Source organism: Cavia porcellus, unplaced genomic scaffold (assembly GCF_034190915.1).
Source record: "Cavia porcellus strain 051 isolate PalLab524CR breed Dunkin Hartley unplaced genomic scaffold, mCavPor4.1 scaffold_24, whole genome shotgun sequence".
Taxonomy (NCBI): domain Eukaryota; kingdom Metazoa; phylum Chordata; class Mammalia; order Rodentia; family Caviidae; genus Cavia; species Cavia porcellus.
In genome coordinates, this window is record NW_026947507.1 from 24774842 (window position 1) to 25063199 (window position 288358).

Below are 288358 nucleotides of genomic sequence, written 5' to 3' on the forward strand. Positions count from 1 at the left end.
TCTCAGGAGGTCATAGGTGGAACTTTTGCGGAGGGGGTTAGATCTAGAGTCTGTGACACTGAATTGATTCATGGTACAATGCTAGGATCAAGGATATTAAGATTAAGAGTGGGAGTGCTATCTGCCCTACGGAGCTTGCTTAAAATATATGAAACAGAAAGAGCAGTGGCCATCTCTTGTTTTGTTTCCTTCACCCACCATGAACTGTTTCTCCTCTGGGAAGCCACCCTGCTTTGGAGCAAGTCAATTATGGATTGAAACCTCCAAAACTGTGAGCTAAATAAACCTTTTCTCCTTTAACTTTGTGTGTTGGGTATTTTGTCTCAGCAAGGAAAAAATTGGGACAGCAACAAACAGAAATTTGTTGAATACATAATCATAATATAAAAGAGCCAATAAAATAGTGAGGAATTACTAGTCATAACTAAAGAGCAAATTTAAACCCAAACAAAATCACAAAATTTCTTTTCATCCAAACCCATTGCTACTCTTGAGAACTTTGAAATTTGGTTGGAGAGGACATACGGAAAAGGGGAATACAACTCCAGCTCAGGATATTCTCAAGGCGGGGCCCACCCAATGCAAAACTGTACATCAAGCAGGGGTCACTGCCGTTCCACCCTCATGGTTATTCTGTAGCTAGAGTCTTCAAATGAACCCCCCAAACTGGTGATGTCTCAGAAATTCTAAATACTCCAGATATGAATTTTCTCAGACTGCAACTAGTATAGACACTTAATGGAAACGTTTAAAACTTTCCTTAAAGCAAGGGTTTTCAAGTCATATCATGCATCATAATCACATGAAGAGCTCATTAAAACACAGACTGCTGGTTTTCAAATCCTGACTTTCTGATTCAACAGGTCTGCAATGATCTCACAGAATGTATATTTATCCTAAGTTGTTCCCCCAAAATAAAATTTGTATGAATGCATTGAGAAGATGTGGCAAAAACCAAATACCCAGGAAACAAATGTCATGACCAATAACATCAGAAGCAGAGTTGCAAATATTTCAGATACAAGAATAATAAGCCATGGATCATAAAACCACTACAATTACTCTGAGTAAAAAAAGTCAAACTTTAAAATGTCTTTAGAAAACACAAAATGTCTTTAGTAAACAGAGACATGACAGATTTAAATCTGGGAAAAAACAGCACACAAAGATCCTAGACATGAAAAAAAAAAAAAAAAGGAAATAACTAAAGAAATGGAATTATCAACAGATACATGAGACCAAAAAATTAATGGGCTGATATTTACATCAAATGAAATAATAGAGGCTAGACATTCAAGAAATTTTGGACCACTGGTTATTTAATGTAGATAAGTTTTATTGGAACACAACTATGCTTATTAGTTTATATACTCTAGATAGTTTCCTTCCAGAACTTGAACTAGAGTTGGGAGGGTAAGACCAACGGGAGGCACAGTTTAAGAAGAAACCCTCAGACAAATGCAAGTGCCTGTGACTGCCAACATGCATCTACAGAAATGGAGAGTGTTTCCACATCTGCTACCTGGCTGTCATCTTACTGTCCATGGGTGGAGAAATAGCAGGAATTTCAAGGTGATAAACTTATTAAACTGTCCCTTTTATTTGTGTAATTTTCTATATGTATATGTTTGATTTCAATTCTTTAATTAAAAATAAATGTTTTATAAATTAAGTCAAAGAAGAAATGATAATAAAAATTAGAAATATTTTGACTCAATAACAGTGAAAAATGTTTCTTACAAAGCAAATGAGTTGAAATTATAACAATAATGCAAATAGTAATAAAGTAGATGAAACAAATATAAATCATGTAAGTACATATGTTAAAGAGAAGCATAATGTAGTTATTTCTACACTTGAAAATACAACTCTTATAAAACTTTTCCCACACAATCATAAGTTCGATCCCCATACCAAAAACAAAACAAAACAAAACAAAACAAAACAAAACAAAAAAACTGTTCCCAGTTCACTATCCAATGCAATCATTCCTTTTTTTCCCATAGAGAATTGACTCCATGACCTCCCACAGACACCAAAATCTGCAGATGATCAAGTCTTTTACATAAAATAGCACACAACTCCAGCTCTAGGATTTATAATCTTATCCCAAGAGTGTCCTCGAAATCTTTATACTCAAGAACTGGGTAAGAAATATAGACACACTGCCTTGTAGTCAAGTACCAGTCTTCATCTTTTAATTTCCTTCAAGTTACAGCATCTCCCTACATCTATACAAATGGATTTTAGGACATCGTAGATATCAAAATCTGCAGATGCTCAAGTTCTTTGTATAATATGATTAAGTATCTGCATAAACTACACACATCTTCCAACATCTTTTAAACCATCTCTGGGTTACTTATGATACCTGATACAACGTAAATGTTATGAACATAGGAGTTAAATTGTATTGTTTAGGAAATATTAACTAAAAGATTCTATGTATATTAATCACAGACAAAATTTTTCCAAAAATTTCAATCCGTGACTACTTGAACCTGCAGGTGTGAAATCCAAGGATTCAGAAGCCCTATTATTTAAATATAAATTGATAGATATCTGTTTTTCTTAGTTTATTTCTTAATATGGGTGAAGGTCAAGCATATTTGCATGTTTATTGACAAATAGTATATTATTTTCTGAGGTTCCATATAACTTTTTTCTATGGGCAAAAGCATTTATAGCATTTTGTTGAAAGTATCATTATAATGACTTAGAAAACCAAATTTTATGATAGATAATACAAAATATTCACATGAAAAACCAGCAGCATATTTACCATGATCTGAATATTTTCATTTCTGCAAAGTCCTCTGCTGACACCTGAGCTACTGATGTCATGGTATTAGAACGTGGAGTTTTGGGACATAACTAGATGATGGTAGCTGAGCTCACATGAAGGACGCAGTGCTTCCGTAATAGAAGCCTGAAATGTCTCTTTTCTCTCCATTATATCAGCTTACAGCCAAAAGAGCCAGACTCAGTGCCTGGTGAGAGTCTGTTGTCTGGTGCAGAGATGGCCTCCAGAGCTGTAAGCCATACATTTCTGTTGCTTACATGCCATCCAGTCTTGTGTTGTGTTAGTGTTGCCTAATTTGATTATGACAATAGTGCAAAAAGGTTCACAACTGAGGTAGGCAGCCTCAAAATACATCAGTATTTTACACAACCAGTTTTATTCATTTTCCTCTATTTCTTCTTCTAGAAATTTTAAAACTTAAATCCACTACCATGTCATTTATAACTACGCTGATAATTTATTATAATAAATAAAAGCAAACTTAAAATCACTGCTATGAGAGAATTTTATGGCAAATAAGATATCAATAATCCATTGATATCAAAGCACATTTCACTGCATTTAATTATGCAACAACTATTTTTATAGTTGTATTCATTGACTTGCAATCTGTCTTAGTTCATTTTCTGTTGCTGCAACAGAATACCACAGGCTGACTAGAATATAAGTGATAGAAATTCAGTTAGGTCATGATTGGAAAAGTCAGTACATCCAAGTGTAGGAGGAGGCCAGATTCTCCCATATAGGCCTCTGTGCTGCATTATATACAGCAAAAGGTCAAGCAAGTCCCTGCAACAAAGGGAAAAAGTACTTATCCTCTTAATAAGGAACACACTCCCATCATACCTAACCTATGAACCCTCAAAACCTAACTGCTTCTTAAATATCTCACTTCTGTATATGTGCAGTGACCATTAAGTTTCAACATGTGAATTGACATTCATCCCAAAGAAAAATATAAACAAGGACTCCATATTGCATTTATTCATTAAACCTTTTCAGTCTTCCTATTCTTTAGCAACTATTTTTTTAAATAGCATGGGTCTACTGATAAAATCCAGTCATTTGCCTTGTAGAAAGTCATACATTCTGCAGTTTGATGATTGTCTTCTTGTAGTGTTGACAAAATTTTTCTCGGTCTTCTTTCTTCTTTCTTTTTGGAAGTAAATAGACCGACCTTCCAATTTTGATAAAATAGAGTAACACATGCAAAATACAATGCTTTTTGTGTGGAAGCATCAGTGAGTACACCTGAAAACTCAATTGACACTCAGAAAAAATAAAAGATCACAATCAGAAACATTCCTTCAGTTGACAATAGTAAAGTCCAAAGGCTCTATCTGATGCATAATTATATTACTATATGTCTAAATCTAATTACCAAAAGACTTAAAAATTAATGGACTTTTAACTCATTATTTTTAAGGTAATGAACTCTTTTCCAATTAACTATCATTTCTAACCCTTAAGTCAATCTTCTCTATACACACTCAGAAAAGTTTCATTTGCAGCACAAATCTCTTATTCACAGAGCAGAGCTTCTCATTTGTGAACCACTTAATGTGTCTTCACTGCATGCACATGATACCCACTTTAAATAAATGGAGAAGTAGGATTAATACAAGCTTTTAAACAGTAAAATTAATAAACATGTTTAATAGTATTAAGACCTTGTGCCAATGTGATTTATAATATTATTTCAAAAATTTCACCAACTTATTTATATTAAGCCTAATTAATATTGAATATCATAAGTTACAGTCAGGTCTTATATCCAGTGTATTACTTCATTTTCTCTTTATTACTGCCAAATCATAAATTCTTAGCTAAGAAATTCAAGCCATCTTAAATGAACTTGCTTTTCTATCTTACAATTCTGGATACTTAAATATAACATGGATCTAGAAAATATTAGGATATTTCATACTAAATGCCATAAATGTGTGCTAAAATGATTAATGAAACATATTAAAAACCACTAAAATGATCTGGTAAGTTCTGGTGAACAGGTTTTTCTTTTCTTGTTTTCATATTTAGTTATGGGAAGTACTTCTTCATGTTTGTTGCAGCATTTAATGTTTTTAATCTATCAAAAATGTGGCATTCATTTATTTATCTGACAAGTGAAAAAGAAATTTGAGAGCTGAAAAAGTGTCACACTGCTGGCAATTGAGCAGTATGCTTCAATTTGGAGCTCTTAAGGAATCTTGTTGTCTTATCACCAATTTTAACTTCCTGCTGCCACTGAAGTAATATATTTAGACTATTCGAGTCACTAAATGCACTTTTGAGATATGTCACAAAGCACAAGTGACTGAAATCAGAGCAATAGACTTTAATCTTACTAAACATATTTCTTAAAATATGTCACAAAGCAAAGGTGCTTGAAATCACAAGAATAGACCTAAATCTTTTATAGGTTCTGTGAATCTTTAATAAAAACAATCTTATCCCTCATTTGAAAAGCTCCCAGAAGCAATATTCCCTTGAAAACTACTGTAGTTCAGAGGGGGAAATGAATCTCATTTTCATCTCTAGCCTATATTTTTCCATACTAATCTAAGAAGTCATATTCAGTGGTCATATTGCTCAAAAGTTTTCTGTCTAGATGAATCAATCAAGTACCCTGTGAATTATAGCTGGATGAAACCAATATTTGTTTGACATTAAATGCATTTTTGCATTTAGCTATCAAAACCTTGCTTGTTACAAATATGGTGATTGTTAATTGTTGTTGACCCAAACACCTTTATCCACTCATGATTTTTAAAGTGTTATATATTTTTCCACATACCAATTGCAGATATAGTAAAAATGGATTCACATCAGGACATTTCTTACAATTTAAGCAAAATATTGATTTTTAACCCCATATAATTGATGTTTTGAAATGTATAGCATTCATATTTGTTATACTTTAGAGCTAAGAAACACCCAAAAGTGCTCATAAATTCAGAACTGGGTTTTTTTTAAGTGATTGGATCATGGATATTAAATTCATCATAGAGTTAATCTATTGGTGTATTCTAATTTAATGGTATTATTGGGAAGTGATGAAGATTTAAGAAGTGGCTCCCAGGTGAATGGAGTAGCCTGTATACTGAAACCATATCTTGTCTCTGGCCCCTTCCTTTCTGTCTCTTACTTTCTATCTGGTTCCTTGCTGCTATGAGGTAAGCAGCTTTCTTCCATGGTGCCCCATCAGAGGCCTATAGGCAAATGTGCTGGTTGATCATCAACTAAAATCTCTAAAACTATGAGCCAAAATAAGTCTTACCTCCTTAAAATCACTTATATCAGCCATTTTCTTATGTGACAGAGAGCTGAAGAACGCAGAAAGTTGATACCAAGTAGGGTCATTGGCAATGACAGTACCTGAACTTATAGTTTGGTAGCCTTTGGAATTGTTATCCAGGAGAAGTTTGAAAAGATTTGGAGAGATAGGTAAAGAAGCCTGAGAATGTTATAAGAAGAACCACTGGCAGATATAAAGTTAGATGACCAGAAGGCTGGTAGGAATGCAGACAATAAAGATTGTGATCATGAGGTTTAGGATGAGGATAATTACTCTGTTGTGCATGGCAGCAGAAGTCATTCATGTTATGTTCTGGTGAAGAACTTGGGTACACTTTGTCCCATGCCTCAAGACTTTATGTGAGGTTGAATTTGAAGGTGATGAACTAATTAATATGAAGTGATCCGGCCTGCAGATCAACAAGTTCAGAACTCCTGGAGGGGAAACGGGGATTAAATAAAAGACATAGGGGAGACAAAAGAGAGATGAAAACAAGACGAAATAATCCGATCAAGCTTCCGGTTTATTCAGAAAATAATCACACCTTTTATAGGCTAAGGGCGGGAGCTGGGACAGGAAGAGGTTAAACAGATGAATACAACAGGGTCACCGTCACATCCGGATACGTGACATAAGCAGGAGAGGATTATGGTTAATGTAGGCAGACGCAGTGCCCATAGGAGAGAGAGAGACATCGAGGCAGCAATGCCTGTCACTCGGCTCCCTATAATGAAGTAGGAAATTTCAAAGCTGCAGAGTATTCAGGTGCTGGCATGCGTATTCCTGACTACTTTTAGTCAAATTTATAGTGAGAATCTATAGCAAAAGTCAGAACAAAAAGATTTGAAAAAATTTGTAATTTGACCAGAAGAAAAAAAATTACATTTAAAGTTGAATCCAAATAAGATGTGGCTGCCAAAGAGATTACCATTAATAAAAAGAGGCCAATGTTTTGCCCAGAATAATCAAACATATACCTTATGGAAATCTCAGAAGTTGGCCAGCCGCTTCTCATGGCAAGTTTATGGGCATAAAAGTGTGAATTACTTTGAAAAGCTTTGTTTTAAAAAATGAAATCCTAGGGTCCATACTCAAGCAGAAAACTTAGAATTGTCTTGAATGATTTATTTCACTGTTCTCAGATATCCAGGTACACTGTGAAGCCTAGTGTGAAGGTGATTTGAGAGGATTTGATTATTGGTCAAGCTGGTGGCTTGCCTTGGCATTCTCCAAGTCCTGCTGCTGGTTTTGTCAACTTATAAAGAATGCATGAGTTGTGGGGTCATGTAGCTCTTAATTAAGATTTCAAAAGAAGGCTGGTGTGTAACAAGGCTGAATTCCCTATAGGCAGCCTTTCAGAGAGCAATTCACAAAGTTGTGAAGACTAAGGCTGAAACTGCACTTTTTCTAGAAATTTGCCAATGCAAAGGATACAGGATGACTCCTCATAAGGAAAGCTGTGAGCAGAAAGTAAAGCCAGTTCAAGAGAGAGGTTATGTAGTCTGCAACCAGCAAAGTCACTGAGGTGGGGAAGTCCAAGTGCTTTGAGGGCATGTTCCCCCAGGAACTACCGCAGAGGCTAGACCTGCAGGTACACAACATAAATTTACCCTCCTGTGTCCTAATCTTATTGGTCCCATTTCTCTTTTCTTTATTCACATCTTCTCTTCTGGAATGAAATTTTCTATTCTGTGCCATAGTATTTTGAGGATATTCTTTTAACAGGATCTCTGAGTTTGCCTTGAATCTCTGAGGATCCTTCAACCTTGGACTTCTAAGAAATACTGGAATTACTGAGACTTTGGGAACTCTTGGAGATAGACCAAATACATTTTAATAATGAGACAGCCTTTGAAGACCAAGAATAGAATGTGATAGTCTAGAGCCATGACGTTCCCCCCAAAATTCATCTGTTCATAGGTGTGGTTTATAGAAGTGATTGAATCATGAGGGTTCTAACTTCAATAATCCAGTCATGGAATCATAATTCAATAGCATTATTGGGAAGTGTTGAAGGCTTGGAAGATGGGGTCTGGCTAAAGAGACTCAATCACAAAGATGTTTGAGGACTGAATCTTTCTTTTCTGTTTTCTGGATGCTATGAAATGGGCAGCTTTCCTCTGTGATGTCCCTCTGTCATGGTATATCTGTCTTGCTACAAGCAAAAAGCAATGGAGCCAGTCCATCACGGACTGAAAACCCTGAAAAGCCAAAACAAAGCTTCCTTCCTTCAACTTGCTTATGTCAGCCATTTAATCACATAGATTAAAATCTAACTAACTAACTAACTAACTAAATATATATATATATATATATATATAGTTACATATATATATATAGTTATATATAGTACATATATATATGTACTATATATATATAGTACATATATATATATACATGATTCCTTTTTTATTGTTTATGTTTTCACTGTTTCCCTTACACATTATACTGTCATATGAGTTTGAAGAATCTTATGAATTTTTCTCTTACACAAAATGCCCAGGTTTTGTTTACTCTAGGAACTTTGCATGAGCTTGTCCTTATTTTATATGGCTGCTTCTTTCTTGTCATCCATAGCTTAGTTAAAAGATTCTCCTCAGTGAAATTGGTCTTAACTTTCCAACCTGCGCTACTGTGTTCCTAGGGATGGATCATCCCATCCAGAATGACTATTAGACACAGTTAAATAATGTTTACATCATGAGCATCCATCAGAAGGGATACAGATTATATACCACAGGCATAGCCTAATGGCATCCAGTTGCTGGGCATCTACCCTGATATTAAGCTCTTCTTTTCTTTAGAGCATTTAACATCATGTGAAATTTGCTCTACATGCTCATATATGGCTCTTCCTAGTAAAAACCTATACCTCATAAAGCTGGACTTTGCTCACCACTGTATCCCTTGTGCATAAACTTTTGGTACATAAGAAGTATTAAGTGTGGATTGTGATATGTGCTAATTTTGCTAGGAGGACTACAACTCTCAAAAATGTCGCTATAATTTTAGTTTCATATGAGCCATTAGCAATCACATTCAGGTATTCAAAAGAAATCATGTTGCTCCCATTCAAGGCAAGATCAGTGATTTTCCAGGTAGATCACTGAATTTTGTCTTAAAATAGAGAACATAAAGTCACCAGTGACAATTTGCTTTTGCTTGACAGTGTGTAAGAGACTTGGTAAGTTTTGACTGATCTATAGAGATCATCTACAAACACCAAGGGCTGCCAGTGGACCATGTACTACATATTAATTAACACTTTTAGAAAACAAACTATAACTTCAAGTTAATAAATATCCAAGTTTCAGTCAATGTAAAATGAAAGGCCTTAACATTAAGTTTTGCATGATTTCTCCCACATAAAAGATAAGAAAATAATATTATCTCTTGAAATAATATGGAAAATGTAATCAGAAGGTTTTGAAACTTTTCTAAAAATTTTTCTAATAATTTTGACTGTTTAGATTCAAATTGTGCATAAGAAATATAGTGACAAAATTTAATAAGCACCTCTGAATATTAAATAATTTTGTAAATTTTCTTCATCTTAGAAACAAAGAATAATTATACTTATTCCGGAAGTTGCTGTGAGGAATAAAAGATGCATATGAAGAATTTAGCACACTGTCTAGTATAATAACAAATGACAAAAATATCATTATATTGTTGTTAAAAAGCCATTTCAACTATTAAAGACATATGAAGTATAACTCAGGTCTAGATTTGTTTTCTCATTATTCCAAGAGTGTCCTAGTTCTCTTCTTACTCAAAAACTGGATAAGAGATATAGACAGAATACCTTGTAATTAAGCCTCAATTCTCTCCATTTTTCAATATGCCCTAAATGATATTCATCCCTCCACATCCATGGGGAACTGATTTCAGCCTCACTTTGTGTATCAAAAATCAATAAATGTTCAAGCTCCTTGTGTAATATTGTATTGTTGTATAAAACTTATATACATACTTTTGCATAATTAAATTATCTCTAGGATATTTATAACTAGTATAACATAAATGTTATATAAGTGTGCATTATACTGTATAATGTGTCTAAGAAATAGTGACAAATCTTCTATGTATGTTTAGTACAGATGCAATTGTTTGTAACACTTTCAATCGAAAGTTGGTTGGGGCCAATTCTAATAATGTCAAGAGAAATCTGTCATGTATGGTACAGCTGCCAGCAAGACAAAGTAGTACAATAATTATGGAAACAAATATGGAGAGTCCTCAAAAAACTAAAAATAGAAATTCCATTGAGTCCAACTATTCCACTTCCAGATATCTTCCTGAAAGAATTAAAGACATCATAGTATACTTACATGCATACCTGTGTTTATAACAGCACAACTCACATTTAATTTATGTAAGCAGCCTATAATTCCATTAATAGATGAATAGATAAAAAATGTAGTATTAATATACAATCATAAATAAGATAAACATCAATCATTTGAGGGAAGTAGATGTGTCTTGAAGCCATTATGGGAAATGAAATCAAACAATCACGCTTAAATATTGCCTAATTTCTCTTATATGAGAATATAAACAAAGAACAAGGCAAAAGATAGAAAACAGGAAAAGAAGGGTTGATCTTTTGTAAGAGCAAAGAACCAAGAAACGAAGAAAGCAGGAATGGGAGAAGGGATAGGATAAAAGAGAGAGAGAAGGGCATGAAAAAATTAAGATGCATTATATAGAGTAACCAACACCCTATGAAAAATATAATCGTGTACTATAAATAAAGATTAATACAAAAAATTGATTTTAAAAAACTTTAGGTGACTGAAATCTAATGTCAAGACTAAAACAACACTCAAGTATATTTTTTAAAAAACCTTAAAATAATAAATGAGATAATGTGCATCATAGCAAAACATGGCATTTCAGATGAATGAAGAAAGTGTCCCTCAGAAGTTAAGCCATTGATCAAGAATCCAGCAGCTACTTTAAGTTAATGCAATGACATTTATTGAGCATGTACTATGTGAATGTTACTTTATCTACTACTTTATTATTACAAGAAATAAAACAAATAAAGCATTAGTTCTGCCTCTAATCTCAGATCATTATAATGGAGGAAGCATTAATATCAAGAAAAATACAAAATAATAGAAATTATCATCCTCAAAAAATATAGATAGGTAAAAGATAGTTCTTCTCTTTTGTTACAGAACAAAACAATAGGATTTTTAAAAATAAACTGGTAACTGAAATTTAAATATTATATTGGTTTTTACCACGCTGAGAACAAATAGCTGTCTTTCTAAGTAGAAAAATCAATAGAAACAAAGAGGAGCAACTTTTAGGCAAATTCTAGGGCCACAGAGTTGTTCATGTGATTAGTGCATTGAACACAAAAATGATAAAACTCAATATGAATCTTTAAGTAAAGTCTTGGTTTGCCCTACGGATAGCCTTGAACAGCATTGGAGGAATTTAAACTCAATTCTGAACGTTAAGGAAATACTGAAAGATCATTACCAAAAGAATGGTTTTCTATAAACTACGTTTCATAATGATCAATCTTTAAATTCCATGAGGAATAATTTACTGCATAGAGAAACAAGAACTGGTTAGATGTTTTTGTTTTGCTATAACATAGGTAGGAAATTTGTACTGTAGCACATTGAAAATGGCCATGGGTAGAAGAAGAAAGAAACAAGATACAGTGTAATAAAATTTATTGAGCTTCCCAAAATAGTGAATTTAGAATTAAAAAAAAATATAGAGAGGAACTTAACAGAAAAGGATATAACTCTTCACAGAAGTAAGAAAAAAAGCCAGTAAGAAAACCCATCCGGCTGAAAATATTATGGGTTTAGTTTTGGGCTTTACCCCAATGCATTGACAATGGGATTCACTACTATGTAAATTCATACAACACAAAAATGATAAAATCAGATAACTTGTGAAAGAGACTGAGGCTAAAAAGCTAGGTTTTGTGTGATCTACATAGAGAAAAAGATATTTTTTTTTGGAATAGAAAGCATCACTAAAGGACAGAGCATAAGGAAGAAGACAGCCGAACACTACATGTCAAGGATGCTTTCCTTTAAAGAAAAGCTGTCAGGAAAGGGAAAGATATGATATGTTCAAGGAGCAGAAATAGAGAAGCTCCGGAATACAGCTGAAAGATCTCTCTGAGAGTCACTGATATTTTTCTCTCCCTTTCCTCTCATATTAATATTTCTTTGCCCTAGAACTAAGTTTCTAAATCCAGGGCTCAGATATGTTGTGAATAGTATTAGAACTATGTACAAAGAAACAGAAAATAAGAAATAAAAACATAAGTGAGACACCTCATAACTGCAATCAGAAAGGATTTCCTGGTTTGGAAAGAGAAACTCCTTCAGACTAAGAAGTGGTGACTTGAGGGGAGGAGACTGAACTTGGAGTTAGTCTCTTCAAGGAGCACAATTAGAGATCAGAATTTCTTTTTCACTATTGCATTGTTCATTTCATGAAAGTTTGTACAAAAGGCACAATATTCATCTTTATGGCTAGCTTTTAAATACCTCCTCAGCAAAGCCTCGCGCAGTCATAGGTGGAGATTTTTGAGGTGGCTGGACCAAGAGACTGATGCTCGGATTAAGGGTTTGTGATTACTAAGGAAGTCCACTGACTGATTTGGCATAGTTCTGGGTGGATAATGAGAAGTTGCACTGTGGGTGAGTGCTACCCACCCTAACAGTGCATAACCTGGATAGAATATAAGAGACAGAAAGAAGGCCAATGTCTTCCCTTGGTGCTTCACTGACTTCTGCCTACCATGAACTGTTTCTCCTCTGTGGTGCCCTCGGCCATGCCACTGTCTCAGAGCCAGCCAACCACAAACTGAAACCTCTACAAACTGTGAACAATAAATCTTTCCTCTTTAACCTTAAGTGTCCGGTATCTTATCTCAGTAACAAGAAAAGTAAGACATTCATCATTATTATTATAGTCTTGATTACAATGAATTTTCTTGATTTCAAACACAGTAAGCATTTCACATTCATATATTATAGAATCCTTAAAATCAGCCTGTGAGGTAATTATTATATCAGATTTATACATATAAAGAATGAAATAAGATCAAGGATAAGAACTGGAGTACACCCAATTAGCACTTACCAGTTTACTGCAAGTGTCAGTAAGTTAGTGTGTTTGTTAATATACTCAATCCTTAGCATTCCTCAGACATGTATCATTCCAACCAGTCAATTCTTGTCCTGGATGAATGCTATAAAACTGTCACTTTTATATTTCTTATGAAATTATCTTATAAAAGTTAAAGAAAAAATGTGCAAGTTTGGTCATCCTGCATTTAAAATATTGGATTGGTAGGTGGTTAATTTGCTCAGGAAATTGTCTCTGTCTACCTTTGCCAGAGGAGTTTTGAGATATCGATGAGAGGAAACATTGCAAAGGTCTAATTTCTCAAGAAAGTAAACAAATGGAAGCAACAAAATAGTCAAATAACAGACCTTGCCTGACAGGCAAAGCGAGGGCACATCGCCATTGAAGACCACCAACTTTGGAACCAAACAGATGTGTCACACCATGATGCTGTTACTCGCTGTTCTCTTTATTTAAAAATTTCTTCTAACATCAGTTTTTGCTTTTTATTCAGCTCAGGCTGCTATAATGAAGTCCCACGCAGTGGATGACTTTCTTTTCATTTTTCCTTTCCTTTTTTTTAGTATTTTATTTTATTCTCATTGGAAGGTTTTAAATTAATTAATTGTATTGGTATATTTTTAAATACACAAAGTAATGATATTCATCATAAAGAATTTGTACCTGTGCATGATACATCTTGATTCTTATTTCTCATTCAATTTCCTCCCTTTAATCCCTTTTTACTCCTTATAAACAAAATCAAAAACAAACAAAACACCCACAAGAAGTACTAATAAAAAACTACTCCTGGTCTAAAAAGAATGACATGTGTGTTTGCGTATGTGTCTGTCTGTATCAATACGTCTGTGTTCTAAGTCTCTTACATACAAGTCAGAAGAGTAGTAGCTGGGTCCAAGGTGAGTATTACACCTGCTACCATTCACTAATCTGATAGGAGAAAACTTGTACAATTTGATATTTTTGATTTCTCTTTCTATTCAACCTCAAGAAATCCATCTATTTTCTGACAAGGAAAAAAACAAATGGAGAGAGAAAAATGCAAATAAAGGATAATCTATCATACCATAATGCTTTAAAATGTAAAAAGATTTGAAAGGATTTTCTTTTGGTTAAGAAGCATTGTTTTTCTTTCTGCCCTCAAATACAAATGACAGAATCTTCAGCTCTAGCTAAAATTTAGTAAGTGCCCATTCCTATACCCCATATTCTGTGCATCAAAATTACAGATATGAATGAAAAAGATGTGTTGAACTGATAATTAGTAAGAAGAGGATCACATTCATTTAATCAAATGAGAACAACCACACGAGAACAACCACACTACAACACTCCGCTGTCATAGAACTCTGAACTGAGGATTAAGGGATCGAAGATGACTGAGTCATTGATGCCACAATAGTAATGGAGGGAAGCATTATGGAAACACAGGTATTGGCTTGTGGTTAAAACACAAACTGAGTGTGACCAGAGAGTTAGGCAAGAGGATTAATTCTGTGGGGACCTCAACAGACCAGACTCCATTACTTCCATGAGCATCCAATTGAAAAGAAAAAAGCAATGGTGAAGCAAAAAGAATTTTACTACTCAACATGGCCACATTGGGAAAAAACTGAGAGCATCCTAAGCCCAAGGCTTGTACTAAAAAACTTGAGTTCCCATCAAAAGAAAAATTTACACAGGAGATAGTCCAAATTAAAAATATCTTGACATGCAAGGTCTTTGATGAATGGCAAAAGATTAAAAAAATTAATAGGAGAGATGTGACCTGTAGTAATGAGATTAGACCTCATAAATTTTAAGAGAAATATAAAACATGGTGACATATTTCTTTCTGTGATCTCTACCTATAAAATAATTAAAAGCACATCTCTTGACTTCTAATGAATGTTTTCTCCATTAGGATGTAAGACTGGCTAGAGAACACTGCAGGAGATGTGAAATTGTGTGTGTGTGTATGTGTGTGTGTGCTAGTAAATGTTACAGTACATGGAGATAATACTACTTTCAAGATAACAATATGAATATGTTAAACATGTTCATTTCTCTTTTGTAAAAATTCTGTATCATTGTTACCCTTTGTTTGTTTGGATTTTAAAATAAAATAAATACGGAGGCAGTTGACATAAAAATGGCCAGAAAACTGTTGTGCAATATACTTCCCTTGCAAAATAATTAATTACAGTTTGAAAAATAAAGATTGGGAAATTTTAAGCCACAAGTCCTACTGGAGCAGAACTTCATTTCACAAAAGTTACTTTTGTTACTATCATTCAGAATCATTGATGGACAGAAGCATAGAAAAGGCAAACAGTTGAAGTTACCCAGTCCCTTCTCTCTCCTACACACACAGATACACATGCACATGCGTGCGTACTTGTCTTTATACTAATAAACTTTTCAAATATTTCTTTAAAATTTTACCATAGAAAATGTCTTATGCTTTATGTTTTTTAATTTTATTAGCAAATGTGCTTAATAAATGTGAGACATAACATATGATACAAAAGTTTACAACATGCAAAACCTGTAAGTGGTAGCATAGGTATTCATATACCCATTACCTGGCTTTACTAATTGTAGGGTCATACATAATTTAGGCTGATACACATTATTCTTTCACTCTTTTTTTTTCCCTTTGGTACTGGGGGTTGAACTCACAACCTCATGCTTGCAGGGCAGGCACTTATGCCACTGTGCTAAATCCCCAGCCTATTCTTTCACATTTCAAATGGACTCAAGTTTGAGATGAAACCAATGGTACAGCACTTATTTGGCATGGAAGAGACTTGGGTTCAATCCCAAGAAACAAAGAGTGAGGGTCTGTAAATACTAAATGGTATTATTTAAGGAATAACAAAAATATTCACAAGAATGGAAGCTAATTTGTGCTTACACATCATACCTCTTAGCTTACCTCTCCTAACTGAATGTTTTCAAATGTAATATTAACAATAAAAAGACTGTTGAACATTACTGCTAACCTCACAAAAGACTTATAAAATTATAAGAGTCTGAAAATGTCCCCAAGAGAATCAAGATAAGCCCCAAATAATGTTTGACTTTATGTTATGGTTTGTGTCTGGAGGTTCCCCCAAAGCCTCATGTACTTTTAGATTGGGCTTCTTTGGAAGTAACTAAATTTATTCATGGTTTAGCACTAGGATTAAGAGTTCTGGGATTAAGGTGGGTGAATGCTGGATCAGTTCCCTGATTGGATTGGCACTGTCCTAATCACAGCAATCTCATTAAGATAAAAAAGACATTAAAAGGCTTGTTTCGCCTTTTAAACATTTGTTTTCTTCTGCTGTCTTCTGCCACCAAGAACCGCCTTGGTCTACCTTCCTGCCAATTATGGACTGAAACCTCCAGAAACTGTGAGCTAAATAAACATTTTTCCCTTTAACTTTGGGTGTTGGACTGTTTGTCTCAGCAATGATAAAAGTAACTAAGATGTGGTGTAATTGAACATTAAAATGGCATTCTAAGTGAAGCTACTAATTACCATCTGGGTGTTCATTAAAAATATAATTGATGTTTATTTACCTTTGGGGCATGGGATTTACACACAATTATCTTTCTATTGTATTCATTTGTATATTAAGTCAAATTTCACTATGTAGAATTCAAGCCATTATACTGAATTCTATATTATTTGATTGACTTTCTAGTAGAGAAAATTATATTTTAAATTTGGTATTCATCAAGTTTTGAGGTTTACATGTAATTTTTTATCAGTTGAAAGCACTGAGAGTATTTTATCTATTATTTTTAATTTAACCAGTTTATAATATACACATACAGCTATCCATCTGATTGTTGAAACATTTGTACCTATGGTATTTGTGTTCTGTACAAATGAAGAGCAGATTATTTATTCCTTTCTATCCTAACTCCAGTTCCTTCCAGGTCAGGATAGAATTGAGACAGGTATTAACTGGCCAGGGAGACTGACCTGACTCAGATATCATTTGTCCATCTTCAAAAAACTTTCTTTGATTATCAACCACTCTGATTATCAAATGCTACTTTATAGCAATTATACTAGTATTTGCTGTGCTAAAACCATTTCTCCCACTTCTGAGTACTATCTAATGTCTTGAAAAGTTTTCCTCCTTCTTTTCTTTAGACATTTTGTAAATGAAGGGGAAAATTCATCTCAATTATGGTTCATGAATATTAACTGGGTGGTGAGTATCTATTTGTAACAAGGAAAAGGAAAGCGTTGAATTTAGAAACAAAATTAGAAATAAGGAAATGACATCAATTTCTAAAACTTTAACATGCTCCTGATATTCCCTTTGAAGTTATTATGTAGATATTTTCATTTTTCTTGCCATATTAATCTACTAGGCTTCATATGCTAGAATGTGAGACAGAATATTAGCTATTTATTCAAATAAGAAACCAGAACTACACAATGATTACACAGTGAGAAACAAACCCAGACATGATCCTTGACCTCATATGGCTTAAAACTAATTCAAAAGAAATGTTAACTAAATATTCACATTAATGAATTTATAAAGACAAAACAAAATGAAATCCCTTAAGTGAATGTTCTCAACTAATGGAATAAGGATCTATGAAGCAATATAAGCAATGATATCTGCTCAGGACCTAGAGAGGGGTCACATAAGTAACGCTTACCATGAGACTGAGGGGTAAGTATTAGCCAAAAAAAAAAAAAAGTGATAGGAAGCAAGAAAAAAATTATCAAACAACATAGAAGGAAAGCTATCATAAAGAAAGCAAGCACGTAATAAGAAACCGACTAGAATCCTTGGGAAGGAAGTTGGTAGCCAAACACAGAGAGAATTTAGGATATGGTTAACATTTTGATTTTAAACTTTGAAGCATTGAATATCCAACAAAGAGATTAAACTGTAAATATGTATGACTGTGAAATGTGTATGTGAGTGTGTGAGACAGAGAGAGAGAGGGAGAGAGATGTGTGTGTATACAGAAAAATGATACAAATTTATGTGCATGGTCCAAACATAGTTGTGTGTAGAGACATCTAAAACACTATTTGTTTGTGGGTACTTTTTGTATCATCTCTGTCATTACAAAACATACTTTGTTATCAGCATAAAATTTTTGTCAATAATAGTTACAAGACTAGTTAATTTATGCTGATCTAAAACTTAAATCACAATTTGTAGCACTATTTGCAAGAGAGAGTATCATTCATGTACCAGATATCTTTTAACCAATTAGGAACATCATTAATCTTATAAGTTCACTTGTTGTTTTCTTAGGCTATTTCTTAGATATTTGTATATTTCTTATTTTCTACTGTCTTTAATGGGGTTATTCGACTCCTGCATACAAAAGCGCAAGCATTTGTTATATTTTGAAAATCAGTATTTAATTGTCCAAATAAAATTCTTTTTCAAAGAATGAGAGCTCATTTTAAGACTAAGACCAAAAATTAACATCATACTACATTATATGTGACAAAAATCAATTTTTGTTAACTATAATTTGTTATGGATATTCTGAGTACCTAAGAGAATATACATTTATCTTCTCTGATTATTAAACTTTCAAAAATTGTTTCCATGGAAACTCGAAAACTTGGAGCTGTAACTCCTAACAAAAAAAGTTTGTACTTTATTTATCTTACCATTTTACTTTAGCAAAGTGTTTATAACACAGTCAAGTTTTGATTGACATTTGTTATTTTACAACAACAGGGCTTTAAAAATCCATTTTAGTTACAACCTCAAATTTAATTGCTAAATGTTCAAGATGAGGTTTTTCACTGAAAAGTTACTTGTTAAAAGAGATCATTTGAAATAAATTTGATTCTCAAGTCAAATATTTTAAAATTAACATAGTCTTTTATCTTAAAAGAATTGCATCTATTCAAATAAATGGACTAGGAAGTTTTAATTAATTTAATTACCTCATTTCATGAATACTAACTATCCCAGTTTGCCTAGTTCAGAGGCATTTCCAAAGAGGTAGAACTGTCAGTGCTGAAACTGAGAGGACTCACACGAACTAGAATGCCACTTAATAATGCCACATATAACAGTGTACTGTCCACTGCTGGGACAAAATACCTAATGCAAACAACTTAAAGGAGAAAATGTTTGTTTTGGCTCAGCATTTCAGATGTCTTAGTCCATGATCAGCTGAATTCAAGGCAGAGGCATCATGGCAGATGGGCAGAATCTATCAGTAAAGCTATCATCCTCATGAGCCAGGAAGGGACTAGGGAGAATATACAGTTCTCAAGGTCATGTGCCTATACCCTATGCAGGCACACCCAGAACTGTGCTTTACTAATCTCCTAGTGTATGTCAAGCCAATCAAGTCAACAATCTAAATTGATCATCACAAACAGGTAAGAGTCAATGGCCCTTTTGTTCTGAGATTCTTAGTTGTCTTTTTTGTGATTATCTATTTATATAATTGTGAACTCCCTGTGTAAAAGTGAAAAATTAGCATTAAATGATGGCCTGTGAGATTCCATCACTTATTCTTTAAGATTATTTTTTGTTTAAACCCCAGTTTGTATCAAGTTTTGCTTTTGTTATCTAAGTTATTCTTATTTTCTTTCCTGCTGTTTTCTTATAGTCATTGAAAGAGTTGGAGAATTTGAACATATGTATATTTATCCTCATCAAACAGATTTTAACAGAATGCAGTTAATAATTTACTTCTTAATGTGCTAGACTTGTTTCCAATTTGATCTGAATTCATGGCTGAGTAGTTGCTGACACAAAGATATCAAGAAACAAGCAAAGAATATGAAATTTTCACATCTTCTCAAATAATTTAAGGACAATATATAAATGGAAAATATTAGTGATAAATATGGCTGTCAGAAGTACTCTGGTGCTGAAATGAAAAGAGTACTAATAACAGGAATACACTAAAATTAAACAGCAAAGGATAGTGAACATGTTTCCTAATCATTATAGTAAGAACAAGAATGGAAAATTTTTCAGCTACTTTCAACAAAGTTTTGGAGCTTTGCATAAGCAGACAAAAACATGTAATTAGGAGGAGAGAAAAGTTGACTGCAATAGTCTCTTTAAGAACTTCTTTTGATAGAGTAAATTTATAGCTTTATAATTAGATAAGGAGTCACAATACATGGAGGCAGCATTGGATAAAAATTACTTAGACTTAAGCCATTAAGCGCCTTTTTTTTCCCCTTTTGTTAAAGCAACATTTAAAGTGTATTCCCATTTTATGCAGATTCATTGAACATAATTAAAACAAATTGACTACTGTGTCTTCCAGGAACAATGAACATATAAAATAGATTAATTTATCTTTTCCTTTTTTGCATGAAAATTTACTGGAACAGTTCAGATGCTCTCAAAATCATAGAGAATCCAGGAACCTCTTCTCTACTGAGACCCACAGGTAAATGTGACAGCAGTCACAAGGTAGACAGTCTCCTCCATGTCACTTTGTATATATTATGTGAAGGATGATTGGAGTTGCCAAATGTGACTGAATTTTTCAACAAAACAGAAGGATACTGAGGGATTTAGAAAGCTACAAATACATGACTAAGAAAGCTAATTATAAATAATAAAATCTGTGTATGCAAATACCAAAGAAACTTATGTTAAATTAAATCATTGGCAACTTTAAACGTTTATTTGTGTTTCTTAAACATTTTGTCCCACTGGTGTACTTCACGGGAATATATTAAGCTTACATGAGGAAATAGTGTTATTCAAAATGCCCCTTCAGAGGCTTTAAACCATTACATTACATGTTGTTCCAAATATATGCTCATCAGTCTATAAAAGTTTCATTTGTCAGAAACCATGCTACTGACCACACTGTATGACACTTCAAGTTTTCAAGTTCAGCTTCGAGTTATAAAAAACAACTCAATCAGTTCAATTAAAATTATAATTAAATTATAATTAAAAAGATGTAATTAAGTTTTTTAAATAAGCATTTGCCAGAATGCATACAAATTGCTCGATATTATAGCAGCAAAACTTTAAATAACATTTCAGGCTCTTTTCTGGTAATAAATCAAAAATCAATAAAAATACAGTATAAAAAATCGAGCAGATCTGATGTGTTACCCTTAAAGGTTATTTTTCTATCTGATTAAAACAAATCATAATCCTAATCATAAATGTGGATGTTATGATAAGAAAAAATTAGTATTAAAATGTCAACACAAAACTTTGGAAAAATAAAGATTGCCTTTAAAATAATTGCTCATTAATGTATATACACAATAGATTAAATGATAAGCAACTAGTATGAGAAACCATGAATAAAAATTTCACCTAATATGTATTTTATACAAGTTACTTTCAAAGAGATGAGTTAGAAGGTTGATGTGGATATGTGTATCATAGACTGATCAGGTTCTTGAAACTGTAGATTTGTATCTTGCACATTTGAGAAGTTTTTAGATACTATTTATTCAAATACTTCTTTAACCTTGATCTCTTTTGGATCTTCTAGGACTTCAGTGAATCAAATGTTAAATCTTCTGTTCCAACCCTAAACGGCCTGTGATTTGACTCATTTTTTTCAGTATTTTTGTTATTTGGATTGGACAATTTCTCTTGTTTTAACTCGCAGTTCTTTCCACCATTGCTTCCTTCATTCTGCTTCTCAACCATCTACTGACAGTTTTTATTTGTTTTGTGTATTTTCATTTCTAAAATGTTTTTGCTGACACTCATTGCTGCTTTTGTCATTTTTTTGTATTTGTTTCTAGTGTCCACAGTTGCTCCTTGAAATTTTTCAGCTGCTTATTTTAAAACTTTGGTCAAATGACTCTAACATCTCTGTCTTCTCAGTGATGCACTTACTGTATATCTTTTCCAATTCAGTTTGGGATTTTCTGTTTTTTGGAATAACTAATGATTATTTTAAAAAATTAAAACTCATATATTTTGAGCAATATGTTCTGTTTTATTAAATCATTTGATTTTATCTGGCTTTCTCATTTCTTACTCTGCCATGTGAAGAGACGATGTTATGACATCACTTCTGTGTAAAGGGAGAAGTCTGACTTACTTTCCAATTTGGCCTCCACTAACAACCAAGGTGAGGGTTCTTCACCACTGCTGGGCAGATACGGAGATTGGAGCTTAGGATAATCTCATTGCCTGTAGAGCCTCCATAAAACTACAAGGAAGAGGGTTGCTTAGTTACAGTTCAGTGGAGGTAAACGCTGCTTCATTGCCGTTCACTGTTCAGGAAGATCCAGTCTCTACGGTGGACTCTACTGACACTGCTGTGGGAGGGAGCTTGCGTTGTCTCACTGAAGGATGACAGTGTCTGCGGCCTACTCTGCCTCCTCTGAAATCAGCCCACTAGTACTGATGGGGAAGGCTCTGGACTCCCCACTGAACACTTATTTCCAGAGGCCACAGGTTTTCTATCGTGTTTTCTAAAAGGACATAACAGCTGTCTAAATTTTTTTCCAAATAAATGTGTCCTTTTTCCTATCCTTTAGCTGGAGGGAACAGGTTTACATATAGAGACTTTAGCTGGGTGACTTTAGCTCCATGTCTATGACATTTAAGGTTTAAAAAAAAAGACCCAAGGAACTAACCACCAGGTTCTTTCCTAGGTCCTGACATTTTTAGACGGTTTGTTTGATTCTACTCTCCACCACTCACTCTTTTAATTTTTATGTATTGACCAAGATTTTTAATTACATATAGAAGGAAGAATGAATATGAACAAATTCCATCTTTCCAAAATAGAAATCTTCTCTTCATTGTGGTTTCATGTAATATTTTCACGCTTTTCAGTGTTAAAACAGAGTGATGATATTTTCCTTAAAGAAAGGAAAGGAAAAAATGTTGATAGTGAATTTTAAATTTTAAATCTTTATTAGCACCATGTCCAACTAACAGAAAGTATTTACACACCATATGTTATTATACAAATTTCCTAACATGTTCTATGGCTTAGGGGTTCAGAACAATTTTAGGAAGTAAGGGCTGTACTCAATGATTCATTCTGCATATTCTTTTTCTATTCTGAGGTTTTTTGCAAAAATGTTACAGGAGTTTTTCTATATTTTTCATAAGCTTTGAGTGGTTGTAAAACTATTATATGTTATATATCAGCTTTCTTTTCAGAAAATGGAATACCCTTTCTGCCCTCTTTCTTGTATGAAAAAAAAAAGACTGACAATTCAAAATTGAAGTCATATATTCTATGAAAATTCATCTCAAAATATATAACCAGAGGTCACAAACCCCTTGTGGCATAAATGGCAATGTAAAGAGTGCAATTTAATAGATCTGAGCCACAGAAATTCTTCTTCAAAAGGAAATCCAAAACATTATAGGAGATAGCTCAGACTTAATTGGCAAGCGCTTAAGGGCTGCTCTGTGAGATACTCTTTCCTTCAGATCAGATAAGAAGCAGAAGCATTTGTGAGAAATGCCTTTGAAAAATAAGGCGTTCAGATTAGGAAGCAAAACTGTTGAATGACTTTCCTTTGTCATGCCTTGCTAGCTCATACAGGGTTGAAAGAGTGAATTTAGAAAGCAAGAGACCTGACAGAACATCCCCAAAGGTGGGATCAGGACACAGCAAGAGAGTCTACCTCCCCCAAAAAGGATAGGGGCAGTAATTGAAGAGAATAAGAGCTTCACAGGCTGGAATGATTCTTGGAATGAGTTTGTGCTGACCAAAAAAAGGCACATTTTAAGGTGGCTTATTTTTACTTTTAAAGATGAAAAGGTATATATATGTTTGATAGGATTTCTAAAGAGGGGAATTCTTAGTTTGAAGATATTCTTGAGCCTTTTAAACAGAATTGGGGTCCACCTTTATAAAATATATTAAAGCCAGGACACACTAAAATGTGGCCAATAGATGCTTAAATAGCCCTTCTAGAAACCAATCAAAAATAGATTAAATAAATACTGAAAAAGAGAAGTACTGATAAACACAAGATGAAGGCAGAATTCATACTGAGTCCAAATCACTGTTTCTTCATGTACTAAATTTGCTTTATCCTTTGTTAAGCTGATTGATAATGTTTCTGCATATGAAGGGGGAAGAATATAACATTGCTATTAGATCTTAAATTTTGAAACTTTATTATGACTAGAAAATAAAATAGAATGATAGACAAAGCCAAGACATGAAAAAAAAGCTTTTAAAAAAGATGCTGTTGGAATGAGAAAATAGGAGAAAAATAGCAATAATTCCACCTAAGTGAAAAACTACATGTTGTATAGCCCAAAAGAAACAAAGTAATGCATCAATTATGCTAAGTTGAAAGTTTTGGAATTTTCAGAATAAAGGAAGAGAAAAAAAACATAGAATTTTGTACATCAGAATTCAATAATTAGTTGAACATGAAATGATCTATTTATGATTTATGATTTATTATTTTTCATAAAAAGTTATTAAAAGGTCCTACCGCAACTGACCACATTGGGTAGTGAAATTTTTTTAAGAATTGGCACTTTTGAGACAATGGAAATCATATTTTAAACATTTGGAAATAATACATACTATCAATTCTTATCTATTTCTGATGCAAACATGAACCTTATAAATAAAGCATAATACATAATAAACTGATTTTGTTCTTTCATTCTTGAATGAGAATACACTATCCAAGAACATAGGCAGCAGAGATCAAGAACGAGGGATAGAGAGAAAAATGCAAATCAGTTACACTTTTAGTGTCTCAGTTCAAAGAAAAGGAAGATTTATGTTATTGATTAGAGAATTTTTATGCCCATATCTTTTACTCTAAATATTCTAAAGAGGGTAATATGCAATATATTAACTACTGTAATTCTCCTACAACTTTGCTATGAAATTTTCTTTTACCTTTTTCCATGATTAAAAAAAAAGGAATAAGAAATATGCCACATGTTATGAAAATAGTAGATGCACCATTTCTCAAAGATCACTTATCTCCTGTGAGGAAATACTTCATGAGCTAGTATGTGTGGGAGTTAGTCAGCACTGGTTTCAGGTTCTTCTGATCCCAGTTCAGTAGATATTGTGTAGCCAACTGCTACGAGGTGGGCACAGTATGGGCCTTGGAAGGATGCCAACCTGGGTGAGAATTCCACATCCATAATCCACTGGTTATGGGAAGGTAGAATTATACTGTATTTTCTCTGAAGAAGCTTCAAGTTTCCTAATCAGTAAAATAAGGATTATGAGACTAAATTTCAAAAGCATTGCTCTAGTACCATAAGCAGTGTTCTTCCAGATACACACTAGATTCTTATAAGGGCCAGACACCAGCACTTGACTCTCCCAGGACCTCTACTGACAGAGGCCATCACATGGTGGGAGTGTGTGACTCAGAAGCAGCTCATGAAAAAGAGATCGCCTGGCAAGAGAGGAATCAAGAAGGTAAGCTGAGAAAGAAGCACTTGCTTTGTGACTGCCCACACTCACAAAAATGAGTCTAAAATCACAAGAACTAATTCACTTCTACTCTTTTCTGCTGGTTGTACCTCAATATTTCTAACCACCTTCCACTGAGACGCATTTTTTAAGATCCCACAAACTTTAAATACCATTATATGTGTTACCACGCTACCAGATGTAAGTTTTTGGAGGACAACTCATACACAAACAGAACATCCTCACAGAAATATCCAGAATAATTTTTGATCAGGTATCTGAGCACCCGATAGCCCAGTTAGGTTGACAAATGAAATGACTCATCACAGGACTGGGAAATGTAGCTCAATGGTAGAGAATTAACCTAACACACATAAAGGACTAGGTTAGATCTCCACCACTACAAACACATTTTTTAGTCATCACAATTGTCAATAAAACACACAAATAATTGCAACATGGCAGATTCTCAAAAGATTATTAATTATTATGTGTAGTTTCCAATCTTGAAGCATTTTAAATACAGGCCTTCTAATGAAGTAAGCCAATACAGTTTCAGAGAAGCAAAAAACTCAAGGAAGTTCAGACATGAAAGTAAAATTAATCAGAACTAAATATAAGGAAAACAAATAGGTAGAGAAAACTCTAAAAAGTGACCATGATCTCAGTGAAGCTGAACATTATGCATTTATGACAAAATAATAGAAAGCAACAGCAAATGTTAAGCAAATTAAAAGCAAATAAAAGATTAAGTTCACTATACCTAGGAATATAATAGCTCATAATAGTCTCACATGATCCTTAGAAAAGGATTTCCTGATTCATGTTCTCAGATTTATACCTTTTCCTGAATATGGCATAATGCAATAAGGTAAAAAATAAGTTAATTTTTTATTCAGTGATGATATATGCTGTTGTGGGAAATTGTGGAAAATTTAACTGCTATTTAACTACTAAATGGTAGTTGTCTTAGTTACTTTTCTTATTGGTTAGACAAAATACTCAACATTCAAAGTTAAGTGAGAAAAGGTTTATCTAGCGCATGGTTTCAGTTCATAATTGGCTGACTCTAACATAAGGTGACTTGGCAGGAGAGCTCACAGTGGCAAACAGCCCATAGAAAAGCAGGGCAGGAAGAAAGCAGATGGCAGTTAAGGCAGCAAGCAACAAGGGACAAGCCATCAAAAATCTTCTCTCTATCCCTTATACCTTACCCAGCCTAACCACACTTAGGGAGAATAGCATTCGTACTCAGGGTGAGGCACCCTTAATCCTACCCAGAACTATACCAATACAATGCCAAACCAATCAGTGTGGACAAATTTAATAATCACAAGCCCTTGATTCCAGCACCACACACTCCAGATCTTACCACTTCTGAAAAATCCCACCTATGACCACATGAGGTTTTGAAGAGACATCTAGACATAGTTCCTATCAGTAGCATAAGTCATATTATTATAGGTTAAATAATGAAACTGCATTTGATGGAATCGCACTTGATGGAATCTTATAATCTATTTCTTTTATATTAAACTATAAAAATATCGCCTAAGGTGGCCCAGTCCCTGCACATAGGCTCTTGTTACCTGTGTGCTCTGTATATAAAAGCTATAGCACAATTTACATGTAGACTCTATTAAAAAGGAAATAATGAGTCCAAGATTGGTATCCTCGTGAAATAATATTAGCAAATTATTTACTAGTTGTTAGGCAAAGTTTTGAGTGCTTAAAATGTATTAACTAGTTTTAACCTCCATAACAACCCTACAAGGTAAGTACTATAATTATGCCTTAACAGGTGAGGATACTGAGGCATAGAGAGCTTAAAATAACTTTCCCAGAATCTTATAGCTAATGACTAGCTGAGCTATAAATTGAACCCACAGTGTCTGGCTGTAGACCCTCATAGCTAGTATGAGATACTGTACTTCTCAAACTTCTTAAAGGTCATGCTAACAAACAGACTATATGACAATAGGCTAGGAATCACTTTCTCATTTTTGTTAATAAATGGTATGCATTTCTCCTTCCCAAACCAAGTAGTTCTTCAACAAATACCAAATGGTTGACCTACAGTTTAATTCTGATGATCTACCTGGAGATAGCAACAGATTCCATAGACTAATTCTCACTCACAAAGGATTGTCCCCCTTTTGAGATACCAGTCAATGAGCCCCAGTTTTGACTGTATTTCTGACTAAGGGACTATAAACTGGGGTTCTCATTATCCCTTTCTTAGAGTAATTTAATTTGCTAGAGCAACTCACAGAACTCAGAACACCTCACTTACTATTGCTGACTTGTTATATGAGATATTTAAAGATAAAAATGAGCAGCCATATGAAGTATTAGGGTATGTGGAAAAGAGCATGGAAATCCCATGACCATGCAGCAGGTGTCCCTGTTCAGATGACTCCACATGTTCAGCAATCCAGAAGCTCTCCAAACTCTGTTTCTTTATACGTAGATCCAAGATACTAATTGTGACATCCTTGTAGCCCTCATTACATGGGACCGAAATTTCCAATGCTCAGATCTCTGATTGGTAATTTGGCAAACAGCCCCTATTCTGAGCATGCCAAGGACCTCCAGCCACTTAGAGCCTCATTAGACATCCATCACTTTAAGATTCTAAAGGTTTCAGGACCTCTACAAAAAGAAACAGAAAATAAGAAAAATGTATCTTAATTGCTATAAATCAGAGTATCATGATCCGTTATTTTGAGTTAAACAAAACTAGCCATAACATTAAAATTGAATAAATGTTTTAGGCTAATTATTATTATTGTTGTTGTTGAAATCCAGTTAAGGGTTGTTGGTCTTTATGTCTGAGAAAACCAAATTAGGAAATACTGGCAGTGTCCAACACACTTCATAATGGAAATTTCAGGAAGGACTTTGAGAAGCCCTGAATTATGATTCTGAAATGCTGATTATGAGGTAGGCTGAGTAGAAATCAGAAATGAGAGAAGGTAAGAAAGGGTTAGAATAAAAATGAAGTTAGTATCATGAAAGCAATAGTACAGGAGAAATAGTAAAAATTGATACAAGTACACTGGGCAGAGGTAGAAATGGAAGTGTGGGACGATTTTTCTGGCCCCAGAATGTGGCCTAGAACAGACTCAAATAGAATATCAAAGATCATGGAGGACACCCCAAGGTTTCTGTTCCATGATGAAAAGATGCCTTTGCAAAGGCTCCTGCATATAGTAGCACATACTCAAAGAGAAGTTTCCTTTTCTTTGATCTTAAAAAATAAGAATTAAAGTTCTGGATAGTAACAGCAAATTCTCATTTTCCTAAATTAAAAGGGGCTATGTCAGGTACCAGACATCACTCAGAACTTACATGTAAGAGAAATAAGAAAATATGTGAAGAATTCTGAATAAGTCTTTGATAAGAAATTTGATAAGAAATTGATATGAAAATTGTTTTATCAAAAGTATCATGAGAAAAAATTCACTGTCCACTCAGAGATAGTTGACTGAGTAGAAGATCCAGCTAGAAGGGTAAGGATAATTTATTTATAAAGTAAGCAAAATTTCACACAAATCAATCCTAGCACTTTTTGGTTGACCTACTTTATTTTCCTGTTATTCTCTCTCCACATGCATTATTCTGTCTACATAAATTGTCATTCTAAATGGTTTATTGTATATATTCTGTTTTTATGTATCTTTTGCAAAATGTGTGATTTCATTTATGAGTACAATTTTAATAGATTCAGGTGGTGTAATTCACTTCACTCTTACCTCTCTCTTTCCGTAATTCATTTTCAGGCTCTGTGAATGTTACAAAGGACTTATCTAGCTGGTTTCCCCTAATGCTGTAGGATCCTCTACCTTGAATCCTCACAGAGTGAACACAGTCTATGTGCCAGTGATAAACACCTGACTGTCTTGAACACATCTCTTACAAATTTGCTATCACAAGTGTCCTCTCACAAGTTTCTCTTTAAATTTTAAAATAATTTATTTAAGGTATATATCTAAAAGAAAACTTGCTATATCTTGAAAGTCATGCATTATTAATTTGGCTAAATTCTGCCAGATTGGTCACCATGATGAGTGAAGCCTTCTTCATTCTCCCCAGCAATGAATGACTTTTATAGCAACACGTTCCCTTTGATACTTGCCATGTTGTTTAATATCATTTGTTATCTCAGGGTCATTTTCATCTGTATTCCTTTAATTACTAATGAATTTTTAAGACTTCTCTTTTAACTATTGCTTGCTTATGCTATCTTTCCATTTTTTAAACAAAATTGCTATTTGCTGTTCAGTAAAGTTTGGAAGTAAGACAAAGGAAATTTGGAGCAAATAAATGAAAAGAAAGGCAAGATAAAGCCAAAGTGTTTGTAAGGATAGTACACACAGTATGTACAATCTTCAGGGGTAATAACACATTATAGTTTAATATATTTTCCGTTCTACGAAGGGAATGGCTTTAAACAGCTTACTGTCAAGTTTCTAGAGAGTAACTAAGAGATTCTAGAGAAACTCGTTAAAGGAAAGACAAGAACAAATAAAGATGAAGTCATTGCTATCTTTCCTAAGCACAATTGAATGAAATGAGGTTGAGAAAAACATTAACTTAAAACTAACTCCCCAATACAGTTCCATCACATGCATCAATTAAAGGTGACAGTCTGTATTGAGAGGAGCAGGAAGAATAAAGTATAACTGATGGTCGTTAGTTACCATGAGAATAGATTAGATGCCTCCAGTTATGCTTTCTGAGTAAATGTAGCATTCATGATCATAGAATAAAGGCTTCTCTTCTCCCCACTGTAAGTTATTAATTGATCATATATAGAGGTAGAGTGGCTGCCATGTCTAGTTACTTTAAGTAGACTTCTCTCTAAATCTATCAATTGTGTGTATAATTTAGAGTTACCCAAACCAGCCCTATACAATGCCTACTAATTCAAAATAAGAAAGACAGGAGAAAATAACTACCAGGAAACTGAAGCTCTGGTCATTATCTTCTCTGCAGGGACAATTGAGATACCAACAGCCCTAGGACTTTGACTCTAAAAGACTTTCCCTAAATTATTTATTCTGTGTTAATGAGTTATCAGCAAAGTGCATTGCATATAGGGTACTGAGTCCTTTTGCTTAAATTGAACAGATAGATTTCAAATGGTTTGGTAAGACAGGCTAGGTTAAGGCATTTCTTTATGAGTTCATAATATCATTTCATGAGCTCATTTGATAACATTTTGTGTCTCCTATCATGGCCCTATCTAGGAAAAATGCTTAATTCAATATGATAATTGTATTAGGCATTCTGTATCCACTGGTATATATGCACTCTAACACTTGAATGGAAAATAGATCTCTTCTACTTAATTCTAAAAATTAAGATTCATGTATAACTTGTAGGTAAAAACCAGTTTGTATATCAAAGATCATAAAATAAGATGCATAAGCCTATTTTCAAGAAAAATGGTAAGCTTCCAGAACTTAACACTAAATCTCAGAGTACAGTTAAGTGTTCAATAAATGCCAGTGTGTTTATCAACTTACTAATAAGGTTTCCATTAATCATTTGATTCTACCAGATTGTTTAATTTTTCAATTTTCTGCCTGTCTCATTGGACATCTCTATACTCAGTTCAAATTTCATGGACAGTCACTACAATTGTATTCTTTTGTTTCTTTGTATTTATAAAACTGTATAATAAGAGAATAACAATAATTATAACACTGTGCCTTGTTATTTTCAAAGTAGTTACTGAGTATACAAGACATAAACCAAAAAGATTCTTAAAGAAAAGAAACAAATATAATAACACAAAACTTTCTTTCAATGAACTAAGATAAACTAGTAGTGTATGAAATGAATTAGTATATATATTGAAATATTTTTAAAACAATTCAATATGTAAGCTGGCCAGAAATTTTCCCTGCTTATCTCTCTTCTATTTGCTCTTTGTATGTGTATGTGTGTGTGAACACATATTTGTGCACACAATATACATGTGTGTATTGTGTTCCTCATACAAGAGAAACTATGTAACATTTGAGCTTTAATATTTTAAAGTTCTACTTTAAAAAATGAACAAGAGACTGGAAAATCATGGGAAACTCTCCTACTTCCTCAACAACTAGGCAAGTTTAGATTTAAAACTAACGAAGGGTAGAAATAGAGTAGATTTCTCTTACTCAGAAGGATTTTGAATAATAATCATCAGACAGGAGGTTAAATTATGAGAAAAAATTAAAACTAATAAATCTGTCTCTTAGAAATCGATTACAATCCCATTAGATAAACTATAAAGTTGTTTTACTAACAGTGAGACTTTGAGAGACGAAGGAAAATTCATCCACAAGGCTGGAGTTTGAAGAGCTCTGATAGAACCAGTTAGAGCAAGAGGATGAATTCTAAACCTGAATTTTTCTTCCAGGTAACATCTTAAAGGACTCAGCAGCAATAAAACAGAGAAAGACCATAAGTATCTTCATGAAGGGTAAATTTGATAATGAAATGAATACAAATCTCTAAAGTGCTTGGAATTTAGCTGTAAATAAATAATTTGGGGTTAATAGTTTTACTTACAAAATAAAAGGGCTTATTATGTATTTAGCCACAGATAATTAGGCACACACATAGGTAGGGTATTATAAGAGTCAAATAGAACTGGAAACGTGAATTAATAAAAATACAAATTTGTGTCCTATAACTACCTGTAGCAACTGCATTGTGTCCATTTCACAAAAGTGAAGACAAGTTTTGCAAATGCTCTATAGAACATTTAAAATTCTACAAAAGGAATGATAAGGGGAAGGGGAACAATTAAAACAAGTTCATTCATAGGACTATTGTATAGGTGGGTAAACTAGAAAAAATTAACTATTGAATCACTTAACATTCTTTGTTATACAACACAAAATCCAGTTGTTGAGTTGATAAGGAAGGAAATTTTCCTAAAGGAAATCACTTGGCTCATGGCACCAATGAACTGGGCTCAAGTTCTCTGTGGCAGAGGCAGTGGACACATCCAGTCCACAGAGCTGCTCGGAACTTAGATTCTGCCATCATCTCCCGCAGATGACATGGCCACATTTACTCTGCCACATCTCCCACAGTGGCCTCCCTATTCTCCTTTCTCAACTCCAACTCCAACTTGTCTTCTTATTGGAAGAATCTAAATCACACGCCCAAGATGGTCACAAGAGAATTTAGGGAAAAGACAAACAAGAAATGATTACTTATTTCTAAGCCCCTCTCTAGATTTTAAAATATCATAAGCCATCACATTATGGCTTCAATAAATATTGGCTACGTATTCAAACAATGCCAGCTCAAATTAATTACTTTTTCATTGTGTTGACTTTTTAGCAGAAAATAACTATCTCTTCCAGTCATAACCATTTTAAGAAATAAAAGTACTATATTATAAGATTATAAAATAATAATCTCTCTCTATATATATTTATTTATATGTATATAAATATATATATATAAACATTAATACATTCTTCTTTACAAGTTAAACAGCATAATACTGCTATTCTCTCTGCTCAGGAAGCACCATCTTAACCTCTTTTCCTCCTTTTCTATGGAAATGATTATCAATCTGTTGTTTTCTTCTACATGGTTTTTGTGATCAATTTCTCTTAATATCTGAAAAATGGAACTAGTAATTTAATGGCTGAATCAGACAAATTTTGAGTTTTCATAACAAGGATTTTATAGGATGAAAAAGGCAAGTTGTCTAAAAATAAATATTAACTGGTAATTATTACATTTATCAAGTCATGAGAGTTTTAAAAGGCACAATGTCTCATGAACTCATTCTGGTAAAAGAAAAAAATTACAAGACAAGAGTCTTCAGAAACTCAAAACTAGAATCATTTCACTCATACAAAATTCTAATTTACCACTGTGTTTAAAAATCAAATATGTACTTTCAGGTAAGCCATTCACATAATAAATTTGCAGATAAAAAGCATTGATACATAACACATTACTAATTTAGGATCTTTATAGACCATTTTAAAGCACTTTTTTAAACAGATAGGCAGTAAATCACATCTACAGAAAGCACTGTCTCTATTACAGAATATTAGTGAAAATATTAGTTCAGTTTTATTCTCATTTTTGAATGCATTCCATGTACTAACAGCTTTGACCAAAGGAATAGCAACATGGTAATTGTAGTACCTTATTAAAAGTCACTTGATATTGAATGTTTATAATGTTTTCTGTGTAAGACTAAAAATGCTTAGCGAATCTATAATCCAACTGCTGAGCAGAAGCCCTAGTCCGACCATTTAGTAATTGCATGAGTTTTGGACATTCACTAAACAGCTCTCTACTTCAGTTCTCGTTGTTAGTTTAAAATCTTCAAAATATTCATAAATAAGTCATCTATCTTTTGTGAAAATTAAATAAATTGATCCTTTTCAGGTACACAAAACAGTCTTTGGTATATAACAAGAGCTCAATGGCTGTCATTAGCAACATCATCATCTTCATCATTGTCACAAACACTACTTTACACTCCTATTACCAATTAATTTCTGTGATAGAAAAGATTATTTTCATACACCAATGTATCTAATAAGAAAAACTCTGATTTAAAATTCTATAATTTGGTACAATATAGTTTGGTAACTTTAGTAACCGAAAGTTTCAATCATACTTCATAACCTTTTTCCAATATGCAATTACATCTTTTAAACCAGAGATGACTGGAACTCGAACAGTTCTTGTTATTTTCTAAAAATCTTATCACACTCTTCTTTGGCTTAAACTCCAATGCAAACCTCCAAGGGAAAAACTCTTTTTCTTGAAGCATATTGAGCACAATCCATTAAAGTGCAAATAGCAAGAGACAGAAAATTCAATAGCACGATCTGTAATTGAGACATTATTATAATAAAATCATTCCAAAAAATGTCTTAGTGTCTCAAAAGTCCTCAAGAATTATACCAGAATGCTAGCACTAACCCCATGGGGTGAATCTTTTCCTATGAAAATTTCTGATTGATCCAGTGCCAATACACAGGGATAACATCTTCCTTAACCACCACAACATCCCAAAAGCTCTATTCAATTCCTACAAATGATTCAAGTTCGATATCACTTTTTAATAAATAAGCAGCTCTCAGTGCTGCAATCACTCACTGCTGTCTGCTTATAGATTGTTCTTTTATGTTTTAACCAGAAAGGGTACTTGGAAAAGACAGGCTCACTACCCAACTTTACCTTTGAACCCTCGCAAATGCTAAATAAAACCAGACAGAAAAATTACCCAATGCTGACTCATCTAAGCCAAAACTTAAAAGAGATTCTATGCTTTAAGAAATCAGCTCCATAAGCATTTGTACTACAGTTAAAATCCTAATGATCTTTCCTAGAGATCAAGAAGAGGGTCTAACTATGATTGGCCTACATGACTTCATAGTCATTCAATTCCATTTACTTAGAACTATTATGTGTACTTCCAAGTAAAATTTCCTTTTCTTATTGACCCACTTCCTGCTTCTTATTATTTCTCTTTGCTCTGCCCTTTCCAATCGTTCTACATGTCCAGTGAATCACCTACAGTTGAACACCTAGTGAAATGAACACATTTTGCCTCTTGTAAAATTCATTTTTTGTTGCACTTCTTTTCTTCTAAAGTCCTTTGTGATATATTATTTTCAGAAGGTTTGCTGGTAAGGAAGGGCTTAAGTCTTCTTCTCTGAGAACAAGGTTCCTACTTTTCACAGTGTTATTTATAAACTCCAATATTTTGTTTATCAATATTTGATCACTTCTGCCTCACTTCTCAAAAAAGTAATTTTACTGACCTTACATTCCTTCAAAATGCATTTTCTAGAGTCTCTTACAGCTATATATATGTAATATATATGATTATATATAATTACTACATATATCATATACATATATAAATATTATTATATTTATATTCAATTTCACCCAGCTAGTCATTAAATCTGAACATATGAATATAATAGATGCGATTTTATTTAAGTCTTTAATTCAGCAAATAAGAAAATATCACTACACAAAAGCTCACTGGTTTTAGCAGCTTCATTGTACTTAAGTTACTTAGAAAAACCTTTCAAACTTTGTTTTCTTCACACTCATTTCTGCTTTAACTTCGGAAGTCTTCATCCCTAACCACATGTCTACAGTGGTTTAGGACAATATTCTGTGAGATAAAATCCTGAAATTCAATAAGGTGAAATCATATTACCTTTTGTACTTTGTCCCTTGTAGAGAATCAATTCATATTAAAGCCAGGTTAGGCTGACAGAACTTGTTGGCTGGGATGAATTGTTATGTAATTGTAATTGTAATGTAATACACTGCCAAGATGAGCGGAATGTTTCTACCCTCGCCTAACATCCTTTTTCATTAGGCATATCTACATTTGCCTTTTTTCAGTCATTAGGAGTGACCCATAATGTTAGCAGGTTCTCAGGAATAAAGGATAGCATGCTTCTGTGACCACATAGGATTCTGTAAGTGTGCCAGGACATTAGAACCTAAATGGCAGAATGCCACTAAGTATTTCTAGATGTCACCTTCAGTCAGCCCCACCTACTGGCAGTGGCTATCTGGTCACCCATGCCAAGTATTAGCTTTCATAACTTGGCATAATACAGGTGAACTTGTAAGTGAAATTCAGTTTGTAAATTCATCTTTTAAAAAGTTCTTTCCAAGTTACCTGGCAAGACTTTCTCTTTTCAAGCACATTATTTAGCTTATTTTTGTGATTAAAGACTTTTATATATTCTTTCATTCGTGATATACTGTAAGCTGCCTCTTACTCTGCTTAGTGTGCACATGCAGCTGTTCAAGGGATTCCTTTAAACCTCTGAGAGCCAAAGATGTCAAATTTCTTTCATAAATAATGGAGAAGAAGAAATCAAGGTATTTAAATACTCCATACCACCCGCTTTTCCAGATGTTAACTCTGCTTACCTCCAACAAATCTCTTTTTAATATGGGCAAATATTACATGCTACAAATATGTACACTCATCTTGTAAATCAGCTGTACATTTTGTTAAAAGTCATTGAATTAGAAATTTCTTAATTATCCCAGGTTAGTTGATGACTGTGCCTCCAAACTGTCAGGGGTTCATATTGTTTTAGATTTACAAGAGATTTGTCACCTAGAGATATAAAAGGAGCAGAGGAAACAGTTTCACTTGTCAAAACCATTTGAGGAATCATTTTTTTAGTTTAAGAAGATCTTCTCAACGTATAACCAACTGCTTCAGAAGCCCACTTTAAATGTTTCAAAAATATCCCTGAGAGCATGTTTACTGTTTAAATAAATACAATGTACAGTGTAATGATAGAATATATTATTAAAGAATGATATCAAAGATAGTTCTTGATTCTAATATATTATAGTGACAACCTATAACAAAGCAAAGACATACAATTTATTTTGTAGCTTTCTTCGCCCTTTTGCTTGGCTAAACATAGGTTGAGTCAAGAATAAAAACTATGTATTGATTTGTTAAATTTTTATGTATTTGAAAGATGAATCCTAGCAAAAAGATCCTACTGGCCCATTACTTATTTATGACACAAATTTTCTACTTCATTTATATTTTGGTTCATAAAGTTATGTACAATTTTATACTTAATGTATAACTTCACTCCACTAGTTGGTTTAGCAGTATTAACAATACCCTATTTACATATTCAATGTATTAATCATTAAAATAAATAACTGTGATGCCTGTTTCATTGCTTCATAAATTTATATATCAAGTAACTATCTCCAAATAAGGAGACTGCAAAAATATTTCTAAATTAATTTTCTCATATTTTATTCTGAAAGCTTCAAATGTTTATAAGTGGAATATTCCAGAATTCAGAGGAAATCTAATTACTCCTCTTATATGTGTAAGACAATGATTCTGCTTAGGAGATTTCCTCTGTAATATCTCAAATGGGTTGTTCCAAAATCAGCACTGGGAAAAAAGTATGAGGAAACTTAAGCATAATGAAAAACTAAACATGTTATTTAATTCAGCTTTAATGATAGTAAGGTTGATATTGAAATACTAGTCTTCATTCCTTGCATCTATTTTTCATTTGTTCCTAAGTTTAAAAAAAAAAGTAATGGGATATAGTTAATTAGCACCTCAAAATCCCTTTCATTCATTTAGTTTATGTTCTTTAGAGATGTAATAATCAGAACTATAATATTCACTTACAGAACCAGACATGTAGAGTAGGAAAGAAGAATGAGATGAAAAAAGAAAATTTGATTTTATGCCATTCTGTTCCATTCAGTAGTTTAATCATATTCTTTTGGTTTCCTTAACTTAAGTAATACCAATAAACATAATTATACAAACATTTTTACCATTACTAAAAACAAGAAAAAGATGATAGTATTAAATGAAATGCATGATCTGACTTTTGTGGAGGACTATGAAAGTTATTATTGGAAAAATGGACAAAATCTAAATAATATTTATATATTAGACAATACATTTTATAGATGCTAACATCTGGACTTTGTAAGCACAATGTAATGAGGTTATATAAGAGAAGTCCTTATTTTAGGAAATGCATACTGACAAGTAAAAAGCATCATTTCTGAAACCTACAGTCAAATGTTCAGAAAAACGTGTGTATCCATATGTGCATATGTGTTCAGACATGTAGGTGTACACTTTGGGTAGAGTACACTAAGATGGCAAATTAATACATAGGAATCCTGAAGAAAATGTTACCTGGAAATTCTTTGTGCTATGCTTGCAGTGTTCTGATATATCATCTAAGCTAAATATTAAAAAGAAAAAAGTACAAGAATGAAATCATGTGCTTTAGATATTTACTAGTAAAATAAAAATTGAAAAAAAAAAAAACCTACTGTTTATTATGGGATAGAGTCTGAAAACATCTTAATCCTTTTTCAGTATCTTCTTCAAATTTCTGCATGAGATTTAGTACTTTCTGTCACTACATGAAAACATAGTTTTAAAACTTTTTAGATATTTCCTAATACTTTAAAATCACTAATCCTACAATAAGTTCAGATATCACTATGCAGTCCAAGACAATAATGAAACTTTCACTCTTAATCAGATACAATTTCTTTCCTGAATATTAGTCTCTTGGAAGTGTGTATTATCATCAGATTACCACTATGTTACCATAGTTGATTTTTCTTTCCAACTCCTTTCTCACATTTCCCGTCTGATCTTTTTGCTCCCTTCAGAGGTGGAATAGAGGAAGATGGCTAGGAACATGAAAAATTTTGCTTGATTGGAAAATCTTTGTATTCTCTGGAGCTGGCAGACATCTGATGAATATTTTCACAGATTCCTTGAAGCGCTGATCCATATCTGGAAATTTTTACTTAAGAGTTTCTTTCAACAGTACAACTATTTTTTTTCTGCCGATCTACAATGTCTAATGCTGCACCTCCATTTTTTCCTGTTGTGATTTTGTGGGCCATTTAACTGACTTTGTTGAAGATGACTTATTGTGACTCCTACAGTGTACCTTACGTATAGCACATATTTAAGCCCAAGTGACACCATTGCATTCTGTGTCCTGACCAATTCTAGAAAAACAGGATAATCCCAAAGCAGCAAATTTCATTTTAGCTCATTACATGGGGATGCTACCCAGCCTTTTCCTTTATATGTCATACTTCTCAGATGGGAGTCATGCACGGATTCACTGCATCCTCTCAGTTTCACAGAAAGCTTGACACGTTCTACACATGATACACAGAAAGCTCTGGGTTCTACTCCTGAAGTGCCTTTCTATTATGCTCTATTTATGTTGCATATAAGAAATAACAAGAACATTTCCCAAAAAAAAAAAATCCCTTCTAGAACTTCCTAAAATCCACTTTCAACCCATTTTTATGACAGCAAAAGGAATTTGAGTATCAGGCGACGAGTTCTTCAAAATTACAGTAAAAGATTTCAGCTCTTCTTGGTAGATGATATCTAATGTATCTCAGTTCTTCAAGTAAACTTTCCCATTTATGACTCCAGAGCACACACAAATAGGCATAACTAAGTGCAGAATATTTGAAATGTTTGTGTATTGCACTCTTATTTGATATGTTAATGAAATAAAAATGTAATGACAAACACCAAGCCAATAATTAAGGTACTTCCATGTTTTTAACAACTTAACAACTTGGTATGCCCCAGTCTTTCCCAAATCTTTCCCAGCCCAGCCAGCCAAAATGTCATGTTGTCCAGAAAGACCAAACTTTTCAGTTGCTGTTGCTCTCCTTGTTTTGTGATATCTACACATGTTGGACTGATTTCTTCTACAGCAATAGGCACAATCTTGATCTTGAAATTATTTCACTGTAAAATCTCTTTGGTGTAAATCTTTATTGGTCACTCTGAAAACAGTCCGGGAACTTTTAAGTATAAACAAGCTTATGCATGAAGTATGTTTCAAAATAACCCCAATGCAGATTGACTCTTAAATGAAGTAAGAAGTAGGATTTAAGGCTGTCTTTAAGACCTAATAACAAAGAAGTAGAATTGAGAATAGAACACATAAAGATTTAGTGTTTGGGTAAAATGTTCTCTCTGTATGTTATATTAATGATCTTAGACAGGTAAATGAAATATAGCAATATACGATTTACCTTTTCTATTCTTTTAAAGAAGTTTATTGATAAATAAAAACCCAAATTGCTTCTGTAATAGACAATATAAGCTAAACTGTTACATATAATAGTATAGAAGTTAGCATTTGTAAATATTAATAAATTATAACTTCCCAAAACATTATAAGTTTATTTCTTATTTTCAAGTATTTAGGGATAAAAAGAAATCTAAGACAGATCAAATTATTCATGCTTCTTTGTATCCATAGGGAGCTATAACTCAATTTATTACTCTGAAATCAGTATTGTTGGTGTTTCAAAAGCAAAAAAAAGGAGTTAAAGAAATATAAAGCTTCATAATATTTTTTCTTCAATAAACTATCTCCATTATTTTGCTTTAAATTTAAATCTATCCTTCTAAATTACTAACTTTATCATCTTTTTGCATATCACATCAATTTAATTATTAGTTAATGAATAGAAAAATCATGTATAGCATACGAGCTAGAGCCCAGGAAATGTCTTGAAAAATGCTGATAATTAAACAGAATGGGAATAAAATTGAAGCATACAAAATGGCATTTTCGATTAAAGCAAACCCTTTACTGATTCCCCCTAACTTTAAAATATGCAAAGAATGATTATATGTAGCATGAGGTTCTTAGAACACTATTGATAGTTTTCATATTATGTGCTCTTTAAAAGGGTTTTCTTTCCCTCCATGTTGTTCCTATAAATTTTTTTTTCACAAATACTGTTGCATTGTGAGGTACAAAGATACAACACTTCTCTTGAGAAAGTAATATCCCTGCAGAATTCCTGCAGATGAAAGGATTTTATTATATGTCCTAATTGAGGAAAAATATTTATGAAACTGAAAATGTTAAATTTTAAAAGCATTTATGCTATTACCCCTGTGATCATTCAGAGTTAGTAAAATGATTCAAAATATTTCCGGCTTTAATGTACATAAAGAAAAGATAGAAAATTGTGGTACTTTGTTGTAGCATTTGACACACTGTTCCTTTGGTAAAGAGCTTTAATGAAAGATAAAGTTTTAAATAAATATTAAAGGCCAATATTCACTGTAGAGGTATAACATGTTTATTTTGTAAAGATACAGCAAAATAATCGAAAATTAGTATAATAACATCAGACCAACGCATATCTCTAAATTTGTTTATCATGTATAGATTTATTGTTCTATGTTTTTAAAATATAAGATGAATAATAAAGTGTGGCATTTTACTACTACTCTGTCGTTAAGAATAAATTTGAATTATTCAAAGGAAAATGGATACAAGTTAAGACCAAAAGTTTAGGTAAAATAAATCCAACACAAAAGTTTAAATATTGAATGGTTTCTTTTATATAAGAAACCCCCAGTAAAAATAAAAAGCAAAATAAAAATTTAGATGATAGACAAAGGGAGCTAGATCTTTTACAAATGGGAACAGCACAAAAAGATGCAGGGAGAGAAAAAAGAGAAAATGGGGAAGGAGTGCAAAAAGAAATAAAACATGTTACATATAGTTTTGTAGTCAGAGTTTTCAAGGAGAAAAAGACAGGGGAGGACACATAATTTATGGGATTATTTTATAATAATCAGCCAAAGAGTCAAACACAAAATGTGCAGAGAATCTGTCCACACACTGTAAACCTTAAAGAATCCAGCTGAGGGCCTGGATCCCATAGCAATATCCTGCATGAGTCCAGGAGGAAATCTAGAGCCTATGACAATGTCTCATGCAAGTGTGTTTCACAGATCTGTGCTGGGAAGGCCCACAGGTCAATGGTGGAAGCTAGAAAGTCTGTGCCAGTGGGATGAAAGATCTGTGCCAGAAGGCAGATGGATCTGCACTGGAGCCAGGAAGCAGTGCTCAAAGTAACAACCAGAGTGCCTCTGAAAAATACCACTGTCATCCACAGTGACAATGAGGTCCCGAGCTCCTTACACAATGAGAACAGCTGAGTTCATATCAAGAAGCCAGCTTGAAAAGCTACCCAAAAATTGAACAGCACACATCTTACCTTCCAGAGCCAAGAAGCAATGTTCAAAGGCCCAAAGATCCCACTTGTGAACTGCAGCCATTCTCAGTGACAAGTTCATGAGTTCCCCTGATGATGAGAACAGCCAAGCTCATCTCAGGAAAAAAGTTTAAAAGCTCCTCCAAAAGAACCAATGACAACGAAAAAACCAACAATAACCAGGAGAACCAACAACACTACCTTTTCCTTTCCCAATGTCCTTTTTATATTGTTAGCAACAATGGTCCTCAGATGGGCCATCTGCACTCAGCAGATTCAGTTCAGCTGGGTATTAAGTCAACCACCAGGTGTCAATCCATCACATACATGTACCAACACTCCATGAAGAATATAATCTTTATGTGTTATAAAGATATACTGATAAAAGTAAATATTGGAAAAATTATATGTAATGATTAGAAAGTAGCCAACTGATGAAAATGGTAGAAGGTTAACCAAAAAGTTCATAAATTAAACAAGTAACGCATTAAGTAAAATTAAGGTTCTTTTCTCGGATGGTCCAAACCTAGTTCCTAACTTTTTCATAAGTTACAGAGTAGGACTCAGAATTTTATGGCAGGTCATCACTTAGAATTCTTTGATTCTATGCTCCTAAAGAAAAACAGATTCATATACAAAGAATTTTATAAATAAGCTGGCTGTTTTGTTAACTCTAACACCACTCTAACAAAAACATTTTGGACACATAAAAGACTTGTATATTTTGAGGTTAAAGGTACTTCAATATTAACCTAAGATATGATGCTATATTTTTACCAAGCAATTTTTCTAAGGCATTGGGCTAAAAAGTTTCTAGATAATATTTCTTTCATTTGATACTGAAGATCTTTACAATTTATCCTGGAATTATATTCCCATGTAACAGCAACAGTCTTTTTATACTGAAGGGTGACTTTCTTGTAAAAATGATGCCAAAACATGTAGGTCATGCCTCCTTCAATATTTAACCTGTCTTGAATGTATTTTGTATTTTTCCCACTATAACAGCACTGCTCTACAACTTTAATTGAAGTTTTCAACTGTGGCCTCTAAAATATTTATCAAAACGTAGACATTAGAGCTCAAATGCACTAGGTATTGTAACTAAGAAAATACATGGTTCACTTTCTCAAAATTCGGGAGTACTCTTTCTAGAAATCAAAGCAAATAGAGTTCCTTGTCTCACCTCATGATTCTATAAGAATAGCTTCTCAGAGTGTCCAGAATATTTTTTCTACACACACTCACTATGGACTGTCTGCTATAAAAATTAGTACAGTGCTTTTGGGACCATGTAAGAGTTCCAAACCCACTCCTTTTAGCTGCATATTTATCTGAACAATACCTTTAATTCTTCTGTTATCCAAACCATTTAATCAATCTTTTAACAAATGCTGACAGCTGCTCTTATAAGAAGGAAAGCGGAACCAGCGAACAGTCAAAATCTCTATATTTCTTCCACATTTCTTCTCATTTCCTCTTGTGCTAGCATTTTGCTTGCAGGCAATTTTACACTTATTTTAAATTAAATTCTACTGGAAAGGATATGCCATCTATGTTTAAAACTAATTAGTTTTTTCTTGTCTTTTCATCTTTCTTTAACGCTAAGGAATGATTAAAGTTAATGATGTGGTCGGCAATCTGTGGATGCAGCACTGGAGTGGGTCCTGCAGGCTGGCAGATGAGCAAGTCCTCATTCCTGATGCCTTCATTAGGTGAGAAGGCAAAAAACATTTCAAAGTGTAAGTCAGGATCGCCGTGAACTGAAGAGCCTTTACTCCCCAGGCTCGCTCAAAGTTAAGAGTTCACTCTGCACTCTTAATTTTTTAAAAATTGATTCTCACCCCGATCCCAGGATTTGAAAGTGAGAGATTAAAGTCAGTTCCCATGATTATGGATAAGATGATCAAATCATTCCCTTTTCTATGCATATTCACTTCTTTGGGTCATAAATACCTTTTGGTCAGCCAGGATGGTCGTGGAAATATTTAATACAGTCAGTCATTCTAAGAAAATTTACGAACACACAAATTGTTATATGTTTACATCATAGACCTGAAAATCTGTAAACAAGAACTTGTCTTTACAGACATGTGATTTTAAGGCTCTCAAGATGGTATTTTTTCTGGTTTGTCAGAACCGTTTTAAATCTAATTATTACAGTTTCTGTAGCAGACAGCAGAGAAGACACAGACAAGGAACATGAAAATACAAGCCAAGTGACATCTAGCACTGGTAGAAACCAAAAGATACAAGTAAAAACTGTCTTCCAGAGTTTTTGGACAAAGTACAGCTTGGTAAACACCTTGATTTGGACATCTGCGTTTCATAATAACAGCATGTGTTTTTAATCATCAAGTTTGCAATACTTATTGATGGCAGCTGTGACAAATAAATACAATGTATTTCAACTGTCAGCAATGAAAGCATGAATTTATACCACAAAGTAAAAATTTGAACCTGCACACTGTACTTCTGGCCTGGGAGGAGATGCATTTATGTGTGTTTGTCCACGCACATTCTTTTGCGTATATATGTTTAAGATGATTCTTCCATAATACAGATACAATAATTTTCCAAATTGTATCTTTATTTTATTGTATAACTATTATGAGAATCAGGATTTGATCTCTTAAGTATTATTAAAGTGGCACAAGTCTTAAGAGATTTTTCAATTAAATTAAGGTTCATTAAATATAATATGGTTATCTTTAAAAAATCTATTGAACACAAATAAAATCATTAGACCTTTCTGGTCAAATGAATACATATTAGACACTATTTAGTTTTTAAAGAAACACCTTCATTTATATTTGTTTCTGTTTGAACGGTCCTTACTGTCCTTAAATTCAGCTTAATGTACTCTTACATCAAAATTTCTGAAAAAAGACAACATAAGTATCCCTTTGAGGGAGGGGCCTAGGCTGAGCTCCAGGAATTATTATTCAACACATCTAGGTAATGTCTACATCTTAATTTTTAACAAATATTCCAGATTATTTTGTTGAAGATAGCCATTAAGTAAAGATTTTTAAGTCCCAAAATTATAAATTAAGCATCAATTATTCATTATCTTTGGTTATCTGTGGATGACAAAGAAAGAAATCAACTTCTCCAGAAATGTGTAGGTCAGAAGAGCTACAAAAATATAGACCAAGTAATAGAGTTATTATTCAAAATAAAATTAAAATAATTTCAGATTTCTCACCAAGGAATTGTCTTATATTTGGGTGCCACATATGAACCTGGCTTTGTCCCAGAGGAAACAGGTATTCTGCAACCTTAAAACAAAGGCATGAAATTTGGGATTTGGAGAATTTTTTAAGTGATTAAACAGCGTTGTCCTACCCTGAACTAACCATCCCATGCTCCAGACTAGGTAAAAATTTTGTGAAATCACTGCATACCGTTCCTTCCACTTTCCAAGATTAATAAGGAGGATTGACAGTAAGAAAGGACCCCACTTAAATATGAAAACTCAAAGTAGAAGATAGAGGTTGCTGGTTTCATTAAAACTCCTTGATTATTTCCCACAGTATCAGAGCAGGAAGGGGACAATAGAAATAGATGATAATCATAGAGAGAGCCTGTGGTTGCCACACTGAGCATTTTCAATGCTCAGGGAGCTGAGACAGGGAAAGTGGCTTTCCCTGTTCCCAAAGAAAGATGAGAGGAAAAGAGAAAGAGAGAGTGGGACATGTCTAATGAACTTGCTGCAAGGAAAAGTAGCACTGACTATGCAAAGAATTCATATGAAACCAATGGAGATAATTACCTTCAGGAGCCAGAGGGTCTAGAATACCACCAGATTCTCAGGGAAGACTAGCAAGAAAGCCTCTTCCCCATTGCTTCTGCAAGTAAGTTTCCCAGCATCAGACTGAAGGAGATTTTGGACAAAATCCAAAACTAGAAAGTTAAGTTTTGCTTCTACATTGGAAATTTAAGGTTTGCATCTCCAAAATAAAAACATTTATCATAGTCCATTGTATAATGTTTGTATATATATATATATATATATATATATATATATAGAGAGAGAGAGAGAGAGAGAGAGAAAGAGAGAGAGAGAGAGAGTGATATTTAGGTCTCACCACTAAGACAGAGTTCTCCTTTCCTCATTATTATTTCCTTTGTCAAGAAAAATATTGTACCATTATCAATAGGCTAGAACAACAGAAATGTATACTGCTATGTATGTGCCCACAGCTTTTTATCCAACTTCAAAGGCTCACTGTGTTTGTGAGTTATTTTGTTGCTAGGGAAAAAAGGAAGGCCACCCTAAAAATGCAGAATTAGATTCTTTTCTTACAAAGTTTGTACCATACTAATTTGGGTAAGCACTCTAATTTGTCTGAGTGTTAATTTTCTTATCTTTAATAGAGAGTCAATATATCCACTCTGGAATTTTTGTTTTAGTTTGGAAAACAATAAGTCTCGAGTTCCCTTTTGATATGTATTTTTTGTCATACTCCACAGAAAAATATACTGTGCTTTGTTAGTAACATATGCAGAATGATAAAGAACAAATATCAACATCAGTAGCCTAGTACAGCTGCTCTTTTGTGTCAACTTTAAACATGTTTGTAATTTCTTCTGGTTCATGTATGAGCTCTTTTGCTAAGGCCTTTGTTCTGTTGATAGGGAATATTCCCAGTCTTTGTCTGAGTTCCAAATGCAAAGCTCTATTTCCAGATCATAGAGAAAAATAAGCTTTCACCACCTGATACCAGGCAAGTTTGCTCCTCCGGTGGGCATCTCTTCAGAAATGTTCTTAAACTCCTCCCATTCCTGCACAAAGACCTTGAGACACTCCCTGGGGCTGACACAATAGAAAATATAAAGCTGGTAGCACATTTCCTAATTCCTCGTTTGTGCCTCCTGAAACTTGAATTTTTTTCCATTTTTATCAATCTTTATCTTCTTGGTATATTCTCAGTCACAGATTCTGATGAACACAATCCTTTTCCAATGGTTCAGGCATACCACAGACCCTCAAACAATTCCACTGTTTTCTGAGCACTAAACTTTTACATCGGTGTATTGCATCAATTTCTGGTTTGGTCTTTTTATTCAAAAGTTCTCTTGTTAGTAAAACTTAACTTAGACCAAAAACAAAACAAACAAACAGTTTCTAAATTTCTATTTCTTTTACTTCCGAGACCTTTGGTCTGGAATACAGCATAAGGATTTAGAATAATGCTTGCAACATATAAGAATTAGTGGTTAACTCTTCACACTAATTAATATGAAATTTAAATCTCTCTCAGATCTGTGTTTCATTCAATCGGCAAAAGAAAAAGCCCTCTCTTTTCTTCCCAACTTCATCCTGGAGATAGGCTATTTAGTACTTCTATTTCAAATCCTAAGTCAGTCCTCAATTACACTGAAGAAATATCAGTTCTTAAGTCAGAAGTAACCAACAAAAGGATAAGAGATGAAAAAAGAACATAGGTAATATACTCTTAAACATCTAGAACTAAGACAAATAAAAAAAATTGTCTTTTTTTAGAGGCACAGAATTTAAAATCTAATAAACCAGATCTGTAAGCCAATTTTTCCCTTATATAACCCCTTTTGGTCCAACACCAATCGTCAGTGAACTTACTTTGCAGAGAGACACCTGACATGCAATTTGGTTTTAAAAAAACTACCAAATATCATCACATATAGAAAAACCAATCCAAGCCTGCTACAGAATGAATGACATCCTCTCAACTTCACCTTTTGAAGCCCTACGTTCCCAAGTGATCCTATTAAGGAGGCATTTAAGATTAGTGAGCTAATAATGTTAGCACTGTAGCCCACTAGGCTCAGCATTCTGATAGGAAGAAATATTATGTTATCTTTTTTGCTCTACACACAGGCCCTACAAAAAGGCACTGTGGAGGCATGAAGAGGAAAGAGAGGCATGAAGAGAAAAGACCCACAGGCAAGTCAGAAAGACAGACTTTCCAAGAAACTTAATTCCCTGAAACCTCGAACTTAGACTTTTAATGTTTAGAATTATGAGAAAACAAATTTTCATTGCTTAAAGCTGTTAGTCTATTGTATGTTGTTATGGTAGCTCCAGAAGGTTAATGCAGGAAACAAAGCTATTTTTAAAATTGTTTTTCAATCACCTTTAATATTCATTCCTTGTGTACTTCATTCCGGGTTTCTGTTAAAAATTTAAAAGCTACCCCACTTCTTGCCATCACATTTTATATATGGAATCTTAGAAAGAAAATAGATGAAATACTCTATAATCCATAAGGCCAAATCTACCTGTTTTCATCCTTGTAAACAGATGCACAATCTTCTGAGGTCATCCATGACCATGGAAAACTTGTAGTTCTGAATTTCCAAGGCAAACCCTCAATGCAATGATTTCAGCCATTCTCAGCTATCTTATTTTCTTTGCTAGGAATTGCTCTGAAAATAGGCATGAGTCTCATTTAGGATATAACTGGTGAAACAGAAACACCACAGATATTTCGAACAAAAAAAATTCAGTGCAGAGAATTTTTTACACAAGGAATGAGTCAAAAATGTCCAACCACACCTGCTCTGGAGAAAAGAAACAAGATTAACCAGAGCCTCATAGTCTAATGTGTCGATCTGTTTGTCCTGCTGTATCAAAATCCCATAGACTGACTGAATGTTTACTTTTCATGGTAACAAACTCAGAAGTCCAAGCTCAGGGCACTGAGAGATTCAACGTGAGTTAAGGGTAATTCCTAGATACGAATCTTTTCTCTGCATCCCCACATGATAGGCGAAACAAAGAGTTTCTCCAGGATCCTTTTATAATGGCACTAATCCCTTTTGAGAGGGCTCTGCTCCTAAGACTGAATAGTCTCTATCAGACTCCATTTTCTAATACCATCACCAAGCTTAGAGAATAGAATTTCAATGTACATTTGTTTTTTGTTGTTGTTGTTGTTTTGTGTTGTGTTGTTTGGTGCCGGGATTGAATTCATGACCTCACGCTTGCCAAGCAGGTGCTTATGCCACTGAGCTAAATCCCTGGCCCTCAATATAAATTTGAATATGAGGCCACATATGATGATGAAAGCTTATAATCCCAGCACTTGGGAGTCTGAAGCAGGAGGATCGCTGTGAATCTGAGGCCAGCCCAGGCTACAAAGTGAGTTCAAGGTCACCCTGAACTGCATAGTGAAACCTTCTCTAAAACAAAGAAAATCTGAACATGAATTCAGATTTTAGCACTTGAATTATCTGCAGAATCTATACTCACTGCTCACACATCAGACAGGTGAAAGAGAAGGATAAAGAGAGATACCCTAGTTCCTCTGTCTACCTTGGCTACTTTTGAATAAACACATCCAGAGACCAGATATTGTACAAGCATAATAAACAGCCTTCTAGAGGTATAGAGTCAAGCCCTTTTGGGATACAGCGTTGATCTCCCAGTGAGCTTCCAGGGTTCCCACCTTGGATTTTTGAAGCATCTTTGAACCCTCTTATTCTGAAGCTTCCATCTTCTTAGACCAAGGTCTAAGATCCTCTGGCTGGATTTGCAAACAGTCACAGTGGATTCTCCCACCTCTGAGCCCGTAACCTACCTAACAAAACTCTTTGCACATTCATACATATTTTCTATTGATTCTATTCCTCTAGAGAACTCTGACTAATATAACTCCTTGATCTAATCTACTCTAAAAGTTTCTGTTTGTGGATTGTGGTAACTTTTATTTAAGCCATTTACAGTTGAGTTTTTATTTATTTGTTTGTCTTTTAATGCCAAAGGCATTCTAAATGATACAATCAGACTTCTGGGATTCCCTGCAGAAAAGCTTGCCAAATGCCATAACCAGATCTTTCACAATATTCTAATAATTAAACCAGATTAAAAAAAAAAAAAAAAAACTTGACCCAAACTTTAAAAAATCAAAGGAAATACCTAGTATAAGTCAGAATATAAAATCCAAAACATAGGAAAAATGTACTAAGTCTTCAGAAAACATAAATTAATAGACTGAATATACAAAAGACCAGTTTAAATAGTGTCATGGTTTATGTTGGTTGCCCCCAGGCCTCATGCATTTGCATTGTGTATTTGTAATCCGTTCATTGTCTAGTGTTTGGATTGGGGGTGTGAGTGCTACACTAGCCTAGGGGTGGAGCCAGGATATAATATAATGGCAGGGAAGAAGGTATGTCTCCCTCTTTTGCTGGTTTCTGCCTTGCAGTTTGTAGTCGCCATGAACTGCAGCCCACCATGCTACCCTGCCTTGCAGCCAACTGAGTATGGACTGAAACCTCCAAAAACTGTGAGAAATAAACCTTTCCTTCCCAACTTTGGTCATCAGGTATTGTGTCTCAGCAACAAGTAAAAAGTAACTAAGACAAATAGGGATTGTTAAAACTAGTTATTTTGCATATAAAAATTGTGCATACATAGCTTATGTTTTCCTGTCACTAATAATTTATGGATTTATTTATGGGTCTTTAATTCTATGGGGCTTTTTGTTTGTTTGTTTGGTGCCTAGGAATAGAATTCATGGCCTCACACTTGCCACACAAGGGTTATGCTGCTAAGGTACATCTCTGACCCTAATTTTACTGTTGACTAAAGTGCCAGATGTTTTGATTATGACTGAACATGACCACAAGGGTTGATTTGATATAAGAAGAATGCTCCTTTCGTTAAGTATAGATATTTAGTATGACAACACCAGAATTTGAATTTTTAGTTTAATATATTCTAATCTATTTTCACTACCTATGATGATGTGTGGTTTAAAAGACAATAACCTTTAAAAGGTACATTATAACATAAACTTGTGAGTCTAATATATGAGACAATGGTTATAGTAAAATATCTACCAGGAGATTCTGGGAAGATGGTGCAACCCTAAGCAGCAAAGTAAAAAGCCTCACTGAGAGAAACAACCTCAATGCTGGAATATAGCATTCTGGAAAATACCAGAAAGAAAGAAATGTATCCCCTTGACTCAGGAAAAAAATTAAAGTGAGAATCAAAGCCCTCAGAAAGAATTTAAAAAACAAAAGAAAAGAAACACTTAAACAGAAGGTGGTAGTCACAGGTGCTTTCACTGGAGTTGGTCCCACTGTGAGAAAAGCACCACTGGAATCCAGAGATGCACAGTCTCATGAAGCTGGGAGTTGGCAAGCCTAAAGTGGGAAGATGCAGTGGTGGAGGGGAGCAGCGGACCCAAGAAGTGCACCAGCTCGTGGTATCAGGGACTCGTTCCTTCTGTGAGAGTGGGCAATTGGCCAGGTGCCATTTTGGAGTCAGGCAGGATAAGTTCAGAACCAGAACTGCAGCCAGCTTCATTCAGCCACTCCTAGTGCAGAGCAGATTGGTGATGATTGCTTGGACTGAGTCCCACCCCTGTGCATGATCCAGTAGCCAAGAACAAAGTTTCTCTAAAGTTGTCCCTAAACGACCATGCTCTCACACTAACATGGTAAAGACTTCCAGTGGTTAACCAGATCAAGAGAGAAGGGCCACCTGCCCCACCCCTGCTTATACTCCAGTAGTCACCAGCAGATTAGAGAAAGCAGCAATCCCTAGCCAGCATGCTTCAGAGTAATTATAACCAATACAGAAAGTGCTGGAGACCCCACTACACACTTGTCATGAAGAAACCAGGAACATGACGAGAGGAAGAAATAAAAGGCAGTCTCCAGCCTCCAACCTAAGAAATACTGGTCCAGGAGAGGTAAACACAGAATAGATCAGAGTTGCACACCTGCAGTTTCTGAAGCAATGGCATCTGATATAAAGAAACGACTTCATTAAACTATAAAAGAATTTAAAACAGAAATACTAATACAAGTAAAAGGAAGATATAAGAAAAATAATAAAAGAAATGCTAAGCACCTTTCAAAAAGACACAGATGGAAGAACAGAGGAGCATAGAAAAAGGAGGGAAACCTTCAATGAAGAATATTTTAAAAATTTAGAATACATGAAACAGATTCAAAGAGATTACCAGGAAGTTTAAAAACTCCATTGAAAGCTGTCAAAACTGCTTAAAAGAAACTAAAGATAGACTATCAAACCTTGAAGACAGGTTTGCCACTTGCAATCACAAAAGGAAAGATCTCTTAAAAGTAACAAGGGGCTTTCACAAGTGCTTTCACTGGAGCTGGTCCCACTGTTACTTCCCACAGGAAGTAACGATACAAAGGCTAGAAGATGACAAGAGGATCTATAACTTAAGAATAAAAAATGTGAATGAAGAAGCAGGGGTAAGCAAAACAAAATATAAAGACTATATACAGAAACAATTAAAGACAACTTCCCAAGCATAAAAAAAGGAAATGATTTTCAAATATATGAAGCATACAGAACTCCAACCAGCTGTAGCCAAGATAGATCTATGCCCAAATATATAATAATCAAGATCTCAAAATATTCGACACAAGAACAGAGTATTAAAAGCTGTTAGAGAAAAGAAACAGATTACCTATGAAGGAAAACCCATCAGAATCATTACAAACTTCTCGATACAAACCATTAAATCAAGAAGAGCTTGGAGTGAAGTATTCCAAGCCCTGAAAGAAAATAATCTCCAACCAAAATTGATGTACTCTGCAAAACTCTCTCTCAAAAATTAATGGAGAAACAAGATGCTTCCATGACAAAGAGGAACTGGGAGAGTTCATGACCACCAATCCAACCCTACAAAAAATACTGATGCACATTCTAGAGAGAGAAAAAAGACCATGGTCTCAGGAACATTGTCAGAGGGGACTCACAGTATGGGCAGACAGTGGAATGAAAGGGAAAAGTAGATAACCAATGGCAAAAAAATAGCATGGCAGAGATGAGGCAGAGACGGTTGACCATAATCACTAATATAAATGACCTTGATACACTAATAAAAAGAAACAAAGAAAGGGTGGATTAGAGGATAGGGTCAAAATTCTCTGTGTAAGAAATATAATTAACCTGAAAGAGGGATTATAGGCTAAAAGTCAAAGATGATAAAATAATGCTCTATGTGACAGAGAACCAGAAAAAAAGTGGGGGTAGCTTGCTCATCAGCTGCAGATTATTTGGAAAGACATAACACTTTTATGCAATGGAGAACTACTCAGCTATAACGAAAGAAAACCTTGAGACTCTTGTAGGTAAATGGGTATAACTTGAAATCAAGCTCATGTGTAAAAAAGGGTCGGTACCACTTAGGTAAATAGCAGGTTGCCTCCCTAATCTAAAAAATAAAGGAGTTAGTGGGAAAAAAATGTACAATGCACTCTGTGAAAGTGAAAAGGGAGGAATTTCCTAAAAAGTGAAGACAGTGGGCATTGTTAATCCTGTATCATTATTTGAAACCGTATTGTTTTCATCACTCTGTTTATTTGGTTATATTCTGTTTGTCTAGTACAAGATTGTCTACTTGTACTGGATTTTGATGGTATGGACAGCTATTCCAAAGATAGCAGGAGATGGTATGGTAACCATTTTTGATTTCCTATTAACTTAATTTGAAGCCCTGTAAAGTTTTCACTGTCTTGTTTTTACTAATTTTATTTGAATCTGTTTTGTTTGATCACTGTCTAACCTTGACTGATTTAGGCAACTACTTTGAAGACAATAAGATTCACTATGATACTCATTCTGGTTTGACTATTATCTTCTTTTGAAGTCCTATAATGTCTCCAGTGTTTTGTTTTTATTGATTTTTTTCTGTACTGTTATGTTCAATTTATTATGCTTGATGACATGGAAAATTCTATTGAAGATAGCAAGAGACATTATCGTAAGCATTGTTGATCATCTTGTATTTTGGTTTTAAGTCATGTACTATTTCCATCCTTTTGTTTTGACTGACCGCATCTTGTTTTCTCTCATCTGGTTTTATTCTCTTCAAAAATAAAATAAAATAAAATAAAATAAAATAAAATGTTTACCAGAACTGATATAAAGGAAAAAATAATCAACTATATTTTCAAGGCTTATTAAGCATAATTCCTTTAGTGTGAGAAAGTTTAAATAAATGGTTACAGACTGTGAGATAAATTCAGTTTAAGCTCAGAATCCAAATTTCTCCTAACAGGCTCTATGATTTTCTGTGATTTCTGTAAGTGTCAATTTTCTCACTGAAATTTTGCTGATTTTTACTAGTTTTACTTAAAATTTGAAATGTCCTCCAAAAGTCTTGTATGTTCAGAGGTGCAGGTTTTGGGAGGCAACTGGATCATGGTGACACTGAACTTATCAGTAGATAATTCAGTGATGAATTCATGGTTAATTAAGGAGGTGAGCTTATTTGAATGAGGTAAGCTACAGAGAATCATAACATGAAGAGCATATTCTTATCCTGAAACCTTTTCTCTGTTTCCTGAGTACCATGACTTGAGCAGCTTTCCTACACTATGCCCTTCTCTATGCCATTTCTGCCCTGGAGCCAACCAGTCATGGACTAAATCCTCTGAAAATATGAGACAAGCAAACCTCTCTTTCTTTAACTTGTTGTCAGGCATTTTGTTTCAGCAACAAAATGATGACATTAGTCATCACTATATATTTTTAAGAATTAAGTTATGAAATATATACAAAACACTTGTGCCTTAATTTCACTGGGAATGTACTAAGAGCTCTAAAAATCAGTTAGTTCAGGTCTAGACTATATAGACCCAAATGCATTTTACCTCAGAATGTGCCCCTGAACTATGTTTCTACTGAGATTAGAACTCTCTATCACACAACCATGTGAGCCTATAATAACACACACAAAAATGGTATTTAAATAATGTGCCTCTAAACTGAATCTAAGAGCGAGCGAGAGCTCAGTATTCTATATCTGGAACTTGAGTGACTGTCACATAGAGAATATAGTTGGATATCTTTTACATGAATGATTACTGTTATTCTTATATTTTGCTTTTCCCAACATTTCTCCATGCCTATTACTGTTATATGGGTGCTGCAAGCATCCCATTTGGCCAGAACAAGTCCATTTAGTTCAAGAAGTCACAGGATTTGGAGAAATGTGTTTTTCAGCAACTTAATGTCAAACACAGTTAAAACTTCCTCTGTTGTAATGTAAAAAAATGTCATTCTCTTTAAGCCTTTCACACCTATACAAGTTTTATTGGAAATAGTTTGCATTCCTTTCCAAAGTAGTTTTTGTCTAGAGGAAAGACATCTGGGAGCTTAAATCTTAAAATACCAAACCCAATGTAAAAATAAAGTTTTGGAAGAAAAGACAGTAAATAACTGCAATGGTAAGAAATACAAAAAGAACTACAACAACAGAGAGAGGGCTACAGAGAGTTATTGGAACTTGTAAGTACATTGTATATTTAATTACAATGACCAACTAACATTAGAGGCTCAAAAAATTTCATTTTGAAAAATTTTTGCTATTTGATTGTTGTGCTTAGTATCATATAAGATCATGACAGAAACTAACTCTAGGTTTTAAGAATCCCTTTGTAGAAAAGATAGTTAAAAAAATACACAAACTCAATGCAAATATCAAAAACTTGAGGCACACTTACAGGAAGAATTAAATATCAATAAAGTACATTTATTCATTAAAAGTTTTAGCTTTTCTTCATTTTTTCATCTTGTACTTGATGCAAATGAGTGATTGTGGCTCAAATAATATTGCCATATTATTCATAGATGTTTCAAGGATTCTAAAATTTATTTAGAATTACCCTTGTCTGTTTTCATCAGTATCTGAAAATACAAGCCAAATATTGACTCTGTCACATATAGGACACAGGTGGAAGATGGCCACCATAATAGGATTCCAGAGTCTTCTACACCACATCTGCTGCTCAGCCCATCCCACTGCCCAGACAGCTGATGAGGGAGACAGCCTCTAAAAGAGGCTACATGAACATGAGTGAAACACCAACACACTTATTTCTACACAAAGTTGACTTGTCCCTAGTTTTTTTTTTTTTTTTAATCACTAACCACCTAATTAGTTTAGTAAACTTTTCTATTATTTAATCTGGTCTTTTGAGGTATATTTTCAAAAATTTACTAAGTGGTTAGCAACTTCCAAACCCATACCTATGAGAATCCATATCAAGTTGGCCTGATTTGAGTATTGTGTTGTGTCAACTTGACTGGATTGGGAAGCATCTAGCAGATTAGCAAAGCAGACTTCCTGTGGTCTATGGGGTTTTATTTACAGATGATTTTTAACTTGGATGAAAGAGAAGAAAAGTTGGTGCCAATTTTGTTAAAGCTCTACTCTGCATGAGCAGATGTACATTTGCTGCTGCAGTTACCTATCAATATAACACTCCCGTTTCCGCTGCCTTTGGATGCATACTGATACCGATGATGCACTAAGGAGCTTTGGGCCTTCACACTCAGACTGGTGCTGCATCTTTGATCTTCTTTATTCTGTGACTTCCACTTTCTTGGAATGAGTATCTACTAGATCCTCCTCCAGGTCTCTCGCACCTGGACATATATTGTAGATTCTCTCACTTCTGCTTTTGTAAGAGTACCCAATAAGTCCCTTTGCATAATTGATTTTTTACTTCTTGTAAGAGTACCCAATAAGTCCCTTTGCAAAATTGATTTTGTTCCTAATGAATATACTAAATTTGCATCTAAGAATATATTTGACTTACATCTGAAAATATATTTTTTTCCTCCTCTCTGAAAAGTTAAATATTAATCTACTTCAACATTTCTGACCCATTTTATATTCCCCAGTGCTTCTTAAAAACTTCATCCCAGATGTTTTATATGCACCATCATTTAAACATCCCATTGAGAATCATAATTGCTGTCATAATTATCAAGATTCCTGTTCTCAAAGCTTGTCATTATATGTTTATGGAATCATCTAAAGTTAAAAAGGTTTGAAGTTCTTGAGTTTATTTCCTAGAAAAATATATTTCAGTTTTCTATGTATTTAGATTTCATGCAACACTAAAATTACTGTTAAATATCATAAGAAAGGAACTGTAAAGAGCACATTATAATTAAACCAAATTTCGTTTAAAGCTTAATCATTTGCTGAAACATGGGACCATGGCTAAAAAGGAATCCTACGATTCCTCAATAAGAAGGAATTAGGGAGACCATATTCAAGTGAGTGGGTAGTGCCTACACTTAAGAAGGCACTAGGGGACAGGCACATGTTGTTTCATAGCTTAAAACTTCAGTGCCTCAGAAATTTTGCTCAGGAGACAGAAGGAATAAAGTAGAACTTGGGAAATCATCAATAAAAAAGCAGTGATCACTCAAAAGAGGAGGACTGTCAGTCCACTTATAAGCAGTATGGCCTATGAAAAGTATACTGACATATCATACATCGGGATTTGGGTAGTTTTGCTTTTTAGATTTTGTTAGGAATAGCACAGTCTGACCAACACCTGGACTAGAAAAGTACTTAAGGAATGTGTACGTCTGTGGGGTCTTACTTCCTCAGAAAATAGAAACTTGTAGGTGGATTATTGGGTCTTTAAAAAGCCTTGTCTGGAGCTCTGTACATATTTTGAAAAATCAGAGCTACTTTTCTGTTTCAAAATAACCCATATGTCCCAGATTTTTCAGAAAAGAGTATGTTCTACTCTTCTGGATTTGATTTCAAACAGGAAATTTTTTCATAACCTACAATTTTTCAAGTTTTCTCTCTACTGTATGCCATATATTAATATTAATTTAAGCAATTTTTAAAAGTATATTGCTACAAATTTCTTTATTTCAGATTTACCTTCTAAAGAAATTAACTGCTTGTTTTTTTTAAATCATAAATGTTAGGAAATGATAACCCAGTAAAATTATCTCATTCTTAGAACACTAAAATTTACTTCATTAAATATTATAATCTTACTATATAAAGAAAGTTTCTACTTGTGTCTATCAAAATTCTATTCACTTAATAAATTCCTTATTATTCTTATCTAGATGTAATTCTTTATAAAAGAAGACTTCTACGAAGACTATTCATTTCTGTGAATTTCTCTTAAGGCTCAGGAACATGAAAAATTTTATAATCATTGCTCAGATCTTGCTTATTTTATTAAACAAAATATAGGACCAGTTATTTTCTATCTAGAAATGCTTTTCTTTTAAAATTATATCTCATGATTGTTCTTAAACGTATTATAGGAAAAAGTGAAAGATGTCATGCATTTTACAAGGTGATGAGCATTCTATATTTTGAAGACATTAGGTGTGTACTAAGGGACTATTAAAGTAAAAATGTCCTAGATACCAAGATGAAAATAAGTAAAAACAGAAGCCCTGTTTTTCTTTACTAGGTGTTCTTTGGGATTCCTAAAACGATATCTGATTCCACAATTGGCTGATGTCAATATTTTATAATTGAGTACTAGATTTTTATGCAAAAACCTACTTATGAAATCCTGAGAATATATGACCATCTATAAATGTAAAAGTAGAAACCCAAATCCTTGCCAGAACAAGAGAATATCCTACAGTAGATATTTACTTACATTGACAAGATGCTGAGATCAATTCGATTAATAAATCCTTAAAATACATCTTGTCTTAGAAATCTCAGCACCATTAATCTTGAGGGTGTCATTGAATTCTCCTTCTCAAACACGCTAATTGAAATACACCAGAGGATTCTTCTCTTTGCAAGGAAAAACTTAATATGGATTATTTCTTCTGAAAAATAGAAAGCTCTTCCATTACAGGTGTACTCAGGAAAGCAAGAGTAATTTATATGCAGTATGTGTTCTTTTTTTCCAAACTATCATTGATCATTTCTTATTCTACAATATTAATCTTCAAAGAAGCACCTTTAAATAGTCAATCAATACTGTGTGAAAACATATAGCAGAGGAGGAAGGAGCTAATATTTACTTACAAATTTATTTGGGAAAAGTGGCATGTTCTTTATTCTCTATTTTCTTGTGTTGTTTCACCAATAATGTGAGTATCTTCGAAATGCTTGCTGTTTGACCTTCAGACCAACACTTACCTTCAAGGTAGAATATGCTCAGATCACTAGCACTATTGTGAAAATTTTTGGTTTATGTTGTACTGATTATCCTAATATTCTTCAGTGATTTCTTTTATTCTACATCTGATTTTTTTCTATAACTAATACAATCTTTTGGTCAGTTATGGGCTAAATTTCACTTTATAAATACTTTATGCTGTTTCTCCAATAAAAGCTTCTAAGTTGAATTGATTATTTAGAACTCTTTCTCTTTGTACTTAGGGCAAGCAACTATAACCCCTCTGCTTCCAATTTAATGGAAATTCAGCTGTATCCAAAATCCAGTTACTTCTCAGCACCTCATCGCCACCATCCTGATCCAGTAGACTACTAACACTTTTTAGTGATAATGCAATAGTTTTCTAATATGCATTCTAGCTTCCACTTCTGAATACAGCAGCCCAGAATAATACTTTTAGATTGCAAATTGGGTAGTCTCCACTCATCTACTAAAGTTTTCCACAGCCAAAATTCAACAATGGCCAAAAAGTCTTTGTTTCACCTGACTTTTTTCTGACCTCTGATTTCCTCTGTCACTAGTCTTCCACTGTCCTCTTCCCTGTTTCTTGACCATGCTAGGCATACTCCTTCCTTAGGTATCCTGTTCTAGTTCTTCTTTCTACCCAAATAGTCAATTATCTGATTTTTTTTTTTTTACTCAATGCAACAATCTTTGCTCAAACATCACTACTCAAAGACCCCTACGCTTATGTGACCCTCATATTAATATTTAAGCAGCATGCAGTGAGTTTGGGCTTGTAGTCAATCAAACATTAACTTTTACTTGTGATTTTAGGCCATTAACATTGTGTATGGCTACTGAGTATTTTTGATAATATATATAATAATAATATTCATTTTCAAATTGATGTACCTATTTTACGTTATTTTTTTCTTTCTAAACTTTCTTTAGAGTTATTACATGCTTTGGTTATTATTCAATACTAGCTCTATTAAATTATTATTTATTCATTTGTTAACTATTTCTTTAAGCAAGAGATTGCAACATGCATTCTTGAACTCATACAGTACAAAGTAAATTATTACCTTTATCATTTCATTTTTAAATTTATTTTTATTTGTTTTATTTTTTTAAGACAGGTCTTGTTAAATTGCCCAAGCTGACCTTGAACATGTGGTCCTTCTGCCTCAGTTTCCCAAGTAGCTGCAATTACAGGGATGTACCATCTCATGTAGTCCATCACTAATATTTCTTAAGCCTTAGAAAAATGTAACTCCACTTGTCACACTTCCATCTTTTATGTTACATTGTTATAAAACTTAGAATTCATGAATATTATTATTTTTTGAATAATCATATCTCTATCATCTCATTCATGGTTCATTATTTCTTCACTCTTGAATGCTTTTCATCAGAAGTAATTTTTAATGCCTTTTAGCATTTATTTTAGTTTAGATCAGTTGATGAAATATAGTTTTCTTCATGACAATGTCTCTATTTTATCTTTTATTTTGAAATCAAGTTAACTCTAGATATAGAATGCACGTTTGACAAAACCATGTGTTCCTCCATCACTTTAATAACATCATTCCATTATCAATTGATTTTTGTCATTTTTACTAAGTTCATTCTCAGCTTATATTTTTACCATTTATCCTTAGAGGATAATGTATCAACCCAGCATCTACTCACCCATCCCTTCCTACTTTTAAGTCACATTCTTATCCTTTGTCTCCAACACTTTATAAAGACATGTTTAAGTCTGAATGTCTCAGTCTATCTTGATGGAGATTCACCACCTAGCCTATAAGAAGCTGTGTTTTTTCAGTTTTAGAAAATTTGAAGACACTATTTCTTTAATTATGTATTTAGTTGTTTTAGATATATTTTATTATATTGTTAAGATACAGTGTTTCAAAAACGATGTAATAAAAAATTTAAAATGGATAGTATATTGCATTTTGGGCTAGGGCAACCCCTTCCTGTGTGCCAGCAGCTACCATGTGAGCTGGGAAGAGAACCAAGAAGAAGCTCAAACCTTTCAGTGAGCCAGTGACAGTCTTGGGCCAGACCAATCTCTTCCTGTGAGCCAGAAGCAGCCTTGTAAGCCAGGAGGAGAACTAAGAAGAAGCTAACCCCTTCTTGTGTGGCAGTTATAAGCCAGGCTAACCTTCCTTTGAGTCAGTAGCAGATGTGCTGGCGATGAGGAGGACCAAAAAGAAGCTAACCCCTTCCTATGAGCCAGTGGCAGTCATGGGCCAGACCAACTTCTTCCTGTGAGTCAGAGACAACCATATGGGCCAGGAAGACAACCAAGAAGAAGCTGGCCCCTTCCTGTGAGCCAGCTAGTGCATAGACTGGGAGACAAGATATGTCAAACTTCTCCTTACGCCACCCTTCTGGTAAGCAACTGGCTGATTTGGAGAAACACAATCTGAGAAGACACCTACCAAAGTGAAAAAACAAAATAAAGCTTCTATTGTTTGATTCACTTTGAAGGCCTAATGTTAGTAGTCTGAGCATCTATTTAAAGGATAACAAGATAAAATATAACTATGGGGGGTTTCCTTCTAAAGGTAGTAGTCATTGGTTTATTCCCTATTATCTGGTTTTAAAGTCCAGTATCATTTTCATTGTTTTGTTTAGTTTGGTTTTATTCTATTTTGTTTTGTTTGATTTTATGATATCTGATGGCATGAGCAGCTATATCGAAGATAATAAGATATATTATGGTAGCCATTGTTGATTTCTTGTTTCAAAGTTCTGTATTGCTGTCATCGTTTTGTTTTGATTGGTTTTATTCTGTTTTGTTTGATTTTTATTATGTATGATGGTATAGTCAGCTATTTTGAAGATAACAAGAGACATTATAGTAACCATTTCTGATTTCCTATTATCTCATTTTGAAGTCCTGTACCATTTTGGCTGTTTTGTTTTGATTGGCTTGATCCTGTTTTATTTTGTTTGACTTTACTCTCTTTCTAATCTTTATATATATATATATATATATATATATATGATTAGAATATATATTAGACATATATATATGATTAGAATATATATTAGATATATTAGATATATATTTATATATATATATATATATATATATATCTGAACTTTATTATCTTCAAAGTAGTTGCTCACATTACAAGATATAGGCATGCATAATTGCTCAATGTAAGTGCAAACCATATTTGGTTGAATTGAGATAAATGAATAGCATAATTATCTTAGCTATGTTTTGTATAAATATATTTCTTTTCTTTCCCTTCCTTCTTTTATCCTTTCACCAACCCCAGTTGTACTCTACTTTTGAGCTGTTTCTTTTCCTTTAACATATTTTTTATCTTCATAATTTCTACCTCTAGTTTTCATAGATTCCCATTTTTGATGAAATTATTGATTTTATTATATGTTTTCTGTACCTTTTTCCTGTATTTTAACTATATTTAACGTATGAATTCTAAATTATTTATATGCTAAACATAATACTGGTTAGCTGTAAAATATATGCTTTCAGTATTGAATTTTATTCCTGTAGTTCAATCTTTTAGTCTACATATGTATTGAAACTGTGTTTTATTAAATGGCACATATTGTATATAAAAACAGAAAAACTCCAGATGCTGTATTCACTATTGAAGTTTTCTCAAAGTTAAATATTATTTTTTTCTTCCCCAAGACCATTTGTCATGATCTGGCACACACTTCAAAGGCTTAGCATTATTTAAAAACTGTAATAGTTTGTACTTAAATTCTCAAGTTAAACCAAATTCACTGATTTTGAGAGAAAAAAGGCGTAACCGTGAGAAACAAGGAAAAGTTTTGATCTGATTTACATATATCTGCAAACAAGATATTTAATATGATATGATAAATTATTGAAATTGACAAAATTGTGCATTTATTTCAATATTATTCACTGGACATGTAGTCTACACCAATGTTGAGGCACAGAGAAATGATGATCTTTCTTTTTGTTTATGCTGAGAAGAAACTTTTTAAGAGGAAGTGAAATGTGATTTTAAAAATATGCTAAAGAATTCCATTTATCTTCTCAAATTCCTCAGTAGCAATGTTATAATGATCAATATTATTACATCTTTCAGGTAAAAAATGTATCATAAACTCCTATCTACATTTTTGAAAAATGCTTTTTCTTTTTGAGTTTAGTTTTTTGCTGTTATTTGTATATTTTATTTTGATATAACTGGATAGTTTGCAGGAAGTATACACAAGATGTGTTTATCCTACAGCTTCAATCAGGAAAATGGGACCCCATCATATATAGTGTCAAATCCATGTTTTTGTAGCCATTCTCATATTTAATACACAAAACACACTAGAAATGGTATTTATGGTTGGATTTCTAAGAATATCTATTTTAAAAACCAATATATTTTCCCTGTAAAAATTGCTACCACTATGTTCATCTTTCCCCAAAATTGAGGTATTAAATGTGAGAAGAAACCTCAGTAAAATTTTTTTATTGTTTGAGAATCACCAAAGACATATCCTGCAATCAATTCTAGATCAGAAACAGTTTCTCAAATTATATCTTTTATTTTTCTTCTAAGTGTTTCATGAACTGATCCTTCTGCTTCATGGTTTGCTTCCAAGTATGTACTGAAACTAAAGGCTCTTATTCTAGGCTAACTACAAAACAGACTCTCCACTATATCAATTTCTCTAAGCCTCTCACATGCTCTTTTTTCTCTTTTAATACATTTTTGTTTTCACTAGTTACAAGAGAATATTAGTATTGAAACTACAAGACTCTAAGAAAATATAGCCATAAATGATATCTGCCAACTCCTAATGTTTCTTGAAATTATAATTAGGGATAAGTGCAATAATCCTTAGTTTTCTATATCAATTGGGAAAGAGTTCTGATAAAACTCCTGAATCTGATAGGTTCTAGGGCTAAACAGTTCAATGGATGTTCCATTACTCCGTAAGAAATTATTTTGCAGTACTGGAAAGTCAAATCACATTGTTTCTTCTGTTATGGTTTAGAGTGAAAATGTCTCAAAATTCTTGTGATTGAAAGTGGGCCTTTGGAAGCATTGAATTATGAGGGCACCAACATCTGGTGCTCTGTTTGTGAGTTCACAGCTGAATGGGTTTTCTGGAGGTGGGGCTCAGTTGGGTGAAGAAGGTCACTGAGTGTGCTGGCCTCTTCTTTTCTAGTTCTCTCATCCTCTTAGCTTCATGGCTTCCGTGAGGCAAGCACTTTTCCTCTGCCTTGGATACACCAAACCAGGAGCATAAAACCAGGAGCCAGAAACAAACTTCTCTAAGTTCTGTATGTCAAATGTTTTGTCCCAACAACAGAAATGTGGCTAACATACCTAGAGGATTTGGCCCACTTTAATGTTTCGACATTGCCACTGTCCATGAAGGAGATTATTCCATCAAAGAAAAAAATCTCACCTGGATCCTGGAGGCCATTCAAGTGTACATAACAAGTGGTGCAGTTGTTGGTCTTTCTGATAGTTATCAAAACAAAACAAAAGAATTGTTTATTGTTAAATAGGGCCTTATGCATACTGACAAAAATTGAAAGTAATTAACTAGATTCTAAGTGACCCAGCTCTTTTGTGATCCCTGTAGAACAGAAAAAACAATTTATTTGATAATGACCTGAGTACTGCACTCTTTATGTTATTTCAGGTCAGTCACAAATCTGAAGCTAGCTGCTCTATCACCAGTATTAATGAATACGCAAATATCATCATTAGATTGTGTTCCCCGAGTACCCTTCTGGCCTAAAATTTGCAGCACCGATAAGCTAATATATAAATGTGATGAGGTAGCAATTTTATGTGATAGCAGCAAAAACAAATTAAACTAGATTTCCTGCTGCTCAGGCATTTTCAAGAGTTCTTCATAAGGAAGCAATGACTATCAGTGCTATTATGTCTCCTTGTTAACTGAATGATTCAACTGTTATTAATAAACATATTCCAAGGGTCAGTGCTTCATTAGAATAAATTGGTACGCCAGTTTCATCTCAAGCGTATTTACAAATTAAGACAGTAACCACTGTTAGCTGTCATTTCGTCAGCACTATATCATCACTAAATAATTCTGTCATGCATATTCCCTAATATTCTTATCATTAATATATTTTCTTTGAATAAATCAGTGATGTTAGCTTCTAAACTAATTTCTGGCAAATTTTAACATGTAGTTCCTTAGGCAGCCACATCATATTTACATCCTATCTGTGTCATTAGTAATATTTCTGGTAAAATGCTCTGATAATTCACCAAGAATGTTAACAAATGTGTTTTATAGTATTAAATATTTTGATAGCAATGACCTTTAATATATTAATATTAGTTAAATCAAATACTGTACAAACTTTGCCATATACGCTGCATTTTCTGAGAGGATTGTCCTTCACAGTCAAACCAAACTTTTCAAACTACTACCATTTTTAGTATCCAATCTTATTTTCCTACGATATTTTCATAATACTCAGGGTGGAGCAAAAAGCTTTCTAAGATGACTAACCTAAAATTGAGTTGAAAATATGTTTATCATACTAATTAGCAAATGTCTAACAGATAATTTTACTAAACGTTAGTCCATTAAATAACTCATGAAGTTGCAAAAAAAAATGACAAGTTTGTGAAAACTTATTATATTTTTCATAATATTCTCTTCTGACATTCTTAATAAACTTTTCTTAGAAATCAGTCCCATTTTTTACTTAGGGCTCTCATCCAATTCAAACTGCAAAGTAGTTTAAAAATAAACTATGTAAGAAACTATTTGGAATCCTGTTAGTCCTGTATACTTGTATTTTTGGACACCAGTAACAAGTAATCCCAACCACTCCCTTCCATCTTTCATGCTAGCTACTCAGGAGGCTGGGACAGAAAATTCACTTGAATTTATAGTTCAAGCTCAACCAGGTCAACACAAAGTATGCCATCTCAAAAAAAATTAAAATAAAGAAGATGAAGCAAATAAGTAAATCCCAGGACCATTATCACCTTGAGATATTTGTTCTCACTTTCTTAAGAATGCCTCTTTCCATGAAAGACCATTACTTCAGATATTTCATCATTATTAAGTTACAGTAGAAAAGAATCACCAGATTACTGTCCAGATCACAAAAAAAAAAAAAAAAAAAAAAAAAAACCAAGCTGAAGTTAGCTGGCCTGTACTCCAGGCTTCCAGTTTAAGTCTTTCTTCCCTAAAGCTTTGGCCATGCTAACTGGCTTACTGAACAAAAAGAACTTTAGGAAATTAAATAGATAAAATAATCTCCATGGTGGTTTTCAAAGATCTGGGCCTACACGAATTTCAAAGCAAACCCCAGAAGCCTTAATATTCTCTGACACAAAGGGGACTAGATAACCCCTCTATTCTTCATTACAAATGTTTCCAGGGAAATGAATCACAATAAGAAGCCTCCAAAGGACACATCTGCGTGCTATGGCAGGGGAGTAAGGAAGGAGTTTTTTCCATGAAACAGAGCCAAAGGTGTTCTAACTCAGGAATTCAGGACCCTACCTCTTGAATTACCCAGGACATGGTCTCACAGAAAGCAGGTAGTTCTGGGCTCCACATAACTAGAAAGTTATATACAAGAGAGGAAGCTGCAGAGATACAAGGAACAGAGACCAAAAGAGAGCTCATTTTTCTTTGAGTATTGCCTTCTCTTTCAGCTATCAACAAATACAAGACATGGACACAAGTGCATAAATGGTCCAGATATTTTTCCTAGGGTAGAAGCTGACTAAGAAGAATAAAGGTAGTATTGTTGTAGTACCTGGCTAAGAAAGCTTCTGTGTAAGTAATTGTTCACATAAACTAGTTCATACATATATATACCAGTCACTGTTTTTATAAAAATATTAAATATTAAACTTTATGAAAATTATTACACATAGAAATGCTAAGTGATAGCGTGATAGGTTTCTATCCTCTGTGATAGGTTTCTCCTTGGCACAATAGAGAACTTAACAAGAGCAGAAAATGACAAAAAAGAAAAAAAAAAGGCCTTTTTGTGGGCACGGGAGAACCTAAGAAGAGTGCGAGATCCACCTGAGCCAGACAAAAACCATGGGCTTTTATTTGGTTTTGACAGCGGGTAGAGTTGAAGGAGCGGGCTGAATGACATAATGACACCTGATGGGGCAATGCTGGCCTGCACCCAAAAAGTGAGAAGATCAATTTTCGGGTTTGCAAGAACACAGAAGTCGAAGGTGAAGGCAGGCACGCTGAGCGTGGCAGCGCTTCACCAGCTGGAACCCATCACTTCATGCAAGTAAAAACTAAGTACGTATGACATAAATTCAAATGGTGGAATACTATTGTCTTCATTAAAAGTGATTACCTGATATGTGATAGAAAAATATAACTAATCACATTCATAATAAAGCAGCTATTTATTTGGGTTAGTAGACAAAGATAACATTTGGTACTTTTTATAAGTACTACTATGATAATAGTTTATGAAAATGTTCAAATAAACCACTTTGTAGTAACAGAGCAACCTTAAAAGTAAAAATTTTAATTGAATCAGAAAGATATTTATGACTGATTATCCTCCTAGACTACCAAATCTTATTTGACCTACAACTGTTCTCTATGATATCCAAAAGGTGTTAAATTTGAGGCTTTTGTTCCAGGAAATTCCATTAAATTTTCAAGCCAGCCACTTTCATTTGACTACATGAATCAGGTTTTTTAAAAGATTTTAACTGTTCTTTCGACCTCCATTTCATTACACCAATCCAATTTTGAACTAATTAAATTTCTGTTTTTTGAAGTTCCTAATTTGTGAAGTTGATCAAAGTTCTTCAACCATAAAAATACTTTTGCCATTTTTTATAAACACTGACCTCATATATTACTTCTAGGTTATTTCTAACTACTTTTTTTCCTGCCTCTGTTTCAAATAGGGTGCCTTCACCTGTTACAATTTAATGACACTCAGAAATAAGTAATGAGCCCCTATTGAGAAGTATTTCTTGACCTACTTTATTTGTGTCTTCCAGTATTCATAACATCATCTATAGTTTCCATTTTTAATTAGAGACACCTAATGATAAATACTGGCCAATTTGTATCCAATTACAACCATTGAAAAACTGCAAGTAGTTGAAAGGCTCTGTGGAATTATTCAGCAATGGATATTTACCTAACTGCAGGAATGAAATACTGTACAATTTCAAGGTTAGTCAATGAAAATACTTGCAGTGGAGCTAGAGCTAAGATTTGATATAAGTGAAATTTCAAGTAAGAGTAAACAGAAGTATATTTTATATGAAATATAAGATCTCATAATCCTTTATTTTTGTTTTTTGAGAACTATTAAACTTAACTGACATACAATGCAATGTATTTAAAGTGTGCAATTTGATAAACTATAATGTATGTGGCAGTTTGGTAAGCTGTGGCATATATACCATAATATGATCACCAGATTCAAAATAATAAACATATTCATCACACAAGTTTGCTTTTACTGCTTTGTAATCCATGTCTCCCATTTCTCCCTCAACACTGTTTCCCTACAGGCAACCACTGGTTGTTTTCCATCACTTAACAATACTGAGACTTTTTAGAATTTTATATAAATGGAGTCCTAAGGTTGTTTTCCTCTTAATATGTTTTATTCCGTTCAGCACAATTATTTTAAGATTCATCCATGTTTTGGCATATACATTACAATGATTCATTCCTTTGTACGCCTAAGCAGCACTGTACACAATGCTTATTCTCCTGATAATATTCAAGTTATTATTGATATTTAAAAATATTGACATTACAGCTAGAACTATTATGAATGTTCCTATAAAGACTTTTATATAAATATCACTTTAATTTCTCTTAAGGGCAATCAGTATGGTTGGATCATTTGATAAGTGAAAATTTTACTATTTATACTATTCAGTGGATTTTTATAATCAGCATGCTATATAACAATCACCACTATATAATTCTAGAATATTTTCAACATCCCCAATAAAATCCACTTCTACTAGAATTTACATTTGCTTTTCATACTTCTCCCAGACCACGGCAACTGCTAATCTACATTCTTTCTCCTAGATTTCAATGCTTCAGTTAAATGGAATTACACTGCATTGAGCCTCTAAAGTCTGATTTTTTGCCATGTTTTCAAGATTGTCAATGTTATAGCATGATTAGTATTTTCTTATTTTTTATGATTGAAAAAATATTCTATTATGTGATATAACACATTGTTTATTCTTTAATTGATCAATGGAAATTTTAGTTTTTGCCACTTCTTAGCTCTAATGAATATGTCTGCTATGAATATTCATGTACAACTGTTTTTTGGAGGTAACTTTTCTATTTTTTCGGGTATAAGAAAGAAATAGCTGGGTTATATAACACTGAATATAGTTACTTGAAAAGCTACCAGACTTTTCTAGCATTCTTATAAACAGTATAATGAAGTTTGAGTTTCACTGTATCTCTGTCAACAGCTGTCACTGTCTTTTGTATAAAAGCAATCCTACTAAGTGTTAACTAGTACCTAATTGTGCTTTTGATTTGTACTTCCCCAGTGTATCCATTTATGTATCCTCTTGGGACAAATACCTACCCAAATTTTTTCCCATTTCTTAAAAATTTGGTTACTTATGTATATACTATAATTTTGCAGTGGTTTTTCCATATTCTGGATTCAGGTCATTTATTCAATATAAGATAAATATTTTCAAATAGTATTTTAAATTTTAATAATGTCTCTTGAAGAATGAAGTGTTAATTTTGAAGATGTTCAATTTGAATGTTTTTTACATTGTTCATTGGGCTTTTGTAATCATATTTAAGAAAACTTGCCTATGTCAAGGTCACAAAGATTCAATCCTGTGTTCCTTCCTAAGATTTGCTTTTCCTCTTACGAGGAATTTTTGTTGATTTTGTGTATGGTGTGATGTTTCAGTCTAACTTCATCCAAGGCGTGTAAATATGAATTGTACCAGTTCCATTTGTTGAAAACACTCTTTTTTCCTAATTGAATGGTCCTGGAACATTTGATGATAACTAGTTAACTTTAAGTGTATAAATAATTATTTCTTAACTTTCAAATCTATTTCATAAATATATATGTTTTTATGCCAACCTCCCATGGTTTGATTACTTTAGCTTTATAAGTAAGTTCTGAAATCAGAAACTGTGAAGACTGCAATTAAGTTCCTTATTCAAAGATCGTTTTGAAAATTTTAGATTACTTGAATTTCTGCATAACTTGGGGGTCAGTAAGTAACTTTACACAAAACAAAATCAGGTAAGATTTTGACAGCTGTTGTGTTGAATCCATAGATAATTTGAACCATACTGCCATATTAATATAATTAAGATTCAACTCCAAAAACAGAATATTTTTCAATTTGTTTGTTTCTTTTAAAATTTATTTTGATATTTTATAATTTTCAGTAGTTAAGTCTCACACTTCATTTGTTAAACATTTTCTAAGCATTATATTTTTATGTTACTGCAAATAGATTTGTTTATTTAACTTTCAGCTTATTCATTTCTAGTGAATTGAAATATGAGTTTGTTGAACAAAACACAACTGACTTTTGTATCTTTAGGCTTTCTAAGCTCATTCAGTTTGGTTTTATTTAATTCTGTTAAAATTTTCATTTGCAAAAATCATGTCATGAAATATTACTAGTACTATGCAGAGTTTTTAGTTTTTCACCATCAGTAGGATATTAGGTATCAACTTTTCTTAGGTTTCTTCATTAATAAAATAACTTCCCTTTTACTTCCAACTTGTTTAATAGAAAATTTTTATAAAAAGCCATTAGATTTTGTCAAATGTCTCATTTGATTCTTCATTTAATTGATATGATATATCACACTGATGGAACTTTATTTGATGAACAAGCTTTGGATTTCAAGAACAAATTCCTTTTCATGGGCATGCAAACATTTTTCTACATTACTGAATTTGGTTGCTAGGATTTTGTTGAGAGTATTTACATCTATACTCACAGAAGAATATTTATCTGTAGTTTTTATATGATGGCAACTGCAATATATGCTAATAAAAAGCATGTTCATTTTGAAGGCTCCATTTCAATTTATAACACTTCACCCTTAGCCACCAATACTTCCCTTCTCTCTGCATGCGCATAGTACCTAACTATCCCTGGAAGCCTTAACCAATTAAACACCAACCCCATGTATAAACGTCTTTTCTAAATATCATCAATTCTGAAAGTCTCGTATCTCATCTTCTAAATAATCTACATCAGGTATGAGCAAGACTCCAGCCATGATTTATCCCAGGCAAAATTCCTGGCCATGTGTGGATCTGGGAAACCTGGAAATCAGGTTATCTTCTTTTAACATATAATTGTGGAACAGATATAGATAGACATTTCCATTTGGACAGGGAAAAATAGGGCCTCACCTCTACCCCGATATATCAATCAGTCTCAAATGTATCAAAATTTCAACAGGCATATTCCATTAGCTAGCAAACCCAGAGAACTCTCTTTGTGGTTTCATGTTTCTCTCTGGGCCCACCAGATAGCAGCCCTGAATTCCAGAAGAAGCCTCCACTTTTTCTACTCACCAAGCATTGTCCTCATCCTCTTTGTCAGAAAATGCCCATTAGTTTAATCCCCTGTGTTTATGGCATTGCCCTTGGAGTAAATCTTTCTTCTTTTCATCCATCTCTGTCTTTTTCAGTCTAGACTGGCAGTATTTCTCCTGGTATGCAATTTTTAAAATATTTGACAATCTTCCATGGATATCAGCCAGATGTACCCCAGCTTTATTCCTGATTTCTTTTTGGTTGCGTCTGATGTCACCCTGTTAGACACTTTACCAAATCCTTGTCTGATAATAGCTTCTTCCTTGTTTTCAATCACACTATTTGGAAAAGCTAAGGAATTTCCAAATCATGAACCACTGGTTAATTTTTGCTGAGCAATTTCTTTTCCATTTTATCCTTCCAAAGGTTACTAAAAACATGAATAAGAAACCGAACTGCATCTTTTATATTTCCCTGGGAAATCCACTGAGTGAACTATATAAGTTCATTGCTTATAAATTCTAATTTTTCCCAACAATAGAACACAACTTGGCCAATTTTTCTGTACTCTTTTAACAAGAATCATCTGTTGTCCAACATCCAATAACTTACTCTTAATTTCCTTCTGAAACATCTTGTTAACGACTTCAATATTCATAGTGTAACATTTTATTCAAGAAGTTACATATTTTTCTAAAATGTGAGCGTTTCCCTCTAGTGCTTTCCTCTCTTCATTCTTAGCCTTCATCAGAATTATAATTAACATATATATTTTAATCAGTGATTCTTTTAGACACTGCCATTTTCTTCTATCAAGCGCCTCAAAATGTTTCCAACTTCTATTCATTATTCAATTTCAAAGTCACTTCCACATTTACACCCTGACACACACACTTTTAAAGATATTTTTACCCAAATAAAAATACAAGTGTCATAAAAGCAGAATAGTAGTCAGCTTTGCTATGATCAATGCACCAATACAAACACTTTAATACAGTTTAATACATATTTAGTACTCACTAAATAAGTGCATAAATAAAAATGAAAAGGAAAAAGTTGAATGTCCATTTCCTGTCATCATCAAACATTTGAGAGGCTTAGGAACAATAAAAATTTGGCCATTCCAAACACGTTCACTGGAAGAAAGATAGTCTCTTTAATAAATGGTGCTGAAAACATTGGCTTTCCATATGCCAAAAACTAAAACTAGACCCATGCCTATCACCATGTACTAAAGTCTAAGTGGATCAAAGATCTAAATATTAAAACAGAAACACTAAATCTGCTAGAAGACAAAATAGGTAGAAATCTTGAAGACATAGGGGTAGGTAGAGAATTCATGAACAAGAATCAAACTGCACACAAATTACTTCACAGAATTAATAACTGGGATCACGCTTTATTAAAGAGTTTCTTCATATTGCAAGAAGTGTCCAGCATAGTGAAAAGAAAACCCACAAATTGGGAAAAAAAACTTAGTGAACTGTCCCTCAGATATGGGACTTCTTTCTAGAACATATAAAGAATTTTTAAAAAATCAGACCACCGAAATCCAAAGACCCAGTCCAAAAATGGGCATCCGAAATGAATATACAGTTCTCAGGTGAATAAATACAAATGGCAAATAAATACATGAAAAAATGTACAGCATCACTGGTCATTAGAGAAATGCAAATTAAAACCACATTAAGATTCCATGTCACTCCAGAAAGAATGGCCAGGATTAAAAAAAAAAAAAAAAAAAAAAAACTACCAATAACAAATGCTGGAGAGTCTGTGGGAAGAAAGGAACTCTTTTGCATTGTTGGTGGAAATACAGGACTGGTGCAACCACTGTGGAGGTCAGTCTGGAGAGTCCTCAAAAAGCTGGGATTAGAGGTCCCATTTGACCCAGCTATTTCCACTTTGGGGCATATTCCCAGAAGAACTGAAAACATCATACCACAGTAATCTATGTGCACCCATGCAGCACAATTTGTAATAGCCAGATCTTAGAAATAAGTGTTATCAACTGAGGAATGGATAAAAAAAAATGTGGTATTTTTATATAATGGAATACTACTCAGATATAAAGAATGATTACATTGAGAATTTATAAGTAAATGGATACAACTTGAAACCATACTCATAACTGAAATAAATCAAACTCACATGTGTAAATACTGTATAGTCTCCCTAATGTAAGAAATGGTAAAAGTACATAAGATTTTATGGTAATCATGGTTTCTCACTATAGTGCTTTGAAGTCTTATAATGTTTTCATTCATTGGTTGGCATGGTTTTATTCTGATTTGTTTGATTTCATTATGTGTGATGGTATAAACAGCTACTTTGAAGAAAACAACATATTATGGCAGCCGTTACTGATTTACTATCATCTTGTTTTGAAGTCCTACCATGCTTTTGTTCTGCTGTTTTGGTTAATTCTATCCTGTTGTGTCTTATTAGATTTTATTATGTGTGATAGTATAAGCAAAATTTTAAGAAAAATGAGATATTATAGTAGCTATTGTTCATTTTCTGTTATTTGGTTTTGAATGTCCTGTAATACTTTCATAGTCTTGAATGGTTCTATATTATTTTGTTATGTTTGATACTATTGTGTATGAAGGTATTCTCAACTATTTCAAAGAAAAGAAGCATTATAGTAGTTACTGTTGATATCCAGTTGTCTTATTGTGAGGTGCTGTGTTGCTTGTATTGTTCCGTTCCAAATTGCTTTGTTTTGTTCTCTTTTCTTTTATTCTCTTTAAACTAAAATAAATAAATAATAAATAAAAATTTAAAATTGGCCATTTTTATACAGAGAATTTTTTCTTCCTAAAATGTACAAATATCACTTAAAAATATAAAACCATTTCTAGTAATTAAGTCAATTTCTAAAGATAAATTGAGTTTTCTAATTTAGAAAGACAAAATGAGTCACTCTAAATAGTGATAAAATATCTGATCAAGGCAATAAGATGACAATATATTCACTCAAATTTTTTTGTATTATCCAGAGCATACATTCAATTCTCAAGTTTATACTTTATAATTACTTGCAAAGCTAACCTTAACTAGAGATCCACTCCAAACTACCAGTTGAAATATTACTATTTTTAATATCCATCACTGTCAGTCTTTCTTTGAAATTTTAAAATATTTAATAAATGGTAAATCTACAGTTAATTAATATAGTCTTATTCTTTTTAACAAAAATATTGTATGTTTAATAAACATATTCTTATTTGTCTCTATTCATCAGAAAATCTACCAACAAAGCTAATTTCAAGCTGCTTACCTAGACAATTAAGTTTTATTATGATCAGTATGTCAATTAATTTATTTTTATTTGTTAATATTTATTGTGTAAGCAAACTAACAGAGTTTCTAAATATCCCTTTATGAATTGAATAAGGAAAAATAAAAATTATAATGACATACTACACCAATAAAATTTTAATAGCAACATAAAAATGATACTTAGGAAAATGTAATATAAATCATTAATCAGGATATAATTACACCAATTAGAGAAGATTGGAATGTTCTTAAATCAGTGGTCACAAGGATACTTTAATATCAAATGAACAAAATTAAACTAAAGTAAAAAGTTTAAAATTATCTGAGTCTTCAGTTTACTCTGGAAAAAATGTGGACACAAAACCTTTGTCTTTTTCTCATTTTGCTAAATAAATCAAGGAAATGAAAGTATATGTAGATAAAATAGCCTTAAAAATTACATGTTCAAAAAAGTTTAAATGTTCAGTGAATTAATCAATCACTAAAGACAAGAAATCATTGCCTACGGAGTTAAATCTGGAACACATTAAAATTATATCAGTGGTCAACAAATTCTCAACATAAACTTGTGGAGCCAGGGGAGCTTATTAAATGGATCTAAAATTAAATGCATTCTTGTGGAGGGGTTCAAGATATTCCTCAAGTTAGCACTCATAATTACCTTTCAAAGTTGAATGACTTGTATTTATACAATCTATATATTTTTTCCTTTTTTGAATGGTATTGTATGGGCAAGAAACTCAGCCAATGAGCTGAGTAAATTTGACCAATGAGAGACAGTGTGTGGGTCAGAAATGAGGAAGTTTGGCCCTGAATCCTCACTCACAATCACCAGACTGCACTGTAAACCTAAGCATGGGTCTTTGGTTTGTGATCAGTTTCTGCATGCTGAATGTCTCTGTAGAAGAAAATTAGGAAATAGAAAGGAGCTAGTTAGATGTCCATGTCAAATAAAGAGCAAAAAAGTGATTTGACACTCAGACATTTATCTTGTCATCATATTAAGTCATACTTATTTCTTGAAATTCCTTCAAATTTTCTATTATTTTAGTGTTTTATAGTAAACACTACATCTGCAGAAAATAGGTTTTCTTAAATATGTCATTATACTAGGGAGGGAAACTGGTTGCATTGATCTCAATGGTTTTTCTAACTTTTCAGCATATGTTCAGTATGCAATGGACCTCCAATATCAGCAATCTGTTAATCCTCTGTTGGTGCTTTATTCATACAATTCTAATATTATGCTAACACTGATACTATTAATATCAACATTGTGTTGCTATTTGCAAGCATAATTTGTATTGCAGTGAAATTTAAGCAGTATTTTCTTATGTAAACAGCTTTCAAGTATTAAAAAAGATTTCTTTTGTATTAAAAACAAAATGCTGCATAAAAATTGTATTGTTCCCTTGATGAATTTGTAAAGAGAATTTTTTTCTACTATGGAATTACAATAAATGAGATAGATGGAACTTATAAGAAATAGGATATTAATAAGCATTTATGAAATGTGTCATATATACAACAAGTAACCAAGTAGCAAGTCAGCTACAATCGGAATTAATCAGATATGCTAAAAGTAGATAGTAGGTTATTAACCTATAAAATATGTCAAAGTTATTAATCTATAAACATGCTAAAGATAGGTTGGATAAGTAGAACCTATAATGGGAAAAACAATAATGTATCTATGCAAAGGGAGGTATGAAAAGATCGAGCTATGATCATGCCAACTCTAGGAGAAGCATACCCTCCAAATGGGCACACATTTGTAAAATTTGTAACAGGGACATGTTTGGCCACATACAAGCTCTACTCTTGTTCCAAAAATAAAACCCCTGGCCATTCAACTAGTAAAGTAGCAGGTGAAATTGTGCCAAACATCCACGGCTCTGCTTTCCTCTGATAGTCACATGTCCGCCAATGGCACTTCCTATCTGTGGACTCCCTTGCTGCGATCACCACACTAGTTCCTGTAAATTTCCTTGCTGATAAGGCAGACTGCAGTAAGAAGACATATGAGACTGTACCCTCGAGGGTCCTACCAGTTTGCACTCTATAATATCAGTATGTGTTAACTAACTCAATTTTTTCATCATTTTATTTTTTCAATCTTTTTTTCCTTCTCATAAGACTGTGAGACTCTATTAACACAGTACAAAAATTGATATATTAGGTAAGCTTTTCCAGAAAAAGACATTATCAATAGGCAATATACGGATACATATGGAGATATGTGTATGTATATATATATATATATATATATATATATATATATATGATTGGCTTACACGAATATTATTATGGAGCCAAGACCCTTATTCTCTATCAATAAGTGAGAGTCTCAGCAAAGCTGCTGATATAATTTAGTCCAAGTTCAAAGATGTGAAAACTAGAGAAGTTGATGATGTAAGTCTTACTCCACGGACAGGAGAATGCTATGAGAGATCCCAGCTCAAGTAGTGGGACAGAAAAAATAAAACAAAGAGACTCAAATTCCTCCATTCTCCATGTTGTGTTCTATATATCCAGGTCCTCAACACCTGAATAATACCAATCTCATTGTGATGAAAAATCTACTCTACTGTTCCGTAAATTCACATGCTAGTTAAATCCAGAAAGACACCTCTACAGACATGTGCAAAGAATGCTGCATCTAAATACCCTGTGGCCCACACAAGCTGATACACAAAATCACCCACCATAATAAAAGTATAATACCATCTGAAGATTCAAAACTGCTAATCATTCAAATGATGAAACGAGCATTGAACTACAACTATAAATTGAAGAAAAAAGGTACAAATAACATAAATTGTCTCAAGTGTATAAGTTTTAGGAATAAAAAGGAAAAATGAATGCAAATACTAAAAAGGCACAAAGAATGTATGACAAGTTAAAAGAATCATTATGTTTTAGGTTTTATTTCTTTCTTAAAAGTTTCAGGAGTTTTAACTTGAATGTTCAAGCATTTTAATGAAAACTTAGAACATTTTTCCTACACTAGCAACAAAAATTTCCTTAGTCTTTTTAAACAAACATTCATTTGAAGATAATCAAATGTCCACCATCAAGTAACATTTTGAAACCTATGGGAAATTTTATTCCTTCTCATATCTGACACTACTCCAAATCTGCCGCATTAACTCACTAGCTGCATGGAGAATCTGTGATTTTGGATTATTAAGGAATTAATTCAGTTAAAATATAAATATTCTTGGCAGTTATTGGCTTTTACTAACCTTTTGATCTACTTGCATCTTACTTATACCTTACTTGTGTCTATTTTTAAATATATGATGTGTTAAAAAGAAAGGATACATGACATGTACATTTCAATGACTATCCTGAGCATGGAAAAATAAAACCAACTAAACTTTAAACATCTAAACAAATGACTGGTCTTGTAGATATCTATTCCCTGAATACTGGCAATGACCTCTCTATGTAAGCCTGAAAGTAATAAATGGAATGTAATCTCTTCTGTCTCTCCTCCTATATTTTGTTAACCACTTCAATTTTACCACCAGATGCAGATGGACAGATAAAAAAGAAAAAAGATATCAGCACACACTGAAGATTACAGTTTTTTTGTTTTTGTTTGTTTTTGTAACAAGAAAGTAATAGGCCAAAAAAGACTTTGGTGGATAAATTATCCTATGAGAAAAAATTCCCAGGATTAATAGATGGATAAAGAAAGATATAGACGAATGAAGAGAAATTTTAGGATAAATCTAAATATCCATTAATGCAATTCATAATGCCATCTCCTTGAATAACTTCCATGTGGTCTTAGATTTCTTTAAAAGCATTTTTTCAGTTGTAGGCTTTAAGTTTGGAATTGACTTCACACATTACCTCAACTGTACCCCAGGCACACAATGAAACAGTTAAAATTAGCACTCTCCCTCAGTTCAAGTTCTCAGGATAGCTATTCTTTGCTCTTTATATTTAGTCCCTATTTACTATCCCTTTATAATTGTTGCATGCAATCATATCTCCTCTGCCTATTTTAAAATGTATTTTTCAAACACAAATGTATTCAGTTTTCGAATCCTTCCTTACAAAAATAGTTGTTCTGATTTTTGAATAAATTTTACAGTCATTTTCAGTATCATTCACCAATTTGAAGCTCCTTAATTATACTCCCAATATTTAGAACCAAATATAGCATTGCTTGTGAAGATTTGTAAAACAGATGCATGATTTTTCTTGATTTAGAACAAAGTTCACTGAGAAATAACTTGATGAATGTTGTGCAATTTTGCCTTTCCAAATTTCTGAGCTGTGGTCCTAAGGACACAGAGCACCCAGAAAGAAAAACAAACTACAGCAACTTCATTCCGCCCCTCTGTGTTCAGTCCCAGGAGGGGAAGAGGTTGAGTTGAGTCACTACATTCACATGGCCTGGACACCTCAACTTCTTTGTTAGTCTGCAGGACTGTATGATTCCACTTCCATTTATCACACTGAGTCATACTCAGTGTGACCCTCCCTAGTCATGACAGATGTGCACAACATTCCACCATGGTATGATCTGTTTCTAGAAGTTACTTCTTCAATATATGGTGCATCCTAGTCTACCTGATAGCAACTTTCTACTCTCAAATGAACCATTCAAGGGATGACTTTGACAGGAATGAGAGAACATAGCCACCTGAAGCATTCCACTGTTCATTTTTACATAAATTCTTGCATTTTCACATAGAGAAAAACATTATAACTGAAGTTAGATTCTCTCAGTCTACATCCATGTGACATCAAAGTTTAGTTTTCTCCCTAAACAAGTCTCTAGAACAACTTACAACCAGTTGCTGAGGTGCACTGAATCTACTTTAAAGTGCATGGAAATAATGTTAAGGGATATTCTATTTTAATGTCCAAGAGGTGCACCCAAACTTCTGTATTTCAGCAAGTTCCCAAGTGAGGCCAGTGCTGCTGGTCTGTAGGGCACATTCTGAGTAATGGGTATTAAGGATTTGTATATAACTTTGGTCCTTTCAAAAGTTGTGAAAATTCAAGAAATGGAAAGTACTGGGTAAGTTTCTGATGTTACTATGAGTTACCCTTAGAAGAGCGTAAAAAGATAGGTTGATATTGAACTTTTAGCAAAGGATCTTAATTAGAGTTGTGAGCAATCCTTGAGATATGATGGAATTATTGAGATTATAGATTGAATCTTTATCACAGGAGAATCACAACTGATGAACTGACACACAGTTTATCTTAACAGTACCCCAGCCACATGATGAAACAGTTAAAATTAGCACTGTCCCTTGGTTCATGTCCTCAGGACAGCTATTCTTTTCTTTTTACATTTAGGTTTACTTATTAGTCCTCTGTAGCTTAATATCCCTCTATAATTCTTACAGGAGAATCAAAGCCAATCGCAACAGAGCTGCTACTACCTGTAGCAAGCATTTTAGGAAGATGCTCAGAATTGTATGTGGGAAACCACCAGAGATTGATCACAAGAAAGGGGTACTTAAAGTATTGGGGGTGCTAATTTCTCAGAAATACTGACTTCTTCCTATGGTTTGGTACTATGAAGAATGAGATTGCTATTTTGAAACTTCTCAAAGTAGAGCAAATAATGTTTTTCTTAAAAAGATTAATACAAGGAAATGAGGGTTTTCTGGCAAATGCTTGTTGGCATACAATCCAGAAATTTGTAGTGAAGTACAGGGCTTTCAAGTCAATATTAAAGAATCTCAAAAAATCCTCAGCCTTCAGCTTCTTAATTAGAAAGTACAATCCTTAAACAATCATGACATCAAATGTTAATTGAATTCCACTTAGTTGACCTGCCTCAGCTACAGCTGTTTTATCACTGTGTAATTATTGTACTGCTCTTTTAGCCTGAAATGCCAAATTCAGCTTCTGACCTTGTTTTGAGGACCTATCAGTTAACTTGCACCCGTCACTCATTCTTCCCCTGACTCTAAAACTGCTATCTAGGAACCATCAGCAGATTGCACTGCTGGCAAACTGTGAGTCTACTGCTAAATTAGCAATATAAATCTTATTTAAAGGATACCTGAATTCTGAGCCCATGGGAACCCTACTTGTCAACTCTACCCTAAAGAATTATTGTCCGTGTATCATTACCTTCTCTAGTTTGCCATTTAGTCATCCATTTTAGCAATCCTATGCTAATGCCAGTATGTTGGGACTTATTCACAAGCATTTTAAGAAATACTTTATCAAAAGCATTGTTAAAATCAAGATAAATTACGTCTTTTCAAAAATTAACTTAGTCACTTTATCAAAAAATTCAGATTAGTCTGACATGATTTATTTTTAGAGAATTTAGGCTAACACCTGCTCAACAACTCAGATAATTGATTCCATTATTTTAGAAGAGATTTAGCAGAGTAGTTCAGTTTTGAAAAAGAGGTTCAAAACAATGGACCAATTACCTTCTCTCCATTAAGTCTGAAAAAACACAGCAAAACAATTAAATATGTGTTGGGAGCCGCGGCCGAGCCCGGTCGCCTTACTTGGCGGACGTGAGGCCTGTAAGAAAGAGCAAAGCCTGAGCTAGATTACCCCTCCCATTGAGTGAGCCAAGTTGGCGCCTGCTTCCTGCCCCCTGATTGCCCTGGTGACTTAAACAACCCGCTCTGTAAGATAGTCTGCCTAGCAACAAATGATGTTAGCCAATCAGCCTGTATCGCGCGCTTTGAACTGATTGGCCACTGTCACCCTATAAAAGTGAATGCCTCTCCCGCCACGAGACAGGAAGCACAGAGAGAGATAGAGGAAGTCCACCGGTGAGAAAGGACTGGTGGCAGAGCAGAGGCCTCGCACGGCCCACGCGGAGACAAATAAAGACAAGGTTGCACACCGTCAGAATCTGTCGTGTGTTCTTCCTGCCGGCCGGGAGCGACACCGACAAATATGTGTGAGAATTTTTTTCTGAATATTTTATAATTATCATTTTTGGCAACCATAGGTAATAGAACTGCATCTCAGACAATTTGAACAACTGAAAAATTGTTCATTGTTCTACTAAAGAGAAGTTAATATGTAAGAGTAGGACATTTGTTTCTCTGTGTCTGTGAATCACACATAAGATTAGACTCACTGGGCAATTTTGTAATCTTCCGTACTTGGTTCATAAGAGTGAAAGTACAGAGGGCAGAGTCAAAAATTATTTATGAGTAAATAATTTATGACTCAATTAGCATATGTTTCTAAGTGGATGAGATGATGCTTTGGTTATGATTTAACACCAGAGCACTTTCGGCTTTATGAGACAGAAACACAGTGCTACTTGGTAAAGAATTTCTTGATTGAAATGCTAACGTATAGGAAGAATAGGAGAACCTCATAAATGACTAGATCCTCTGAGTCCAGGAGAACCCACACAAACATTCCTAGGATTTTCTTTTGCCTGAAGATTAGTTGTATTCTTTCAGTCAGGCTTCTTCTACATAGATGGAGGTATAGTTCTTTTAACCTGTCAGGTTTATTAAGAGCTCTCACCAACTGTGGCAAAAATTGTTATTATTTCTAGGTTTTAAAAATAATGAAAGTATTGGCAGGTCTAGTTTTTGCTGTTGTTGTTTCTGAGGTGCTGGGAATTAAAATCAGACCTTCACACTTGCTAGACAAGCACTGTTGTAGTCAGGGATTGTGAGGAGAACAATTACATACAGGGCACAGAATTTATAATACTATTTTATGATGGTCACCCAGTTAAATACAAGAAAGTGCAGGAAATCTGACCATAACACTAAGATCCAGGATATTCAGTCACGGGTCGGGACCCCACAGCAATGTCCTGCATGAATCCAGCTGAAGACCTAGACCCCATGACAATGCCTCACATGAGTCCAACTGGAATTCTAAGCCTACCCATGACAAGGACTCATACACGTCTATTTTACGAATCTGCTCTGGGAAGACCCAAAGGTCAGTGGTGGAAGCTAGAAAGTCTATGCTAATGGATGAAGGAGTTGTGGCATAAGGTTGAGGGGGTTCTATCCTGAAGCAGAAAAGCAATGCTCAAGATAAAGACCACGGCAGACCTGAAAGTACCACAGCCATCCTCAGCGACAATGAGGTCATGAGCTCCTCCGACAATCACAGTCAAATTTGTGCTATGAAGCCAGCATGACAAGCTTCTCCTAGAGATTAAACAGCACACATCTTCCCCTCCAGTGCCAAGAAGTGGTGTTCAGTGTAAGGAGCAGAGCTCCCCTAAAGCGAACCACACCATCTGTCAGCAATAAGATCTCAAGTTCTTCCGATGATAATGGCTGAATTCATATGGGGAAGTTAGCATGACAGGCTCCTCTGGGAAAACCAATGACTCCAAATGACAACACTTAGGAGAACCCACAACACTGCACTCTTCTTCATGGCTCTATGTATCCTGGAAATTTTCCTCGGTAGGCCATCTACACTCAGCACCATACTGATTTAATTCAGCTGGTATTAAGTTGACCACCAGTTTTTAATCCACAACAAGCTCTATACCACCAAACTATGTTGGGTCTAGCATAAATCAGTTTTTAGCCAATTTTGTTGTTAAAGGAAAGGATACACAGAAAACTTAGTAAATTAGGATGCTTGTACAAATTCTCTCCATATAAAAAACTGAAACATAGAGTAATTTTAAGTAAAAAAAAATGCTTTCCTTGCCTGTGCATTTTACACAAATAAGTCATCAGTAAAAGAAGTTATAAATAACTTCCACTGCTCATAGCAGGAAGACATGTTTGAACTTACTCATGTTGAAAGTAGAATTTTTATAAACACATTAATACAGTTCCCTTTCCAAGCTTTGGGTAACACAACAAACGTTCAGTTTAAGGTGGCAGAGAAACATACTATACTCCTTCTTCTCCTCCTTAAAGCTCACTGAAATGTGCAAAGAAATTTGAAATTATAGAGTACAGAAAGTCAAAGTATCATCAGTGTTACAGTCCCTTTACCTGGTCTGTCAGCTAGTAAGGAGATGAGAATGTTGGCCACTGGGAACAGACCCGAAAAAGTCTTAGGGCTGCCAGTGAGTTCAGGACAGTTCACCCAGTGATGACAGAGGCTTCAGTCTGTGGGAGTAGGCAGTGTAGTAGTGAAAAAAAAAAAAAAAAGCAACAAGAAGCATAACTCATAGACAGACAGGCAGACAGACAGACATCTCAATCCCCTTTCCTGCCCCTGGTGGGGAGTGCAAGCAACAGGGTTTACTGTAACTAAATATATGGAGAGCTTATTTTCAAGAAATTGAAAATATAAACAGGGAAGGCCTAGGACTTCTTATCAGGTAGAAGATATAAGACAAAAATCAAAGTAGCACCAACAGTCCAGGTAATTAACCTAGTTATGAATTATGCACAGAGAGATGGTGACAGCTGAGCTTGTCAACTTGAGATCAGGGGACTCCAGGAGCAGAGATTGAATCATGAAGATGCTATGCTCATCAACCAACCACTAATGTTCACAGCTACATGTTATGTTAGGAGTCGAGCTCCAGCGAGGGAAGCTGGATCACTGGGACTGTGCCTTTGAAGGGCTGTCTCTCAGTGGCACTGTACCCCTGGGCTTTACTTCCTTTGTTGGTTTTGCCATTGAGTCAATTAACCAGCAAGGGATAATTGACTGATACGGAGGTACTGCATAAAAACCTTAGAAAAAATGTATAGAAATTACCCAAATTTCATTCTTCAAAATTTACAAACAACTACAGATGATCAGAAATAGACAAAAATGACAAAGGAGAAATAACTAGATAAGTGATTATTTTTACATTTTTCTATGGAAACAGAGATAATTCAGGAAAGAGAGGAGTTTAAATAAAACTCTTATCAGTATATGCAAGAGGTCTAAGATAATTAATTCATAAAATAAAAACTACATATAATTACAAGAAGTAAAAATGAAAAATAAGTATTCAAACAGTTAAAAATATCTATGAATTGAAATAGCAATAAACTTTACAAAATCCAATGCAATTTTTAAAAATCCCAAATGTATGAAAAACATAAACTGCTTATCATGCAAGTCAAAAACCATTTTAAAATGATGTAAAAACTATTTGTTGATTTTGAACATTCACACTCATGAGGATAACATGAAAATGTAACTTACAAATTTACAAGATGTGTTAACATACTTGACAATGTAAAAAATGTTATCAAATAAAATCATATCTGACAAGAAGATGAATAGTATATATGGTGGGAACAATAGTAAAAATCAGCATCTCCTATAAAATGACATCATTTGTCAGTTGAAAACACAGTTATTTATAGAAAAGTAAACTAGAAAATACTTAAAACAATAATTTATCAAGTACACAAAGAAGAATTTTTATGTCAAAAGTAGTAAGAGGTAAATTTTTATATTTCAAAATAAGAACTCATGTTAATATATAATCTGATTAAATTCAGATGTGGTGGCATAAATATATTATCTAAAGTTACAAAGACAGCAACTAAAAAACAGACAACATAAATGGCAAAAAATTGTTGCCTCCAAGAAAGGAGAATGAAATTAGGAAGCATAAAGCAAGACACTGTTCCTTTTCATCAGAAGCCATTCATGCTCTACTTGAGTGTATTTTGATATGTGTCTCTCTTATTTTGATTTAAAGTAATTACAGGTAATTAACTTTATGAAAGTTCACCTTTAAATGCATTTACATGTTCAGTTTCATATCTGATTCGTGTAGGATGTGAAGAAAGTGATACTTCAATCTAACTTTAAGACATCAATGAAAAAAACAAATCAATGTCAAAAATCCAAGGGAAAAATCATATGTCATAATTTCCCAAAATAAAGTATGAAAATCTGTGAATTTTGGGTTTTTACAAATACTCAGAAATATACAGCTGTATATAATTTTAGAATATTTCAGAAGTGATAGACATCATACTGACTATACGATACCCACGAGGCTGACTTTATTTATTTATTTATTTTTGGTACTGGGGATTGAACTCACGACCTCGCACTTGCCAGGCAGATGCTTACACCACTGAGCTAAATCCCTGGAAAGGCTGACTATTGAGAAAACAATAACCAGGTGAAAATGGAGTTGTGCAAAGGTCTAAGACCTCAATATAAAAATTCAGTTAATTCACAGACTATTACGTTGGAAACGTGCAGGTGAGTGGAGCCATCCTAACTCAAGGCCCTCGTATTCATCAGTACAATACCCCTTCTCACCTTTGATATCAAAATGTCTCTTCTTTTGACCAGCCTCAACCCCATTTCCACTCTCTGCCTTTATTCACATGTTCAAGCATATTTTCAAGGTTGGTCTAGCAGAGAGCTGTCTTTTATGAAGGCATTATAGTTTCTCTGTGCATAAGGACCTCCAGGGAACTACACTTCAGGCTCTCTTTGCTAATTCTTCTTCTGGGTAACTTGCTAAACTTTGAAAATAATGTCAATCTGATTTCCATTTCTGTAAAATAAGAAAATTCCTTTTAAAAGAGAATATCTTGAACAAAGTCTGTAAAAAAGTGAGCTTTGTTTTATCTTTTTCTGCTTATTGAAAATATACCCTGAAAATATTAAGTTGAATGATTTCATAGCAGAACATCTAAAGATAGCAGTTATTTCTATCCAATTTCTTTTCAGGATCTTTCCCAAAGATTTTCCAGGCCACTTGATTATACTTTTATTTCTAGGTCACCCCTTTTCCAGAGTCTCTTCTCTACTAATATTTTCTTATTCTGCCTTTGAGCCTGCCTCATAAAGGTAGTAGTATGCTAGTTTTTGTTTTTGTTTTCCCCTCGTGGCTGATGATTCTCACTAGCACACTTACTGATAATATGTATTTTAAATGACCAAATAATATCATTATAATAACCTCAACACACAGTGCTTTAATCATGTAAATCAAGAAATGATGGAATTTTAGAGTTTTGAGAAAGATTTACAGACAAATACCAAATTTGTACCCTTCAAATAGTACCAATGTAGGCAGTTGCTTAGGGTTTTATTTCTCTTCCCATCCCTGTCCTGGTGATGTGGCATGAACTAGGAAGTGAAGAGAACCATAAATGCTTATTTCACGAATTTTAAATTCCCTTTATACCAAGTAAGGAAACCTTTTATTAATAGAATATTCAGCAACTTCCAGTATCCAATTAGATCCAATTTAATCTCTTTCCATTACTCTGTACTATGTCAAGTCTCTGGTAGAGAGTAGGAAGATGGTTTAATGAAAATGCTATAGAAAAAAGGGAATCTGAAGCTTCAAAAGCAATAAAGCTTTCAGCTGGTACTTATTCCTCTGCAGACATCTCAAGTAACTTTAGAATTGAAGTCTTTTAGGAAAAGAAAATTTGAGAACTCTGACCTTGTGAATATACTACTTGCCTTTGATAAAGAAAGAAAAGAATATTCTATGGCCACGTTCTCATCTTCCACTTATATTCTTTCTGGTGAGAAAGTGAATAGGGAGGAAACAGAGGAGGTAGCATGAAAAAGGCATCCATGAACAAAGTGAAGCTGTGACTTAGATCTGTTCACAGAAATGGAAGGAGCTGTCAAGATGACTGTTTCTGGCACTCCGTGACCAGGAGAGAGGAAAGAACATTGACAACAAGGGAGGGCGGAGAGGCTGCAGCAGTGCACATAGCTTTGGTCCCTTCTTCTCCTGATGTCGTGCCCTTGTGAGTGGGGAAGAAGTCTGCGGATGCGGGCTGCCTACAAATGTGAGTGTGCTGGAGTGGCCCTGCACTCTGCTGCATACTTCAGCCTGAAAAAGACAGAAATAACTCAGCTGTGATGAATGTGCGTCTGAATTTAACTTGCCTTACACACAAATCAATTAAGGCAGGTTTAGTGACTCCGGAGACATTTTAGATTTCTGCTTGCATAATCAGAAAACATTAAGAGTATTTTGGGAAAAAATGTTATGGAGTAAATGTATGCAGAGGGAGTCTATTTTGAATTGATGTAAATTAATGAAATGATAGACTTAAGGGAATATTTTTAACACAAGTGATAATCTTTTTGCATTATGATAATACAGCTTTAATTTTTCAAATAATAATCAGTATTGTAAAAGCACTCTTTTTAAAACTAAACATTTTCAAAATATTTTACATATCTGGCAATGAAGATAGAAGAAGACAATTGAAATGCAGGTATAAAAACATAGCCATCTAAGAAATGCTTCTAAATTTATGATTAAATTAAAATGTGGGCTTAGAGTCTATTTTCATATCTGAAATTAGAGCACATAAAAACAAGAATAGGTCACACCTGTAACTCCAGCATTTTGAGACAAGAGGATGACAAGTTCAAATCCACTCCAGAAAAGGTAATGACTTAGCAAAATCCTGTCTCAAAATCTAAAATACATAAATAAATAAAGGGTTGGGGAATCAGCTCTGTGCAAAGGATCTGGATTGATCCTTAGAACTGCAAAAATAAAAAAAAATAAATAAAACAAAATAAAGAACATTATTCATATTTAAATACATTCTATGCACAAAAATGAAACAAAATAATCAGATAAGAGAAACACAAGGGAGGAAATGTTAGGAATTAAAAGAGATCAAAAGTTGTGAAATCTAGGAAAGTAGATTTTAAAAGTAGTCTAGGAATATGAGTTACCAGGCAGCATTCTCTTGTACTTGGATCTCATATCAATGCTTTTTTTCAATCACCATCAACAATGTGATTCCTGCTAAAGAGTACACAACACTCTGATTTTACACATCAAATATGTTCAAACAACATGCCAGTGGAGAATGGAAGGGAGTGATTCAACTCCTTCCTTATCTATGGGACTTATGCTCAGCAAAAAGAAATAATACGAAAGGTTTAAAGAGCAGTGAAAATCTTACAGATCACGGTATGATCAAAAGATTGCCAAGGTCCAAATAACAGAGGGATTTACTTGAAAACTTAGGAAGTGGAGAACAAAGGGAGAGGGATACATAATAATTTATGCATGGGTTTATAATGGAATTACACTTCTTGATAATGGCAAGTTTCACCAAATGGAAAGTTCTTCAACATGTATTTTAAAGTCACTCAGATCTAAGGCGAAGTTATATTACATGAATGATTTATCCAGGCATGAAAAGTATTTTGAAAAATGAGGAAAAATGACTGATATCAGTACATGGTACTAAAATTAGGATAATGGATGATAAAATTGGATAACAAAAAACAATGCTGGGAGCTTTGAAGAGGAAGAAAGAAGTCTGAGAGAAGCAGTGGAAACCAATATGGTACCCATGCTGCCTTGAGTAAGAGATGCAAGTGAGAGTCCAGTGGGAAAACAGGAATCTGTTTAGAAGACTACAGGGAAAGGAATCCTTGGACTATGTACAGTGCTGATTTTCATTTTATAAAAATTATTTCATACTATAAGCTTTTTCTTGCCTAAAGGGCCAGGCAGATTCTATAACAATTGCTATCTCTGGAGTAAACAGTTTCAACTCTACAATTTCTCACTCTACATGTACCAGAGTGTTAGAGATTCTTCCAAAAGGCTTAGGAAACTACCCAGTATTATTTATGACTGCCAGAGAAAAATCGTCTTTGGGAGCATACACCCAGTGCCCTAGCCTAAAAGAGTGGTCTTCTGGGTACAACATAAGTCTTATTATGCTGGGCTGCATACATACTTCTACAGATGATTCTTAAAGAACACCAAGGGAACACATCTTCACTAGTAAAAATCAGACATCAGATTCCAAAAGTACCTCACTGAGAGTTTATCAAAAGTAAGAAAGAATAAAATTCCCTCAGACTACTTCAAGCCTTGCAAAGCACAAATCAGTTTTTAGGAGCAGATTTTTTAGTTGTATCTTTCACTTTACAGCACAATACCATTTTTCTAGCAACCATGAATCTCATGATTTTATGTAATATTTATGGGGTTTTTTTTTCAGTTTTTTCATCTGAGAAGAAAAAAATCCAATATATCTCTTCCATTTCACTTACTAATCAGTTAAATTAATGGGAAAATAATGAGTGACTGTTGGGAAATAATATTCATAATGGAAAAGTTTAATACGATGTTGTTTTTTAAAAAAACATCATTTTTTCTGTAGCTTATTTCTTCTCACACAACTGTGTCTATGACAAAGACAAAATATATCTGAACAACTTAATAGTAAAATAAGATTGTTGAGTATTTCATAGTCTAAAAAGTTACAATAACTCTAAGATAAACAATCCAATTTAATTTTCCTTTCAAGCTGCTACCATTTTCTGAATAATATATAACTAGGTCTCATCTTAACTAGTTTGTTTAGTAACTTATAAGTCTTATACATTTTTAAAACTCCATGAAATTATTTAATCAAGTTGTAGGCCCTTGAGCAATGGAAGTATATTTTTTACAGTTTTAAAAGTTAAAACCCAGGGGGCTGGAGATTTAGCTCAGTGGCATAAGCGTCTGCCTTGCAAGCAGGCAGTCGTGAGTTCAATCCCCAGTACCGATAAAAAGGAAAAAGACCAAAAAAATTTTTTAAAAAAGTTAAAACCCAAGGTCAAAATTTAAACACTTTTGATTTATTCTGAAACCATTTTCCTTGGCTTGCAGATGCCATCTGTAGATTATGTCCATACATAGTCTCTCCTCTGTGACTGTGCATTCCAAGATCTCTGGTGGATGTCTTCATTCTTTTTGAGTCCAGTCTCCAAATATGGTCACCTTGTCAGATGGAGTTAGGGGTTCAATATGTAGGAATAACTATATATGATATTCAAATTAAAAGACATCACAAGATAAAGTAAATACAACTAAGAAGAAAGAAATAGTATGTACAGGGATTGGGAGAACTCAAAATGTTAATAAATGAAACCCCTCCAAATTTAAGATTGAATTTAATCCCAATCAAAATTTTTTTCAGATGATCTAAAAGGTATATGCAAATCAAAGGACCCAAAATAGAAAAAATGATCTTGAAAAAATAATCCAAAGTCTTTCATTACCAGCTTTAAAGATTTACTGTGATGATACAATAAAACAATATGTTGATGATGAAAAATGAAATAAATAGAATAATAAATAGAATACAAAACAGCATCACAAATATAATCTCAATTAATTTGCTAAGTAAACCAAATCACATGGAAAAAGAGCAATCTTTTCATAAATGGTATCAGAGCAAAAGATCATAGGGAAGTAAATGAAACACAGCTCCCACGTGATTATTTTGATCTAAAATATCCACCCAACAGTCTCAGGCATTCACAGGTGTGGCTTTCAGAAAGTGAATCATCATGGAAGAACTACACACTTCAGTGAATTAATCCATTGATGAGTTCATAGCTGAATGTGTTGTTGGGAGATGGGGCATGTTTGGAAATTGTGGGTCACTGGAAACAAGACCTACAAGGATATGTTCTTTTTTCTTTGTCCCCCTTTCTCACCCTTTGTTTTCGGCTACCATAAATTGAACAGCTTTCCTCTGCTGAGACTTTCCCCATGGCCTTTCTGCCTTTGAGTTACCCAACAATGGAATGAGCATCATGAAATCATAAGTCAAAATAAACTTTCCTCCTTTAGTTGGAGATACCACTTCTAATTTTCCAGCAACAGAAAAGCTGTTTTAGCTAGAATTTTTCCCTACTCTATACCATTCATATGAATTTAACCCAGATCATAGACCAAAACATATAAAGTTAAAACTCTAAAACATACAGAACAAAGTCTAAAGAGGCACTATTGTTAATGGGTAAAACAACTGATAGATTAAACTTCATCAAAATCAAAAGCATATGTCACTTCAAAAGTGCTACAGAAAATTAACAGAAAGCAAACAAAATGGGGGAATATACTTGTAATGGACACATGAAATAGAAAAGTAACGTCCATAATATATCATTAACACCTATAGTAGCAGTGAAAAGACAACTCAGTTTTTTTAAGTGACAGATTCAACAGGCACCTCAAAAAAGGAAGACCTATAAGTGGTTAGTACACTTTTGCAAACAAACCATAACAAGATTTTAGCAAACCAGAAACAACCAAATTTAAACTACAGCCTAATAGTACTCTACAAAAACACTATGTACATAGATAAATGCACACATACAGATTAAAATGGCTAAAATTATTTTTATAAACTATTAATGACAAAAACATTAATAGAACTAAGAGCACTGCTTCCAAGTTGCCCAAGAATTATAATCAATCCATCAAACAAGACTAAGTAGACATCAATTTCATTTTCCCAATATATGCTAAAAAAAAGCATTAAAATTTTCAGAACATGCTTGTACTAGTCAAGGCTTTACTAGAGAGAACAGATATAACACAAGATGTACAGATGAAAAAGAAACAACAAGATTGGCTTATGATGTAGCCACAGAGTTGGACGAGGAAGCATGCAGAGGGTGTCTATGCACTAGAGGCCAAAGGATTCAATCCAAGGTCTGGAGTTCACCCTAATGTCTTATGCAAGCTCACATCAGCAGGCTGATGGGTCTGCAACACAAGGCCAAAGGCTCTACAATGAAAGGCTGAAGAGTCTAAACCAAAAGCAAAGAATATACTCTGGAAGCCAGGAGACAGGTCCAAACCAAAGGTGAAGACTAGAGCTTCTCCCAACAACGGAATGCATTTGTCCTTCTCCTTCCCTTTTATACCTCCAGGTGAAGAGCCACCCTAAGGTGGGTCTTCTTCTACATCCTCGGGTGTAGAGTTGCTTAAACCCATTTAGTTAAGCTTCCAAATGTCTCAAATTGACATAATCAATGAACCACTACAATGCTATAACAAAATTTTTTGGTAAATTAGAAGATAAAAGAAATTTCTTCATCTTGAGAACAGGATTATATTTAAAAAATTAAACACCACAGGATTATATGCCGCTACTATTGCAAACAAGGCAGCTTCTTATCATTCAAGCTCAATAATTTACTAGAGATTGTAGCTGGTGAAATATGGGAAGAAAAACTACAATAAGTCATCTCAACACCATGACAAGTGAAAGAGGGGGGCACACAAGAGTACGTATTGTCAATGCTGGTTATCTTGATTGTCAACTTGCTTGTTAGGACACTGATGGAGGGATGGCTAGATTGTGAGGCACTATCTTGATGGGCTCATAGTCAGTGGGCTAGTAGGGAGGTGGAACGTCACTGAAGAAAAATGAGAAATGGCAGAATGATTTTGAGAATTACATTTTCTTCCTGGTCTTCTCATTTGTGCACTTTTTCCCCATCCTCTGCTTTCTGACTGCCATTAAGTGAACAGTTTTGTTATGATGTTGCTATCTTGAAGTCAGCTGAACATGGACTGAACTTCCTGACACCATGAACCCAATCACTCTTTCTCTAAATTATGTGTGTAAGGTATTTTGTAATATTAATGAGAGGGCTAATAAACTGCATTGTTCCATTTATGTGACACTCTGTAAAAGAAGAATCTAATCTTTTAAAGAAATTAGATCAGTGGTTGCCTGGTCTGGGAGTTGAGACAATGAGTAAAGATGGCCTGGAATGGTGTAATTATGGCTTTTTATTTTGTGGATGGATGTTGATCATGGCAGTCATTAAAAACACATCAAAATCTATGGTTGCATTTTTGCAAGTAAATATTATCTCAATAAAATTTATTTTTAAAAACCGTGAGATAAACCATGAAATAGACACCTCTTTTAAGGATAAGTGTTATATTTTTGTTTTATTTTTACTTCTGAATGTAAAGAAACACAGGCATTATGGAGCTATGGGGACATTATGTGTCTATTGTCCTTAATTCACAATTTATGAGAAATTTTATTTAATTTAGGGTCTACTCATGATCAGACATTTTAAACATTGTATTCTGAATTAAACGAGAGAGCAAAGATTAAGATTACAAAAAATGCCAGAGAGAGAATTTGCCTAGTTCTAAATTGTGTTTTTATATTGTATTGACTCTGTGGGTGCTAATATACCATGAACCACTGCATTGATAAATGAAACTATAATGGATATTCAATCTTCTATTACACTGAAAAAACTTTTTATTTTGTTAAACATCACGTAGTTTAATGATAATTTTAAGTTTACTTTTTCCACTTTGACCTAATAAATCACTGGGCTACATCTATTAAGATAGTAGATACTGTACTGTGTACTCCAAGCAGACTTCCAGTTTTGAAGATGAGTGATAATAAGATAATACTGTTACCAACCCATTAGAACTAAGATTTAAAAAGTAGTTTATGCATGTGAGTTTACATCTCTCCTCTAAATAATGGCTCAGGTTTTTCTGATGAATTTCCCTTGCCCAACACACAAAACATGATGAGAAATAATTTTAACTCATCTTACTCTCAAGGTCATTATAGATATTATAATCATTGGTAATTATTTTATACAAAATTGAGTGAAAATTATTACTATTGATTTCAAGCAATTAATGGAGTGTTAATAGGATATCATTTTGCATAATCCAATTATTAGTTATTTGAATTCAGAAAATACTTGAAATATGCCCTACTCAGATTTTAATGACTTGTTCTAGTGCTTTGTATTAACCTAGTACAATTAAAATGTTTTCTCATTGCAGTATAAATTCCACATAGTCAATTTGTACGCTATTAATTTCCAGTTCTTCATGTACCTCACCTTTTTTCTCTTAAACAGACATAAATTATGTTCTAAACTTTAAGCATTTTAATCTTCCACATGATTTTATAGATATGTCAATTTATTTTTAATTAGTATTTAAGTTTATTTTTGCTATAAAATTTATAGGAAGATTTGAAACCAAGACAATGTAGCATAGTTTGTATGAATGAAGTAGAATATGTTGCTAGAAATGACACCAAAACAAAGCAGAATTGGTTGAGAACCTTGTATGAAGTCTCCATTAAAAGGATTTAAAATTACATATATATATATATATATATATATATATATATATATATATATATATAAATTTGATTTAAAAAATCACCCTCGGTGTAATTGTTAAAATTAATAAATATCTGGTACAAGGCTAGCACGATATATACAAGTCTTCCTGATTTTTGAGGCACTGGTCTAATGTAGTTACTAATGCTTGACCATGAGGAAGACTGAAAAGTTTTTATATCTCAATAATTAATTATATCACTATGATAATGTATATGCAGATGTCCCTACCAAAGCCTCAAGCCCTGAGAGATGAGGCTTAGGGGAAGTGAGTAGATCATGAGAGTATGGTACTTAAAGCTAATTGTGATGTTAGGAGGTGAAGCCTGGTTGGAGGAGGTGAGTCACTGAGGGCGTGGCCTGGAAGGGTCTCTCCTTCCCTTTATTCATTTCTCTCTCTAGCACAGCCACGCCATGAGCTGTTTATTCTTTGCCATGCCCCTCAGCCACGCTGCCCTGCCTTAGAGCCAGATTCTACTGGCTCTAAGACTGAAACTTCTACAAATGATGAACCAAAATTAACCTTTCTTTTTTTAACTTCTGGATGTCTGACACTGTGTCTCAGCAAGGAGAACTGACTATGACAATATGTATTGAGTTCCTCTTATAGTTCAGATACTTTTTTAAATAAATTGAAGTTTTGATAAAATAGATCATATTAATGTCTAGTTAAAGATGTTATACTCAGTAACTCACTATCAGGGAGGTCAGTAATACACATACCTATTTAACATATACATATATGTAGACATATACATATATATCATATATATATATACATAAATGTATGCATACTTTATTAATTATAAGTATAAAGTATTCCATGCAGAGAACATTGATACTAAATCCAAAGGAAGGTTACTATCCCAGATTTTCTTCATTTAACAAACCTCCTTGTACAGTGATTGTTCAGACCTACCAACCACTGCTCGGACTTACAACACACATTTAGACTTATGATGCAGGAACCCAAGCAGCCATACAGCCTTATGGTGGCTTCTGCTACCGTACAGTATTATGATTTTTGCTGACTATATCATAAAATCCAAAATAATTGTATGTTCTGTTAGAATATTACACTTAGAAAGTTATACAAATAAAAGCAAAGTTGTCAAAGTAGAGTTTTACCATTTCTTTGTTCTGAAAGTTGTTACATATATACTACATACAATTCATCATTTAGAAAGCAATTTACTTAGCAGCGTACTCATTGGACCTTAACCTGGACATCAAATGTAAAAGGTCTGCATATAAGATGGCTCAGGAGAGGTCAACTTGAGAAGATGATGTCTGAGCAAGGAGCAGAATGAAGTGAAGAAGTATAAGGTATAATCAGAACATACATTGAATTTTTAAATATTTAAAGAACATTACAGTAAAAAGCTTTGCCTTTAATCCTGCCCCCCCCCCAAAAAAACCCACTTTGAACACACTTACCACATCATCTGTGCTACTTTCTGAAGCAGTTCTGGAGGTCCTCTTTTGTGTCTTTAGTTGTAATGTCAAGACTGCCTGGATATCTTTAATCAATTTAAAATATTTATGGAAATTTCTGTCAAATAAATCATGTTATGTCCTCACCCTCCTCATTCAATGGATCTGGCACCATGCAACTTCTAGCTCTTCCCCAAAGACAAAATGACCAAGAAAGGTAAATAATCTAAATCCATTCAGAACATTGGCCGGTCAGGGCAGCACAACTAAAGACAGTCACAAAGGAGACTTTCAGAACTGCTGCAGGGAGTGGCAAGAAAGGTGGGATAAATATACTCAATGCAAGGAAGAGTATTTTGAAAGGAATTATTAACAATATGTCTTTTTAAAATTTTTATTTAAGGAGGAAAGGAAAAAAACAAAAAGGGTACAAGTTATACAGAATTTCAAAAAAATAAACAGTACAAAATCACTAGTTAATAGATTACATATCGTCGTCTTAGAAATAGTTGTTCAAGTTATAAAATTAAAGCATATAAAGTGGATATTCAAACAGTGAGACTGCAAACAGTTTTGTTCAATGATCCATCAAAAACTCAGTAATATGGTTATCTATCTTATACGCTTAAATATAAATGCAGTTATATCCTTTAGAGCACTTTCTTTTCCTCTCTTTTTTACAATGACAATTACACATTTTGGGTTTTATTAATCCCACAGTTCTTATTACTTTTTTTTTGAAGAGAATAAAACCAAATGTGACATAACAAAACAGAGTCAGTCAAATCAAAAGGATGGACATAGTACTTCACGTAAAAACAAAATACCAGGTGATCAACAATGGTTACCATAATGCCTCTTGCTATCTTAAAAAGAATTGCCTAAATCATCAGTTATAATAAAATTGAACAAAACAGTAAAGAACAAGCTCAGAGACATAAGTTCCTGCCTGGCAAGCACAAGGTCTTGAGTTCAATCCCTGGTACCAAACAAACAATATGTCTCATACTATAGTAGATTTTTAAAAAATTTAAACATTCATCGTATATTTTGATCACACCACATAAGTCCTGTGGATGGCTCGGTATTTAATATTCCAGCCAAAGGGCTCATACACAACCCTGTCTCCAAACAGTAAAATGGAATCAACCTATGTTTGTATATTCTAAACAAAAATGGAGCCCAACAACTCAAAATAAAAGTGTGACTTTACAATATCATGGATATTATCTGTTCTTACTCTTTTTAATTCCAAGGGAAATAAAAAACAGCACCACTTCCTGTAGAGCTGGTGATTTTGAGAACAGGTTGGTGATGTATCAATAAGTAAACCTGCTGATATAAAAAGCCACTACTGAAACTGAAAGATGTTTTCAAATTAATTTATAATTTATATATTTATTTTTATATATTTATATTATTTATTTATTTATAATTAATAAAATACTATTATAATATCTATGTACAATTGACCTTTTCTAAAATGTGAAAGCACTGTTGTTTTTTCACATTTGAATTTCTCAAATGTCAGGCAAAAGTAGATGACAAATGTAAAACTTAAAAATAGTAAGAAAAACATATGCTATTTTTGACTGCTGAAGTGTGAGTACTATGTTATATCAATTTGTGACTGAAATCTCAAGACATAACACTATGTCATTCTCACAAGCTTTTTATTTCTTTTATAATCTAGAAATAATATAGCACTGTACACTTCTTTCATATTGAATTATTATATTATCATTAAATATAATGAGAACGCTATGATTGTAATTTCAAAAATGCTTTTGATATATATATGAACAAAGGATAACATATAGCTTTTTAAAATAATATTAAGAATTTTTCTTATCTAATTTGATTAATAATCAATTTATTTTAAGACTGACAGTCAAACTCAGAGCTTCATAAATGTTACTCTAGTGCTCTACTTCTGAGCCACATTAGGTCCTCGGTTCTAATAGGTACTTGCAAAAAGAAATTCTCCTGTGTATTATCATGTATTCAACTGTTGTTTCTTGACTTTTTAATGTGTGTGTGTGTATATATATATATATATATATATACACACACACAAATATATATATCATATTTAGAAAAATAAATTTAAAAGTATGCAAAACCTTACATCCCATCTTTGAAAATTACAATTGTATTTCAAAGACATTGCTATTCTACAAAATGATGTCTCATGAAATAATGTTCAGTTCAAAATATTCATATCACTATAAATAATTCTAACATTTAAACACTGATTAATGCAAAATGTATAGGATTGTTTTGGTTTTCTTTTTTCCTGGAATTGGGTGACAGGAATTTCTAGAATAATCCTCAATTCTTCAGGAAGGGAAAAAGGTAAAGAGGGAGAGAGGAACCCACAATAAAAAGTTACAGACACACTGAGGTTACGAAGTTATTTCAGAGTCTTGGGAAAATAATTCAAGAAAGAGGAAATGGGAACTGAGTACTCAACTTAGAAAATCAGCTATGGGAAATATTGTAATTTTCTTGAAATATAGGAAATTTAAAGCTTAAAAGCAAATTGTTGCAGAGCACAAAAAATAAAACTGGCCAGCAGAGGGCCAAAACCTTTTTTTAAGTGCAAAACAGAAACTGCATAAAACCAAATTTTTGCTGTGAATTAGATTTCAGCAGAGAATTGGCAGGTGGAATCTCCCCAAAGCCCAATCCCTCCGACTCTATGAAAGGTTCTAAATTCCTAATGGGAAATTTAGGAGGAGAGTAGCTTAGTATTCATCTGGGCTGGGCCCTTCCCTTTATGTGTTTGAACCTATAAGAATCGCTCTAAGATTAAAGAAAAGGCTCAAAAGGCATTCAGCATTATTAAAAAGAAAATGCAATGATGATAGGAAAACCTCTTGTCTGCAAGTGTGTGTTCCTGTCTCTCACATGAATTCATGAAATGAAGTTTAATTAAAAAGTTGAGTTTATTGCTAATCAATAAAAGCCTTGAATGACTCAGAGTAAAAGTGTTTTAAAGAAAAAAGATTTCATCTGCTTTTCATTCAGTTCGTAGTAATGCAAAAAAAGGCCCTGTCTTGGATTCTTGCATACTATTTATGTGCCAAGAAACTCTCCTTTCTTTGGGAGAAAATAAAAACAGAGAATGCTAATTTGGTGTAAGAGTTCTTGGATTAACAAGTTGAAACATTACTTAATTTGTTGTAAATGAAATATAATTTTTAACATGATGAAATGAAATTTCACTGTAGTAAAATACTGCATAAAAACAAAAGGAAAATTAAATAGTAAATCTTAGTTTTCTAGGTCATTAGAAATTAACATTAAATTCTTTAAAGAAAATGCTATCCTCAATTGACAGAATAAAATTGCAAGCAGCATTATGGGAAATTTTAATGTGGGAAGCAAAAACTTAATGAATTTCAGTCTTTATCATCCATTTCATTTGTTTTCTTTCTTGATAAATCTTTGGGTCAACTGGGGAATTGTAACAGTGCTAAAAAGGTCAATTGTTTCATGCATGGAGCAAAGGTCAAGTAACCTTTAAACTCATGCTACTACAAATAATTAACTTAAATTTCAGATCTAATTGTGGTTTAAGTAGTTTTAATATTCCTGCTGAGTAATGAATTTAACCAATGAAAACGAACTTGGAAGTACAAGTAAACACAAGGCAGGAATAAGTAGTTATTAAAAGGCTCAAGTTAAAAGGACCATAACTTTTAGAAATCTGGTTTAGCAGTTGCTTGTGTATTGAAGGATATCTTGCAAGAGGCATTTTTGGTTCAAGGGTAATCCTTTAGAAATACATTCTACGAATTAGAAACAATTTTTGGGTAGAAAAATTTTAAACATAATTTCAAATTTAAGAAATATTAAAGTACTGTATATGTAAAAATAAAAGCAAGAATACATTTTCATTTAAAATTTCCATAATTCTTCATATTATAAAATCTTATAAATAAGTTCAATCAAGAAGAGTATAATTACCAAGAAACATAAGAAAGATTAAAATGAAAACATTATATTTCGATTATTATAAATATTCAGATAGTTGTTTTAAAGAGGTGAAATGTGAGCTTTCTGAATGCCTCTATTTGTTCTGATGTCAGAGTAGTTATCATTATTAAATATTCAAAGGCATGAAATATCTAAATGTATGTTTGCAACTAAATTGAGTAATATTTAAATGTTTAGTAAGATGTTTGATATAGTATCTTATAAATCTTATATGGTATTTAAGGATGTTTTATTGACTTTTGACTATTTGGAATCAATAAAAGTTTCTATATTTCTCTAGACATTTAAATATTTAAAAATTTAGAATGAAACATTCATATGGATGAGTATGGAAATTGCATTAGTAATTTTATTAATAATATGGAAGGAGCTAATAATGGACAAATCTCAAAACTTGTTCATAAAGCCAGGTGTGGTGCACACTTGTAATCCTAGCACTCGGGAGGCTGAGGCAAAGAGGATCATTGCAAGTTCGAGACTGACCTGGGCTACAAAATGAGTTCAAGGCCAGCTTGAAAGGCACAGTTAGACTCTGTCTCAAAAAAAAAAAAAAAAAAAAAAAACTTGTTCATATCCATATTTTTTTCTATGTAGTAATCACATAATATGCTATCTAAGCACTGTACAGGGTAATATAATGGAATAGAAATATCCTTGACTTGAATTTACAAATAAGAAGACTAAAGCTTTAAAAAGGAAACAATTATATTTTGAGGAAAGAAAGAGAAGAACTTTGAGAATCAAGAAAGAGGTACCAAAAAGGCAAAAAGTGTGAGAAGCCAAAAAAATAGTACAGATAAAGAGCAAAACAGTCAGAAATGACATATCTATCTCCTCAGCAAAACTGGATCGTGACTCCACAGAACAAGGTAACCCAGGAAGAACCAACAGACCTGATTACTATCAGTGGACCCACAGCCTGAGTAACGAATAATAAATCTAGTGTTGGGACTTAGTCTGAAGGTGCCTCATTTTCCTATGGCATGCTAGGTGTGAAGAATACCAATGTACATTGGCTGTGTTGTGGAAAGGTATAACCTGGAACCATAAGGAGAAAGCACACTAACTGTTTGAGACTAAGCTACTGAAGGAATCAGAAGTCACAAGAACCACACTTCACTGGAAAAAGGTGAGAGAAAGCTATTTTCAGCAATCCCTTTGCTCTCTTGACTATGTGCCATTTTTATTATAAAAAGAAAAAATGAATAAAATAGAATTTCAAAACAAGATAATAGAAGAGTAGCAATAATATATTGCATATTGTTATCTTCAGAGTAACTATTCAGGGTACAAGATATAAGCATGAGATATTGTCCAAATAGTATTAACACAAACCTTTCTTTTCAATGAACTAAGAAAAATGAGCAGAATATCTATCTTAGCTACTATATATATATTTTTTTCCTTTTTCCTTCCTTCCTTTCCCCATCATATTTTCTCTTTTCTTTTGAAGAGCTTCTTCACAAATCACAATATATATTTTACATTTTTGGACCTATTTACTTATTCAAATTCTCACACTTGTAAGATAATATAGTGTTTACATATGTGGGTCTGCTTTATATGACATGAGTATGATCTCAAGTTGCATCCATTTACCTATTAAAGTCTCAAGTTTATCCTTCTTTACATGTGAGTAGGACTCAATTGTATAAAAAGAATCTTTTTTTATCCATCTTCAGTTGATGGGAATTTGTGTTATTTCCAAGATTTAGCAATTACAAGTTGTGCTACTATAAACATGAATGTACATATGTCACCGTGGTATGAAGCTTTTAATTCATCTAGGAAGATACTCTGAAAGGAATAGCTGGGTAGAATGGAACCTTTAATTGAGAAATCTCCATACTGATTTCCACAATGGTTGTACCAGTCTGCACTCCCACCAACAGCGGAGAAGGGTTCTTTGTTTCCTCGCAACCCCACCAGCATTTGTTATTGGTTGATTTCTTGATAATACCTATTCTTTCTGTAGTGAGATGGAATTTCACAGTTGTTTAAAGTTGCATCTCTTGGATGACCAATGATGCTGAAGATTTTTTCATATGTTTATTTGCCAGTAGTGTTTTATCTGAGAAGTATGTATTCATCTCAGATTCCCATATTTGGACTGGGTCTTAGAATTTGGGGAACCTGAATTTTTTCAATTTTTGAATATTCTAGATATATGTCCTTTATGAGAGGGACAACTAGCTATAATGTTTTCCCATTCCATGGTTTGTCTTTGTACTCTGAAGGTGATTTCTCTTGTTGCGCAAAAGCTTTTTAGTAATGTGAGATTTCATTTACTTATTCTTTGTAGTATTTCCTGTGCAGTTTGGGTTTTGTTCATGAAGTATCTGCCTGCACATATGCCTTCAAAATTTCTACCTGTTTTCTCTTCCAGTAGATTTAGTGTTTCTCTTTTAATATTTAGAGCCTTGATTCATTTTAACTTTAGTTTAGTGCATGGTGATAGACAGGGGTCTAGTTTTAGTCTTTGGCATGTGAAAAGCCAGTTTTTCCAGCACCATTTATTAAAGAGGCTATCCTTCCAGTGAACACATTTGTCCCCTTTATCAAGGATAAGGTGGGATAAGGTGGCTGAGTGTGTTTAGAGTTGCATCTGCAACTTCTATTTTATTCCACTGATCCTCAGGACTGTTGTTTTGTTTTGTGTTTGTTTTTGATTTTTGTTTTCTTTTTCCAATGCCATGCTGATTTTGATCACAGTAGCTTTGTAGTATAATTTTGAGTCAGGCATTGTGACAACCCCTTGACTTGCCTTTACTGCTCAGAATTGCTTTTGCTAACCTAGGTCACTTCTGGTTCCCAAAGAAGTTTTTAGGAGACCGTTTTCTCTGTTTCCCATTCCATGAGGCCTTATTCTCTTTCCTCTGATCTGAACTAATCCTACTAAGGTGCTAGTGGTTTGACGAAGAGTTCTTTCTGAGTAATATATTTGCATTTTAAAAGGGCATAGAACCTTAAAGGGATGGCTGCAAATCCTGGTCATTTCTTGTACTGTAATAAATTCATAAGGAAAAATTATAAGGCAGTTAAGTTTTCATTTTTCCCTCATCATTTTTTTTTTTTGCATGCAAACTTGGTACTCATCTCAAGGCTCAGTGTTCCATCAAATTCAATATGCATGGAAAATCGTATTTCCCATGGGAATACCAGGGTTCATATGCCAGGCCTCCAAAGGATAGCTACCTTGATAAAGATCACAAACCAGGGTGTGTTTTTGAATGTTCTGTGGGTCAAATGATACCTTCAATAGGAACCAGAGCCATTCCATAAGTGCCATGGGCTCATCATCTTTACTGAACAAGATGGAAAGTTCTCTAAAATACTATGAAGCATAATAAATATATTGTTGCTTTGGAAATTCTTGGTTCTAAATGTTCTCAAGTTTGGAGAATCTTTTGAGGCAATGATTAAGAAATAAAGAACATCTCAAAGAAATATCTATATTATAAAAAAAAGAACTACACTTTAGGGTCTCGGGGAACACCCTGACACAGTGACTGAGCAGAAGACAGCCACAAGACACAACTGTGAGAAGAGAAAAAGTTACTCACAGATTATATATGTAGTTAAGCAGCTTGGAGAGCAAGCTGAGGAGGGCATGGCTGTCAGCAGCCCAACCTTCTGTGATGAGAGCAATGCCCATCATACATGATTCTCTGTGGGGCCTGGGTCTGAAGTTCAGGATCAAGTCCAATGGGCTACTTGGTTCCCTTCACTGCTCACCTCCAGAATAGACCCAGGGTTTTGTTTGCTTTCTTCACCCTCCAACATGTTCAGAATATGTCTCTGCTTAAACATGTGCTACACTATCGATGTATGGGGAAAGGGAGTACTTCACCAGCACATATGCCACAAAGCTATTGAGGGATAGAAGTGACTTGGTACACTAAAGTACTAAAATCCTTTGGAGCACATACAAATGAATCGTAAGACAGACCACTGACTGGCCCCACCTAGTTGGGAAAGTCAAGGCAGGGATCAGCATTCACATGTCAATAGTCTGTTCAAGGAGAACAAAAAGAAAACACAATGAAACGCAGGTGTAGTTCAATACTCCTATCCCACACCTCATGGATTTCAATACTGTTGGTCCTGGAAAGAAACTTTACTGATTTAAACACCTCAACTATGGAGCAATTTTTAAACTCTTTTCTTTCTCTCTTTTTTTCTATTATTGCTTCTTTTGTACTCCTTTATATAATTTTATTTTCTTTTTATTTTTAATTGAAATTTTCAAATCTCATTCTTTTCTCCTTACCCTCTTGTTCTTACATTCCTTTTCCTTTAAGTCACACCTTTTCCTCACATTTCCATATTCCCTCCTTCATTTGTATAATTATTTCTTTATTACAAATGTATTTAACCTTAATGTATCTTTAGTTTTTAAAATTTATTCTATATCATTCTTCCTTTTTTATATTCTATTATTGACAGTGGGATAGTTGTAGCTTTTAATTCATTTTTACTGTATTTTCATATATGGTTTGTCTTTCTGTCATCAATATTAAAACAATTTGTTATCTCCTGTCTGGTTTTGGAGATTGAGTTTTCAAAAGAAAACTAGGCACAAATAGCAACATACAAACCCAAGAACTATGAAAAGAGCAGGCAACATGATTCCTCCAAAGGTCTGTAATTCATCAGTAACTTAATGCAAATGTATAAAAATTATGAGATGTCAAAAATAATTTAAAAGGCTGATTTTAAAGTGATTAATAATGTCAAACAGGATACAAATAAGTGCCTGAATGACTTAAATAAAGTAATATAGAATATAAAGAAGGAATTTAACAGAGATTTTGAAGAGGAACAAAACAGAAATCTTGGAAATTACAAAGCTCAATATGTGAGAGATAAAAAAATAATAATAATAATTCAATTGAAAGCCTTTCCAATAAATTGAATCAAGCAGAAGACAGAATTTCATACTTGAAAACTTGGTAAATTACCATACACACAGTAATAAACTAAAATGAAATTATGAACAAAACATCCAATAATTCTGAGATGTGATTAAAAGACCAAATTTAAAAATTTTTGGTGTAAAAGAAAGATACAGAGGTACAGCCAAAAGCCACAGAAAATCTGTTCAGTGAAATAATACCAGAAAACTTCCCAAGTCCTGGAAAGACATGGACTTCCAAGTACATGAGGCATTTAGTACCCAAAGATGCATAACCAGTAAAGATTCTCCCCACATCAACTTCTTGTTAAAATTGCAGGAGCACACAACAAGAGAAGAATTTTGTCAGCTTCAGAAGAATAATGCCAAGTTACAAAAACAAACACATCAGAATAACTACTGGTTTCTCTGCAGAAAACCTAAGGACCTGGATGGCTTTGAATGATGTATTTTAAGCTCTGAAGAATAGAATCCAGATTGCTACTATCATCCAAACAGTCTTTTAGAATAAAAGAGAAATAAAGACATAACATAAATTAAAGGAATTCATGACCACTAATCCAGCATTACAATAGAAAGGAATTCTACACATAAAAGAGAAAAACTACAAGCAAATGACAATTCAAAAAGAATAAATATTAGGAAACTAATAAATATCAGATATTAACACTTACATTTTGTACAATAATTTTGAAAGCAAATGGTCTTCATTCTCCAATTAAAAGACACAGGCTGGTAGATTGGATTAAGAAATAAGATGCAACTCTGCTGCATGCAAAAAGCTTAGCTCACCAGCAAAGACACACACAGATTGAAAGTGAAAGTATAAAAAATGACATCCAATACAAGTGCAATCTGAAATAGAAGTGGTTATACTCATTTCAACAAAATATTAGTCAAAAAATATAGAAGATCACAAAATATTAATTAAAAAAATCCATAAAAACATAATAATTTTGAGTACATACACACCAAATATCAATGCAGCCAATCTCATAAAATACTCACCAATCAATACAAAGATATACATATGTCATAACACAGTAATAGTGAATGACTTCAGTACTTCCCTTTCACCAATAGATAGATCATTCATATAAAAAAGCAACAAAGAAACACAAAAAAATCTAACAGATTTAAATGATACGTGTTCAGAATATTCCATCCTACAACTACATCATGTATAGTCTTGTCAGCTACTCATAGAACTTTCTCCAAAATAGATTAAAAATACAAAAAAAAAAAAGAGAAACAATTTCTTGGATCTTACCAGATCAGAATGAAATAAAACTAGGAATTGATAGCAAGATGCTAGCCAAAGATGGGAAGAAGGCACAACTCTTTTTTTTTAGCAATCAGTAGAACATAGAAGAAATCAAAAGAAAAAAAATGTAAAAATGTCTAGAGTCACATAAAAATAAAAAACACAGCACATTAGTATCTCTGTAAAGGCAGCTGTAAGAAGAAAATACTTATGAGGGACTACATCAAAAAATTAAGAGATATCAAATAGAAAATCTAATGATATTATCAAAGTCTTCCAAAAGCAAGAACACTCCAAAAGCAAACCTAATACAAGAAAAAACAGAATACAGATCAGTGCAGAACTTAATGACATACACTAAAAGAATGATACAAAGGACCAAGTAGATAAAGTTGGTTCCTTGGAAAGAAAATTAACGAAATTGATAAACCCTTAGGAAAGGGATAGAAGGCTCATTAATACATATAGATCAATATCTATGAAAAACATTGATTCAAAAATCCTTAATAATACATTTTCAAACGAAAATTTAAAAAACACACTAAAATAATCATTCCTATAGCCAAGTTGGTTTCATTCCAAGAATAAAAGAATGGTTCCACACTTACAAAACTGATAAACTAGTCATACACATAAGGTTAAGAATCACCAGCCACGGATATAGCTCAGCAGTCCAGTGCCTACCTGACAAGTGTGAGGTCCTGAGTGTGATTCCTAATATGAAAAAAATCACATAATCATTTCAATTGATATTTAATAATATCCAATAACACGCCATGATAAACACCTACAGAAACTAGGTCTAAGAAAAGATACCTCAAATCAAAATAATAAACACTAGATAAAATGAATCCATAGCCAATGTGAATTAGTTAAGGTTCACTGTAGGAACAGATTTAACATAAAATACATGCATGATTATACAAAGGATTTAATAAGTAAGATTACTAAAGAATACTGTGAAAGAGCAGTCATGAGCCAGGAAATTTAAGAAGATTTTTCATAATCCTATCAGTTTGGATTGAGTTGGTGGGAAGATTAAGAGAAGTGATTTGATAGGGAAATGCTTAAATAAATTTGGTATCACTTGAGAATGGGTTGGATAGGAGCTATAAGAAATAACATTATGAACTTACTACATAAATGATTTTTAAATGTGTACTACATGCTAATCATTATTGTAGTTATAGATATACAGGTGTAAATAAAAATCAAAAGACAAAAAAATCTATTCACTCTACCATGAAATTTTCAACACTCTACTTTCCTGAAAATAGCATTATCTGAAGAATTATTTTGAATCATGTTTCTAGAGCGCCAAAGGATGCAACTGACTTTGTCCCAAATTCACAATGTCTAAGCTGTGGGTGGCAAACTTAGACACCAATTAATTGCAATCTCAGAAGCTTGATGGATGTCATGAGTTCATTTTCATCTTAACTGCATCATAAATAAAACAATAGGGCTAACAGAGATAAATAGCAGTGACACTGACAGGGACCCATTGGACATGGACGGAAAACACTGAGATTTACTGATATTTAACCAAATAATGCATGTGAAGCTGTGTTTTCTTTTTAAAAGCCAGAATCCCTGTTTATTTATAATCCCTCACTTAAAATCCTTTACATTACCAAGTAACTCATTAATAGTTAATGTTTTTAAAACAAGTTATGGTCCAACATTGTGCTGTACAAATATCTGTTAAGCAAAATCAGGCACATAGACATCTCCGTTTCAAAATTCTGTCTAGAGATTCTAAGAGAGTCAAATTTTGCCAGTGTCACATAAGTGGCAAACATCATATATGAGGGGTGAAGAAAATAAGAAAAAAGCAGCATGTACTTAGCTAGTAGAATATTTCCACACCAAGAGAATGCTTCTGAGTGTCATCAAATTTCAGCCCCATTCAGTAACTCATGGACCAAATATTTGGAGATATAAGGAAATGCTGATTACATTAGAAATCATAGCAGTCTTTGGAAGATATCTCAATGCGATTTTCATGTCTTTCAAGTGTTAATAGTGCTTTGTATATTCTAATAATTTCTTCATTTTACCCTTAGAGGAGTTTCTTTGTTATTAAATGCATTTCAGAGAGAGACTAGAAATGGTTATATCACCTTGCTGAATAAACACCAATTTAAAAGTGGGGAAAAAATTTGAATAAACACTTCACCAAAGATGATATACTAATGCCTAATAAGCATATGAAAGATATTCAACATCATTAGCCTAATTACTAATGATGTAGTTTAAAACCAGAAGACAGCATATTACACTCATTAGAATAATTATAGTTTTAAAAGCACACAAGAACAAATGTTCCCAAAAATGTGGAAAAAATTTATAAGAAACATATTCTAGTAAAATTTCAAAGCCATCTTATAATTGAATGGTTACCCTCAAAATTCATATGTTTTGTGTGACTGTACATAGAGATGGGGTCATTAAAGAGGTGGTTACAATGCAACAAGACAGTCAGGGTGAGCCTTAATGCAGTTATAAGTACAAATTTGCACGTAGAGAGACACTAAAGGCAAATTCATATACACAAATGGCCATGTGAAGGCAGTGAAAGAGGCCTTCTACAACCGAGGAGAGAGGACTCCAAAGAAACCAACCTGCTCTCACCTTGCCCTTGGATTTGTGGACTCCAGGACTGTAAGGAAATAGATCTGTTGTTCAAACCATCAGTCTGTCATATATTATTAATGTAGCCCAAGAAAACTACTACTACTACTACTTGAAAAGTGGTTCAGAAGCTCCTCAAAATATTAAACATATAAATTATTTTGTAACTGCAGAATTCTTGAGGTATTAACTCGAGAATTAAAAACATAGAACAAAAATGATTATACAAAAATGTTCTTAGTAGCTTTATTCATAATAGTGCCAAACTGGAAAGAACCCACATATGAGCTGATGAGCAGGCTGGCTTCAGTTTACAGACTGTGGTGTGTCCATGCAATGAAATACTGTTTGACAGTAAGAAGGAATGAAGTACCAACCAAGCTATGATATGGATGAGATCCAAAACACCATTATGTTCAGGAAGAGACACCACACATGATAACCATATATTGTACAGCTTTGCTTATGTAAAACATACTAAAAAGACAAATCTAGATCCAGAAAGCAAATTCATAGCCGCAGATGGACCTTTCCTATATACTTTCACAAATATCCACAGGAACAAGAAGCACTATTAAAATCACCACATTATATGCCACCCCTTGCAGTCCAGTTATTAGCAAATATGGGAGAAACTCTGGAATACTAAAGAATTTTCACATGACCTATAAATTGTCATAAACTCTCTATACTGTCATACATCTAGGACCCAATGGCAGATTTCTTAATTTTCTCCCAGCATCTTTTCTGCCTTTATTCCAAAAGAATAGGATTTTTAGCTAGTCATGATGATCTGAAATGAAATGTACAACTCCCAGCCTCTTTTAAAACTGAATATGGCCATGAGGCTAATTTGTATCTAGTAAATCATCCCTAGGCAAGTGCTAAGAGGCAAAAAAAAAAAAAAAAAAAAAAAAAAAAAAAAAAAAAAAAAAAAACCACTGGTCAATGTCCTTTCTTTTCTTTCTCCACCTTTTCTCCAGTCTGCTCCTTTAAAACAAAGATCAACCTCTTGGATGATAACAAAAGTGTGACATCTTAAACATAGGATAGAAAAAAATACATCATTTATGGAATAGCCCTGTTTACACACCTCTGGATTTCTCCATGAGACAGAAAGAGTTTTCATTCTCCATTAAAGAAGAACAAAAGATGCTTCTTTTTGTTGTATGTTTCTGAGCTCAATCTGGTAGACAGTGGGTGTTGCTAAGTCATTCATAACTTCTTTCCCCCTCTCTCTCCTTTTATTAAGATGGCATCTTCTTCTTCCCCAAAAACAAGACATTTCCTTCATTTTAGTAAAAGGAACTTTCTCTCTTGTCCTATACTCTGGGTCTTTGTTAACCCCTGTTAAAGTACTTAATTGCTCTCTAGCTATAAGATTCTGTGTTACTTTGTCTGTTCTGATCATCTCTCCAGCCTTGAAGCAAGTATCTGACACATCTACCAGTTGGTTGGGGATGTTCCCATTGCAGCTCTGTGTTCTGTTCCTGATTCTAGATCTCTGCCAGTTCACCAAAATGTTAACAACTTCTCCATGAGAGGCTTCCTAGATTTTAGTCTTTTATGGTTTTTTTCACAGTCTAGCAATGTTCCTTGCCTAGTGACCTATTATCAAATGAGAAAGTAAAGTGCCATCCCAGATGTTCTCCGATTCTCACAAACATACTGGGTTTCCAGAATATTTCCTGAGCATTTTCATTTCAGCAAATTCCTCTGGCTACCCATTCCTGGCTTTCCTTCATTTGACCTCTTTCAAAAAGCACTGTTTCATTTCCCAAGTACCACATTATCATGCCCAAAGTATAAAGTAAAACTCTGTAGTCTGACTCTAGCACTATGTCCCTAGGCTTATTAAAGGAGAATTCCGACTTGAGATATAATTGTTTCTTCTCCTTATGTTCAGTCTCTGGAGTATCCTGTCTCTCTGAATCAACACTGAAATCAGAGTTGATGGCTGACTGCTCACAACCTCTCCATTTTATGTGCTTTTCTCCCCCTTTGCTGGAGAAGTATAGGCCTTCTTGGAGGTTTAATATTTCCATAATATTTGACTTGTCTACCACTGAACATATTGGCAGAGTCTTCTATGAGCAAACAAAGAAAGGAAAATAAGATCAAGAAAAATTCCAAACTGAGCATTTTGGAGAGTAAAGACAGCTTGACTTAAGCTTCTTGAATTGTATACAGAATCATAGGTGCATCTTTAATTCATTTGCTCTTTTGCTTGGTATTTGCAATCATGGATGTTTTATCACAGACTTTAAGCTTGGTACTAAATAAAGAAAAACGTCCTCTGACAGCTGCACAAGGAGCTTAATTAGGAACCTTTTTAAGTTTACTTTAAAATGCATAATTGGTGAGGCAACATATGAAGTAAATAGCACCCCCTAACACCCTCACAATATTTTCAAAGTTACTGATTGTCACATTTGTTTCATATCATCTAGAAGATGTCATCTTTTAGCTCTTTTTTATATTAAACCAGGGTCACATTTCAGTTTAATAATTCATTAGCAGTTCTTTGGAACTTATTGCCTGCTGTGTTTACTAAAGACAGATTAGCAATTTTATCATTTCTAAATTTTCTGTATGTATTTTCAGAATCTTCTCCTGCTGATTTGAAATATTCTATTTCTATTTTTTTCTTCTTGGACACCATGCATATATCAGTCACTTTTACCCTTCAGAAAATCAACCCCTGAAGTTTAAGATCTTGTTGATCATTCCACATCTCAGAGTATTCGTTTGGATGGCACATTCACATTCAGAGAAGCTTTATTCTGTCTTTTGTTGATAAACACCAACGTAAATGAGGTGTTCTTTCATAGTTGAATAAGGCATAATTGAGCAAAACTTGGGCTTTGGAATAAAAGCCACTTAGAATTTTAAGTTTGCCTCTATTAATTTCTGTTAAGTTTTAAATTAGCTTTTTTTTTTCCTACTTAATTGTCCTAAATTTCAATTTTTCATCTGTATTTCTTAGTGTTGTTATTAGGAAATACATGAAATTTTAAAAATATGCACTTGAAAGATAGTTTGTTTTGTTAAAACTTAATTGCATTTATTTTTTCCCTTTTTTCATCTCATCACATTTTTAGTCAACATTAACTCTTCACTGATCTCATAAGACCAATGAAGTATATGAATTACTAAAATAGTTCTTATCCTCATGTTAAGACCCAAGCAGCCTTAAATTTGTATCATCATATTGCTTTTATATTCTATCACATTGAGAGAACTCTATTTTCAAAAAAAACTGTTTAATAAGACTAATTTTGATCACCCTAGTAACTGTTTACATTGCATTTTCTTTGTTCATTTACTAAGATTTAAGAGAAAAAGAATGTGCAGTAGTGACACATGTAAATCACAACTCTTTGCAAATACAAAGGTTGTTTAATTGAAAGATGGTTTATTTTTTAAATTTTATTTTAAAGAGATTAAGACAAAAGAGGACAGAACAAAGCAGATCAGATCAGAACAATGTAAGCAACACAACACTTCACAACAAGACAATGGATATTAACAGTAGCTACCATAACGTCTCTTTCTTTGAAATAGTTGAGCATACCTTCACATAAAATAGTATCAAACATAATAAAATAGTATAAAACCATTAAGAGAATGAAAGTATTACCCGGCATTAAGATGAACAATGGCTACTATATTATCTCATTTTCCATAGAAAATGTGTCTATACTATCACACATATTAAAATCCAATAAGACACACCATGATAGAACCAATGGAAACAGAAGAACAAAAGCATGGTAGGACTTCAAAGCAAGATGATATTAAAACAGCAATGGCTGCCATATGTCTTGTTTTCTTCAAAATAGCTGTTCATACCTGAAAGATGGTTTATTTAAAAAAAATTCTGCAAACTTAAACTAACTTCACCACAAATTAATATTTGCACTGAACTATTCTAACCTGATAGGCATTTGCACCATATTTAGAAATTTAAACATTGCAATAAGAGGATGTTTTTAAAGATTACTGGTTAGTATAATGCTGCATAATGCAGGGTTTTTTTCCTCTAATAACTGGTATGCCATCTTTCAGTCTTAAAAACTACATTGTATGATTTTCTAGTTCATCACAATAGTTACATGATGAATGTTCATTTTAGAAAAATTGGAAAGCTCAGAAGTGTAATAAGCCGAATGCGAAAATGAATAGGTGTCTTTTGTAATCTTGAATGTATTTCTGTTAAGGACTGAGCCTAGCCATATAAACTTGGTATACTTGTTATTGTGACAATGTTTTCAATTGAGACACATTAGAAAGCAGTGTGAGAGTAACAGCAATTTTCATTTAATAACCTAACCTCTTTCATTTCTCAACTATTATGAAGTAATAATACGTGACAGCAGAGGCAAGAGACAATGGTAGGCAATCTCACAGTAGGAGCAACATTTCACACGGAAACCAAACCAGTGACTAAGCAACCTTTGTCAAAAATAAGATGCCTTTCTCAGATGTTTGTTAATATACTAAAAGTAAAAACTGACGTTGGACATTGTCAACAGAAATTTGGTATGATTTTTAAGGTTACATTAACAGTGACAATAACTTTGTAATATAGATTATAGTGTAAATACTAAGCTAAATTACTTAAGTTTTTATTTCTAAGAATTTAAATTTTACCTATATTTAAAATATGATAAGGAAATAGCATTTTTATTTAATTTTTTAAGAAAATGTATTTAAATAACAATTACATAAATCGTTCCAATCTTCTTTGGATATGATAGGTTAAACCTGGTAGCTCTAAATAGCATAAATTGTATTACTTATACTTATCTGATATATCTTAAGAAAGTCTTGTTATAGTCAGAAACTTAAGAAAGTAAATGGCAACAATGAAATAAGTAACTTATGAGTTTACATGCCAAGTAGCTTCTAATTATTTGCCCTCAAGACTATTAAAAGAGGAAATGGTGTGTTGTGGTACATGCCTGAAATCCCAGCACTCAGGAGGCTGATACAGGAGAATCACTGTGTGTTTAAGGCCTGCCTGGGCTATATAAGTGAGTTTAATGTTATTCAGTACTACATAGCAAGACTCTGCCAAAGAAAGAATATTGTATAGTCTTAAGTTCCTAGCCAATATACTACTAAAAACAATTTCTAATTATATTACATTGGTTGAAAAAAACAATCAGCAAAAAATCTTAAACATGATAATATATTTATATGTTCTGTGTATGCATGTGTGGTTAAATATTTACAACATATTCATGATCTGACAAATTTTTATGTATAATAATTATTAAGTATTTTAACATATTTTATTGCTAGTTATTAAAAGTAAAACATTTAAATATCAGTTATGAATACTATTCAGCCATAAAGAAAAATGAAATCATATCATTTGCAGAAAAATGAGTGCAACTCAAGATCTTAATGTTAAGGAAATAAGTCCAATACAGGAATTGAAATATTGTATGGTTTCTCTTACATGAGAAACTTAAATATACAGACATTCGTACATACCTAAAGGAGAGATAGGAGGGAACAATAAAGCAAATTTACTGGAGATGTATCCTATATATGTAAGTACATGTGAATTATGAACATATGCAGATTAAATTATTATACATGTATGCACACAGAATCCAGATTAAATATATTCAGTATATACACATGTAAGTGTTATTGTGCTTAAATATTTTTATTGATTGTCCTATTCTTTGCTAACAATATCAGGAACAACATATTGAATCATAAAAATATATTACAATAAAAATATTACAAAAATTTTGAAGGAAAAGTATTACAAATAAAATTTGCAGAAAAAATGAACAAAGTAAAACTCTCAATTTTGAAAGTGAGTTTGCCTATTTCTACATTTCAAGAGGACCCAAACAAGTGTTCATTACTTTAACAAGAAATAATTAAAAATGATTTTGCAACCCTTTGTCCAGTGTTTACCTCAAATCTACAAAACTATTGAGTTTACAGACTCTCGCTATACTAGCCTCTCTGCCATAAGAGACAACTCCAAAATTTTAGTAATTTAATATAATACAAAAAAGGCCAGTGTGCACTGGCTGGATTCTCTTCCACCCAAAGAACAAGAATTCAGATTTCTCCAGTCTCGTGAAACTACCAACTTCATGTAATGCTTTCACATCATCACCATGAGGGAACACAGGTGAAGGATAACACAGGAGCTTTTAGGAAACAGGCTTGAAAGTGTCTAAAATTACTTCAGTGAACATTCTTGGAACATTGGTCTCAATGTAGTTGCATGGAAGGTTGACAAAGGCACTCTTTCTCTATTCTAGAAACAAGAAAATTAGAATAGCCTATGAGAAAGGCTTCAGGAAGAGCCATGAAAAAGTTCATCATCACTAAAGTAAAGAGTGAACAAGATTGCCGTTTATTCACACAGACGAAATCAGGCACTTCAGAGTGGTATGGCGGCAGAGTTTTCATGTAAGAGAGAAATAGACGCAACGTAAGACCATACACTTTAAGACACCGATGCAGAGTGGAACATCAACAGAGTAACACTGCATTTACATTTTTCTTTAGCACAGAAAAATGAATGAGGTTTCTAAGGGCAAGAAGACATCTAGAAAAATAAGCATGTTTGAGAAATTTTGAAGAGAATCTTGATAATGACTTTTGCGAGTAAGAAACTGTGGAAAATCATAAAACCAGTGAGAGAAATGTCACATATAGCAGATAACCTTATATGGCCTTGGAAAGTTGTGGATAACCTTACAAATTCTTTAAGAAAATAAGAAAAATAAAATAAAGTTGCCCATATTGTGGGTTTGAAGAAACAATAAAGGAACAGAGTTGAACTGTCTTAATGTTCGTACCATGGTAATTTTTACTCTTCAACATAATCACTACATTGAGATTACCTCTGGTTTTGTTTTCCTCTTTGGAGACCTTCCTACTAGCAGACCTGAGGCAAATTTGCTGTAATACTTCTTAATAACAACTACTCTCAGAAGACATCTACTTTGTTACAAATCCAGTCTTTAAAAAAGAGATGTACCTCTTTAACACATATTTAAATTTGCGTTATAAAAAAGATTTTTAAAATACAAGTAGTCATGATTTACTCTCAGTATGATGTTTGACTTTTTACAGTCATGTTTTAATATTCCATTGCAATGTTCAGTCAATCTTGTTTTGTACTGCTTGAAAGAAGCTGAAAAAAAAATCCAAGAGCTCAGTTTCTTCCTTTGTTTCTCTCTCTTCTGAAGGAAAAATATACTAATTATTTATGAGACAAACAAAATAAATGGGGCTAGAAAAATAGTAATAGGAAAAAGAGACCAGGGAAGGGTTTTGCTTCGGTTTGGTTGCCTGGTGGTAAAAAAGTTTGGGTTGGCCAGCGGAGGCTGGCAAGCTAACCTGGACCCAACCAGGTAGAGAAGGCACTGATAAGATCAGAAACCAGGAAACAGAGAGAAAGGAAATCTGGAATTTCAGCACAGGGTCTAAAATCTAACAAAAAGAACTCACCAAATTCCAGATATTGGCAAGAGCAGGCGGAACTGCATGAGAATTGTGCTAAGTCATTGTTTTACCCCTTTACTCCGTAGCACTCTCTACAAGTACTGCCTGCGACACAGGCTCCCAGGTGAGGCTGACTTCACTGTGGCCCTAGCAAGGGGAAAAGGAGAAATTCCACTAAAAGTGAAGTTTCTGACAACCAGGAAACATCCAGAAGTAAAAAAGGAAACCTTCCAATTTCTTTCTTTAGTAGTTTACTAGTGAAGATATCATTCTAAACTTTTTGCGTTTTTCTCCTTCTAGAGGGACAATTATCATTTGCTATTCATGTGTCAGGATCTCTTTACACAGCAATTTCAAAAAAAAAGATAGGGGATAATCTTCAGCAAAGTTAAATTCAATAACATTATCTGAAATCCGGAGACACTGGTTTGGGATTGAAATCAGAGACCCAGCGGTCGTAGTAATTTAGGATTTCGGGCTTATCCAGTGTGAGAGACTGTCACTGACTGTAAGTCAGGTATCTGAAAGTGAACTCTGCCTTCAACAGACATCAGAAGGATGCTCATCCTCGCTGCTAGGAAAGGTAATATTTGAGGAGATTAGATGGCAGCAGCCCTAGATATGATGAAATTCATTTTCTAGAAACCGTATTTCCTCTAGGCAGATGATTCAAAAGTCAGACAAGAAGGTTAGAAGATAAAAATCTTTACAATTGTTTCTCTTTTCCACCACATTTTTGCATGTGGCATTTTGTCACTGTGAAATGTACACAAAGGAATATTCAGATTGAGAGAATGCACATTCATTTTATTTTGGGGACATGGGCTTCTGTCTGTCCCCAGTAATCATATCACTGATGCTCCTGGCATCAGATGATAAAGTTCCAGTGCACTTCAGCAGAAGAAGAGAATTGAATGAGTTTTGCATTCAGCTCCCCTTCAGTTTGGAAAGAGGCAGCTTTGAAAGGAACTTCTTTAAGACAAGTAATTATTATACTCTGAGGCTAAGATTACTCTGGTGTGAGAGTCAGATTGGAGCTAGGATTCACTAGGCAGCAAGAAAGGTGAGTGAAAATTATTCCAAAGAGTTGCATGATTAATGTTAACAGGCAACAAGAATACTAGCAGGTCAAACTCCATAAAGGCAACAAGATTCTCAGTTGCAGAAGCGCTCAGAGAGCTGAAAAAGGGGACAGATGAACTGGGAATACAAAATGACAGAAAAGTTGCCCCATAAACATCTGTGTGAGGAGAATCCATGTTAAGTTTTATTTTCTGTACTCAAAAGATTTCTAATAGCGTTGCCTCTCAGAAAGGCCAAAAGAAAAACCACACTAACGGTGGTGATTGAAAGGAAGACTAACATGATCTCCACCTATTTTTCAAAGAAGAATATATGTGTACATAATTGGCATAATAAAAAACGTTAAAAGACCTAGTTAAAGTACATTGCCAGTTTGTTTTGAAGTCATTCTGGGCTGTAAAAGATGGTCTGTTTGTTCTTAGCAATCTTGGAAAAAATATTTGTTCTCTTTTATGAAATTCCTAATGCTTTTAGCAAGCGCTGCAATTTTGCCTAAGGGTCTTTGAGTTTTCAATCCTGATTTAGTTGTTAGGATGAATTTGGAGGACTTCTGAGAGTAATCCTAACACCAACCGTTTCACCTTTGCTTTCATATTGCAAAGAAAACGAGAAGAGCATAAGAATAAAAGAAATTTAACAGAACTCTACCACAAGAGGAGCTGGATCGAGTGGTTCCTATCTATTTAACACTCTGAGCACTATATGAAAGACTGTAGTGTTTTACTAAAATGTATTTTATATATATAACAGATTTCTGACAGTCAGGCTAACAGTGACTCCCATGACTATCTTTTCTCTGAATATTACAGTTACACTTTAAATTCAGCCATGGGTAGAGCTCCTAATCAGTCTGAAAAGTTCAAATGACCTTGCATTATTATGTGGCTTCAGATACCTGCACATCAGTGACCATATACACAGATCGCTCTGATATAACTTAGGATAGAAGAAATAAAACTAAAAAAGAAGAAAGAAAAAAAGAAATAAAACTAAGTAAAAAGGCGGCAACGAAACTCAAAATTTTATAATTCTATTTTTAAGAAAAACTGCATCTTCAGAGCATAAAAGATGCTCAAGCCTTTTCCATTCCAGAAAACTCACTCATAAAAATAAAAAGTCCCAAGGATCTTAAACACACAACAAGCCTGTAAAGTGGGAACTAGGCCTGCGCTTTTCACCTGGAAACTGCACTTCCCCCAAAGAGTTACATCTTCAAGGAGGCAGCAATATTAGTGGGAAGCACATATCAAACTCTAACATATGTAAATAGTTAACAGTCTAACACAGAATTCTCACATGCCAGATGGCTAATCTCACAAAGTGTAGAAAGATACACCCTAGGCCATTCTTCTTGAAGACAACTCCATGACCCAAAATATACTCAGCTCCAGATTACAGATCATAAGCTCTCTCTTTTTCTCTCTTGTATCTCTCAAGGGTGTACACTAGTTTTTGAATGTACACTTTTAAAAGGCTTCCTAATAAATCCTTTTATGCCTTTTACTAATGAATCATGAAAAAAGTTTCCACAATGACAGTCATTGAGCCTACAATTTAATTCTGTGGATAGGATGGGTTTAGATTCCTTATTTCAACAGGAGCCTCTTGAGACCCTATGTGGTAACAAAATATAGATATATGCTGATTGACTCCAAGGACATGGGTATCTTCCCCTTCCCCAGCATGTAAGTCAAAGGAAGCTAAAGCAAAAATCTGCAACAACTTCAAACTGTCAGAGTGATATAGGGGAAAGAAATTCCCAACCTGCTCGATGTCTGTTACAAGTTTGTGGTCTCTAAAATAGAAGAATGAATTTTAGGAACAATAGAGGTAAAGAGCAGAATATATTTATTGAGAGAAAGAAAGCTTCTGTCTGAGAGAGATGGAAAGGGCCCCAATTGAGTTGCCAAAACCCTGCCTTTCCTAGGGATTTTTATTCAACAAACCTACGACGTGAGGCAGGTCCAAGATGTGAAAAATGAGAACTCACAAGATGAACATGAGGTGGGACAGAACTATAGTCAACCAATAAGATTGCGAGTATAATTACTCAGGTAAACGTGATTAAATCAGGATCAAGTGGGGAAGCCGGTCACATAGCAAGTGGGCATGAATACAGAACAGAGCCTCTTCCTATGTAGGGGGTTGTGTTAGTGAAGCCTTCTGGCTTCCTAAAGGTGATCACACCTATGTAGAATCAATCCCCAATGCTTATTCTTAGGATATGGATGCATTGTTTTACCTTTTGTCTGAAGTCTAGCCCACTACAAGAGGTGTCTGTCACCCCACATTTGGAAGGCATCTGGTCTTCTGTACCTGCTTCCAGGGTGAGGGCCCAACCCTATCTGCCTATAATATTTCTATCTAATTTAATTGCCTATAACAAAGGGAAGTGGCTTAGCTCTGGCAAGGCCAAATATCACCCTCAAATATGACCTACTGACCCAAGCCACTTACACAGCCCTACACAACCACAAAAGAAAGAAAGTTCATCCTTCCCAATGTCTGGAAGGAGTAAGGGTTCTTGTGAAACTATTAGTTACCACCAAATGAATGACACCAACTAACTCCAAAGAGTGCATCTTGTATTACTGTCCTAACAGATTTTTGAAAAGGAAAAGAGGCCTTTCTGATTCTTCTCCTAGCTAATAATCAGCTTGTTGGTTAAAATAAGTAACATATTATATTGAAAAAGTATATGGCAACAATAGAAATATTCAACATAGTATAAAATTCTTTGGTTGCCAAACTATCAGGAGCTGGCCAAGCTCCCAGTCTTATGGCTGAGTGGAATGGAAAAGGATTAAAGAGTACAGACACAGTAAGACCTTTGAGGAGGGGGGCAGGAAGGTCAGAGCTCTCTTGGAGCTAAGCAAAGGCTTCTCTAGACTGTCCATATTTATTGGGTCCTTAACGATTCAGTAGAGGGCAAATCTGAGGCAAAAGTTGCAAAAATGAGCAGGTCTTGAGGAGTCTAAGCAAACACATCGCAAGCAGTTAAGTCTTGCTAATTGTGAAAACTGTGATCTCTTAGACTGCCCTGGAATAAGAGTGAGAGCCAGATGTCCTCAGCCGCAGCTTTACCTTGCCTTCAGAGGCTGTGAATGTGAGCTTTTCTCACACAGCCTGAGAGCACTGTGATTAGTAACTTAACCCTACACAGCACAGTCCCCAACCCAAAACAAAACTAGACTAGAGCTTGGTAAGAGTTAGTGCTTTGTTCTTTATATGTAGCATTTCTCATAAGAGGAGCTGTGTGATATTTGGGGTTGTATGTCTTATTTCCCTTTATGTTATGTTCTCAACTTGTACCCATTTACCTAAAAATGCCTCAGTTTATCTTTTGCTTTAAAAATATCTCAATATATATGCTAATTAGTTTTATTTATGCTAATAGTTTATCTTATTTTGCTGAAAAGAAAGTTTGTGTTGTCATCATTTGTTTCTTGTTTTGTAAGAATCTTTTTGGTTTATGTCATACTGAGTAACTACTCTGAAGATAATGATATGCAGTCACAGTATAATAACTATTGTCATTCTTCATGAAGTGAAAAAATTTTTTTCTATGCCCAAGGACACTTTCACTTTGGAATTCTTTAAAGAAAGAAGTATTCCTAATTTAGGAATAAGATTTTATGATAGGACTTGAAACACAGTTGTCAGTCTTAAAATTTCAGCTAACAAATCAGAATCAAAAATATTCAGTTTATATCATGGAGTATTATCACAATTAAAACAAGTGCTTGGAAATTGTCACTTTGCATAAATTTCCCACTTGAGCTGATATTCCCAGGTTTTCCTTTGTAACTATTTTATTAAAGAATCTTAATGGCAGAGAAGAATAAATATAATGAGTATTACATAATAAATGTGTAGTGATTTTCTTTTTTAAAAACTATTGACTATAGCCATGCTCGGTGGAATCACCATTTCTTATCCACCTTCCTGGCATCCAAAATAGATTCTAAAGCATCCTATTCACTTTTAGTTAATTGAAGCTCCAATCCAATTTACTTTAATATCACTTAAATATCTTCTTTAATATCATATCATTTGATCTGATAATCATTTTCTTCCAGTTTCCATATTAACTTGTGTTTAGCTCAAAGGATTTAGACTGGAAGTCACTAATAGGTGCCTATAAAAAAGCTAACATAACACAGTAGTTCAGCAATATTCCACAAGGAAATGGGATCCAAAGCCTTCTGAATCCCTCCAATCTTCATGAGTGAGTTGACTGGTGTGTTTCCATCTTGGTATGACAGGTAGTCTTTTTTGCCACTCCAGATCTATGTCCAGCTTCTCTCTCTACAACTCCAGAATTCCAACTTGTTGAGACAGTTAAATTTAATTGTCAAGCTGATTGATGAGAGCAATGTAGGGGATTAAGGAAAAATTATACCTCTGGGTATATCTGGGTGAGTCATGAAGGTGTGACCCTGGTACTATATACATTCATTTGGTCCTTCCTTTTGGGTACTGTTCCTCTGCTCTACTACCCAACTGCCATGACACTAAGCATCTTTGCTATGCCATATCCTCCCACTGTGATCTGTCTGCCTTTTGAGCCAAGCAATTATGGACTGCATCCCCTGAAACCATTAGTCAACTTAAACCCCTGCTTTTCTCATTTGTGAGTATAGGGCATTGTGTCTCCGTTCTGAGAAAGCTGACACTCATACATGGTGCTTCAACTAGATTCTTTTGCTTATTTGTTTGGGGTTGAATTAGGCCAAAGGAGGTAATGATAGGAAATTACACATTGAAGTAAGATGGTATAGTAGTTATTGCATTGAACATCTTCTTGCTGCTCCAAGGATTGCCAGTAACCACACCTTTCTTCAGAAGACCAAGGTCATGCCAGGCTACCCCACCCCTCATTACATGTCTCTCTGAGTTCCAGTAGCTATTTCATTTTCATATTCCTTAAAATAATGCTGAATATGGTTTCATTTTGTTACGATCTTCACGTTTTTGCCATGCTTTGCTGGCTTTTCTTATATCTTGTTTGCACCTTTATAAGTAGTTTCTTTACCAGCCTTCTCAGTTGCTCTCTGTGAATGTACCATCAGTTAAGATTTTGACTGGAAAAGGGCTAAGTACGTTCCTCTTGTCCCGAAAGGAAGGGAGAGGGAAATCTCCCTGGGCTGAAGACTCATCATCTGTGCAGTGTTCTCCTGATCCTCTGTCTCTGGCCTAAGTTATGTGTTTATTAAGAAGAGGATCAAATTTTTAATAAAGGAAGCAGGAACAATTTTGAAACCTCATAATAAGTCTTACAAGGAGTTTTAGATTTCAAAAGTGATGCTTTCTTGAGACAGTATATCACCTTGTGCTTTTTTTGTCTTTAATTCAGCAATTTTCAATTCTAAGTTCATTTAGCATACTAAAAGTCATGTATTTATCAATTTATTCAGTAAAAAAATATAAAAATTGTTAAAACTGAATTAATTTTCCAGAGTTGAATATATCTGTACGTTTGTATTTTCACAATCTTGAATAATTACCAGTTACTGGATACTTGAGAATTTGTATTTGTCTCATTGCCTTCCTCCCAAAATATCAAGTTATTCACACAAAATTTTGCATTTGTTCTCTAAAGTCTTTAACTATGTTTTTAACACAAACCCAATGTCAAAACAGTACTCCCAGGACACTAATACAGAGATTCATCTATTGGCATATTTAACAAAATAGCTGCTTTGAAAAAGAACAAGAACATGATCCTTTAGAAGCATTGTGCTGTGTGTTTCATTTAGTTGTAATAAAATGCTACCTGAGAGCCATCTCCAGCTAACCTTATGTCTTATTTGCATTTTTTTAGCTTATTATGTGTGAAGACATTCAGAGGTTGAGTGAAATTGCCAGCAAACTGTATTTCATGTAGAGGATCAGCAGGGGCCTTTGGAGGGCTTCAATTTTTCTCTGAGTGTCAGGAAATCAGATTATTGCATCCAGCTGCAAGCTGTTTTGATTGAACTGAAAGTCTGATTTAATTTGGTACAAATGGTAAATTACTCCTCTACTTATCCTTGAACTACATGTACCCACAAAGTACTATATTTCAAGATGCTCTTAAAAGTTTCAAGTAGATACGTCACTTCTAAAGATTCCTTCTCTATATCTGGACCTCTCATAAAATTTCAATCTACGTAGAGGCCCCCAACAAAGATAAAATACATACTTTACTCTGTGTCCATGTGCTCTTTGTAGGATACATGTATTGATTAAGTGGTTGGATGAATATTACAAAAAAATATACAAAAGTTTCTTGACAGAGTGGATCAAAGCTTGGAGTATCTATGTATTGGTGTCACTTAAAGGATTTTAAGATTGTCTAATACTGCTGGCCTTATCACCATTTAAATGTTAAGCATGCTAAGAAAGAAAATCAGACCCTTTAAAAGAGGACACAAGTGCATCAAAACAAATGCTTACATGGAAACCATGATGATTGTTATAAATTATGACTGTTGTAAAGTGAATTGTTAGATGACCTTCTTCAAGGATCTTTAATATAAGTAAAAGAGAGGCTATATTGGGTTCCATAGATAAATGTAATGATGAATTTTTCAAGTGGTTCTTTAAGTTTTGTCCATTCAGTGTAACCATATTCTCAAACATATGAAAACATAAGTCCTATGAAAATAGCAAGTAACAAGACAGTTTTCAAAGACTTAGACTTAATATTTGCTTTTCATTTTGGAGACCATACTTATATGGTTCATATACTCTGTAACCTTCTCTCCTTCAAATCATGCGTGTCTCCAGATGAGCTAATTCATTTAGTCAGGTGTCATTTTCAAACACATTGGTATTTTCTTTCCCTAAACAAATATGAAATTTAAAATTAGAATATTATTTTAGCCAATAAGTAAAACGTCTACACTTTTCCTATGTCTGCACTTTACCATCAAACAACATTGAGGATACTAGTCAAATACTTCTTTTTGCTCTTAAAGCTTAGTGCAGTGTAGTTCTAGTATGTGCTCACTGTATAATAATGAGCATGAGCCCTGAGATGTCTTTGGAAATTTTTAATGCCTAATTTAACTAATACTTAAAAATGGAAATTATTTGTGTTCTGATATCATGTTCATTTTATGAAACTCTCCTATAATAGCTCTTGCTAATTGTTTTAAAATATAAAACAGGATCGTGATTTATAATAAAGACATGGCTTAGTAGTAGAGGCCTTACCTAGCATGATTAACATCCTTGCTTTAATCCTCAATATCAAAAATTCAAAAATAAAATAAAATAAGTTTATTACTTAGAAAAGTTCAGTCACTCTATTTGCATCATTTGGAACATAAGGCATAATACTGAAATATGGTGAAAAAAGTTTACATTTTCTTGAGACATGCTATGGTCAATCATTTATTTTCAAATGTTATAATTTTTAAAGTACTATTGGAAAATAATTAGAACTATTAATGTCAACAATGCCTACCAAGTATAATGTTTGAAAATCATATCAATACTTTTCTAATATCTGAGTAAAGAATTAAGTACAATATTCTGTTAAGAAAGCTTCAGGCTAATACATGCTAATAAATGCTGAACTGAAGTTATTAAGATAAAATGTTCTTATAAATCATATGATAGTCATTTTCTTAAAAAATGATGATAGCAGGTGTTCCAATCTGAGCCATTCATTTGCAGCACGATTTAAAATTAGCAAATGTCAACATGATGGAGGGTTACTTTCTGAAAATACAGATTATACAGAGCATGTTCAGTGCATGCATTGAACCATAAATAATAGTCCTCTTTAATGCTCTTGCTATTCAGTATGCATTCACATGCATTAAATAATTTGCTGCTTATTACAACTTTGTAACAGGAAACAAAAATATTCTTATTATTATCATTTTTCAGATGAGGCAGTCAGGCCTCAGAAAGATTTAATGACTCAAGCAGGGTTGCATAATTTATATGTTATAGAGCACAGAACATAAAAACAAACTGTCTGGCAATAGCCAGTTCTACACTTATTCCAAGAGAACATTTAAAAATTCAACATATTGAATGTTCTATATGGACTAATGGCTTCTAAATGCAGATAACAGAACAGTGTTCATGTCCGCTGCATTAGAAGCCATCCAAGAGTGGTAATAAGAGGTAATGGAATGAAGAATAATCCTCGCCACTTTCCATTCCTTTATCCCTCACTGTTTTCACAATGATGATTTTGTTTGAATTAAAAATATGCATTTGGCCTGATTATGTTGTCTAATTTTATTCTGCTAATTGTATTTGCCTGATCAATATTTTCAAATACCCAGTTGTCAAATATAGAATTTGTATCAGCCTTGAAGCAGATTCTTAAAAAAAAAAAAAAAAAAAACCTCCATTAATGCATAAATGAAAAAATCAGAGGTGTATGATGGCTTCTCACTGTGGTTCAATGTATAATGGCCTACTTTGGCAGATAAATGGCCAATATTTCACAAAATTATCTATTTTCTCAGTGAAGCAAGATATCTTTTCCTTCCACATGGCTCACAAATTACAAATACGTTCTGATTGCTGGTAATATTATGGGCTGGATGATTAAAGGAACATTTGAATGATAATGCTTTCTTGTGTGCAATTGAAGAATAGACAAGAGAGTGGGGAGGAAATGCACTCATGTCTCAAATGCTAACTTTTGTGTTAGAAAAAAAGATAACACAGAATCAGTTATTTAGGGGCTAAGAAAAAGATAAAATACAAAATTTAATGCTTTTCTGTTATCAAAATAGAAAGAAAGAATATTCTTTAGTACAAGCTATACAGTCAGCAAAGCTGGAAGCTCTAACAAACCAGAGGATTCAACATTAATTTTTATAGTAATTTGAAAGATAATGTTTTGTGATAAGAAATGTAAACAAAATCAAAATGAGATAACCCTTCACACCTGTTGGGATGGGATACTACCAAAAAAATTACCAGGCAAAATTAAATTACTACATGGAGAAAATAGAGTTTGAGCCTTCAAGAAAGAGGTACATTATGATTCGGGGTTGAGGGTTTATGTGTGGACTTGGAGGAGTTTATTAAAGTGGATGATATAAGCTGTTTTGCCTGAATATTTTGCTAAACCTTTGAATCTGTTTTCTCATTTTGAGATTAAATCATTGTCCTTTATCTTATCAACCAGGTAAATTTATGGATTTTTAGCACTCTTAAGAAATATAGGTATGATAGACCTGGAAGTGAAAAAGAAAAAGAAAGACTAGAAGGAAAGATGTAGTTAATGTTGGGAAACTGATCCTGTTCTGAAGGTGGAGTTTTTAAAAGTGCAATTTTAAAATTATAACTTTTCCTCCTTTCTATTTTCCTTTATTTCTTCTATTGTACCTCAACTTCACTGCATGTATTTATAGCACAACTTCATAATGATTCAGGGGAAATAACTGAAACTACCAATTTGCTTGACACAAACATGCTACATTCATGTTCTAAAGAAATTTTAAGGAACAATGGAGGTTAAGAGTAGAAAATATTTATTGAGAGAGAGAGAGAGATCCTGAGAGACAAGAGAACACTTGAAAAAAGGGTTGCCATAGACCCCCAATTTACAGAGGAAATTTTATAGAGCAAAATCACAAAATCTTGAAGTGAGTACAGAGACAAAACTGTGACTAACCAATCATATTACAAGTTTAGCCACTTAGGTAATATTGATCCAGTGGGGAAGCAGATCACATAGCAAGTATACATGGAAAGAACAAGGACCTTTGTAGGAAAAGATGAATCAAGGAGTCTTGATCACCCACTGGGGTGACTGATATTAATTTATTATCTCTTAAGAAGAAATGTAGGCCTGGCCATTGTGTCTTTATCTTGAGGTCTGGCCTCCAACAGATGTACCTTCAGACACAACTGTAATGTGTTTTTAGCCTCCATGTACTGACTCCCTGAAGGACCTAGCCCAGTCTTACCTGCTTAGCTGTCTATGATAGAATTGTACACACTAAATATTGACTATAAAAACAAATTTTAACAAAAAAAAAAACTATATAGTATTGAACTGGTAATCATGTGAAAAATCAGGACATGGTTGGAATTCTTTATAAATTTTTATTTGAATTTTTATTTCATTTCAAATTACATAATTAGGGATCTGCGGTCACATAGTATTTCCAGTGCTCATCACAAATTATAGGATTTAATAAAATGTTCTGTTTTTGCATTTCTACCTCTCTTGTTTTAAATTTGAAATATTCTCTAATGAATAAAGAATATCTATAAATTAAGATCAAAGCTATAGCAAGTGAAAAATGGAAAACTGAACTTCAATTTCTTCAATAAGTCATATTTCTGGAGCAAGAAATGGTAAAAAATGAATGATCAAGACAATTTTCAATTTCTCCTGGGCTTGAATAAAATCTAGACAGGCTTCTTCCTTACCTTGGCTCTGACCTCTCTTTTCTTACACCATTTACTTAAAAAAATTATAACTGTTAATTCTTTTCTTTGTGATATAAATCTGTTAAAATGCCTCTTATCAGTTTTATAATAGACGATAGAAGTGTCTTTCTGAAAGACTGGGAGCTTCCACATGTAATGGAATCTTCAAGAAAGATAGTGTTCCTGCCTTTGTGGGAGGGTAGAAACTTCTGTGAGCACCAATTAGCAGACACAGATGTCCTAATCACAAAGCAAAATATCTTCAAACTTAGGAATAATAATGTGCTTAACATAACCCATTGATCCACCTCTCCCCTAATTTCCTTTCGTACTTTCCTACTAGATTACATCAATCCTGAAAAATCTTTCCATTTGTTATTTAGCAGAGCTTGATTGATAAATAGAATTTGGATGTTAAAAACTGCTAAACGTGGATAAAGGGCATATAAAGTATTTTATCTTGACTGATTTTATTTGACACAGCAGTTTTAGGTTTACATTTTGTGCAATGTTCCTGTATACTCTATATAGCTTCCAGTTTTCTGTTTATCTATAATTAACACCATGCACTAATGTTGTACATTTGTTGTTAGTGAAGGGTCAATATTAATACATTATTAGTAACTAAAGTCCTTAGTTCACGTTAGAGTTCACCCTGTTTTATATAGTTTGGATAAGTATATGATGTCACATATCTACTTATCTAGTGCCACAGAGAATAGCTTTACTACTTTAAAAATCATGCGCTTCATTTATTTTTCCCTCTTCTAGCCCTCTACATTCCTGACAACTTTATTTTTACTGTCTCTATAGTTTTAAATTTTTTCCAAGAAAATATTCCTGGTGGATCACAGATGCAAAGTTCTCAACAAAACATGGTACAACAAATTCAGCATCACACCAAAAGTATTATCCACCATGATCAGGTGTAACATTAAGGAAGTTTATCCAATATCAAAGTTCTAAATAAACATTATTGTGAAAGTGTATCTTGAATATTTTCTTTTTTATATTACTCTCTACCTTACATTCTATAATCCATCACACATGCCATAATCATAATAGTTATAAATTATGGAATGTACAGTAGACAGTGAAGTAAAAAACATATATTGTTTCCTGGAAAAATTTGCAATATGAAAAAATAAAAATTGCCACTATTTCTCTCTTATTGTCAAAATAATTAATTTCATTTATTAAATTTAAAAATCACGTGAAAACTAAAGCAACTAAAATATTAACTTAATACCCGACACATAGTCGTGTTTTCTTGCTTAGAATGTAACTTTGTAATACATTTAGAAATAGTAAAATTCTATATTATTACTCATTTCAAAAATTACCAAAAAATTAATTTTGGGTACAAAAGCAACTTTAGAAATCATTAACCTATTATACAAAGTGAAAGACTAGCTTATAGAAACAATTATGATTTGCTCTTAGAAAATTCCTTGTTAGAGAAATTAACCTCCTGACTTTCTAGCGTGACATATATTTAAGACGCATGTCTTAGCTCCTTGCCTAAATAAGCCCAGCACTAAATTTTTACTAAATCAGAAAGAATTTAATTCTATTAGCAATACAGTTCTTTCTTTTCCAGTCCTTTAAATAAGAATTAATGTATCCTAACTGAAAAGTTGGAAAAATTAAGACAAGGAAAAGTGAACTAATCTAGATAAGAGTTGACTTTCAAATTCAGAGGTATCACGGTAAATTTTCAAAATATTTATACACTTCTAAAGTACTAAGGAAATAAATACACAAATATTTGTCTTACAAACAAATACAATAAGTGTGTAGCACCATTAATTTGATTACAGTACAAAAATTAGGACCAAATCACACTTAACCTAGCCCTAAGTTAGTGGCGCTAAATGATCAATACATTCTTGGAGATTTAAAACTTTTAAGTACATTAAATAACATTGAAAAATCTGTCTTTCCAGCCTTGAAAAACAATGGAGATATGACTTCTCAAAAATATAAAGGTCCGATGCATTGTTATTTGCACATTTAAGTAGAGAAAAAGAGAAAAGACACAAATGCTGTAAGGAGCCCCAAGACAAAGCTGCAATCAATGGAAATAACCTTCCTAATAGCTGTCCAGCAAAGACAAAGTCCTGAAAATAAGAATCAAATATCTGTTACAGGTGAGCTTTAATTGTCAATGGGATTGGCTCATGAGCCAACCAAAGTGATTAGAAAAGCACACTTGGAGTATGGACAAGGAGGCGTGGCCTTGGTGTCTGTATCGGTTCCTCGCTTCTTCCCATCTAGTGCTGTTCCCTGTTATGTTTCCCAACAACCATGAACTAAATATCATTGCTCCATCACACCCTTCCATCATGATATTTCTGCACTGGAGCCAGCCAATCACAGACTGAATCCTCTGAAACTGTGAGCCAAGTAAATTCTCCTCCTTTAAATTGGGAGTACCAGACAGTTTGCCCAGCAACAGGAAAGCTGACCGATATAATACCCGAATAGCTATAAGATACTAGTCTCTTTTTTGCATCTCTTTCAAAGAGAATTGTTATGAAAGTGTGTCAAGAAAACAGCATTTGTTTTCTGTCTTAAGACCTCCAGAATCTGAGTTATAAGACCTCTCTCAGTAATCAACCACTTTTCAGACACTCTAGTACATTATATGCAGCTCCAATCAGTTGTGGTCTTTAATTTTAAAAGGCCACACACACTGATTTTTAAAAGGCAAAAATAAGTAAAATGGATTTAATAAAAAGAGAATTATATGCATCCTTCAAAGTAAACATAGATGTAAATTAGAATATTATGTCCTCTTAACGTTACTCATGACAAATAAAATTTTAAATCAGAAGTCTGTCTATTGTTCATTCATCAAATGAGGAAATGAAGACTTACTCTTCTGTTAAATGTCAGCAACAGCTAATGTTCAATAGACTTTAATCAATTCCAGAATGGTATTTGTCCTTAAGAAATATAATAAGACTCCTTTTGAAGCAAAATACAATATACAGAACAAAGATTCCTTTGTGCTGCTGTTTCATTGATAGTTGTTACACAGCTCACAAACTTTTTACAATGAACTATCAATAAGGTTCAGTTTCTAAATGGCTGTGACGTGGGAATGGATGCAGAGCCATAGACCTTGAAAGAATTGATCAGGTCTTGAGAGTTAAGGCAGCCCATGCGGTAATACCGGATCCTATTTTGCTGGTCAGTCAGAAAACATATTCCCTTGCAGGCTTATGACTCCTTAATGACCTAGAAGCAGTGTCTGAAAATCTAGGCCCATTTATGTTCCACAAGAGATAAACCAGAGAAATAACTGCCTGTGGACTATGCCTTAAACAGTTCCCACATAGAGAGAGCCTGTCTGTTTCTCTAATCAGTGGATGAAATCCTGCACTGAATCTCCTTTGTAAAATACCACATCAGCCAGCCACATCCCTAGGTCTATTCTTTTTAATTATTTGTCATTTCTTAGAATAACGAAAGCAAATTTTCCCCAAGGTGTAGTGGCCTAAACAGCCCTTCAGTGTGACCTTCAGGAAAAGTTTATTTGCCCTCCATAAAATCTTAACCTCGACTTTGGGCCTAAGTTTGGAAGGAATTAATTTCTAATTTCTCACTGGAACGTAAAGTCCAAGAGTCTCAGAATCACTAAAGGTACAGCATTACCACCAGGGCTTGATAAACATGCAAAACCCAGACTCTCCAGTTAAACATTCAACTACATAAGAGTTCGAGAAACTACAAACTGAACTTGGTCAGATTTATGGACTGTTTTGAGAAACATTGGACACTCCCTTAGGACAGATATCTCACTTACTGGATAGGTTAAAATGTTTTCTGATTAGTGAGAATTTAAGACATCTAATTTAAATACTTATTATTGCTATTGGCAATTATTGAATCACCATGAAAAATCAGTTTGCTGCACGTATGTTTAAAAACAACTGTTTATAAAGCGACACATTTTATTTTTCTAACACTGCAATTCAAACCTGTGTGCTACTTAAAAAATAAATGCAGAGAATGCCTCTACAATTTAACGTAGTCAGCTCCATGTGCACAGAATAACGATCAACAGCATATCAAAATAATGAACATGAAGGAAAGAACTACATAGAATATTTTTACATCCTTTCAAGGAGCATAATAGCTTTACAAGGACAAATAAAATCTGAATATCTGAATTCTAACCAAACATGAGTCATTTTCCGAACATAAATAGTTGACCTATGAAAGAACCGAGGACAAATGGGATGGATTTTCTAGGTGGAAAAACAGATTTTTTTTTCTTCCCAGAGAAGCAAGATGAATTTTGAAGCATTCTTCTCTTGCTCTTGCAATGTATTTGTTCAGTATCTCCTTCTAAAGTATGGTTCTATATACTTGCAAAAGGTAAAATCGTATAAAAATATTTTAGTACAGAAATTATTTCCATTCAACAACTGAGATTAGATCAGAAATTAAATCTGAGATTATAGCTGAGATTAGAATTAAAGTCATTTTCCCACCATGGGAAATCTTCAAAACCTATTAAAGCCTGGTGTTATCCAACACTGGAGTAACTCAGACTCACTACTAGCCACTAATGTCATACACTTCTATCTATTTCACAGAATTAAACTAACAGTATAGATCAGGACAATGACATGTCATGGAGAGCATGTTATATTTTTTTCATTTTTGAAATTTATTTTTATTAGTACATGTTTGAGACACTCAAGGAACACATCATGAAAGCTGGCACACACTGCACCCCGATCCTTTTTACTTCCTCTTCCTGTCCCCTCCTTTTCCTCTTCTTCTACCCATCTATCCCCTTGCCATCTCCGGAACATGTCTTCCTTCTGTCCTATAAACTATTTTTATTTCACTCTTAAAATTATTCGTACTTTGTATTTGTCATATAAAAGAATCCATGCAGTATTTAAGCTTATCTTGTCTGATTTATTTCACTTAGCATGTTATTAACTAACTAGATTAAACTGTGATCTCTACTATTCCTTTAAATACTGGCTGCTGCCCACATCGGGCTGAATTTTGTGTCTGGAAAAATCATCTTTATATTCTTGTGCACTTCTGCTCCCATCTGTTGAACAGCATGGTTACCAGGAGTCCATTCATTTACTCCCAAAATTCTTTCACTAGTTTCATTTTACATTGTAATTATCTATATTAATTAAACATTATGTAAACTGATGAAATAAAAGCATGAAAAGAGAATCACTTCCAAGAACACTAATTTGAATGTTTCAGTTAGTTCTTTCGGTTAAGATAATTCAGTAAAAATAATAAAGTGTCATGCATGGACAAAGTGATGAAAAAGTTCATTCATAGAAATTTAAAATTCTATGTGATATTTACCCAGCAAATGTTCTTCCTCTACTTTGAGTCAATAAAGTCTAAGAAAGGAGAACAACAAATTAGGAGATCAACCAGTAAACTCAAAAATTTTCACCATAGAAGCATTGGTGAAAGAACCAAAATTATTTACATTACCTAAGTTAGCTCAAAATCTTTGGCATGTGAATCATTATAAATTATTGTAAGATTTTCACAATCATTTTTGGTATGATTACAAGCCAATCTTTTTTTTATGATTTGCCATCCTAACTTCAAAACTAACTGATCAAGCTACCAAGGCTAACTGCATCTGATTAAAGAATTCTATAATTACAGAATCATCAGCAAAAGTATCTCCAGAGTTTATGGAGCAAACTAGGACAAATTCTGACAGCTGTTTTTTAAAAAAGAATGTTTTACATAAAAATTCAAATCTTTGTCTTCTTTTAATTTTATTTTAAAGAGAAAAAAATGAAAACAAAGGTACAGAATTTTACAAACATGACAATAGAAAATTTACAATGATTAATGTATTGCATATTGTTATCTTCAAAGTGTCTGCTCAGATTACAAGATATAGGCATGCATAACTGATCAAACAATATACACAAACCATTTTTAAATGTAGTATGAGAAATAAGTACCATAATTATCCTAGTTATCTTTTATATAATATATATATATATATATATATATCTCATAACTTTTTCCTTTTACCTTCCTTTATCCTTTCATCCATCCCAATTTTCTTTACTTTGAGCTGTTTCTCACGTTACATATTGTAGATTTGGGGCCTTTACCAGTTTCTTGTACTAGGAAGACAATAAGATCTTTATACATGTGGGGCTGGTTTATTTCATTTATGAGTAGGAACTAGTTGCATCCATTTACCTATAAAAGTCTCAAGTTTATAACTCATAACTGAATAGTACTCCATTATATAAAAACAAAACCACATCCTTTTTATCCATCCCTCAGTTGGTGGACACATGGATTGTTTCCAAGATTTAGTTACTACAAATTGTACTGCTATAAACGCAGGTGTCACTATGATATGATGTTTTTCATTTTCTGGAAAAATACCCAGAAGAGAAATAGCTTGTTAAGTTGGACCTGTAATTCTAGTTTTCTGAGGAAACTCCACATTGATTTCCATTATGGAAGTACCAGTCTACACTCTCATCAACAGTGAAAAAAGGATTCCTTCTTCCCCACAACCCCACCAGCATTTACTGGTAGATTCCTTGAAGATAGTCATTCGTTCTGGGGTGAGATGGGTTCTCACTGTTGTTTTAATTTGCTTTTCTCAAATGACCCATGTTGTCAAACATCTTTTCATATATTTATTTGCCATTTGTATTTCTCTACCCAAAAACTGTATATTTCTCTCTGTGCTTATTTTTGGATTGGGTCTTTGATTTTGGGAGGTCTGAGCTTTTCAATTCTTTATGTGTGCTAAATAGAAGTTCTTTGTCTGATGGTTAACTTTACTCTGCATTCTGTAAACTTTCTTTTCACTTTCTTGGTAATTTCCTTTGATATGTACAACATTTTAATAAAATGAAAGCCCAGGTCTTGGTTCCTTGAAATACTTTCTTTGCAGCTTGGTTTTTGTTCATGAACTCTCTGCCTACCCTTATGTCTTCAAGATTTCTACTTAACTTTCTCTTCCAGTAAAATTAGTGTTTATGTCTTAATATTTGATCCTTGATCCACTTTGACCTTAGTTTCATGCATGGTGTTAGACATGCGTCTAGTTTTAGTCCTTCCCCTATGAAAAGCTAGTTTTTCCAGCACAATTTATTAAAGAGACTGTCTTCCTTTCATGTTTGTTCCCTCTGTCATAGATAAGGTTCCTGAGTGTGTTTAGAGTTGCATCTGAGTCTTCTAATCTGTTTCACTGATCCTCAGGTTTGTTTTTCTGACACTCTCATGCTGATTTTATTGCAGTAGTTTTGCAGCACAATTTCAAGTCAGGTATTGTCTTCTTGAAGTTAGACCAAGTAGCAATAGCTATACCTTTGCCTTCTTTAAAAAAGATGAAAACTCCCAATTTGAACCAATTCTTTTCCTCTATGACCTACTCATCTCACTCATTCACCTTACATGTCTGCTTGCCACAGTGATTTGTTTCCACTAACCATGGTTTTAGATATTGTGTATGAGAATAAAGATTTCTAATGAGCCTGTATTATCTGGTAAGAATACCACCTCTCATTCTACAAGTTCATCCAATAAAGTTTGTCTCAAGTTTTCATCTAGCACCATGAAAAAGATACAAACACATTTAATCAAACACAGAAGACAGGAGCTACCAAAACAGTCTGCTTTCTATAGTACACACAACATTTAAATACACACTAAATACTTAAATGTTCAAGTACCATAAAATGCACAGATTGAAACAGTTCAGTGCTTCTGTATTTCCCACTTCCACAACAATACAAAAATACGGCAATATTTGGATCAGCAATGTCCCCAAAAGTGACATGTTAAATGGTTGGCCACCAGCTTGTGGTTATCAGGAGGTAGCAGAGCTTTAAAGAGGGACACATAGGGGAAAGAAGTTGGATCACTGGAGGCAAGCCCTTGAAAGGAACATTGGAGACTCCTTTTTGTACTTCCTGACCTCATGAGGCAAAAAGATCTGCTCTAACAATGCATTAATAGCATGAGATAACACTCTACCACAGCCCTGAACCACAGTGTCCATAGACTGACCTCCAGAAACCCTGAGTCCAAACAACCTTTTCTTTTTAAGTCGATTATCTCAAGTATTTTGTCATGATGACAGAAAGCTAACAAACACAAAAAGATTTGAATGAACTATTTAATAAACGAGTTTTGAAATTTCCATAGCCATTCCACATAACATCAGCAAATTCACTGACATGAAATATTTAAGAGACAAGTGAATAATCTTGGCTAATTTTTCAAAAGAATAAGGCAATGTCTGAAATCTGAAATGAGAGATGAATTTATATTAAGGGTAAATGGTATATGTTTTATGAACAGTAAAAATTCTTACCTATAAGGAATCATCCAGGATTAGTTTGCTTGTTTTGAATCTCAACAACTGAATAATTTATAAACAATAGAAGTTTATTTGACTCTAAGTTCTGAATGTTACCCAACAGCGTGGCATTAAGTCTGGGCTTTCATACTTTGAAATATTTCAGTAGAAGTGAACACTCATGTGACAGAAGAAAACTGGACCAAACTCATCTTCTTAGTCAAGGAGCTTGGCTCCCTATGATTAACCCAGCCCCACAAGAGCAACACTAATACATTCAAGGGGACACAGCCCTCAGGACCTAATCACCTCTTAAAGGTCTCCTCCTTTAATACCATTACAATGCAATTAAAGGACAGCATGTATTTGGGAAGGGACATTCAAACCACAACAGTCAGATAACTAGTTCTAATCAGTATTTTGAGATATGTGTGTAAAAAGATAACAAATAACAGATTATGGATAAGGATTTAAATGTTAGACTACAGAAGTTGAGTTTAACTTGCATGCAACAGGGAATGATTGAAGGTTTAGAGGCATGATAACATGAAAGTACATAAAATCTGGCATCAGTGTATAGTAATATTTAACTGGAAAATGAATATAAGATGAGAGAATAATTAAATGTCTGTTACAAGAGAAAGAGTTTGTGAATTGAAATAAGGCATCCAGTTTTTTTGTTGTTTTAATTATTTGAATACAAATATTGGTAATACTAAGTGACATTGGGTATAGTAAAAAAAAGGTAGGAATGACTTTTCATACAATAGAACTAAGATTTTGAAGTTTTAAACTAGTATAATTGCAGACAAAAACTTTTCTGAAAAAGATAATCATTATGAGAGGAAGATACTTGCGTTTATTGAGGTTCTGTTTTAAAAAAAAGTTAAGAGAAACTATTATCAATAAGGTAAATGAAGTGAATAACTATATCATGATTTAATTAACTGTTTCAAATATCAGTGAATGAAATTTCTAAAATCCCAGGATAATAGATTAAAGAATAAAAAAATTTAAGTATAGGCACTTAAAAGAGTGAGTACTTAAATTTTAAATGAAACTTTAAAACTGATTTGGAAATTTAAGATTCTCCATACTTTAACAAAAATATATCACAGATTGAATGGGGTTTTTAAGTAAGTCCCGTGGGTGCTTTTAGTCACTTTTAAAGACTGAAACAAAGTTAGCAAAATCTGGTAATTATATACTTGTCTCTAACATTCATAATCATAAAGACTGGTCATAGGGGATGTGACTAATCAAATCGATCAGGATACACAGAGATATGAATCCATCCCCAGACATAATTTCTAGTAACAATTTTGAAATCTGAAACTTAACTTCTACTGATAGCTTAATTTACTGAAATTATAATGAAAAACAGAAACAGAATTCAGGTTACTTGCTATGCAAATTTAATTTTGACATTTGAAAGACGATTTAAATAAAAAGTTAGGGTTGATAGCACCATAATACATCATTTGTCAATTATTTCATAGAGTAAATCTTTATTAGCAAAGTTAGTATTGTCTGAAAATAGTGTAACTATGTCATCATCATTATAATCTGTTAAATGTAGATTATAATCTCTATCTTATCAGAAACAAAGGTTAGATACAAAATACATTACCAAAGACAAGTCTTTTGAGGTTACAATGATAAGAATCTAAGATGAATCATCTACACTATTAAAACTGTTTTCTATGCTGTCTAAAATAAAAGAACTAATATATGCCTTTACACAGGAATTATTTTGAGAGCTGAACTGTTGTTATGAATGCCCAGTGTTACTTTTTTTTCATACTGTGAAAACACTTTCCCAGTGTTCAAGGGTTTCACACAGCACAGTTAGTTTCTCTACCTCCTGCCCTTCATCTCCAAGGCCATCAGAAATGAAATAGCTTCTCAGGAGGCAAATTAGTGAATAAGACATTTCGAATGCACATCATACCCTAAAAGTCAGTGGGATACGAAGTGGTTATCACATTAAAAACCCAAAGTAGAGTAATATAAGAGTCTAATGTTAAAGCTTAAAAATTAATATGAAAACTTGTTAAAACCAGTGAAAAAATAGCTTTTCAAATTGATGTTTTTCAGCATTCTTAAAAGAATGTAATTTGGTATCTTGTCACCTGGAACATAACAATTTATTTTGACTTGAATACTGTATTGAATATGATGATGTCATGTTAGTAAGGTCTAGCTTACTGACGAAGATTATTTTAAGATGTGCACAGGTATCACAGGTAAATCTGTATAACTGAAAGACATTCCTCCTTAAATTCTAGGCATGTTAGGGTAAATTTATGGCAAAAAGTCAATTCATTTTATTCTGACATCATATAAAACCTACTTATGATGCATATCTTTTGTTTCATTGTAAGAAAAATACCATAATTAAAATATCTTTTTCTTGTTTTTGAAATTCAGTTCCTTTTAGAGCCCTTTGTTTCATGTCATTCAAAAGGAAAGCCACAAGGATCTCCACAATAAATCCACAGTTCAGGGTAAGTAAGCAAGCCTCAATGTCTAGGCATTTGTAGTTGGCTCACCTGGCTGAAGGTGAGAAGGAAAGGGATTTCCATTTGGTAAAGGCTAGGAATGCTGAGGGATCTCCCACAGTGCAGAGGAGAGCTCCCCAAGTCACTAGGTACCTAATTCAACGCACAAATAGTCCTGAGATTAGAAACACTGCGTAAGCTCTCAAGGATTCTCATGGACTCTCCATAACCCAGTGTTCCACAAAGTCTAATGAGAATAATAGGTTTGTTCACCTTACAATAGGCTGCTCATTTATTACGACTCAAATAAACAAGATGCTGCAGTATTTTTCCTGTCCTAATTTGAGGTTAAAATGTGATTTCCATTAATGATACTTTAGTCTTATCCATTGAAAGTTTGCTTTATGAAAGGTTAAAACAGAGTTTTCTATCTCACTATTGTCTTTAAATCTTACTAAAGAGGAAGTTACATTGCTGAATTTGATTATTATTTCTAGATGTCTTTTTGATGATATTTTCTGGGTCTTCTATAAAAAATATCTTGTCTTCTGTGAATAATGACCGTTTGACTACTGTATATATCCCTTTTATTTCTTTCTCTTGCCCGATTCCGCTAAAGTTTTGAGTACTACACTGAACAGAAGTGATAATAGTGGACACGCTCGCCTTATTCCTGCTTTAGAGGAAAAGTTTTCAGCTTTTCCCCATTTAATATGATGTTGAAAATAGATTTATCTTCGATGTCTTTTATCAAATTGAGATAAGGTCCTATATATCTATCTCCTTTATGGTTTTGAGCATGAATGCCTGCTAGATTTGAGGAATAAATACAGGAGTATGTTTTAAGAAAACTCAAGAAGTTTCTCAGTCCACTTTAGCTGCTATAATAAAATGCCACTGACTGACTAATTTATAAAGAAAAGTATATTTTTCATAGTTGTGGGAGCTAGGAGGCCCCAGATCAGTGTATACAAGGTATATTTCCAAGATGGCAACTTGTTGCTGTGGACACTATGTCCTACATAGCAGATCTGAAGGACAAAACGTATGGAAGGACTTTCATTCTGTAATGCATCTAAAAGTTTTACCTCTTAGAGGCACCACTTCTTTATACTGTTACATTAAGATTTAATTTCAACATGAATTCTAGAAGGAATATATATATTCAAACTGTAACAATGTATTCTTATATTACTAGCCAACTGAATTATGTCTTGTTCTCACCATTTGCTATGTTTCTCAGCTGTGATGACCAGTGTGAGTTTCCCATGTGCACTAACAGAAAGGTCCATCTGTCTGGAAAAAAAGATCCTTGAGCTAACAATTGTGGTTGATTTTTTTCAACACTTTCTTAAAAGAAATATTCAATTTTTTAAATGGCAATCATAATGGACAATTTTACTGTAATTTTTTAAGCATTTATGGAGACCTTTGTAGTATTTTCCCCATTCTTCTATTTCTCATTATTATATGACAGTTTAGACCTGGGCTTAGTTTAGAGTATAAAAAATTGTGTTAGAAATAGCTTTCTACAACCTTCTGGCTCTGCTACATTGGCCAAGCAATGTTTTAAACTCAGTACAATTAAAATTCTTCTAATGAAATACTTATAATTAATTATTAGTTAATTATTCTGTGATTAATATTGTGTCTATCATCATTACTGTTATGTTCTGAGAGAATCAAAGTTGAGTTTGGCTGTAAATCTAAGGACTTGATGTTTGTAGCTACATCTACATTGAAAGCCAAACTCTATTTAGTTCAGGATCATCTCTTTTATCTCCAATTCTAGCTCAATACCTGATATGCAGCCAGGTCTCATCAAATTTAAATGAATATTCAAATTACTCAATAATCAACATCTATAAAATAAGGCCAGAAAACCTTAAGATGCACTCTATTTTTTTTTAATTTTTATCTTAAAGAGTGTAAAACTAAACAGAACAAAACAGATCAGAAGACAATGTAAGAGACACAGATTTTAATGCAAGACAACAGGAGATCATCACTGTCTATCATACTGTCTCTTGTTTTCTTCTAAATAGTTGTCCATATCTTCACACAAAATGAATTCACACAAAACAAAATAGTATTAAACTGATCAGAACAGGATGATGAAGGCATTTTAGGCCTTCAAAACCAGACAATAGGGAAATCAACAATGACTGTTGTATGTCTCTCATTCTCTTCAAAATAGCTGTCCATAACTTCACATATGTTGAAATTAAACAATACAAAACAGACTAAAATCACTCTGAACGAAAAATAATAGTGTTGCTGGATTTCACAGCATGATGCTATGGAGTCAGCACTGGGTACCTTAGTGTCTCTTTTTCTTTAAAGTAACTTCACTTTATCATGCTTTCTATAATCGATTCTCACAGACTGTTTAGGATAAGTTCTATGCATGTATGAGTCTCTACATGTATACCTATCATTTCTATATTAGAGGGAGAAACAAAACAAATCAAAGCATATTCCTAGAAAAATGCAAAACAAAAAAAGACAAATAACAGACCCCCAAACACTGACAATATAGGCCTTCAAAACAAGATGGTAGAAGCATAACCGGCATAGTTATCTAACATAATGATCTTCAAGAGTTGCTCAGATCACCATACAATATTATGCACAGTTGTTCCAGTCCTATGAATGTTAACTATTTTGTACTAAGAACTTATAGAATTTGTAGCACAATCATCTCAGTTATCCTAAATGTGTTTATATAATTTTAGATATCTTTTCTTTTCCTTTCCTTTTTCTTTTTCTTCATTTTCCCTGAGATATTTTTTCTCATTTAAGCAGATTCTCATCCTTCCACTGTATTTATTGAGTTTTTTGTATCTTATGTAATCTTACCATTTCTTACAGTAGGGAGACTATACGATATTTATACATGTGAGTTTGATTTATTTCACTTATGAGTATATTTTCGAGTTGCATCCATTACTTATAAATATCTCTATGTGATCATTCTTTATAGTTGAGTAGTACTCCACTGTATAAAAATACCACAACTTTTTATCCATTCCTCTCTTGATGGACATTTAAGTTGTTTCCAAGATCTGGCTATTACAAATTGTGCTGCTATAAAATAGGTGCACATATATCACAGTGGTATGATGTTTTCCATTCTTCTGGGAATATGCCCAAAAGTGGAATAGCTGGGTCAAATGAGACTTCCAATCCCAGCTTTTTGAGGAATCTCTGGACTGACCTCCACAGTGGTTGCACCAGTCTGTACTCCCACCAACAGTGTAGAAGAGTTCCTTTTCCTCTGCAGCTGCTCCAGTGTTTGCTGTTGGTAGTTTTCTTCATCCTGGCCATTCTTTCAGGAGTGAGATGGATCTCCATGTTGCTTTTATTGGAATTTCTTTAATGACCAATGATGCTGAACATTTTTTTCTGTATTTATTTGCCATTTGTATTTCTTCATCTGAGAATTGCAAATTCATCTCAGATGTCCATTTTTGGAATGGGTCTTTTAATTTTGGGGATCTGACTTTTTAAATTCTTTATATGTTTTAGACAGAAATCCTTTGTCTGCAGGACGGTTCATTAAGATTTTTTTCCGAAATTTGTGGCTTTTCTTTTCATTATGCTGGAGATTTCTTCTGACATGCAAAAACACTTTAATAGGGCGTGATCCTAGTTATTGATTCTGTGAAGTATTTCACTTGCAGTTTGATTCTTATTCATGAATTCTCTACCTACCCCTATGTCTTCAAGATTTCTACCTACTTTGTCTTTCAAAAGATTTAGCATTTCCATTTGAATATTTAGACTTTTGATCCATTTAAACTTTAGTACATGGTGATAGGCATGGATCTAGTTTTATTTTTCAACATATGGAAAGCCAATTTTTTTCAGCACCAATTATTAAAGAGACTATCTTTCTTCCAGTGGACATGTTTGGCCCTTTATCAAAGATAAGGTGGCTGAGTGTGTTTGTAATTGTAGTTATATATTCTAATCTCTTCCATTGATCTTCAAGTTTGTTTTTATTCCAGTATCAGGCAGATTTTATTACAGTAGCTTTGTAGTATAACTTCATGTTAGGGGTTGTGATGCCTCCTGCCTTGCCTTTGTTGCTTAGAATTGCCTTCTCCATTTGATGTCTCTCCTGGTTCCAGATGAATTCTAGGAGTGATTTCTCTAGATCTGTGAGATATTCTAGTGCTATTTTGATGCAGATTGTCTTAAATACGTATAACGATTTTGAGAGAATGGCCAGTTTCATAATTTTCATTCTTCCTATCCATGAATGAAGGTTGTCTTTCCACCTTCTGAGGTCTTCTTTCAGGTTATTATAATTTTCCCTGAATATAACTTTTACTTCTTTTGTTAAATTGATTCCTACTTAACTTTTTTGGATACTATTCTGAAAGGTGTGGCTTCTCTTATTTCTCTCTCAGTGATTTTGCTGTTAGTGTATAGGAATGCTATTGATTTTTGCATGTTGACTTTGTGTCCAGCTACATTACTGAATTTATTTATTATATCCAGGAGTTTTTCAATGGAGTTTTGAGAGACTTCTATGTAGAGTAATGTGTTATCTGTGGATAATGATAATTTTACTTCTTCTTTTCCTATCCTTACTCCTTTTATTTCTTTCTCTTTTCTAATTTTTCTGGCCAGTATTTACAGCACTGTATTGAATAGGAGTGTTGATAATGGACATTCTTGTCTTCTTCCTGATTTTAGGGAAAAGGCTTTCAGTTTTTGGACATTTAAATAAGATTCTGGCTATTGGTTTGTCATGGATGGCTTTTATCATATTGAGGTAAAGACCAACTATTCCAATTTTCTGTATGGGCCTTATCACGAATATGCTAGACCTTATCAAAAACTTTTTCTACATCTATAGAAACGATCATGTGGTCCTGACTTTTGACTCTGTTTATATGGTGGGTTACAGTTCTTGATTTGTGTATGTTGAACCATCCCTGCATTCCTGGGATGAATTCCACTTGGTCATAGTGTATAATCTTCTTGATGATTTGCTGCATCCTGTTTGCCAATACTTTATTGAGAACTTTTGCATCTATGTTCATTAGGGAGATTGACCTGTAGTTCTCTTTTTCGGTTGGGTCTTTCTCAGGTTGTGGTATTAGAGTAATATTTGCTTCCAGGAATGAGTTAGGAGCAATTGCTTCTCTTTCAATTTCATTGAAGAGTTTGAGTAGTATTGGCACTAAATCTTCTTTGAATTTCTTGTAGAATTCCTCAGTGAATCCCTTTGGACCTGGGTTTTTACTTGTTGGTAAGGATTTAACTACATTTTCAATTTCATTATTGAAATTGTGTTATTTAGCAGGTTTACATTTTCTTGACCCAGCTTTGGTAGTTCATATGTTTCTAGGAATCTGTTCATTTCTTCTGTTTTATCAAGTCTATGAGAGTATAGATTTTTAAAATAGGTATTGATGATTTTCTGTATTTCCACAGGGTCTGTAGTGACTTCACTCTTTTCATTCCTTATTGAATGAATTTGAGTTTTTTTTCTCCTTTCTTTTTTAAATAAGATTGGCTAGGGGCTTATCAATTTTATTTATTCTTTCAAAGAAGCAACTCTTTAATTCATTGATTCTTTGTATTATTTTGTTAGTCTGTATTACATTGATTTCTGCTCTGACATTTAGAAGTTACTCCCTTCTTTTCGCTTTGGGCTTGACTTGCTCTTCTTTTTCTAGATGTTTGAGGTGTAGCATCAGGTTGTTTATCTGTGTTCATTGATTTTTTCTGATGTGGGAATTCACTGCAATAAATTTTCATCTGAGGGTTGCTTTCATTGCATCCCATAAGATCCAGTAAGATGTATTTGTATTTTTGTTTGCAGCTATTGTTTAATTTCTTCTTTAATTTACTCTGTGACTCACTGATTGCTCTGGAGGGTATTATTCAATTTCTATGTGTTTGTGTGGTTTTTGCAGTTTCTTTTAATTCTAGTTTAGTTAATTATTAATTTCTAGTTTCATGGCGCTATGATCCAGTAACTTTCATGGAATAATTTTCTATTCTTTTGCATTTACTTAAGCATGTTCTGTGGGTTAGTATATGGTCTATTTTAGAGCAACTGGAAAGAATGTATATTATGATGTTGTTGGATGGAACGCTCTTTCTATGTCCACCAAGTTCGTTTCTTCACAGGCGTGATTCAGTTCTGTTTTATCTTTGCTAATTTTCTGTCTGGCCGATCTGTCCTTTTGTGTCAACGGTGTGTTAAAGTCTCCTGTTTTGAGTGTGTTATGCTTATTTGATTTTTCATTTCTGTTAATATTTGTTTTATATAGCTGAGTGCTCCTGAATTTGGTACATATATATTTAAGATTGTTATCTCTCTTCCTGAAGTTTTCCCCTAACTAGTATGTAGTGGCCTTCATTATCTCTTTGGATCATTCTTGGTTTGAAGTTCCCATTGTCTGCAAACAAAATAGCTACCCCTGCTTTATTGGGGGATTCTGTTACATGTATTGTTTTCCATCCTTTGACTTTCCGTCAAAAGAAGTTTCCTTTTGGGTTAGATGAGTTTCCTGTATACTGCATATGGTTGGATGTTATTTCAACATCTATCAGCATATGGTTGGATGTTATGTTGATCCATTCTGCCAGTCTGTTTCTTTTAATCAGTGAATTGAGGTCACTTACATTAATGGTTATAACTGTTATATATTGCTTTACTTTTGAAATGTTATCTTTATGTGATTGATTCTTTACCTGTGTACTCTGTTTAATTGTTTGTCTTGCTTAGGAGTTTTTTCCTATGTCTATCTAGAATGTCTTTCACCTTTTTTTGTAGGGTTGGTTTGGTCGTCATGAAGTTCTTCAGCTTTTCTTTGTCATGGAAGTCTTATTTCTCCATCCATTTTGAAGGACAGTTTTGCATAATGCATCAATGTGTGTTTGAATTTGTTTTCCTTTAGGATGTGAAATACTTCACTGCATGCTCTTTTTATCTTCACTGTTTGTGTTGAGATGTCTGCTATGATTCTGATAGGTCTCTTGCCTCCAGCAGCTTTTAATATTCTGTTCTTATTTTGGATTTCTGGGATGTTGATTATTGTATGTCTGGGTGTAGTTTTGTTTTGGTTATGGCTATTTGGAGTTCTATATGCTTCACTGATCTGTATGTCAGTTTCCATTCTCATGTTTGGGAAATTTTCAGCTATTAGTTCTGTAAATAGCCTCTTGATATCATTTGAGTTGTCTCCTTCTTTTTCATTTATCCCTATCAATATTATGTTGTTTTTCTTTGCATTATCTTGCAGCTGTTGAATTGTTAATTCCTGATTCCTTGTTATTTTAAAAAGATCTTTCCTTTCTTGTTCACTAGCTGCAATCTTGTCTTCGAGGTCTGAAATTCTATGTTCACTTTCATTGAGGCAGTTTTGACAACTTCTGATGGAATTTTTGATTTCCTGTATACCTCTTTGAATCTGCTTCATTCATTCTGTTTATTTCTTATATTGTTCATATAGGATTTCCATCTTTTTGCATTCTTCCTCTAGTTTTTTAATATGTCTTCTTTAGATGTGTTCAGCATTTCTTTTATTTTATTTATCATTTTTTCTTTTACTAGGGAAATCATTTCTGATCTGAGCTCTTTGTAGCTTCTCAGAGTTGTTTCTTTACTTTAGTTGTTAGATTTCAGGAATTTCAGGTGTATGACTTACATGTTCTTCTGTGTCCATGTCTCCTAGGCTTGTTTGGGTTAGGCTGGAAGTTTGAGATTGCATTTTGCTCTTTTGTTTTGTCATTTTCCTATATTTCTGGGTTTCACGCGATGTTCCAAAGGTTCCCCTAAACCCTGAGAATCAACTTGCGCATATTCGCTCCTGGGAGTGGATTCAGGTCCCAGCTAGCTACTTGGAAGTCTCTGAGTGTGGCCCAGTTAGGCCCAAGGGAAATTCCCGTGTGCATCTTTGGATGATTTGGGATGCTGGGCATTGTCTTACCAGCCGGGAGTCACGTTGCAGAGCTTCCCTGTGCACTGGGATTCAAATTCCTGGTTCAGCTTCTGGGTTCAGCTTGCAGGCAAGATGCACTTTATATCTACAGAAACATCTTAAAATGTCTTCTTATACTTTAACATGATTCTAAATTAAACCCCATTTGTGGAAAATATCTTAGAAATAGAAAAATCTAGATAGCTGAATGTATTTTTTAATTTATTTCATTAAAAATAGACAAATTTTTAACAATAGTTACAACACTGTGTGTTGTTACTTTCAAAGTAGTTACTCAAAGTATAAGACATAAACTAATAAAAAGATTTTTACAAAAATAACAGATAACACAAAACATTCCCCTCAATGATTAAGATAAACCTGTAGTATAAATTAAATGAATTAGCATATGTATTAAAATACTTTTGAATAGCTGAATATGTAATTTGAGGAAGTATTTGGACTTATCTCTACTTCCTACTTACATCTCTACCGTTTTGCTTTGTTTCTATATTTCTGTATATTGTATTTCTCTATTAGGTGTTTATTCTAACTGCATTAAGAAATCATTTTTTTTCATGTTGGAGAATACCATAAGAATTAGTTTTGCATAGACCCTGTAGCTACCCTGTGGAGGACCTGTGTGCTATAAGCCACAAGAATAGAAGCAGGGAAAACAATCCAACATTTTTCAGCAGCCAGATAAAAAGGTGATGGTGACTAGGAATAAAGTATTCCATTAAGACAGAAAGATGAGATACACTTTGAAAGCTGATTGAAGGAAAATGACTAGTTAGAAAGGTGAAATATGAAGTGGTAATGTAGGAAAGGGCAGGGAATAAAGGACAGTAACAAAAGAAGATGTCAGGTTTTTAAGCTTTGCAGCACTGTTAATGGTGATGTCATTTACTGAGGAGCAACGGGGTAGTCAGGAAGAATTGAGATTCCTCATTACATTGGTTTATTGTTAATTATCCCCTGCGCCCCAAATTCTGATTCAAATTGTTTCCCTCTGAGGATGCAAAGCTGCTTTTGTTTCTTTCACTCAGTGAAAGCATTCTGAGCTTTCTTTCTCTTTCTCTCACTACCCCTTCCTCCTTCACTCTTTCACTTTTTTATTTCCCCTTTTCTCCTCTGCTTCTAGTTAGTGAGCTAACGCTTCAGACCATAAAAGAGAGATGTAGATTTCCCAGAAATATTTCTCTTGGGAAAAGGCCATTGAGCCCAAGAAGAAGGAACAAACTACCTTGTAAAACTCATCATTAAACTCAGTTTACTTAGTCCCACTGCACTGTTTATGACAAGTCACTAAAATATCAGCTTATGCCTTAGTGAAATGAGATGTTCTATTTTACAGTTAAGCTTTTCCTTAAAATATTTTGGTGGTTACTGTATATAGGATGCATAACAATTTTACTTTCTCAGTACCCAAAGCATTTCTAAAAATACTGGATTATGGAAGTAGCAGATAAACAATGGTATTTCCGAGTTGATATCTCACAAGTTGATTTTAAAACATTTCTCCATAAAGGCATTGAGCAGGCATTACTATGTTAATTCCTTAAGCAGTCATTCTAGGGTGCCCATATTGGATTATGGGAGCACTGAGTAAGTGAGCCTTAAAATCACTTTTGGAACCACAGCAGCTAACTTAACCAGATGCTTTCCCAGCATCACTTCTAAAATATACCTCCACAGCAAACATCAATAATATTGTCAAGGAAAAATAGGAGCAATGCCCTATAATAAATTTTAGAAAACGCATCTGGTAGGCAAATGATTCCAGCTAACTCATGCTAAAAAGAAATTACAGAGGTTGGGGACTGCATCTGTTGAACACTTAGGATTCAGGAAGTGCTGAAATATTCTTATCCTGTATTTGTTTGGCCAGCATAGCAAAAGTTATAGGCGATGTATACTCAGATAAGTCGTGATATGTGAAATGCTAAGCAAGTAAAATCTCCAGCCCAGAAAACTGCTTTAGGGTAAGACAAGAAACAGCACATGGAGGATAATAACAAGACCAAACTTTCCCATTTTCAACTGGAAGGAAAAGTCCAGCTTAAGTCCAGTCTCCTTTTGGAATGGACTCTGGGGACTTGATCAGTTATCCTGATGTAACCATGGATTGAATCCCTGTTATTACATTAGCTCCTTAGTGAAGAAAAGCATACCAATTTTCATCTTACCTCAACAATGGGGTTTGCATGTCACTTGGGAACTCATTATAGGGCAAGCATTTTGCAGTTAAAGTTGCTGAATTAATCATAGGTGCAAATCCCAACTCAAAGGGAAAAGACAAGCTTGGAAATCAGGTAACATGACAATGACACTGGGCTTTTTATGCACAAACCTATAAATCATTCAAATTCTTAAAACAGTAGAGGCTTGTTGATGTGACAATATAAAATAGTGCCACAGTAAACTGCATATGAGTCTTGGAACAGCAGAATAAAATTCCAAGGGATACAGTTGTGAGTCTCAGTTGTCTTGAGAATGAAATATTTATATGATTCTTTTACTCTGAAACCTAAATAAAACCCTGTTTTGTAGAAAAATCAGGACAGCAGATAAGAATGACATCAGAGGTATTTTTTTCTAATTTACTGCTTATTTCTTCACATTAATTTCACAGTATCTTATGGATTATTTCTTTAATCCACTTCAAAACTTTTAAGTCACCATATTGCTTTACCACATCTTGCTAAATTCAAGATGAGATACAAGAAGTTCCATCAATCAATGTTTCATTATTCTTTGCAAATCTCTTATTTCAGGGTAGCACTTCTTAGTAAAATTTTCTGATAATCTTAATCTAGTAAAGGAATTTCTCTGATCTCTTCTCTCTTCTTTAACATTTTCTTTTCTTTATCAGCATCCCCAGTCTTTAACCCAAGATGCAGACTTTGGAAACAATCTGAAAGGAAGCAACAAATTGACTCCATGTCAGGGAATAGGATACACAAAGAAGGATCAAAGGCAATATTTTAGATAAAATAGCAAACCACTATCAGAATATATCCAATAGCAGTTTTCTTGAGCAAGGTCTTGAATTTCAATGACATTTACTTAGCTTTAATTTAAAAGAAAATGTCAGCAACAATTATAAAAGCCAATCCTCTGAAATCACTTGCCTGCCAATTTCAGATATTTTACATCTCTATCTTACCTTCTTCAGCTTACCTATTCTACATGCAGAGTGCTGATATCTTTGTTTTCTATTTTGAGGTCAAGAAGACAATTATATAGTTAGAATTTATACTACAGAATAGTAGCTCAAAGGGAGGTGACAGTGCCCCTCAAAGAAAATTTATCAGTGTCTGCAGACAGTTTTAGTTATTGTAACTGGAGGAGGGATATCACTAGCATTTATTGAGTAGAGGACAAGGAACCTATTACACATACCACATAGATGGAGTAGTCAACCTCAAAACTAAGAATTTTCCAGACCAAAGTGTCAATAAGTGTACATCAAAAAGATAGGCAGGAAACAAAAGTGATGGTTTTGCTTTGTGTCACCAAAACCAGCTATAGCTCTTGAGGTGAGCACCTTTTCATGTCTACTCACTAGGATGAAAAGAAGGACCCTCCTAGACAGTTTTATCCACTGTCCATGCAGGTTTTTCTTTCAGGCTGATCTCATATTCTCTTCAATGCAACAACTCTTCTCTGTCCAGGATGAGAACACTTTTGATGGATGACAACATTCCTGGTTTTGCTGTCTGAAACATAATGTGATGTGTGTGTGTGTGTGTGTGTGTGTGTGTGTGTGTGTGTGTGTGTGAATGCATGCATGCCTGAACTCTCATTATACAAAGGTCAAAGGTGTAAAACCTTGATCATTTAATAACTATCTCAAGCTGCCCTTACACCAGTTCCCAAAACTTTTGCTTTCCTAAGTGAGGAAAAATGCAGTTATTTGAACACTATTTCAGTTAGTTCACTCACTTGCTTCTTTTTCTGAAGACTTTCCTCTATTGTTTTATGTACTTGTATACTGGGGAGGTTTACACATTTTGTTAGTGTTTGCACTACTGGTGTGGTCCAGCCTTCCCCTCAGAGAATCTGATCCTCTAGTTTATTTCTCACAGCCTCCCTACTTTCAGGGTCCAGTTGTCCAGATCCATTTGGGTCTCCTAATGTACTTTCACTCTCTCTCTCTCTCTCTCTGTCTCTCTCTCTCTCTAGTTCTCTCTCTCTCTCCCCCCACCCACATTATCTCTTTCTCTCACAATTTACAACTAAAATGCCCCCCCACCTCCAAGTTTCTCATGTACTCAGGGGCTACACTTTTGGAGTGTTTTGGAAGGTGACTGAATCATAGTGTTGCTATACTCATGAATGAACTTACCCACGGTGAGTCCACCACCATGAGTCACCATGTTATAGAGAGCTAGACTGGATAGAAGTGTATGACTGGGAGCATGATCTGGAAGAGTGTGTCTCTTTCCCTGATCCTCTTTCACTCTTCACTTTTTGGCTTCTATGAGGTGAACAATTTTCCTCAGGAGCAGGCGTTCTGCTATGATGTCTTTCCTTGGAGCCAGTCAACCATGCACACACTAAGACCTCTAACAGTTAGCCAAAATAAAATTTTCTCCTGGACTTTGTGGATGTTTGGTATTCTATCTAGATAATGGGACAATGACAAAACATTGTCTTTAAACCTATTTCCATACATTTTTCAAGGGCAGAGGAAAGCTCAACTGCAAGGATTCTCATGACAGTATCTCAAGATAAGTCTTCCTTTGATGCTGTCGTTAGCCATCTTGAGTTCACTGCTAATGCAATGGAAGTAGATCCCCATCCTTTCCCTTGTTCACCCTTCATGACTTAGCTGAGGTGTTTTGGAGACCCAGGTCCAGATCCCCAGCTGCAAAGTTCCATTTACAGATTCCCACTGGCACTTGATACATTGATATCCTCTCCAATTTGCTTCCTATCTCAACAGTAGTTTTCTAAGCATATTGTTCAGGATAGAAACTTGACCTTTTGAAAGAAAAGCCTTTGATTTTTTTCTTGTATTTCTGCCATGCTTTCCATGACTTCAGTGGCAATGGAAGCCAAGGAGATGGAATAAAGACTTAAGATGTATTATGTGCATGTGCCACTCATAAGAAATGTAAACATTCTGCGCTACATGTACAGATAAAAAGTCTAAAAAGAGAACTGCTGTGTGTATATGTATAAGAGAAAAAAGAATAAGGTAAACAAAAGGATACATAAAAGACAAAAATGATTTTAAAATGTAATTGTTATCACTACTACTAAAGCTGTTCTCAATTTACAAAGTACTGTCTCACATTTTGTATAACCTGCTTTATCATATGTCTTGATGGACATTTAAATTATACTTTCTCTATTTTATTAAAAACCATTAATTTTTTCACTATTTAAAGAAAAAAGAATTCTCTCCTAGACATTTAAATAGTGAATAGATGAGAATTCCAGCTCTTAACAGAACTCAACCCACTTATATGTGTATTTTATGCTTGAGGAAAATAGGTTTTTGTAAAATATATATGAAGGCTTCTTCCATACCAGGCTCTATAATAAGTATTTTTCTTCCATTCACTAATATAATCCTCTGAAGGACCTGACAGTAAGACACTTGTCTACTTCACAAATGAAAAAATAGAGACACTAGAAGATAAGAGACATGGCTAAGGTCACTAGCAAAGAACAAACAGAGCAGGAAATTGAACCTACACAATTTTGTTCAGAGGCCAACATCCCAAACTACTTATTGTTTGTTTCTCCAAAACTTCATGTGGTCATAGGTGGAGCTTTTGGAGATGTGGCTGTATCTACAGTGTATGATATTGAAATTGACTCATGGAGCAATTCTAGTCACAATGACACTAGAATTAAAGATGTGAGTTCTACCCATACTAAATAGCCTGGATATCATAAAAGGAACAGAAAGATGTTGTTACTACCTCTTTCTTCTTTCTTTCTTTTGCTGTCTTCGACTTTCCGTGAATTGATTCTTTTCTGCAATCCCTCCCGCCTGGCCATTCTGCCTTGGAGTCAGTCAACTGTGGACAGAAACCTCTATAAACTTTGAGCTAAATAAACCTTTTCTCCCTTAACTTGTGGGTGTTGGGTATTTTGTTTCAGTGATTAAAAAAAAGTACTATGACACTACTTACTACACCATTAGCATCTATTATGTGGGTTTAAAATTATTCATAAAGATCATAAATCTATGATGTACAGCACTCACCTTCACCTATTTAATGACTCACCTTCACTTATTTAATGACTTAAATAGCTGATCTTTAAATAGAAATAGACTGTAGTAACTATTTCTGTTCCACCTCTAGAAGTTAGAGTAATAAACCTTCACGGTTTAACATTAGGATGTGGCACAGAGCAGGAAATCCAGTTTTCCTTGACAGAATTATACCAGAAATCTGACCAAGGTTGGCACATAGTCCACTAAATTCACTATGATAAGAGATTATACATTAATTTGAACAACTAATAGAATGGATACTTGATTGAAATCTGCTGCATGAGTTTAATATTTTATAAGCCTAGCAAGAAAGACAGCAGTTGGTCAAAATTTGGACATTCAGTGTTATATCTCAATTTCTTTCCAGAAATTAGAAACTAAGAGTTATTGATTTTTATGAATAAAAATTTACACACAGTGATTTTTGTTAAAAAGAATCTTCAAACATAGATTACTACTTCTAATACTAATTTTGAGTCTTTTCCTGTGATTCATTGAGATCAATTCAGATTGATCCACTATAGTGAAAACATCAGACTGGATAAACCATGTGGATTGTTAAATACACTGCTGGAGTAAAAACTCTCTAATAGCACACTCTTTTGTTTCCTGACTCCTCCTACAAGTATTTTCTGGCATGCACCAACTTTTGCCAATTTCAGAATTCTTGAATTCTGCGAAAGATGTGATATAAACATAAAGTAACTCTGTCAGAATCTGCCAACACCCAGAGAGCCCTCTGGTTTCTCCTTTTCTATGGCAGGACATGAGGAGCTGTCTTAATCATTTTAAGGTAAATGTGCTAACTAAGCTTTAGCTCTTCTTCTCTATAACCTCTGACCAGAGAGTTCAATTTAACATTTAAGTTCATCTATCGAACAGAATGAACCCCAGAGAGCTTATTTTAGTACAGTTGGAACAAAACTCATTTTTCAGGAATAATAAACACTGTAGATTTCTTTTCTACCTGTTCCAAGCTGAATGAAAGAGAAATTTCACAGCTGAGATACCTATTACCTTCTTCAGAATTTAATACTAATTCTTTCACTATCTATATTTTACTCGTTTCACTGAATTTCCTTGTAGGCCCTGTAAGCTTAGAATATAGTACTTTTGCTTTCAGGAGTTCAAAATGTGATTGGAATGTACATTCTTTGTCTTTCTTGGATAATCCCTACTGATTGCTGAGTACGTAGGTCCCCTCCAGTGCCTGTCTTGAGGGACAAGCACTTAGAGCAGCAAGGAACCAGCAAAAGCAGCCTCTTTGTGGGAACTGCAGCCTCAGACAGCAGGTGCGAGAATATGGCTTGATTCAGATTGAACAGCACAGCAAAAACTTTTGTGCCAAAAGCAGAGCCTGCAGTCACTAAAATAGATTTTTTTCATAAGAATAAATATAAAACTTTCAATAAAAACTGCCTCAAAGATGTTTTACATGAAAATGACATCATGTTATGACTATAAAACTTAGACACTTGACGTGCTTGATTTAAAAAAGAAAACAAAAGGAATTTGTCCCCTCCGGGGGATTCCTCCTCTATTACGGGTTTTGTGCACCCTACAGAGACCCAAATCTTAGTTGAGAGAAAAAGATAATGCCATTTCATTTAGAATACAGAAAATGGAACTCCCAAATCAACTCTACCAGGTCACAGAACATTTTGGTACACTCCACATTGCAATCTCTTTAACAAGTCCACCTGAATATAGCTAGGGAGCTCCAGAGGCCACTTTATCCATTTTAGGATTATAGTCATGCCAACTTTAATCCCATAAACCACCTTCTGGAAAGGAGGCCCTGGTGGAGTCCTGGCACCACAGGACAGCAACCTGAAGACAGCGTGAGCTTAACAGGGTAACCCTCACTTCTCCCCTTGCACCTGGAAGATCATGCACATTTCTCCTTGTCACAGCACTTCTGCTGTGTCTGATGAATGCCAGGAGATAGTCTTATGTCAGTGTAATATTACAATCATGTCCTTCTTCTTTATTAGGACACAGCTCCTAACTTGCTAGTTATATACACTATCAGTTCAGGAAAAAAAATAAACTAACAATTCACATTTTCCTTCTCTATAAGAAGAAAAGCTAACAGCAATGCTCAATATCCCAAGAATGGGAATCAAAAAGACAGGAAATGGGAAAAAGAAAGCAAGGGACTTGAGTGCCTGTAAAAGACAAAGTGAGAGAATAATGCACAATTTCAGGTGCACGCCAATACAGAAAGGTCAATACTATGCTGATCCAGCTAAATGTAAGCTCCCCGTGCCAGTCCATGTGGAAAATCTCTGGTACTGAGAGGATCAGGCTAAATCCTGCTGACCACATTCTTATCCTTTGACATAACCTCTGTCTATTGACAACATAGTCATCCCCAAATATCAATATCTGTGATATAAGTTTCACACCATTTTGGAACATTTCTAAATTCCTTAAATCCTTCAATAAGCTCTATCATATCTTTTTTGATACCTTTTGAGCCATCATGACCTAACTACAGCTGCCTTCTGGGATATGATATTGCTTGGGATCATTTCTTAAAATAGATGTCATTTTCATGAGCTTTCAAAAGAAAATACTACCTTGAGAAAGTAAAATATATTTATAAAATTACAAACCTCCATCCCTAGTTCTAGTCAGGGTTTATGCAAACCTCTAAGAAACCTAACGAGGCTGTTATAGCCTCTTTGGAGTGCAGCAAAACCCTGGTGGCGATTGCCTGGTGCCCAGCTTGCCTAACAGTCCTGATTCACCTTCTAAACATAAAAAAAAATGTATTTCAAGTTAGGTTTTGAAAGTTTTGCAATATTTAGGCTACCAACTGTTTATTGTCACTGGGTCTAGCAGAAATGTTTTTCTGCATTTGACTTTATTGTTTTATTTTGTGATTTTTAAAAGAAAATCAAGATATTATAAAAAAATTGACAGTTACACATGATAAAACAGTATTTTCTGATACATTGTCTGAAGAGTAGCTAGAAATACAGGATAGCTACCATTCTGGGCAATATTTGAAAGACAGCAGAGGTGAGAATTCTAATATGTCCTTTCTTAAATCCATATTCTATCCAACAGTATGTCTGTCTTTTATAAGAGCTTCATAAGATATTATGTTTATATTCAATTTTCTCTCATTGACCTCACAAGACAATGACTTCTTTACTTAAAGCTTCACTTTGGTTGCTTTGAAGAATATTTTAATCCTTATAATTTTATTAATTTGCTGTTATAACAACAGTTTTCAAACTTTTACAGTGATACCTCTGTTGTCAAACGACTCCAAGCTTGAACTTTCCACTACTGGAACGGTAAAGTTCAAAAAAAATCTATTGTTTGTTCATAACTTTCCTCAGCAGTCAAACTGAAAGTGCAGCTTGTAAAACTGTACACGAGAGGAGAGTGAGACACACTTCGTGTCTACCATAGACACAAATGGGTGCCACTTTTATCCAAGTGACTCTCTTGCCCAGACAACGTATGGTGCTTGTGTTAACACAGTAAAGCACATCATTGTGCTTTGTGTGTGTGTTTTATTTCTCTAAGATATAATAATCATGGTGACAAAGAAACTTAGTGATACTAGCACTAAAGCTAAGAGGGAAACTGTGAGAACCAAAATAGAGTTAAAGAAATCATTGCAATTTTCTTAGTCCTGGAAAAGTGAGTTCATAAGTATAATTTTGGGTGTCTGAGAACCAATTATTTGGTTTTCCATTTACTTTTTATGGAAAAAAATATGTTCAGTTTATAAACTTTTCAGTGTCTGAACATAAATTTGGAACAAATTCAGCTTGACAACCGGGGTATCATTTTTTGTTTCTCTAACATTCCAACTCTTTTCTTGAGTTTATTTGTTTCTTTGTTTGTTTTGTTTTATTACTGGGATTAGATTCATTGAGATAGATTCTTGGTTTTAGTTTTTACTTGTTTTTTATCTTAAGACATGGCTTCAGTAAGTCAGTAAATTACCCTGGCAGGGCTGGAACTTGCAACCTTCCTGCATCAATCTCAGAGCACTGGGATTATGGGTATGCACCACCGTTGTATTCTAACTTTTGCTTTCAACTACATACACTTGCATGCGCATCTATACCCAGAGACCATCTCACCATTTGCTAAATCATGATCTCCAACTAGAATTAAGAAAAATGAAAGCAAATATGAATACAAAAACACATTGTAATTGCTTCATCTTTCTTCCCCTCTGCCACCTCAGAAGAGGAAAAATTGGAATGTGAACATTTGCAGAATGTTTAGGATCACGAAACAGCAATATCAAATAGTGTGGAGGATAGTTTAGTAGCAGGCGTGTACAGTCGATGCTCGCTATTTATTGATCCAACTATTAGCAGAAAAATGTAAAACTCATCCTAGTCAGATGTGAGCTATGAAGATGTGCTCTGAACAATAAAGAAAAACTTGGTTCCAAATTAGTCAATTAGCATCAGTTTAGAGTAGAGAAGCCCCCCTTTGTCTGCCATAACAAAGTTATGTCCCGAGTGGATAAAGTGAACCAGACTCATCAGTCTTGAGCAGAAACAATGTCAAATAGGATGCGGTCAAGAGCACATGCGGCTCTCAGAGGGGTTAAGAACAGGGTGATATATGTGAGGATTCAGGCCAATGGCCTCATAAATTGGAGTCAGTATAAGATCAGCAGACAAGACAGAATGAAGGTTCATCAGCTAGAATAAGTTAGAAGCTAAGGAGCACTAAGGAAGCCCTTGGAACCTGAGCCTAAGGAAAACAGAAGAGATTTCTCCCACTGGGAGAGGCTGCAAGAATTAGAATTAAAGCAACTTGTCCTTTTCACCTTAGTTAATTCAGGAATTACTGATGAGACCCAGTTTAAAGACACATACCATACAATTATAAAGATGGATTTATGAAGGCGTATTTAGTTATCAAGTATGCGTGTGTCCTCATCTATGCAGGAGTCTTTTTTTTTTTATGCAGGTGAAAGCACTTAGCTTCTTAAAACACCTGGATGAAGGGATAAACTCTTGAGGTTTGGGGTCACATGATTCATACTGACTCATTTCTTTTATGATCAAATCTGCTACTGATTTTTTCTTTCTCTAATTAGGCACTTTTTGTCTTCCAAATTAGGATTAATAAACTGTGTAATGCTAAGTGGTCATGACCATTCCAGAAATCCATCCCTGAAACACACTGCTATCATCCTGTCTCCCTTGTCCCACATGATTTGGCCTCTGGGCTCTCCTGCCTAGATGCTGCCTCTCCTACCTGCCTAGGAAGACTGAGTCAGGAGAAGGACTAGCACAGCTAGTGATATAAGCACCAAACCACAGAAAATCAACCAGTGAGCTAAAGTCAGAGGCCATAGAAACTGCTGAACCCACATGATAATGTGGCCTAGGGTAACTGCAAAAAGCAGCAGTGAGAACCTAGATATCCATATAAGCCTCAACAGATAATAAATGAATGTGTTGTGCTGTGACAGTGATAGTGTTGAGAAGTTTTAAAAGCTTCTCAAAGAAAAGAAGCAAGTCAAAAATAAGTTTTATACTTTATTTCTCTATAATTCCTGATACGTGTAGAGGCTCAATAAAGAATTTCAATTGGATAAACACTATGTTAATAATTAGTGAATGTCAGTAAGCGAGGTGTTAAATACAACAAATAATTTCTGCTTTAAGTCTACATCAACAATGACTAATATTTATATACTCATTAAAAATCTTAATTGTTTGAGTGTTTCTAAATATTACTTCCCATGAAAATTATAACACTTTGAAAGAAGTGTTATAGGAAATGGAAGAAGCTATCCAGTGCAGAATAGTCTTTTGTGTGCCATTTTTATATGGTGTTATTTATGTAACTTGAAAAGGAAATTTTCAAGCATATTAATTAAAGAACTACAAAAGTCTTTGTGTGTGCATTTTAAATGGTTCAATATCTATCGTACTGCACTGTATTATTCCCCTTTGTTTTAACTATGGCAAGAAAGAATAAAAAGGCAAAGAGTAAGGAACCTGGAAGATAAAGTGCACACTTTTCTCTGAAAGTCCTCAGGAGTCATTTCTTTTCTGCTTAAGTGTTGACTAATATAAACGAAACATCCTAACAGAGGAAACGTAAAAGGCAGAGATGAGTCAAAGATAAAAAAAAATTCCTGTCAAGACAGGGATTTGTGTTCTGAAAGATCAAATACATACCTCAAAAAGACAGAAGAAAACACAGTTAGATAAAAACCCTGCAATCCACCTGAGGTACAAATAATAGGAGTTCCAGACTGGTTTTTTTGTTTTTATTGCCCAGTAAAATTTCTACATCCTTACATTTTCCATTTCCTTTTTTCATCTCAACATTTATATCAAAATTTTTAAATCTTGATTGATTCCTCTCTTTCATACCCTACATGGAATCAGTAAATCCTATTCCATCTACTTTTAAAAAACCAAGTACTTCTGAAACTGACCACTTGACAGCACTTCTATTCCAGTGATATATTTATTATTATTTCTCCAATGTCCATGATAGCATGCTGTCTCCTTGTTTTCACCTCTTCCAGTTGCCATCTCTTCTCAACCTACCAGTCAGAATTGGCTTTTTTAAAAATTGCTTCATATTATTCTGCCATTCAAAATGCTGAATCGCTCGGTTACAGTGATATAAAGGCTCTTAATCTACAGCAGTCTTCTGATTTGCTTCTCAGACTTTAAGTTGTTCCTAGTCAATAGCAATCTGAAAACATCAAAAGGAAAATTACATATTTTAAGTCACATGCCATTCTTAATATTGTAATGAAAACTTTCACCGTTTGGCTGCCCCTTGTCCAGGATGTGAACCATCCTTTAGTCCAGCGGATCCACATGGTATGCATTATCAACCTGCAAGTCACTAAGTAGCCATATCAATAAACTAAATTATTATAGTATCTAAACTATTACAGTAGCACAATACTTATGTTCAAGTAAGTCTTATTTTACTTAATAACGGCCCCCAAATGCAAGAATATTTACACTTAAAAATGTATTACAATATGTATTTTTAATCATTATATTTCATAAATATTTTTGCTAATCTCTCACTGATCCCAATTTTCAAACTAAACTTTATCATGGTTACATATGTATAGGGCAAAAAACATAGAATATACAGGATTTCAAGTTTCAAGCATCCAACAGAGTTCTCAGAGTGCCACCCCCCATAGATGAAGAGGGACTTTCTGAAGTAATGCTATTTTCTTTGATGTCATTCCTTATCTCTGCACTCTACCCCATTCCAGATATTCCAGAACTACTGGCCTCCTAGATATTCTGCTATGGACTGAATTTTGGGCCAGCACCCAACCTGAATTTATGTATTAAAATCCAAACTTCTTGCCTCTGAGAATGTGACAGTCACTGGAAATAGTCTTAATCTAGACATACTTAGTTAAAATTTAAATCACAGGGCGGAAGAGTCATACTGAAATTTGGACAGAAGCAATAGGGAGACTGGCATATCTCCATAAGACCAGAGATCAAGCTGGTGCACCTATCAGGCAGGTTATCACCAAAACTTGCAAATAAACCACTAGAGGCTACATGAAGATATGGAACAGATTCTCACTCACGATTTCAGTAGGAACTAAACTTTATGACAACTCGATCTTAGATTTCTGGATTCCAAAAGTATGAAAATAAACTTCTGTTACTTAAGTGACTCAGTTTTCAGTACTTCGTTAGAGCAATCATCAAAAATTAGTACATATTTCTTAAACACTCTAGGTTCACTCCCAGCTGTAGGATTGTTATGGCTTGATGAAATTAAATGCCCCACAAAGGGCTCATGAGTTCAGAGGTTGGTGCATCAGAAGGTGATTAGATCATGAGGGCATGACATGTATTAGTGGACTAATCCATTGCTGAGTTCTTAGCTGGATGTGCTGTTGGAGGGGAAGTCTGTTAAAGGTGGGTCACTATGGATGTGACCTTGAAGACTATGTATTCTTCTCTCCAGCTCCTTGCTTTTCTCTGCACCCTGGCTGCCATGAACTGAGCAGTTTTCTTCCACTATGCCCTTCCACAATTCTGTTTCTGCCCCACACTGACCATTGACTGAAACCATGCACCAAAGCAAATTATTTTTCTTTCTTTTAAATCTTGCATGCCAAGTATTTTGTTCTAGTCACAGAAAGCTAATAGAAGGCCAATTGCCTGGATTGTCCTTTTTAGGGAGCTTCTCCTAGAAGCCAGGAATATGCAAAGAATTTATGAAAATCAGAAGTCTGATGGATGTATTGGAATCTTTAAGGCATTCAGCTGTGAAAGCAGAAGTTTCGTACATTTATATGGAGCCCACAAAATCCCTGGCCTCTAGGGGTGGTGCACTATAGAGCCCAACTACCCAAGTGCCATGGTAAATTTCAGTATTTTTTGTCATTGAAGGAAATCTTTGAGCTGTTTAAGCACATCTTTGCCAAACACATCACTATCCTCTTATTGCACAATAAGCTAGCTAAATTAAAGGTATTCTTCATTTCCTCAGAGTCAACATAAAATTACCTTATATTATAAATTACAGACATGATCAAAGTCTCAAGAGAATTATAATAGATGTAAACTCCAAAAACAAGAAAATAGGGAGATCAAGTGGAAAGAGGAAAATGAATGAAACACGAAAATATAAAATGATATACACATTCAAAACCTTGAAATAATGGTAATTTATGTCACTCTCTTAATCTTTTCATTATGAAAATTATAAACATGTTAATATTCAGGGATGCATATTGCAGAAAATTGAGTTGCCTTACTTTGCTATCAAAGGACAGTGTTAACAGGTCATCTAAGCCCTTTTTCAGTATCAGGAAATCTTCACAGTATCTGAAATCTAAACTTTTTTAAACTTTCAAATTTTCTTTTTTATAAGTTATAGTTGAATTTCATATTAAAATATACAAAAGAATTTCTCACATTAAAGCCATTAGAATGTTGCCTCTTCACAAAGAATTATTCCTGCCTAATACAAATTAAAATTGCCATAGTATTATATTCTTTTAGAAATATTTAGTAAAACATAAATAAGAATGTCATATGACAACTAATTTCAATGTATGTTATATGACAACTAAGTTTTAATATGATATACTAACTTCTAATAATAAATCTCTATAATAAACCCCTTTATCATTTAAATAGCCACCACTGGCTGTTTCAATTTTACAAATTCTATATTTCGTTTTAGTAAAACTGACAGCCTGTCAGTTGAGCATATTTAATTACCTTAATGCATGTTTCTTCAATTTAGCCATTAAAAATGTTTTCAATTAATATAAATTACTATGTGTTACTTTGCATTTCTTCTAATTATGAGTGTTCACTTTTATTCCACTTTATGTAATGATGCTTAAGAAACAGGTCAAACAGTTTGACCTTTTCCAACAATTTTTATTGTAAAATATTCCAAGAATAGTACACTTTTCACAGGCTGGGATCATTTCCTTTTTTTAATCTCCTCTAGCTTGTTTATGTATCCTTGTCATCCCTTGACAGTGTCACAGATTAAATTTGAACCAGATTTTTGTGTACTTAGAAGCTGCCTCACTACCCATGCCTCATTCAATGATGTTGACCTAAAAATTAACTAATAGCAAAAGTTTAGCATAAGAAGTTGTTTATATTTCCTCTCTTTCTTTTGTTGCTCTTTTTCAAAAACTTGCCTGGAAAATATAAATCAGAGACACAGAAGGAAACCACATGCCTGCTAATGTGGCAGGTATGAAATGAGAAGGGCTAAATATCTTACTGATTTGTTTCTGGAACTGATGCAGTTCAAAGTCGTCTGTGCCACTTCAGTGTGCTAGTTTACCTGGGACAGCCTGCAGCTATCTGTCATGGGGCTTCTCTCTGCTGGAGGTATGGCAGGTTTTGCAATTATAGTTTGTGTCTGTTTGGCTTGTTGCATGGATGGTAAGGCACAACAGTGCACTGGCAAGGAAGACAAGAGGACTGTGACGGTCCTTGTTCATATCTACACAGGAGTCATAAACATTCATAAATCACCAAAATACCATAACCACTCAGCTGATGAATTTACCCTTAAAGCAGCAATCTCCCACAGCTGACTGTAGATGATTAAGTAGTAAAAATATGTCATCTATGAAATAGAAAAAGAATAGATTCCAAAGGGGGATTTACTAGCAAGTGAAGACAGAGTAAGACAGAACAGCAAAGGAGACAAGCTTTCAAAGTTCTTTTTTATCCTGAAATTAGAAAAAGTTACCAAGGCAAATAAAACCCAGAGTAAATTATTTCTATAAATTTCTAATACAAAAAATAAAATTTAAATAAACATCATTGGACAGTTAACAAAGGTTTTTCACATTTTATGTCACTTGATAATATTTTGTGGCACATTAGGATATTTTATAACTAACGAAAGGTGTAATAAACCTCAGTAAATAAAAAATAAGTTAAAATTGTTTTAGTAAGATGTTAATGAAGCTACAGTATGAATACAACCATGTTTAAAGATCTCATATAAGGTAATTAAAATTTCTTTAAAAAATTATTTCACATTTAATATCTAATCATGGAAATACAAACATAAAGGGGCATCAGAAACTTTGGGACAAGGAAATCTTTGAAGTCAGAAAATATGTAAACATACCAACATTTAGGGGACATCAACCTGCTGGCATCTGTAAGATATCTGAGGTGTAAGGCTATCTATTTTTAGTCACTTCCCTTGGTGATCTTAGCAGGGAGAAAGGACTGACAGACAAATTTGAAAATGCAAACCCCTCTATGGGAGTGTTATGTTTCTGACACTGTATTACAGAATTTCAGAAGGGGACAAAACTGCTAAAATTTTGCTGATGAGCATTTGTGGAGCTCAGAAAATTTTCTGAAAGTAAGTTTAAAACAATGAAGAGACAAGAAAAGCAGGGACATCAAGAATACTTTTTTGTTTTCTTCAGATCAAATCTATAGTATGTCTACTCATCATCATCAATCAGGAAATAACTTCTCTGTGCTTGAATTAGATGGAGTTAGTTGGCAAGTCACAAGCAGGACCAAACAACTGCATAACTTGTTACATGGCACACAGGAGAAAATAAACATTTCTCCATGGACTGGACCCCACAGAGGACTACAGGAATGGAGAAGGTCTGAGCTACATGTTTCCAGGTCCTCTTCTCAAATGTACTCATCAGAATTTGTTTCATCTCTGGGGAAATGTATAGGAATAAAGCCCAGAAGTGTTAAATCAATGAGTATTCCTATACTTGGAAAGGAATTTTAGAAGTAAGGGGAAAAAATAATCTTGCACCCAAAGAAGATTAACATAACAAACAATCTTAAGACAAAGTATGTGCCCTGGATATCAAGGCTTGATAGCACGAGGAAAAGTGGACAGATATTATTTTTGAGTAAAGAGAATGCTATTCCTGTTTCAGCACATTTAACCTTTGGTCATGTATGTATATATACAATGTGCCATACCATGTTCTAGGGCTACCATCTTGAAAAATCTATGGCCTTTTCCTTTAAGACTTTCAAGGATTAGTGTTGGAAATACAGTTTTAAAAATAATCACACGGGGCTGGGGATTTAGCTCAGCGGCATAAGAATCTGCCTTGCAAGAGGCGTTTGTAAATTCAATCCCCGGTACCGATTAAAAAAAAAAAAAATCACACACAAAAAATGCCATCTGTGTTTAAAGGGCAAAAGAAAGGATAGATAATAGGAAACTGGGGAACACACTTTGTGGGATGGAAAGGGTTCTCAAGAAGAGAAGGGAACAGAGAGTTAGAGAAGGGGAAGTAAAATGGATCAAGACATGATATGGATATGTTCTAATAGCCATGATGAATGGATTTATCCTGTTTCACAAAAATACTATATATTAATACTTTTTAAAAATAAAAATAGAAATGATTGTACAATTAAATGTATAATCCCTGACAACAGTCCCAGTATATGAATGGAATATGAGGCAAAACCCTTAAATCTTCCTGGGGACCTCAGAGAGGCTACTCAGGGACAGGATGGGAAAAAGAATGGGTAAAATCATCAGCTGGACAACAGCAGGAAAATGTGCACAGGTATATAATCACATTTCATGGAAAGAAATAATTCCTCCAGACACAAGTAGGGTGTAGTAGGTGAGCAGTAGACTGGAGCAGAAAGATGTAGGTACAGGCAGGAATGCCAACATGGTTCAAGCATGAGCCTAAAAGAGTTTACCCTAAGATTAGAAGCCACATTGTGGCAATGAGCAAGAAATGTGTTATGATAAAGGATTAGCAAATTGGAAATGGAGGAAGAAGGTGTTTGAAGAAAAAAGAGTAAATACAACAGAGTTTATGCACGGATGATGATAAGGAAACACATTTTGTCTTGAGAGAAAGTTTTCTAGATCAAAGTTTACTTCAAAATGAGTTTCAGGCAAGGTGAGTTCCATTGCACTGGCACAGGCCCAGGGAGAGTTTAAGAACATCGCTCCCAGCAGTTAAGGGCCCGGCTAGCTTCCAGACATACTGGATTAGGTTTCCCAGGTTTTGTGGGACTAACTGGGCCATGTCCAGTGACCTCTCAACCCAGGGAGCTGAGGCTGCAGAAGATGAGCTCCAGGGCACTGGCTTGGGCCCAGGGAGAGTTTAACATCATCACTCCCAGGGGTTAAGTGCCTTCCCAGCTTCCAGACACACTGGACTAGGCTCAGGAGGTTTCACGGGCTGACTAGACCATGCCCAGCAACCTTCCTTCAATCAGGGGAGCGGAGGGCATACAATGTAAGCTCCAATGCATCTGTGCTAGCTGGGAGAGAGCTTTGGACCTTCACCCACAGTGGTTGGTGAAGCTCCCTAGGCATCCTGGAACACCAGAGGAGGCACGGAGGTCCTAGGGGACCATGCTCAGCAACCTTGATTCACTCCCAGGAGCCAAGAGCATAGGAGGCAGTTTCCAACACACCCAGGGGAAACTTTGGATCATCAACACGGAGATATAGAAAATGAAAAGACAAAAGACCAAAATGCAATCTCAATCCTCCAACCCATCCCAAGAAAGCTAGGAGCCATGCACATAGAAGAAAATATAAGCCATACATCTGAAATTCCTGAAATAATAGCAAATGAAATAAAGAAGCAACTCCTGGAAGCTTTAAAGGAATTCAAATTAGAAATAGTCTCCCAGGTAAAAGAAGAAGCGATAATAGTAAAGAAAGAAATGAAAGAAAAGTAATGAAGAAATGGAAAAAAAGAAAAATAATGAAAGAAAGAATACATCTAAAGAAGATACAGTTAAAAAATTAGACGAACAAGGTAAAAAAAGTAGAATCTCTGGATGAATAATATAAGAAACAAATACAATATCTGAAGCAGATTCAAAGAGGCATACAGAAAATCAAAAATTCCATTAAAAGTTGTCAAAACTGCCTCAATGAAAGTGAACATAGAATTTCAGACCTCAAAGACAAGATTGCAGCTAGCAAACAGGAAAGGAAAGATCTTTTAAAAATAACAAGGAATCAGGAAATAACAATTCAAAGCTATAAGATGATGCAAATAAAAATAGCATAAGATTGATAGGGATAAATGAAAAAGGGACAACACAAATAATATCAAGAGGCTATTTACAGAAGTAAGAGGTGAAAATTTCCCAGACATGAAAATGGAAACTGACATTCAGATCAGTGAAGCATATAGAACTCTAAATAGCCATAACCAAAATAAAACTATACCCAGACATATAATAATCAACATCCCAGAAATCCAGCATAAGAACAGAATATTAAAAACTATTAAAGAGAAAAAGACAGATCACCTATAAAGGAAAACCTGGAAGAATCACAGAAGACTTCTCAACACAAGCAATGAACTCAACAAGAGCATAGAATGAAATATTTCAGATCCTAAAGCAAAACAACTTCCAACCCAGATGGATATCCTGCAAAACTGTCCTTCAAAATGAATGGAGAAATAAGATACTTCCATGACAAAGAACAGCTGAAGAACTACATGATCACCAAACCAACCCTACAAAGAATACTAAAAGACATACTAGATACATATAGGAAAAAAATCTCTAAGCAAGGCAGAGAGTCAAACAGAATGGAAAGGTAGAGATACAACAGCAGAAAGATAACATGTCAACAATAAACCAATATATAATGGTTATAACCATTAATATAAATGGTCTCAATTCACCATATAAAGAAAAAGACAGGCAGAATGGATCAAGAAACAACATCCAATCATATGTTGTCTACAAGAAACCCATCTAACCCAAAGGAAACTCATAAACTGAAAGTCAAAGGGTAAAAACAATACTCCATGCAACAGGAGCCAAAAAAAAGCAGGGGTAGCTATACTGTTTGCAGACAATGTGAACTTCGAACCAAGAATGATCTGAAGAGATAAAGAAGGCCACTACATACAGGTTAGAGGACAACTTCAAGAGGAAGAGATAACAACCTTAAATATATATGCACCAAATTCCTGAGCACCCAGCTACACAAAGCAAGTATTAACAGAAATACAAATCAAATAAGCAATAACACAATAACAGGAAAAATCAAATAAGCAATAACACAAGTATAACAGGAGACCTTAACACACCATTGACACAAAGGGACTGATCAATTAGACAGAAAATCAGCAAAGAAATAATAGAACTGAATCACACCTGTGGACTTAATAAACATAGACAAAGTGTTCCACCCAACAACATCAGAATATACATTCTTCTCAACAGTACATAGGACATTCTCTAAAATAGACCATATACTATCCCAAAGAACATATTTAACTAAATTCAAAAGAATTGAAATTATCCCATGCATGTTATCAGATCATAGCACCATGAAACTAGAAATTAATAATAAAAGAAACTGCAAAAATGCCACAAGCACATGGACATTGAATAATGCACTCTTGAGCAATCAGTGGATCACAGGGGAAATTAAAGAAGAAAGTAAGTAATACCTACAAGCAAACAAAAATACAACTACAACTTACCAGAACCTGTGGGATGCAAAGAAAGTGATCCTCAGTGAAAATTTATTGCACTGAGTTCCCACATTAGGAAAACAGAACAAATACAAATAAACAACCTGATGTTACAACTCAAACATCTAGTAAAAGAAGAGCAAGTCAAGCCCAAAGCCAAAAGAAAGGAGGAACTCTTTTACCATCTTTAACTGATATGCACCAATTTAAGTCTCGCTGCTATCAGTGTTATCCATGGTTCTGGATCACAGACAACTCTTCTGACTTCCAGTTATAACTTTCATTGGTAGAATCATTACTCACAGACTCATCGAAGTTGATGTCCTAATGTCTTCCAGAAATGCTTTCCTTTTATCCCATGTCTTCCCAAGACTGCCAGTATTCCTCTCTGTGAAATGGACCTATAACATTGTGCATTCTTTTACCTGCCCTCTCTGCTTGCTTTTGGTCACAGGGTCTAATAATGATTGGGTTTTTAATCTCAATATTTGGGACCAGAATATCAAGAATGTTGCACTTTAGAATACAGAGGAGCCCGGCAAGCACAAGGTCGTAAGTTCAATTCACAGTACCAACAAAAAAAAAAAAAAAAAAATTGAGGGAAAGTGAAATACACAGGAAAGTGGAAGTGACATAGGAAGTTTGTTTCAGTGAAAGAACTGGGAGACAAGAAAAGAATTACTGAATACAATTTGTTCTGTTTTCATTTTAATCATATGCACAAATAAGCTAGTCAAATTATTTAAATCCAAAGAGCCTATACAGAATCTCAATAGCTGGTTTTGCTACCTTTCTCATTTTCTTCCCAGAATAGAAAATTTTCTTATTACAAAAAGTCTTTACATTGACCAGTTCTAAATCCTAAATTTTGTTTTGGAAAAGAAAAAAATGACATGGACTGATTTTTTACAATATTCAGAAAATTTACTACTTCATTCATCCTAAAGGAAATCTCAAATTCATATATTTAAGAGCAGGTATTATTTTTTGCCTCTCAGTGAAGAAACCAAGCTGAGAGAGGCTTAGTTTCTGTCCCAAAGTCAAAAAGATAGTACGTGTTTCACGTGAGATTGAATAGTGTGTGCTTATAAATTCCTGTTTTTGCTTTTTTTTTTTTTACAACTCATTGCAGTATTTACAGGGTTCAATGTCCCTTTTTATTGTGTTTTTCTCATTTTATTAAAAAAACAAATTTTCAGAACCAAATAATAGGAGAATAACAAAAGTTTTTACATCTTGCATTTGGATAAGTACCTTTCCATAGCAATCTTTTCAAACATTCTTAATATATTTTACATAGTTATAACTGTCATATTTCTCAAGTAAATATTTACTTTTTGTAATATTGCACTCTTTTTCCTCACCATAATCTCTTAATAGAGAGATATTGGTCACACATACCAATATTTTTTCCCTTTATGCTGTCTCCCTTTAAACTAAAGTATCAAGCTAAGAACTAATGACCACTGAGGCTGGAGAAGTCTTTTTGAAGGTTATGGAGGGGGTGTCTTGTGCAGTTCAGGATATTTAGAAGTATCCTTAGCCTCTACCCACTAGTTATGAGTAGTGCAGTAATTTCCATACAGAATTGAACAACCAACATTGTCTCCATTGTACTCTTCAGACTGAAGCCATTTCAAAGTGAAGACCACTGCTCTAAGTAAATATTAAGTTTTAAAAGAAGGTATCCTAGCTGATGATTTAGGATGAAGAACAAAATCCATGGATACCAGAATAACATGCTCAATTAAAGCAGATGAAATATTTCCAGGGTAGTTACTATCCATGTCTACAAGCCAAGATCCAAAATTAACATGTGCTGGAATGGAGTCCTAAAGTCAGTTCTGACTAACTCATATCCCATGTTCTTCCTGCTAACTACAACATGTTCTGTAATACAAAGCTCTTATTTTAAAGGAAGATCAGTTTTAGCAGTGACATAGTTAGACTAAATGTTGGAAGAAATTTTCATATAGTAGAGATCAATGTAAAACAAGATTACTTATAAACATGAGAAATTTTTGTCTATTCTGTTTCCTGAATTTTTATGTTATAATTTCCAAACTGGTTTAAAATAAGTTCTAGAGTTTTAATATAGAAACTTTCATAATTAATATAACTTCCCACTGGACTGCATTTAATATCAGCAACCAGAGTTGATTAATCACATCAGATCCCTTTGGGAAGAACAATAGCCATGTATGTTTCTTGAAAAGAATTTATTAACTTTTGTGTAAATATGCATACAAGGCAAGACATAAAAGAAAGATGACAGACCTGACATGCCACTTTTTCCTTGAGGAGAGTCAACTTCAGTTGTTAGAGGCTGCCAGATACCCTCTAAAAATAGCTTTCTCTACGTTGATACTTAAGGGCTTCTCCCAGAGGAAGATGCTGAGAGAAAGTGCTCAGAGGCAATTCCCAGACAATGCTCTCCCTGGACACTAGCTGTTCTCATCAACTGCTGTTTGTGTTCATGGTAGCCCCAGGTGGCTCTTCCCAGCTGCCTTAAACAGCTGTCCCTGGGCCACTAGTGCCTCATGCTGTTCAAAGAATTATTCCTCTATTAAGGAAAGGTAAGGCATGTCTCAGACCTCCATTAAAATACAAGTACCTAAAGACCTCTCCTTGAACCCACAAAGCTCTCTAGATTGAGATGTTTCAGAGACCAGTTGCTTTGGACAGAGTGTTATGAACATCATGGCCCCTTCAGCTCCCTTTATGTCTCAGGTTTTATTCACCTCAGATCATGTTCTTCTTCATGCTGTTTACTGGTCATGGTGTGGCAGTCAAAGCACATCACTTCCCCTAGCCTTAACTCTATTTCCAGGTATTTGACAGATTTATCCAAAATCCTCAAATTTTCTTCATATGTCTTCTCATAAGGCACAATGGCACACAGACAATCAAGCTATAAGAATATCTTTCAGTAACCTATACTTTGTCAAAGAATTATCTTTAACTGTTTCTGTTGCAGGGAAGGATTAATATTTGTGTAGTCTGACACTCAGGAACTTCTTCTCCCAGAGTGCATTCCTTGGTTAAATAAAAGTTGATGCCTACAATTTGAGGGTGATAAATAAAGAAATCAGGGTAGATTTCCAAGTAAATAAGGCATTACTTTGCAATGAAAGTGACAGAAAGCCAAATTCTCCAATTTGGAGACATAACCTCCAATTATTGTAATAATTTGATTTTGCAGAACACACAGGGAAGAACCAAAGAAATGTTGTTATCTTAAAAATTCAGAAAAATAACACAATGCCAAATTTAAATATTCATATAGCATTAACTCAAATACTTCTTGAAAGAAAATATAAGATGTCCCAGCCCAGCAAAGCTCTCTTCCTGGGGGCCAAGCTCCGGCTTTCCTGTTGGAAGGAGTAAGTAAGGAGGCAGGAAACCCCGTCCCAACCCAGCAGAACTCTCTCCCTTGCTGGGGGCCAGACTGAGGCTCCCTGTGGGGACCAGTAAGTCAAGCAGAGGCGGGGAATACCGCCCTAGTCCAGCGGAACTCTCTTCCTTTCCTAGGGGCCAGACCCAGCTTCCTGTCGGGAACAGTAAGTCCAGCAAAGGTGCGGAACCTGGCCCCAGTCCTGTGAAACTCTCCTTTGCCTAGGGGCCAGGCCAAGGTCTCCTGTTGAGACCAATAAGTCGGGCAGAGGTGGGGAACCTTGTCCTAGTCTGGCAGAACTCTCTCCCTTGCTGGGGGCCAGACTGAGGCTCCCTGTGGGGACTAGTAAGTCAAGCAGAGGCGGGGAATACCGCCCTAGTCCAGCGGAACTCTCTTCCTTTCCTAGGGGCCAGACCCAGCTTCCTGTCGGGAACAGTAAGTCCAGCAAAGGTGCGGAACCTGGCCCCAGTCCTGTGAAACTCTCCTTTGCCTAGGGGCCAGGCCAAGGTCTCCTGTTGAGACCAATAAGTCGGGCAGAGGTGGGGAACCTTGTCCTAGTCTGGCAGAACTCTCTCACTTGCCTGGAGGCCAGGCCAAGACTTCCTATTGGGACCAGTAAGTCCAGCAGAGGCACAGAATCCCGCCCCAGTCTGGCAGAACTCTCTCCCTTGCCTGGGGGACAGACCACAGCTTCCTACTGGGAACAGTGAGTCCAACCAAGTCACAGAACCCATCCCAGCCTGGCTGACCTCTCTCCCTCACTTGGAACAACACTTGAAGCTCGAAAACATAGGAAAACGACAAAATGATAGACCAAAATGCAATCTCAAACATCCAACCCATCCCAAGAAAGCCTAGGAGCCATGTGCATAGAACAAAATATATGCCACATACCTGAAATACCAGGAATAATAGTAACTGAAATAAAGAAACAAATCTGGGAAGCCTTAAAGGAATTCAAACTAGAAATAATCTCTCAGGTAAAAGAAGAAATGATAAAAGGAATGAAAGAGATGCTGAACATATCTAAAGAAGACACAGTTAAAAAATTGGAGGAACTAAACAAAAAGATAGAATCCCTGCAGGAACAATATAAGAAACAAATAGAAGAAGTAAAGCAGATGCAAAGAGATATACCAGAAATCAAAAACTCCATCAAAAGTTGTAAAAACTGCCTCAATGAATGTGAAGATAGAATTTCAGACCTCGAAGACAAGATTGCAGCCAGTGAACAGGAAAAAAAAAAAGATCTTTTAAGAATAACAAGACATCAGGAAATAACAACTCAACACCTGCAAGATGACGCAAAGAGGAACAACATAAGATAGGGATAAATGAAAAAGAAGGAGACAACATAAAGGATGTCAAGAGGATATTTAGAGAAGTAATAGCTGAAAATTTCCCAAACATGAGATTGGAAACTGATATCAAGATCAGTGAAGCATATAGAACTCCAAATAGCCATAACCAAAATAAAACTACACCCAGACACATAATAATGGCCATCCCAGAAACTGAACAAAAGAATAGACAATATTGAAAGTTGTCAGAGAGAAAAGACAGATCACCTATAAAAGAAAACCTATCAGAATCACAGCAGACTTCTCAGAACAAACAATAAAGTCAAGAAGAGCTTGGAGTGAAGTATTTCAGATACTAAAGGAAAATGATTTGCAACCTAGACTGATGTACCCAGAAAAACTGTCCATCAAAATGAATGGAGAAATAAGATACTTCCATGACAAAGAATAGCTGAAAAACTACATGATCACCAAGGAAACCCTGCAAAGAATACTGAAAGACAGCCTAGATACATTTAGAAAAAAGCACTAAACAAGGCAGACAATTAAACAGAACAGAAAGATAAAGATGCAATAGCAGAAAGATAACATGTCAACAGTAAACCAATATATAACAGTTATAACCATTAATGTAAATGGTCTCAATGCACCAATTAAAAGAAACAGACTGGCAGAATGGATCAAGAAACAAAATCCAACCATATGTTGTCTACAGGAAACCCATCTAACGCAAAAGGATACTCATAGACTGAAACTCAAAGGATGGAAAACAGTACTTTATGCAACAGGAATCCCAAAAAGAGTGGGAGTGGCTATTACATTTGCAGACAATGTGAACTTCAAGCCAATAATGATCAGAAGGGATAAAAGAAGGTCACTACATACTGGTTAGGAGAAAACTTCAAGAGGAAGAGATAACTATCTTGAATATATATGCACCAAATACCAGAGCACCCAGTTATATAAAACAAGTACTACCAGAAATGAAAAACCAAATTAACAGTAACATAATTCTAACAGGAGATCTTAACACACCATTGACACCAATTGACAGATCAACCAGACCGAAAATCAGCAAAGAAATAAAAGAACTGAATCACATCTGTGAACAAATGGACTTAATAGACATATACAGAGTATTCCACCCAACAACAATAGAATACACATTCTTCTCAGCAGTGCATGGGTCATTCTCTAAAATAGACCATATATTAATTCACAACACATATATAAATAAATGCAAAAGGGTTGAAATTACCCCTTGCATGCTATCAGACCATAGCACTATGAAATTAGAAATTAATGATAAAAGATATTGCAAAACTCCCACACACACATGGAAACTGAATAACACACTCGAGTAATCAATGGGTCACAGAGGAAATTAAAGAAGAAATTAAACAATACCTACAAGAAAGTGAAAACACAAATACAACTTACCGGAATCTGTGGGATGCAATGAAAGCTGTCCTCAGAGGAAAAATTTATTGCACTGAGTCCACACATCAGGAAAACAGAATGAATACAAATACATAACCTAATGTTACACCTCAAACTTCTAGAAAAGAAGAGCAAGTCAAGCCCAAAGCCAAAAGAAGAAATTATAAAAATCAGAGCAGAAATCAATGCAATAGAGACTAAAAAAAAATCAATGAATCAAAGAGTTGGTTCTTTGAAAGAATAAGTAAAATTGACAAGCCCCTAGCCAACCTTATTTTTAAAAAGGGAAGAAAAAGCTCAAATTCATGCAATACGGAATGAAAGCGGCAAAATCACAACAGACCCTACAGAAATACAGTTCATCAACACCTATTTCAAAAACCTCTACTCTCAAAGCTTTGATAACACAGAGGAAATAGACAGATTCCTAGAAGCATAGGAAGTACTAAAGCTAGATCATGAAGATGTAAAACTGCTGAATAACCAAATTTCTATTAATGAAATAAAAAATGTAATTAAATCTTTACCTACAAAGAAGAACCCAGGCCCTGATGGATTCATTGCAGAATTCTACAAGAAATACAAAGAAGACCTAATGCCAACACTCCTCAAACTCTTCAATGAAATTGAAAGGGAAGCAATCCTTCCTAAATCATTCCTAGAAGCAAATTTACTCTAGTACCAAAATCTGGGAGGGACCCAAATGAAAAAGAGAACTACAGACCAATCTCCCTAATGAACACAGATGCAAAAATCCTCAATAAAATATTGACAAATAGGATGCAGCAAATCATCAAGAAGATCATACACTATGACCAAGTGGGATTCATCCCAGGTATGCAGGGATGGCTCAATATACGTAAAATAAAACAATAAATGTAATACACAATATCTATAGAACCAAAAGTAAGAATCACATGATCATTTCTATAGATGCAGAAAAAGCTTTTGATAAGGTCCAACATTCATTTATGATAAGAACCTTGCAGAAAATTGGAATGTATGGTCTTTACCTCAATATAATAAGGGCCATCTATGACAAACCAACAGCCAATATCATACTAAATGGCCAAAATTGAAGACCTTTACTTTAAAAGCAGGCACGAGACAAGGACGTCCCTTATCACTGCTCCTATTTAATATAGTACTGGAAATACTAGCCAGAGCAATTAGACAAGAGAGAGAAATAAAAGGTGTAAAGATAGGAAAAGAATTTAAGCTATCATTATTTGCAGATGATATGATACTCTATATAAATGTTCCCCAAAACTCCATTGAAAGACTGCTAGATATAATAAATAAGTTCAGTAATGTAGCTGGATATAAAATCAATACTCAAAAATCAATAGCATTCCTATACACTAACAACAAAGTTACAGAGAGAGAGAAATAAGAGAAGTCACACCCTTCACACTAGCAACCAAAAAAATGAAATATTTAGGAATTACTCTCACGAAAGAAGTGAAAGACCTGTACAGGGAAAATTATAATACACTGAAAAATGAAATTGAAGATGATGTCAGCAAATGGAAAAACATCTCTTGCTCATGGATAGGAAGAATAAATATTGTGAAAATGGCCATTCTCCCAAAACTTTTATACAGATTCAACGCAATTCCGATAAAAATACCATCAACATACCTCATAGAACTCAAGAAATCACTCCTAAAATTCATCTGGAGCAAGAAGAGACCTAGAATAGCAAGGACAGTTCTAAGCAGCAAAGGCAAGGCAGGAGGTATCACAATCCCTGACTTGAAGTTATACTACAAAGCAGCTGTAGTAAAATCAACATGGTACTGGAACCAAAACAGAGCTGAAGATCAGTGGAATAGATTAGAAGATGCAACCACAACTACAAACACACTCAACCACCTTATCTTTGATAAAGGGGCCAACATGTTCACTAGAACGACAGTCTCTTTAATAAATGGTGTTGGAAAAACTGGTTCTTCATATGCCAAAAACTAAAACTAGACCCATGCCTATCACCATGTACTAAAATAAAATCTAAGTAGATCAAAGATCTAAATATTAAAACAGAAACACTAAATCTATTGGAAGACAAACTGGGTAAAAACCTTGAAGACATAAGAGTAGGGGGAGAATTCATGAATAGGACTCAAACCACACGGGAAATACTTCCCAGAGTCCATAACTGGGATCACCTCTTATTAAAAAGTTTCTGCACGTCAAAAGAATTCTCCAGGACAGTGAAAAGAAAACCCACACACTGGGAAAAAATCTTAGTGAACTGCCCCTCAGACAAAGGATTCTGTCTAAAACATATAAAGAATTTAAAAAATCCGACCCCCAAAATTCAAAGACCCAATCCAAAAGTGGGCATCTGAGATGAATAAACAATTCTCAGATGAAGAAATACAAACGGCAAATAAGTATATGAAAAAATGTTCATCATCATTAGTCATTAGAGAAATGCAAATTAAAACCACACTGAGATTTCATCTCACTCGTGAAAGAATGGCCAAGATCAAGAAAACCACCAACAACAAATTCTAAAGAGACTGTGGGGAAAAAGGAACTCTCCTGCACTGTTGGTGGGAGTGTAGACTAGTGCAACCATTGTGGAGGTCAGTCTGGAGATTTCTCAGCAAACTGGGACTGGAAGCCCCATTTGACCCAGCTATACCATTCTAGGCATATTCCCAGAAGAACTGACAGCATCATACCACAGTGATATATGTACACCCATGTTTATAGCAACACAATTTGTAATAGCCAGATCTTGGAAACAACCTAAGTGTCCATTAACTGAAGAATGGATAAAAAAGTTGTGGTATTTTTATACAATGGAGTACTACTCAGCTATAAAGAATGATCACATTGAGACTTTTATAAATAAAGGGACACAGCTCGAGACCATACCCACAAGTGAAATAAATCAAACTCACATGTATAAACACCGAATAGTTTCCCTAGTGTAAGAAATGATAAGAATACGTAAAAGTATGTGGTAATCATGATTCCCAATCATATTGGTTTGAAGCCATATAAAGTTTTCACTCATTAATTGCAATGGTTTTAACCTGGGTTGTTTGATTTTAGTATCTGTGATAGTACAAATAGCTATTTTGAAGAAAACAACACAACATAAAAGATAGTGCTGATTTACTATCATCTTGTTTTGAAGTCCCATTAAGCTGAGGTACATCTGTTTGCAGGGTTTTAACATGTTGTATCTTACTATATTTCACTATATGCGATAGTATAAACAAAATTTTTTATAGGCAAAGAGATAATATAGAAACCATTGTTCATTTTCTATTAGCTGGTTCTAAATACCCTGTAATTCTTTCATTCTCTTGAGTGGCTTCACGCTGTCTTGATATGCTTGATGCTATAGCATACAAAGTTATACTCAAATAATTGAAGGAAAGAGGCACTACGGTGACTACTATTATGTTAGATTATCTGGTGGTGAAACACAATGATGCTTAAATTGTTCGGTTCTGACCTGCATTGTTCTGTTACAATGTCTTCTTTTATCCCAATCTCCCACGTTTTTTTTTTAATTAATCTATTTTCTCTCATTTTTTTAATTAAGGGAAAACTAAATTAAAAAATAGTGGGACATATTATAGTAACCTCTTTGCTTTCCTATTAACCTGATTTGAACCTCAGTATTGCTCCCCCCATCTTGTTCTGTCTGATTATTCTATAGTCTATTTTGTTTGATAGTATCAAGTTTGAGGGTATAGGCAATCACTTTGAAGGCAATAAGATATACTATGATGCCCATTATGGTTTGCCTATTATCTTTTTTTGAAGTCCTGTAAGGTCTCCAGTGTAGGTTTTACTGGTCTTGTTTTGTACTGTTTTGATCAATTCTATTATACTCGATGATATAGACAACTCAATTAAAAAATAGCAAGAGGCACAATGGTAACCAATTTTGATCACCTGGTATTCTATTTTTGCGTCATGTACTATGCCCACCCTTCTGTTCTAATTGACTCTGTTTTGCTTAGTCACGTTTGGTTTTATTCTCTTCAAAAAAGTAATAAGAACCGTGGGAGTAATAAACCCCAAAAAGTGTAATTGTTATTGTAAAAAAGAGAGAAAAAGAAGGTGGACTAAGGGATATAACCGCAGGTATGTTTGAGTGTGTAGGATGGAAAAACCATATTACTGAGCTTTTGTTGATCATTGAACGGAACTGTCTCCAATTTCACTGTATGAATGTCCACTTTATATGCTTTAATTTTATAACTTGGACAACTGTTCCTAGGAAGACAATATGTAACCTATTAACTAATGATTTCTTACTGTATATTTTTTCTTGAAATTCTGTATTACTTGTACACTTTTACTGCTTTATTTATGTCCTTTCTTTTTTCTCTTTAAAAAAATATATGACAAAATTTTAAATAAACAATGTCCAAACACTTTGGAAAACAATGAAATGCTAAAGAAAAACTTTGAAATGCTAGAAAAGTATTTCGTATGACCCAAAAATTCTATTTCTTAGTATATATTCAAAGAAATTAAATATTTCTATAAAAAACTGGTATACAAGTGTCCATAATAACATAATTCATAGTAGCAAAAATGGAAACAACTTGAATCTCAACTGATGACTGGATAAAAAAAGTAAGAAAAGTTTTGTAATAGGTATTGTAGTCAGAGTTTGCAAGGCAATATATTTAATACAGATCATATAATTTATAGGATATTTTATAATATTCACTCAAAAAAAAATACAAAAGAGCTCAGGAGATCTGTCTATGCACTAGCGACCCAAAGAACCCAGCTGAGGGCCTGGATCCTGTGGCAGTGTTCTGTACAAATTCAGCTGAAGACCTAGACCCATAACAATGTCCACGAATCCAGCCGGAGGCCTAGAGCCCACAACAATGTCTCATGAAGTCTGTACCAAGGATCTCCACTGAAAAAGTCCAAAGGTCAGTGGTGGAAGCTAAAAAGTCTGGGAGAAGGATCTGTGTACTCAGGCTGAGGGATCTGCACTGGAACCAGGATGCAACTAGAGTTCTCCAGAAAACAGCACCAAATATCCCCACCAACAGCAATGATCCGAGTTCTTCCACTGATGAGAATCAACAGCACGCCATCTTCCCTTCCTGTTCTCCTTTTATGTTGTTAGCAAGGATCCTTAGGTGTGCCCTCCACATCCAACACCATGCTGACTGAGTTTAGCTGGGTATTACAAGTTGATCATTAGTTAATCCAACACAATAGGATATTATTTAGCCACAAAGAATAAAATATCAATATTCTACAACAATATCAAAATGCTACAACATAGATGAACCTTGAAAAAAACATGGTAAGTGAAGGAAGTGAATCATAAAATGCTATGTATTGTACGATTGCACTCATGTGAAATGTAAAGAACCAAGTCCATAGACACAGAAAATAGATTAATTATTCCACTGGAGATTAGTTAAGAATAGTTGGGAGTTACTAAGCAGTAACTGGTTTAGAGTGATGAAAATATTCTAAAGTTGATTCTCGTACAACCCCAAAGATACATTAAAATCTCAAATTATGCACTTTCTGAGAATCGGCCGTGCTGGGGCTGGGAGGAGACCACCAAGAATCCAACTAGCCAGGCTTTCTACTAAGCCACGCAAACATGTGGGGCCCAGGAAGAGAAAAGTCAAATAGTCTCCTGTGAGCCTACCAGCACTCAGGCTGAGAATCTCCTTCCCATCCCCAAGCAACTGGCTGGTTCAGAGGACAGGCTGAGATGATAGCAACTAAGGTACAAAGAGCAATTAAGTGCTTGTATTGTTTAGTTGATTTTGCAGGCCTGGAGCCAGTATCAAACACTTTCATTTAAAATAGTAAGAACTAGTGAGACAAATTTCAGATGCCTGTAGGAAGTCAGCGTCTTAAGGGCATCAAAATATTTTGAAAGTTCCACTCCCTATAAATTCAAGGAACCAAATAAATTGTCATTGAATTCTTCATTATCCTATCTTTAAAGCAGCATTCAGGAGGAAATTACGTGAAATTATCAAATGTTGAGAGTAGGTTTTCCATCAAAAATCATCTAGTTCTCTTTTTAAATAATGTTCAGTCTTCACTTGAAACAGATTTTCTGAACAACTGTCAAATGTGTCCAGATAATTAGGCAGTCTTCAAAAAGTCTTCATAATTTGCTATCAAAAGAAAATTGTGTTATATATAAGAGATATGATTAAAATATAGTAAATGTTTAATTTTTTAAAAAAATGTATTGCAGTAAAAATGCATTGCTATTAATCTCCCTCAGAATACTCCCCACACTTCAGATACACTTATCCTGCTGTTCCTCGCACTTTCTGAAACGGTTCTAGAAGCCTTCTTTTGTGACAGTCCTTAATTGCATGGTCATGGCTGCCTCAATTGATTCAAAATGTTTACTTCCCTCGTCATTTTGATGATGGAAGGAGGCAGAAGTCGCACAGTACTAGACCCAGTGAATACAGTAGATGAGGACACATGAAAATGTTTCTGTGACCCCACCTTTCAAATGGCACTTAGTAAGAACATTCATAGTATCTTTAATCACATTCATAAGAACACTTACAAAAGAGACTTCCAGAACAGCTTCATAAAAGGGGAAGCATAATAGGCTAAGTGTGTTCAAAAAGAAGAAGAGTAGTTTAAGGGGGGTTATCATCAATGTATTGTTTATTTTGATAATATTTTATCTAAATGTTCACCATACATTTTGATTTTATCACTCCTTATAAATCCAAATTAAATATATTTATGAAAATTTCAACTACTGAGTCTCTCAAATTTTTAAAATAGTTGTTGCCTTTAGAAAATACTTTTTCATTCAATGAGTCAAGTGAAAACTATGAAATATTTTGATATCATAATTAAATTTCACTTTTACAAAATACTTGATCTGTGATAATCCATTCCCCTTCAGAGAAAGGGGGAAAAATCAAGATAAACAGAAAGTGAAGATGCACCAATTACATTTGGTTCTGTTACATCCTGAAGGCATTAATGTGATGAACATAAATAAAATTTTATTTCTTCAACATATTTCATTCCAAACACACATTTCTGAAAACAATCACAAATAAAAAATTATTTCATCTTTGATTTTAAACCAGAAAATCTTCCAAAAAAATGTTTTAATAAAACTATCTCAAGTTATTTGGGGTGCTATGTTTCATACTAGGCACAATAATACAGGAAATAAAGTAACCCCTTTAATTACTATAGGTTATCAACATAATGATTTGTATTTAAACAGAGTTGAAGATGAGCACATTGCAAACTAAATGGCCTGCTTTCTCTACATCTTGTGCTGGTATGATGCTTGCTAATTCCATCACCTCTCTTTGTAAGTTTAAACTAAATCAGTGAGATCTCCCATGCCTGTTCGAGAGGTGTGAATTAAGATTTAATCAGCAATCTGTTTCAACATCCATTGCAATGCAGTCACACAAGAGATCAAACACGCATGGCTTCTTCGCATTCTTTTATGTAAAGGAAATAGGCTAGGTTATTCCCTTAGGAAAATGTGTGAGCGATTTAGAAGTAAGAAAAAATGAGGTACAGGGACATATGAATAAAATGCTGCAAAAAGAAAAGTAAAGAAAAGATGATCTGTCCTTGCTAAATGAGAGATCAAACCCTGGATTTTTTTCCTTCAGGTTTGTCCTGTTCAGTTTCTTATCACCTAGAGAACACATGCAGCAATTAAACCTGGGCTGCCACGGCCAGAAAGGTTCTGCATGGGCTGGCGCTAGAACCATCAGAAAAAAATGACTTCTGCACAGTAGGAATACTTTTTTCAGGTATTACGAAGCCTGAAAGCTGTGCTTTCCCTGCCAAAAGCCAAGACTGTCTCTGACAACCTCTTCCTTCAGTGCAAAGAATAGGAGATTCAAAGTCAAGAGACATTCCTAAACAAAAGCAGAGCCATATCTGTTAACTGTCAGTGAGGATTCTGCACTAAAGCAGAATAAACCTTTCTGGGGTAACCAAATGGGAGCCTGGGGAATTAAAGCCATAAAGTGTAGTTGATAAAGACTTTTATGAAACTGAACAACAAAGTATTATATTACAGAGAGAATTAAAATGCTTTCTGTTAAGATAAATATAAGACAAAAACAGTAGGACACAAAGACTATGCAGGATCAGAGTCTGGGGTTATAGGCTGCACACCACCTCCCCTGTCTCACTGAAGCTGGTGTCTGCCTGCCTTGGCTGCAGTGTAATTGTCCACCTTCGAGAATCTGTGCTGGCTACCATGATGGGCTGACATAGGCATTTCCGTTTTCTCAGTTAACCCATAACCTCTGCAGGAGGATGCATGATTCATACACAACTGCTATTAGAGAAACGCGTGCTCTAAACACGCTCACTTCAAATTTTCCACTAGCTTGGATATAGTAAGAGGGGAGAATTTGGATGTTTGGGTTGGCATAAAGAAAGCTAAGCATATATGCATGTGTTTTGGGGGGCACTGTGTGAAGGATAATTCACAGCAAAAATTTGTGTAGCTTATTGTTTAGTGAAGTAGATAGTGTCTGAACCTCTCCTCAGTCTGTATAAATTTCAAAAGCCTCTTTGAAGTAGTTTTTGAGGAGCAACTAAACCAAGGAGAAACCCAATAGATAATTCTAGAGCAGACAAGTGCTGCATATGTAAGAGAGGAGTTCTTCTGACCGCTGCTTCATGCAAGATTCTAGTCATAGGAGGAGGGACCCAAGACAGAACCTTGCAGAGACTTCAGTGCTTTTGCTTTATACCTGAACTTGGCTTAGGACACATCACACACAATTTCTTTCCTTTCTTATCCTCAAAGCCTGAAGCACTGTAGGCAGCTTCTAGTTGCTTTATACTATAAAATCATACACTACCTAGGATCTTAAAGTAGAAGTTACTATTGCTACAAAAAAGTAATAATATCCACACAATATTTGCTACAGATCTGACTTAAATTAGTCTTTTTAATAACTATATTCTTTCCAGCAGCAGAAGTGGATCTTAGTACAAATATATTTGTGACCTCCGAAGCCCAGGCCTAGCTGCCATTTCTGTGAACCTGACAAACCCATATTCGCTCTGGTATAAAACAATAAAAACCTGCTACCTACCTTTTTTAAAATCTAAACTCTAAAAGTATTATATTGCTGCAGTTAAGCAGTGCTTTGGGTTATAGCTAAATTTCTCTATGTATTTGTAGTCCTGAATAAAAAGAACTTGGGCAGACTCCGAGGATTTGAGCAACTATTACTTATATCTTTATGTCTGGTGTTTCTTCTGCTTCTTACCCTGGAAGTCCAGCCTCAGAATGGCCCTCCTGTGGTGTCCAAGTCAGTGACCTCTTGTTTGTTGGGCTTGGATATCCTAAACCAACCCGTCTGAGTAGATGAACTGATTAAAGCGAAACTAAAAAGTATTTGTCTTTCTGGGATAAAACTAAAATGAAGACAAGATTGGTGGTCATGGTCCACAAAGGCAAAACTATGAAATCTCTCTTACATGCTTAAGGGCAGGACTGACATCTGTTTACAAGTAAACCATTTTGTATCACAAAATTGTAACCTTTATAATTTACAAAGTCATGATTTCACTTAAGGTATATCAAACTTTGTGCTTTATCATTGTTGCAGTGGTAACACTGAATGAATTATTGTCAAAAGCTTTTCAAATAGACATGGCTTAATTATATTAATGTGCTTACAGGCTATGAAATTCCTAAGCAACTCCTATATCCATTATTTCTGGTAAAACACTTTTTAAAAACATTTCCAGCATTTATCTACCATTTCTATGCACTAAGTACTAATTCTAATCTTTTTGGACATGTTATTTCACTTAATCTTCATCATAACTCTTTAACTTGATCATTATTACGTTATTTATAGAAAACCAAGATGAGTGAAAGGTATGGTCAGCATCATTAGGCTGGCTGACCTCAGAGACTGGGCTTCCAGCCTAGACGACCTGGCTCCAGAAGCTACATTCTTAGCTCTCAGCCTACATTGATCCCCTCTACACAACGTGTGCTGCTGACCACCAAACAAGGACCACTCTCAGTGTAAGGTGGCCTCAGTTGGATCCTCATTTTCTGTTCCAAAAATGAAAATCCTGCTTCCATTCATAGAAGATATGAAAATAAAAAATCAACAGGGGAAATTTATTACCACAAAAGATACCATGAGATGAGACTGACAGTTTAAGAAATCACTTTTTATCTCAGCCTGACCCATGAAAGTTATACAGACAGCAATCTCTAAAGCTCTGGGTCTCTTTTCAGCCTTGTACTAACCAGCTGTAACATAACTATACGTAGAACAGTGGTCCTAAACCAAGAGCAATTGTTGTCACCCTTCCCCCAGGAACATTTGGCAATGTTCAGAAATCCTTTGCTTACCATAACAGGAGGTATCTCCTGGATAGATGTGAGGAGCAATTACAATAACCTGCAGTGCACAAGACAGTAACCTCAAAGAAAGAAGTATCCAGTCTAAAATGTTGAGGAACCCTGATGTGATGGCAAATCATGATGTCAACTTAGTTGGATAAAGAGATGCCTAGCAAATTAGTACAGCACACTTCTGACTGTATTGGTGGCAGGGCTCCCAGAAATGTGGGTATATGGGCCCACAAGCTGACCGAGAAGATTCTCCCTTATCGTGGGGGGCGTCATCCAATAGGCTTGTATCATAGAAGGAATAAAAAGAGATCACAAGGAAAGTCAGCCTGCATTTGGAAAGCTCTGATCGGCTTCTCCAAGGGTTCTTTTGCGGCTGCTGTAACTTGTAGACACTGAATTCCAGATTTTCAGTGCAGACCCACACCACTCCAGGAAGCTTCTAAGGGTTTTAGTCTCAGACTGGCTCAACATCCTTGATGTCTTTTACTTTGGGTCTGGAAGTCTCTTGAGCTGAGGATCTACTGGATCCTCTGACTCTCCATTGTGCAGATAGCCATCATGGACTCTCCCATGGCTGACCCTGTAACCACACTTTATAATAGTGATTCTGTTCCTTTAAAGAAATTTAACCAATACAGCTGACTTAAGTATCCCTTCTCTATCAATGCCTCGGGCTATGACAGTGCATGCCTTCGACTGTAGCTTCACTAGACTAGAAATCATTCCTAGTATTAATAAAGTATAATTTATCTATTCCTCATTCTCTGTCTATTTCAGAAACTGTTACATGGTTATGGTGACTGACATGGTTTTGAGGTCTAAAAACTTTGGAAATCTCTTCCTAAATTAAAAATTCCACTGTGCTTGTCCTACAATTGTTAAAGTATCCAAGAAAGTATCCTTTGACAAAAAGATGCTGTCAAATTGAAACAGCATCTTTTTAAGACCACTTGTCATAAAAAAGACATAGAAATTCAGCAGCTATCAAACATGACAGTTGTCACTTTCACCCACCAATGCCTAAAGCAAACCAAAAGTTACAGGAAATGCGTTTGACTGACTTTGTGATTCTAAAACAATTACTGACACGTAAGGCATGGAAACAAACCATGTCCATCTACTCTAAAAAGGTTACAAAGAGAAATTTTCCTCTACAGAAACAACTTGCATTTTTAAAAAATTGTTTTTGTACAATATAACTTAAAGAAATATCCTTGATGACAAAAAATGTTTTTTTTTCTTAGAAATTTGTCATTTTTGTGCCATTTTCAAGAACAAAAGGAGTCAGAAATGGAAGCATATAAATCAAAACAATTTCTTCGAAATGCAGTAGTTCATACATAAAATGCTGCCACTAAAACACTAGGAATATAGATGGGTGATTCGCATCATTTTTCTGTACTGAGACTAACAGCTCATGTGTCTCCAATTCATAGTTTGTACAAAAGCATGAGTTCTCTGGAACTGGAATTTTAAATAAAGCAAAATGACACCTAGAGGACAAGCCCCATTTATTGCCTCCCCAGTTTTATTTTCCAGCTAATGTTGACACCAACCACACCCTCAAACCTCTATTCTCAAGTTCACCTTCACAGGATGTACACACTTCAAATGGAAGGCAGACGTTTCTGGGTTAGTGGAATGAAGCCCAATATAAAGCAAAACTAGTCTAAAATACATCACTTAAGAAGAGATATTGCTGTCCAGACATCCAACTAACATGTCACAAGGCAATTTTTCACACTTCCAAGACAGAAAATAACATTTAAAAATGAACAAAGTAGTCCATACTTGAAAATATGGCTCTAAAATATAGAATGTTTTTTCTACATAGGAATAAGAAAGCAACACAGTCCTATGCAGACAAGGACTATACCACTGTAACTGGCGTAACTGAAATGTATACAGACGTCATATTTAAAAGTCAAATGTCCTCTGATCTTGATGAGCGATGTAAGAAAGTCAAAATTCTACAGCAAGAAATGACAATCTCTGTCATCATTAAGGGGAAAATAGAAACACTACTCTTGGTAAATACAGAAATTCAAGGCATTTCTAGGTTGTCAATTAATCTCATTTTGAAATCTGTTAGATCTTTTTTGTTTTATTTTTTGTAATTCCTTGTCATTGGAGATATTTTCAAATGTCTGTTACAACTTTAAACAGAGTGGTTGAAAATTTCTTATTTTCTCAAATAATCTGTTGATTTCTAACAGTCTACTCAACTTAAAATTTTATTTTTCATTTCACTTGAAATGTAGCTTGTTTCTTGTACCATCAGTAATTATTTATAGTAAGACACTAACACTACTTGTTTTCCTGATAATTATTTGTATGAATTCTCTGAGATGTGGATAAGGTTGAATTTCCAGAGAGAGCTTGCTTTAGTTTCCACTAGGAAATTTTAAAGTCTAACATTTGATTGATTTCAAGTCAAGTCAACTGTAAGGTGAATTTTTATATTAAAATGTAAAAAATAAATTCAGCGTATCACAGAATCAACAAAATACAATAAATCTATGATTTAGGATTTTTATAGACAATCCAAATTGTTTACCTTTGCAAACCAAATCCGTGCCCGCTTGAGAGGAGAACTTCTCAGCTGAATTTCTAACTCCACTCTATCCCTTTACATACATCAAGGCTGAATTTCTGTACTTCTGGAAAAAGTAGGGAAGATAGGAAGGAGATCATCTTTCTATTTTTCTCACAGTGAAGGCAACTACCATTTATATTCCAGTTTGCTAGATTTCTCTAAACAGATTCCCAATTTAATAGAACTCAAATCTTTGTCTTCTGAGAGAAATTTGGCATTTCGATCCCATTACCTGCTACATCAAAAAGTTAGGTTTAAGAAAATACTCTCGTGGCAAAATCAACTTTATTGCTTCACTTACCTTCCTGGGTTTCTGATCTCAATTAGATTTTGAACCAAAATTTATATCTTGTCATGTCTTGTATATTGATTTTTTATCCAAAATTTGAGCAAGTTACCTAGCCACTATATTACCAGAGATAGCTCTATTGAAATAATTGTAATCTGACTTCAGTATCATTTCTTAGAAGAAAACTGAACTGCAATTCAATTGGCTTAGGACATATATAATTATCTCCCAGTTTCTGAGACAATGCTAAAATTACAGTAAGGGAAAGTAAGATATAACAATTCAAAGCATAATGGATCATCAACATCCTAGATATTTTTGAACATTTATGGAAGACAAGGATAGATGAATATTTACTGATTTAAAAAAATATCTTGAACAGTGCTAAGAGTAGATTTTAATTGTTCTCATCTCGAAACTATGTGGGGCAATGTTTAGGTTAACTGAATAACTTATACATACTTCAAAACATGTCATACCCATTAAATCTTCACAATTTGTATTTTAGGGGCTGGGGATTTAGCTCAGTGGCATAGGCACCTGCTTGGCAAGCACAAGGTAATGAGTTTGATCCCTGGTACCAAAACAAACAAACAAACAACTTGTATTTTTAGTTATAATTAATAAATTAAAATAAACTAAAACTTAACACCAACAGAAAAGACCCAAATCCCTCATATTGAAATACATATAAGTGAGCATTTTGTGGAAATGGAAGTTGGTTTCTCAGATAGAATTGAGAGAGCTACAGTAGCCCTCAGTCTTGTGGGGTTAAGAAGTATCCCAGGTAATTGGGAATTAAAGGGGTGCGGACTTAGCTAACACACCTGGAAACCAGACAGTGGGAAGTCAGCTCAGTAAAGTAATGAAATACGCAAGCGTTGATGCGAGTGTTGAGACTACAGTAAAAGACAGGCACATGTATAGACTCACCACTCACACATTTCACTACTTTACTAATGTAGTGAAACTCACACACATTAAACTCACACCCATTAAAATGTAATGAGACGTGCAGTGCATGAAGAAGCATAATGCGCACAGGTGTGGGTACATCCCACCTCCAAGTGGGATGACATCAAGAGACCGGGACCTGTTACTCCTTATACACAATAAAAAGACACTTTTATCCTTTACTTCAGGAGACCTAAGATTCCTGCTCCCAGTACAGCCTCCCTTATACTGGAGCATAAGAATAAAGAGCCTTGCTCCTATTCCAAGGGGATCTTGTCTGATTCCTCTGATAGACAGCACAAGAATCCATGGAGTCAGTAGCAGAGTGACAGATACTCATTGAGCATAATGTTAGGATGAACCAAGCAAAATAATTCAGTTTCTCTCTCTCTCTCTCTCTCTCTCTCTCTCTCTCTCTCTCTCTCTCTCTGTCTCTCTCTCTCTGTCTCTCTGTCTCTCTCTCTCTCTCTCTCTCTCTCTCTGTCTCTCTCTCTCTCTCTCTCTCTCTCTCTTTCTCTCTCTCTCTCTCTCTCTGCCTTTGTCACTCTCTGTCTCTCTACCCCCCGTGCACACAATTCATGCTTCCTTCTCCATCTCAGTTAAGAAGGTAAGATGACAGCTGGTTTTAAAACATGAAAATTCTCCTAGGGAAAAACTGGATATCACTAAACCAAAGTGTGGTCACCAAAGAAAAGTATTTCAACTTGCAACTCTTTTAGCCGGCTGCCTACCTGCTCATCCTAAAATAAACCTTGCCCTTTGACAAGTCCTATTCCTTCCAGAAAAACTGTCAGTCAGACTTGCATTCAGGGTAGAGTTCCTTAGGGGAACTATGACAAAGGAAATCTGCAGGAAATTATCTTTCACATTTAAATATAAACAGACAACCAAAAATTATCCAGACATGAAGAGAATCAAAAGAATAAAAGTAATAGACTATGATGTACTGACTGCCAATGGGCAAAGCCAATCTGTTTTGGTTAATAGAAATGTTCCTAAAACTACTTTATTGGGATAGTTGCACAAATTGTAAAATTCTTTAAAATCACTGATTTTTACAACTAAAAGTGGGTACCTTACAATGTGTAGATTATGCATCAGTTAAGACTATTTTCAAAAGACATATGGCCAACTGGTTAAAGTAATAGGCTAAGACTATTTTCAAAGAGCAGTAGATTAATTAGAGACAAGCAACAAAGTGAAAAATTGCATCGCATAATATTAACCAGGCAAGGATGACTTACTCAAGAATTGTAAAGGCTATCTCTCAATCTGAGTTGACTTCTGTTGAAATGATGGTGGATAGGGAGTTTAAGGAATGTTGACAGGAGTTCAAAGGCCATGTGTGTTTGCTAGTGGGCTTTATCCCAAGGAAAAGTAAGATTTCTGGCCTATATTCACGGAAAGAAAGTGTTTTGTTTCTTGGAGCAAGACGCCCATTAAATGTTTGACTCCTACTCAGCCACAGAGTCTGGGAGGTATCTTTCTGGATGCTGGCACTTCCAAGGGATGGTGCCCAAATTCTGGAAAAAGACACTCCAGCTTTCCAAAACTGGCTACAGGTAACAAAACATGGTGACACATGCCTGTAATTTCAGCACTCAGGAAGGTGAGGCAGAAGGATTCCTGAGTGTTTGAGGCCAGAATGGACTATATGAAGACTCTGTCTAAAATAAATAAAACAAAACAAGATAAATAAAACTGGCTAAAGGCTTTGACATCTTAAAAGATTGTGTCTCACAGGGTCAAAGAAAAAATATATAGTTACCAATATTCTAAAGAAAGTGCTGTAAAAAGAGGTTGGGGGTTGGAGGCCTAGAGGAAAGAAGACACCTGTCTAAAACTTAGTCAGCTGAGAAAGTTAAAACCCTCTTGACTATAAACAAATCAAGGAAAATAATAATTGGCCTCAAAAACAAATCAGAGAGAAAAAATGTTAACTACTCAAAATTTTCTAATTAATTTTTACATAAAGATCCATTAAAACATTCATCCCTAAAATAAGAACTGAAATGTCAAAGTACAATAGTAGTATCTTGGCCAAAAAAAATAAAATAATGTAATCAACAAATTTATGCAGTTGTAGAAATTTTCCAGAATAAAAGTGAAAAAAGACAAATGGTATGATAAAAATATGAACCTATTATTTCCTGGGCTCTTCAAATCCCCCAATGCTGTAAACACAAAATGTGCTGAAAAGCACTATAGAAAAACCAAATTCCATTACTAAGAAAAACTTAGACAGCAAAAAATTCTTGTTTATATCATTGGCTTTCCACAGTATTTTCTACTAGAAAAGAAGAAGCTTCAGTTTTGTTGGGTCAGGGAATAATCTGAAGAGAACAGATACCGCAGACATTTGTGATATATTTAAGAGGTGAAACCACAGAGAAAACTTGAGCTTTGTGTTAGATATTTATATACAGTGAATGAGTTATTAAATAAACACTTGGATATTTTTATTACACTTCACCTATGACTTGGCATCTTAAAAGCAATGGCTACCATGTGGTTCTATGAAGTATAAGTGAAAAAGCTAAAATTAAGCTTTTAAAGTCCTTTTTAATTAAAATGTTTTGATTATACTTTAGTATATTTTTGTATTATGTTAGCTCACTTTTAATGGCTTTTTTCCTTTTCCTTTTGATCTCTTGTTTTTTGAGCTGAAAAATGTAATGAAAGAATAAATTATGCTCTGTTAATAAGTAATGAAAAATACTAAGTAATTTTTAATAAAATCTCCATAGCTAACTTGCTGCTGTTTTAAATCTATTTCCTTCATATTTCACTGCTAGAAACCAGTGATTATGAATATAATGTATGTCATCACCTCAGCATTGAAAACTTGATCAACAAAAAGGTCAGAGCTGACTATTGCCAGGAAATTTGTCTTTCTAATGGGTCAGCCTAAATGGAAAAGATACTAGGACCATGAATCTGATTGACAAGGTGGTGATTTAGGGGGAGAATAGTTCTAATAGCATGTGATAGAACATCAGACAATTCAGAGAAAGACATGAATAATGGAAGTTCTTTAGGGCAGTGGAACCTACAAGATTTCAGGACTGTAGACCCAGTCCTGGACATCCTAATTCCTGCAGACATCCAAAGTCTGTCAGTTAGAATAGCCCAAGTAGGAAGGAAAGAATGATGATGAATTTGTAAATGATTCTCAGGGTCCTAGGACCACAGAAATACAAAAGCATGAACCAAGGCAGAACAGGATTCTGCCATTACAGAACTGGCTTCGGAACCAATGTAATACCCAAGTACCTCATCAAAGGGATCAAGACATACAAAAACATCTACTCTAAAGCAACAATCATTTACTTTGCCCCCAGGATACCAAAAAAGGCCAAGTTCTGGGCAGATCAGGTTACTGGTAGGAACAATTCAGTTTATCTGACCACAGTAATTGAGTAGTTAAGCAGCTAAAGCAAGACAGTTCTTTAAGTTTATGTTTCTCAAGTGTTTAGACAAAGAATTCATCTCATGTGAAAGTCAGGACAAACTTTCAGATTTTACAAGTTTGTATAGTACGCATTAGTGGAGGTTAAAACAGCATAAATATCAGGAAAACAAATAGCTTTACATAAAATATTAGAGATAAACAAATTCAAACATCTCTTTTGCTGATGTTTTGGTAAATTAAATAGATATTATGAGCTATAAATATGCTAAAATCAATCTCTTTAATACTGTTAACAAGAGTTCCCTTTATTTGACAGATCTTGAACAGCCTCAGAGAGCTGCTGCTTCTCTGCGAAATATTTTAACATGGTCCCATTGGTTTTAACCACCAGGAATATATTCATGATTGTGTCATCAGTTGGCTTGTACCCTTTAGTTTGATAGTCGCATGCCACCCAATGGCACAGCCATGCAGTGGTGTTTCAGAGAGACAGGCCCAGGAGTGAGACATACAAATTACTGCCTCAATACGAAAATATTAAACAGTAGTAAAACCAATGAACAATTGACTTCCTCTAAATTAATCCTTCCAACTAGCCTCTGACTTATTAGCATTTCTGTTTAATGAATTTACATAAGATGATGAATTCAAACATCTTAGTCACTTTTCCTTTGCCATGACAAAACACTTGAAACAATTAACTTGGAATGAAGAAAGATTTATTTTGACTCCCAGTTTCAGAGGTTTCAATGTATAGTTGTTTGGCCTGTCACTTTAGGCCTGTGGTGGCATTGTACGTAACGGCAAAAAGACATGCAGTAGAAGGATGTTTACCTCACAGCAGCCAGGAAGCCAAAGGCAGAGAAGAGCCTGGGGTCCCCATATCTCATTCAGGATCATACTCCCTTGAACTTCTACTAAATTTACTTTCTTCCCGTAAGGCCACTTCTAAAAGTCTCAGCACCTGTCAATAGCACCACAGGCTGGCAACCAAGCTTTTGGCACATGGACCCGTGTCTCCGCAAAGCTGGCTTACAATTTCATGACATTTTACCTCTGTGTGGGAATTTTTCTAAACCATCCTGCACATGCAGCATTGAAAACATTGGCTACACATCTCATTCTTAGAATTCAAACAATCCTATATTCAACTCCTTGTTCAGTTTCTCCAAATTCATTGATCTTATATGTCCTATTTGCTTCATCATTTATGTAAAATAATATATCTGCCAGGGTATTTAGATTCTACATTCTACCACACTGTAAGCTCTGAATAAATGACAGGTTTTGCTTTTAGGTGGAATTTTAAAACTCCATATCAACTATATTATTAATCCATTTTTTGATGGTACTGAGCAATAGTATATATTGTATTTTTTAAGGTTAAAACTAGCATGCATCCCCTTAAATAAATTAATATTCTCATTTCATTTGAGATAATAGTGGTAATAGATTTTAGTGGTAATAAATTTAGGTGCTAAGAGATCAAGCAACAGATACTTAAAGAGAAGATAGGGGCTGGAGGTTTAGCTCAGCGGCATAGGCGCCTGCCTTGTAAGCAGGCAGTCGTGAGTTCGATCCCCGGTACTGATAAAAAGGAAAAAGACAAAAAAAGAGAAGATAGATATGCTAAAGTACATACTTCATGTGTAATATGAAGATGAAGATGAATCCAAAGGTGAAGGGAGGGACCACAAGACTTAAGAAAGAATTCGGTGCTTGTTTTTGGAGACAGCAGTATGTATCATACCAGGTAACATGTTTTCTATTGTCTTTTGTTTGAAAACAAGGTTTTAATATTTTGTTCAGTCTAATCTTGAGCTATGTAACTTAGACTGCTCTCAAACTAGAACTTGTAAATAGCATGCTGCCTCATCATCTTGAGGGCTGAGATTACAGGCATACGCCACCATGCCTGGTCTCTATGATCTGTTGAAGTGAGATCTTAACATCTTTTCAGTTACAGTGATATCTATTACATATCTTCAAATCTACTCTGGCTACACTCTTTGAGATAATTTTAGCTAAATCATTAAGATAAGACCTCTTACCAGGGATTTAGCTTACTTAGCAGGATAAGCAACTGCCTGGCAAGTGCAAAGTCACAAATTAGATTCCCCTGAAGAAGAAAAGAAGAAGGAGGGGCAGAGGGAGGAGGAAGAAAGCCTCTTAGACCATATTCAGCATGACAGAAAGCAAAGTAAACATTTGCAAAAAGATAACAGGTAACAGATTACCTTGAGTAGTTTTCTTCCTTTTGGCTATGCCAGTAGAGTCAGAATAGAAAAGTAGGCTATGGATTAATGTTTAAGTCCAAAAAGCATGTTCTGCAATTCATCTAAAATATTTTGACAGGATACATCAAAGAAACACTCTTTTCAAAAGTCTGTGTTTGGACAAATGTCATAAAATGACCACTGCATACAAATCTCTCATATACAGCAAACCGCACAAATAGCTTGTATGCATGCCTGTCCTTTTTGTACACCATGTCCCATTGCATTGTCTCACTAAATCCTGCAACAAGACTGCAAATGAGAACACATTACCCACCTACCCAGCAGCCAGTTATGACATGCAAAGAGGTAAATCAATGCACCGAGTTTGGAATTAGCTAGCTATAGGTTTAGTACTTTTGCCACTGGGACATCAAAAGATTCTGTCCATGAGGAGTTAATAACCAAGGAACACGTCTCAGCCCTGTGCTCAGAGTGAAGTAGCCACCCCCCATGACTCCACTTTAAACTTGAAAGGACCTATTTTCCCAAGAAGCAAACTGTTATCCTACAAAGTGTTGAGTCCCCTGTGTATTTCCTATAAGATCATTATTATGAAAAGACTTTGAAAAATACAAAGCAAAGCCTTATCAGTAACTCATTATCAGCCTAATTCATTTTCCTTTCCCTGAAGCTATTTCTTATTTAAGTGATAAATAATAATTATATTGATTTATAGGGAACAATGCAATGTTTCAGTATATGTTTACATTTTGGAATGATTAAATCAAACTAATTAACCTATCCATTACTTCACACATTTAGTGGGTTCTTTTATAAAGTGAAAACATTTAAAATCTACTGTTGACATGTTTGAACAATGTGATACACCATTATTAGTTACCATCACAATGCTGTGCAATGAGTCTTTTAACTATATTCTCCCTAACTGAAACCTTGTACCTTTGCAGATCTTCTCATTCCCCATCTCTGCCACCTGCCTCTGGTAACCAGCACTCTCCTCTCCGCTTCTATGTGTTAAGCATTGTTAGACTCAACATGGAAGAGAAATCATGTAGCATCCGCCTTTCTGTGCCTTGCTTATTTCACTCAGGACCATGTCCTTCAGGCTTATATATATTGTTACAAATGCTGAGTTTCCTTCTTTTTTTAAGACTGAATAGTGTTCCATGAATTATGTCTGTGTAAGCATATTATTCCATTATAATGTGACTGTTATTCCTTTTTACATATATATCATTTGTGATATTTACTGATGGATGGATTCTAGAAAATGTAATGCCTATATATGTTTTGTTTATCATTTAGCTTGATACTTAGTTGCTACTTAGTTTGTTGTCAGTTTATAAGAATAAATATGTTATTGTAAAAGTCCTCAAAAATACATGGGTAAGGCTAATATCATTGAGTTAATTTTAAAGGCAGTTAAAAAGAGAAGTAAAATATATATTTTTTAATTTTCTCCATTTATAAAAAGCAAAAACATTTACTGACATATTTATACAGAACACGTTTTTTTCATTATGTATGACTCCATTGGTTGACATCCTAAACACCTTCCTGACAGTAATTCATGAGTCACTCTATGCCATTTATTGAAGTAAAATGAAAATTTAAAGATGCTTACATTAACTGATTTTCATCTAAAACTTTTTGGAGAGTTCAAATATTCCCTAATCTTTGTAGATGTCTTGTCCACACATAACTCAACAGGATTAGCTTTTATTGCCTTTATCATCTTCATCAAAACAAGACTCTTTATTCACATTCAGTGGCATTATTTTTTCTATAATACTGAATTACAAAAGTATACAGAACTGTCATAAATAGATTTAAAGCTGCCAAGTCATTCCTGGCAAGCAGATAACTTGACTAGCATAGAAGGCAAGATGACTTTTTTAAAGAATAATGCAGCTGTGAGCATTTAGCTTGTCCAGGTCGTAGATTAAAACAGAATTCCTCAGGAAAGGAGAGCTTGGATTTTATTTGCCAGTATAATAGACATAAATTTGACAAATATAAACTATATTTAGTGAATCTTCTAACATCAGTGAAATGATCACCTGCCTTTCTTATTACATATAAACTTTGTAGGAACTAAGCTACTTAAGAAAGTAACACTAGTATTATACCTCACAAACCAACCAAAACATCCAGACAAATTTTAATAAGCTACATGAAAAACTAAAATCATCAGCCAGTCTCTCAGGAAGTAAATTTACATGACCAGAAAAATGAAGGTCCCTCTTTTCAAAATCATTTTGTATCTCTGTTTTTAAACTAAGACTGATTTTATACTTAACTATGCTTTAAAAACTCATGTAATAAGAGGCTTGGACTATAACTAAAAACATATAAAATCCAATGCATGTTTGTAAATGATCCGGAAACCTTTTTAGGACCATTGCTGAGGGAACCAGTAAAGCAGCATTTAATGAGTAACTCGTACCCTTATTTTTAAATTAGCTCTAGCACACTAAGGTAAAAGAACATTAAAATGAAACTGCAGGGAAGCTGGTGATTGTAGTAATCAAAATCTTAAGGGGACTCACAGAAAATAACTTGTACAACTGTTTTTTTCTCTCTTTCTGTTGCAGTGAAAGAGAAATGAGGAAAAAAGAAATTATCATAAACATAGTGGAAAACTTTTAAATGAAGAATGCTAAAAAACATTAAGAAGGACCTTCTTCTGAATACTAATAGTGTAGAAAAGAAATTATTTGGAGCTATAAATAAAAAGCAGAATTTTGTTTTAGATAATAAAATGATGAGAGCTACAATCAAGACAGTTTCAAATGAGTTTGTTTTACTCTCAAGTCTAGACAGACATATCATAAGATATATGAAAACAAGAGAAGACAGATAGAATTAGAGATTTTTCTAATTTCCACCTATATCATATTTCTTTAAATCTTATGTTTTATTGTGTATCAAAACGTTTTATTTTGATACAAATTAATTTTAATATTTTTATTTAGGTACAATTCATACATAGAAAAGCTGCACATTTTTAATACATATAATCTGATTAATTTGTACACACAAATACAACTGTGATACTACCACTGAGTCAAATTATTGAAAATACCCATCAGCTCCCAAAATTTCCTTGTGTCCTTTATGTTTCATTTATTTTCTGTATTGTTTTTATTTTCCTGGTGAGAATAATTAAAATGAGATTACTCTCTTAACTTTTTTAAGTGCGTGACACTGTATTATAAACTATGGGCACAGTTGTACAGTAGATCTTTAATTTTTTTTTTCCTTTAAAAGTTTGTGTGTCTATTGAGAAAAACTCCTCTTCTCCCTTTCCTTTCAGTCTAGCCAACTACAATTCCATTCTTGCTTCTATGGGTTTGGTTTTAGGCACCTCTATCTCCTCTAAGTGTAATAGACAAATCTGGAAGACATTTTGCTAGGTAAAGTGCCACTCACAGGTTAAATGATGAATGATTCCACTTATATGAACTATCAATTGATTTACTATCTTATTTAAGAATCCTTTCGTATGGCAAAAATGTGAATAAAAGTGTGGACACTTGTCTGTGTCACAGCTGAGATGGGCATCCTGACTCTTCAAAGCCATATTGAGCAATTACTATTATCCAGGTGAAAGATTAACCTAAAAAAAAGAAAGAAAGCACCTGACTAGCAAGTGTGAGGCTGTGAGGTCTATCTCCAGTACAAAGAAAAAAAGAAAGGAGAAAGAAAGAAAGAAAGAAAGAAAGAAAGAAAGAAAGAAAGAAAGAAAGAAAGACTAACCTAACTCCAGACAAAATTATGAAAGTAAATAGTTTATTACAAAAAACCATCTCAAGATAAAGCATGTACCATCATGCAGACTTTCTACTGACTTATTAAAATTTTACTTTCTGCGTATTAGGAATTACCTTTCTAGTCAACAAGGGTAGCCACAGATGTCAAAAGCGGGTATTAAAAGACAAATAGGAAATGTAATTTGTAATTAAATAACTAATACTAAAAATCCTAAGGCAATTGAAGTGACTTTAGCATAACACATACTATCAGCACCTCTATTAACAGAAGGATTATTTTTAAAACAAGCTGTTCCCATGGGATTTCTTACAGAAGCACAAGAAACATCTGAAAAAAAAGGTTAAATATAAAAAATAACATTGAACTCCATCTACTAAAAATATAAAACTGGAATTGTACAAAGATATATGGGTATCTCCAGCATGATAGTCTGCATTCTGCCCTAGAGCAGCTCCTTACACATTTCTTCAAATTTTATTACACAAAAAATTTCCTCATTTAGAGCATCTTCTAACTCTACTTGTCGGATGTAAATGAAATACAAATAACTTTTCTTTAATACTCAGCTTTCTTTGATAATTCAGATGTATCCATCTCATATTCACCCCTCTTACACACACACACGCATGCATGCACGCATGCACACACACATGCACACATGTACACACATTCATTTCATCAAGTTTAATGCCTCCTACAGGTTTTCTATGGTATGTCCTTTCTATATTCTCTTTAAATGTGCCCAGTGTGTTCATGTTTCACTTACACTGTGGCACTTAGGACTAAAATCATTCAGCAAAGCATTACTTGCGCACAGAATGTCCCTCTTGTTCACTAAGCTACATTTCTACATTCATTTAACCAAGGTTGTACCAGCCTCTATGACAACCACATCAGTCAGGGGATTGACTTTAAATGTATTTTCAACTAACATTTCAGTTCCTTTTTACAGTCTCTGTGCCACATACACTCCCACCTCACTGAGTATGAGACCACATATGTAGGCTTTTACTTTTTCCATCAGTAGAAGTGATAGGATGAAACAGAACACTATCTTCTGACTGACTTCTTTCCATGGATCTTGTGGCTGTGGCATCATCTCATCAGAAATCATAATTTTAGAAAGTGTGTTTCTATGAGTTAAAACCACTTATTAGTGTATTTACTTAAATACTGGATGACCAAAAATTGCACATTGCATTTATTCATTTTCATAAGATAATAAAAGAAAATATAAAATTGACAATTTTATCAAACTTATCCAATATAAGAACTGACTATTTGAAATGACACCCACCAAGTGATGCACAGTACAGTAGGTGCACAAACTCAGTGCCTGAGTGATGCCAGGGATAAGCTTTTAAATGATTAACTTACCTGTCCCTTACACAAGTAGAACTATTTTTTTATGTTGAGAACATTTCACTTGTAAGGCTTGTATGGACAGAGATATTGGATTACTAAAGTGTTTAGGGATACTGACATCTGGATTATATTTCTGTAGTTAATCGACAAATAAATCAGAGATAACCTGGACTGTGTCTTGATGAAGTCAAAATGCTAAGTACATATTTTGCTCTGCTCTATTAAAGTAGATGTCATGTCAAAAAATAATGAGGTAATTGCATCAATTGCTATTCATGAACTTGTGTGTAATTACCATTTTCTCTCCAGGGGAGATTAGATTACAATTAGCAGGATACTGAATACCTAAAATAAAATAAGGAGGTGGCACTTGGAGCAAGGGGGAAAAGTAAATAGGAATATTGCTAAGTAAAGCCTCTTATTTTGTGATTCTATTGAATTTAGCCCCATCAACCTATACACTTCATATTTACAAACAGAATTCTATGTCTTAGGATCTTCTGCACTTTGATGCTAAATACTAACAAAAGTGAAGCTTTTCATAATTCACAGATTTGTGTGAGTTGCAATATAATATTTAACAAGAATAAAGCCAACATGAAACTTCTGTTCACTTCACTGTTGCATATTTGCACACAGACATTTAAATACTTTTCTAATCTCTAAATGCAAAAAAAAATTTTAATTCAAACTTTAATCAAGTAGCAGTATTATAAATGACTAAATCAGAAGCTAATATACAGTCAGAAAGGAATTGGACTGTTAGGAACTCAGCACAAATAACAAGGACATCAGAACTGTGACTGATAGAAAACCTGAAGAATCACACCTCAGGATGGAGAGGTAATAGAAAAGCTTTCACAGTTTCCTACAAATAAATAAAAATCTGAGAATATACTGTAATTAGCACCATCTGGCCCAGTGGGCCCAAATAGACATCAGACATGTAAGTGGATGACCAGAACTTCTGGACCCCTACTTCCTTCCCCTCTGCAAAATGCCTTAGATCTTTCCATATGTCCTTATTACATGACTCACTTCTCAATTGGATTAATATCAGCATTGAGTAAACTTGTGTTCTATAGGATGACTGTAGTTTGATGTATGTTGTACCTTCATCATAATTTTGCCATATAAATTACCCCTGATAAAGGGCCTCAGTGGCCATCCTTGGGACCCCTCTTGGAATCCTAGGAGCTACTCTTATTATTATTATTATTTCATCTTATTTTCAATAAAACTCTTCTAACTTCCTCCTTTAGTTTGCAACTTTATTTGTCAATATTGTGAGACCACAGATTCTGCACCCTTGACACCTAATAAGTCAGAAGTGATATTTTTTCTATATAGACTTTCTAGGAATACAGAAACTCTTGTGTAGTCAATGTAATAAAGCCTTAACTTGGAGATTTTATCTCTCCCCTTTAAAAACCTAAACCAATAAAGATGAAATAATAAAGAAACAAACTTTTAATAGCCTATGGATAATCACATCCTTACTAAGATACCAGTTTAGTGTCCTGCAGTTCAAACAGCTGCCATTTGTCAGATAATTGCTCATGTTATTTTCCATCTTTGCCTTAAAGCAGAATGTTATATTTGCATTTTTGACCTACTTTTTTAAAAGCAAAGGTGACAAATAAGAATCATTAAGAAAACCTAATTGTTTTTACTTGCTGAAAGTCAGAAAAAAATTCAAAAAACAAAGAAAGAAAACTCAACATCATATAAAAGATATTTGTTGTGCCTGTTACCTATTTTCTATCTTACCACTAAAGTGACTCACTACTTTAATTCTACAGAAGGCTAATTCTATCCATTCTTCAGTCCTACTGAGTAGTGCATATTACTTCATTTGCACAGCTAATCATCTGCCCCAAAATAATTAATTTTTACATCTTTCAAAAGAATTTTTAATTTGGGCTTTAATCCAGTAGAAACTCTCCTGAATATTCATTCTGTGCATGTAGAATTCAAAAGGAAAGATACACAGTGTTCAATTTCTCAAAATTTGTTTTTGGCAAGCATGAGAACTTGGCATATAACCTGTTTCACCTTATGATGCAACCTACATGGTAATCTTCTGGTGTGATTCCAGACCCAATTTATGGTAAATAATAATTACAATAAACAAGTTTAACAAAGAAGAAGTCTTTTTTCCAAGACTAATGCATTGGGGGTTGATATTACAGCAATAGGGAAACAGATTGGTCTTAATGCTATGGAAGTCAAAGGTAGAAGAGTTTGCTTTCAAGTGCTGAGCTAAGCTACTAGAAAAGTACAGGAGGACAGTAAAGGGGAGTTGGTTAATATGATTAGGCACCTGTGTTTGTTAATTGTTGCTTATACAAGTTAGGCTTTACCTACCCTCTCACATGTTCTGAGCTATAGGGTCCTATCTTGCCTTTCTTCATGATTTCCTTTCAAAGGCCCTTTAAAAAGACCTTTTGGCATTATATAACTGGCAAATGGATTTTTTTAAAAATGATTTACATCTCTAAAGGAAAGAGAATTTCTCTGAAGTAAATACACTAAGAAAAGAGAAACCAAAGATCTGTGCTGTGGGGAAAAAAAGTGGCTAAAGTTTGGTCAAACTGACAATCACAGTAATGTCATGTTATCAAAAGTGCAGAGCAGATCAACTAGGATAAATTTTACAGTTAAGGAGTAAGAAGCAATCATCTCATAGAGCAAGCAAGATCAGAAAGCTTCTCCCCTACACACCTGATCATTTTTATGAACAGAAACTTGCACAGAAATTGGAGATTGTTTTCATATTAATTTTTATGTGCACACTTAAAAATTATGACAAAAAGTAATCGAATATGTCATTTCTCCTCTGCTAAAATTTCATTCGGTACAGGCAAAAAAAAACCCAAAACACAACCTAATCATATTTCCACTTCCCCAGCAATTCCTACAATTTTATAAAATTCATGCAAAAAGCCACAGGTCAATATCTGGCTTTTCCAGCGAGTCACAAGGCAGTGCTACTGGAGGCTGCCACCTGGGTGTCTGATGCTATGCTGAAGACACCATGATCCATAAAGCCACGAAGTCGCACTCCAGAGAAAGGTATATAAAACAGTAATATTCAGAAGATTAATTCTCAGCCCTGCCTTCAGCCCTCTCATATATCAGGCTTATCTCTAAGCACCTGATTTCAACTCTTGTTTTTTATGCACTTTCCTTCTGGCTAGGCAACTGCTTTTATTGCACTCTCGGTGCTCCATTTACCCACTTCCTTCTCTAGTTTATGACTGCTCCAGTACCTGGAGTAGGGGCTACTCCCTGGAGAAGCCAGGCTGTTTGATACTTAAGTCAACTGTACTGTTGGCATCCTTTCATGCTTCTTCATCTAGCCAACATGAGCTCATTCTTCCCAAGTCTGAGCTCTGAACTCACATTTTCCAGAGCCTTTCCTGGCTTTCTTTTTGGAGGAAATGCATCTTCTCTCTGATCCTATAGCAATTGTTGAGATTTTCATACAGCATCTGTTCTACTGTACTGCAATTCTAGGTTCACCTCTCTATTGCTCCCACTGGTTTATCGCTGTTTGTGGGAAAATACTATAGTTTATTCATTCTATATTCCTAACCCCTTGATTAACTGAAAATGTATTTTCAATATCCACATATGCATGACTTAGTAAACAGCCTTATATAGGTTTCAAATCAAAACCCTAGAACCTATCCCTTCTTTTTTTGAACATTATAGGTTAAACCAGTTTTCAGAGTTTATTATATTTTTTCTCTTTTTAAGAGGATAATACACCCAGTTCCCTCATAAAAGTGAAAAAATAGTGCAATAGTTAATATGTTCTACAAAATTAAATGTCCTGCAGCATTTAAGCTCATCTTTCCTATTAGAATAGGTATTATTAAATATATTTTGCCCTTATAAATACTTACAACTGTAATAACCATTATAACCAACATAAAGTGCATAACAGTAAGCAAGATATTAAATATAATAGTTTAATTTTCATGAAAAATTGACACAGATATTTTCCTTCCTCAATTTGAATTAGACATTTGAACCTAGCATTTATTCTGTTGAACACTTAAAGGCTTCCACTACTTAGGAAATGTACTCTGATGTTTAGTCCTAGACACCTTTTTGCCTACTTGAATTTGTTATGAAAAAAATCAAAGAAGAAATAGGAAGGTATTTGTACATGCCACTGTAGTCAAGTACATTTCATAGAGTCTACAAGTTGACAAAAAAAATCTTATCAGATAATTTAGTCAAATAACATCCACCTTAACCACAGCCTCAGGCCCGGCTCAATATGGGGAGCACTCCACTGCCTGAGGCTGAAGCTGGCCTGTGCTGACTTCCAACTAGGACCTTTTATGAGAAGTCACCTGTCATTTTCTACTTTGGCTCTTTTTCCAGACCAATTTTTCATACAATGTTGTTTCTGGGTATTTCTCATTTTTGTCATTCTCCCCCTCAATCTTTTCCTGGATATTTTCAAAGTTTTGATGTTGTTGTTGTGATTTACTTTTGATTTATTTGCTTGGGTTGTTTGATTAAAATTTGTTTCAACATAATTCCAAGACCTAAAACATTCCTTATACCATTATCAATGAAATCAAAAGATCCTGTATCCTGGCTAATAAATATAAAGGCATGTTTTTAATAAAAATTTATAGTAATTCCCAACTCAGAGTTTGAACTTTAAAAATGGGTAACTCAAAAATGCATGCAATTAGTATTTTCAGATGCATTTCTTTGTCATCTCTGTGCTATAATTTTTTCTCTGATCATTCTCAATACAAAAAAAGAAAAACGTCCTAGTTTCAAAGTGAAATCATTCACTGGTGAATAGCAAAGTACTTATCATGCAGGAATTCGTAGCATGACCCGAAGCTGCTTTTAGAAACTAGTCAAGACTGCTAAATGCAAAATGTCCTTTTCTTTTCTTCTTTCATTTTTTCTTTTCTCTTTTTTCTTTTCTTTGCCTTGCCTTGTCTTCCTTCTTTTCTTCTTTCTCTTTTCTTGTCTGCCCCAGTTACCTTAAGTAATTACCTTAAGTAATTAAAACAATGTAATCAATAGGCTTTAAACATGACTACACAGCTTCTGATTAAGAGATTATTAGCAAACAAGGTGTGTCCCCCCTAAAGTTTAGTCCTAACAATTCTTACACTCAACAAGCATTTAGTGGCTATACACTGAACATAAGAAAACTGATCTTTTCGGTTCTTTTGTTTATGTACCATTGTGTTAGAAATTGAACCTTAGAAATATAGGACTGAATCCTCAGAATTAGTCAGGCAATCTGGAAGGTTTGCAAAGGGCCCAGGAAAATGGTGTTTCAGCCTGGGCAAAGTTATTTTATCTTCTGTCTATCTCTCTTACATTTCTCCCTGGCATTCCATCTTGACTTTCAATTTAAAGATGAGTTTCCTTCTGTGTGGTTCTTATATTTCCAAAGTTACAAATTCTGCCTACTTCCTATTAGAAATCTTAGGCACATAATTCTTTCATCACTACAGAAGAGGATTCTGACATTAATCAAAGAAATCAATCACAATATCCCCAACATTGGCAAATAATTTCCAAGATACCTGATGTGATATTGAATTGCTTATTATTTATTGTCTTGGGTATCTCACTGTATACACATGGTGTAAAATCAACAGAAAGAGATATATCTAGAATTTTCTGCCTGCAGCATAAAATCAAATGATTTAAGATGTTTAATGCTAGTCTCCTACACAAATAATCAAATGAAGAAAATGTACAGTAGAACAATGATTTTTAAAACTTTATCACTAACAACTCACCTAATATACATTTAATTAGCTCACACAAGAACATGCATTCCAAAAAGGCAAATCTTTGCAAGTAAATCTGAGTATTTTAGATTCCAAAGTAAAAAAGAAGTATTATGCTTCTTTTTCCTATAGCCATTGTAAGCTAACTGCAATACCTAACTGTAGGAAAACATGGAATAAAATTTAACCTTTGGTGTTTCTAACACACTTCATGCTCTTTTTACTTTTATTGTTTTCATATAAGTCTTTACTTGAAGTATGTCACATGTAAGTAAGAACATGCAAAATATTTCTGTAGAGGTTGGTGAGTTATACAAAGTAAAATAATCACTGCATAGATCAAGAAATGAAACCTGACTAGCAACTCAGAAACCCTCCATTGACTCCTTCCAAATCATAATTGCTAGCATCTATTACAGTTAATATCAATAAAAGGAATTAAAATATAGGATCCTCTCCTTTCTTCTCTTCATCTATTTCGCAATGGTCATTCATTAGAATAAAATTTTGAGATGCTTTAATGGATAGGTTCATTTCAAATAAAAATTTCAATGCTTTGAGGAAATGATTTATGATCCTGTTTGAATATTTTCATTCATTTTTACAATTTATTTTTGAGCCTCAAATATTGTGCCTGTGCTTCTTTCTTTTACTTATTTATTTGTTATTCTTGCTCTTTTCAAGGAAGATATACAGAGAAGTTGAAAAACCTCAAGCAACATAAAAGAAAAAGTAAAGTTGAAGAAAAGAATACAAATACATTTTTAACTCTGAAATATGTTCCTGCCCTTTAACAATGAAAATTTTCCATTGAGCAGGTTAATTGGATATCCAGCAGCGCTGCAACACAAGAACTCCTTCACCTTGGAAAGGGTATGACTTCTCTCCTTGATATTTTCTGTCTGCTTTCATCATGCATTTCTGTTTAGCTTTTCAACAAAAAAAAATGTTGCCTTCATTACAAACACATAATGATCACACATATATATGAACCAATATAGTTATATCTTATTGTTACTATATATGTATATGTGTGTGTGTGTGTGTGTGTATATATATATACATATATGAATACTACTCAGTCTTAAAAATAGAAAACTTGACATTTACAATAATATAGATGAGCTTGGAGAATATTATAAGTGAAATAATCCAGTAATATATAAACAAATATTGTATGATCTCATTTAAATATATAATATAAAAAATTATTCCCACAGAAGCAGAAAATAGAGTGATAGTTTTAAGGACCTATGAATTGGAGTACTTGAGAATGTGTTGATAGGATAATATTAAATTTCCTGTAGACAATACATGCATAATTTAAAACATGTGGTATATTGTAAATACATATGTTTTTATTTGTGAGTCTAAATCAATAGTCAATCAATCAAGATTAATGAAGACTAGTAGAGTATATACTTCACTGGCTCACATAAGAATTTATATTGCAACATGCATCTCCACATACAAATTTGGTTTTAATTATTTTGTAGTTAGTAAGAAGTATATCACCCATTAGGGCTTTTTTTTCTTATACAGTACCAGCATAAGATAAATGCACTTTCTAACAGAGACAAAGGAAAATTCAATAACATGCCTACAGTTGTGTGAAGAGGTAAATAACCATGATTTAACTGGGACCGCAGGGCCTTTTATATCAACCACTAAGCTATAATGTTTTGCAAGAGTTCTGACTAACAAGCACATGCTCCCAACAATTTCTTAAAACACATTCTCATATGCATGTGTGCATGTGTGTGTGTATATGTGTGTGTTGTAATAGAGCATAATACACATACATGTTTCTACACATATGTTAATAGTTTTTGTCCATTTTTATATTCACACAGATTTCAATTCTGTAGATTAAAAGTGCAAATTTTGTAATACAAATGATAGTGAAGCTTCAGGATATCCTCCAGAAAACTTCCACACTACATGGAATTTTGTTATAGGAGGCAGATTCCTATGAATTAATAAGCAAAGGAACCTCCACAAGCTTTTCAACTTTTAATATTTTAACATTATACACTCATTCAACAAATATTTACTGACTGTTACTATATACCAGATACTCTACTAGGACTTGGGAATAAATCAACAAAAATTTCACCTTTGCAAAGGTTTCTCATTGAAATACAAAATTAAAAAATGTGGAAAATAGTAAACCAATGCTATACAATGTGAGATGACAGGTACTTCGGGAGATAGAGGTTGTGAAGTACTGGGACGAGGTACGGGACAGAGCACAGTGTAAGCCTGTAGTGAGATCTGTTGAGAATGAGATTTGAATAAAGACCTGATAGATCTGATGAGAGAGATGAGAGACACTGAGGAAGGGAAGTGAGCAAGGGTTCCAGAGCAAGTGAGGGACCAGCCAGAGCAAAGACACTGACAACAAGGACAGCTGAGCAGGAAAGGAAATGTCTGACCAGAAGGTGAGAGGGAAGAGGGATGTCAGGCAGAAGACCAGGTGGCCATCCCAGTCACGGTGTTTTGGGTTACATGAAATTTTCCTTCTTTATTTTGAAGATACAATCTCAATAAATTGCCCCGCTAGCACTGAACTTGTGATCCACCTGCATCTGCCTTCAGAAAATCTGGGATTGTAGATGTGAGCTTCTATACCTGGCTTGAAAAGGTATTTTTAAAAAGACAATTTGCCCATAACTTCAGCATTTTGGAAGGTGAAGAGAGAAGGATGTCAAATTTAAACTCAGCTTTGACAACTTTGAGACGTAGAGAGATCCTATTTCCAAATAAATTAATAAATAAAGTGGGAATGTAGCCCGATGCAAAGGCCCTAGGATCTATCCCAAGCACCACAATCAATCAAATCAGCTTTAGTTTCTATGTTGAGAATAGTGATAGACTGAAAAATGTTAAAGGAGATGCATTTAGGATGTTGATCATGTGATACTATAATTTAAGAAAGAAAGAATTTAAAAATTGACAAATGTTAGTTTTGGGAAGTAGTACTAAAGAATCAGAGCCTGGACATATTTTAGAGTTTAGACAAGCAGATTGTCTGATTACTAGAAATAATGCAGGAAAGAAAAACATGTCAAATTAGTGTTGGAACACAATGACTAGTAAGAAAAATTTTCTATTAAGTAAGAGTAATGAGCTGCTTGCAGGGACGGTTTCAGTAGGAGCGGGAATCAGAATTTCAATCTGGATACTGTGAGTTGCAGGAAATTTACCACAGAGCAAAATAAAGATTTCAGTAGAAACTTCAAGCGTAAACACAGAGTTTGTGAGAAATTCAGCCTAGAGATAAATATTTTTGATAAATACTGATCATTCCTTATACCTAAAGGTTAAGTAACTCAGACACAGTGTTTTCCCATTACTGTCTGAGGAAGGCTGCCAATTTCAATAAAGTTTTGTGCTTAGGAAGGACTGAAAATAAGATAGTGTGATTTTACCCTACTCACAGAACTGAAAGTCCGTCCAACACCAAAGTGCTTTCATGTGCCGTTATTTACCTCAATTCAAAAAGGTATGCATCTTTACTATTATTGTTTTATAGTAATTATTACCAATGCTGTACTGTGACTGTGATGGAATTCAAGGGGATGGAAAGAGTGAAGATAACATGACAAAGTCTGCACAGTAAGGGATTTATCCAGGATTTTCAGCTGCTGTCTATGTTCCTCATGTTAGCAGCAGGAAACTCAAAAGTAAGGTACAAGAGGTCTAGAAGAGGCTTAGGGAATGAAGAGATGGGAGGATCCCTCACATACATGAAAGGATCTCACTAATTTGCCTAAAACTTCTGAAAACAGATCAGTTAGACCGAATCTATATGACAATTGTGTAAATCAGTTTTGCCGAACTTCAGAAGAGGTGGAAAACGTCTGGATAATTTATGGAAGTTGTTTCTTCCCTATAAATCTATGAAAACTTATTGTATAGCTTCCCTCATTTATATTCCCAATCCAAAAACTGCCAAGTCTTTAAGTTTCTTTATGTAAGCATTTTTGTAACAAAGAAAGGAATTGCTGGAGGAAAATTATTTTGCTTAATGTATGGCCTACTAAAATTGATATATGTTTAGAACAATGTTACATAGTATATTTTATACATCGTTTCTGGGGAAATCAACTTTTACTGATCATAATTTTTATCAAATTGTACTCTTCAGTTTTTGCCTATGTTTCCAAAACTGGAAGAAGAAGAAGAAAAGCAACTTTTCTTTTAAGAAAAAAATAGAAAGTTATGTCACACTGGAAAAAACTCTGATTATGTGCATATAATATGAATGAAAGAAAATGATAACCAAAAAAGAAAGATTTTGATAAATTATGAAATTAAATTGTTGCCTATATTTCTATTGGCAAGTAAATATACTTGTTTGTAAATATCCTAATGAAATTAAAGTCATTAGTGATGGGGAATTTAATACCAACAGAAGTATTGGTTTAATGTATTTGTCACAGTGAATAGCAGGAGGGTCAGTCAATACATTCATGTGCCAAATGGAAACCAACCATAAATGACAAAACCATTTTTCTTTAAATGGAGGTACTGTTTCCTTTCTTTCTTTCATTATCAAGGCTATCAACTGGCATTCAGATAATATCTGTGATGAGGGTCATACTTTTAAAAAACAGTGTGAAAAGACACTCTTCAAAAGTGTGGCTAAAACATAAGGAAGAAAGGCCCCAGGATGATGGTGCCCAAGAAGGCTGTGAGTTCCCACTCTGTGCTTTCTCCATATATTCCTGGGACAGCAGTGTCTGCAAGAGGAGTATAAGGACACGTGCCTTTGGTGGGTGCGCTGACCAGAACCCCAAGACGCAGGACAACAGCTGAGCCCTGGCCCACCCAAGCCTTTGGTGGGAGGAGTAACCAGTGAAACTAACAAGATGGAGCATTTGTAGCAGCAGCAAATAGCCAGCAGTTGGATTCTGGAGAACGCCACCAAGAGAAGACCAGTCCCAGCCTCCACATCCAGAAACCAAGATCAACTCCATACACAGCATATTTCTGGTAATCTAACACCTAAACTATCATAGAACTGTAAACCCCAGAGGGGTTTTATTAACTTCATTCTCCCTTGTTTGTCTGATTGACTATCCTTTTCCTGCCTGGTGGGATGTTGTCTGGTTTTGTTTGGTATTCTGTGGTTATTTTGTATTTGAGTATTTTTCTCTCTCTTCTCTTTATTTGTTCTCTTTTTTCTTTCTTTTTTTTTCTTCTTTTTCATTCTTTTTCTTTATTCCTTTTTTCCACTGTTTAGGGTTTTTATCTTTCTTTTTAATCTATTGATTATTGATCAATCTAATCTATTGATCCTTTCTTTTCTCAACTACTTCTTGAATTTAAACTCTCAAGTGAGTAATTATTGTCTCTGCCTCTGATTACTCCTTTTCATTCTAGCTCTCTCTTTCCTTCCTGTGTCTGCCAGTTTCCCAAAACTCAGGTAAGCATCCTTTGACATCCAGCTTTGACTCTAGTATATCTGATCTCATTCACCACTTTAGCCTGTCCCTTATCCATCTCAACCCCATGGCCCAGAAGAAGGATACAATCACTCTACAAACTAAGGAGAAATTCACTGCATGAAAATGCATGCTATATGTTTAATTTTGTTATGTAACGTTAGCATTTGCATTTGTGGGTGGAGATAGCAGTTTAATGGTTACCATAGTTTGTCAGTAGTTAAGCTGTACTTGAAACTATTGTTATTACTAACTATAAAAGTTAGCCAGGATATCATACATGTTCTAAACAGTTTTCTCATCTATATGATAACATTGTGATTTCATGCAGTCATAATCATCATGATAGCCCAGTACCAAAATATAGGGAGATGAGCCAATAGCAATTTTACGTCCTTTACAAATTGGAGAGGTAGATTCTTAGTGGTATAAAGAGCCACCTAGATCTAGAGGATCCTTGAAGAAAAGATATCTGCTAAGAAAGCCTCCATACAACTTATAAAGCTACTTATCATAAGAAATCAGGAAGCATCAAAATAGAAAACAAAATAAAAGATGAAATAGAAAATGATAAGATTAAGAAGCAAAGCAAGACCCTCAGCCCACCCATTACAAGCCCAGTACTCAATGAGAGAGATGAAACTGGAAGGAGAACCCTGGCACTTTCTGATATGATAATAACAGTGGAAAGGACTACAGAGAAAATAACCTATCAGGTACAAAAATAAATGATGCTTAAAATAAAAGATATTAAAGGAGATACAAATAAAAGAATAGATGAGCTTAGAAAAATTATGCAAACAAAAAATGCCCAATATATAAAAGAAAAGCATCCATGAAACAGATCCAAACAGAAATCCAACCAATTAAAACCTCCATTGACAGTACATGCAATAGATTGGTTGAAACAGAGGATAGATGCTGGAAAAACTGACTGTCTATATGCTAAGAACTAAAGTTAGACCCATGCCTATCACCATGAACTAACCTAAAGTCAAAATCAATCAAAGGTCTAAATATTAAAACAGAAACACCAAATCTACTGGAAGAGAAAGTAGGCGGAAATCTTGAAGACATGATAGTAGGCAGAGACTTCATGAACCCAAAAAGCACAGGAAACATTTTAATGAATCAGCAACTAGAATCTCATCTTATTTAGATATTTTACACATCAAAAGAAACCAACAATATAGTGAAAAGATAACCCATAGAGTGCTATGAACAGTTTTAGCCAACTGTCCTTCAGACAAAGTATATCTATAATATATAAAGAATTAGAAAAAAATCAGACCCCCTAAATTCAAAAACCCAATCCAAAAATGGACAGCTGAGATGAAATGCACTTCTCAGACAAAAAATACAAATAGAAAATACATACATAGAAAATCTGAGTGATGCAAATTAAAACAATACTGAGATTCCAACTCATCCCAATAAAAATGGCTGTCATCAAGACATCAACTGAAAACAAATATTGGAGACACTGTGGGGAAAAGGAACCATACTTCACTGTTTGTAGGAGTGCAGAATAGAGCAACCAGTGAAAATCAATGTGGCGATGTCTCAAAAAGCCTGGATTAGAGATTCAACTTGACATAGCTATTCCTCTTCTGGGTATCTTTGCAGAAGAATTAAAAAAACATTATACCACAGTAATATATGTGTACCCATGTTTATACCAACATAACTAAATCTTGGAGACAACCCAAATGCCCATCAACTGAGGAATGGATAAAAATGATGTGATATTTTCATACAATGGACTACTACTTAGCTATATAAGAAAGATAAACTCGAGATACTTATTTGTTTCTTCATTTAAGTAACAGGGATCCAACTCACAGCTTCATGCTTGCCAGGCAGGCCCTTATGCCCCTGAGCTAAATCCCCAACCCAAGACATTTATAGGGAAATGGATGCAACTTGAGACCATACTACTGATAAGTGAAATAAATCAGACTCACATGTGTAAACATTGTATTGTCTCCCTAGTGTAAAAAGCTGAAAGAGTAAACTATATCCAAAATGTTTAATAGGTATTATGAAATGGGAAGAAACTGTTTAAAAGGAAAGTGAAACCTGGATGGAGGAAAGGAAAGAAGAAGAAAAGAAGAAAATGAAAAGGAAAAAAGATAGTTCAGTTAGTTTTGCTACCAATTTCTATTAAAGCATTGAAATGAAAGATGTGTGCCTATTCAGTTTGATCCACTTTTCATGCCTATATCTTATAATATGAGCAACTACTTTGAAGATAACAATGCACAATGTACTAACCATTGTTATTCTCCTAGAATCTTGTTTTGAAATTTTATACCATTGTTTTTGATGGTTTTTTTCTTTAAAATAAAAGAAAAAACACAAGGAAGAAAGTAATTTTTGTAAAATGGTATAAAAAGTAAGTCAGGCTCTTATTAGCAACATAGAACTTAGGAATTTGAAAGTGGTTCTACTCTTGCCTAAAACCCACATTCATTCTGCTGTTTGGTTTTGCAAATCAATAAAAGTTATACAGAGAAAGGAGAATATAATTAGAAAAAGTACACAATGAGATGAGGAATTATCAATCCAGATAAAGAGATTGTTATTCCAGAGATTTCAATACAAAGTATTACAACCGGAAGGAATTTTAATGAAGCTTTCTGACAAGTACAGACCTACATCTTCACAACGATATTGTGGATTTCTACACTTAAAACCCTTCTGTAGTCTCTTTAGCCACTTCTATTAGAGCTCAAGTGCCTCCTTTTTAGTTAAAACCAATAACTTCTTAGAGAATTTCTGATGAAAAGTGTTCCCAAATAAACTATTCATATTCTTCCATAATCCTCAATACACATCAACAGAGAGCTGACAAACGGCAGGTAGTCAATAAATATTAGCTAAATGGCTAAGTGAAGAATTCACTTGAACCAATACTGAACCAAATAATATTAACTTTAGAAGAGCAGGATATCTTAAAAGGCACAAGTTTCCTAATGAAAGTTTTAACAAATACCTCTATACTTCAAGGATAATTATGATAAACATGAAAAAAATAGAAAATTTTTTCCAGAGATGTTAGCAGTAGTCAAATTCTGTCCAATTTTGTTCTGATTTACATGCTAATATATAATTTAACATATTATTTAACTGAGAACTTCTATTTTCTGAATTTTCAAACAATAATTAAAATCATTCACCTAAAGTATGCACTTATAAAGACTTCCCTTACATTAGCTCTGAGTTAAAAAGTATTATCAAAGCACATTTTTGTACTCCTGTATAAACTATAATTATTGCCAAACAGATGTCTTTATGTTTTTTGGGGCTTTCTGGATAACTCCAAAGCTCATCTGAATTGATAAACATTCAGACTGTTGCCAATTATCCCTGCTTTTTTTTTAAGTTCCAGGCCATTGCTAAGAGACTCTGAAACACCTGATAGCCCCAGTCAGAGCAGAAGGTCTAAAGTTCAAGTGACTGAAGGGCTAACGCGGGAAGAGAAATCCTGGGGTGGAGATGGACAGAAGGAAAAAGGAAGCAGGGACTTGAAGGTGGCATAACCCAGGTGGGAGTGATATAGGGAAAAAAAACTCCCAACCAGATGACTGGCAAGAGTCTATGTTCTCTAAAATCAGACAATGAATTTTAGGATCAGTGGAGGTTAAGAGCAGAATATATTTATGGAGAGAAACGAAGCTTTTGTTTGAGAGAGAGACACAAAAGGGGTCTCAAGTGAGTTGCCGAAAAGTCTACCTTCTCTAGGGATTTTTACAGAGCAAAACCACCAGATGAGGTGGAGCGAAGATATGGGAAAATGGGAACTCACAAAGTAGGCATGAGGTGGGACAGAACTGTAAGATTACAAATGTAATTGCTTGGGTAAAATCGATGAAACTGGGATCAAATGGGGAAGAGGCATGCCAGGGCCTTTGTCAATAGGAGTAGGGTTAGTGGCTAGTTCCGGTGTCCTCGAGGTGATAGAAACCTATTTAGAATATCAATCCCGATGTATACTTAGGATGTAGGTGCTTTTGTTTTATCTTTTGTCTTGAGATAGATCCTGCCCATAGCAGGAGGTGTCTGTCTTCCCAGTTACAAGGTATCTGGGCTTCTGCACTGGTTTTCTTGAGGGCCCAGCCCTATCTGACTGTCTGTTAATATTTCTGTCTGAGTCAGCTGCCTGTAGCAGTAGAAGCTGAAGTGGAGACCAATTCGAAGGTGGTGAGAAGAGACCCGGGGAAGCAGAAGTGACAGGAAGAAAGAGGTTTCAGAGGTGCAAATCGGAGTTTTCCACTACAGAGGCCACTAAAGATCTAAACTATCCTTAGCAAAACATGCCAACAAGGAGAAGGGAGCTGACACAGCACACCAGAAAGACTCAAGAAGGGGTTTTTTGGCCAATTGAAATTTTCCATGAAAGAAGCAGAAGAGTGGAGATTACTCAAATTAGAGCACCAGGCAGAAAATCTTCTAGCCCAGGAGGCTCCTATCAAAAGACTGTAACCCAGTTCTAGACACAGGGGTCATGATCAAACTTCAAACTCTACCAAAAAGCCTTCAACAGATCTTTATCTAGAGCAATAATTCTGGAGTCACCCTCTTCAAAGTTTTCTCTGACCAACCACGCAGGAGCCAAGACAAGTTTTTCTGTGGTGCCCACTTGAAGTCTTGAGTAAGAAGTCCGAGGGTCTAGTATTTCATCAGGCTCCAGCAGAGTCACAGGCATATAACTGGCAAAGGATAAAAATATTCATTCATTTGTTTAGGATGTTAAGTATGATTTTATTAAAGGGGATAGTATCATGACAGATGTAAGGACCATTTTAATGGAGTCTGAGCTTCAAAGGGATTGAGTTCAACTCCAAATACAACATGAAGCAGTGAAAACTTACAGATAAGGAGCAGGGTGTGGGTCACTCAGTGGAAAATTATTCAAAGGAAACATCATGGGTAACTAGAGACTCTGGCCAACAACATGGCGGATTCCTGATGAAGGCAGACCAGAGTGATCAGATATCACCCAGGGAATGGTGGAGAATGAAGAATGAGATTAAATATTATGGGTAGAGGAGTCTATCTAAAGTGCCTTACCGTGATTCTTGCTAAAATTAGATGATGCAGAGATGAACACAGAATCCTGAAAGTCACAGGCAACTGAAAAAGGGGTTCAGAAGAATCTGGCTAAAATTTGCTCGTGGAGAGAATCTGTGCCACTCTTGTCTGAGAGGGGAAGTGTGAGTGCCCAGGTTCTAGCACTGCTGCAGCCTCCTCCTGAGGCAACCTGTAGGAGTCCGACCAAGCTCAGCCTTTCTCTGCCTCATCACTCTGCAAATTCTATCACCTTGTTTGTAAAAACAAAAAGTGAAGCAGGATGAGCACAGGGAAGAAAATTTTTCCTTGTTAAAAACACTAAATTTTAATTTTCTTCCTCTTGCAAGGGTGGAGAAAATTATCCAAGCTAAATAATCAGGATTTCAATTCAATGAATTCCTTGTCAGCATATGACATCATCCTAGAGTCAATTTTAATGGAAACTGTTGGTATCTAAAATATTCTATATAGTTTTATTATCTGTTTATTTTCCTTTTTAATTGAGACATAAACAATTCTCTTTACTCCTATTTTTATGAATTAATGGCTTTTCATTTGCTGTAAATGCTCCAAAGATATATTAAATGAGTGAGAGCTAATACTTATCAACCTGACAGAAGAAAGCTGAGTTTTTTTTAAGTGAGAAAGAAGGAAGATCGCCATAAGACACAAGTCCTAGAAATCTTCAATTTGTGAGTAGGTCAGTTAATGATCACTTTTGATCTCAGCTGGAACCTCTAGTACTTAACGATTCATTATGCAGGCAATTACCAGTAATAAGAAGTTTCACCAGAAGCACAGCAACTACTTTTCAAGATTATTCTAAATTATAACAGCAATGGTTACCTGTCAGGAAATTACAAATAGATGAGTGGCAACAGAAATATATTAACAAGCAGAGCTTAAAGACGAGAGAATTCTGTAAAGTTCTTCTTTTGTTACATTTGGAGAAAAAATCAATATGCTGTTCAGAGAGAGACAAATGGATCAACAGCAGTGATTATGGTACACGCTGTTCTGACTCACATGTTATTAACCCATAGATTTATTAGTGCGATTTGAAATACCATCCCCTCCTCTTGCAGGAAATGATTTAATTATAAGTTTAAGTCACAGGAAACTACCTCCACATTATTATGGGTTTTTTTTCCAATACTATACTGCCCTCTTATGGAAACAGATATAGGCCCCCTTGTCCTTTGATCTGGATTTTAAAAATTTGCTTCAGTCTTATTACCATAAATTTCAAAAAATACAAGTGTTTGAAAGTTACAAGAAAGCAAATAATCATGTACCACAATGTCATCCCTGAAATCCACCTTACCCATGAGCTAGAGAATGTCAGTTACCTTTATAAAATATATGTGGTCACCAGAGTTTTGAATCCTACCGAAACTATTACTAAGTAAGTCTGTGTAGCTAGGCAATCGTCACTGTAAAGGTCTTTTTAGTATGCTTCTAATGCATAAATTGCAATGAAGAGATTTGAAATATTATGCTATTCCTACCAGATCAACTCCAAAAACCTATGAAGTAGAAAAGTCATCCCAGCAGACTTCCAAAATAGCAATATTTGGAGTTTGAAATATGTAAGTTTGCAGGCAAGTAGTCAAGTATGTACATCTTGTGCAGTGTATGTGGATAAGAAATCATAATGAAAACACAGTGAGATGAAAACAGTACAGGACATATCTATTTTAGTTCTTGTTGTATGATATATGTACTTATTATCATAAGCCATAAGATGCAGTGAACACATCAATCAACTGAGCAGCTTAAATATTACACACAATGTGCTGCTTAAGCTATAAAATAAAATAAAGCTATTAATTTCTTTGCCTTGATCAATGAGCCAAAACCATGAAAATGAATTGTCATTGTAAACACTTACTAATATCACTCCTCTGATATTTATTAAAATATGTGAGGATGGCAAGTCTGAACAGGTGAACTCTTGATTTTTCCCTGCACAGCAGTTGGCCTCAATTGATTCCCTTCACTGAGTTTTTTTTTTCATCTCATAAATTCTAACATGAGAAGTTAGGGGTGCTATTTATGATGTATATAAATCTGAGTCATTTCAGCATCACTTGTTCATGTAAGATGAAGAACAAATGCTATTGATTCCCACAAGTCTGACCTAGTATTATTTCCCTTTGGGTTTAATGAAACAGGCATTTCCTTGCATTATAACAAAAGCAATGTGCTCATTGCTATATTCTGGAGGTCCACTAAAGTTTATAGTTCTTTTACTAATATAATACTGTGATGAATACTTGATACAGCATAATAAAATAGCCTGTAAATTATAATTTCACCTTCTGTTTTGCACAATTATAATTACTTCCCTTAGGACTAGAGGGGAGCCCTTTTGTCCATTTGCTATACCTTATTATTTCTAAATGAAGCAATAAATAGTTTTGAGATGAAGGACTGTGAATGTGCCGAAGCTAAAAATAACAACAGTAGCAGCAGCACTTAAAATATAGAGAAACACAAATGGGTATTCAGATATCTGTGGCTAGGGCACATTTTAGGAAGTAATTTTTCATAAAATTTAGTTTAGGACTAAACATTTAACAGTAACAGTAAAAGCTCCTAGTAACTACTGAGTCTTTGTATGTGCTAAGCTTTCTCCTAGCAACTTAATTAATATGTTACCACATTTTAACCCTACATATCCTGTTAAGACAAATACTGTTATTGTCCCAATGTTATAGATAGAGGAAGCAAAATAAGCAAATTTTTTTCAAGAACAACAAGTGTTTTACAAGAAGAACCAAGTAAAATTAACATTCTGATTGTCCTCTTATTCTGCTTCTATGGATTCATGACTATTCCCTAGAATCATAATGGAGAAGCAGATGCTAGTATTTAATGTACAAATGGTCCCTGATTTACAATGGTTCAACCTACCCCCCTTCTGACTTTATAGTGTTGTGTAAATGATACACATTCTGTAGAAACTTAACTTCAAATTTTAAATTTGACCTTCTCCCAATATTACTTCAGGATAGTCTAATTTACAATGTATATAACATTCAACTGTGATGCTTGATAGGTTAGGGATATGAAATAAATTTTCAACATAGGATAGACTTATAGAGACACAATATCATTGTAAATTGAAGCATACTTATGTCTGAGATACCAAAAGCATATATTCTCCCAAAGGAGTACTCTGAGACACCAGTTATTGGCTCAAACATCTGGTCAACCTCGACCATCTCTGGTAAGAGTCCAAATAAGAGAGAAAGAAAATCACAGCCACCATAGGAAAATGATAGCGCTTCTTGGCAGTACATCCTGTATAACATATAAAGGAACTCCCAGAACTCATGGGAGAAAAATGAAGGGTAGAGTTCTTATGGAACAGATAGACATAAAGTCAAAAATATAAACATTATTTGACTTCTTTTATGGTGATCTTTTCTAACTACTATTACTGAAAACAGTGCTTCAAACCAGAATCACCATCATCCTTCAATTTAAAAATATTGGCTACAAAAAAAAAAAGAAAAAGAAAAAGAGAAAAGGCAATCAGTAGGTATTCTGAAAGCCTTTCAAGTAGTATACTGTTGTAGTCAGGGGTTGTACACAGAGAACAATTAGGATCAAAACATGGAGTTTATAATATTATTTTTACAATGGTTACCGGGAGTTAACACAGTAAAATGCAGGAAATCTATCCATAACACAAAAGATATAGATTGTTTAGTCAAGAGCCTAAACCCCACAGCAGTGTCCCACATGAGTCCAGATAAAAATTCAGAGCTCAGGACAATGCCTCCATAAGTCCAACTGGAGGTCCAGAGCCCACAAGAAGGACTCACGCCAGTCTCTTTTATGAATCCATGCCTGGAAGATCCAAGGGTCAGCGGCGGAAGCCAGAAAGTCTATGCCAACAGGATGAAGGAGCTGTGCTAGTGGGATGAGGGTTCTGCACTGGAGCCAAGAAGTCACACTCACAACAAAGACCAGGGCTATCCTGAAAGGCACCACAGCCATCCTCAGGGACACAGAGGGCCCGAGCTCCTCCGACAACAAGCACAGTTGGGTACATCCAGGAAGCAACGTGACGAGTTCATCCTAGAGACCAAGCAGCATATGTCTTCCCCTCCGGAGCCAGAAAGCATGCTCAATGTGAGAACCAAAGCTTCTCCAGGAGAACCAACAGCTCAGACAGCAACTCGTAGGAGAACCCACAATGCCTCCTTAACACCTCAACACCTCCCTTCTTCTCCACCTATTTATCCTGGCAACTTTCTTCAGGTGGAGCATCTTCGCTCAATGCCATGCTGATGTAATCCAGCTGGTGTTAAATTGACCACCAGTTCTTAATCCGTAACATATACAATTGTTCTTTTGGTCATATACATAGGAATCTAGAAGAAAGGTAATTCTTTAGACATCAAAAGATTAGGTATTGTTCAAGGGGAATTCTCCACAAATGTTAACATGCTCAAGCTAGAAAATGATGTTATGTGTGTATCACATGGAATTCTGTTAGTGTAGATGTAAACAAGTAAGTTCAGCCAAAAGAATCAGTGAACGAACATATTGAGAATATTATGTATTCTAAAAGCTAAGATAAAGTATAGAGGGAAATGACAAGAAAATTAAACAATTCACAGAAAGAAAAAAAGCTATGTGGATTCAATTGATGGCAAGCCTACTTTACACAGTGAAGCATTTTGGAGAAAGGAGCCTGAGTCACTGGAGTCTAAACTTCATGAATTCATACAACCATAGCCATAAAACAATAAAAGACTTCTGGATTGTTAAAAATCTATTTTCTCTCTAATGGTTTCCAGGGGTTATATGTATGGGCATGACTGGGCTGGGTGCTTAGGGCATTGCCAGAGCTTGAATAGAATAAGAGGATGGGCTGGAGCAGCTACTGATTAGCCGGACACCTCTCTGTCTCTGTCTGTCTGTCTGTCTGTCTGTCTGTCTGTCTCTCTCTCTCTCTCTCTCTCTCTCTCTCTCTCTCTGTCTCTCTCTCTCTCTCTCTCTCTCTCTCTCTCTCTCTCTCTCTCTCTTCAGATAGTCTCAGGCCTCTTGGTGTGAACCCATGAGGACTAACTTGAATTCTCTCATAGCACGGCATCCACAGGGTAGACACACTGCTTATCCAGCAGGTAATGATCTCAAGAGAAATTATTATAGGACAAAAAACAGCAACAATATCACCTTCAATGAACTGGCCTTATCAGTTAGACAATGTCAGGTTTGTCGCATTCTCTGGTACAAGTCAGTCATCTGTCTACCCAGATTCACGGGGAAAGAATGTCGACTCCTTCTCGAAGAGAAACTGACGAAGTTCTGTGAAAGCCTGTGGGATGGGAACTATTGCTAATTCAATTGCTGGAAAACACAACTTGTCACAGGCTGCTAATAATACTACCAAATTTATAGTAGACAAAAATGTGTGAGGAATGATAAAAAGAACCACGAACTGTATTCCCAAGCTTGTCTCGATTACTCACATTTTTCTTGGTTTACTTATCCCTTTTTTCTGTTACATTATACAGTTGGTGCAGGACATAGTTGATGTTTTCTTCTTAATACATCTTTTGTGGAGTTTCTATAGCTCCTTTGCTGGCTTCCCTTCTTCCTCTAAAATGTTGAGTCTGGGAGTTCTCTCAATGCAAGCTTTTATCATTCACCTTTACTCTTCCATAGCTTTAAATATAATTTATACCACTGACACTAAAAATCTATATTATTGGCACTAACCTGTTTCTTAAGCCGAAGATTTATATTTCAAACTCAATATTGAATACCTATAATTGAATGTTCCATACTTGACACCCACTATATTCCCACAATAAGATCCTTTTGCTGACCATCCTTTTTTATTGATGTCATTATTGCTGTAATAATGCAGAACAATATATGCCAAACATTATGTAAGTCATCTCATTGTCTTTGCTATCAAAATATCATTTCATCAATTTACAAACCCTATCATTGCTGCCCCCATAGCCATCCATTGATTTATCCTCCTCTAGTCATTCTGGTAGCTACCAAAATAAATATTTTTTTCTTCTTCCTGATACATGAACAATTGTACTGTGCTTCTCAGTGGTTTTGTACTATTAGGCTTTCCCCAGTTAATCCATTTTATAAACTGAAAGTTTATAGAATGTACTGTATTCATTGGGAGAGAGGGATCCTCTGTATTGTTTAGTATACTACCTTGTCTCTAGAGTAGAATCCTTAGCTCAGCCAAAGTCTGATTGATCAGTTTTATTTTCACCCTTGGTCCTATCTATGCACAATCAAATAATAAATTTCTGTTTCCTAAATTTATTTCAAATTCTCCAAACACTATACTTTCTTTAAGTAATTTCTTACACATTTTATATCACCAGCTGGGCATGAGATTGCAAGTTCCTGCCCAGCCTGAGACAGGAGTATCTATGTAGCCTAGGCTACATAATAAATACAAAGCCAGCCTTAGCTACTTTTTAAAGCAAAGTTTCAAATAAACCCACAAAACACATTTTTGTGCCAATAATAATTCTACTTTCAATTCATCTACACTATCTGCATGACACCATTTCTAAAACAACTATATAGGTAGAAGTAACACTTTAAACTAACTCATTGCTTATATATGCATTTAAGATATATTAATTAGAGACAACTCTGTGATTGGCCTAACTCTAGAACTAGGAATAGACCTAGAGTAAGAAGCCAGCTAATGTTCTTGCTTGAAATGAGCAAGAGAGAGAGAGAGAGAGAGAGAGAGAGAGAGAAAGAGAGAGAGAGAGAGAGATCACAGTCAAGCAAATTAATAAGCAACACAACTCTCAAAACTGAAGATTACAATGAATAAAATAGGTTAATGTGAGAGTAACTAAAGTTAACTGCTTGAAATGTAGAAATCATGGATGGACTGTACGTGAAGATACTATTTGTACTGAAAATGACATTTTACCAAGACAAGGGGGAGACAACAAGTCTGACCTTGAGGTGCAAATGATTCAAAGGACAGAGAACAACAAATTCAGTGCCCTGCCCTTCACAATAGCATCCCAAAAAATGAAATACTTAGGAATCAATCTAACAAAATAAGCAAAAGATCTATTCAGGGAAAATAATAATACCCTGAAAAAGAAATAGAAGAAGATCTCAGAAAATGGAAAGACATTCCTTGTTCATGCATAGGAAGAATACATATTGTGAAAATGGCCGTTATTGCAAAATTGTTATACAAACTTAATGCAATTCCAATCAAAATATCACTAATATACCTCACCTATCTACAGAAATCACTCCTAAAATTCATATGAAACCACAAGAGACCTAGAATAGTAAAGGCAATTCTGAGAAAGAAAGACAAGGCAGGAAGCACACAACCCCTGACATAAAGTTATGCTACAAAGATTCTGTAATAAAATGAGCACGGTACTGGAATAAAATAAACCTGAAGATCAATGGAACAGATCAGCAGATATAACTACAACTACAAACACACTCAGCCATTTTACCTTTGATTAAGGGGCCAAACACATTCACTGGAAGAAAGATACTCTCTTTAATAAATGGTGCTGGAAAAACTGGTTCTCTATGTTCCAAAAGCTAAAACTAGACCCATGCCTATCACCATGTACTAAAGTCAAAATGGATTAAAGATCTAAATATTAAAACAGAAACACTAAATATTCTGGAAGACAAAGTAGGTAGAAATCTTGACGACACAGGGGTAGGAAGAGAATCCTTGAAAAAAATCAAAACACACAGGAAATATCTTCCAGAAACAATAACTGAGATTTCATCTTATTAAAAACTTTTTTCATGTCAAAAGAAATCAACAAAGAAAAAAGGCAACCTATGAATTTTGAAAAAATCTTAGTCAACAGGCCCTCAGACTAAGGACTTCTGTCTAGAACATATAAAGAATTAAAAACATCAAGCCCCCGAAATTCAAAGATCTAATCCAAAAATAGGCATCTGAGATGAGTACACAGTTCTCATATAAATAAATACAAATGGCAAATAAATATGTGAAAAAATGTTCAGCATCTTTGGTCATTAGAGAAATACAAATTAAAACAACACTGAGATTCCATCTCACTCCAGAAAGAATGGCCAGGATCAAGAAAACTACCAACAACAAATCCTGGAGAGGCTGTGGGGAAAAGGAACTCTTCTGCACTGTTGGTGTGAGTGTTGACTGGTGCAACCACTCTGGAGGTCAGTCTGGAGGTTCCTCAAAAACCTGAGATTAGAAGTCCCATTTGACCAAGCTAACCTGCTTCTGGGAATATTCCCAGAAGAACTGAAAACATCATATCACAGTGATATATAGACACCCATGTTGTCTATATATTATAGCAGCACAATTGGTAATAGTCAGATCTGGTAAACAACCTAAATGTCCATCAACTGAGGAATGGATTAAAAAGATATGGTATTTTAATACAATGGAGTACTACTCAGCTATAAAGAATGATCACATTGAGATATTTATAAGTTAATGAATGCAACTTGAGACCATACTCGTAAGTGAAATAAACTCACATGTGTAAATACCATATTGTCTCCCTAGTATAAGAAATTGTAAGAGTTCATAAGATATAAAATCCTCAGTAAATATAGTGAAAGGATAAGAAAAAAGAGAAAAAATAATATGTCAGGTAAAAGGAGGGGAAGAAGGAAGGGGAAAAAATATCTAAATTTGTATTAACACACTTAGGATGGCTAAGATGATTCTTAGAATCATCTTAGAAATAGATGATTTAGAAATAGAACTAATAGAAATTCTATTAGTTCTTGGAACAAAAAAATTAACATTCATAGGCTTGGAATAATTTTGCATATTTGTCTCTGGTGATCTGAGAAACTCTTTCGAAGATCACTATGTAAAATAACAACCTTTGTTATGTTCCTAACACCTTTTTTTGAAGGCCTATATTGTCATTGTTTTGGGCTCTTTGCTATTGTTATTTATTTGTCTTTTTTGTTTATTGTTTTTCTAGTAATTTGTTTTATTTTTCCTTCTAATGCAGAAAGGATGGGTGTACACATAGAGGTTTATACATGCATAGAACTTCTCCTAAACAGTTTGAGATAAAATAAACAGCTACTTTGAAGAAAAAGTGACATAAAAATGATAAAATGAACAGCTACTTTGAAGAAGAGACATTACATTATCCATTGCTGATTCCCTATCGTCATGCTGTGAAATCCAGTAATGTTATTATTCCTTGTTCAGAATGGTTTTAGTTGTTTTGTATTATTTAATTTCAACATACATGAAGGTATGGACAGCAATTTAGAAGAGAACAAGAAACATTACAGTAGCCATTGTTGATTTTCCTATTGTCTGGTTTTGAAGGCCTGTAATGCCTTCATTACTCTGTTCTGATCTGTTTTATACTATTTTGTTTTGCATGAATTCATTGTGTGTAAAGATATAGACAACCATTTAGAAGAAAACATGAGACATTATGGTAGCCACTGTTGATCTCCTGTTGTCTTGCTTTGAAATCTGTATCACTTACATTGTTTTCTTCTGATCTGCTTTGTGCTGTTTCATTATGTTTTGTTTTACTCTCTGTAAATATTTTTAAAAATGCAGTGGCCCTGAGATAGATTTACTATGTCTATAGTTAGTGTACTGGATTTTTTTTAAAAAGCATAATTGGCTAAGAGCAAAACAATCATTAGGAGGAGAATATTCTGAGATACAAGTCGAAGTGTGGATACTAGTGTCACACTTTTAACAATGACATACAAATAGATGCTTCAACAACAGAAATAAATAAATTGTCTGCCTGTCTATGTCAAATTCTGGAAGCCAGAAGTCCAAGATCAAGGTACTGGCAAGGATAACATCTACTATGATCCCTCATTAGCTTGAATGGTGTTGTCTACTTGCCTTTACATAATATTTCCTCTGCATGTGTCTGTGTCCTTGTTTGCTTTTCTTATAAAGATGCTAGTCTTGTTGGATTAGAACTCACCCCCACTACCTCAGTTCAAGTTAATTCTTTCTTTAAAGACTCCCGTCTCTAAATGTAAGCACCTTCTGAGATAGTATGATTTAGAACTACAGCCTATGGATTTGGAAAAGGGCATAATTTAGCCTACTATTTACTCGTAGGAATACTAAGGAATATGAATTGTATTCTAAGTAAAGGGAAGATAGACCGCTTGATTCACATGCTTTAAAGAAGATTTAGCTCCCATATAAGAAATTTATTTTAGAGAGAAAAGAATATTAGCCAGGCATGGTAGCACATGCCTGCAATCCCAGAACCAGGCAGGCTGAGGCATCTCTATGGGTGTCAAGCCAGCCTGGTTACACAGTAAATTCAAGGCCAGCCTGAACTATACATCACTAAACTCTGTCTCAAAAGGCTGAAGGGAAAGAAATCAACACATTGCTTACAAGTAAGCTAGACAGTAGTCTATTGCAGAAATCCACATGAGAGTTGATACAGAATAACTTCCCTCAACTTTACTTTTGTAATATGGATTGTTTCAGCCTTTACTTTTGTATTACTGAGAGTTTCAACTATCATTTTTAAAATATAAATGGTCCCACACTTAGTATAGTTCAACTTAGGATTTTTAAACTTTTTGAAGTACAGCAGCCATACGCATTCAGTATAAACTACACTTCACAGTTTGAATTTTGATATTGTCCTGAGCTAGTAATATGCATTAGAATACTTTTATGCAATACGAGCCAGTAACATCGAGCTGCAGTTCACACTCAGTCAGACAACCAATACTGCAATGCCCTGAGTTGATGTATTAGTCTGTTTTTAATTACTGGGTGAAACACGTGAGATAGGCTAACTTTATAAAGACAGCATGTTTATGCAACACACAAAGTAGTAGGTTCAAAGCCATGGCACCAGCACCAGCTCAGGAGGGACTGTGACCCTAAAACCACTCCATTTCCCTTTTACATAGGTAAGGAGGAGATATCATAAAAAGGGAAATTATAGAGTGTCGATGTCCGCTCCCGGCCGGCAGGAAGGACACACGACAAAGTCTGGTAGTGGACAACCTTTTCTTTTTATTTTCCTTCTCCGTACAGCCTGCCCTGGGTTTTCCCAGCTGAAGCCTCCTCTGGTCCGCTCCCCGCGGCTCCTTTTGTGCTTCAGTCTGCCCCAAAGCCTCTACCGGTCCGCTCTCCGCGGCTCCTTTTGGGCTTTTACTTCTGGGCTTCTACCTGGCTTCTTCTTCCGCCCAGGGGTGGCACCGGTATATATACGGGTACAGTGTCCAATCATGTTAAAGTAAGCAAGGCAAGCTGATTGGCTAACATCATCAGTTGCCAGGCAGACTATATTGTTGAGCGGGTTGTTTACGCGGTAAGCAGGAAACTAACATATTCGATGGGAGGGGTAATCTACCCCAGGCTTTGCTCTTTACCACAGGCCTCACGTCCGCCAAGTGAGGCGACCGGGCTCGGGGCTGCGGCTCCCAACATCTCCCCCTTTTTTATTTTTTATGAATGTGCGCATCGTAGCCCTTCCTGGACTGGGTGCAGAGGCTTATGCCCTATGTGTAGGCCCACCGTAGGTCCTTGGCTTAGACCCTGGTTGGCCATGCCATGGTCTGCCAAGGCCCTGAGGCCCTCGTCCTTTTTCTAGGGCCAGGCACAAACTGGACGGAACCTGGATGCACACAAGCTTGCACTCATTTCCTCTCCGTAAAGAAATCCCCTCGGAGAGAAATTTAGACCTGGGCAGCATCTAACAGTCCAGCGGCTTACGTGCAGGATGGGGTAGGGCCTGGCTTAGGTCGAGTCGTGCTGGGGAGGCACGCTCTTACCCGTCATTGACTCACCTACCCTGCTGTGTATTGTCACCTTATGGAGGAGAATGAGGGATGCCCGCCATATCTAGACTCGGTCGTGGGCCAATTGAGCAAGCCATGCATATGCCTGAGGATCTTCTTGTCCATTTCGGGCTACCGCTATTTCTATTCATCTTATTGGTTGGTCTGTGATGGATCTCCAGTAGGGCAGGTCTGATCTTCAGTCGAGGGCTTTGTTGCCCGTGTCAGTCTCTCCGGTATCCACAGTGGTTCTCGTCCCGGTTCCTGTGGGAAAACACAAACCGCGCCTCGGTTCCAGCTGACCACTGGATCCGGGCCCATCCATTGTCCTGTCAGGACATCTTTCCACTTCACCCACCCTTTATGGTTGGGGGAAGGGTTGCAGTGCTCCACAGCTGGGGAGCGATTATCATTATTTAAATTTAAAAAATTGTGTGTGAATAGTGCCATGGATAATCGTGCCTTTGGGGCCAGGCCTTGGCCTACTCCCCCTTTTTGTTTTTTATTTTTTATTTTTTATTTTTATCTTTTTCGTTTTTTTTTTTTTTTTTTTTTTTTTTTTTTTTTTTTTTTTTTATTGGTACCAGGGATCGAACTGGCGATTGCCTGCTTACAAGGCAGGCGCTTATGCCGCTAAGCTAAATCCCCAGCTCCCATTTCCTCGACCGGCGTTTTTCTCAGCCTGCTCGGCAGAGAACTCTGTGTACCAGGCTCGCCAATCCAGGTAACTACCCGAGGGCAGACACGCCTTTGCCAGCTGAATCCAGTCCGCGGGGGTGAGGGGCCCAGAAGACAGATTCTCCAGCATGGCAATGGTGTAAGGCGCAGTCGGCCCAAAGGTTGTAACTGCATTTTTAAGTTCTCTAATCTGCTTTATCTCAAAAGGCTCCCATACATTGCGTCCCTGGCCCATAGCTACTTGTACAGGAAATATCCCGTAGGGGCCACTATCTATCCCAGGTGGATGTACCTCATGAGACAAGCGTCCCCCCTGCCAAAGCCGCCTGTAAAAATACCGACCCGCCGGCGGCGGAGCATAAGACAGCGGCCGTGATTGGGCGGAAAATGGGGGCCCGTGCATCACTTCCTGTTCTGGCGAAAGGGGAGGGAGCTCCCAGGCGGCCGCCTCGTGGCGAGGGATCGCCTCCGGAAACGGCCCCCAAGGTGGGGCGGAAGGCTTCGCCTCCCTCTCGCGCCGGGGAGCGCTCAGGAGCTCTCTACTCCTCCGCAGACCAGGTTGAGCAGAGCGCAATTCGCGGCGCAACGCTGGAAAAGAACCCTGCGACTCCTTATTGAGCGATTTAGGCTCCTGACAGCTGGTCTCTTTGGCCTCCTTGCCATTCAACTTTCCCTCGTCCTCGGAGTCAGACGACTCCGAGGCTAGAGCCCCGTCCTCCTCCTTAGCATCCTTGTTCCCCTTGACGGACCCCTCTCGGGAGCTCCCTGACTGGGCCTGCTCAGATACCCTGCGTACTTTTGTAAGCTCTTGAGAGCTTTCTCCACAACCACCCTCGCTCTTAATGTTACTACCTAGCATGTTTCCCATCTTTTAATATGTTACTCACCGCGTGAGGCCCAAGGAATCCGCCACTTACGCGTGAGCCTGAGGGGAGTCTAAAAGCCCTGTAGGTGCGCGCCACCCAGAGCCCAGGCTTATCCCCAACTCACCTGTCTCGCAGCTCTGTACTGGAGCGTTGTCCACTTCCACGTCTCGGGGGTGATCAGTCCCCGGGCGGGCCTCCAAATGTCGATGTCCGCTCCCGGCCGGCAGGAAGGACACACGACAAAGTCTGGTAGTGGACAACCTTTTCTTTTTTATTTTCCTTCTCCGTACAGCCTGCCCTGGGTTTTCCCAGCTGAAGCCTCCTCTGGTCCGCTCCCCGCGGCTCCTTTTGTGCTTCAGTCTGCCCCAAAGCCTCTACCGGTCCGCTCTCCACGGCTCCTTTTGGGCTTTTACTTCTGGGCTTCTACCTGGCTTCTTCTTCCGCCCAGGGGTGGCACCGGTATATATACGGGTACAGTGTCCAATCATGTTAAAGTAAGCAAGGCAAGCTGATTGGCTAACATCATCAGTTGCCAGGCAGACTATATTGTTGAGCGGGTTGTTTACGCGGTAAGCAGGAAACTAACATATTCGATGGGAGGGGTAATCTACCCCAGGCTTTGCTCTTTACCACAGGCCTCACGTCCGCCAAGTGAGGCGACCGGGCTCGGGGCTGCGGCTCCCAACAATAGAGGTTTTAGGTTCCTTTTAATACCAAAGTTTCTTTTAATACCAAAATTATAGATTTGAGCCAGTATTTTTAAAGTAATAATTGCTAGCATGTCTAACCCAATATTATCTGAGACATAGTCTCTGAGTGTCTATGAGTCTCCTGACAGCATGCCCCCAATTGGTCTAAAGACATCCATGAGGCTCCAAATGTTAGTATGTCTACACTATGCCCCATCCTAGGCAAACAATCTTCTAATACATCTACCTGAGGGAACGAACTACATAGAGACCATAATATTTGCTGAGCTATGATATTTGATAGATTAGGTTCATCAATGCAATTTCTATTTATGATTCAATCTACAGTGTGTTTATCAGGATATACATCAGGACATGATCTGGCTATATATCAAAGAGAATCTGTACAATGACATAATGTTGTTGAAAATATACTAGAAACAAATTAATTAGTATTTGTTTTTAAAGATTTTTTCCCTAACAATATTCAAAAAGGACTACTTTATCAAATGCATAAAAACTAAATTCTAGTTTCAAGTATATCAAGCTTATAGTTTGTTAGAATAACATACTTTTATATTTTTAAAAGTCCAAACAAAATAATCCAAAAAGTTCCTTTTAGTACCAAAATTATAGATTTGAGCCAGTATTTTTAAAGTAATAATTGCTAGCATGTCTAACCCAATACTATCTGAGACATAGTCTCTGAGTGTTTTAATCATTTCCACATGAAATCTAGAAGTTTTGTACTAAACGTTTAGGTATAACCTTGAACTAAACTGAATGCCTTTCATGAAATCTGTAGAGATCATTATAAACCATTGTTTCAGTCTCACAGAAAAGGGGCATTTTACAGCTTTTTAGTTTATCATTGTTCATCTACTGAATCTGAAATAGACCCATCAATTCATCTTTCAACATATCAAAGACTATGCCTGTTTTTAGAGGTATTTCTTGTCCAGACCATTAAAATCATACTCACAATCACGGGCTTGACAATCATGACTAGTCATTGGCCTTCTAAAACCTTCTTTAAAGATAAATTACAGCCTTCATCCCAACTGCATTTCTGTCCACTGGTGGTGTTCAGTTCTAAGAGTGCCTGCAACATTTTCAGGAGACAGAACTCACCATTACCTTTGTAACTTTATTTCTGATTTCATCAGCTAACAGAATTGAAAATGTAGTTAATGCTGGCTAAATATGATGAGTATCTGTCATTAATTTCAGTGGCCTAAAGAAATCATTATATCCTTATACATTAATAGCTATAAGACAAAGAAAACAAAAGTTACAAATTCCTCCTCCTATATTCATCAGTCGGTTTCCAAGGCCAGAGTATTGGAACACTAATCATGTCACTACATAGGTGTCTCTTAGATTAGTAATTTGTATCACAGGTATATTCCACTTCTGTGGAAGAGTTTGGCTGGTTAGACAGGCCTCCTCAAGAAACAACACTGCTTGTCACTCATCCTTTCATTCCACAACTCATTTATGTTGCTATTAGATATTATCATAGTTAATCTTGATTGTCAGCTTCACTGGCCTAAGAAATATCTAGAAAATTAGTGATGCACACTTCTGCATAGGGTGTTTCCAGAAATGATAAGCATTTGAAACACTAATTGAATGAGAGAGATTTGCTCTTGTTGTAGGTGGCACCATCCAAAAGGTCAGAACACAGAACAAAAATAGAAGACAGAAGAAGCCTTTCAGCACAGTTTCCCACCTGCTCTGACACAATGTAGCCAGGTTAAGGTGAACTGATCTCTAATTTCATAAGCCACAATTAATCTTTATGCTTCTAAATTGCTTTTATCAGGTATTTTTTCACAGCTCTGTTAAGCTGACTGACACAGATCTAATGACACTATAAGGCTTTTAGTCAACACAAGGTTTTGTCTGTTGTTTAGTTGTTAGAACTGTGGTTCCTCATTACTGTCCTAAGCCATTAACTTTTATGTTTCCTGGACTGCAGTGGACCAAAAAAAGTTTCTTCTTTGTGAAAAACCTTAATCTTTGGTCACAGTTCCTACTCTGCCACTTGTTTTCTGGTCAGTTGTACTAGTCTCCCTGGATGAATGTCTTAGCTTCTGCAGCATATCCTGAGCACCCTACTTCTTATTGCCTGAGCCCTAATCTGTGCTTGTAACTCTACAACTTTAGAAACATTTCTTAGGACAAAGAAAAGCCATCAAAATCAATGGGAGGCTAAGAAAGAGGGAAACCTTTAGTCAAAATGTTCCACAACACCCAACAATGTCTTCACCCATACCCCTCACTTGTCTCCATCCTTCTTTGCCACAGATTTGCCCTCATTCCTATAAAGATGACATCAGAAAAAGAAAACAATATTGCAGTCTTGCTCACATCACATATATGTATAAGGATGAGGCACCTTTACTCTTCTTTTGTATGTTCAAATTTCTACGTTTATAGATATTTTCAATATTAATCCTTCAATATTTGTCGTGTATGTTTTCATTCCCCATGTCTCCTACTATCTGTCTTCCCCAGCTACCACATTTCTCGCTGAGAAGTTTGGACTGTGAAGATAGGCACCAGAATCTCCAAGTCCTAAAAAAATCTGAGTTTTGAAAACTCGAAAGCCATGAATAAAAAGCAACTGATTGATTTAAAAGAAAGTAAAAGATCTCAATTTAACTACTTGGTTAGCACAATGAAATAAAAGAATGAAATGCAAGAAAGATGCATAAAGTATTATTTGCTGAGTGCTAATCACATTCCAAAAACAGATCAATTTTATCACATCATCTTACTTAATTCTAAATCAATTCTGTAAAGAGGGAATTATTCATCCTCATTTTAAATGTGAAGAGAATAACATTTAGAAAGACAAAGGAAACTGCCCAAGTTCACATAACTATTAATAAGTAGAGATGAACAGTTAAACTCAGGTACCTTATTTGTAAATTTTGTACCTCGAAGCAGCACTTATAAAATACCAAAGAAATCTTGTCAAGCTGCATTTTCATGTCTTAGTTTTCTATCTGTCAGTATTGATGTGTGATTCTTAATAAGCCCCTGTCTGAAGGTGCTAAGTTAAATCCAATTTCCTCTATACAACAAAAACATTACCAAAATATAGCACATCACTGAGATCAGAAGAATAATTACTAAGTTCTATTGTGGTCCTTTTCCTGTCTTTGTTGCTATCTAGGAAGTTATATTTGTCATCCCATGGAAATGTCATTGGACTTCTGACAAATTAATTCCAATTACTTCCAATACAACCCACAGTGAGAATAAAAACACTAAGACACATTTATAATTAAGAGTAGCCAAGAGGTCCTGAATCCAGTCCAGACGAAGGTTCACAGAACTATTCCCTCAACTCAGATCTATCACAGAAATTATTAATTTGTGAGGAAGGGAGTGGATTAAGAATGAGTGACAGTGAATATGGCAGGAAATACATCAGTAATGTGGACTGAGCTAACTAGGAGTCCAGAAAGCACTTCTGCAATATATAGAGAAAAGAGTATACAGAAAGACCAAACTGCATGACATATTTGAGGTAGTACTTAAAGTTTAGGGGGCTTCAGTACTGATATGTAAACTTTTTCTGTTTTGGGAAGTCATAGCCTGTTATCTTGAGGCCCAAACCCAGTTGATGGTCCTGGGGCAATGGCTCTGCCATCCTGCTAGACTCAGTCATTTAGTGGGAGGCAGTGACACAAGGAAACAGGACCCTCATTTGGCTTCAAAGATTACACATCAGCCAGCACCTTAGCAGCCCCTATGTACAATGCTTAGAGCCAATTGAAGGGAAAAGGAAATAGCTTAACCATCTCTGTACAAATCAGTACATGAAGACAGGGCCAGGTCTGGCCAAAGTGGAGGTAACTGTCCTGTATTCAAGGAGAGTTATCCATATGGCCTCTTTTAAGTTCTTTCCTCAACATAAGCTTGCTAAATACGTGAGTGAGTGAGTTGAATGAAATCGATTGGATTTCTCTGAAATAGTTAATGCACATGATGTTAAAAATCAAATAGTTAATGCACATGATGTTAGAATCAAAGAGAAATATTGCCTTTCTCAAATCTATTCTTCTTTGTACAATTTCTTTTCATATGTCCATAGAGAAGATTTCTTCTGCCCAAGGCAGAAAGATACCACGGAGGACTTTGTAAGTTCTGCCTCCTTCCATAATGCTCCAGTGTCTCACCACCTCACTTTCTAGAATTGATTTTTCATGTGCAAATGAGAGTCATTTAGCAATGAAGGGCTACTGAGTCAGTGGAATTCACTGAAAAGTTCTAAAATATCAATGTAATATGATTTAATTTGCATTTTAGACAGACTGACCAAGGGCTGAAATTTGGAAGTGAAAAAGGCTGAAAAGTAGAAAAAGCTATATCTGAATTAGTGTTCTATCCAGAATGAAACAGAGGCATGTGCAGATAATTTCCTTGGGAAATAGATCCCAGGGAATAAGAATAGAAGACCTGGAAATTAAAAAAAAAAGAATAAAAACCAATCTAGGTACACATTATTGCTTGGATTACCACTCTGTGCAAAGGAACTTCATCCTACTAGATGTCTGCTGAAGTACTGGGAAGTTTCTCTGGAGGGCTGTGGCTTACTTTGTACTTCCAAGTTTGCTTTTGAATCAGCATGGATGGACTTGTCTCTTGTGGGTACTCCAAACAGCAATAGCAGGGGAGTCCCAGGGCTGGAAATAAAAGATAAAGAGTATGAAGGAGATGAGGAATTGCCCAGCTGTGCTTTCATGTAACTAGTTGCCTCAGCAATAAAAGAAGAAATCAGTTGGGTAGATAGGATGTACAATGAAAATTTAAAATGATCAACATGATCTGCTGCTTCCACTTCTTGGATCTGTCTACACTGTACCTAAACCAGTCCATCCCAGTTTTCAGGTTGGTGTGCTCACAATCTCTGTAATACATAATACAGCTTATAATTGACAAGACTTAGTGGATCAATCCCAGGTTGTTTACTAGGGAACCAGTTTTTTCATTCCAGATTTCCTTAGCTAACATTTTAGCCAATACTTCAAGAGATTAAAGCCTCTAATTGCTTTATTTTTTGCCACAGCAGTTGTAGTTGCCCATATGCAATTACCACTGTTCATATAGGCATTAAGAAAACCCCAATGAATATTTTAGTTGCTAAAGAAAATCTTTTTTGCACCTATTGTATAGCAGTCAACCATAGTTTGCATGGAAATCAGCAAAACATCTTTTCTCTTTGTCTATAAAAAAAGCAACTGATCAAGTTATAAATTCAAGTTTAGTGGAATTGTTACTGCTATACCAAAGTGATAAGTACAGCTTCAGGTTCAGTGAAATTCCCACACCCACCAGTAATCAGAATTTCCTGATAGCAGAATTCAAGGCTGTGAAGACACAAAAGATGCACTCTGAAGTGCATCATTGGAAGTAGTAATGTAAGACCAAAACACTTCAATGCCTTTGCTTCTCGATAGAGTATCATATATTAGTTGGAGGACTGTATTTCCAACAACACTTGAGTTGTCTTTGATTTGACACATTAATTAAGCCCTTAGTAGATCATTTCATCATTCCAGTGGGCCATTCTAGGTGATGCATATATGGTTGTTGGATCATGAATCTTACAATAATATACCTAGAGCCATTTTTGAGCTCTAGTTTAAGAATCATTTAGTTCAGAGTGTGTGAAGCAAAATCATGCAGTATTATGCATCAGTAAATCAAGCATTAATCATTGGATGATGTTCCTTGCAGAAAAGGTTCATGTGACAACGATAATCATCTATAAACTAAACATAAATTCTGGTGAGAATATAATGCTGACTTTGTCAGTAGCTGAATGGTCAGCTTCAAAGAGAGGTGAGATTAAAAACTGGTGGTCAACTTAATGCCAGCAGAATTAAATCACCACGTGCTGAGTGTAGATGTAGATGTTCCACATGAATAAAGTTTCCAGCATAAATAGAAACATGGAGAAGGAGAAGAGAGACTTTGAGGCATTGTGAGTTCTCCTATATGTTGCTGTTTGAGCCATTGGTTCTCCTGGAGAAGCTCTGGTCTTCACATCGAGCATGGCTTCCTAGCTCTGGAGAAGAAGATGTGTGCTGTTTAATCTCCAGGACAAACTTATCGCACTGGCTTTCTGGCATGTACTCGACTGTTCTTATCATTGGAGGAGCTCCAGACCTCCGTGTCGCTGAGGATGGCTGTGGTACTTTTCAAGGAAGCCCTGGTCTTTGTTTTGAGTGTGACTTCTCGGCTCCAGCTTGGAACCCTCAACCTAACAGCACAGCTCTTTCACCTTGCTTGCATAGACTTTCTAGCTTTCATCACAGATCTTTATGCCTTCTCAGTATGGATCCATAAAATGGACTGGCATGAGTCCTTATAGTGGGCTTTTAGACTTTCAGGTGGACTCCTGGGAGGCATTGTCACGGGTTCTAGATTTTCATATAGACTCATATAGGACATTGCTGTGGGATTCAGGCCCTTGGCTGAATATCCCATGTCTTTAGTGCTGTAGATAGGTTTCCTGCACTTTCTTGTGTTAACTCTGGGTGACTATCATAAACAATATTATAAATTCCATGTCCTGATTCTAATTGTTCTCTGACAACCCATGGTTACAACAAGGGCCAAACATAGGGACTAATAAGTCTTTATTATAGCTTGATTATGTTTGATTAAGGGCACATAATACTGTTGGACCCAATCATGGCTTCCATCACTACAGTCATCCTATCCATAGAACCAAATGTTGGCTGAGGAAAAATATTCACTAAGTAAGTGATAATATCCTCCTATCTATCTGGTTGTTTAATGCTTGTCCATAAAAAATGTTCTCTAGTGGATATTAATGTGAGACACAAGAACTTACATATTTTGTATCCACTCACATGACTTAGCCATTCACCTCTGCTAGAAGCTTCTTTTCATTTGATCTTCTGATTTAGTTATTTCAAGACCTCTGACTAAAGAATCAAAGTGTTTGCTCTCTCAGTATTTATGACACCCACCTTGCAGCAACTTGTCCCTCCATACAAGTAAAAATAACAAGTATACCATATGTCAGTTCTCTGGGAAGACACCTTCATTATGGTTCTTCAAGTTTACTCTTGTTTAGCACTACAGATAGAATATAGTACATTTTTATGCCCCATAACACAGCATAAGCTATGTTTCTTCTACTTCTATTAATTAATCATTGGAAATCAGGCATAAATCCATAAGTAACATCTTCAGAAGAGGTATTGGTATAAAAAGGTAGGTGACATAGAGTTTACACCACTAATCATGCAACTTCTTATACCTTCACAACCTTTTATGTTAATTCTTCAATGTGTTATTTCTATTGAATAATATGTTACTGTTATATCTACCCAGTGTCATTATGTCATGGATTGGAAACTGTCCAGACAATGATGAATAATTCCAGTTTCATAGCTCTTTGATGTTGCCTGGCCAAGGAGTCAGCCTAGTAAGACTCTGGAGGACATCAAGGACTGCTTCTTAAGTATGAAATGTTAAAGGGAAGGTGGCAGCATAGCACAGTGTCTCCAGAACTTGGAATTGAGACACCTGGAAAACAACAATTCAGCAAAGAGAAAAGGAAGAACTGCAGCAGCCAAGAAAGAGCTCACAAGAAATCACAGAGAAAAGAATGAAACACTAACTTGGGCTCTGGAGAGGGGGTCCGCTCTTGGAAAACATAAGGTAAACCCAGGAATGATCAGTCTCTCTAGGGAAAAACAATAGACCTGGCCAGCAGGACTAGATCCAGTAAAAGTCTACGGTTATTGTAAACAGCAAATACAGTGTGGAGCTTTTTTTCCCAGAATGTGACTCTTTTCACAAACCAGGCTAGAGTTGGAGAAGAAATCCATTGCGGCAACCATCACATTTGGAAGTGTTTAATCAGGAGTCACTTGGGAAGAGGTTAATTGTTTTAAGACTGAGCCACTCCAGGAATCAGAAGCTGTAGAACAACTATACTTCATAGTTCCTAAGGTCACCCTACCACAGTTACTGCGTGGAAGTTGACCACAAGAGACAGTCAATCGATGGAGTAGGTTCATCATAACCTGCCTGAGAGGTTTAAGCAATGACAGGATCTAACCAAGAACACACTGATTCCACCCTCTATAGCAAAAAGCTACATGGGTAGAGTATAATTTTCTGATACAGTTGGATCTGAAAGTTCTGCAGTAAATCCAGTGGAGTGCTGGACTCCCTTCTGCCTTGCTGTTTCCAACAGAGCTTAAGGATCTGTTTGCTTTCTATCTGCTAACGTGATTCAATATATGTCTCAGCTCAGACAATTACCGCAGCACATGCATAAACAGACAAAACTCTGGAGCAAGAGGAGCAATGCACAAGCCCATTGGCCAGAAAGCTTGGCAGAGATAGAGATAGCAGTGATTTTGGGATCCACAGAAGAGCACATACACTAGGAGCCACTAGCAACAGAATTTGGCATATATGCACAATAAAAGTGGTGCAAAAACAAAATAGAAGCTAGTTGTGACTCAGTATCTGTCCTGTATCTACTGGATCTTAATACTCCAGATCCGGAAAGACACCAATCAGATGAACACATGGAGGAATACTTTTGGTCTCATTTCTCTTTTTCTTTGTATTATGTTGAGGTATTAAGGGTTTTTTAAATCTTTCTTTTGCTTTTTTTTTTTGTTTTATTCTTTTTTATTTTTTGTTACTTTTATCTAATTCTGTTTTCTTTTATACTTTAATTGAATTCTTCATCTTACTGTATCTCCTCCTTCATACTTGTCAAATTTTACTTCCTTCACTTTCTTTTTCCCCATCCATTCTATTCATATTATTACTACTAAGCTTTATTAATTTTTAGATATTTAGCATATGTTAATATTTTATTTTATTAATGCCAGTATAGATGTTAAATTCATAGATATTTGCCCTGTGTCAACATTTGGTTTGTCCTTGTGTCTCTATTATTATTGCATATCACTGTCCTATTTTTAAAGATGGTATAGTTGTAGATCTTATCAGTTCTTCTGGTAAGCCAAATCCAGTTTGTACTTGACTGTAGAATTACCATTGGTTTATTTGCTACTTCCAGTGGTGGCAGACCTGTTGTGGTTAATTGTTTTCTACTCTATGCCAGTATCTGGTGTGTAATGTGATGTCAATCTTACTCCAGTTCATTTTCTTCTCTCTGTGCGGTGCTAGGAACCAAGACCACAGAAGAAGGGCTGAACAGTAAGAAGACCATCAAATATCATGCTGACATGACTGAAGAAATGTATAAACACCAAAACATAAACCAATCTTGAGGCACATCATAGGAAGACCCATTCTGACTAAACGTAATAACCAATGATTGAAGAGATAGGCAACAAACTGGGGGGAAAAATTCCAGCTACTTCTCAGAAGTCTAATATAAAAACAAAACCTTAAATAAGAGCCACAATCAAATTGAACAGTGAAAATGAGTAGACAGTTCTCAGTGGAAGGAGGACAAATCATCAACAAGTACCTTAAGAAAAGTTCAGCATGTTTGGCCGCAGAGAAACATAGATCAAAACAATGCTGAGATTTCATCTTACTCCAGAAAAAATTATGATCATCAAGAACTCAGACAAGTAATATCAGTAATGTTATGGGGAAAAGGAACTCTTCTACACTGTTGGTGGGAATGTAAACTAGTATAACCACTATGGAAATTGGTATGAAGATTCTTCAAAAAATTAAAAATAGAAATTCCATTTGACCTAGCTATACTTCTCATGATTATATTTCCAAATTTTTTTTGTCTTTTTCCTTTTTATTGGTACTGGGGATCGAACTCAGGACTGCCTGCTTGCAAGGCAGGCGCTTATGCTGCTGAGCTAAATCTCCAGCCCCTCATGATTATATTTCCAAAGGAGTTAAAGTCATCATATTACTTTAATAAATGTAGCACAACTCCCAGTAGCTAAATTTTATAAATGGCCTATTCTTCAACAGATGAATGGATAAAGAAAATCTAACATATATACACCATAAAGTACTTTTCAGCCGTAACCATAAATTTGAGTCATTTGAAGTAAAATACAAGCACCTTGAGACAATAATGCTAAGTGAAGTAAATCAGACACAAAAGGTTAAATATTACATGGTTCCTTTTATACAGAAACACAAAAGTAAATAATTTAAAGAACAAAATAAAAGACAGAGATAGAAAATGGGGGGGGGGTAGACCTTTTACAGATGGGAAAAGGATCTAGGGATGGAGAGAGTGAGAAGAGAGGGAATGGGAAGTAAAAAGGTATACGCATCAACCTCCCCAAAATGAATGTACCACAAACACATACTAATAAAAAGAAATAGAATGGAGGGATGGATGAATGGATGAATATCAATTATGATTCTTTGCCTTAGGAAGTATTGTCTTGCTCCCAATCAATTGTCACTGTCTGTGACTCATCATGCAGCATCCTTATCAGTTGTGACTACCTCTAACAGGATTTGGTTTTGGGTTGTAAATCTGATTGATAGTTTTCATCACAATGTGGACTTACAGCACAGTCTTTCTTGCTGTGGTCACACCAAAACTTGCAACATTCTGAGTTATCCAATAGAAGAGTAGGAATAGACATATATGGATCTTACTAAAGTAGACACAGTATTTTTGCTTCTTCCTTACCAAACTTTAATTTGTACAATGTCATCAATATAGAATAGTAACATGACCTTTTGTAGAATATTAATATTATAAAGCTACTTGACAATTATATTTTGACAGACTTTGGGGGCAAAACAATGAAGGAGGACTGCTCTCTTTCCTATGTAAACACAGAATATGTGTGGCCCTCTTAATTATGAGGGTTGTGAGAAATGTATTCATAAGATGAACTACTGCACACCAAAGTCCAGACTCCATACTGACTTGTAGCTGCAAAATATGTGGGCAAAATATTTCACACTCTAATTGCTAATAGATTATAATCAGCTACTGTCATTTCCTACGTCTCTGGTATTTGAAAAGGCAAGCAAGTAAATGAAATACAAACAAAATAGAAGCTTCTGAGCAACTACATGACCTGCACTTTAGAATGGCCCACTCAAGTCGGGAAGAGGTTAGTGTATTTATTTATCAACATTTATTTAGTTTGGTCAAAGGTTATACAGAGGTTGTTAGCTGTCTCATACTTTTAGGTCTGCATTTTAAAGAATATTCACAGGCAACTCATTTGACAAGGATCAAGGGTAGCTGTCAGCACAGCTGAGGTGAGATGAGTGCTCCCAACTATAGGCACAAAATAGTTGAAACACAAAAGCTGCTGAAGAAAATGTGATATAGGGCCCTAAAAATATACCTAACAGTCATTTGGCAAGTAATTGTGGTACTTTAGGTATGACTCCAGAAGGAGCTGAACTGAGATAGTGGTGGCAGGTATGACAAAAAGGAAATCACTTTGGTATATATTTAGCAGAAAGCTGTCAGAGAGGTAAAATTAAAAGTGATTAATAGAAACTTCTTAAAATTTTTCCCTTAGATTTCAAGACACTCAGTGACAGAATGATTCCTGAATGAACATAAATTTGAGAGCCAGTACTTCATTCCTATGCGATCTTACTTCCACAAGATTTTCATTCCAAAATGCAAATTCCTCTGTCCCTAAACATCATCTATATGCACATCCATTAAAGAAAAACGTCCAAGTAGTTAAATCTAGGCCATTTTAGACAATTCTGATATTTTTCTTTATTATCAGAAGTGTTATTAGTGAAACAGTTCTGAAATTAATGAGGAGACAGCACTTTGAATATGAAAAGAAATGAAATTAACTTCTGGCAGATTATGAAATAGATGAAAGCTAACACTGTGAAGCTCCTAATTCATGAAAACATTTCAGAACCCATGTGTTTAGATCTGAGATACTTTAAACACTGGATCTTCTAAAAATCAATCCTTGTTTTATATTGTTGAAAATGTAAAATAATGTAAAAATATTGAAAATAATTTGATAATTAATAAATTAAACACAAAAGTACTATAGGACCTAGAAATTCTACTTCTAGGTAAATACACAAAATAAGTAAAAACAAGTTTTAAACAAAACTTTCTACATGAATTTTCATAGGATGCTTAGGCATAGAGGGAGGAACTACCAGAACTCCCACCACAGAGGAATGTGTAAATAAACTGTGATATTCCCATACATTGAGAATGAAGTACAATACTTGCTATAATTAAACTTTGAAAATATTACACTAAATGAAAAGACTCCATAGTCTGAACTTTTCTATTGATATCAATACCCAGATTACACAAAAATATAGAGGAAGAAATTAGGTCTGTAAGTTGCTGAGTACAGGAGAGGATGGACATATAGAAGGGATTATCTTAAAATGTAGAGAGATTCTGTTTATTGTAAGAAAATTGTTCTAAGATTATGATGATTATTACATACATGCACAAAATGCTAAGATTCACTAAATTATATATTTGTGGGGGATTGCATATGTGAATATAAGCAAGTAAAACTATTTTTAAATTTAAAAATCTTTCACTTTTAACAAAAATATGCATAGTTACTTTTCAAGAATGACTTTGGTGAAGTAAATAAACCTCGCATTTTATTTGGAAGGCCCAAAAGAATCCCTGAGTACACCTAGACAGTGTAGGAAGCAATATAAATTAATGATGGATGGACACCATCCTTTGCATTATGAAAGGAATGAAATAAAACTGCAAAATGTGAAATCTGGATCACAAAAATACCAAAATTTGGTTGTGCAGTTGTTAAAATTAGAAACTTGTTTTTTGTGCATGGAGTAGGAAAAACAAGCCAAACCATTGTCGTAGCTTGTTTTAACATTGCTGCAGGAAAGTTTACTTACTCCCCAGTCAACTGTGAACCTATTTCTTATAAGAAGATTGGAAACAAACTTTATGAATAATCTTCAAATGTTCTTACCATTTTTTTTCAAATCCAACAAATTTAAACATGGCAGATAGTGACAGAAAAATACATAAAAGTCCTAGACAGTTCTCTGAGAAACTGTAAAAATCATAAATAATCTGAATCTGATCTTTTTCTTTAAAACTGTTTTATTAGGCTTTCTATATTAAAGTCAGCCATGATTTCATCTGCAGAAGAAATACTGGTGCAATACTACAATAATAGCATTTTTAGTAAATTTCAGGATACAACTTGACCTTCCACGAAGAGCCGTGATGAAGAAAGAGGTCTCCAGGCTCCTTCACATGCTTTCTTTCTGTAGCCTATTTCACGTCAAAGACAAAATATTTTTAATTACAAAAAGAAAAAGACAAAGTAAATATCTATGAATTCTATGATGGTCTTTTCAGTTCACTACCTTTACTAATAATCAGTAAGAAAAAAACCAATTCTAATAATTTTAAATACCCTGAGTATCCCATATCTGTTACTTTTATATTTATGATAGTCCCAATACACATTTAGCAAACTCTTAATTTTCCCTTTCAAATATTTATCACACAGATACAAAAGTATGATTATTTTCTATATTTAAGATAAAAGACAAAACTAAACATTGCCAAAGGGCAAAGCGCCTCCAAATTTAAAATTTAAGGGTATTGTAATGCTGACATAACCTCATAAGCAACAAGCCAATTCCTAAATAAACTACTTACTCCTAGGTACCATGCTTACCTGATATTTATACACTGATCAGTTGGCCAGGTTCTCCTCAAATAACTCAATTTATGCCATTAGCACACGGTTCACTCCAGAATGTCTTTTGTAATAACAATTTTTGTTTAATGATACACTGATTTTTACTATGACACTAATAAACTTAAGAAAATATATTCTTACAGGAGCAAAAAGATAAATATGAAAGTCTGATCACCTAGAATTTTACTTGAGAATCCCACAATTCATAAAAATAACTATCTCTATATTATAAAGAAAGACATCAAAACCACACCACTAAGACACAGCAAAATATAACAAAATCATTGTTTTCCTGATCCTTCCAACAGGAAAATCTAAGAAAATGATGTCCCCTCAGCTCAGTCAGTTAGTAGTCTGCCACAGAAGGCAGGGATAAGGAACAGGAAAATCAAGACAAAGAAAGCAGAAAAATGAACTCGCAGCCCAGTAAAAGGCGTTTGTTGACATATGGGTGATAGCAGCTCCATTGTGCAGAAATCTCTAAGGAACACAGAATGCTTCCCAGATGGTCCACCCAAGAAAAAGGAGCTGGGACATTTGTCTTTACTGCTTTGCCCATAGACTGAAAGGATAAACCAAGAAGCGAATGTCCAGGATCCAGATGGCAGAACTATTTCTCTCCACATTGTAACCCTCCTCTTGTTGGACAATGGCTCCCACCCTACTGATTACTTCCCTGTTCTGCTTCCATGAAAATAACTACATAACTAAGTTATTATCCATTCATGGTGGGTAGAAGTAATGGGGAAAACTTCCACATCACTTGCTAAAATGAAATTGTTTGCCCTGGATTCATCTTTTTCCTTTCTCCAACTGAAAAACGCATATCTGTGATAGTTTTTGATCATGCCAATCAGGATAACCACGATATAAGGCTGGAGAAATAAGAAGGAAGAAGCTTGGGACCCTAAATGACTTTATGAACCAGAGCTAAACTATTAAAGGAAGAAGTAATAAATCCCTATTTTATATAAATGAATGTGTCTAGACCTTTTCTTCCATTACTACCTCTCATGAAGAAAAATTAAATGTTAGTATGATTAATTTAACTTTTGATCAGTTGGATAAAAAAAAAGGTTCTAATTTGTCTGAAAAACATTTTTAAAGTTGTAAAAGAATTACAAAAAAAAAATTACAAGCTGTGAGTTTCACACCAGCTATCACCTAACTGTCACAAGATAACCACAAGAATAATAGAGACAGAAAAAACAGATTCTGAATTGTATTCTTCCAATGTCAATGTATGAAATAAACACAAATATTCAGTATTCGATAAAGTGCATAGAAATATCTTCTCACTTTACCCTATAGATCTTATCAAACCCAGAAACCCTTATGGTGACTGACAGTGTATTATTTATCCATTTATTCGATGCCAGGGATCGAACTTATGACCTTGTGTTTGCCAAGTAGGCACTTGATGCTGAGCTAAACCCCTGGCCTCACTGTATTATTAAAAATATAATATTTTGTGCTCTCCATAGGTGCCTATAGGATTCTGAAGTCTGTTCATGGACACCAATTATTTAATACAGTAATTACTATTATCCAATTACTGAAAGAATTTAAAATCTTTTGTCACAGTGTCATTTTGTAGCCAAAGATTGTTTGTCACTCAAATTAATTCATAGCAAACTATGAATAACTTCTATGAATAATACAGAGTACTTTACATTTTTACTTTATCTGTTGACATCCAGCACCCCAGGATGATACAGGATTATGAACACCATCTTTCAGAATAATTCTTACATTTTCACATATTGGTAGGTTTGTTTTGTTTTGCTTTTTTATGAGACTTTTCTTTCTTTGGCACAAAAAACCCAGCTGTGACATGTTTCCTAATTGCAGAAGGAAAGTTGTTTTTTTAAAAGATCTTTAAAAGAAAACATTTTAAATCAGAAAGTCGCTCCTTACAAGTTTCCATTAGTCAGGGAATTGGACATTTATTCTTCACAATCTGTCACTAGAGAGTTGGATATTTATTTATCACTAAGACTTAGTATACATTCTTCCTTTGGGAAGTGTACAGAATAAGGAGTAAGTAGACTGAAACATTTAAAGATAGCTCTTTACTATTATTTCTTCCAGCCTCACGATAGCTTTTTATAAATCTAAAATTCTAAGAGTAAAGTACCTGCAGTTTTAAATGAAAGAAATGGAGGCCAAGAAGAATCTTTTTATTTTGTTACAAACATCTAAAAATCCAAAGCCATCCAATCCAACTATGTCCCTACGAAAATACTTAGATCTCAAGAACTCATTACCCAAAATTATGATGAACAGTTTTCTTCCAAATTACTTCCAATGTGCATGAGTTTCCACCATCTTTAGTCTCCACAGAAATGCCTCCCACATACTGACTACTACCCCCTGTCTTTCTATGCCTTCTATTCTTGTCTTATGTTAAGAGATCTTGTTTCCCCTCTGAATTGGCTCCTCAGAGGCTGCCCTGTTTGACTGCTTCTGATACTTTTTCTCGGGACTCCTCCATGATAACATTGAGCAGAGAGAGCCCTGGAGCAAGGTCCAGGACTTCTTGTGTTATGCATGTGAAATAAATGTTCTTTGACTAAAATTTAAGACTTATTCAAAAATTGTAATACGTTGCCCCATCTTGGCAAGTGCTAATCAACATTACCTTGTGCCATTTATCTTTATTTTTGCATTAATTTGGACATTGCATGAAAATAAGGACAAGAAAATTTGGTCACTTAATCACAGACCGACTGGTCATTATTAGCACGCTATGGGGCACTAGTTATTTATTTCCCACGTGGTCAACTAGATACGTGGAGGAGGGTGAGGTTAAAAAGCAAATCTTTTCTCTCCTCTGTGAACTCTTCATGCTTGGCTATTTACTGCCAAAGGTGCTCACAAGTGGCATTTAGTTTGCCTCTATGGTTGCAGAGAAGGACAGAGGCTGAACAGTCCCTACTCCTTGCTAGATAATCTAACTGCCTGTCTCAACACCACCAAGAAGATATTAAGTCACCAGGCAGACCTGCCATTTCCAAACAAACAGCCTTCCAAAAAGCTCTCAATTTAGATGAATGAAGTAATTTATTAGCAAGATAGGAAGGACAGAAAGAAAGATGGGATAAAGAGTGCTGCTTCAGCCTTTTCAGGGCGGTCCCGTTTGCACACCCACAGCCAGCCTGTCAAGTGCTAACTACATTTCCTTGGATATGCTGTTACCCAGCACTGGAAGCATGGGAAGATGTTTTGCCCATCGTCATTCATTACCACGAAGAAAAATCACCTTCTTATTTGAAGCTCTTTTTTTCATCATGGTCCATTGACCATGACTGATGTTGCTTTAAGTAAAGTAGTTAAAACTGCTTAACCTCAGAAAGTCTCATGCATACAAAGTACTTGTTATAGTTAAGATAAAATGCAGAGGTGACAAAATGGTGACAGGACAACTGGAGCCTTCTTCAGACTTCCCCTTTCTACCCTTCCAATGTCTAGAGACGTGATTTCCTTCTCAGAAAATGTAATTTTTAATGTCCTTACAAAGATATCTAGGAATTAAGAATGGAGCACTTCTATGCCCTAAAGATCACATAATGCTGTTGCTATCAGTTCGTCTTTTAAATTTGTATCATGCCAAAGGAAAAGGACTTGGCATTTATTTTCACTATCCTAATAAATACATCATTTTGTATTTTATTTGTCATAGTTTTGTTCAAAAAATTCTTTTAAATAACTAATAGCATCATTTCATACTTCAACCTTTTTAATACTCTTCCAATTATTCTTGAGATAATTTGAACATGGTGTACCAGTTCCTTCAGAAAATTATGCCTTTAGCAATCAATGTTTCTTTTATGCAAAATATTCTGTGACTCTTACCATAACTAAGATAATAGCTTCCATTATGATAAAGTAGAAGTTTTTCTCAACACGCTTAAACTTCTTATGAAAACAGAACCAAGGAAAAGAAGCACACTCTCACTAGTTTATTAACATTTAGCTAGTTAGATGTCATTTGTAAAATGACACTTGGCATTTCCACTAGTTTATTAAAACAATTGCAGGGCCGAGGATAAGAGTGACAGAGAAAGAAACCTAAAGGGGGTATTACTTCAAAATTAATCCAAGATGCATGAAGTAAACAATCTTTAAAACCCATAAACAGACAGCTAGCTAATAGTTATTACATTCAATAATTTAGCATGATATGCATGACGGTTTTGACCTTCAAAATAATTTAGCGCCTTGAGCTGAGATTAAATGCAGAACATTAATTTTTCCCTCTAGTTGTCAAGCCAACCAAGAGACCCGTCAAATCCATTTAAATAAAGCCTGCATCATGTAATAATATTAAAGGGAATAAAATATTAATATGGGCCTGTGGTAGAACATTGGCCAAAAGAGTTGCTGTGAGGTGCCTTTAATTTATTACCCTGACAATCTGTCTTTGTACTGAAAGTAGAATTTAAAGCACCATATAAGAAATATTTTTTTATGCTAGAAGATGGGCCCATTTAAGAAGGCTACAGATCTTGTAAATGCTGAGAATTTTTAGTATCTTCAAGGGAAGTAAGTCATGAGTTCCATCTTAAATGTATGAGTTTGAGGCAATAACTATGCACAATACCATGAAAATGAAATTTTAAAAGAAAAAAGATAGTGAGGCCTGATGAGTTCCCCCCATAATAAAAGTGGATCTATATCAGTGTGTTATTTATGTTTCACACAAAGCTTAATCAGTGTTGCTTTTCCCAAACACACTCTTGAATTCTATCTCTGAAAATAAATGATTTTCTGGATAGTTTTCCAACAGATTTACTTTCCATACAGTAGAGATTTTAAGTGCATATTCTTAAGTACTATATGCACATTCTGAAGATGATTTTCTTGTAAGAATTATACTTATTCCATACAAAGATTTTAGATTTAATGAGTTTGGAAGTCACATGGATAGCCTGTAATTAAATTTATGAAGTTGTTTTACTGACATGCATGCTAAAGTCATTCATTTTACTAATTGAAAAATTCATATAATTCCTTTAAAATAAACTTTATTTTAACTTTATCTCAAGTGCACCAGACATATTTGTTAATGCTGTTGAAGTTATTAATCCAGGTAGGTCACAAACAAAACGAGAGAGTCTGCCTTCTTTGTCCCCATTGCGGCCCTGCAGACCAGAGTAAGTCCTTTAAGCTGAGCTTCCACTGACTTCAAAGAATCCTCTGTGTGAGGGAAACAGGTAACAGACATGGGGAAAAGCAGATATCTGGCCACAGAAAGCCTTTTAAAAATCCAATCAAAGCACTGAATTCTCCAAACAAGGAATTTTCAGGGCAACAATCAGATCAGACGTGAAATCACAGAAGTTAGAACTGGAATCAGACAGCATCCCTTCATGTGGAAAGAGAAGAGAGCAAAGCAACGACATAAAATCTCAGCAATTGCAGCACAGGATCTGAGACGGCTGAAGTTTTCTCTGACTGAGGTATGGTCACCTTATAAAATGCAATGGGCACCTTTCTCGTATCCCAGAGGGTGGCTGTCACCTTTCAGGGAATGAGAAGCCATTTGTATCCGAGTCAAAAGGTCAGCTGAGTTCTTTCTGAATATACTGTTTTTAATCAGTTTTAATTTCATAAAAAATAAGCTCCCTAAATTAACTAATAACGAATACATATACTAAAGCAGTGGGTTTGCGTGTTCAGTGTGCAGGAAACGGTTTTTTACTTCCCATTCACCTCTGATACATACCTAGGTATGGGGAGGGCGGTCATTAGAACACTGTTTCCACAGCCTCTAACCTCATTTGGTCTGTAATTACCTAACTGAGAGGTATCAGTCTTCTTTATCAAAGCCTCCTGAGAGAGGTCACAATTAACCCAAAAAGAAAGACAAAGAAAGATCTAATAGGCTTAAATTATTTGCCCAGATGAAAGCAAAGGGAAGTTGTAGAATAATCCAAAGAAAGTCTCTTAAGGGTTATTAATTTGCTTCTTGGAGCAAACACACACAGTAGTTTGTGTGGGACCCTAACATGACTGGTGTCCTATAGAACTATTGAAACTAACCATTCTTGTAGAATAGCTTCCCTTACAAAATTGTAGGCAGTGCTAGCAAGATAAAAATGGTCCATGATTTAAATGCAGAATGTCCGAGGAGTTATACAAGAATATCTGATTTTCATGGATTTCTTTCCAGGATCCCTGTTCCATTAATTCATAACCACACATTAAGAACTTTATAAGAACCTCACGTGTATCTAAAGAACACAAGTATAACAAATGTAACCCTATGTTCAAAAATCTTGTAATCTGAAGTCATGGAATCTGAAGTTTGCTAGTTAAAATGCAGAACACTCAGTTAAGTCTGAATTTCAAATTTTAAAAAATGAAGAGGTTTTTTTTTTCAGCTGTTAGTATATAGAAATAATTTCTGAGTGATGAATCTTATTTATAAATCTCAAATATTGAATACAAAATATTAAACTAAAATTGTGTTGCTTATCTGAAACTTCAAAGTGAACTGGGCATTTTATATTTTTATTTGCTTAATTTGGCAACCCAAGGAGGAAGCAGTGACAAGAAATGAAAATGTTGGGGAAAACTACTAACCTACAGTAGCTAAACAGGAACTGTGTCATTTATGAGATGTCTCTGGAACAAGAACTGAACTTAAACCTACCAAAGAATTGCCTGTGTCATATGTGCATATAAATATATTTAATGAAGATTTTTTAAATACAAATTATTTTAAATGTATGAATCACTAACAAAGCCAAACTGTGTGTAATTAACTTAAGCTGTCATTTGCCTCACAGAACTGTAACAGACATAATCTCTTTTAATCATTAAAAATTTCTACTCTAAAAACATTTTTTACTATGAGGTTAGAGACTCATTAAATATGCTGCCTATCCATACATACAGATGACAGATTAATATGTGGATACATAATAGTGAAGAATTTCTAGAAATACATACAGGAATCAGGTGATAATAGAAGACCTGAGAAGAGAATTGAAAGACAGAAACCAAGATTTGGAGGAAAACAATTAAGCTTCTTAGGCAAAATACCTAACACAGGATTAAGATCCTACTTAGTTTAATGCCTTGTTTCTATTTTCTTGAAATTCTTCTCTTTGCTAGATGATTGTTATATGTCTTCTGTTTCTCAAAAGTCTAATAGTTTCTTTCCCATTTCATTCTCAGGTTTTATGTTTTACTATAAAGAGAGTATGTGGAAGAATATTCATCACAGCTACCCCTCCACCTGAATCTGAGCACTTGCACTGTATCTTCTGCAACTCTGTATCAACTGTCAGTACTCCTCCTATCCCTCTGCCAATGCACAAGACCCCAACCTATTAGCCCAAGAAATCTTGGCCTCTTTTCTGATTCATCAGTTTCTCCTGCTGAAGGTGCATTCCCATAAGTTTCTCATGTGGAACAGGACCTGGAAAGAGTGCCAGTGTTTCAAAGTCATCACACCCAGAAAGCCAGGCAAGGACAAAAGTCTTCTGAAATGGTGCAAAAGCTGAGTCCCACACAAACCCATATGCCTTTCACAGTAGAATGAATGCATTATATTTTAATTCAATAGACTAGTACAATACAATGAAAATGAATACTATGTTCTTCACAGCATAGAAGTAGCTCATAAATGTCATGTTAAGTAAAAGAAACCTGACACAAAATATCTTGCACTTGATGCTACTCATACAAAACTATTTAAAAAAAAAAACACAAGCAAAAGTCAAGTCCAATCTTTAGGAATCCATGGAGAGCTTAAAAAGCTATAAAGAAAAACTACACAGTGATTGTAACAAAGTTTGCATGGTGGCTCATTTGGGGAGTGTAATGGTTGATACATTGTGTCAACTTGAGAAGCTTAGAAGTTTAACTAAGCAACTCAGGAGGGGGCCAGTGTCTTTACTTTGTAACAGTCTCATTTTGTGCAAGAGGAAGAGATCCAGATGGTCTAAGTGCTACACTTGCCCTGGGGAGTGTTGGTTAGTCTTCCGCACAATATAAGGCATGAAAAGAGGCTTGCTCTCCTCCAATTTGCTCTTATTACTTTTGCAGTCTTTTGTTGCTTTGAAGTGTTGCCTCGATTCCATGCCACCTGGCTTTGGAGCCAGCTGATTATGGACTGAAACCTCCACAAACTGTGAGTTAAATAAATCTTTCCTTTCTTAATTAGGGTGTTGGGTATTTTTTCCCAGCAATGAGATGTAACTAAGACAGAATTTGTTAGTAGAGGAGTGAGGTCATTGCTGTTACTATTCTTGACCATATGGCTCAAGGGCCTTTGAGAATGGCTTGTGGGAAGAGTTGTAAAGTTTGAATATCTCTTCTGAAAGAGTAGAGTGGAAATGGCTTAGGCTGTTCTATTAGAGCTCAGAAGACCAGAAAGCTGATAGAAATACTGCAGATAAAGACCAGGCTGAGGAGGTTTCTGCTGGGAAGGTTTGTACTGGGTGCAGGACTCCAGATCATGTGTGTCATGGCTTAACAGAAAGTTTGTCTGTATTTTGTTTGTGCCCCGAGACATTGCTTGAGACTAACATTAAGAATGGTGAACTAGTTAATCTAGCAGAAGAAATTTCAAGGCCGCTGAATGTTGGGGTGGTAGCTTGGCTATTGTTGGGGGCTTTGAGCCAGATCTATGTTGAGAGTTAAGAGCAAATAGCCCAGCAGTGTGATTTAAAATGTTTTCAGTTTGCCCAAAAATAAAGCTCCAATAAAGCTGTGGGCTACAAAGATGCAGTTCAGGAGATTTCAGTTGCTGAGAAGAAACAGGAGAATAAAAAAGATGATCTGAAAACCTCATAAAAAGCAACAAGTCTTCACCCTTCTTAGTCTCAAAATTGCAAAAGTGAAAGACATTGCTTCAGTAAGAAAGGCACAGAGCACCATGTTTCAGCATGGTTGGAGGTCTAGAGAATTTGTTCCTCAGAATTGGATTCAGAATGCTCAGCAATCCAGGCACTCAAACTCTACAGCCAAAGACGGAGCAAAGGGGGCTGAAGAGAGCCGCTATAAGAGCTACAACCACCATAAGGACCACAGGGGTGGAGTCACTCAAGGTCTTTGGGGCTCACAAGTTTCCACAGATTGAGATGTAGAACATAGAACCACAGGACTTAATGTTGCCCTGGGGAATTTTGGACTTGGTTTGGTCCCAGTCCTTTGTATACCCCCGTTTGTAACTTTGGAAGAAGTTTGCACGGACTGAGGATTTAACTCAGCATCGTAAGTGCCTGCCTGGCAAGCACAAAGTGGAGTTTGATTCTCGATACAAAAAAATAAGACAGTTCATGCTTTCATTGTTCAATTGTTTGATCATGTTTTTCATGCCTTTATCTTGTAATATGAACAACTATGCTGAAGACAAAAATAAGCAATATATTAATCAGTGTTAATCTCCTATTGGTTTGCTTTGAAATTCTGTATCATCTGTTTTATTCTTTTATTGCTTTTAAAATAAAAAAATGTTCAAGTTGTGAAATGATAAGAATAAGCATGTTTTTATGTCTGGAGATTGATTTAAAGAAATATGTCTCCTTGCCAAGTTGACAAGGAGTAGATTGTAATGGATACATTGTGTCAACTTGAGCAGTTTAGCAGTTTAAGCAACTCAGCAGAGAGCCACAGCCTTACTTTGTAAACATCCTCATCCTGTGCAAAAGGAGGGTGGGAAGATGTTGTGAATGCAATACTCACTCTAGATGGTGGTAGCCTGCTTATAATATAAGGGAGGAAAAGAGACTTGCTCTCTCCCAACTTTTACCCTTACTGATTTTTCTGTCTTCTGCCACCTTGAAGTATTGCCACTGTGCCATGACACCTTGCCTTGGAGCCAGCTGATTATGGACTGAAACTTTCACAAACTATGAGTTAAATAAATCTTTCCTAAATTAGCTTGCCACGTGCCAAAGATTGAAGCTAGACCCATGGCTGTCACCGTGCACTAAACTAAAGTCAAAATGGATCAATGGTCTAAATATTAAGACAGAAACACTAAATCTACTAGAAGACAATGCAGGTAGAAATCTTGGAAATAGAGGGTTAGGAAAACATGAACAAAATGCAAACCACATGGGAAGTACTTCAAAGAATCAACAATTGGGATCTCATCTTATTAAAAAGTTTTTGCACTTCAAAAGAAATCACCAACAAAGTGAAAAGAAAACCCACAGGATGGGAAACAATTTTAGCCAGCAATCCCTCAGACAAAAGACTTATATCAAGAACATATAAAGAATTGAAAAACATAAAGCCCCCAAATTCAAAGACCCTCTCCAAAAACCGGCATCTGAGATGAACACACATTTCTCAGATGAAGATATACAAATGGTAAACAAGTATGTGAAGAAATGTTCACCATCACTCATCATTTGAGAAATGCAAATTAAAACAGCATTGAGATTTCATCTCACTCCAGAAAGAATGGCTGCCATCAAGAAATCAGCTGATAACAAATATTGGTGAGGCTGTGGGGAAAAAGGAACTCTGCTTCATTGTTGGCGGGAGTGTAGACTGGTATAGTCACTGTGGAAATCAATATGGAGATTCCTCAAAAAACTAAGATTTCAAGCTCCACTCCATCCAACTGTTCCCCTTCTAGGTATTTTCCCAGAAAAATTGAAAAGGGCATGTCACAGCGATATATGTGCACCCATGTTTACAGCAGCGCAATTTATAATAGCTAAATCTTGGAAACAACCAAGATGCCTATCTATGGCAGAATAGATGAAAATGATGTGGTATTTTTATACAAGGGAATATTACCCAGCTATAAAAAAGGATGGTCTTAAGGCCTTCATTGGTAAGTGGAGGCAACTTGAGACTATCCTAAGAAGTGAAATAAAGCAGGCTCCCATTTGTAAATATCGTATTGTCTCTCTAGTATAAAAATAATAACAAAAAACTGAAAAAGTAAAAGAGCCAAAATGTATAACAGATATTATATTAATAAAAGGGAAAGAAAGTGCTCTAAAGTATATAACTGTATGTATGTTTACTTGTGCCAGATAAATAACCATACTACTAAGTTTTTGTTGGTTCATCAAACTGAATGGTTTGCACTGCCATTGACTGTCCATTTTTTATGTTTTGATTTTGTAACTTGAACAGTTACTTCTAAGACAACAATATGTAAATTTTTAAATTTTTGAAATTTTAAATTTTTTAAATTAAACTTTTTAAGATAAAAATAAGTAAATAAATAAATAAACCTTTCCTTCCTTAATCTGAGGTGCTGGGCATTTTGTTCAGACAATAAGAGTAAAGTAACTAAGACAGGGAGAAGCACTATGGTAAGGGTCACACGACGATCATACTCCTCTAACTCTAGCGAAGTTCTATCTTTCCTGGTGTCCTACAACCACAGTGAAGAAGGTGAGCTTCAGGAAACAGTGCTGCAGATAAGCAAAATTATGGCCTGGGAAATAACCACTAGAATCAACGCTAGAACACGGTGGTTATCTGAGATTAACCACAGTGGAGTGAAGAGAGAAAGCAGGGAAGAAATAGGAAACAGCTAATATAGGAAACTCTCTTAAGAGGTTTAAACGCAAGGTAAAGGGAAAATGTGGGCCATAATTAGAGAGGAAAGATGAATTTGAAGCTATTTGGCTTATATTTTAATGCCGCAATGTGAGAAATGTAAGTCTGCTGATGAGAAAGATTTTGTAGATTGAAAAACTGATGCAACAGAAGACAGAGAAAGGTTTTCTTTGATTAAGATGATGGGATCTTTGTCACCAACTAAGGGAAAGGAAGCTTATAGGGAGCTGATGCCAAATTGCAGAAAAGAAGACAGAGTACAAGTGCCAGGATGGACTTAGGTGGGTTGCTGAGGTCATCAGTGTGGTTATTTTTTTCTGATTATAAAAATAAAAGTTGAGAATGGGAAAGGAAGTATTAGAGTTTTGAAAATAAAGGAACAAAATAATCATCTAGGAGAGAGAAGAGCTAAAGTACTTAAGAAGAAGTAGTTGGACCGTCAATAGCACTAAGAGCCTACTTGAGATCAGTAATTATGAATTTAGATCACACACATACTGCGTGATTACGTATGTTTCTCTGTCAATGAGCAGACGCAAGCACAAAGGCAGAAAATGGGGAGAAAAAAGTAGAAATCTGTCCTAAATGTGAGGCTTCCTTCTTGAACATTCCCTAATTAGGGGTGGTATTTTTCCTAAATTTTGAATTCAATAGTAGTAATGAAATATAAAAACAAGAAAGTTACTTCCAAGTTAATAAACACCAGACCAATAAAATTCCACACCTTGACACTAATAATTTTATAAGGTAATATAAAGGGATACAAATCTTATTGCAGGGTAATAGTTTATAGCTGAAAGTAAAAGTAGATAGGAAAGAAAATTTTGGAATCCAAGAGTACAGACCATCAGTTCTGTCATTAATTAAATTCTTGAGTTTCTACATCTTAGGAGAGTATTTTTTTTTTCACCAACTAAGTGCTAGTGAAAATGAGGAGAAAAAGAAATCCTGATACACTGTTAGAGGAAATGAAAATTAGATTAATACAGATATTTTAGAAAATTAAAATGGTGACTTCTTAACTATTGAAAATAGAATTATCTTATGATCCAGTCCAAAGGAAATGAAATCAGTGTGTCAAAAAGACATCTGTAATCTCTAGTTTACTGCAGCATTATTCACAACAGCCAAGAAATAGAAACAACTGGTATCCATAAACTGATAAATCGATAAAGAAAATATGATATTACAAACAATGAAACGCTATTCAGCATAGAAAACATAAAATCCTGTCATTTGCAGCAATATGGATGCAACCAAAGGACACTAAGTGAAATCAGACAAGCAAAGGATGACAAATACCACATGTTCTTATTCATATGTAAAATATAAAAAAAACTACTCCCATAAAATTAGAAGTAAAATAATGTTTGCAGTGGGCTGGTGACAGTAGGAAAAAAGGACAGCTCAGTGATGGTCAGCTGGTACCTCTGACCTGTAAGCCTGTCTAGTAAACTCCCTTTCATAATTATGAAGGTAGATTTTATATTGATTCTGTTCCTCCAGGGGGCCTTAAACAATAGATATGTAAATACATAGGTAGTGAGACTCTGCCCCTCCCAAAAATATCATCCACATATTTTATTTGTTTAAAATGTTTTCTAGATGGCATTTTCAACTTAGAAAGTATATTCTATGGCTGGAAATATAACTTGCTATCACATCACACTTCTGAAAATGTCCTCAATCTCCTTTTATTTTGAAAAATGGCTATCATTTGTCTTACAACATCTGACAATAATTTTTAAATGTTCACTAACCAAGTATCAAAAAATATTTAAGAGACCACTTTTCTCTAAACACTATACTAGACACTTGGGAAAGAATTGGTAGAAATTCCTTACCCTTACATTATAATAGGAAATTCAGATTAATACAAGAAATAAGCAAATGAATGAATGAAGTATTATTGAGTATTGCAACAGTGACTGGGGTGGAGCTCACAGGGAATAAAAGCTATGTGCTCAGAGAAGACAATTCTGACGAAAATAATATTAAAGGACAGTAGTCATTGTAAAGTGAGACAGAGTCTGCGAAAAGACAGTAGAAACTAAGATCCAGAAATATGGGAGGGAAGCTTAATTTTCAAAGGCACCATTATGTTTGGAGCATAGCAAGACAGCACATTGTAAAAATAACTGAGTGAACAATGATTTGACTTGTTTTGTCTCTTTCCATTTTTCTATTCGTTGTATTCTGATGCTCTGAACTACTGACAGGATTTGGTCTCTAGCTTCCAGCTCCAATTACGAATCCATTCCTCAATAGATATACACAAGGCAGTGTGTTAGTCATTCAGGATACAGAGTATGATTCTGCACCAGCTCTTGCAGAGGTCAAATGGCACCTACAGAGAAAAAATAAAGCCAACAAACACAGGTGACAGAGTTCAGAGTCCATATGATTGCTCAGAAAAGACCATGAAGTTAGGAAACACTGACTCAGAAGGCTTTTCTTTCTTTCTGAGAACTTTATCTCAGGGATTTTCAGCATCCTTCTCTCTGATATAATATAATTTAACTCAAGAGCACTATGAGATCTGTCCACAAATTCCAACTCATTTCCCAAAGAGGCCTCTGTTGGCATGCACACCACTTGCCTTCCGTGTGGCCTATAATATGGTTGAAAACCTTTCTAAACAAATCCCAGCATCTCTTGCTCTCCTAGCTTTAGCAAGTTAATTACTCTTCCATAAGATGTGATTTCCTGGGATTCAATGAGCTGACATCGCTTCATGTTAATTTATTCAAGACTGAACAGTTACATTGATTAGACAACTCCACAGCACCAGGTCTCAATGCTTCTGGAGTTGCTCTCTTTGAATTTCAATGTAGTTAATGGCAGAAGAATGAGGCTGGTACATCTTCTGCCATCACCTCTGTCCAAGCTCAGTGCACTTTTAAGGTTTTGTTAGGAAAAGGTATTTTTTTAATGTAGTACGCTGAGGAGGATCCTCTTAATAAGTTTCAGCAGCACTAAGCTTAGGCGGAACAAGTTTATTGTGTGGTGCACCTTATAACATTTCAGGACAAGGTTCTTGTTTGAAATGAAGAGCATTCCATTAAAAGTGGCATTTTAAAAAATGATGGTGGTGTATTGTGGCGTGTGCCTAGCAACTGACACAGGGAAAGTGCTAAGGTGCATTGCAGCTGACATTTCTGCACAAGCTGTAAACAGAGGAATGGCATATAACTAGGCAAACTATGTAATAGGGCAAAACACGGAAGAGTCAGAGAAGATGGTCAGACTATTATTGGCTGGGACCCAGCTCACCTTGCCACATTGCTTACGTGGTTTGACATTGTGGCTACTTTTCTCTCAGATCAGGCTGAAAACAGTTTTGTTCATTACTTGAATGCACTTTTAAAGAGCATAGAGAACTTAAAAATGCCACTCCATAGAAAATTTACCAGGATGCCTGATTCAGAGGGCTCTTCATAGAACAGAACAGATATGCACTGTCTAAAGAAGCAGTGACTTTTTAAGACTCTAATGTTCCATTTCCAGCAGTTGTTACAGTAATTTTTGCTGTTATTCCTCTCCATTACCCCAAACCTTCTTTAAAAATCTGCCATTCTCACCTGCATTGGCTAGTGAGGCTCTAATGGAGTAAAGAAAGTAGGAAATTGGTGTCCATTACAGAGACAAGGTGAGCACACTTAGCAAATGGAAAACACAAAGAATTCAGTCAAAGGGATCAGGGAACGGAAATGTAATCTCTGACACTCATGATTTGACTCTGGCTCCAACCTGAGATCAGACTCTGGACAGGGATGTCCTAGTCCAGTTCAGGGGCCTGACTTTCTCCTGGCATTGTCACCTGCTAGGACATTGGCTGCAGATTCCAGGAAAGGAAAGATGGACAAGATGTAGTCTGACTGGGAGGGGCAACAGGCTCAGGACAGCTCTGATCATGGGAAGAGGAAGAGATGAGGGAGGCCTGTGTAGCCACTCTGAGGTCTCAGATTCTTTCACCTCTGTATACTGGAACCAGGGGATGCAGCTCAGAGGCTGCAAACCCAGAGGAACCCATCACTCAGTACTGACCCATGGCCTAACCACAGTCTTTCACTATCATCACTAGAGGAAAGTGATCATCTTTAAGCTATGAGCCCTCCTGCATGACACAAGCTGCTTCTACTCCAAGTATGGCATTGTCTCTCTGCAATGCAGAGGTCATATAAAAATATGCAAGGCTTCAACAACAGTTTTAATGCCATAAACTTGGGTCATGCTGCATTTCTGGGACTCTGAGTTCTGCTTCTATTTGCACAAGAGCACTGCTGCACAGCGCAATCCAGCTGAATAAAAACTGTGAGGTTGCCATTAACCAGGCGAGGGAGGTCTGCACCAGGGCAAGAAGTCTGAGGCATCAGGCTTCTGCTACACCAACAGTATTGTAATCAGCAACCTGTAGTTGCTCTAGTACCATTCTTGTGTGTTCTACATTGATACTGCATCCATATGGTGACTGGGTTCAAAAAACCATCTACCTCCTTGAACAGATCATGACAGTGTCTGTTATGGATTAAGAACTGGTGGTCAACTTAACGCCAGCTGTATTACATCAGCATGGCATTGAGTGAAGATGCTCCACCTGAGGAAAGCTGCCAGGATAAATAGGTGGAGAAGAAGGGAGGTGCTGAGGGTTGAGACATTAAGGTGGTATTGTGGGTTCTCCTACGAGTTGTTGTCTGAGCTGTTGGTTCTGGAGAAGCTTTGAGCCTCACATCAAGTGTTGCTTCCTGGCTCTGGAGGGGAAGACATGTGCTGCTTGGTCTCCAGGATGAACTCGTCATGCTACTTCCTGGCACGTACCGGACTGTGCTTGTCATCGGAGGAGCTCGGGGCCTCCTTGTCGCTGAGGATGGCTGTGGTGCTTTTCAGGATAACCATGGTCTTTGTTGTGTGTGACTTCTCGGTTCCAGCCTAGAACCCTCATCCCACTAGCACAGCTCCTTCATCCTGCTGGCATAGACTTTCTGGCTTCCGCCGCTGACCCTTCGGTCTTTCCAGCATGGATCCATAAAAAAGACTGGCGTGAGTCCTTCTTGTGGGCTCTGGACCTCCAATTGGACTCATGGGAGGCATTGTTCTGAGCTATGGATTTTTATGTGGACTCATGTGGGACATTGCTGTGGGATTTAGGCTCTTGACTAAATATTCTATGTCTTTGGTGTGGCGGATAGATTTCCTGCATTTTCCTGTGTTAACTCCCCGTGACCATCATAAAAATAATATTATAAATTCCATGTCTTGATCCTAATTGTTCTCTGTGTACAACCCCTGACTATAACAGTGTCCTTCCACAAACACTAAAATTACTTTTTTGCCTGCTCAGGAGAAATGTATGAAGTTGGACCAAAGTGGGGCTCCTATTGCTGTCCAATTGTGCAGGAGGCTTTAAGGACAAGAGTTACAAACACTTTGTTAGCCAATCATCAGCTACTGGTATATTTCTACTGACCCAGGCGCATTGCTCTCCAGTATGAAGCTGACTCTAGGCTATGATCAATTGAGCTGCCTAAATTTCAGCATGTAAGAACATGAGGGATGTGCTTAACAGGTTGATAATCTCAAATCCATCTTCTGGTGCTTGCTAGAAATTGCTATCCTGTCCAAACTGTCCCATGCAGGGAACACACAAGCTGTCACTCATGGGAAAAGAGACCATTAGTGAGGAGCTTCCCTTTAATGAATGCTTGAGTGTTTTGCAGCACTCCATCTAGATGTCAGCACTAGAGCATCACACCTCACATCATCGTCTGGACCTGATATGCCAGACAGCCTCTTCAAACCTGACAATGCTGGACCACACACCCTGAATCCAGATTCATGAAGTCCCTGCGGACTTCCTGACTTAAGACAGAACTGGTGAGGCTTATGTGGAGGCAAAGGGTTCTGAGGAGGACTGTAGCAAGCCAGATGCATGCATCCTGCTCTGCGATGGAGACAGTAATAACAGCAAATAAACCAGTGTGGCGATTTAAGAGTGGCTTGCATTGCAGTGCTTTAGAAATGCTTTTTCATCACTTTGTTGGGTGAGAGGGACGTGTGCCCCCACCCAGCTCTGGTCTGCTCACTCCTAGGGCTTTCACTACCTCGGGGAGAGTTTGGACACCACTTATTCCCTTTATTTCTTTCTTTATCACTCCCTGACAATGGTATCAATTAAAGATGTAATGGGGTTAAGGGCAGTGGGCCCTAGAAACCCAGTGCAGCCCTTCTGGCCCATTCTTCTTTTCCTGTGCCCCTCCAAACAAGAGACTTTTAGAAATGATAGAGGACATGGAGCTCAGATACCCACATCCTCCTCGCCAAGCCTTGCTTCCATAACCAGTGAAGAGTGATGGTGTGAGAGACTCTGTCTCCCTAAAGTCCTAACCACCATGCTGAGCATTATGATTTCATGTTCAAAAAAATGTGAAAATATCCTCTTCTAAATTTGGGTCTATGTCCATGTCCTGGTTATTTATCTCTTGGCTGAGACAAAATGCTCAACACCCAGAGTTAAAGGAGAAAAGGTTTATTTCAGCTTACAGTTTATAAAGCTTTCAGTTCATCGTTGACTGGCTCCCAAGACAGGGTGCATGGGAGAGGAGCATCACAGAGGAGAAGCAGTTCATGATGATCAGAAGGCAGCAAAGCAGTGATGCAATTAAGTGACAAGTGCTCTTTCGGTCCCTTATAATTTATCCAGGCAGGCGGCACTCACACCCGGGGTAGCAGTCTTAATCCTAACGTCACATCATGAATCAATCCCAGCATCACATATTAACCCAGTAGCACACACCTTAGATCCAGGCACCTCTGGAAAAGCCCACCTATGACCACGTGAGGCTTTGGAGGAACATCTAGATATAAGCCATGGCAGCCCACTTTACCACTGTTCATGTGTATTTTGATTTGTTTTTTTTGTTAGTACTGGAGATTGAACCCAGAAAATCTCTACCAATACCCTACATCCTCAATCTTTTATTTTTAATTTGAATAAAAGCTCACTAAATTGCACAGGCTGGCCTTGAACTTGCAATTTTTCTGCCTCAGTGTCCTAAATAACTGGGATTACAGATAGTAGTGTGACTTGACTCTTGAGCCCTATTGAAAGTAAGCAGCCTGTGGGGGCCCCTGTTTAGCTGTCCAATGGGCTCCACCTCATGCTGAGGCTATGTCCCAGACTGTGGTACAGCAAAGTCATCTGCCATCATGGCCAGTTGGCACTTGTTGAGACATGATACAAGGATAGAATGAGAACAGAGTCTTTTTCTCAAGGATCTTTCTTGGTTTTGAGCATGCTTTTGCTGATGTAATTAATGTCCTCAAAATAAGTAACCTTGCCTTTGAAACAGACTGTCCACTTCATCTCAGTCTCAGCACTGGGGGAAAGGGGCAGCACTTGTGGTTCTTATGGTTTATATCTAGATGTCCCTCTAAAGCCTCACATGCACATAGGTGGACCTTTTGGATGTGGCTGGATCTTTGCATTAACAATATATGAATTTGGATTAAGGATGTGACAAATGGATTAACTCACTGATTGGCTTAGCACTGTACTGGGTGTGGGTGATGGGAAACCTCTTTTTGGTGGCACTAAGCGATAGACTTGTAGCCTGGATGGATAGAAACAAAAAGGTAGAAGGCAGGTTAGCTGCTTTTATCAGCTCACCCTGCCATAGACTGTTTCTCCCCTGCCATCCCCCTCTGTCATTCCACCCTGCCTTTAAGCCAGCTGACTGGACTGAAAATTTTATAAACTATGAATTAAAATAAACCTTTCCTTCTTTAACTTTGGATGTGCGTCAGATATTTTGTCTAGAAATGAGAAAATCACTAAGACAATAGCTCTACAACCCACAAGTCCATTGCTCTTTAAGTAAACCCTGGTAAACTCCTTTATTCACCAAGAAGCTATACTTGTATAAATTATTATTTGGTGGCAGATTCCTATTAGTTCAGAAGTAAACATTTCTTTAGATCTTCCCAGAAATTCATGCAACACCACACTCTGCTCACCACTACTGTCATGAAAATAACAACCTGGTAATTTTTATTTAAAGAAGAAAAAGTTAATTTTACAATAAATCTCAGAGATATTAGAGGTCATTAAATTTTGTATAACAAAAGGAGTGGGAGCTTAACCTATTTAATCAAGATATTAAAGGAAAAGGAATCTGAGAAATTTGGAGGATTTGGGTCAGTCTATAATTAGTTTATATAAACATGATGCATACAAAACGCCATCCATATATTCAAACACATAATTTTCTCTTTCATAAGAAATCATAGTTTCTGTGGCAAACTTTCATTCTCTGTTGGAAAGTTAATTGTAACAGTCACCCAAAATGAGAATTTTGGGTGACTGTTACAATTTCCCAAATTTCCCAAATTGGGAAATTTCCCAAATGAGAATGAGTTTCATGTGATTATACAGTGTCATTTACACTGAAGAAACCTGACCCTGTTCTTCCTCTTTACATTCTATACATCAATGGCAGAATAAGGAAGCCCTTATTTTTTCGTGGTTTCTATCACAGTTTAAGGAGGATAAATCTTCTGAGGTGTCTCATTCTATTAAATCCATCTGATTTGGTTAATTGAGTATTTTGTGCAAACATACTGTTTCCTCCCATAAAGAAATATTCAAGGCCCCCATGAGGCCAGGCAGATGAAACAGTGGTGTATATTCTGGGCTTCTGGGACCTTCTGAAGTGCAGGGTTTTTTCTTTTCCCAACCTAAAATGGAAAAAATGATGTGGACAGGAAGCTTCATTCTTATGTCATCAACCTTTCTGTACATTGTTGCAAAACAAAACAAAGAAAAACAAAACATTCTTAAAATCCAGAAGTCTTCCTGTGCTTTTCTGGAACATCATAACTCCTCTAAGATAAGTTTTGACAACTGCTTAAAAAAATAAAAGGATGGGGGACTAACACACAGTAAAGAAGAAATCATCATACTTCCAAAAGTCATGCCCCTTTACATAAGAACATATTTTATCAAATATTAATTAAATCATTTATTTAATATACAATGCAGAAGGCATCTTTAATTCTCTGGAAGTCTTCTGCTTTTTCCATGTGTCCTGTGGAAAGCATGCCAATGGTCAACTGTCTGCTCATTTCATTATGCCTCAGTCTTAAATACTCTCAATGTATAAAACTTAATTTCTTTAACATTTTCTCTTACAAGTACAAATATCCATATGACATCCTGATTTATGATTTTTTGACCTACAATCATGCAAAAGAGAAACACATTAAATAGCAGTCAAATCTTGAGTTTTGAATTTTGATCTTTTCTCGGGTTAGCCACGTACTCTAGGATGCCCTTTTAATGAAGAGCAGCAATAGTGAGTGTGCCTCCTGATGAGTCACACAGTCAAAAGGTAAATGTATTAATCATTTTCCTTTCATTGGTAAAATATATGACACACACCGTTTAAAAGAAGAGAGATTTATTTTGGCTCAGGGTTTTAGAGTTAGGTCCGTGGTGGCTCTCTAGCAAGAATGCCGTAGTGAGCAAAAACAGTGAAGGAAAGATGCTCACCTCGTGGTAGCCATAGATTAGAAAAGAAAAATGGAGCCAGAGACAAGATGATAGTGCTCCAGGTCACATCCCAACTGGCACACCTCCTCCATCCAGGCAAGACCTCCAAGTGTGTGACTTTAAGGTGAAATTTTTACTTCTAAATTATTAGCATCCTTTACCAGCATTCCCAAAAGGCTCATGTCCATCTAATGATACAAAATGCATTTAGTCCATCTCAAAGAATTATCAAATCTCAATAGGCCACAATTGGCTGGCTTCAAGTCAAGAAGTATGAGGAAAAGAGTCTGGTGGAAGAGAGTTATTTGTGTCACAATTTCCAGAAATCAAAAACTGAAGGGAGCATCCAGTAAGATTGTATCTCCTTCCAGATCAGACTCTCAGGGAAACCAACTCTTGTGACCAGATCCCATCTCTTAACGGCAACTAGACATAATTCCTTCAGAATCCACAAGGCACTTCTTTAGTCAATCATCCCTGTACTACTCAGCAAATACTTTCCTTTTTTTTTTATAAATTCTTTATACATTGAGCATATTTCAGCTTTTCTTGTGTTAGTCATGTAGAGATACAATAATAGGCAGCCTACAGAATAGAAGGTTTCTTTTATTTGGGCTATCAAAGCCTCACTGAGAAGAGAACATTTGAATACACAGCAGTTGATCCAGAAAAAAATACCTGCAAGAACAAGGGATAGAGTCAGGGGCAGGGTTAGGTCTAAGAATGTTTAGCATACTCAAGGAACAGCAAAGGAGCCAGTGTAGCTGGTGCAGAAACAGTAGGAGGGGAAACAGTGACAGGGAGGTCGGGAGCCTCCTAGGGCAAAATACTGTAGGCTACATACGTTTTCAAAACCTAAGGGGAGCCACTGTGGGGTTTTTAGCATTAACAGGATTTTCCCAGCTGCTATATAAAGGATGAAGAAGAATGGAATAAAAACAGTGGTAGAAAGACCAGTTACAGGCTTTGTGGTTAATAAACTAACGAAGTGGTGGTGGCTTATTCCATGCAGACAACAGGAGCAATGATGAGATGCGTCAGATTCTGGATATATTTGTAGAATAAACTATTTGACATGAATCACTTTGGCATTATGGCTTTATAAATAGATAGATATACACTGTCCTCTTGGAGATCACTTCATTACCCAATCACAGTTAACCTCTTAATCCACTAGGAAATTTTCAATCATTATGAATTAGAGTCTGTTACATTTCAAGCAAAGTAGGCTTAACCAATAAGAGCAATCTTCACAAATGTTCCTGAGAGTAACATGCCAAATGTATATATATAAATTACCTCCTCTTCCATTTTCCCTTTCTACAGCCTTTCTGTTTCTCACTTCACATAGTGCATTTGGAATAAGGACTGCAAGAATTACAGCATTGTCCCAAAGAAAGTGTGTGTCTCAAAGCTTTATGACTGCCTTTCTTTCTAAGAAAGGTGGAACTTGGATCTACCTCCCAATTCTTTTTGGTAATAAAATTCCTGATCTATGCAATGGCTTTTTCCCATTTCTCAAACCTACATGCTAACAAAAGGTCACAAGCTGGCTGCAGTTCCCTGTGTACTTTGCAAGGTAATATAGTTCTGAAAAGGAAAGCTTACCTTAAAGGTCAAGATACAAAATCTATTTTTCCTGACTATAAAATATTGAACATTTTCGTAAATTCGTGAACCGTGCTTTAGTAGCCTAGGTGGTTCAGCAATACCTTAAACTAATCAGTATTTTTAAATATCAGAAAATTTAAGAAACAAATAAAACAAAGCTACACAAAAGTACACTACAAACCCTTATCAACTTACAAGTCTTTGGGCCGACTTACATCCATACTATGGAAACACACTCATTCCCTGGAAACAAATTCACACATTAAACCAAACAAACTTGACATTGCTTTGCTTAATAAAGAAATTGAAGTAAAAATAGTGATCATCTTTTTTCAATGAAATTGACTATAAATTGGAATAATTTTAATTCTGGCATCAAAATAAATTTAAATTTTAAAATCATAGTATTTTCCCCTTACGAAAAACAAACCTAAGGAAATTAAAGTTTTGAACAAGTCTGCCCTAGAGCCTCTGAGACTGTGAGGAGGACCCACAGTCCAGTTCTCTGGCTGTCTTTGCTTGTTGTCAAAGCTTCAGGACACCAGAAAACTTCTGCCCACTGCAGACAGGGCTGTCTCAGCCAACTAACCCAGCTCACCAAAGCCTAAAATTGAGTATTGCCTAAAAATTGCCCAGCTTCCCTTCTCACTTTTGTTATGTTCTTGTGTTCTCTCATGTCAGGATATTTCAGTAGCTTGTACACAATGCACTCCTTTAGCAGACCACCACTCCACCACACAACACTTTCCTTTTCTTTATAAATTCTTTAAAAATTAAGCATATTTCATTTTTTCATGTGTCATATAGAGACATGACAATAAGCAGCCTATAGAATGGAAGGTTTAATTTTTTAACTTTACATTTTGGAGGAAAATCATGATGAAGGAGATAAAAAGAATAGTGTGATTCATGCAAATGTGAAACAAACACCACAAAACTGCTCCAGGTGCCAGACAGGACCTTAACTCTAGGATAACAAAGCACTATCTTATGTAAGTACTTTGCTCAAGTACTTTGGCTGCGAATTAATTTTTTAAAGGACAATTCCTGGAATTACTCTAAGACTTCTATTCCTCAGGTGTCACACCTTTATAATGTGCTGGAAATTCTAAATAAACTTAAATGGCTCCTTTTGTTCAGTTTTATCTCTGTAGAGTGAAATATGTAAATACACAGAAATTTAAGGTTGTATAGAAGCATACATACTAGCCTTGTAAAAATAATCATTCACCATAGAACCCAAACAAATAAAAAAAATTACGTTGCAAAATTTACTTTCAATCATTGTAACTGAAAGTGGTAAAATATAATAAATATGTATTTTGTGTATTGCTTAAAATACATTGTTTCTCCATGTCATTAAAAAAAGAATTGCTTAAGAATTTGTGTTTATGTGTGTTTGTGTGTGTGTGCAAATAATAAACTACATGTTGAAAGTTACAGCTTCAATAACAAATCTATAATTCTTTTGTTGCATTCATGGGGCAATAATTTATTTATGTGTCCTCAGTCAAGAAATACATAGCACTTGTTAGAGCAAAATAAATATTGGCTTAGTGAATAAATCTGTACTCTGAATTCAAAGTAGTTTGTCCCTTCACTAAGATTTTCTCATAGTAGAACTCAGGATAATCATTCTTCATTCATCACTGCCACCAATCTTCCTAATCTAATCCTGGCACTGTAAACTCTTTTAAACTTTATCTAAATTGCAATATACTTTATTCTACTTTCAGCAGTTTTTATTTAAAAATAAACAACACAGAAATGAGTTATCAGTTATTTTAGGAATCTAGAACATAGACTTAAATTAGGCTATGGTAGAAGAGAAGATCAATAAAGCTTAATGAATATTGGCAGAAAAAAATTGCTTCATTCTGTGTTGCTTGTACAGACACAGACACATGCTACCCCAGGAGAAATTTCAAAAGGAAAAAGTTAGATAAAGTAAACAGAAACCTAACTGGAAATGGAAATTGGAAAAAAAAAATAAATTAACCCATAGCCTTTCATTTTACAAGGAAAGATAGAAGATTGAAAAAAAAAAAGCAAGAAGGAAAACTATTCATTGTCTTATAAATTTTATTATTCTAATTGCTAATTGTAGTTAGTGATATTTTATATATGACATAACCCTAGTGATCTAGTAAAAATTACAAGTACTATTTCTTTTGACTGATTGGTAATATAGTCACCAAACTTTTAAGAACTCAAAATCTATGACAGAAACAATTTTATCTTATGGAAATATAAGTTTAGAAGTGCAGTGATAAGTCAGTTTAAGTACTTTTATAAGACAAACATTAAACTCACATAGTTTAGAATTTTCCTGAACAATAAAATCTACCTTACTTAGCAGGTACCCTTTTCTAAAAAGTATGTTTTTTATCAACAGATTTGAAAAATAACAGTTCTTATTTTTATAAAAGGCAAGTTTGACCATGTAAATTTTTACTCTAATATTTCAAAGCCATATTATTAAATTATCCAAAAAGTAGATACTACCTCAACAATAAAACAATAATGGTTAAATGTGTTCTGTCATCAAATTTAGAAAGCTACTTTCTGTGCCCTTTGAAAACAATTTTTTGAAAGAAAAGTGGAGTGTTATAGCTAAAAAATGAATTGAAAGAAACAATTATTGCTTTCAAAAAGCTTACAAAAGTACACCAACATGAAAAGAATAAGATACCATATAAAAAACATATATTGGGTATTGCCCATTGACTTTTTTTTAGAAAGGACAAAAACAGTCTAAAAAATAAATAGAGTTGGGAGAGATCTTTTGAAAAATCAGTGAACCAATTTCTTTCTTTTTACTGTGAAGAGATATACTATATGACTTGATATAAAATTACAGTAAAATTGTGATAAATGAAAATATAACCTTTGGATGAGATGCAATATTAGGTACCATATAAAGAGTAAATAAACTGAAAATATGTTCAACAATTATTTTTAAGTGGGGAGGTCAGGTCTTGCTTCAAATCCCTTACATATGTTATCCCGTGATTATCACAGTAGCATCATAAAATAGATAATTCCATTTCTATGTTAAAACAAGGATATTTTGATTATATATAATTAAGAAAGTGTGGCACATAGGACATCCTAATTAATTTGGATGGAAAAGATAATCTATTCAGGCTTCTAAATAAGACAAATAATAGAAGTTTATTTATTTAATTGATCAATTTCCACTGCTTTTCAAAACTAATTTGAAGCAGCATGTAAAATCTGAATTAAAAAGACGTATACTGTATGTAAGAGAAAAAAAAGCAAAAAAAAAAGTATTATAACCCAGTGTGCACAATATATCCAAAAGTGTACCTTGTCATAGTGTGATTGTATTAGATGTTATATACGTTCTTTGGTCTAGTAGTCTGGTTTTCACTCTATATGATAATTGGTTTTATAAGACCTTATAAAATAAATAAATTCCATGCTGAAAAAATGAACTATGAATGGGGAAGGGAGCAAAGAAGGGAACTGAAATGTGTTATGTACATGTATCAATCCCCTACAGCAAGCATAAGCATTATATATCACAAATAGATACTAATAAAAGAGAAAAAATAAACAAATTACAAGTTTGTAAGAGGTTAATAAATTGCAATCATATTTCAGAGCCATGGAAATAAATTGTAAGCAAGTAAAGCAAGGTAAATTTCTATAATCAAAAAGAAAGAAATTTATAATGAGTTCCTCAGAAGAGATAAGCTTTTTGCACTGGACCCAAATTCTGAAGAAGGCCTGGTGAGGTTTTAGAAAGAGCATATTAAATAATGTAATAGCTGATGTCAAAGTAAATGAAGGAGCAAATTTCATATGCCTATTTCTTATTTCAGCCTCCATAAAAACCAAGAACATCTCATTTCGCTATAGCACGGGGCAGGTTGGGCTTCAAAAGGCAAAGCTAATAACCAAGCACATTGCTTTCCCACCATTGAATTCAACTCCAGGACACGATTTAAAGCATGCTAAGGAGGAGGTGTGGGTTATTTTCCTGAGATAGACTTTTCTAATGAATTCTTCTTTCATATGAGCATAAAAAGGTCTGAAATAGGGCACTTTAGTGTATGCTCTTGGATAACATTCTGGTAAACTCCCTCACTGGGCTTAGAAGACCTGCATGCAGGATACACCACACAAATTAACTGGTATTTTAACCTGAGGGGACTCACCCACGCCTGCACAGAATACTAAAGAAAGATGCACCAGTAGAAAAGAAGGAATTTTCTTCAGGTGGTGACTTGTGATTTACGCCCTATAAGATGTTACTTAGAGAAGAATAAAAAACAATGCTCTTAAGAACTAAAAATACAATTTGGTTTAACCAAAACATTCTTTATTTTCAGAACTTCTTTGTACTCAAAACATAAAGCTTACTAAAAATGTCTATAGGAACAGAATTAAGAATCAAACTTCCTAAATATGATTAGTAAAAGAATTGGGGTACTTTGTGATCGTATTCTAATTCATTTTTTTATTTCTAGTTTTGGGATAAGATTTATATCCTTTTGGAACAAGACATAACATTTACAACTCAGCATAGAAGTTCATAAATTCAGGCACAAAGAAGATAAGATTTAAATAATTTAGATTTCAACATTACTCTGTGATTTCATTTCCACATTCTTGTGTACAAATTAGACGTTTTAACTCAGTTTCATGGATCTTATAGGCTGGAAAAGGATAAATACCGCAAAATAATCAGCTCTATGAAACCCTCAGGCAGTAAAAACTCATATCTAGGATTAGCCATTCTCTAAGCTCAAATCATCAGGGGAAAAGGAAGGCATGTTCTGAAAACCACAGAGATGTCACTGACAGTATGGTAGCATCTCTGGAGCCATTGAATAAGCTTTTCTGTTTGTTTGTCTGTCTGTTTTGCTTTGTTTTGCAACAAAGTTTAATTTTATATTATTTGACACTTCAACTATGTAAAACCTTATGAATTTATTTCTGAAAATTTCCTACATGTGTAGAAAGTCCTCTCTTTTAGCTTGTCTTTTAGGTAAATAAACTCAAGTCAGGATAAGTTAGTTCTCCTTCTCCACTGCTGGCAGTGTAAATTTGTACAACCTGTATGAAAACTAGTATGGAAATTCCTCCAAAAACTAAAACTAGAGTTTCCATTTGACCCAGCTATTCTCCTTCTAGGTGTCTTCTCTAAAGACTTACAAGCATCATACTACAGCAATATATAAACTAAAAATAGTTCCCACATTTATAGCAGCAAAATTTGCAATTTTGTAAGTCTTAGAAATAGCCCATATACCTATAGACATTTGATCTGATAAAAGCAAATGTGACTTTTATATACCATTATACAACTATACAATAAAAAAAGGATAATGAAGAGAAATGAGACAATTTTAAATGAATGCACCTCGAGAACATAATTTTAAGTGAAATAAATCAGATACATGTTTAAATATCACACTGTTTTCTTGTGTGAGAAACCCACAGAGTAAATAAGGATTAAACTGGAAGATGAACAGTAAAAAGTAAAAAGAAACTGTTAAAATGGGAAGGGGAGCAAAGGAGTGGAAAGGGGGAAGGAAGGAAAGAGGATAGGGATAAAGCAAAGAAAAAGGAATGTAAGAAAACAATAGAAACAAAAGTTCGTAAACAGAGGGGAGGAAGGATTGAAGGGAAGGCGGGGAATAGGAAGCAAAGATTTATGATATATTACGTAAAGGTACAAACTGTGATCATGATCATGTATCTCAAAAGGGTACCATTAAAATTAATTTTTTAAAAATTGACCAAAGATCAAAACAGAAACACAACATACCGGGAGATAGATAATAGATAAAACTGTTGAAGCCATTTGGTATAGCCAAGGACTTTCTGCAAAAACTCCAAGTGCACAAGAAAAAGCATCAACAGTCAACAAATGGGACTGTATCAGATTCAAATGCTTCTGCACAGCAAAGAAAACAACCAACAGAGGAAAAGACAATTTACAGAACGCGAAAAAATGATTTTCCAGCTACTCTTTGGACAGAGAAATAATATCCAAAATACATAAAGAAATCAGCACATTTAATCCCTCCAGAAAAAGATAAAGTAGTTCTATCTACTTTACCATCTTGTTTTACCAAGAGAAGCAGCTGTTAAGCTGGATATGTAAAACCCTCATGGCTGCCTTAGAAAATAATTTTATCTTTGCCCTTTACACCCTTTTAACTCACTTTTGGAACCTAGCTTTTTTACTCTTCCTCCACGAAATCCACTGATAAAATCCATAGCTTCCTCCATCACCAATGGATAATGAAAAGACCTTCACTGGCTCCAATCATGAGAACCGTGATGAATGTACTCAACCCTGAGCAGTTCTTTTCAAAGTCTGAATTTTACTTGAAGCTAAGCATAGCATATCTCCGAGGTTAGCCAAACTCACGAGGTAGGAACGGGGGTACATTCAACTTTGTCTGTTCTTCCAGGTGATGATCTAACTCTGGCTTGAGTCTCTCCAGGTGTTGTGAAGGTGGGAGGAAAGAAAGGCAAGGGCAGCCGAGGGCTGGAGGCCAGCGTCTTCTGGAGCTCACTGGTGTCTAAGTTACCTCTCCCTCGGGAAATGACACAGCTGACTCCTTCACTTGGCTGGCACAGGGAGCCTAGGCCAAATCAACACTGGAGGCGCAGAGAGTACCTGACACACAGCCCACAGGCAGTGCCTCTGGCCTTGTGGCTTACTCCTGGACGAGATTCAAACTGCCTCACAAGAAGTGTCCAAGGAACATCAGAGCGCATGTGCTGGGAATAAGTTCATTTTGTCTGTTCCTCACTTTGCCCCACCCTAGAAACACAAAACTTAAGGCCTCCCTGAGTCCTGGGAGGTGACTTTTTTGGTCCAACTGCTCCTGGTTACTACTTTCTCTGAACCTCCAGCACCCTCTGTCGACCTTCAGTTTCCCAGTATCTGCAACTGCACAAGATCTTAAATTCTAACAAAGCACTCACAGTTCCTCTGACTGCCTGAGTAAACTCAGAGACACATCCTGGTGGAGATGATACTGAACAGCAGCAAGGGTAAGTCCTGTAATTTGTCCCTGAGGTTAAGTGCAAAGGAAATGAGATCCCTTATGCATCTAAAAGTAGAGATGAGTAACCATCCAAGGGCAAACTTAAAGGACAATCTAACACACTCCTGATATGTTAGAAGTATGTAATTGGAATCTTTTCTGTTCAAGAAAAATATCTTCAATTTGTTTTTCAGAGTTCATTAAGCCTTATCAGGATGGTGATTTTCTGGGGGAATAGCTCCAATACCTTTTACAAAGGGTAAATGTACTACTTCTTAAAACAGTAGATTTTCAATGAAAGATTTCACTCAAGGTGTCTGACAACCTAGCATTTTTCATGCATTTAAAGATTTTTTATGACAGGTGAAGTTATCCATTCCTATGAATTTATTCCCAAGATATCATCTATTGTTTCCCAAATGTTTTCAGTTGACTATGTATGGTCTCTCCGGAAGCTGGCCATTCCACTAGATTTAGGAGACATGTGGCACACATCTGAATTGGCATTCTCTTCCATTTGGGGCTAAAAATAGAGTCATTATTATCCAGGGAAGGGAAATGAGCTACTTTGTGACGTGTGTTGAAAGCTCTCTGCATGACAGCTATCTATACTGCATAGCAAACAGGAAGATTTCACACCCGCCTCAAATATACAGTATGAGAAATTCTAGGGCTCTGATGCAGGTACTTACATATCGAAGAAACACTCTAGGTAGTTTTTATGTAAGCCAAATTGGAAAAGTTTGGGGTAGAACATCAGAGAAGTAAAAATCAGAGTGCTACCATTTGGGTCTGTAATGTCCCTCCAAAGGCCCATGTTTTGAAGGCTTGGTCACCAGCATTTGGCATTACTGGGAGGCGGAAAAAAACTGGAAAATGGAGCCTACTGGGAAGAAGTGGGCATGTGTGCTTGGAGGGCTATTGCAGTCCCAGCCAATCTCACTCCTATCTTTGCTTCTTGGTGGCCAAAAGGTAAGAAGATTAGCATATAATCCCCACCATAATATTGGGATTAATTCCAGGCCAAAAATCATAGGGCCAACCAGCCATGGACTGAAACTAAGGCACAAAGAATCTTTCCTCTATATAAGTTGATTGTATCAGGCATTTTTTTTTTGTCACAGAAAGGGACTGTGACTAACTGGCCCAATAATGACATGGCCTAAAATAAGAGTATTTTTCTCCAAACTTGCATGCCTAACTTCACGATCAGACAGCCTCCTCGTCATTCCATTTCCATCCAAGAGTGACCTTAAGACTAAAACACCAGAAAGCATTGGTGGCAAAGTCAAGAGGTTGAAGAAGGTGAAAAACGATCCCAAGAAGGATAAGAAAGCTGATGTTCCCATTTACAACATGTGGTGTTAAAAGATACTATTTATGGACATTTAAAAAAATAAACACAAGTATAAACCTGTTATTTAACGCTACCAAGGTCATCCGGGAAGGTCTAAAAGTGGTGAATAAAACTGTAGTGGCAGGAATAGCAAAGTCTTAAGCAAGTTAAATCTATGGTATGATCTTTAAATCACATATATGTTATTGTATAAAAGTGTGTGCATATTCTTTTCAAAATAAATTTTACTCCACATACTGTGGAGTAATATAATAAATTATCACATCTAGTGTGGCTTGATAATGAATCGTCTTCCAAAGTGTTAAAGAACTGGTTTTGAGACAGTGTGGAGCCTCCTTTGAACATTCCAGAACATTCTTTCCCCTGTGAGTTCTGGATTACTTTGCAAATAGCTGCTTCAGGAACTCTAGGTAGTTGATTCAGCTATGAAATCTGCGTTCTTCTGCAGTCAAATAGGGAAAAGAAAGGACAATGAAAATGTCTTTTAAAGAAAGTAGCCACAGAGCCATGAAATTACCCATGTAAGACCATTAAACATCTCTGTTCTAACAGCAGCAAAGAATACAGCAGTTAAATCACTTCATGCCCAATGTAACAGAACTTGTGTGTCCCTGAAGCCAGCAAAGATAGGGAAGGCAAGACCTGACCATTGATCGTAAGCCCTTATTTCCCCTGGATTCGTTCCAGTGTTGACAGTGATAGATTTGTTATGGGAGCTTTATGCCCATCTGGGTATGTGTGAAAAGACCAACAACTGCCTTAAGTTTTACATAAGATGAGAAAAATGGAGGAGAGTAAATGTTTATTGAGTTGTCATGGTATGGTCAATGTTCTAAATTACTTTATTCCATTTAATTCTTGCTCCAGAAATAGATATTATTAGTTACAAGTAATTTAATCTAATGAGGAAGGCTAGCATGCAGGGAGTGTAAATAGTTTGACCCAAGATCCGCTTAGAAAGCAGTGATATAAGATATAACCTTAAATCGGCCTAAAAATCTATTCAGAGGATGTGGCTCCAGGCAGATATGCTGCAGAAACTTGACATTATTAGATTCTTTTAAGGATTAAGTATGACATAATGAATGTAAAGGGCCTTGGCATCGCACTTAGATATATAGTCAAAATTCAGTAAATGTCAATTGCTTTCTTTAAATTCAAGGCCTCCAGCCATCATTTCATGGAGTCAAGCAAGAAGAAATTGACTATTTACCTATTTCTCATCTTCAATTCCGATTCTTTGAGGGCAGGACATGTTGAATTCATGGTATCTGTAGTGTCTAGAACACTACATGTGACAGATGCTCCATTTTTATCTCCTAAGTATTAAATGGGTAAACAACACCACTAAAAGTAGTATTAAAAATCCAGTTCCTCAATCAAAAGAGATAGTAATGACTGCAAAGCCTAGAAATCTACTAAAAGGACCACGCTAATATTTTAACACAACCAGCTAAATGAAATGATGGTGATGGTACCTACAAAGAGCTATGTTAAATTAATAGTTACTGTGTTGTTCTCTCTGTTTAGTTTTTTAATTTTTATTTTAAAGATAGTAAAATGCCACAAAACAAGACAGAACAAATCCAATCAAGACAATGCAGCAAAACTGATACAGAGTAGGATACCAGGAAAACAGTAATAGTTACCATAGTACATCTTATCTTTACAATAGTTGTCCGTTCCATCAGGTATAGCAAAATCAAACCAAAAACAAAAGACTATAAAACTAATCAAAACAGAATATTGAATAAAGTAAAACAATCAGAACAAAACAATATTGGACTTCAAAGATAAGATAAAAGGAAATCCCCCATATTTGCTGTATTGCACACTGTCATCCCCCCAAGACATGCTCAGACCTCTGGCCCCAGGCCTGCATAATCAACCAAACATGCTTTCTGTACCTTAGTTGCTATCAGCTCAGGCTGTCCTTGGAAGCATTCCATTGCTAAGGGAGCGGGTGTGTGTGTGTGTGTGTGTGTGTGTGTGTGTGTGTGTGTAGAGGGAATCTCAGCCCACACACTGGTAGGCTCACCGGAGCTGCTGATTTTTGTTTCCCTGGAAGGAGCATGGCTTGTGAAGCTTACCAGGAAGGCTGACTGGTTGATTTCTTGGTTGGTCCCCCAAGTTCCAGCATGGCAGATTCTCTGGAGAGGCTGTCTTTTGTCTCCCTGGTGCACGTGGCTTGCAGGGCTTACCAGGAAGGCTGGCTGGTTGTTCTTTCTTTTTAAACAAGAAATATATGCACTAAATTCTAGCCTGTTTCTTCTCTTTTTTCTGTTCACACATGCTTTACTTCCCAGTTCCTTGTCCTTCAGTCATGGACCCAGTGGTATAGGGTCTAAAACCTACGTACGCTTAGTAGGGAAGCTTGCAACACAAAGTGTACAACACCGAGAGCACTTGAATTCCCAAGAGTTCTTATTCCGCAGAGGCACTGAGGTAATGGTCATCCATGCTATCTGTAAAGTCTCAGGGATTTTTTTTTTCTGAATGTTTAAGTGAAGATTCAGCATGAGGTATATATTGACCTCTGTGTTTAATTCTGTGGACCCATCAAGGACTCAGATAGGCAACTATAAAAATATACTCCTCATTAATTTGCAATACATATGTATGAATCCACAATCTCCTTACACACATACAGGAATGTACACACACAATTACAAATGAGTAGAAGTGGTTGTGAGAAAGGAAAATAATATCAAAACACAATAAATCTAAGATTACAAGCAAAAAATAGATTCCTTGGAATATTCACACTGGTGAAGACTTAACTTCTGCCCTTTGTTTTTCAATCAGGTGAGACAATATTCACCTCAGTTTCCTAAAGCTTTCAGTCAGCTATTTCTGATGCAATCTTTTATACTGAAATTAATCCAAAGTCACTGTTATGGATCAACAACTTCCATTATAGCCAGTGATATCCCACTATTGATTTATTATGTATTCTCACTTGCCAGGATATACTTTAGGTTCTTTCTAAAACCCCATGAGATCTACTGTTTTTCCCACATGATTAAGTAATAGAATCAAATCCACTGTGGTCACTGCAGAATCCAGGTGCAAGTTCACTTACATTTTGAAACATGTTCAGGCCTCGTATCCAGATTTCAACTTTCTCTTGAACTTGTCTGTTTTGCCTGGTTTGCTCTTCAGCAAGTTATCATTTCTCCTGCTTTAATGCAAACCCCGAAAAGTGCCAAGTTAGCTGGACTTTTTACTGACTACATTTGAACAGAAGTCTATTTTACTACCAAGTTGACTAGCTCAATTTATCTTCATGACAGCAAGTTAAATAAGAGCACTATTTTTATACAGAAAGAAGTGCATTTGATGAAAGATGTGGAATGTGAAATCTACAAAGGATTGAGGGAAATAAGTTCATTTTGTCTCCCTGAATTTTAAGCACTGGACCCTTTATTATTCCTATCAATGGGTACCTACCTAGTGCTTTGAGAGGAGTCACTCTACTCTCCAAAGTAGATTGTACAATGAAACTAGTGAAAAATCTATTAAATGCTATAATCTACTCCCGGATGGGGCAAGATTTCTTTAAGTAACAGATGCCTGATTGGCTTACAGTACCAGAGTGTTTGTGCTCAAATTCTGGAGTGATCTGAGGAAATTATATATGTATATATAATTTTCCTTTAATATGTATTATAAAGTCCATTCAGACTTTACAACAAAAACGGTGGCTTAAAGAAGACATATTTATCTCTGACAGCTCTGGAGGCTGGGAAGTCCAAGGTTAAGGTGCCAGCATGTTTTATATCAGGTAAGGGCCATCTTTCTGCTGTGTTCTTGCATGCTAGAGAAGTGAAGGAGCTCTCAGGGGTCTGTTTCCCAACATAAAAAGCCATCCCTCATGACTCAGTCACTTCCCAAAGCCCGTCATTTGGGGATTGAAATTTCAACATAAGAATTTGAGAAGAAAAATGTACATTCACTCCATACAATATATTAATAAACATCTCATAAAATATCTGCTAACCCCAATGCTTTCACTTCCATTTAACTGTTTTTTATGACATAGATTATTAACCATTTTTAAGAATTACTTGCCTTCTTAAGAAAAGAAATACTGTAAGAGAAAAAGAAGGCACAAAACTGGGGAAAATTAAGGAGCAAAGGAAAGCACATGAGGAAGAAGGAAATTCTGATCCTTTAACTACATCCACTCAAAGCTCCACCCTTAGGAATAGTGGCACCTCATGTTCTCCGTGTGTTTTGTGTATCTTAATGTGATCTATGTTCATCCATGTCATAGACAAGGCCTTTGCATGTAAAGGAATATATTCACATTGTTCCCAGACTCAAGCCATGCATCTTATTAATGTTCTGCTACTTTTCCTGCCATGGTGCCCACACCATACACACACACACACACACACACACACACACATACACACACACACACACACACACACACACACACACACACACGCACACATAAATGCACACATAGCTAAGAACTGCAGTAAAATCTTCTACCACCCTTTCTGATATTAGAGGTCATCATTAACATCTTCTATAACTCAAAATAATATATCAAACTCTTTAATTTTTTTAAAAAAAATCTCATTTAGCAAAAAACTTTGAGGTTTCACAGTCATGTTCTAGAAACTAGGATAACACCAATCACAAAATCTTACATAATTAAAAAATAAGTAAAAATCTCCATTCAAAAGTATCATAATGTATGAACCTAATATTTCGAGGAGTCTAAAATACATACAAAATTAGTACAATGTAGTGATTAAAGCAAAATGGTTTCAAGGAAAAGAACAATCTTATATCCCTTTGAATTGTCAATATTAAGAATTTCAGCAAACAAAATCAGAAGTCTCAGAAGAAGCCTATATACTGTGTCCTCAAGTCAAGGTCAAAGTTAATTGACCACAGGAGAATTACAAAAAGAAGTTAAAAGAGTTAAACTTTGTACTCATTTTTCTCACTTGCCACAGCACATTAGAAAATGAATGCAGTAATTATCCTCTAGCAAGAAGGCTCTGCCTTTCCCTCTCACCTCTGCCAAATAAATATTGTCACATTTTTATATCCTTAGATGCTTAGAAACTTAAAACAAAATGTACAACTACACTACCAAGTGCCTCTGTCTGATCAATTTAAGCCATTGCTCAGGTTCTTATCACACATCTACTTTCTTTATCCTACCTGCCTAGGATGTCAGTGATCTTTCAAGAGCCTGCTTGACTTAATGGCATAAAATAGCTTTCCTTATTTCTTCAGTGTTGAACGGGTGGTCCCTCTTATATGTCCTTTCATAATATCAAATTCTACAATGTGTTTAAAACTGTAGGAAGCCCACATCCCCTTGAATATTAGTAGTGAATACCTTCAAGCATTAATCATGAGCATGAAGTGTTCCAATCATAGAACTTGTCTCCATGTTTTAAAGCTCTAAAATTTTTATGGGAAGTAGATCATAATTTTACATTATAGTAATTATTAAAAATTTACTGCTGTATTTCATTTATCTATGCACATGGCTTAACATATATAGTGTCCAATACATATATAGTGTCCAAAAGTCAGATTTTTAAAAGAGAGAATAAATTGATACAATATCAATAATCCCTGATGTATATGGTTGTGATGTTATGGGTTAGGCAGGCCAAGTTTCCAAATACTTTTTACTTTGTTGCTTTTTTTTTATAAAGCTGCTTCTGAATTCATTTTACTCTAGAATTAAAAACCACATTACTATTCTCAAAATAAAATAATTTAATAGAAAAAAATCTCCAGATATTCTTAAACACTTTTATAGAATTGTGGTTTTTAAATCAAATGTGAGGCTTTCTAGAATCCAGTGGACTTTAATAGTCATTTTTGTCCTTTCCTTCATTTACATACAAATTATTTTCTCCTACTTAAATGCCATCAAGTTATCTTAAATTAGTGGTGAGGTGGGAAAATAGGAAAAGTGGAATATTCTACAAGATAAAATAATTATTGCTTCTGCAGCTCAGTACAGCTAATTGTCTTTGGTGCTGTGCTATTTAACAAAAGAATCCTGGGAAGGGCTTTCTGTCTACCTGGCTGTGTGCACATGAGTGTTATCACCATATCACATAATTTATGTGCAATTCTCTTCTGACTAACTTTCCACAGTTAGCATCCTATTCTCGCTATCATTTTGCATACTTTTGTTCCACAGTTAAATATATAAAATCCATAGTTTACTCATTTTCTCTTATTGTCCTTTACCAACAGAAATCTAAGAGAAGTGGAGAAACCTGTGTGGAGTAACAGGAATCACAAAGCCTGAGTTTGAATCTCAGTGAACAATGGCTCCTGCTAACCAGTCATGCGATGGTGAGGGCATCCTTGCTTCCTCAGGAATCAGTAACTTCACTGCATCTCCTTCCACCTCAGAATGTATAATTCTCAGGAACTATGACCTATAAATTTGATGTAGAAGCAGAAGGCAAGCATACCCAGGAGCCTCACAGCTGCTCTCAAGGAATATTGAAACACAGATCCCACTGTAAACTAAGCTCAGAGAAAGGACTGAGATGCCATAAGCAGAGGTCATAAAATTCCAGGTATGAAAGACACCAGAGGTGTCACAACTGATTCAACATGAGAAAACACTGAAATGCATGGGGCTGGCTGAATGACTGACTTCCAGACGAAGGTTTTCTTTTTCCTACTCATCTTACCCACTTCCAAGGAAGAAGCAAAATCCTAATAGTAGTCCAGGTTGGTTATAAAGGGTTGGAAAGGACAAAGGATATAGTTAGTGTACTGACGAAAAGAGGGTAGTTTTATCTTAAAATAAAGAAAAAATAAATAGAAAGTTCTGAAATAATTTTGGCTTCTTCAGACTCATACTTCATCCTTTTGTTTTGCTATATCCAAAGTAGTCTTACAAACTACGTGGTTTATAAACAGTGTAAACCTGTTTCTCAAAGTTCTGGAGTCTTGGAAATCCAAGATCAAGGATGCAGTGCATCGCATGTTTGGTGAGGGCCCAATTTTTTGTTTATAGATGCAGCTTGCTAACTGGTCCTCTGATGACAGAAAGAGCAAGAAAACTCTCTGGGGCCTCTTTTATATCAGGGCTCTAATCCTATTCATGAAGGATCCACCTCATGACTTAATCTCCTACTAAAAGCCCATATATTTCAGTGTATAAATTTAGAGCAACATAAAATTTCAGGTCATAGCATAGTTTTCTGTGTGGCCAGTGTGGCGATATAAGCCAAGGGCTGTTCTCTCCAGGGGAAAACCTCGTTTGGGAACATCGAACAGGACTTTTCATTAGTTTATCTTTCCATTTCCATTTTTATCTTCATAGTAGATGTGACTGTGAAGAATCAGGATCAGAGGACTTGGAAGGAGAAGCTTAGATGAGAAGGCAGGGAAGCCCTCCAGGTTCCATCAAGTCTATTCACTAGGAAGGATGTGTATACCTGCCTCACAAGAAAGAAGAGTCCTTTCCCAGACTGCCCCTCTCAGCACTTTTTCTCTTTTAGTTATCCGTGGGGAATGGTTATGAGGCGATTATATGATTGATGGATAACTCAAGGATTCAGCATCTAAATGAAACTTATTTGCATAAGAAATAGATTAGGAGTTCATGCCGGAGGTCAGGTGGCATTCTGAGGCCTGCCAGGCACAGTGGGAGGGAACAGATCCTACAATCACGGAAGCAGGTCCACAGGAATGGCAGCAAAAGAAGGAACAGGAGGATCAGGCTAAAGGATGAGGAACTACTTTCCTATGTTCAAAAGAGGACATTTCCCTTTTTAAAAGATCTTCAGATAATCTTGCACTCTCCCCCAAGCCTTGAAAAAGACAGACAAAATTCCCACATTGATAACTCAGAAAACAGTTCACGTCTATTTTCATGATGTGCCTCAGGGAGAGACCTCTCTAGACACTTCCCAGAATGAAAACAGCATCTGTGCTGGCACCAGTCACGATATAAACACCCAGGACTATTAATCTTCCTTCCTTAGATCATAAACTGATCATTGGTTGGAGAAAGGGAGCAGTTTTTGTCCACCTGGGATTATACAATTAGATACAGTCTGGAAAGTTTTATGTTTTTTTCCAAGGCAGCCACAGGGATGAAAACTAAAAACTGAAAAAGAGCAACAAGGGACAGCCTTCTGCTGGCATCTGTCACCCTAGTGCTCTGAAGCCTTTAGAATGCAAAGAGTACTGGCTTTACTGAGCGTGGTGATTCCTTGCTTAGTCCAGGATGTATTCTGAGGCAGTCCAAGGCTGAAGGGTTAGTGCCAGTCCTTACTCTTAATCTGGGGGAAGAAAATACTGAATGTGGTTAATCCTTAGTGAGAGGGACTGGCAATGCTGCTACTTTTGATTTGGAATAGAAAAAAAGAAAAGGCAAAAGGAAATGCCTCTGTGAGTCTCCTGAATGTTTGACTCATGCACTGGAGGCAAAAAAGAATAGTTAATATGAATTCTCTACTTTTTATCTGCTGGTTTGGATATGCCATATGCTCTTCTCAGACTGAAAATCACAGAAAATGAGCTTTAGTAATGACATCCTTCTGAACAGAAAGTCACTGGTTCAAGAACTATATTACGGGAACCAGTTTAATGTACTTCTGTCTCTCATAATATGTTATATGCAATCACTATTCAATGATTGTTCATTTTCTCATCCACTCATCAAGTACATACTACATAAATATCCTCTGTTGGACATGTACTTTGTAGCTCACACATGCACATCAACACAAATAGAGACTGCTTTCCTTTCTTAGAGCTTACAACTGATAATATTGCTACAAATAGCTATTACAATGTATTAGTTTCAAATTAAATCAGATCCTACATCCAAAGGTATTTTTCAGTCAAACTCTTGAAAAGCTAATATTAAGTATAAAAATTCCATTTCAGAAAAAGTCTCATAATTTCTAAAAAAGAGAGATAATACATGAGTAAAGTCAACTAATAAAGGCAGTATGAGTTTTTGAACCTTCACTATAGTTCTCTTAAAATTTCAGATTAGTTTTTTGGGGCTATAAAATAATTAAAATGGAAACTTTGATGAAACCAAACATTTCTTCTGAATCATTTTAGTTCTTGAAGAAAATTCATAAATCCAAAAAATGTAGCTTTACTAATAAAAACCTGGTTCAATTTATAATTTAACATTAGTAATTTGAACTGGTTCTTGAGTTTAGAAAAACTTTGCTAAAACTAAAACTTTTTGATAATATTATGTAACATCTCTTTCCCAACATGTTGCTATGTGTCATGGTTTACGTCAGTGACCCACAAGCCTCATGCAATTATGGATGCAACCAAATCTAGCATTTGTGATTGGCTCATGATCTAGAGCTTGAATTGGTGATGTGAGTGCTATACCTGCTTAGGGGTAGAGCCAGGATATGATATAACACTGGGAAGAAGGTGTGTCTCTCTCTTGCTGGTTTGCACCTTGCAGTTTACAGCCAGCCATGAATGGCTGACCCACCATGCCATGGTGCCTCAGAGCCAACTGAGTATGAACTGAAACCTCCAAGAACTGTAAGAAATAAAACTTTCCTTCTTTCATTTTGGGTGTCAGGTATTCTGTTCCAATAACAAATAAAAAGTAACTAAGACACTATGATATTCAACAAAACAATAAAATTAACTTTAGTTCTAACAACTATGGTAAAATCTAAGCCTCTCATAAAAGTAGTTGATACAAAAGAAATAGTTAGCTTTAGAGAGCCTAATATAAGAAATTTATAATCCTTAGTCATGTACAATGTCTTCTTCCTCCAGGATGCAAATTTATCTTCCACATTAAGAAGAGGCAAGTAACAATACAAATATTTAAAGTTAATATCTCTCTTCTTAGAAGTAAAGCAGAAAACTGGCAAAAATAAATAAGAGGGAGGAAATGACACATTCCATTCAACATTTACTTAGTGTAAGGCCTTGTTACAGCTTATACCTAGACATTACAGTTCACAGTCAGCTGATCTCAAGGCAGGGTGCCATGGTAGAAGGGTGTGATAGAGGAGAGAGAGTTCATGGAAGAGCAGACCAGAGAAAACAGGCAGTAAGCAGTGAGTCTGCTTATTTATGTAGTATGTACATGATGAGTGGATGAGTAAAATGAACAATCATTGAATTGTGATTGCATATAACATTTATCAGAGACAAAACTTCATTAAACTGGTTCCCTGAATACAATTCTTGAACCAGTGACTTTCAGAGTTGCTCAGAAGGATGTCGTTGCTCATGCAGTCATAGATGGGGCTCCCCAGAGCAGCCTGAATCTAGGGCATGTGATACTGAGATTAAGGGTGTGTGATACTAAATTAGTCCTCTGATTGACTAGCTTAGTTCTGGATGTGGCTGAATGGATTTATTGAAGACAGATGCCCCACATGGGTATGCATAACAGCACCCAAAAGGCTTCTGGCCTGGAAAGAATGAAAGGAAAAGGCACACTAACCACTTACTGCCTGCTTCCTCTGGTCTGCTTTTCCATGAATTCTTTCTCCTCTGCCATGTCCCTCCACCATGTCACCCTGCCTTGCAGTCAGCTGACTGTGGACTGAAACCTCTACAAACTGTGAGCTGAAATAAAACACTCCTCTTTTAACCTGTGTAGGTTGGATATTTTGTCTCAGCAATGTGTATAGTAACCAGAACATACCTGTGCCATTCATTGTGCTGGATGCTGAGAACATATGAATGAACCAGCACAGCCTTGCGACTTTCTGCCCGTGCTGAGAAAGTATTTCCTAAAAGAGAAATGACTGACACTTCTGTTTTTCATCCCTGGCTTCACTCCTAAGTGCTGCCTACTAGCTGGACATTAATTAACAGAAAAATGTCTCAACAGTCCTTCAAACTCAATATATTCAAGCCTCAACATCCTCCCTAACAAAACCAACTTACCAAGTACTACATATTTCGTAATGAATGAGTTATACTTTTACATATTGTTGGACTCTAGCCTTATGGAGGTCTATGTTTATAAGCCAATCCCTAGGATTAGGTTTTGGGCCCTCTAAAGAAGCATCAATCCAAGAATTCATCACTTCTGGTCACACAGGCTAGACTACTTTGGATTAACTTTAATTCTTCACATTTTTGGTCTTATCTCTTACATGTCAATCTCTGCTAGTCTACCATGTGAATAATTCCACCATATAATTGCTCTTTCCCTAATTTAAGTCCTCATTATCTTACAGGTGATCTAATAAAAAAAAACTCAGTGCCTCTTCCAGTTTTATTCCCTCCCCAGAGGTCCTTGTACCATTTTTAGGGCCATTTCCCTAAATCATGAAGATAGGGTAACATCTTGCCCTCCTGCTCATAAAATTAAAACTGCAAAATATTGCCAAGCTATTTTAAGTGACATTTAAGGCCCCTACACTTTAGTACAACTTCACATTGAGAGTCCACTGCACTAAACGCATCCACACACCCCTTTCTATGATGCAGTACATTCTATTCATCCAAATATAATTTAGATATTCCCATTTTGAAATCACTGTCTCCCTGATTCATGTGTCAAAAATTCTTTCTTGGTTAGCACCACATCGTCAAGCCACATATGTCTGAAATCACTTGCTGGGAACCAGAAGAGCTGAGAGTCATGAAAAATTAATCTTGGAAATAAGAGCAGGTGAGTGGACATGGTGTAGTCAGATAATGGCAAGGTGTAAATGTAAATAACAAATTAGAGTGTTTAGGAAGCTTCATATGTCAAAGGGCAAATTCAAGTGCAAAGCTTACAAAATTTAATAAGGAAAAAGATATCCATCCTATACTAGGTCTGTAGAAGTCTGACTTGATGTTTCTTTAGATGGCCAAACAGTACTTCTATAAATATTCTCATAAGCTTAGACCTCTACAAAGATAATGTCTGACAAAATATGATATAGCACATTCAAAACAGGTGATGGTTTGGAAATGTCATTTGCTTAGAAAATAAGAAACTAGCCAGGGATTTAGCTCAGTGACCTAAGCACCAGCCTGGCAAGCACGAGCTTGTGAGTTCAATCCCCAGTACCAAAAAAAAAAAAAAAAAAAAAAAAAGAAGAAGAAGAAGAAAGAAACTAGTTCTCTTAGATTGACTAACAGATTGATTTTAAATGTTTTTTATCACATTTGTTTCATGATGTTCTCTCTTTTGCAGACTTTACTAACTTGAAGATTTTTTTAAATGAAAAAACATTACTGCTCTACAAGGAAAAGCTAAAAACAGCATATGCAATTTTATATAATCAGGCTTATCCTAGCATGTCAGGTCACCTTAATCCCTCGGTGAGTAAGCACTAGCTGAACTACTGAGATATTTCCATTCATTATAGCCTCATTTCTTGAATGTCTATGAAATCTGTAACCGAGAGCCAATTATCAGTGTAGGTCATTAATCATCAGTATAGCTTAGACCCACCCCAGCATGGTAGTGAAGCTGCCTATACTATTTTACTCCAGTTTCTCTACAAAATGCCACATAATTGAATAGTTCTTTATGGGGAGACTATTCCCATGTAAACCATGATTTAAATACTCATACATTAAGCCCCATAAAATTTTTTTCTCCCAACAGAATGTAACATTTAAGTAGTTTGTGACTCTTTTGAGTTTTAGCAGTGAAGGGTAAATTCACATACTATATTTTATGCACCATAAAACAGATTATCAAAACTATTTGAGATCACTTATGGAGATGCTTTTCAAAGGCTAATAAAAATAACTTCAGACTATAATGTGACCAATGAGCTACTCTATGAAGCCTGATCAATACAAAATACATTTTTCCAAAATAAATGTAACTTTCCATGTGGAGAAATTTTTTATTTTTAAGAAAACGGTGTTCTGTCAAATTATATCCAAGGTTTTAATACTTTCATAAAGCTTTGAGACATCAAATGGCACCGGAAAATGAGTGCTACTGATATTAAGTGGGCATCAGAGAATTAGGAAAACAATTTTTATCTACTAAAGGGTAGAAATCGTACGAAATGACTTTTAATGCAATAATGAAAATTTCCCTGATAGTCAGATATCATAAGAAAGAGTGCACTATGTTAGCAAAGAGAAAAATTAGATCTAACTACATGGAAGGAGACTGAGATCGATGATGTAAAACTATTCAAAATCTTTAGTGCAGAGTCTTCAGTGGATAGCTGCAACTTAACTTCAGGCATTCTCTTTTAATGCTATTTCCTCCATTTCTTTCAAATTTTTAACAAAAAGATTTACTCTGTGAACAAAATTTCAGGGAGTAAAGGATTTCAGTTGTGACCAACAGGAAAATAGAATGTAGAATGCAAATACAAAATTCAGATAAAATCTTGCTCCAGAACATTTGAAAACTAAAAAGTATAAATTCTCCAATAATTCATGAAGATGTTAACATCTAAACACAAAATGGGAGGCTTGAAATGATTTTCCTGGTATTTCAGTTGCCAGCATGAGCACAGAAACTACCTCAGCTTCCATTCATCAACTGAAAATGTTTGAATACCTACTATGTTGCAGCTGCCACTCTAGGCTTTGGAGACAAAGTAGAGCACATCGATCATTATGACCAGAAGAGAAGCTATAAGGGAAAACAGTTGGAGATGAGACCATAGAGCTTAGACAGAATGCAAGGCCTTGCTAGATGGTGCTCTGAACGCAATGGAAAGCCATGGCAGGTTTTATTGTGGAAGGACCACTTTACCTGACCTAACGTTTTAACAGGCCTTGTCCAAGATGTTAAAAGGAAAGAATTGAATGAGAGCAAAGGGGGAACAGGAAGGCCAGTTTGAAGACTACTGGAGCCACTTGGGGAGACACTGGTGGCAGCCACTTGGGTGCTCACAGAGGATATGATGCACAGTGATGGAATCTTCATGTCTTTTGAAGATAATGGTGACAGTAGTTGCTAATAAATCATATGTGAGGTAAAAGGCAAACACAAAGTTCAAGGAAGTTCGTAGACTCTTCACAGTAAGCGACTATAAAAATGAAAATCAATTTGATTTACCAATCAGGGACTTTTTTATACTAGGGAAAGACGGAACTGAAAATGTACCAATGACATCAAAATATAGATTTTTCAGCTACTTTAAGCCTGTTCTCTTCTCTGTTCTCTGTCCTTTCTTAAAAAGGAAAGGGACAGCTAA